At 41.7% G+C, this 288,358-nt stretch overlaps 5 protein-coding genes and 1 long non-coding RNA gene across 29 annotated transcripts; 4 read left to right on the top strand and 2 right to left on the bottom strand.

Annotated features, from left to right (window-relative positions):
- Positions 1–21,867: 21,867 nt before the first annotated feature.
- Positions 21,868–59,113, top strand: FAR1 (fatty acyl-CoA reductase 1). 10 transcript variants are annotated; one of them, XM_081012242.1, is made up of 14 exons: positions 21,868–22,016; positions 23,220–23,308; positions 30,910–31,079; positions 37,266–37,460; positions 39,537–39,712; positions 41,176–41,355; positions 42,406–42,583; positions 43,524–43,568; positions 43,661–43,788; positions 46,019–46,086; positions 48,694–48,865; positions 52,648–52,777; positions 54,391–54,518; positions 56,591–59,113. In XM_081012242.1, the coding sequence occupies exons 4-14, from the start codon at positions 37,269–37,271 to the stop codon at positions 56,751–56,753; spliced, it is 1,560 nt and encodes a 519-aa protein (XP_080868368.1). In that variant the 5' UTR covers positions 21,868–22,016; positions 23,220–23,308; positions 30,910–31,079; positions 37,266–37,268; the 3' UTR covers positions 56,754–59,113. The 10 variants fall into 10 exon arrangements, with proteins under 10 accessions (XP_080868368.1, XP_080868361.1, XP_080868360.1 ...); XM_081012235.1 differs by having other exon boundaries at positions 21,869–22,016; positions 43,661–43,779; XM_081012234.1 differs by lacking the exon at positions 48,694–48,865 and adding an exon at positions 48,251–48,422 and having other exon boundaries at positions 21,869–22,016.
- Positions 59,114–96,099: 36,986 nt separating this feature from the next.
- On the top strand, positions 96,100–119,652 carry OVCH2 (ovochymase 2; the record flags this gene model as incomplete). Its single annotated transcript, XM_080998454.1, has 21 exons — positions 96,100–96,304; positions 98,211–98,317; positions 100,343–100,434; positions 100,740–100,912; positions 103,007–103,102; positions 103,925–104,076; positions 104,569–104,764; positions 105,612–105,635; positions 105,823–105,913; positions 106,013–106,146; positions 107,443–107,583; positions 108,388–108,518; positions 109,722–109,815; positions 110,658–110,789; positions 110,882–110,962; positions 113,826–114,012; positions 114,773–114,845; positions 115,422–115,617; positions 115,822–115,973; positions 117,043–117,208; positions 119,113–119,652. 21 exons carry the CDS (start codon positions 96,100–96,102, stop codon positions 119,130–119,132), a joined length of 2,643 nt encoding a protein of 880 aa, XP_080854580.1. The 3' UTR covers positions 119,133–119,652.
- A 1,596-nt stretch (positions 119,653–121,248) lies between these two features.
- Positions 121,249–134,114, top strand: CYB5R2 (cytochrome b5 reductase 2). Of its 3 annotated transcripts, none has more exons than XM_081012426.1 (9): positions 121,251–121,476; positions 123,474–123,620; positions 126,981–127,053; positions 127,469–127,575; positions 129,368–129,497; positions 130,674–130,757; positions 132,119–132,204; positions 132,637–132,736; positions 133,559–134,114. In XM_081012426.1, the coding sequence occupies exons 1-9, from the start codon at positions 121,462–121,464 to the stop codon at positions 133,729–133,731; spliced, it is 915 nt and encodes a 304-aa protein (XP_080868552.1). In that variant the 5' UTR covers positions 121,251–121,461; the 3' UTR covers positions 133,732–134,114. The 3 variants fall into 3 exon arrangements, with proteins under 3 accessions (XP_080868554.1, XP_080868552.1, XP_080868553.1); XM_081012427.1 differs by lacking the exon at positions 121,251–121,476 and adding an exon at positions 121,564–121,775; XM_081012428.1 differs by lacking the exon at positions 123,474–123,620 and having other exon boundaries at positions 121,249–121,476.
- Positions 134,115–134,937: 823 nt separating this feature from the next.
- PPFIBP2 (PPFIA binding protein 2) lies at positions 134,938–243,042 on the bottom strand. 12 transcript variants are annotated; one of them, XM_081011942.1, is made up of 29 exons: positions 243,001–243,042; positions 220,295–220,392; positions 211,853–212,067; positions 190,347–190,439; positions 182,665–182,778; positions 174,635–174,766; positions 170,913–171,005; positions 170,406–170,514; positions 169,045–169,077; positions 165,897–165,958; positions 162,925–163,000; positions 157,674–157,780; positions 157,517–157,584; positions 157,255–157,323; positions 156,424–156,484; positions 155,225–155,266; positions 154,174–154,324; positions 151,543–151,575; positions 150,405–150,543; positions 150,111–150,239; positions 148,881–149,031; positions 148,333–148,444; positions 147,802–147,890; positions 146,658–146,780; positions 145,276–145,401; positions 143,060–143,248; positions 140,550–140,729; positions 137,929–137,994; positions 134,938–137,089 (listed from the first exon to the last, which is right to left on the bottom strand). In XM_081011942.1, exons 2-29 carry the CDS (start codon positions 220,356–220,358, stop codon positions 137,021–137,023), a joined length of 2,895 nt encoding a protein of 964 aa, XP_080868068.1. In that variant the 5' UTR covers positions 220,359–220,392; positions 243,001–243,042; the 3' UTR covers positions 134,938–137,020. The 12 variants fall into 12 exon arrangements, with proteins under 12 accessions (XP_080868068.1, XP_080868064.1, XP_080868071.1 ...); XM_081011938.1 differs by lacking the exon at positions 243,001–243,042 and adding an exon at positions 228,480–228,776; XM_081011945.1 differs by lacking the exons at positions 155,225–155,266; positions 243,001–243,042 and adding an exon at positions 228,480–228,777.
- On the top strand, positions 207,057–223,954 carry LOC308480731. Of its 2 annotated transcripts, XR_013988262.1 has the most exons (4): positions 207,057–208,031; positions 210,285–210,414; positions 222,287–222,365; positions 223,886–223,954. It is a non-coding gene; the product is annotated as an uncharacterized lncRNA (long non-coding RNA). The 2 variants fall into 2 exon arrangements; XR_013988263.1 differs by lacking the exons at positions 222,287–222,365; positions 223,886–223,954 and adding an exon at positions 214,161–214,382.
- A 9,579-nt stretch (positions 243,043–252,621) lies between the features above and the next one.
- Positions 252,622–266,933, bottom strand: OLFML1 (olfactomedin like 1). The gene is made up of 3 exons (XM_081023029.1): positions 266,548–266,933; positions 260,298–260,589; positions 252,622–255,084 (listed from the first exon to the last, which is right to left on the bottom strand). Exons 1-3 carry the CDS (start codon positions 266,671–266,673, stop codon positions 254,306–254,308), a joined length of 1,197 nt encoding a protein of 398 aa, XP_080879155.1. The 5' UTR covers positions 266,674–266,933; the 3' UTR covers positions 252,622–254,305.
- Positions 266,934–288,358: the final 21,425 nt, after the last annotated feature.

The following is a 288,358-nucleotide window of genomic DNA, read 5'->3' as shown; positions in this document are numbered from 1 at the left end:
TTCCCACATTCTCCCCCCACTTGGCATTGTGCTCAACACTTCTAGTGAGCCTAACTGTATTAGTGTCAGTCACCATTACTCTGTAAGAACTTTTCTGATACCTAGAAAGATACCATGCAAACCATGTTTGCCTAACTTGCAGCTTTGTGGTGTGTGAACCCACATGTCAGAACCAAAAATTCTCATGTGCTTGATGTATGGTTTCTTGCCAAACATATTTTCATAGGGGGTACAACCAATCAGTGATGACAATCTGTGATTATAAGTATAAACAAAACAGCTGAGCACTTCTGCCCAATAACTCTCTGGAAGATTGGCATCATGCTGCAAGGTTTTCAAGCCTTGAAGCAATGTTTGATTTGCCCTTTCACAAAGTCCATTCATCCAAGGAGACCGTGGACTTGAAAGGTCATGTTTAATTCCTTTCTCAGTCAGAAAAGCTTCAAACTGCTGAGAAGTGAATTCTCCCCCTCAATCTGTAAATAAACATTTCACCTGTTTATCATACACATTTTGCAACCAAGCACAGAATTCCTTGAACCTAGGAAACGCTTCTGATTTCTGCTTGAGATTGAATACATGAATATACCTGGAAAATGAATCAATGAGAACCATGAAGTACCTGGCTTTACCCAAAGAGGGTGATAGAGGACCAATGAGATCAGCATGCACTACCTGATATGGTTCTGTAGCTTGTCTACTAGGCACCTTACCTTTTGCAACCATTTTGACCTTGTTTGCTGCGCATGCCTTACACTTCATGTGGTACCTGCAGGGTTTAATAGTCATACCTTCAGCTAAGGCAGGCATTTTGGAAACTGCCTCAAAGTTTAAATGACCAAGGACTTCCGGGTCAGCGCCATCGGTGAATGGCGGAGTTCCTCCGATCGGAGGAACAGGCTCCATGGAAACTGGGTCTTCCCGCCGCGGCGAAGGTGGGGACCCGCTAGAAATCCCAGGCGGAGGAAGCCTGGGAATGTGGGGTTCGGCAGGGCACCAGGAGCGCCCCCCTACTCGCAGGGAATCCCATTTAGGGGCTCCGGAGCGAAGTGGGGTGAGAAGCACGGTGCTGCGAACTGACTGCTACTTTCACGGAGTGAAGCCGCACAGCCATTGCCGGAGAGTGCTGACTTTTTCCTGTGGACAATTGGATTTAAAACAAGTACCCGTGAGTAGAAACGGAAAATTGGATCAAGGAATTTCTTAATTTGGTAACGAAGCGGGAAGGTTCAAAACAGGAAGTCTGCCTTCCGCTTTTTGTATATAGACTAAAGCAAAAACTTTGTAAGCTAAAGCCTGGAAAGCTGTCAAAAAAGTCTAAATTTTCTTCATTTAGAATTACTGAAACCCCCTTGGAAGCAGGAGAAAAGGGGGGGAACTTTGTTCAACCCTAGCAGGAGAGGGAGTGAAGAAGGACAAATTTCCACCGTCTCTAACCTGGGAATGGGGTGTCAGAGACAGAAATTGTTGGAGAGGTTCATTGACTGTGAATGGGATATTTTGACAGATAGCTAAAGAAGAGAAACAAGCTGATTCCAATGTTGCCTTTTGCATCCTAAAGAAACAAAATATCTGAAAAACGAAAGTAATTTTCCTTTGTTGGACTTGCCTAAAAAAAAAAAAATGGATACAAATAGAAATTGCCTCCTCTAGAGGAAGCTTGTCAAATTGTTGCTGCAGTACACTTGAGGGCTCAACAGATGTGAGATTAAGACCGTGGGAACAGGCTTTTCTGACCTTGACTAAAGATGAATTGGAAAGAAGACTGGGTGCTTGCCTTATGTAAGACAAGTGCCCTGCTGGAACAGATGCATGAGAAGATGGACTTGATGAATGAGAAAATGGATTTGACTGTTGCAGTTAATAACTGTGGGCAAACAGGGAATATTGATACAGAAATTATCCAGGGACCAACTCATGAATCTGTACTGACTGGGCAAGTGCAGAAGATAATGAAGGAGGATGCGGTTGCACCCCAAATAATACAAATGGAGAGTCCCGAGGCCCTACAGGAGTATGAGCCGCTGTCATTGAAGATTGAAGTTGGAGTGGGCCAGGGGTAGTCTGGAGTTGAGGAGGTTCCCAACGTTGGAGAGACCTTGGAATATGCTTTTAAATACTTTTTGGACTATATTGAGGATTGTGGGGAGTGGGACTGTGGGGAATGGGCGGGTTTGATGAAGGGAGATGGAGACAATTCTGGCTCGGAACCCCCCAGAGGCCTACCCCTCAATGAGAAAGGAAAGAAACTAAGAAAGAGACCAACAAAAGACAAGGAAAAGGGCAAGTATAAACAAGAAGAAGAAGAATTGCAGAAGGGACATGGAAGAGACTTAAGGGCCTCGGACATAAGGCTTCCAGGTTGATGGACTAGATGGAATGGACAGTAAGGACTGACACGATCCGAGACCAGGAAGAAGGGACGTCGGATGAAGATTGGAAGAAAATTTATAAAGAAAATTTTCTAATTGGGGAATTGGTTAAAAATTAATGAATATTAGGGGAAATGTTGGAATGAAACTATATGGCTTTAGCAGAAATGATATCAGGAGTAATGTATATTTGATAACTAAGATTTAAGCTTTACGGTGTTTTAGGGTAAGATAAGGTTAAATTAATTAAGGTAATGTGAATAATAGAATATGGGGAAAGATGGAAAGGATTTGTTGAGTTAATTATTAGATTAAATTAGGTTAGGATGAATTTTTTAACAAAAATTGAGAAAGATGGAAAGAATTTGCTGAAATAACTAATTAAACTAGAATACAAAAAGGGAGGTGTGAGGAAGTCAATGAAACAAGCAAATGGAAGTTTTAGATATGTAAGTTGGGATTTATGTTGTTTTATTTTTTCTTTTTCTTTTTTTGTTGTATTGTTGTATTGGTTTTGTGTTTTTTCTTTTCTTTTTGTTTATTATAGTGTTGTTTTTTAATGTTTTTTTAAATGTTTTTCTTCTTATAACTCTGAAAACTACTAATAAATTTTTTTTTAAAAAAACAAAGTTTAAATGACCAAGTTTCCTGTGATAATCATGAATACATCTTGCATGCAATACCTTGTTAATATCTACAATACAACTAGTTTCATCCTGCACAACATCAACAGAATCATCATAATGCAATACAAACAAATGATCAACATAATCAGCATGCAATACAAAGTCATCTTTCTTGGTGATGGTGCACTCCCTCTTCTTGAAGGAAACGTCTATGTCCTGTTCAGTCAGCTGCAAGACGCTCAGTAGGTTGTGTGCAGCATCTGGAACAAAAAGAACATTGCGTATCTATGCATCCAAGCTGTGAAGAACAACTGTTCCATAGCCTTGACTGGAGATCGTGTGGTCATCCGCTTGGTGAATCACACCTTCCTGTGGAGTAAAGGACACAAACAGGTGTTTGTCCCGACAGACATGCCTGGTTGCTCCTGAGTCAACGATGAAGAAAGATCTAGACATCTTCTGGACCTTTGGAGTGAAGCATGAGACCATTGCCTTGTGTTGCGTCATCCTGGACTTCTGACCTTTGCCTTTGCCTTTTCCACACGTTGAGCTTTCACTGCGCTGCTCTGTTGCCTTGGCCTTGGGATGTTTGCAATCCCTCTTCACGTTGCCTAGACGTCCACACGAGTAGCATTTCACTGCCTTCAAAGCTTTGGCACCATCTAGTGGTTGCACTGCATTCTGGGATGACGTCTGTGAGGACCCACACTTAGTGATGCAGCTAGCACTACGCCGATCCACTTCATTTAACACCACAGCAGTAACATACGCTACCGTTAGCTGAGCAGTAGGCAAAACAGCAAGCTGGCTGGCAATCGCTTCCCAACTTGAACCCAAAGAATGTAGAATCATGAAGGAATACACAGCCTCTGGAAAGGTGATTCCACGCTGTTGCAACTCATGCCTAAGATTCTGCATTTCCATGAGGTGAGCATGTACATCTGCTCCATCAGCAAGTGCCCTATTATGCAACTTGGTATAAAAGAACAAAGAAGCACCTGCCTCTGTTCTCAAATGTGACTCTTGGAGACTGTCCCACATCTGGCTGGCTGAGGCCTTGTCACGCAAAAGACATCGCTCTTCAGGGGACACAATAAGCGTCAGCATTCCCCTTGCTTTGGAATCCTTGGCCTTCAGTCACTGGAGTTGGGGGGGCATCTGTTATCACATTAAACAGACCCTCTTTTCTTAGCAGAGCTTCTGCATACTGCACCCAGTTCTGATAATTATTTTTTTGGAGCTTTGGAATTTCCATCGCGTTTTCAAGAGCCTCTGTTACTCTTGGACTAGCCATCTTGTGTGATTTAAAGCAAGCTGCATCTATTTTACCAGCTGCATTCCAAAAGCACACTACTTGAGGCCTTTGCTTTCTCCTGCCGCTACCGGTAAGTGCTTTGACTAGAAGTTCAAAGTTCACCCCTTATTGCCATTAATTAGGGACTGGCAGGCTTTCCGGGGCAATGAGCACATACCTCTCATAAATCTTCTTGACACGCAGAGAAGATAAGCTGCATTCCGTTCTTCTGCTGTTCTTCTGGGCCCAGGACCAAAAATGTCAGGATCTCCGCTCGGCCAAGCTGATAAGGCTCATCTTCCGGAATCGGCCTCCCGACGAATAATTAACGACCTGAGCCTTTGATGAGGCTTTCAGGCACGTTCCGATTCAGCAGAGAATCAAAGCAGCAGAAGTGATGAGATGTATGGCTACAGGCTATACTTTATTACTAAGCTCCGCAGAGAGCAAAGAAAAATACATCCTCTCCCTGTGAGAGCAGAGAGCAACTGAACAAAGGAACAGAGAAACCAGTACGTCATATCCGTCTCCCTTCTCCCGTGAGACTTCCAACAGCCTGGAAGGTCTCTGGAATGTAAACAGAGCCTTGTGACTCTAAGCAGCTGCTCAGTGGCAAACAGAAACTAACAGGATTGTCCCCAGACTCTGTGGTCGTCCGCAAGGGATTTCCATATGGAGGGGTTAATGATGCCAGCCTTCATGTCACGTTTGCAGACATTTTTTGTAACCTGGAGTGTAACCCAGACACTATGTGTTATTACCTATAGTGCCCGGATAAAAACATTCCAATTCAAAGTCTACCACCAGGCTTGGTGCCTTTAGACATCTCCCTGTAAAGCAGGAATGCCTAACCTTCCCTCTCCCTAACAGCCACATTCATCCTTGGTCAGTCCTCAGAGGACCACATGCCAGTCAGTGATGGGTGTGACCATACCCGCCCGCCTACTCACACAGACAATGTACAAAATACATACAGCACCCTTCTCTCCAGCTGATATGTGCTACTGTTGCTATTAATATGTGAGATTGTTCTCTTCACATCATGGGAGCCAACTCCTAGGGGCTGCACCCCCAAGTTAATGGGCATTGCCATTCAAAAGGGGTGTCTGCGCCACACCATGTGATCGATTTTGCAGGATGGGGCTTTCCTCAGCCAACCCATTACTTTATTCAAGTTGGCACCACTGATTCATATGAGCAATCCAATGACAGGGAAGGAGGCAATTAGCATCTCCAATAGACCTCACCTCAGCATATGGGCGCAGCCAGGATTTATGTTGCGGGGCAGTGTTGGGAGCGGGGCAGGCTTCATGTTGGGGAGGCAGAACACTTAGGTAAGAGTTTTATTGATTTACTTGATTTGCCAGGACAGAGGTTCACAAGTGCCAAAAGATACTGACTGCTACAGCTGTTTACATACTTCCAGCATCCACACAGAACACACCCCAAAACCCAATGTATGCAGCCAAGCTCTGTTGTCTCTGTTATGACTCTCAGCTTGACGTCAGGCATTTCTCAGCCATATAGCCTTTAAGTTAGATATTTACGGCAGGCACTACCCAGCCAACAAAGTGAAAATGCCAGTTGATAACATCAGACTGGTTCCCACGAATACTGTGCTACAGAGAAGACTCCAAAATCTCCTGGTAGACGGCTGCGTTGACCCTAGACTTAATGAAGCACAGTGGACCAACAGCAGCTGATGATATGGCTCCCCAAATCTCTTTTCTGATGAGAGCAGCTTTTGCATCTCATTTGGAAACCAAGGACCCAGAGTCTGGAGGAAGAATGGGGAGGCACACAATACCAGATGCTTGAAGTCCAGTGTGAAGTTTCCACAGTCTGTGTTGATTTGGGGAGCCGGTAAAGCGAGATGAGCTCCACAACCCCAGAGTTGTCTGCGACTGGACCAAACAGTCAGGGATCCCTTTACCTTTACCTTTAAGCTGCCTTGCAGGCTTAGCTACAGTATTTTTCGCTCTATAAGATGCACCCGACCATAAGATGCACCTAGTTTTTAGAGGAGGAAAACAAGAAAAAAAATATTCTGAATCAAATGTTGTACTAAACTATTTAATAAACAACTGAAGGGTTTCATCAGGATACCCTGAACCTTGAAGATACTTATATCACCCCCCCACCCCACACAGGAGGCTGCGTAGGAGATCAGGACAGACAAAAGCAAGAACTTTGCACAATGTATGGTTAAAAGACAGAACTTGCTACAAGACTGAGTGACAGCTACTAGCTTGGGTGACTTCAAGAGGGGATTAGACAAATTCCTGGAGGATAAGGCTATCAATGGGTACCAGTCATTATCAATACAGTGGTGCCTCGCAAGACAAAATTAATTCGTTCCGCAAGTCTCTTCGTCTTGCGGGTTTTTCGTCTTGCGATGCACGGTTTCCCATAGGAATGCATTGAAAATCAATTAATGCGTTCCTAGGGAAACCGCCTTCAGACCCGGTCCGGGGACAGTCTGTCCCCGGACCTCTTCTGAAGGCTGGGGGGGGGGATAAGGGCTTTTCTTCCCACCCCCAGCATTTTAAAAAACCCCGGGACAGCGGAGGACTTCTCCGCTGTCCGGGCAATCTTAAAATGCTGGCGGGCGGCATTTTAAAATCGCCCCGGGACAGCGGAGGACTTCTCCGCTATCCGGGGCGATTTAAAAGCCCCTGGGAAGGCAGGCAGGGGGGACAAAGACTTTTGCCCCCCCGCCAGCCTTCAGAAGGTGTTCCCGCCCCCCCCCGCCCCGCTTCGGAGCACCGTTCCGAAGCGGGGCGGTGGGGGAAGGTGTTCCCACCCCCCCGCCCCGCTTCGGAGCACCGTTCCGAAGCCGGGCGGTGGGGGAAGGTGTTCCCACCCCCCCGCCCCGCTTCGGAGCAGCGTTCCGAAGCGGGGCGGTGGGGGAAGGTGTTCCCGCCCCCCGCCCCGCTTCGGAGCACCGGGAGAAGCGATCTCCCCGCAGCCCCTTGCTTCAAAAGAGGTCCGGGGGCAGCGGGGAAGAAGCGCTGCGCTTCGCGCTGCCCCCGGACCTCTTTTGAAGCAAGGGGCTGCGGGGAGATCGCGATCTCCCCGCAGCCCCTTGCTTCAAAAGAGGTCCGGGGGCAGCGGGGAAGAAGCGCTGCGCTTCGCGCTGCCCCCGGACCTCTTTTGAAGCAAGGGGCTGCGGGGAGATCGCTTCTCCCTGCAGCCCCTTGCTTCAAAAGAGGTCCGGGGGCAGCGCGAAGCGCTTCCCGCTGTCCCCGGACCTGGGGCTGCGGGGAGAAGATCGCTTCTCCCCGCCGCCCCTTGCTTCAAAAGAGGTCGGGGGCAGCGCGAAGCGCCCGCTGTCCCCGGACCTCTTTTGAAGCAAGGGGCGATGGGGAGAAGCGATCTCCCCGCAGCCCCTTGCTTCAAAAGAGGTCGGGGGCAGCGGGAAGCGCTTCCCGCTGCCCCCGGACCTGGGGCTGCGGGGAGAAGATCGCTTCTCCCCGCCGCCCCTTGCTTCAAAAGAGGTCCGGGGGCGCTTCCCGCTGCCCCCGGACCTCTTTTGAAGCAAGGGGCTGCGGGGAGATCACGATCTCCCCACCGCCCCTTGCTTCAAAAGAGGTCCGGGGACAGCGGGAAGCGCCCGCTGTCCCCGGACCTCTTTTGAAGCAAGGGGCGATGGGGAGAAGCGATCTCCCCGCAGCCCCTTGCTTCAAAAGAGGTCGGGGGCAGCGGGAAGCGCTTCCCGCTGCCCCCGGACCTGGGGCTGCGGGGAGAAGATCGCTTCTCCCTGCAGCCCCTTGCTTCAAAAGAGGTCCGGGGGCAGCGCGAAACGCTTCCCGCTGTCCCCGGACCTGGGGCTGCGGGGAGAAGATCGCTTCTCCCCGCCGCCCCTTGCTTCAAAAGAGGTCCGGGGGCGCTTCCCGCTGCCCCCGGACCTCTTTTGAAGCAAGGGGCTGCGGGGAGATTGCGATCTCCCCACCGCCCCTTGCTTCAAAAGAGGTCCGGGGACAGCGGGAAGCGCCCGCTGTCCCCGGACCTCTTTTGAAGCAAGGGGCGATGGGGAGAAGCGATCTCCCCGCAGCCCCTTGCTTCAAAAGAGGTCCGGGGGCAGCGGGAAGCGCTTCCCGCTGTCCCCGGACCTGGGGCTGCGGGGAGAAGATCGCTTCTCCCCGCCGCCCCTTGCTTCAAAAGAGAAGACCCGCAGTTCCCGGGGCAAGCTTCGTTTTGCGAAGCAAGCCCATAGGGAAATTCGTCTTGCGAGGCAACTCGAAAACGAAAAAACCTTTCGTTTTGCGAGTTTTTCGTCTCGCGAGGCGTTCGTCTTGCGGGGCACCACTGTATATGGTACCTGCCGGATTAGAGGCAGCATGCCTCTGGATACCATTAGCTGGTGAACATGAATGGGAAAGTGCTATGATGCTCATGTACTGCTTGTGGGTTTCCCACAGGCATCAAGCTGGCCACTGTGTGACAAGAGAGCAGTACTAGGTGGGCCTTCTGTCTGATCCAGCAGGATTCTTCTTACATTCATCTGGCTGCCCACCTTCACCTGCATAGCAGGGAAGTTCAAATGCATCACATGGCTCAATGATTCAGGCTTCCTGCCGTTTAAGTGCTGGGAGAAGTGGATGTAGGCATCACAGAACCAAGTGCCCACCTTCACCTGCATAGCAGGGAAGTTCAAATGCAGGAGAGGCTTCATTGGATGCCCAGCATGATGAGAGAGGGAGAAAAGCCTTTCTCTATCTACTTTCTCCATGCCTTGCATAATTTTTAAATGTCACCTCTTACTTGCATTAGCTAAAAAAAATCCAAATGCTGCAACCTTTCTGCATAAGAGAGTCGCTCCAGTCCCTTGATCATTTTGGTGGCCGTTTTCTGAACCTTTTCCAACTCTACAATACAGTGGTACCTCTGATTATGAACGCTTCTGGTTACGAACACTTCAGGTTATGAGCTCCGCTAACCCAGAAGTAGCTGCTCCTAGTTGCAAAGTTTGCTCCAGGATGCAAATGCAAATTTAGTTCCAAGGGTAACAAAAATCCAAATATGTCCTAGAACATGCTCTGATCATAATGCAGTGTTATTGGAAATGAAATTGTATCTGCAGGGTTCCTTCAGATGGAGGATGAATGATGGGTTATTGAGGAATGAACAGGTGGTGGGAAAGGCCCAAAAGACTCTGAAAGACTATTTTGAATTAAATATAAATACAGAGGTAGAAACAAGAGTCAAAATCGTGGTTTCAAGCTAAGATTTGCTGATCTACCTTTGGACAGTTTTTGGTTGGATACTGCCAAGGAGTTCCCCCTTCTGGCAAACAAAGCTATTTTGACATTGCTCCCATTTTCCACTACATATCTGTGTGAGATGAGCTTTTCAAGCATGATTGCTATAAAAACTAAATACAGAGAGAGACTGAGAGCTGTTGACGAAGAGCTACGTGTGTGTCTTTCTTCGATTCCAGCCAGAATATCAGCTTTGTGTTCAGCCAAACAGGCCCAGGTTGCGCACTGAATAAAGTATTTTATAATTTTTCATATTTCTGTTTACTTACTATTTCATAATAAAGTAATTATAAAATACTTTCTTTGTGTTTATTTGATTCCTATTCAAGAGAATTACTTTATATATAGTCAATATAGGCACAGAGTTAAATTTATTAACATTTTTTAATGGTGGTGTGCCTCGTGATTTTTTTCATGAAACAAGTGTGCCTTTGCCCAAAAAAGGTTGAAAAACACTGGATTAGAGGCTAAAAGAAATACTAAAGCATTATTAATGTTTATTGATGCGGAGAAAGCCTTTGATAATATTTCCTGGCTTTTTATGGAAAAAAATCTGGAAAGTATTGAGGTTGGTCAACAATTTTTAAATAGTATCAAAGCGATCTATTCAGAACAAAAAGCTAAAATTATTATTAATAATGTGGTATCGGAAGAAATTAAAATTGAGAAAGGAATCAGGCAAGGGTGCCTACTCTCCCATCTATTATTTATTTTGGTCCTGAAGGTCTTGCTGAATAGTTTGAGAAAAAAAGAGAAAGTCAAGGGCATTGTAGTGGGTACTAAGCAATATAAATTAAAAGCCTTTGCTGATGATTTGGTTCTAACTTTACAGGATCCAGAGACCAGTGCAGTGAAAGCACTGGAGATGATACAGGAGTACGGGCAGCTGGCTGGTTTTAAATTAAACAAGAGCAAAACCAAAGTATTGGACAAAAATTTAGATAAAGATGAAAGAAAAACCCTTATAGAAAAAACAGGCCTAGCATTTACGAACAAGGTCAAATATTTGGGTGTGAATTTAACAGCGAAGAATTTGAATCTGTATAAAGATAATTATGAGAAAGTATGGAATGAAATAAAAAGAGATTTAGAGATTTGGTCAAATTTAAAATTTTCACTTATGGGTCGAATATCGGTGGTTAAGATGAATGTATTGCCAAAAATGCTGTTTTTGTTCCAAACTTTACCTATTATTGATAATGTCAAATGTTTTAAAGAATGGCAGAAGGCCTTGTCCAAATTTATCTGGCAAGGGAAAAAACCGAGAATTAAGTATAAATTACTTACGGATTCAAAAGAAAGAGGTTTTTCCCTGCCTGATTTAAGGATATATTTTGAGGCTGCGGCCTTCTGCTGGATTAAAGACTGGATTAATTTAGAAAATGAAGATATTTTGGATTTAGAGGGACTGGATAATAGGTTTGGTTGGCATGCATATCTTTGGTATGATAAAATAAAGGCCCATAGTGGTTTTAAGAATCATATAATTAGGAAGGCACTCTACAATGTGTGGATTAGATACCAGGACCTTTTGGTAAGAAAAACACCCGAATGGATCTCACCGATGGAAGCGCAGGCACAAAAAAAGCTCAATATGGAAAATAAGTGGTTGAGATATTCAGATTTATTGGTTGATGATGGGGAGGGATTTAAGTTAAAATCATTCGAACAAATTAAAGATAAAGTAAACTGGCTTCAATATTACCAAATTAATGAACTATTTAAGATTGACAAGAAAAAAGGTTTTGCATCTGAAAAAACCAAGCTGGAAATGGAGTTGTTAGATACTAATGTTAAAAATATGTCTAAGATGTATAGTTTGTTATTGGAGTGGCATACAAAAGATGAGCAAGTAAAATTGGTTATGATTGATTGGGCACAAGATGTGGGACATAACATAATGTTGGAGGATTGGGGTAGACTTTGGAAGAAAGGGGTTAAGTTTACTGCATGTACAATGTTAAAGGAGAATGTAATGAAAATGATGTATAGATGGTACTTAACCCCTGTTAAATTGGCAAAGATCTACCACAATTGTGATAATTTATGTTGGAAATGTAAAGAAAAGCAAGGTACTTTCTATCATATGTGGTGGACTTGCTCCAAGGTAAAAGACTTCTGGGAAAAAAATTATAATGAATTTAAAAAAATGATGAAATATACCTTTATGAAAAAACAGAGGCCTTTCTCCTTGGAATAACAGGTGCTGAACTGCCCAAAAAAGATGTAAAAGTACCGGTATTTTTCTATGCCACAACTGCTGCACGGATTTTGCTAGCCAAAAAATGGAAAACACAAGAATTACCAACGGTTGAAGAATGGCAGATGAAGATGATAGAGTTTATGGAGCTGGCTCACCGGGAGAATCCGCGACCAGAAAGAAGAGGAACACCAAGAAGACTGTGAGGTGTTCCCAAAGTAAAGGAAGGATTGAACTCTGATTAATAAGAATACACACAGAGGCTTGAACCAGCAAGACTCTGGGAAGGGTGTGTATAATAATCTCTCCATCTGTCTCTGCCTCCAGCCCCTGCCCAGGTCGTTTTATTCAGAAAAAAAGCTTTTTACAGAGTGTTCCTAAGAACCAATCAGATTTCTTCTGAGCATTTCAACAAACCCCACGTGGGGAAAATAAGCACACATATTTCTGGGGTAAACAATGAACAGAACTATAAAGGAGTGCCAGAGGTGATAAACAAGCAATATATATGAAAAGAAGGATGGCCAGGAGGACAGTGATCATTGATCATTATCACCTTCATGTGAGATCTGTTTCCTGGCCCCAAGATTAACATCCTAAGATTAACATATTGGAAAGGCTACTTCAAAGAAGCTGCCCACTGTCTTTGATGACCCAGGAGCCTGCCTATCTAAGTGTGTACGTGACTTGTGAAGAGAGAGAAATGGGCAGCAGAGAAAATGGCCAGAGATGCAGAGGGTTGTGGGATTTGATCAGAAATTATTGTCAATGAATCAAACCCAGTCAACACAATGCATTCATCGTGGACACAATGGCTTGATGCATATTTTATAATTCCTCATAGTAATCCCACCTGACCTCACACTCTGGATATTTGCACTCCTACAGACTGGAAGAAATTTAAAGACTATTTGAATAAATATTGTAATATTAAAGATATGTAATCACTTGAAATATTTAATTAGGCTGGGGATTAGTTTAGGATTGAATATATAAATTAGGAAATATGATTCTGACTCTGATATGGTATTATGAAAGATATAATTACTAAGAAACTCAGATGGAAGAGATTTGAGGAGGTCAAATAATACGTTTATGAAGATGGAATCTATTTAATTAATTAATTAATTGTTAATGTTGTGGTGATTCATTGTATTTTATGTTTTATATTCTTTTTTATTTTTTTTCCCTATTTCATTCTTTTCTCTTTATTACTGTCAATTTTCTCTTTTGTTATGTTTATGTACTGAAATTAATAAATATTATTATAAAAAAAGGATGCAAATGCAAATTGTGCGCCAGAGGCGTGTCTGCAGCGAGAGGCCCCATTAGCGAAAGTGCGCCTCAAGATAAGAACGGTTTCAGCTTAAGAACGGCCCTACGGAACGAATTAAGTTTGTAACCACAGGTACCACTGTACCTTTTTTTGAGCGGAGGCAACCAGAACTGCCTCACCTTTCCCTCCAACTCAGTTTGTTGACCCTCATCTCTGCATTCAAACACCAGTCTAGGGCTTGTACAGCCTCTCCTGTAATTGAGAAGCTAGGCATCATCAGCATACTGATGGCACCTTGCTCCCCCAATCCTAATGATCACTCTCAGTGGCAGGGCTTTTTTTCAGCTGGAACTTGCCAGAACTCACCTCTCAGGTGGACACCATTGCCATTCTAAGAGAATAAGGGAGGCGTTTGTGGCGAGTTTCAGCAACTCTTTTTCTAGAAAAACAGCACTGCTCAGTAGCTTTATATAGATGTTGAATGGCACTGGGGACAAAATAGAGCCCTGTGGCACCTCACAGCACAAATACCAGGGGACCAAAGAACACTCTCCCAGTGCTATTCTCTGGGTGTGACCCTGCAGCTAAGAATGGAGCCACTGCAACACAGTGTCAATGATACCCATTCCACAGTGTCAGTCCAGAAGAATACCACGGTGAATGGTATCAAAGATTAGGTAGAAGGTAGACACAAGAATTGCCTACCCGAGAAGAATGGCAGATGAAAGTGATGGACTATATGGAACTGGCTGAGATGACCGGCAGAATTCGAGACCAGGGAGAAGGGTCGATGGAAGAAGATTGGAAAAAATTTAAAATATATCTTCAAAAATACTGCAACATAAAAGAATGTTAGAAAGAGGTTGGAAAAAGAATATTAGGTCGTTTTGGCAGATATGACATAATGGATTAAGTAAAAATGAAGTATAGAAATTGAGGATAGAGGAGGACTAATTATATCATTGAATGTTAAAATAAGTAAATGAAAAGAAGGTTAGAAGGATTTGCTGGAAATACGATTTAAACTAGAATACAAAGCAGGGAGGTGAGAGGAGGTCACGGAAATAAGTAAAAGGAAAAAAGGTTGTAAAGGTTTAATTTGATTTTTGTTTTATTTTATTGTAATGTATTTTTATATTTTTTGTTGAGTTTTTCTTATTGTCTGTTTTTTGTTATATGTTTATTCTATTTTGTATGGTTTTTTTCTTTTTTTTGTAATCCTAAAATTGGAATAAATATCTTTAAAAAAAAAAAAAAGATTAGGTAGAAGATGGCATTCCGCACATCCTCTCTCTAAAGGACAACCAAGGCTAATTCAGTCACAACCCTAGGCTTGCAATGAAAGTGGCATGGACCAAGAAAACCACCCTTGTCTAAGAATCTCTGAAGTTGTTTCACCATGGCTTTCCTAACCACAATTCTAGGAACTGAAGGAACAAACAGTTTGCCATTAAGGTTTCAAGGTGCAATTACATACCGGTACTTTGATTTGTGCTGCTCTTATTCCAAGGTTGCAATCCTCCACCAGAAGATTAATCTCCACCCAAATGACTCACCCCACCAGAGAAGCAGCCTATATCACAGTAATGCAACTGTAGGAGGCTCAATGTCATTCAAGGTCCCTGTACCTGAAAGGAACTGACAGAACACATCACAGGGAATATTTTTCTCCCTTATGGGTAATCTGTTGGGATCAACACACTGAGGGTGGTCAGGGCAGAAGCCAATAGTGCACAGAGAAAGTGGGTGGCTCTTTCTGATAACCCCTTCTCTCTGTTCCTACTGGCCCAGCAGGTTTCTTGAGCAGAGAAAGATTGCCCTTGATGGAGGTCTGAAGTGATCGCTTCCAAAAGGAATCCCGCCTCTATAAGTCCATCTGTTTAGACCCCACCTTTTCCATTAGCCATCTGCCCTTTCTCCAAGGTCCCACCACCCACATCAATTTAGGCTAAGGACCACATGCAGCCCTTGGGCCACAGGTTCCCCACCCTGGACCAAAAAGACCTTTGGTTTCCTTGTTCCTGCTCCACATCATTGGCTGGAGTGTGGAAGTGAAAAACCCGAGTGCCATGGCATTACCGTATTTTTCGCTCCATAAGGCGCAGCAGACCATAGTTTTTTTGGGGGGGGCATCAAGAAAAAAAATCTTATTTCCCCCCCAGCCCCAAAGAGCAAAGAAGCCAAGACAGCGAGCGGGATCTATCCCACTGGCTGTCTTGGCTTCCTCTTTAGCTGTGCGCAACCTCTCCAGCCGAGAGAGGCTGCGTGCGGCTTTGGCAGAAGCCAAGACAGCGAGCAGGATGGATCCCGCTCACTGTCTTGGCTTCATTTTTAGCCGTGGGGCTGGGGCGGGGGAAGCCCGAGCTTCCCCTGACCCCAGAACAGGCAGCTATCCGCAAGCCTTCCGAGCGCAGCGGGAACTTCTACTGTGCTCCGAAGGCTTGTGGATAGCTGCCTGAAGCCTCGGGAGCGCAGCGGGTGTTTGCGCTGCGCTTGGAGGGCTTCAGGCAGCTATCCTGTAGTAAAGTTGCCCCCAGCCGCTCGCTCCTCCCTCACCTGTCTTTGCTCTCCGGCCAGATCAGGTTTCTTGAACAGGGCTGGCAGGCAAAGTTACGTTATACAGAAGCAGGACAAAATCACACCGGTAGAGCTGCCACCACTCCCTCTGTTCCGGGGAACCTAGAGTCACAACCCAGGGAGAAGGCTGTGCCCTGTTGTTACTGGTTATCCCCACTCCACAAGTTAAATCCGCAAACTTGCAGACAGAAATTCTACGGAGAGCGTAACTAAGCGTAAGGCTAGGAATTAGCTTTTCCCCCGGAAAGGCACACAAACCAAAACAGTTTCTTATTTAAAATTTATTTTTAAAAAACGTAAGGAAACATGCTAAAATAGCAGGCACTTCTTTAGTAAGTTACAGACAAGAAAAATAAAAACATTGTGAAGTCTCACTGGCTTACATACTCACAACTAAAGCACAAAAGGAATAGATAGAGTCCTTTCAAGATTCCGCAGTTCAAAAGCTTTCGCAGTTCTCCATCACAAAGGAGGTAAAGACAGCTACTTAGATGGAACATCAGCAGCCGGGCGATTTGCGGATTGCAGAGCGCACTTTCTCGGCCATTTCCCAGATCTTTTATCCCTGATTCACACGTGGCGTCGGAACCCCCAAAACCAATCATAACTCTTGATTATTTTTAAATTCTCCAATGACCGGCTTGCGGGCTAATCAATCTAACTTCTGGCAGCTGGGCCAATTAAGAACCCAGAGCCTAAATCAAAGGTTTTCCTCCCTTCCGAGGCGCCTCTGCAAATGCACATTCCCAGGCCATCAAGGCCAGATAACATCGCTAAGGGAATGCATGGAACTTGGACCCAGGTGTCAAGCCTTCCATTAAATCAGGGGTTTCCTTTCCCATAATAAAACTTTCACACCCTGGGTGCCTGTTAGTCTGGGGTTAAAGGGACAGAACTTATTTCCCATGGTCCTTGTGGCTTGTTGGTTACCCACAAGGCCTCACTCTCATTGCTTGACCAAGGAACAGCTTCTAAACGATACTAGCTTTACTACACCCTCCCCCCTAAGATGAAATTACAGGGTTAAGTCCCGCAATTTCATCCAACAAAATATATACATTGAGGTAGTTGGACCAGTCTGGGGGGGCAGCAGCTCCCAAAATCATTAGCAGCATCCCCCAGTCTGATATTTATACAGTTTCAGGACAATAATCACCAATAGTTTTTCCAACTGAGGATTCAGGCAAAATACACAGTAATACTTCATTCAACAGATTGGTACATCCTAGACAGGGTATCAGCAACCACATTGTCCTTCCCAGCAATATGTGTGACTTTAAACTGGAAATCCTGTAAGGCCAGACTCCACCGAAGCAATTTCTGGTTGGATGTCTTTACTCTCTCCAGCCAACAAAGTGGGGAGTGATCCGTTTGGACTTCAAAGGTGTTGCCCCACAGATAAGGACGCAATTTGGACAGAGCCCAGACCAAAGCAAAACACTCTTTCTCAATGGTTGAATAATTTTGTTCCCGGGTTATCAGTTTTTTACTCAGGTAAACCACGGGACGCCAATTTCCCTCTGGATCTTCTTGGAGCAAAACTGCTCCCAGCCCGGTCTGACTGGCATCAGTTTGCACCACATACAGACGTCTCTGATCTGGGGCCCACATAACTTGAGAACTCACAAGGGCATGTTTTAACAGATCAAAAACCCTTTGACACTCTTCAGTCCAATCTACTTTGCCTGGCAAAGATTTCTTACAACGGTTGGTAAGAGGAGCAGCTAATGTGGCAAAATGATTGACACCCTTCCTATAATAATTTACCAACCCTATGAAAGACTGCACATCTTTTTTCCCCACGGAGCGGGGCCAATCTTGAATGTATTGCACCTTGGCCTCTAGAGATTTGACGTTTCCTGACCCCACCCTGAATTCCAAGGGAATCACTTTTCCTTGAGCAAACTGACATTTATGTTTCTTCCCGGTCAGGTTTGGATCTTGCAATCGGGCCAAGACACTCTGCACATGCTTAAGGCGTTTTGGCCACAAATCAGAAAAAATCAACTTAACTTCTTCCAATCCCTCCCATTTTCCTCTGAGCATACCCAAAGAATCTTCTAGGGGTTTGCCAAAACCCAACACAAACTCTGAATTCCTTGAGTAGATTTCAACCAAAACTCCCAACAGATTTTGAACACAGGGTTTGGGCAAAATGGAATTCCAAGCAAACCTGAAAACATTTTTGCTCATAACATCATCATCCTGTTTCCTAGGACTGAAATTCTGTAAAAGACCCACCAAATTCAATTTTTTCTTTACACAAACATTTGCATCACAAAACATCTTTTGAAAAGTAATAAACACATCATCAGGGTCTTTAAAGTCCTTGAGCTGTGGGCAAAGAAATTCATTGTCAACCCCAACAGAGATAAACTCCGTCTCACCAGGGGGAGTTTCTGCAGCTTCCTGGCAACTTAGGAGAGAATGACCAAAAAACTCAAAGCTTCCTACAGCGGCTTGACTGGGCTGGGCTGACCCCCCTCCTTCTGCTTGCCTCTCAGCTTTTGGTTGAGAGGGCCCACTTGCATAGTTCACAGTCTCTGCTACTAGGGGGTTTGCTGCAAGCTGCTGCAACGGAACTGCAGATTTCAAAGCATTTCCCCCAAAAGTAAAATTTGCACTAACTTGGGGTTCAGGAACTGGAACAAAAAGATCCCCCATAAAATCCTTGGAGGTAAACCCATCAACAGTTGCAGGTTGGGGAATTAAATTTCCACCACCAGGATTACTCTTCTGGAAGTCAGGCTGGTTCCATTGGGACAAAACTGAGTCTTTTGGTAGAGTCCCGGTAACAGAGTCCATACTTTGAAAAGAAGGCACAACAACTCGATGAACCCTGGGGATTACGTCAGACGCTGAGCAGGGCCAATTAACACAGGGAGTGGCAGTGCGTATTAAGCCAACCCTCCTCCCAACCAATTTCTCAGATGCTACAGTCTCAGCAGTCCCAGTAGTTTCGTGAGTTATAGCATCAGACGCTAAACTTCCACCTTCCCCATCCGGGACAAGGTTCTCCTCAGCCCTCAAACTTTGAGATGTTGTTCCCCAGTTCTCCATTCCCTGTACCTGGGTGGGTGAAACCTTAATGGAACAAATGTTGACTGTATGTTGTTGCTGGTAAACCCGGTATCCCAAATCATTACCAACCAGGACAGGACTTTTACACATCTTTGGGTCATGCACTATAACTAACATTTTTCCTTGAAAACCCATATACGAAATTGGAATAATAGCAGTAGGTTGAAAAATCTCTTTCACCCCATAGGGACTAATTTTCATGGGTTTATCCTGCATTTGTATAGGCATAACCAAATCACGGGACACACTGGTAATATCCGACCCCGTGTCTCTGAAAGAGTTCACAGCAATTCCGTTGACTTCAATGGGTGCTGTAAACTTCGAAATAGCCCACTTCACATGCGGCGCATTTGGATCAGCACTGGTACCCACAGGTCCCACTATAACAGCATTAGAAGTGGCTTCAGCTGTTCCAAGAGCCTGCTGCGCTCGGAAGGCTTGCAGATAGCTGCCTGAAGCCCCCGGAGTGCAGCCTTTGAAGCCTCCGCAGAGCAGCGGGGAGAAGGCACCCTGCTGCCCTGTGGAGGCTTTGCGCAGCCATCCCCAAGCTAGAACAGTGAGACGGAGCACTGCGCAGTGCTCCGTCTCGCTGTTCTGGCTTCGGGGACAGCCTTTGAAGCCTCCGCCGGGCAGCGGGGTGCCTTCACCCCGCTGCCCTGCGGAGGCTTTGCACAGCTAACCCCAAGCTAGAACAGCGAAACGGAGCGCTGCGCAGCTGACAGCACTCCGTCTCCGTTCTGGTTTTGGGCTTAGCCGCGCAGCCTGCATTCGCTCTATAGGACGCACACACATTTCCCCTTAATTTTTGAAGGGGAAAAGGTGCGTCCTATAGAGCGAAAAATACGGTAAAATATAGGCATGTACTGCCAGACAGGAAGGGGTAGGCAGGCTCACAGCTACTTTTTTCACAGTGAGAGTATCATTAGTATCCCTCTTAGTATGGGATATTTATTCTTTTATTTAATTTCTATACCATCCTATATCCGAAAGTCTCAGGGCGGTTCACATAAAATATCAAATACATAAAATCAAGACAATAACAACCCAATAACCACCCCCCAAAAAGAGCTCAGTCTCTTTTTCTAACTTCCAAACAACTGTTATTTTCCTTTCTTTCCAGAGCTCAGCACTCAGCTGCCTGTATCTCAATTAGGCCATGCCTTGAAGCCCGTATGAGAGATTTCCAGTTTTACCTTCTCCTTCAGTTTTGCTCTTTACTTCAGAGAAGCAGCACTCCAACACTCTATTCAACTTAGCAGGGTTCACAGTGGATTCTGAAACACAGTCATCTTGCTTCACATAAAATGGAGTCTCTCCCTTACTAGACGTTAGCCAATCACATGAGAACTACTAGAGAATACTCTAGAATTCAGCTACCAACCAATCAAATGTAAACACATTGTAATACATACAAGCATTTACAATTTCAGTGAATTAAATCACCATACTTAACAAGATTACTGTGAGTACAGTACATCAGTTGCTGAAATGGGTACAGCTTTTTGCACCAACTTCTTTATAACTCATCATCATCAATCTTTATTATGGTCCAGAGACCCAACAATCTTTATAACTTTATACAGACTATGGAACTCTGTGTCTATAAAGTAAATGCCAAAAAGGTAAATAAAGGTAGGGTAAGTTATAGATCAGAACAGCAGGTTTTACTTGTTACAGAAATGTAAAGTTCTACAAGGATTCTTCAGTGCAATGTGAATCCAAATACTGCACATCCAGGAAAACAAGGCAGCTGACTCTTGAGTAAATACGTTTATTTAGCATCAAATGTAAAAGGCCAATCAAATATTCTATTTAAAAATAAAGCTTAGTATTTGGAAAGTTGGTTTCTTTGTCTTGAGGTTGACAGCAAGGATGAAAACTTTTAGAAAATTGTATTTTGTTCAGTGTAAGCACAGCAGACAAGATAAAATAAATTCAACTCTTGTAGGCAATGTAATGTTGTGGGCCTAAGTAGACCCAACATTTATTGCGTTGTAAAGATGCAGCTCCAGACCAAAAGTGTCACATCCAAACCCCGCTTTCCCCAGGACTCACATCTTCATTGCTTATTTATGTATTCATTAATTTTGTACATGACTTGATTGTAAAATACCTCAAGGTGGTTTACAAAAAGATAAAGCAATATATAGTCAAACTCGGTTCCTAAATGGCTCCACTTTGGAACATTTTGGCTCTTAAACGCCAAAAACCCGGAATTAAATGCTCCAGTTTTCAAATGCTTTTCGGAAGCTGCACGTCCAGTGCGGGTTCCGCTTGAGTGCAGGAAGCTCTTGCAACCAATTGGAAGCCGCGCCTCAGTTGTCGAACATTTTGGAAGCTGAATGGGCTTCCGGAACTGATTACATTTGTCAACAGAGGTTTGACTGTAATTGAGAAAAATTCACAACAATACTTTAAAAGAAAAAAGGTTAAAATACTAAAACAGATTAAAATTACCTGAACTATCTAAGCATCTGGGTAGGTTTGTCTAAACAGGCATGTTTTTAGCAGGTGCCAAAAAGGGTGCAGTGAAGGCTCCCGCTTGATCTCAATTGGCAGGGAGTTTCAAAGTACCGATGTTGCCACACTAAATTATTGCATTCTTACAAATGCAAAACGAGTATTATGTGACAAATATCTTAGCCAATGCTAACTCTGAGGTTCGAAGAAGAAACACAGAACTAAGATACACTGTATACCTGATGGATTAAAAAAGGTCAAGAGATCCAGCACTTAGCTAACACCCATGATGCACAAAGCTTCTTTAAAGCCCCAAAGACAATCTATGTGCCAATAAATGATATGCCTCCTACCCTCAACAGACAGTACCACACTTCTTAAAGGTAAAGAATCTATTGCACTGTGCTGGAAAAACTACTGTAGACTTCCATAGTCAGGGATGCCAACTTGAATAGAATATTTGAGGGGAGGGCAGTTAAGCCCTGCCTTGCATAATCAATCGCATGATGTGACGCATGTGTGGGATGTAATCCATTGGGAGTCGTCAAATACAACATTCCTTGTTTTCCTAAAGTAGACATGCAAAGGAATGTTTGGTGCAGCCAGTCAAAATTTTCTGTTCCTCCTGGGCTGGAGCATCCTTCGTTGCATGTGACAAGTGGGTGGGCGTGACCTTTCCAGACATGGTAAAAGGCCAAGGCATGGTGCTAATCTTTTTCTTTTCTATCTTCCTTTCGTCCTGTGAACTGCTGGACTGCTAGCCTGCAGTCACTAGGTAAATCTCCCTTAAGGGGTAAACCTGTTTGTATATGTTTGAAACTTTAAGCCTAAAGCCTGCCTTCAGGGATCACACTGTACTCTGCCTGATCGTGAGTAAACTTTCTTTTTGTTACTTATGAATAAGACTGTGATGTCTTTATTCTTTTAGGAGGGATTCAAGGGGTCTTACCAGGAAAATATTAAAACACATTTCAATCTGGACAAGCCAGATTGAATTGCATATTGCCTTAAGAAACTCACACAAGTTTGCAACAAGTTTTCTGCTATGTAAAAAGGGAATGCACTCTGCTAAGTAAAGGAACTTGCTAACGCAAGTTAGGAAATATATTAATAAACAAGATATCCTCTCCTGCCACCCTGAACATTTCCACAGCATGCACACTATTTGAATGGCAACGTCCAGTGCTTTTTTTCTGGGGGGATGCATACCCCTAAACATTTTGTGAATCTAAGTTTGGCCTCATTGAGGGGCAGTATTTCAATATGAGTAGGAAAATGAGTACTCCTAAACATTTTTTTAAGAAAAAAAGCCCTGGCGATGTCCATCAACTTTGGGGTGGCAACCCCCTCAAATGTTTTATTTGAATGTGGGGCAAAGGGACCTTGGCCCCTAGGAGTTGGCTCCTATGTCCATAGTTACATCTGTGCAGGTCTCTAAAAAAAACCCCACTGTGTCCATGTACGTGATGACTGGGTGCGAACGTTCAACGCCAAGTTACTGAAGAAAAAATTAAGTTGCAATAGGGGGCCACTTAGATAACTCAAAGGAGTCGGTGGACCAGCTTTTGGAAATAGTAAGGATATGGGTCACGAGATGGAAATCCGGAGGTCTAGACGAGCAGCGGCAACTTCCCTTTCCCGAGTCGGACGCAACCACGGGAAACCTATGCGTGCCTAGCGGGAAAAGGCCGTGATAAGCAATGCCGAGCCGAAGGCGCAACCGGTGCACAGCTTTTTAATTATGACAATGCTCATTCTACAGACATCCGCCTGGAGCTGCTGCCTCCAAGGTAATGGCGAGGCCAGGCGAGACGCAGCAGAGTCGACCCTCTCTGCCCCTCTCCTCTCCCTCTATTGGCCAAGCTCCCTCCGCAACTGAGAGGCAGCCAACCCGCCCGCGCTCTGAATGGACGCGAAGCGGACGGCGGGAGGCGGGCCTCCGCGGCCCTCGACCAACCAGGGACGGCCGGCGTAGGGCAGAGTGGCGCGCTGCCGGCCGTAACGTCGCGCGAGCGCCAATCGCAGCGGGCTAATCTCTCCGCCCCCGCGTCTTCTTTTTCTCCTTCCTCCAGGGCCGCTTGTTGGGCATATAGCGGCGCGGCAGCACCAACGCCACCACAGCCGCGGGCGGCAGCAGCATCACCACGACCTGCAGCAGCAAGTAAGCGGATTCGTTCAGGGAGGCGTCGGAGCGGGCGGGGCTTGAGGGAGAGAGGGAGGTGGTGAGCGCGTGCCGGCTCTGAGGGAGGAGGCGCAACCGCCCGTCGTGCGTGCGGCAGGATCCGAGTGCCGGTGAGGGACGGCGGGTTGGGCGGGTGACCGTTGGCCGCGGGGAGGTCGCGAGCGAGAGGCTCTGTGGGCGAGGGAGGGGGGCGAGGCGGGAGGGGGCAGTTCCGCTCCGCGGAGGGCGGGGGAAGGGGAGATGAGGCGAAGAGGCCCCTGGGGTGCCGCGGCTTCCTCTGAGGGGAGCCTTGCCGGATGGAGGAGACTCGGAAAGCAAAGCCGGTGGGTGGGGCGTCTGGGCGGCGGATACTCTCCTGGTGCGGCTTGGGAAGAGTTGAGGGAGGGCGGCCGGGTGGGAAACGACGCTCACGTTGTGGGGCGGCCTGTTCCGTTCCCCGCACCCCCAAGTGGAAAGGGGCCTGAGTGTTAACTGGAGCACGAGTTTATTTTATTTATTTATTTATTTATTTGAGGGCATTGTTACTGTACCCTTTCTTAAAAATGTGGAGAATGTGGAGGCCCGAGAGAGCCAGGAAACCGCGGGCGGAGCCGAGTTGTGGAGCCAGGGGGAAAGATGTGCTGCTGCCGCCGCCGCCTGGGTCTGAGACCCTGGAGGTGGAGGTGCACGGGCGGCTGTGAGAAGCGCCGCGCAAGTTTGAGGTCGCTCGTTGCAATGCCGAGCCTTGGGGACAACTTAACGCAGGTTGCCTCTCTCCTTCGCTTTCCTCACCTCACCCCTTTCCATCCAGAAGCGGCCGAAAACGGTTTCTAGGTCGTGGGCTGATGTCTTGTTCTCCTGCGGTTGTGTAATAGGGTTGTCATGAGCACATGTTGGGCGAGATGCACGAAGACCGAGGAAGTCTTCAGTTTGCAACTGCACACACACACACGCGCGCTCCCCCCCCCCCACTGCAGGTCTTTCAAGCACAATTTTCATAATGAGGGACCAAGCTTTCTTGGGCATGGCCAAATGTTTGTGGAAGGTGGAGAATGAATCTCAACCCGCCCTGGTATTTTTAACGCCTTCTGGCTGTTTCCTTAAGATATTGTTCCCTTGGGTGGGGCTCCGTGCTGGGGATAAAGAATATGGCCCTTGTAATAAAGCTCTGGGTCTTGGCAGCCATTATTCCAGTGTAAGCGAATCTGTGCCATAGTGTGACTTCCCTGCCATGCCTATATAATAGTGAATATTGGCTTTGGCAAGAAAAAAATTGGCATACCAAGGAAGGGTGTATCTCTTGCAGCACCCAAAGTTAGGAAATGTGCGTCTGTCAAAAGGAACTGCTTGCAGTAAAACTTAAGGAAATTGCAGTTGCAAAACCTAGTAAAAGGTAAAGGGACCCATGACCATTAGGTCCAGTCATGGCCGACTCTGGGGTTGCGGCGCTCATCTTGCTTTATTGGCCGAGGGAGCCGGCATACAGCTTCCGTGTCATGTGGCCAGCATGACTAAGCCGCTTCTGGCGAACCAGAGTAGCGCACGGAAACGCCGTTTACCTTCCCGCTGGAGCAGTACCTATTTATCTACTTGCACTTTGATGTGCTTTCGAACTGCTAGGTTGGCAGGAGCTGGGACCGAGCAATGGGAGCTCACCCCGTCGCCGGGATTCAAACCGCCGACCTTCTGATTGGCAAGTCCTGGGCTCTGTGGTTTAACCCACAGCGAAGCAAACTTCCTTAATACACCCAAGATTACTAGTTTGATGTTAGAAAATTAAAAAGTTTTGTGTATGTAAAAGAGCCACAGCTCTCTCTTCAATCTTACACATTTCAAGTCTGAAGTCCCAATGAGTTCAGTACATTTACCCCCAGGAAAATATGTGTAGTATTGCAGCCATAAAAAGTATAGATGGAGCTTTGTTCAGTACTAGTGAGACATCTGGATGTCACAGTTCAAGAAGGATGTTGACAAAGTAGAATAAATTCTGAAAAGAGCTGCAGAAGTAGTAAAAAGTCTGAAGTAAAGACTAAATAAATTGGGTATGTTGATACAAAGTATGTGTTCAAAGCTTTTTATTATTTAAAAGGATATTCCAAAGAGAAGGCAGTTTCTACTTTCCCTACAATGTAGGAAACTTCAAAATAATGGAAAATGAGATGAAAATGGAAGAAAATCAATTGAGCATTGAAGAAATTAACTTAAAATGAGGTTTTGGAAAGAGTGTACAGTGGTACCTCTAGATGCACAATTGAATTTTTAATGCTTGCAAATGATAATGTTTACAAGGTTTCAAAGGACTTTGTAAAGCATTACCATATTGGCCTGAATATAAGCCACACCTTTAAAATTCAAGAAAAAAAAGACAGTACCTAAATATAAGCAGCTCCTTTAAAATTTGCAGGCTCTCATACCTGTTCCGCTTTACCGTATGTCTGTTTCAGCAGTGATATTGTAAAAGCCAATTTTTGTAAGGTCATGAATTTAAGCCGCACTTTAACTTTTCATGGTCAGAACTTGGAAAAAAAGAAGTGAGGCTTATATTCAGGCCAATACGGTCATTCAAAGAGCAAGTTTCAGGTAAACAACATTTACAGGGATGTTTCTTCTAACTCATTTACTCTTTGTGTAGAGCCTACACAGTTCATTACATTGCTTCCTGCACATTCTACTTAACAGATCAGATACCTTTGGAAGTGTTAGGTCCATCCAAAATCCCATATTATATATCAATTTCAGACACATGGAATGAAAAATCACTTTAAAAATGCCAGTGTTTAGCAGTCCTTCATTCATGTCCTTGGTGAACATCTTAGAATATATCTAGTTTTATGGTGGTTGTAACAGCACTTTAAATTTATATTTTACATTCTGGCTTTTGAATAAAAAAGCATCCATGAGACAGCCAACAATCAGTTATATATTAAAACAACTATTCTCTCTATTAAAATCAACAGCTATTTGATTAAAACCAGTAGCTGTAAGCAAAACAAATCCTAGCAAGGAAACAAAGAAAATATCAAGCCAAAGAGGGAGATCCCTTCAAAAATAGAGCTACCAAAGCACTCCAAGGGCACATTTACTAGCTGTTGGTATGCCCGAAAGGATGGATCTGATTTTTCCTCAGAAGTGACTTCTAGACTTGGTGGCCTCTTGAAAGGTAATCCCTCCTCCAATATACTTTAAATAGTAGATGAACATAGAGGAAGATCTATGTCTAACAGTAGATTCACATGGGAGCAGTCCATCCTTTAAGTAAAGCCTTAAATAGCCTGCATCTAAAAGTCAGTTTCAGAATTCCAGTCAACAGCACTTTCATCTGTCTGCATTACTATTTTGTTCACTCACTAATCAGTCCCTCAGTGATCCAAGACACCTATTTAGGACAACTAATACTTCCCTAGGATCAGATGGGAAAATCTGAAAGAAACTTGAGTACTGTAATTAGCTTTGACACCAAACCTCAAACTTATAGGCAACATCACCCAGCAGTTTCACATGGATATTTAAACAGTACAGTTGTACCTCGGGTTAAGAACTTAATTTGTTCCGGAGGTCCATTCTTAACCTGAAACTGTTCTTAACCTGAAGCACCACTTTAGCTAATGGGGCCTCCCGCTGCTGCCGCGGCGCCATTTCTGTTCTCATCCTGAAGCAAAGTTCTTAACCCGAGGTACTATATCTGGGTTAGCAGAGTCTGTAACCTGAAGTGTCTGTAACCTGAGGTACCACTGTATAGGAGACATGCAGGATCACTATGGCATCATACAAGCCAGCCACTATTGGGATCAGTTCTTCCATCTTTGTTTTCACAATTCTTATTTACTGGAGTAGTCAGGGCAATCCATAGCTGGCTGCAAAGCCAACTTGAAAATATTTATGTGGGCAGTAAACTTGGTGCTTTACTTCAAATGTAAACAGAAATTGGACTTTGAAACTTAAGATATGTGAGGTGTGAGAAAGTAAATAAAAATCTATGTGAGACACATTGCTGATAATTAAATGGCAAAAGTGACTGTGACTTGTAATCACTATATCTGAATAGTCCATATTTCTGGATTTGGATAACTGTATATTGGAAGCTTTTTTTATGGAAAAAATGAGGAATACTCTAATATTTGTCATTAAGGTAGTTTCTGTCTTAAAGATTAACTTTTTACAAGTCTGAATTTGTAAATAGAAGGTCTTCTTTCACAACTTTAAAGAGAACTTACCGGGGGGGGGGGGATTATGTACCTTTCATGTTAAGCCCTGAAACTTTTTTACCGCTCTTGCCACTATCATTTCCGTTCTTTATTCTTCTTAATATAGTAGCTGCTGTTTATGTGTATACTATACTTTGTTAGTCCGTTGATGCAAGCTTGTGCACTCTTGTATTTTCCACCTGAGTTGGAATTGACATGAGATAGTGAAGTTTAAAATTCAGAAACAAATTTGTAAAAGCAAACAACACTGTCACCATTAGACCATTTTGCCTTACTAGTTCTGTTGTATGTTTACAATGGCTCTGCTTTCTGGTGAGTGGAGAATGAATTGGTTTCTTGCCACAATGTGTAGTCAATTGAGAAGACAGTGTCTGAAATATCCATGCAGTGAACAACTACATACTGGGGTATTGATATTACTGAAACCAGTTATGGTGTATTTAATTCACAGTTTCAGCAAAGATAATTATATATGAAAATGCTTCCTGGTAAAAAAAAATCCTTTACACTATTAGCTAGTGCATAGAACAACCAAGTCCTCTGATGCACTGTGTTGGAAGGATTTTGGATGGAGCAAAAGTGCCCAGCTTTGCCCTGCTGAGCAAGCCTCTGCTGATAGGGAGCTTTGCTGTTGGAGGGGAAGCCCTGCCAAAGAAGGGCAGGTACATGTTACCACTGGCAGCACTCGCCAAAACCTGATGTTTCTAGTGCTGGTGGACTGCTGCTGGGTCACTGTTGGTGCAGCAGGCTTGATCCAGGGCTCTTTACTGTGTCAGCCCAGGAGCTGGCACAGTGAAGGAGTACTTTTATGATGTTAGCTGCTCTGAGCCCAGCCTCAGCCGGGGAGGGCGGGATACAAGTAATATTATATTATTATTACTACTTTTTCCTTCCTTCTCCCTTTCACCCTTGCCAGCATGAGAAGTGTGGCTGTGGAAGAGGCAGTGGCTTTACTGCTTTTATCAAGTGGCCAGGAATTTGGATTAAACAGTTGGTATTAGTGGCTAACTAAGGAAGCAGCGGGGTACAAAATCATCAAATTTCCTCCTTTTTAAAAGTAAAAGTTGTACAGGTAGTTCCCAGCGCCTCTCAACTGGCTGGGGAAGGGTTGATCAGTATTTTCCAAGTGGTATTGTATGGCAAGCGCCCAGCCTTTTATTTTGTTTATATTTGTTTTCAAAACGTTACTCTGCCTAATTTGGAAAGGAACTCAAGCTGGTTTACAACCTGAAGCATAATAATAAATTACATAACTATACCCTTTAAATCACAAATACTGACATCAAAGCCAACCTCTCATATGAAAACCCAAAGCCACCAACAGTCTGGTAAAAGCCTTTTAAAACAGACATGTTTTTGCTAGTCACCTAAAACAATATAGTGATAGTTTGACCCTTGTTAAGGCATTCCACAGGATAAGTGTTACAACAAAAAAGCCTCTGACTGCCTGCACCTTTGCCGTCTGCAGGCAACTTGAGATCAAGGAATATCCTCCAATTACAAACATAGTCTTTCAGGTAGAGTCTAACCCCATCCAAAACACACTCCAAACCAAAGTCCATCCACTAACAGTACTTAGGTTTTGTCTGACTTAAGCTTCAGCTTGTTCCAGTGCCTCACAGCTAGCAAGCATTAGTTCAACCTTTCAGCTCCCTTCCTAGGATCAGATGGAAATGAGAGATAGTTAGGTATCAGCAGCATACTGAGAGCTCTGCACCCCAGCCATCAGTTGCATGCAGATATTAAACAATCTTGCAGAACCTCATAATTACCTAGCACCACCTTCTGCGTCCTCTCAGGTTTGAATGGAGCCACTTCAACATCGTTCCCACAGTTTCCATCTTTTGGAGACAATCCATAAGAAAAGCATGGCCAATGGTATCAAAAGCCACTGAGATAGTAAATGTCCCAATACAGATCTTACACTTAGGTGAATAGGGCAAATTCAATGCCAGAAATGAACTGAAAGCCAGACAGGAAATTCTGGAGCTGTGCTGCCACAACATGTTTGCACATTTTGCCCCTAAAAGGGATGGTAGACACTGGCCACTAGTTGTTTAAATCAGAGAGTGTAATGATTGTTTTCCCCCACTAGAAAAACAATAGGGTGCGATTCAACATTGCAGTATGGTTCTGCCAATGCAAGTATTTCTGCTTCCTAGATGGAATGATCTCCTTGCGCGCGCGCGCTCTCTCTCTCTCTCTCTCACACACGCACACAACCTATGCTCTGTTCTCAGGGTTCTCCCCGCAAAAATACTGGCTTTTGCAAGCACAACAACTTAGTTGAATCTATATTACCATTCTCTTAAGTATCAAAGGCACTCAACACTTTCTGAGAGAAGTATTTATTATCGCACTCACTCATGTGTGCATATGTGACCATTCTGATTTCACATCCAGTTTGAGTGAGAATCAAGAGCCAAGCCTGTTAACTGCATCTCTCTACGGATTTAATGCTCCTCTTCAGGGTGATGTATAGCATTGAACAGAGTATATTATTCAATGCTAACTGAACAGTTAGAATGAAATGCTTGTAATCTTGAGATACTTTCATTTTTAATGTTTGGTATTTTCTAAATGACAATTAGTGCTGCAAAAGCATCCATCCCATTATATGAACAAACCAAATACATAATTTAAAATGTTAAGATATTAAGTGATCAGAAGTATACGGCTTTGACTCGTCCCTGACCTGTTCAGATCCACCAATCTGTGTACTTTTCTAAAGCAGAACTTTGACTTTGATATTGTGGGATAAATCCATGATTTGTCTTGAAGTGTGGTCTTCCCTAAAGTAAAAAAACAGGGAGTTTCTGATGAGGGGTTGAACTCGCCTTTGGCACATATCTCTAGTGTTCAAGTCAGCTCTGCCAAATTGGCACATACCTTCTTTAAAGTTTCTAGTGCTTGAAGGTCAGTGAGGCAATCCCTTTTTTATAGAGGTCCTGCTTTGGGATTCTGCTGAAAAACAAACTTTAGCCCCATGTGGTCCTGATGAATCTTTTAATATAACTACTTTGCACTAAGCTTAGATAATATCTTCAACTTAGTTGTCTTGTTCTTTTCATGATCCTATGTTTCATGATCCTTAGATAAATAAAGGATTTTTTTTTGGCGTCGTGAACATGTTCCATTCTGTTGCAACAGTGCCATCAGTTCCATTTCGTCAGGTGGAATATTTATATTCCTTGGAGTTCTCCACACTATGGAAGAAAACTTAAAGCGTCAAACGTTGAAATATGTTATTTTTTTTTCTTTTAAGGGCTCTAGTTTCTGTGAGGTAGCCAAGACTATAACAAAAGTTGATACTTGAACAGATTTCCTCTAATTTTAAGAACAGCAAATTATGTATTATTGCAAATAACTATATTATATAATACTTCTATTTTCTAGTTCAGAACAAGAAGCAGTTTGTCCCAACCTGAACTGGTCTTCCCTGGGAGATGGCTAAGCTTGTTCCAGCCTTCAAGAAAATCACTAGGAAGCAACAATTTTAAATGTGCAGCCTGCTTTATATCAGAGGCCAGGAAAAGGAAAGCTAATATTAAAACCATATAAAACAGGTAGGATAAAACTGATGAAAAGTTTCCAGTGTTAGCACAATCTCACCCAACTTAGTCTTCAGTTTTAAAATCCAGGCCAAATTGGTCTTTATGATTCATAAATGTTTTTGAGCTCTGACACTCGAGAAAAATAACAGTCCATTCTTATAGGTGCTTCAAAGTGCACCACTTTGTACACACCCTTGCCAGCCAGATAAGACATACAGGTGGGTGTCTTTGTTTGAACTTGGATATTGTGATGAGACACATTGGATGAACAAATACTTTCTCTGATAATTCAACCCATATTATTTTGGACCCAAAATGGTACCTTAAATTGTACCTGAAAGATGCCGGCGATGATACTGGAAATGCTTTTGGATGTGCTATATGCATACTGATACTTCTGTTGTTCAATACAGCCCAATGCACAATAATTTAACATGAATGACAGTTGCGGGTGTTAAGTGGAAAGTTTTGTGGCCTTTTCAATGGTACCCTGGCTGCTGTTGCAATCTGGAATTAATTCCAGACACAGCTGTAGAACCAGGAGTGCACTATCAGTCTACGCTAATCATTCTTTTGTCATGCTCACATTTATTTCCAGTTGGCGAGTTTGCATCCATTATTTAACAGTAGACAAAAACAGAGCCAGACTAGATTAAATTTGTTGCAGGTAGCTCAGTCTCTGAACAGAAGCAGTCAAAAATCTAAGTTACTCACTATATAGAATAAGTGGGACTTCCAACAAAATGCTACTGTGGGGCTCTATTCAGTGTCCATGGTACTTTGTCATGTCCTTTCCCATGATACTCCATTTCTGCACTCATCCATACTTCCCTTCTCTTCTCTTCTCCATCCTCCAACCAGTCAGCCAGCATTTATTGGCCACCAAGCATCCCCATAACTTCCTCTTATGTATGGATGCTTACATTTTGGTTATATAAGGTTTTGCACTTGTCTCTTCACTTTAGAAATGGTGGGAATGATAACTGCTGAACCTTAAAACATTCATTCTCTGTAGAGAGGATGCTACTACTATAGAATACTTGGTTTTGAAAATAAAACTAAAAAGTGTTTACTGTAATTGGTAAGCTTTGACTGAGCAGTGCTCTTGTTGTCTGTCTTGATGTTTCACCCAGCTTGGATTGATTTAAATAATCATAGTATGTGGAGCATCTTCTTTTATTTTTGTTTCCTGATGTAGATAATCTTGAACCTGTTTTCTGTGCTTCTGAATATTAGATTATATTTTAAGGTTCAACTATATAAAATATTTGGTTTTAAGTTAATATAGTTTTAAATAAATCCTGTGTTTTTTTGCTATATTATTTCAAATGTCTGCCAGGCTCTGATGCAAGCATAGTACAAAATTAAAAATTAACTCCATATATTTAGTGTTTTCTTTGTATCTTGCTATGTTGCCCTTCTGCAAAGCTCAAAGTTCTAGCTCCTATCGATATTATTTAACCAGAAAAGCTTAGCTTAGGTATATGTCCACATTTTATCTACAATTGTTATCTCTTGTGTCTGCTATATCTTCTCCCATTTGTAAAACTTGAGTTCTGAAAAGAATGTGATTTAATAAAGCTTGTACTTCCAACAAAGCAGAGATGTTGCAGTATATGGGGGCTAACAAGAGCAACTATTGTATGCTCCACAATGGTGCTCACACAGCGTTAGACACAAGAATCTTTTATTAAGAGGAAATGTTGGCCACAGTGCTGGAGCTATTAGTCCCTGTTTGGATTTTTTTTTTTAAGTTTCTTCCATCAGACTGTTGATCAAACATTTCTGTCAAAAGGGCAGTACCTCAGAATGCATTGTTATGCTCCTGAATACTGAATTTATAAATGTTTGTTTCATTTAAGAGTGGACACTTCTGCAAGAAATTCTGGACAAATAACATTTAGGAATCTCACATTGAGGGTCTTTTTATCTTTTGTGGGGGGGAAATAGTGACAAAGATATGCAAAGTCAAATTTTAACTAGCTTAATTTTTTTCTTTGGCTTTCCATTATGTTTCTTGATCTAACACCCAAAGCATTGAAGAAACTAGCATGCACAGCATTCCTGCTTATCCTTTATTTCTCATTTGCAGTGTAGATTGAATTGCAAGATTCAATACTCCACAATCAATGACTAGTTGCTACTATGTAGCAACCTGTTGTGGATGTTCACATAGCAGGAATATCTGTGAGTAAATGAACTGGTTATGCATGCTATATTAGCAATGAAAGGAAACGTTTATTGGCTGGCATATTGGAGCACGTTCCAATTAAATCCCTGGTTTTCTATACGTTTCTAAACGTTAGTGAGCAGTTCAAGTGGAATACACATACATTAAAGGTGCCAGTTTTTCAGCAAACCTTAGGGACATTCCTGTAGCTCTCCTTGACTTCGGCATCCTCATTTAGCCATGAGTTGAGACAAATGAACCCTGCACTCTGTCAAAGATATCTTTCCTGTCTTTCCAGTTTGGCAACTAACCCCATGCCAGTTATTTCTACTTCTGCTGCTTGCTTTCACTAGTAAGATGAACAAAGCATTGGTGACTCTTGTGGCAAAAAGTGTTAGGACACAGAGCAGGGAGTTGGAGGCCAAAGTGAGAGGAGCTATATTATTTAGTTCAGGATAAACCAAGATTTCTTCAAAGCCTAACCAGCTCATTGTGGAAGGGTAAGTTGCTTGGGACTGAAGGACTAGGGAGATACAAATGATTTGAGCTATTGAAATAATTGTGTAGAACAGAGCTGATTTTCAGCTCTTGAATACTCACTCAGGATTGTATGTGTCTTGAGATAAGGGAAGAGCTGCCTGTGCTTAAAGGCCATTGTTACTTAGACCTAGAGAAGGAGTGCCCTAGGGCTGCAGACATATTTGCTATGAAGCACTGTTAGGAATTAGCCAGGCATGTTTTGCTACTGCTATGGGTCTAATTTTGATGACATAGAAATTTCTGGGCACCAGGTTGGCGACCAAAGTATAAAAACCTCTGCCTTAGTTCATAGTTAATACAGTTTCCACTGTGTGTGGGACAAGTGAATTATTTTAAGAGCAAGCTGCAGTCAAGCAATGTAATTGGGATCATAGATTGATAGATATTTGTTTGTATAACATGATTCTTGTTTATAAAACCCAATAAAAAAAAATGTAGTGTTGTAAAGGACCCCGAGGGTCTTATAGTCCAACCCACTGGTGAATAGACATTCCATTGTGGCAACTGTAACCTAGTTTTAAGGTGCTATTTGGCATCTAGCTTATATATCAGTTTCTAAAACTGTTGTGAAGCCCAGTGGAGGCATCATGGGGGAGATCTGTGTGCTCCTAGGTGCTTTTAGGGAGGGATAGTAGCCTAGCCTGGGCTGATTGGATTTTTAGTTCCCTGTATATCTCAAGTTTCCATGGTTATAGCTTCATTCTGAAGTAGTCTCATGTGTTGGTGATAACTCTCTGCATATAACTTGGTGGAGGTGTTGCATGTAACTGTTGCTATGTTGATCATAACATCTGCTTTTGAGACCTTATTATCTCAGGGCAGTGTTTTGTTGCAATCAACAAGAACAGTAGTTTCTCTCATAGGGAAAGCTGTAAAGCAATATGTTAGGACCATAGTAGAACCTTCATAATCTATATATTACCCATTCTGAGGGCCAACTTACATATTTTGTATTTGTCTTTTTTCATTTTGTTCTGTAAATAGCAGTCAAGGGACCACTGATCCACAATAGGGCCATGGCCCGGGCAGAGGGGGTTTAATCCATTCTCCCCATCCTGCCATCCCAGTTGAAAGTTTTAACTCCAACAGCTGCTTTTTGCCCATAGAGGGAAGCTATTTTTGACACCAGTAGCTACTTTCCTCCTAGGGCAAATAGTAGTAGGGCAAATAGTAGCTTGTGGGGGTGAGACTTAATTTGGGGGGCTGTGGTCTGGTAGGAAAGTGGTTGCCACTATTTAAATAAATGCAAACAAAATATGCACTTACTATGATTATCCTTCATTTGGTTGAATTGATAGTTATTGCGGCATAGTTAATAAATTAAGGCCCACCTGAAGGCTTTGTGTGTAACATTCCCCCCCCCCCATGAATGCACAAGTATGTGCATGCTTAATTCTAGATCTGCTATACAAATTCATTCCAGTAACCAAATAAGCACTTCTGCATGCCTTTTTGACTAAATGAGCCTACTCTTAGGCTTCATTTGTGAAAACTGATCATTTGTGGAAAATTTTCCCCATAAGTGTTTGTTTGTATTTCAGAGTATTTCCAGCTTTAAATCCTAAAATCAGGTTTCTTATGACATATTTTTAAGGACCTCAACTGTCATGCATATAGTGTAATATTTTTCAATAACTGATTGATATGTGAAATGTCAGTATTATGCATATATGTCAGCAACCTGATCTTCGCTTAACAAAATCAGTAGTGTAAATAGTATTATGATGAGTTGATTAATTGGTTAACATAGAAGTTAGCGTATGTAGATTGAGATATAGTTTACACTGAGAACTATAAGCACTATTGTGATATGGAGCAACAGTCTGAAGCTCCAGCAAACAGGGGGTTCAGTGTTAAACTAATAAATTTACGGTTTTCTCAAGGCCTTTCTTTGTTAGAATAGCCATGTGCCATCTCTGTAGCTTTTGCATTTGGATCAAAGTCTTCAAGATATTATTTGTGTGGGGTGTGGGGAAAGTAACCAAAACCTCTTATTCAGCTGAAAATGTGTTAACTGTAGCACATCTTGTAATGAATATACTTCATTCTTGAGTCCTGGTCGGACAATTAGTTCTCTGTTCACACCCCCACAGATTCACAAATCTTTAGTATAGTTGAGTACTGGATTGTATTGGCAATACTGCAAAGCACTTTTTACATTAAAATATTTTCTTCAAATTGTATGAAGCACTGAGTTTCTGGTTTGTTGTTGCCCTTGATTCAGTATAGTGAAAGATATAACTAGTGCTTTATTTCTGGGGGGATGCAGGGGTATGCATGCCCCTAAACATTTTTTTAAGAAAAAAAAAGCACTGGATATAACAATTATTTTTGGATAATTGACTCATTTTTGTTTTCTTAAAAAAAGGAAATACGCATTTTTTCCAATTTGGAATGTATAACCCACATATATCTTAGACACAGGGATACTGCCTGTTTTAATGGCCTGTGGCTATTATCATTTGTAGCAGGCAAAAATGTGACACCATCTTCCCAATAGATTATTGATATCACTGTTACTTTTTTCACTTGTTAGTTCCCAGGTACAGAAATTCAACAAACTAGAAAAATAGGTATGCCAGCAGAGACATGGGGACTTTCCAGTGTATTGCACATAATGTCACATGTATGACAGCCTGTTTGCTGAACAGAAGTTGTGGGTATGTGTTTAGTACAATGAGCTCTTGGTCTTCAGGACACAAGATGGTGACTAGGAGAAGTAGAGAAAGGTTGGTGGACAAGGCAGTTGGGGATGTAAAAGCTGTGTCCCACTCCCAAGCTGACAGCTCCCCTGGTGTTAGGGGAATGAGGAAGACCTCACCCTGAGGAGGACAAAAGTGATCCCTTAAAAAGGACCTATGCATTTGAGGGGTGCATTGATACTTTGTTATGCCAAGAATACATCTCTGAAGAGTGGAATTATCCCGTCAGTAGAAGAATCAGTCATTTAGAACATAGATAGCTTGGTGTGTGGTGGGCATGCTGACTTGCCTGTCTGGTGTGAAAGTTGCAAATGTCTCACATTGTCTAGATTGGTGGATGGTGCTGGGGAGGAATCAGTCACCGTGGTGCATGTAGACACCAGTGACATGGGAAAATGTAGTTGTGATGGGAAAATGCAGTTGAGAGGTCCTAGAAGTGAAATATAGGCTGCTAGCTAAGAGGTTGGAAGCTGGGAAAGTCAAGGTAGCTTTCTCTGAAAAGCTTATCCCCCTGGTTCCTGATGCAGGGTCAACCAGAGAGGCTCAGCTTAGTAGTCTCAATGGGTGAAACTCAGTATTTTATATTGAACAGTTTTGTATCTGAGTGTTGTTTGTTTAAGGAAAATGGTTAGCAGCAACTAGAGGTCATACCATTTATACTAGGCTGAATATTATGTTTCTGTAAAAATGGAATTTCAAATGTAATTGGGCAAGAATTTAGCAGATAAAATGTGATTAAGGGCCAGTACGGATACAAACTCTAACTTACTCTTAAATTCTCTTAAGATCATGATGGTATCCATCCCAGAATACTATGAAGGCAAGAATGTCCTCCTCACTGGAGCTACTGGCTTCATGGGAAAAGTTCTTCTGGAAAAGCTACTAAGGTCCTGTCCGAAGGTGAAAACGGTTTATGTGTTGGTTAGACACAAAGCAGGGAAGAATTCTCAAGAACGCGTGGAGGAAATGATCAGCTGCAAGGTATCATTCCATAAAATGGCTATGTTGAATTTGACATTAAAAAGAATATTCTAACAAAGTTTTGAATAATAGTGAGAATACATGTGGTAGTACAGGGATGGGGAACTTTTCATTCCATGGGCCACATGGGAGCTACATGTTATGTGGCGGGACTAGTATGTGATAATTTGTAGATTTGAAGCTGCATTTTCTTAGTACAGTGAGTTTATATCCAGACCATTTGTATCAATAGTAAAATCAACTAGGAAGCATTTTTTAGTCTCTCATCCAGAGTAACAGTGATACAGAAAACTTTTTAAAATACCTTTGTCGCAGAGGAGTGTGTGTGTTGCCATCTCACATAGTTATCCCCTTAGATTTGTGCTCTTAAACTACATACATTGTGGTGCTGATTGCACTTTACCTGCCTGGGGGAATTTGGATTGGTGCCATCCATAAGGCTCTACGCTTGCAGAGTCCAATGCATGTAAGCTCATTCATATATGAAATGGTGTACAGATTGCATGGAACATGCCTGTTATATTGGGCTCTGTAGTTTAGACCATTATGTAAATTTGAAGTACCATGTGCTGATGTTGGATCCTGATGGATACTTGTTTTCCCAATATATTATATAGATAAAAAGTCTGTACAGGATATAAATTTTGGAGTGCTCATTCTAACCAAGTAGCAACCTAACATAATTAGTGATATGTGTCCTAGGCCACAATAGCAATTTCAGTGGGCTGAAATACAATTTACATTTTTCCACAAGGGGCATGTTACCAGAGCTATAAGTATTAACTAGCTAACTCCTTTCTCATCCATAGTTAATTGTAACATTAAATTGCAGGAGAAACTAATACTACTTTGTATCAATACTTTAAGTGTGTAGAGATAGATCTTACTTGAGATGGATTTGTTTTTAGCAGTGTTTTCAACCTCCTATCTCTTTTTATATATGAAAAAAAGTAAACTGGTGAACTGAGCAATTCTATCTCTCATCTAAGGAGCAGTGGGGCAAAAGAGAGTTGCTGAGCCATCACTATATCTGCTACTCATGACAGCCAATGCTGAATATGGCAGTGCTATTTTCTGCATAAATGATTGTTGTTTGTTTGCTGCACTGGCTCTAAACCTGGATAAGGCCACTTCCAGTGGCTGGACTGGCTTTGTATCCAGTGGGGGTGGTTAGCCTCTGGCCTGGGAGCCTCATCTGTCCATCAAGCAGTTATTTCTGACTCCCCAAGACCTCACTGATTTTGACAGAGACAGCAAAAGAAAGTGCTGAGATTGAACCTTTCTGTCCAACACATTGCCCTGTTGGGGATGTAAATTGCCCTTCCCGGGTCACCAGATCAACCACTAGATGAATGGAGCACCTGCATGTGCATAGGCATTCATGTAAGTGAGTGTTTGGAGAGGAGGGACAGAGTGCAGGGAGCATACTCATTGTTGGCATGTCGTCCCTGGAGTTATAATCAAGGTTGAACCTGGACCCTAAAAAAGCTACCACCCATGGTTTAGAGCATGGATTTCAACATGTAAGCGAAATACTAACTCCACAGTTAACACTGTTTTTGCATGTAAACAGAACTTAGCTATGCTAGTTTGCATAGGTTTTGAAGTAGGCAGTGAAACTCAATAATAATCCCAGCAAGAAAGCTCTTCAGGAATATATAAAGATTAAACTGAGGAACTTGTTTTATTCCTATTCAGATTCTTTGTAGATGGAAGAAATTATTTCTCAAAGAAAACCATACCCATCAGCGTTGTCCATTGCTGCCATTTGGTGTAGAGATATATTTAGCGGTTGAAATGGATGAAAACAGTTTGTTGAAAGATTCAAAATACTTTTATTTTTTAAAAGAAATATAAAGCCTTTTAATATGCATAATGTAAAAGGCTTTGCTTTGAATATGGAATTAGTTGCATATACTTGAGTAAGTTGCCCCTCAAAAGCTTCTTTTGAGGAAAGAAAATACTGCAACAGTTGAGCGAGGAATATGTATGTATTCTTGCCTTGCGGTCATTACACTTTCTTTTGACCTTGTATATTCACTCTTAGCTATATTTGGTCCTGTTTTCTTTTGACAGCTCTTTGACAGATTGAGAGATGAACAGCCGGAATTTAATGAAAAAATTATAGCAGTTGCCAGTGACCTTACAGAAGTAGACATGGCCCTTAGTGAGGAAGACAAGGAGAACCTCATAAACTGCACTAACATTATATTCCACTGCGCTGCTACTGTAAGATTCAATGAAATTCTAAGGTGAGTCTGAACTATTAATTTAATATGTTCTGGTTCCCTTTTTAAAGCTACCTTAGTCATCTTGTAACCTTTATAAAAGAAGTAAATGCTTTATCCCTGGTTGCCTAAATGCTTTCGGCTCACAATAAGAACATATGCATTCATTCTATGCACTTTAAACTTTAGAAAAGGGAAGAGTAAAAGGTATTAGCCCAACTTTTCATTTGACAGTTGTGTGAAATGGAGTGGTACCAGTTTAGAAACAAAATTCAAAAGTGGTATGTCTCATTCTCTGTTGCTTCATACACATTCCCATTATGGTAGGCATCTTCTTTTGCATTGTGTTTTTTGGTGCAGTCTAGTGTACGGTATAGAGTGTTGTAGCTCCAATACTTTTTACTAGCTGGGTGTAAAGCAAATTGTTGCATATTTAATCTGGCTGAGGTAGTTCAGGTGTTCTGACTCTTGGATTACTTGATTAGCTGATTCTTTCATTGAGTGATAGATATTAAAGGAGGAGGCCTGTGGCTCAGTTTTATTATTGCACGTATAACACACAAGTTCAGAAGTTTGCATCTAATCAAAGTTTTATTGTTTCTTTATCTTGGAATTACTTAAGTATTGCTTAAGGGTTTTGATGCTTCCAAGATAGACTTATTTTTTTCTTGTCACAACTTGACTGCAGTAGTCTCTCTAGAATTAAGTTAGCGATTTCTCTCTCTCCAGATTGAAAATGAATTCCATCCTCTTACTGTGGTGTCTGTAATCTGAGGAGAGAGATAACGTGCTGAATCTTCTGCATACTTCACATCTTTATGTCTCTAGTCCTGTTTTCTTACTCATTGCCTTCATCCTTTCTCATAGCACCCAGCCAAAATTTTCAACACTGTCTCCTGTTTGTGCATTATTGTGTGTAATGATTGCCTTTAAACAAGAACCTGCAAGAACCTTTTCAGTTTATGTGACATGTGACGCTTGGACTATATATCTGTTCATTGTCCCAGTGTCACCTTTTTATTTACAGCAAATATGTGACCTGCGTCATTTGAAGAATATAATATACTTGATTTTGGCATCATTTAGTTGATAAGAAAAGCCTAATGCTCAATTTGTAAGAAATGTTAGTCTGTGCTGTTGTGAGGGAAGTTTTGGAACCACATTATTGAGTACCCTCCCAACCTAAGAAAACATAAAGCTTCTTATACTTTGTAAGAGGAGAATGGGGGATTTTGGATAGAAGTGTGCCAAGAAGATTAGAGGTGAGCTGCATGCTACTGGAAACACTTGCCTTTTCCATCTGTTGACACAAAAGATCCTGTTGGTTTTCAGCAGATACACTAGTAGCAGCTGGATTTGACCAGGCTATGTTTCCTGAACAGCTAGGAGACAGCAAATCACAAAGGAATCTTGTTGTGCATACATGTTGAGTTTGGATACCTGAAAGTACTGTTTAGTACACTTGTTTTTTCTCTCTCTCTCAACAGAGATGCTGTTCAGCTCAATGTAATTGCGACACAACAACTTCTCTTCTTGGCCCAGAAAATGAAGAATCTAGATGTGTTTATCCATGTTTCAACAGCATTTGCATACTGCAACCGAAAACACATTGAGGAAGTGGTCTATCCACCCCCTGTTGATCCTAAGAAATTAATAGATTCCTTAGAGTATGTGTCTAATGCTTCCCTCCCCTTTTATTTCATGCTTTCAAAACTGAAAAATGTTGGAAAGGTTTTTTTATAGCTGATACAAAATGAGAATGGATTGAACATTGCTGGTTCTGATCTTGGCCATATGCTAAGGTGATTTTTAGCAATTAGAAAAGTAGGGCTAATTTGGAAATGCCTTCTCTCTGAAATACATTGGCTAGAAAAAAGGAAAGTCTACCTTATGACTCAGGGTTTGCTACTGAAATGCAGAATGGGGTTAAGGCATCAAAATACGTCTTAAATTAGAAACCAGTTTCTGTAATTTGCTGTTCAATATAATTGTTTCAGATGGAAGATAAATTAGGAAATATTTTTTAAAAAATTGTATTGAACTATAAAAAGGAGCATATTTTCCTGATGGAATTTCCGTGAGTAAAAATTGCATCACTTTAGGTATTCTGTTTCAAGTGTAAATAATGACTACAGCAATGAAGTAGAGGCGTCAACCAAAAGTGTGTTAAAGGAAAATGAAAACAAAAGAGCATGAACTCTTGTGGGATCTTTAAATGTTCTTATAGTCAACACTGAAGTAACATCTCAGTCTGGTACATTTCTTTCTTTGTGCAGTTAATGCACAAATAACACAAATGTGTTAACACAAATGACACCTAAATCATGGCCATTCAGAATTTCAGTAACAAATGAGTTGTCAAGTTTTGTTAAGATGACATTCTTTGTTTAAAAATGAGCTACAATTATGAGTAATCCAAGGTTGCCCAGGGGAAACATGACTGCTTTGAGTTTCATCAATTCCCCTCCAGCATGATGCCAGTGCCCACCCTGTTCAGCTGGACCTGCAGCAGGCTGAGTGAGAGACTTTTGACTCTAACCCTCCACAGACTAGAAAAGCTTTTCCAAACTTCTTTTAAACTTTTTAAGTGGTCGTATTTTAAAATATATATATATAAAACTTTGATTTTTTCATGAAGAACAGATTTTATTAGCCATCTTTGGTGCTTTTGAGTTGACTGATAGGATGTAAATGAATAAATATGTTTATTTCTTTAGGTGGATGGATGACAGCCTAGTGAATGATATTACACCAAAACTAATAGGAGACAGGCCTAATACTTATACATATACAAAAGCCTTAGCAGAATACATTGTACAACTGGAAGGTACAAAACTAAATGTAGCCATTATAAGGCCATCAATTGTGGGTGCCAGCTGGAAGGAGCCTTTCCCAGTAAGTCAACCTTAACCTTTTTTAAGCAAAATTTCTTAGTCATTATTTACTATTGATTCAGTCTGTATTACTAGGACACAGGCCAGGGCTGTGTGAAAAGCAGATTGACTCCGGATCGGTCTAAGCCATCTCTTTTAAAATCTTGTGTAAAGGGAGCTAAGTGATAAATGGATGTAGGCCATAAGGAAGCACTACTTGGGGCTTATGGTTTATCAGTACTGAGCACCTTATGCCTGTAATAAGAGGAGTAACATACAATCACAATGTTACATGATCAGTAAGACCAGGCATAGATTTTTTTTGGGACTACAACTCCCACCATCCCTAGCTAACAGGACCAGTGGTCAGGGATGATGGTAATTGTAGTCTCAAAACATCTGGAGGGCCGAGTTTGCCTACTTTCTTCCAAATAATACCCTTACACTTAGTATCACTTCCCATATTACAGTTGCTACTCCTTGAGTTTCTTATGGAAACATTTTAATTATCTCAGAAGAAATGGTTCTTGCCTAATGATAAATCAGCAAGCAATGAGCCAATGGGCTTATTCTTAGCATATTGACTATTCATACATTTCTAAAGTAGTTTATTGTTAAATATTTTACTTGTTGAATGAAAAAAATGTTTTGTGAAAACTGCATAGTTATGCTATGGAATTAATATATTTGTGAATTGTTTTGAAAATGCTTTCTTAATATGACTGAAACAGTTAATGTCTTCCTCTTCTTACCCCATTGATTTTCCTTGTCCAAAAACGTTTGTCAAAAAGAAAAAAATGTTTATATACTGTGTATGCATATGGCAGTATATATAAATATAAAATTGGATTGTAAATGAAAAATGGAAATATTGTGACATTTACTCAGTTGCAAAATGATTCCCAGTTTATTTTCATAGCAAGTAAGCCGGTAAATCTTCCTTATGCTTTGTTTCCAAACAGGGATGGATTGATAACTTTAATGGACCTAGTGGCCTTTTTATTGCTGTAAGTAAAAGTTAAAATGTAGACAAATATATTTTTCTGAAAAGCTAAAGTGGCTTGAAATGGCTTTCTTATCTTGTACCTTCTGTTTTAAGGCAGGAAAAGGAATCCTTCGAACGATGCGAGCCTCAAACAATGCAGTTGCAGATCTTATTCCAGTAGATGTAGTCATCAACGCAACAATAGCTGCTGCCTGGTATTCCGGAGTTAATAGGTATAACAGGTGACAATGCATTTTTTAAAAATTGACTAAGCGGTGGTCTTATGATAGTAAACGATTTGCTTACATCAGTATGGGATTGTGCTTTCTGTTTCTATAGCCACAAGGAACTCTTATTGCTTCCATTACCATTGTGACTGTCTCATGCCCCAAATTTAGTACAGGGCCCAGGTGCATACAGCTCAAGGGGTGTTTCGGACAAGCGTCAAACAATGGCAAATTGCACAGTTTTTTTCCTGAGAAGCCCCTGCATTGTTGCTAGGACTTCCGTGGCATGCTTTTTTGCTTCACAAAGAGAGCAGTGCAAGCAGGATTGGAGGCAACCTGTACTGAGCACAACTTCACCCCACTTCAGATCTTGCTGGTGTCTCTCCAGATGTAAAATGACAGACCCCAGAGACCTCTGCAGCAGTTCAGACATCTGTATATAGGGGCTGCATCACTCTAGCTGCACTAACATTATTTGTTTCAGTTTAAACCATATTTGGGGTAAACTCATCTGTATCCATAGATAAGAGGGAATGAGTTATTAATTTTCTGGGGGATGATGGTGTTGCAACATAGTCTACCTACCCCGATTACTGACTCCACTTCTCTTCAGCTGTGGGCTCGTGGCAGTTTAGTTCCCATTGCTTCTCTTCAGAATCCTAGCGGGCAGTCCCTGGGAGCTTTGTGAACTCCTTGCCTTTGCCCTCGGTTAAATGTGAAAGTTTTGGGTGGCAGCATTGTAATGCTGAAATACTCTATGTGAGGCTTCCATGCCCCAATACTGATTACTTTGAAGTATTACAGAAGTTCTAGAGAAGAAACACAAGAGGAAGCAATGTGACTTGGACTTCCTCATTACATATATACTTGTGTTTCTCATCCGAAGAGCGCAAAGAAACACATCCTCTGTGCTTCCTCTTCCCACTTCTCTGGCAGGTCCAAAGCTGTTCTTAGATGTATAGTAAGAGTATATCTCCATCAGGGGAATGTGTTGAGTGGCCCTCTATGACTTAGCAGCTAGGAAGATTAGGAAGAAAGATCTGGATGGGCTAGTGGTCAGTCACAGTGGGTACTCAGAGATCTAATTTACACATTTTATTTGAAAATTACTTTTTATTCTGTTTAATAATAAATTTTGGTGGATTTGACTGTGGTTTTACTGCATATGTAGCAACTGCTGCCCCCCCCCACCCCTTTGGATGTTGCCATGGCCTTTGTCTAGGTCAATAAAATCCAATAAAAATAAAATATAAAACAGCAAAAATGTATCACATAGGAACATAGTAACAAACAGAAACAATAATGCCCCCCCCCCAATTTAAAATGTCAGATTGTTTAATTAGCTAAAGGCCTGGAATGTTTTTGCCTGGTGCCTATAGATAGGGAGAGCATTCCGCAAGCAGGGAGACATCACCTAAAAGTTCCATTTTTGTGTTGCTACCCTCCCAACCTCTCACAGAAGGTGCACACAAAGAAAGAAGGGCCTCAGATAATGAGTGCAGGGTGCAGGTCAGTTCATATGGAGAGAGGTGGTCCTTGAGGTATTGTGGTCCCAAGCTGTTTCAAGGCTTTATAGGTAAAAACCAACATTGTGAATTGGGCCCGGAAAGCAGTTGGCAGCCAGTACAGTTGGGCCAGGATTGGTGTTGAGTAATTAATAAATCCACTGAATCAGTTTATAAATGCTACACTACAAAGTGGTTTTTTAAAAAAAATCCTTGGCTTCTTATTCATATTACTATTTGCTGTGGTAGGGATGTGGGTGGCGCTGTGGGTTAAACCACAGAGCCTAGGACTTGCTGATTAGAAGGTCGGCGGTTCGAATCCCCGCGACAGGGTGAGCTCCCGTTGCTTGGTCCCTGCTCCTGCCAACCTAGCAGTTCGAAAGCACGTCAAAGTCCAAGTAGATAAATAGATACCACTCCGGTGGGAAGGTAAACGGCATTTCCGTGCACTGCTCTGGTTTGCCAGAAGCGGTTTAGTCATGCTGGCCACATGACCCGGAAGCTGTACGCTGGCTCCCTTGGCCAATAAAGCAAGATGGGCGCCGCAACCCCAGAGTCGGTCACGACTGGACCTAATGGTTAGGGGTCCCTTTACCTTTACCTTTATTTGCTGTGGTATTGGTTAGCTACTTTTACCTTTTTTTTTTCTTTTTTTTTTTGCTTTTTATTATGTGAACTATTCTTTTGTCTTAAGAGGAATGATAATATAGAAAATAATTTAACTAATTTTTGTTTTTCAGACCAAGAAATATTATGGTATACAACTGTACTACGGGTGGCACCAATCCCTTCCATTGGGGTGAAGTTGGTATGCCTTCTTTTTTTCCTCTGCAGTTTAATAAATTAACTTATTGGTGAACCTTTAGAAAGCCGTGCATGAAGATTCACTAAAAAAAAAAAAAAGAATTGCTTTTAAAGGACCAAGCGTTGATTTGTCCCTGCTTTCTGATTGGGAGCAGCTTTTCAAATAAATTTGCTCTCTCCATAGATACTTGTCCTTCTAGACTGCTAGAACCATTAAGCTCATAGGGGAGAAGATTGTTTTGCTACGTATGCTTGAAAATACATTGTGTGACACAGCATTTTAGTGTATGCATGTAGTGTTAGAGCAATGTGTACCAAATATTTCAAATATATATATTTGCCTTTTTAAAGCATTACAAAAGTAATAAAAATACAATATAGTATAAAAGAGGCTTTACTTAGTGGTGTGTGTGTTTATGCTGTGGTTCTACAGAAATGCATGAGTTTTCAGAGAGAACATGTAACCCTTAAACAGCTTCAAAGCAGTGTTTCAGTGTGAGGGTAATAGCTGCTGAAATCACAGAGGGCAGAATGGTGATTGAGATTTACCAGTGGTTTGAGGGCAGAGCCTCAGTAGTCTGTAGAACTCCTTTAGCTTTATCCATGATTCTAGAACAAAATATGCAAAATAGTGAAAAATATAAAATAAATAACTCAAAACAATGTAAACATTAAGCAGATTTTCATAACTTATTCAGCCCACATATTTCAATTTTTCTACTAAATTGAACTGCACCAGTACCCAGCTCCTACATTTTTTTTAGCACAGTGTATATACACACCTGGTTTTACTTAAGTATTGGACTACAATTGATAGCAGTACTTTGATCAGAGTTATAACATCAGAGCAAAGCACATTATAATGATTCTTAAAGGGAAGAGGGCCAAGAGTTGCAGTTCTGCACCAGTATGGAGTTTGCAGGCATTATATGTACAGTGGTACCTTGGTTCTCGAACTTAATCCATTCGACTCCCGAAACCATTTGAAAATCAAGGCATGGTTTCCAATTGGCTGCAGGAGCTTCCTGCAGTCAAGCGGAAGCCACATTGGACGTTTGGGTTCCAAAAAACATTCACAAACCAGAACACTTACTTCCGGGTTTGCGGTGTTCCGGAGCCGATTTGTTTGGGGGCCAAGCCATTCAAGAATCAAGATACCACTGTGTAGCTTTTCAAGCAAACCTCATAAAGTGGCTTACACTAAAATGTTAAAACAAAAGCAATGAGCATTAGTTAAATGCTTAAAATATGGGAAAGATAAGCTGTAAGGAGAAAAAAATGTTTCAAGGCTAGATATTGAGTAGCAGCAGTTGATGGATAGTGGTGGGTGGGTAAAATAGTTTATCTAACTTACAGCCCATGAGAAAATGGGATTTGCTGAGTTTTGAGGAATCAGTGATATATAAAAAAAGCAGTTACATAGAACTAAGTTATTTTCCAATTTCTAACCGTACTAACATAATTTGTTTAAAGTTTTACATCTCTGGATTATTATTTTTTACAGCATCTCTTCCCAGGTAATTAATAGCCTGCATATAATCTTAACATTATTCTTTACCATCTTCTTTTCTGTCTAGTCAGAATGTCAAAAGCAGTGCATAAATCTTCCTCTTCTGGAGGACTTCCTTTTTACTGTAAGAACACTTCTTTATTTCACTGGAAGTTGGGTTAAGACAGTACAAGATTACAGATTCAGGCCTTCAGTCTGAGAAACCAAAATAAACCTTAATGAACAATTCCTTAATTTAATTCAGATGTGTTTGATACCTGAGCTAATTAAAAATGTTGGGTTAATCTGTAATGCAACTTACAAATTGTTGTGTGATACATAGGTCATAGCATAGTGTCAGCCAGTGGAGCTCTATTTGCAATTATTTACAAACACAAGGTTAATAATTAAGTAGGAAAAAGGAACAGAGAGAGCACAGAACAGGAAATGAAGCTGCAATCAGTGGAGCACTTAAAAGCACCAAAAGAATTCCAGTGAGAGAGACTACTTAGGCTTGACAGTTGAACTGAATGAATGCTGAACATTGCTAATTAGTGAAAGATGTGTACGAAAGATGTGCTTTGATTCATTGAGAATAGTACTTGTATGTTATGTCCATGGAAGTCCATTACATTTAAATGGTTATTATCAAAGCTGTTACACAACTTTTCTTTCTTAGAATACCATGTAATATCCACTTTCAAGAGGAACCCTCTCGAACAGGCCTTCAGACGGCCCAATGTAAATCTAACCTCCAATCACCTTTTATATCACTACTGGATTGCTGTAAGCCATAAGGCCCCAGCATTCCTGTATGATATCTACCTCAGGATTACAGGAAGAAGCCCAAGGTAATGGTGACTAGCTCTGTCTTCTGTTCCTCATGACAAACCCATGTTTACACGATTAACACATTAACATGTTATTTGTTATTATGATTGAATGTGTCACTAAATCCACAGAGATGTTTGACTTCAGGCCATGAAAATGGTGTCGTATGGATAATGTGCTAAGTAGCTAAACCATCAAGATGTCTAAGGCTGTTGAATTTGCTACCTAACTGTGGGTTCATTCTTTGAACAAGAGCTGCTCAAAACATTGTGACCCTTATTTTTCCTACAGAGAGTTACATAAATTTGACATTCAAGAGGAATCCTTTAGAACAAGCAATAAGGCGTCCCAATGTTAAACTCCAGTCCAACCCCCTTAAACATCATTATTGGACTACAGTCGGTCACATACTTCCTGCGTTGTTATACGATGTTGTTCTAAGGTTGACAGGTCAGAAACCGTGGTAAGAAGGAAAGGGCTAATACTTTGCTGGAAAGGTGATGGAAGCTTTTTGGCGGTGTAGATCAATGGCATGAGCTTCTTCTGTAAATTTACTAATAGAAGCATCAACAATAACAGTAAAAGAGCTGGATGTTTCTTAGGACTTAGTGATTGTTTGAAGTTCATTTTCTTACAATGAATCTAACAGTCCCAGCCATTTTCTAAGTCTTTTGAATCATTCCACTCTAGCACTGTTATTGAAATTATAAGCTGAAATGGAATGGGAGGGCAAGGAGATGTAAGAGATAAATAAATATATAAATATATATGTATATATTGCCATCTGTATAAATATAGATGACAATCATGGTGTACTTGTGTTTTTTGAATGGATGATACAAGTCACTTAACACATTTTATCTCACTGACATTCGGCTTATAATTCTTCTGGCTACCTTTTTTAAGTAAGCAAAAAGTTTACTTTAACTCGTCAAAATTGCATAGTTTTATTCTTCCTATTTTATAGTTTTAAAATGGCACGATTTTCAAGCTTTCTTTTGCAGAATGGATGTTCAAACTGCACAACAACCACCACCACTGAGATCTGAGGGAACAGAGGAACTGTCAAGTTCTGTTATTTTCAAAGTTAAATTAGCATTTGCAATACTACTACTTTTTTTAAAAAAACCAAATGCATATTTTGGTATGTCCTCTATTGACTTAGAAGCTCCAGCATAAAACTTGTCCATGTTCTGTGACAGCATCAGGATATTTTACCAAAAGTTAGTTCATGCACAGAAATAATGCTTGTTATGCTTTATTGCTTGTGGCATTGTCTTGATGGCTATTGTGGAAGCATGGGCAAGTATTATGCCTACATCTTTGGAATTTGGTGACTTTATGCCATTCTCTCAGCTGCCAATACCAGCTTCTCAGGTCCATCAAAGTAGACTTGCTACACATAAAGGCATGCTTCTGCTCTGTTGCACTGATCCAGAGGAATTTGCTTTATTGGTTTTGGAAGAACTTTAACATTCTTGCCAGTTACATAAATTTTATGTATGTATTTATGTATGTAGAACAACATTCTTATCTATGTACAAGACTTTAGGCTTCAGTCCTTTACATTATGGATGGGCATTGGCCAGGTTGACAGGGGCTGATGGGAGATTGAGTCCAACAACATCTGGAAACCACTGGGCATCTGCTGCTGCTATACAAATGACCTGGGAGTAAAGCTCATTAAACTCAGTGGGACTTACTTCTGGCTAGATATGCATAGCTTTGTACTGTTTTTTGTTACTTTTCCAGACCATCATCGAGTTCCTTATGAGATTAACACTGCTCAGTATCTCATTAGTTCAGTAATGGTAGGAAAACGTCAGTAGAAACAGTTTGTCTACCACTCCTGATTTTACACCTGTGGTTGAAGAGAAAATGTTGAACGTATTTTAGGGAATCTTCAGAATTGCAGTAAAAGACCTAGCTAGCATTCTGTGTTGACCGACAGCACACATTAGAAGATTCCACAACACACAAAGGTGTTTCTCAATATAGGCTTTTTGGAAACAGGGGTCTTCAGTGGGTGTATTAGATCATTTCCTATGAAAATTAACCTATGAAAGCATTCTAAAGAGAAAGCTAAAGAAACATTGCACTATGGCAAGCGTTGTGTTAGTGAAGTCATTTCAGCTTGCCAGATGGTAGGTTTCCCCTTGTCATCTCCCCTGTGCTGTTCTGGGGGTTCTCCCAACCCCTCTAGGAGCAACTAGGGGAAGGAGGGGAAGTGCTGTTGCCCTAGCGGAAGTCTTTGGTTGAATCTGGCCCACATATATGCTCCCCTGCTTAATACTAGAAGCTGTGTTCATCCATTGAAGCTGGATGGTTGGAGATTCAGTACAGAGAAAAAGAAGTTATACTGCTTAACCTCTCACTTGTGCAGCAGCATGTGTGGGGAGGAGAGGGGGTATTTGGTACAGCGGCCACAGTTGGGGTTAGCTTAAACCAGTAGCATTTATTTCATAGCAAAAAGTACCAAGCTACCAATATTCCCACTTCCTTCCTTTTGTGGAGTGCCTTGAAAGTGTAGCCAGGGGAGAGCGAAGTCTGTGAGAGCAGACTTTCTATTTCTGCCTCTCCAACTCTGGTCCAGTGACTCACAGCCCTCCAGAGCAGATTTTGAGGCAGTTCAGGGAAGGGAAGAGGAACTCCTGTTATGCCAGAAGAAATCAATTCTGCTGGTGAGAAGCCCCATTGGATGTCGCCCAGGGAATTGAAACTCAAAATTGTTCATCGAGAAAGTAAAATACTCACTCTTAGTAAGCTTGCGTCCTTAACTTCAAGTGTACTTGAATGTAATGCATTTTTTAATTACTGCTAAAAATCTTTATAGTCAGTATTTTTCTGTTCTTCTGACTTTTGTGCTTATGAATGTTTGGAAAGAAGAGCTCTGGCTAAGCTTTTCATAATATGGGTGAGCTGCACAAGTTCCCTTGTTGTAGTTCAGACACATTTTAGGTCCTTAGAAGAAATGTATAAAAAAAAATCCTAATAGGAAAAAGTGTTGCATAGTTTCATTGTCTTGTATTGCTTTTCTGGTAGGTAGTTATTTGTATTTGGGATGTAGTTCTTCCTGTTAAATAGCTTTCCCCCAAACATACTTCTTTTATTTAAATTATAAAATATTTTACACACAGTAGAATTTGACCATCCTGCTCAGTATAGGCAAACAACCACAGTCTTTCCTAAAGCTGTTTCATACAGATGCTAATTTTATTTTCTCGTCCCTTTCCCCTTTTCATCTTCTTTGCTCTTTATCATCAGTGCCTTCCATTTTAAGGATCAGGCTGGAAATGTATGTGTAGAATCACTGTATGCTCTTGGCTGTGGCTAGCCGGTGCCAGTGGAATAAGTTGTTGCTCTAGGAAGCAATATGCACCAGAACTTAATTTTCCCTACAAATGTACTAAAAATGTATTTAAAAAATGAATATTCAGTTTCCTGGATTCAAATTTATACATAAACATATTTTTTAAAATAGAAAAGCTGCTTTCCATGTTGATCCTGGTAATAGAATGCACTGTATTCAGACAAATTATTCATTGTTGCCCCAGGTAGGCAATGAACATGGATAGAATATTTCTGCATATTATGTAGTAAACCCTTACATCTGAACTGGCATACTGCATTGCATCAGTTGGTGTAACGTGATGATATTGGAAAGGAGAATTGTTATGTAATGTAAACTTTCCTTATTGGCCTCTGGAGTAATGGGAGCGGGCATTCGGTGTGTTGATTCTCAAATAAATACCCAACATATTATTTGTGTGAGAATTATACTCAGGGGCACTTTCTGTTGCAGGGGAGCTGCCCTTCGATGCTATCCACAGAAATAGTTTTCTGGGAGCGGTGGAGAAATAGAGAAAGGACATCTGTCTCTAGAGTTTGCCCTTTGTAGATTGAGGCTAAGCTTTGGTCAAGCCAGAAAGTTACAGATAAATTTTTGAATCCAGTGTTTCCCCTCTTGACTCGGCAATTAAAACTACTAGATAATATTTCTCTTCTTCTTTAACTCTATCTACTTCATATTAAGTCTCTCTCTATAATCTAGTTTTCACTATACTGTCTAAGCATGTAGTTCATAATTTTCCTTAAAATATTTATTAAAATGCAATGCAGAAATATTCTAGTTATGTTAAATTTACTTGAGTGCCTTGGGGTTGGGAGACAATTAGAGGATCTGAGTTTAGACATGTAGTTTTTCAAATGTCATTTTCTTGAATAACATCTTCCCCTGAACTGTAGGATGATGAAAACAATAACACGTCTTCACAAGGCTATGATGTTGCTAGAATATTTCACCAGTAATTCTTGGGACTGGAACACAGATAACGTCAATATGCTCATGAGCCAGCTGAGTCCTGAAGACAAAAAGGCAAGTTACATTTGTTTTTGTCTTAGCAATGACTTACTCACTGTACTATTGACATGTCAAGCTTTTCAAAGAAAGAATAGCTGACAGGGAAAATAGGAAAAAATCAAGCTATAGTATAATCGTGTGCTTGGTTCCTTTCTTTGCTTTAACTTTTATAAAAACTAATTTACAATGCTAGACACCTTGTCTGCACTAGCATTCCTGATATGTTCAGCTAATCCAAATGAGTTTGAATGAACTTTAAATATTTGAAATTGAGATCAATTGGTGAAGCTAGATTTTTATTTTTTGAAATTATGTAGACTGTCATACTCTATGCAGATATCTGATACTGAATCATTTTAATCTTAGATTAAAAGGTTAATGTCAAGATAGCTCAGTAGTTTAAATCTGCTTGAAAACAATAAGTAGGCTATGAGACTAATTTCTGTTCAGCTTGTTAACATAAACTAGGACTAAACTGTTAATATGCAGCAGTTTGTGATTATGGATTAAAATAATACATTCAGTAACAAGGTTTTAAGAGTATGTATGCCTATTTTAAGTCTTGTTACATGTTGGCAAAAGCAAGGATAACTTGGAACTGTAGTGCCTCAATGAGTTCTAACCAGAAACAGAATCTCTAAAGGATTGAATTTAGGGATTGAATTTAGGACCTTCTGCATGCAAGGCAGGTGCTCTGCCACTGAACTAGGGTGCTGTGATTGTCCACAGTCCTGTGCCCCAGCCCTGCACCAACATTGTTTCTCTGCTGGCACCACCTTACTTTGGGCTCCTTCAATAGCACAGTGTGGTTTGGTTGTGATTCTTTACCCTTCCACCCATAATTCACAAAGAAGCTCATTGTGACAATGGCTATGCATTCTCCAACCTTACAATGTAGGACTGACTACAGGGACCACCGCTTTATTGCCTACTCTGAGGTAGAACTAATATCAGCTATGCCTTTTTAACCCCTCCCCCTGTTTGTATCAGCACACAGGCCATTCAGGCTTATGATGGCTACACTTGCTCTACACGCACTAATATTTACATCATTTCACATCCAAAGGTGCTCCACACTATAACGCTACAAACCTTTTTAAAGGGGGAAATTTAAATGCCCCAGTTAGCTTGAAGTGGGGGGGGGTGTCATCCTTTCAGGTTGATTCTGCATGTCTCTTGATTAACAGTTTGTAGAGTTATAGTGGGGAGCACCTTTGGATGTGAAATGATGTAAATATTGGTGCCTTTAGAGCAGGGGTAGCCATCATGGTTTACTCCATAGGTTGTTGGACTCCAATTTCCATAAACTCCAACCAGCATAGCAACTGGGGATGATGGGAGTTGTAGTCCAGCAGATCCGACCCACCCGTGAGGCAGGGTGAAGCAGCCACCTCAGGGAGTGGAAATGAAAGTGGTGGCGCCCCCACCTGCCCTGCTGCTTCAACCACTGGTGGAGAAGCAATCCGGGTATGGTAGGTTTTGGTGGCTGCAGAGTAGCGCAGCATTCCTCTCCTCAGCGTTGCTGATTAACTATGAAACAGTTTCATCTGTTGTGCTCTTGACTTAAGAATAAAGTTACATTTCATTTGTGAAGTTTGGCATAATACTGTTCGTTCTTTTTGTGACAGACCTTTAATTTTGATGTTCGACAACTACACTGGGCAGAATATATGGAAAATTACTGCATGGGAACGAAGAAATATGTATTGAACGAGGAAATGTCTGGTCTCCCAGCAGCTCGGAAACACTTGAATAAGTATGTATAGTTTATGGGTGGAATTTACCTAACAAGTCCAATTGGTGCAAGCTCTGCACAAGGGCTTCCACTTGTTCAACATAGCTTTTCCTTCTTCTAGTATGCTCCCTAAATAATTTTACTTGTGGGGGCAGGTGTCAGGAGAGCCTCCATAATATCACACGAGAGAGGGGATTGTTCTGCTTGGCAAGCTGCGGTGCTTGTGCTGATGGGAAATTCACTATAGCATGATTTCAAGTTCTGCCCTCAACCTTTATTCTTTACTTTTTAGAAGGTAATGGCAATTGAAACCTTACTGCCTCTTTTAATGTCTGGTGCAGAGGAGGGTAATGCTGCATCCGTCTGGTTTTGGGATCAAAGAATTCTCATGCAGATATAATACCTGAGGGAAGGTGTTAATTGTGACACCATATGCAAATAAAAAAAAAGTTTACTGATAATTTTCCTTTTGGAGTATAACAATATAGCTGCTGTGAAGTCATAGAAGTCAAAATATCACAAAATGTAAAGTACATAAACCTGTACAAATAGAAAATTTAATCTTCTTGATGACCCCACCATTCTTGTTGCTTTTCCAAATTAAATTTGACTGGGGGGAAAGTTGCAGTAATATTGGGTAGCTTAAAAAAAAAAAGGTTGACACCACAAAAAATCTAGAGTTACCCATATGCTCTATTGTGATATGAAATAAAAAACAGTGCTGTAACATGATTTTTGTATGTAGGTGAGCAGCTAAGCTAAGAATTTTGCAACATGTAGGGTTTAACAGGGGAAGGCTTACCATCTCAGCTGGTTTACTGACAAGTCTTGTCACAAGGAGTCTCTAGAAATCTAGGTTTGGCCCAGGTGTTTATTAAAACTGGACTCTACTTTGGACTGGAAATCACGAATGTATTGTGCACATACATTCTTACATGATGTTAGCTATGAAACAGTTTAATTTGTTGTGCTCTTGACTTAAGAATTAAAAGTTACATTTCATTTGTGAAGTTTGACTTAATACTGTAAGACTTGTTGCTGTTACAGGTAGTTGACAAGTCATGATTATTACACATTTATACTTCAGTAATTATCATTAACTGTTAGACCTTACAACCATAGCACACAGTCTGTGTTTCACAACTGTATTAGTTGGACACACAGTTGCTGCAATTTTTGGTCATTGCACAGAGGTGCCATCTTTCCCTTTTCTTGGTGTCAACAGTGGCAAGCTCTACCAGTTCTGAGGCTGCCTCTCTCAAAATCCTAGGTAGGTTGTTTCTAAACTTATCCCAGGATTTGATCAAACCCAGATCTATGGACTAGAAAGATAACATATACTAGGATGTTTACTCCATTTTGTGTTGTCTACCTTCCAAACCATATAGGCACTAAGCAAGAAGTATGGTATATACTACAGCTGAAAAAACACATTTGCCACTGTTTGTCTTCACAATAGCTTCCAAAAGTATGATCAATCTGGCCACAAATATCCTAGCTACTTTTAGTTTTACTATAGTAAAGAATAATTTGAGGCTTGGATTTGTGCTCTGAGATTGCATTGGTATGCAGTGAAGAAAGGAGAACTGCTGCCCTTCTTTTCTCACAACACTTGTAAGTTATGTACCTGTCTTCTAGAAACCACTCCTGGATTGGTGGGTAAGGAATTCTGGGGAAATTCTGATATTTCCCCTCCAGTTTGCAAACCAGAGCCAGGCATTTCTTAGCTGAAAACGTTACTGGTTGGGTTATCTGTAGGGACTTCTATGACAAACATGAAAGAAAACATCTACTGGTAAAAGGTGCAGCTTATTTCCTTATTGCAGGAATAGGTAATGTGATGCTCTTCAGATTTTTAAGACTCAAGACTTCCATCAACTCCAGCCAGCATGACCTAAAGATCTGGAGGGCACCAGGTTGACAAAGGCTGGCTTATTGTATAATGCATACTTTATACAAGTAGCTGATTGTTAGACTTCTCAATTTATTAGTCAACAGGGGCGGGCATCAAGTGCCAATTCATCTTACAGTTGTTAACTTTACTTGTGTGTCAGCCTGTGTTTTTCACATCTTGTTTTTCCTTGCTTTCCTAGGCTAAGGAACATTCGTTATGGCTTCAATACAGTGCTTGTGATCCTCATCTGGCGTATTTTCATTGCAAGATCACAAATGGCAAGAAACATCTGGTATTTTGTCGTTAGCCTCTGTTACAAGTTTCTCTCTTACTTCAGAGCATCCAGCACTATGAGATATTAAAGATGGCAATTCTAGAATTAGGACATCTATGCATATGGTGGTCTAATGGCATAAAGCCCTAAAATGTACCTACTCATCTCGTCTTTTGTAAAAACATGAAATATTAGATCTGGATTGTGAAATACAGTACAGTACACGTGATGCTTAATTGTGTATTTCTGTGGAGATCATATGGCTGGTACTGGATCAATCTGTCATTAGGCAAATATGTAGGTTAAATATCCAAATGAATTTAATATCTCTGTATGAGGAAGAACTTTAGGCCACTGACCAGTGTAACTGTGCAATTCTGGAATGCATTGAAATTAAAATCTGCCTTAACATAGTAAACTTAATTTTTATTGCAAATAAGTGTGTTTAGTTAAGGTGAACAAATTATTGGCTTAGATGGTAGAGCTATTTATTTGAGACTTTAAAATTGCAACTGGTTTGTCTGGTTATTCTTATGAGAGAGGTATCTTTGTAAATGATTGTGAGTTGGGCATTCGTTAGTCTTTTATTCTTCTCTCCTCCTTTCCAATCCCTTGACTTGAAAAAGCAGGGATCCTTCAAGGGGAAAACTGCAGCTGGTACACAGCATTTTACTCTGCATGTTTTTCTGACTTGTGGCTTAGAACTGTTTGTATGGCCAAGGAAAGAGGTGAATTTATCCCTTGGAAGTTGCACACAAGGGAACCACATCATTACGAGTCACTAGTATTTCCTTTTATTGCAGAAGAAATCAGGAACTTTGAAATTTTATTCAGTGATTTAGAGCATAAATCTGTTTACGAAATGCCACATTTCTTAAATTACCTACAGAATTTTAAACCAAATTATCGAGCACTACTTCTGAAGGGGTGAAATTGATATTTATGCTAAATAAAACTCAGCACAGTTTGGGGGAATGGTGAAAATAGAAATGAAGAAAATATAAATAACTGAATAGGTACTAGGTTAAATGTATTTTTCTGCATGTTGCTTTACCAGGAAAAATGCATTTACAACAGTCCTTGCTCTAAGGTTTAATTAAGTACATATAATATTAAAATCTTACATAGTTACATACAATTCTCTGCTATCATTAACATTCTTTTTATTTGATATAATCTACCATACTTGTGTGGTGGCAACCGATTAACTTCTATTATACCTGGGGGTTTTTTTTTATTAATATGCCTAAGTAAATTGTGAATGAATCCTGAATGAACCATAGGAGTTACGCGAAGCACATGCATCCTATACTTATAATTCCACATATAGAGCATGTCTTGCTGCTGTGGAAATATAACTTCTTTCATGCAAATGTGCATCTGATTTTGGAGAGAGAGCTTCCTTGTTGAAGTTTAAATATTTTATCTTATTAAGTACTTTAATGTACAGTTGTTGGTTTTTTTAAAAAAGATCTGCATATAATTTTCCAGGGATACAAAATGTTACATAGTCGAAGTCCACACTATTAAGAAGTGTGTGAGTCTGGTGTTACAGTGTTGGAATACAATAAATTGTGGATTTAGTGATTTAAGGTTTTACAGTTGGGTGCAATATTCCTACTGTATCTGCTACAGCTGCTCCCTTAATTCTTTCTCATTGAACTTGAATATTTACTTGGCATTTTAGTACGTTGTAAACTTTTGCACAAGGTGCCTGGAACCCAACAAGCCACTTTGATTTGTGTATATATATATGTATGTGTGTGTGTGGTTGAACTTGAACTTGGTGAGAGGCAATTGTAAGATGCTTAGATGCTGAGTTCATTTTCTCACTGTACTGTTTTTATGGAACAAATTACTGCTTATTCCTGAAGCTAATGCAGCTGAGAAAATTGCACCGGGATCCATACTACGATTTTAAAAGATCTCTGAATAACTGATGGAATTGTTTAATTTTCCACACTAGTTTAACTTCCAGTATGGCTGCCATATTGGATTCCTAGGATTTCCATTTAATTTGAATGGTTACCTAGTTTTCTCATACAAAGAAATAACATAACTATGTCGCAATAATGTTCTAGCATTCCACATAAATCTAGATTGTAAAGGTTCCTTCAGTTTTGGTGTTCATACTAATGTTGCAATTTCAGTAATTTCAGATTTGTCAATTAACATAAACAAGATTCATAATTTTGGGTATTAGTCTGAAAAGTCTAATTGACTTGAAGAAACTATCCAATCTAAAGTGAGAGAAGAGCATTCTGAAATGGATCACTCAGAAGGTGTGCCAGAACTTTAAAATTTGGGACCATAGAAGAACATTACCCTGCAATGTAGCTTTCTGCTGTAGGAACAGATTCTGAAAACAAAATTTTAAATCATAAGCTTTTATAAAATAGAAATATTGGGTGCCTTTGTTTGTAAACCAAAAATAAACAAATTCCTGAATATGATGTTTGTTGAATTTATCAAGTTGTTTAAGCTGTGTAGAAACTTTAACTTAAAACATTTTGTGCTTTGAAATAGAAATTAGTAGCAAAATCTCATTTCAAAATGTCTAAAGTTGCATGTATAGTCATATTCAAATATCTAAAGGGCTGTCATATGGAGCAAGTTTGTTTTCTCCTGCTCTGGAAGCTAGCACCTTGAACCAATGGATTCAAGTTACAAAAAAACATTGCAAGGGGTTGGACTTACATTGCAAGGGGTTGGACTAGATAACTCTTGGGTTCCCTTCCAAGGCTACATATATGCTATGTATATGCTGTACATATTACAGTCATATGCTAAAGGTCACATGAACCCCTAGTACCAATGAGTACTAATATAAAACCCTAAATTGAAGAAATTGAATGTTGCATGGTTACTTCAGGGTGAAATCTGACTAAATCATGCATAGTGGACTGCCTGAAATCAATGGACAAGTTACTTAAGACAATTGATTTCAGTGGATGTATTCTGAAAATGGCTAATGTTGAATTTCACTCACACGAGCAATTTTGTGCATGTTTACTCAGCGTGTCTCTGAGTACTCAAGAGTGTCTCTCTCTCTCTCTCTGGGACCTTCTAGGTAAGCATGCATAAGATTACAGGCCTAACCATTTTTTTATTAGTGTCTTCATTTTCTACATTGTGTTTAAGCTTGAATAAAACAAAATGGATTTGTTTAGTTCCATCCAACAATTTAACTACTTATTTAAGGTGGAAGTGCATAACAGGTCTTTCTTTACTTGTCACATTATTCAGGCAGTACAGGACCTTAGATGGAATGAGATACACAAATTTTACTTTCTGTACTACAGTAGAAGTTCGGTAGAAATGAGGCACAGGGGGGGAAAGGTCAGTGTTGCTTCTTTCACTGAAAAATGAGCTGACATTCACATAATCTTGAAACTTTAAATACCGGTATATGGAATATTTCTAAAAATAACACCCACATATTAATACTAATTTGAAAACTTAATTTTCGTCTAGTCTAGATGAGTAGAAGGTTTTTGTTTTTATTTTAAAGGATCTCTGGATAGTCTGAGCCTGTCAGATTAACACTCATCCCAGAAAGAGGAGGAAATGATTGCTAGAATAGGCAATCATGTTTAAGAACATTTTATGCAGCATATATATGCCATCCAATAACAGTGATTTTCTTGGTTGCTTACAAGCAATAGTATGCTGAGTACAGCTTGCTGGCGGTGTGTGGAGAGAGAAAGATAAGTGGATCCAAGCAAATATAGAAAAGTATCTGAAACATAAGAGAGAATGTGGGATCAGCCCGGCTCACACAAATTCACAGCTCTTCTCTTCGGCTAAGTGTTTACTGCTACTCATCAGTTTTAAAAAAGAGTGCAGGTGACCCAGGACAGATTCCAAATGGTTTGTATCTTAAGAGATCTTCTGCTCCACACTGAGCTCCACGCCTTACATAGCTTGAGATTCCAGTTTCCTGACGCATCAACTTTCTGTACTGTATCATGTTGCTGCAATTGAAATCTGTTTGATCTTTGTGAACTCCCAAGATTTGTCTACATGAATAGTAACAACAGTTCAATTTTAAGGCTTTAAATAAAAACCGTTGATATGGCATGGTCTTAACTTGCATATAACAGTGTTTTCTCTTGTAATTATGGTTTTAATCCCCCCTTTTTTTCTCGGTCAATGGGAAGATGGGGTACAATAAGTTTGGCTAGTTACAATTCTAAAGGAGCCCTTTAACATAATTTTTAACGTGGGCTACTTGGGACTCTTGTCTAAGAAACGTATCTGTCTTATAGTTCTGAACCATTTTAATTTCAAGAGGTGACAAGGCCTAATTCTGTCAAAGTTGCACAGTTAGATTTTCAGTCTGTTCTCCCTAATCACAATGTATGGGAGTGGTTGTGGCTTAATTGAGGATGATGTGGAACAATATGCACAGCAGGTAAGGTAAGACCCAGCATAGGTCTGCATTGAAATGCTGGGTGGTGTACTTTGACTTGGGAAGGTGGTGGGCTACTCATGGCTGTTCACATTTTCTTACCCTTAGTTGACTGTCACTGTCTCTCAGAGTAATTCCTAAACTTAAGCAGGTAACAGATTTATGAGGAGAATGAATTTCTGCAGCACATCTGCTACCTCTATCCATATCTGGAAAAGTTTAAGTACCATCTATGCAGCCCCTAGTGATAACTACTGAAATGTGCTTTCTGTGTGATGGTGGTCCTTTCTCATGTGGGGTATTGGGATGGTGAAAAACTCTTGCTGCAGCAACTGCTCTGCCTGTCAGCTTCACAGAGTAATTCAGAGTGTTGGTGTAGAACTTCAAAGCCTGAAGTGACTTGTGCCACTTTAAAGAGACCACCTTCCATAGGTTTTTACCCACTACTAAGAGAATTTGGTGAAGCTGTACTCCAGTTCTTAATTTATTCAAAGAGTTCTAACATCATTGCTCATCTGTCCATCCATCCCAAAATGATGGCATATCACTCCCCCAGGCCCAGCAATGCCTTTTTTCTATTCAGGCTTGAAGGAAAGCCTTGGCTGACTTAACAGGATGACATTGTGTTTTAGACTTTGTTTACAAATGCTTGTTGGGCTTCTGTTATTTAATTGGAAGGTGTGATACCATTATTTTTGCCTGCGTTTGTACAAAAAAAAGGTTAAAAAGTACCTCCACTCTCCAAATACAGTAGTTCTCTTTGCAGTGAAGTAAGAAGAATTACAGTACAGTGGTACCTCGCAAGACGAATGCCTCGCAAGATGAAAAACTCGCAAGACGAAAAAGTTTTTCGTTTTTTGAGTTGCTTTGCAAGACGAATTTCCCTATGGGCTTGCTTCGCAAGACGAAAAACGAAAAAAACGAAAACGTCTTGCAAGTTTGTTTCCTTTTTCTTAAAACCGTTAATACCCAGGGTGACTTCGAGGAGCAACTCATAGCACGCGGTGTGGTAGCCTTTTTTGAGGTTTTTGAAGACTTTGGTGATTTTGAAGACTTTGGGAAACCGTGCTTCGCAAGATGAAAAATTCGCAAGATGAAAAAACTCGCAGAACGAATTAATTTCGTCTTGCGAGGCACCACTGTATTCCAATTGGATGTACCATTTTTGAATAACGGATAAGTCAGAAGTGTGAGAATTAAGCAGATGCCTTCACTGCATTATAAGCAAATAAACGGTTAACCTCTTAAGATTATATTCATTTGCGGATGGAAGACAATGTTTCTTCAGATTACCTACTTCTCTGAAGTGCTCTGGGACACTACCTGGAAGTACGACGCTGTGGTTTCCAACTACAACTGATCTTTGTGACATCAACACCTACAGTTTTCCTCCGTTTAATATTTCATTCGGAAAGAGTAGACTGCACGGTTATTTTCATTCTTTGTGACTCTCACTTAAAGCCTTGCCCATCCATTTTTAATAGGAATGTTCTGCACTTAGCTTAATAAGTTTGTTTCTGGGCACACTGGTTATGCGTGCCTGTGTTTTGGTTTTTTCCATGCTGGCTTGTGCTTCCAAAACAGGCACAATCTGAAGTGGACCTTTTCCTGGGCTGAGAGCAGCTCAGTAATGGAGTGATAGTGAATACAGACTAAACTCAGTATCCATCATCTGGTATTTTTGTGTTAGAACATGTGCAGTCTAGTGCAATTTTGCAAAAATTTCCCCGCCAGTGATCCATATTGGGTTAGGTCTACACAGTGTGGAAGAATTACTGTGTTGTACAGCTTGTCTGCCTTCCAGAAGCTGAGGTTTTAGTATTTAGTGTGAAAAATATGAAAGTTACAGTAATTTAAGCCATTACAGCAGTTATAGCAATTTAAGCCATTCACAGGCAAGTTAATCTGTTTTGCCTATGTGTATAAACATAGAAAGATAAAAAAAACCTTTAAGTGAGAAAATTTAATGCTTTTTTTCTAGGGCAAACAGAAATACGAATAGATGGCAGTGTATGCTTCCTCCACCTCCAGTTGGTGCCAACTCTGTCTAATAATATCTTTGCTTTTAACCTTTACTAAAGAATGTTTTGGGATACTAGAGTGTGTGAGATATAAAACCTGGCAATGCTCAAACAAGGGATTGCTGAGCAGTTGATAGCTCCAATAATTTAACCTTGTAAATTGGAAGGCAGAATAATCCTGCTATATTCTACACAGCAGCTAAAATGAGAGGACAAGCTTTCAGACATAACATTAAGAGGCACTCACACTGATCAACATCTGGAATTCTCTTCTTACAAAAATATTTTGAAAGTTTTTTGGGTAAGTATTTTTATTGACTTACCCATTTAACCCAAACAACAAAATAGTGCTTCCTGAAACAGACGCATTAAAAACCAAACCAAGGGTGGCATGGGATGCTATATTCACATTAACGTGGAATTCTGAACACATCAGGATAGGTTTGAGGGTAGGAGGCTGATATCCAGATGGAAGGTTTAGCCACCTTGTGACTTCTCTCAATTTAGGAAGAGTTTTGTCTGTAATGGTTGAGTCCATAGACCAAGCTTCCAAGAACTGATGCTCACTTTGAAGTTAGCAATGAATCTGCCCAGTCCTACAGATGCTCCCACTTAACAGAATTAAAATACATGCTCTAGACTTGCCTATTTTCAACTTTATTACCAAAGTTAATCCCAGAGCAGGTTACATTAGAAGAAAATATGGGAAGGTTACCTGGACTTATGTTTGGTTCTTGCCTATGCTTCGTGAGGAAGCAGGCACCTAGACACTAAATGTCTTGCATAGCTCCGAGCTCACTAGAAGAAGCCCACTTTTTAAAACTTTCACACAAATGGCCCATTTAAATGGGGCAATGAAGCAGAGCCCATGGATACAGGTGTTTGCTGAAAGTAATAAAAGATGGCAGCTGGTTGGAATCCTGATAACTGTGGAAAAAAAGGGGAAACTTGCCAACCACTCTGATTGATGGTTGAATTCAAATGCTAAGCCTCCCTCCCACAACACTGCTATAGGGGAAATGACAAGCAGCAAATGTATTCTTGCAGCCAAAGCTGCACTAGCTGCACACAAGAGGGAGTTAATAGTAAACTTGGGTGGGGTGTGTGAAGCTAAAACACTCTATGAGAACGGAGCATGCGCAGGGGCCCACAAAATGTAGAGTATTTGGTTCGGTGGGAGGAGTAGGAAACCAGAGGGATGGGAATAGATATGGAGTACCTCTAGAAGATGTGGCTGGCTGGAACACTGAATAATAATAATAATTTTAAAAATTGTCCAGTAGCACCTTAGAGACCAACTAAGTTTGTTCTGGGTAGAAGCTTTTGACTGCGTCAGTCCAACATGGCTACTAATAATATTAATAATAATAAATAAATAAATTTATTATTTATACCCCGCCCAACTGGCTGGGTTTCCCCAGCCACTTCCAACAAAAGATTTAAAATACACTAAAACATCAGTCATTAAAAACTTCCCTAAACAGGGCTGCCTTCAGATGTCTTCTAAATGTCAGATAGTTGTTAATTTCTTTGACATCTGGTGGGAAGGCGTTCCACAGGGTGGGCGCCACTACCAAAAAGGTCCTCTGCCTGGTTCCCTGTAACTTCACTTCTCGCAGTGAAGGAACCGCCAGAAGGCCCTCGGCGCTGGACCTCAGTGTCCGGGTTGAATGGCTCTTTCAGGTATACAAATGAATGATATTTGTCAAAGCAGATCATAGAATCAGAGTTGGAAGGGACCTCAAGAGACATCTAGTCCAACTCCCTGCAATGCAGTAATCTCTGCTAAAGCATCCACGACAGATGGCCATCCAACCTCTGTGGTCTGAAGACCTCTAAAGTATGTTTAAGCTGCCACAATACTTATTTTTGTTTCTGCTGTAAGACTAACACTCTGCGGACACATAAAATAATAAATGGATTAATTTTATGCTTGACGAAGCAGCCACAGTTAAATGCTTTGTTTCAAGGGGATTAAAAAGTGACTGGATGGATCACAACTGGGCTTTGGGACCAGGTTCTAAAATGCAACAAATTATTGTTGCATTTTAGAACAATTTTAGGTTCTAAAATGCAATAAGTGTAATTATTGGAAAGACCTTCATGTCTGGCCATGTTTGGTCTCTTTAAATGCCTCTCAACACATACGTGTTTTGTCTATTTACTCTTCCACCCTGTGGCCTGACCTTATACTTGGCATTCTTTCTGCTAGAAATACTGCCAAGAACCCTTTTGGGTTCTGTGCACAGTCTGCAAATAATCTGGCAGGGAGCTGTGCCTGAAAGTGAAAGAGAGAGAAAGGAGGGTGAGCACAGTCCTATCGGTGTTGGAGATAGAGCGCTAGGAAGCTCAAAAGAAAAACAACAACTGGAGAATGAAGAAAATTATTAACTAGTGAGGAAGCTTACTTTTTCTGTGTTCCTTGCAAATTCTTGCATCTACTTCTCATTCACAAACGACCCGCTATTGTGTGCACCTCCATGAACCACGTCCTCTGTCCAAAATGACTGCAGTTGTGGTAGAACTGATCTAATGTCTATTTGTTAAAAGGGTTTGGGAGCATAATCAAAGCTGAATGTTAAATGTTTTGTTTTCAAATCTGGGGCATAACTTCTGATTCTCTTGTACTTGTAATTTCATTCAAATTAAATCCACTTAAACTCCTTTTCTAATTTCAACAAGAAAAAATAGTGTACTGGATATGTGTGTGTGTGTTCCAGTTTTCTGACATGCATTTATACCTGCCACCTCCTGTGAACGCAGGGCATAGCACTACAATTCTGTCCAAAGTGGCAAACACCCATGCCCTTGACTGCATAAGATCCACAATTAAATGGTTAAGGCAGCATGAACAATCCCCAAAATTGACATTAACATTTGTTGGGAAGTATTATGGAAGGTCTAACTTAGGCTTCCTCAAACTTGGCCCTCCAGATGTTTTTGGCCTACAACTCCCTTGATCCCTAGCTAGCAGGACCAGTGGTCAGGGATGATGGGAATTGCAGTCTCAAAACACCTGGAGGGCTGAGTTTGAGGAAGCCTGGTCTAACCTCTACTCTAGGCAGCTTCTGTATGTGATAAGGATGTCCTTGTCATCTTGTCATTTACCTCAGGCAGCAAATGTCTTGGAAGCAAATGGCATAAGAAAAGTTCCTTGACAAACACATATACTGCAGAGAGACAACTTAGAATCAATTTGGCAGTCCAAAACTCTGATAAAACTGATCTTGGTCAGGCAAATGATCTTCCCTCTTAATGTCCTCTCAAAGTACCAACTGATGGCATCCTTCACCCTAACAGAAAGCTTCACTGGTAACAGAAGTAGATGAGGCCTTTTACTCCCTCCTTGCCATGACTGCCTGTCTAGGTAGGCCAGACATGCCACAGGCTCATAAAGGTGGCTACCCCAGCCTCTTTGATTCACTCTAACGCCAGGCAGGAGCACTTTCCAGGGATCCAAAGCAAATGCTCAGGTAAGCATAGAGAGCATCCAGCTTACCTGTCTCTCCCACAGAGGACAGCATAGCTTGCTTTTTCCAGTCAAACTCCACTTCTATCCATGTAGCAAGTCAATCTAGGCCATGGGTAGGCAAACTAAGGCCTGGGGGCCAGATCCGGCCCAATCTCCTTCTAAATCTGGCCCATGGATGGTCTGGGAATCAGCGTGTTTTTACATGAGTAGAATGTGTCCTTTTATTTAAAATGAATATCTGGGTTATTTGTGGGGCATAGGAATTCGTTCATTTTTTCTCTCTTCAAAATATAGTTTGGCCCCCCACAAGTTCTGAGGGACAGTGGACCGGTCCCCTGCTGAAAAAGTTTGCTGACCCCTGATCTAGGCCCTTGCGGGGGGGGGGATAATTCCTTTTAATTTGGCAAAAATGCACCCAAGACTCCTACAGCAATGTTAGAGAGTTTAGTTTTATTAAGAATTAAAAAAAGGGAAGACCAACAGAAGAGTTAGAATGTTTTATATATATACACCTTTCGGTTCAGATCTATCCATCTTATTTTAGCTACTTACAAACAGTCTTTTCCTCACGTATAATACAACAGCATAGGTGGTCAAGTTGAGAGACTCCAATAGGACAAGGAGTCTTTGGCAACAGTCCTCTTTTAAAGAGTTTCTGACTCAGGTGGGTCTTGATTGAACTGCTGTGTTAACTACCACTGGATTTTTTCAGCTCCCTGCCAGACAGAGCATATTCTTTGCTTTGTGGTATTCAAGTGGAAACACAAGTTTTCTGCTGAGTAAGAATGGAGAGCAAAGAGATCGTGGGCACATGTTGCATCTTCTCCACACTCAGCTTCAGCTGCTCAGTGCTTTGTAGGGAGAACAGGCCTTCCCTGCCTCAGGCAACAGTTTCCTTGTAACTGCTGTTGGCTAATGGAAGCTGGGTCAGTAGAATGATCTGGCACTTTTGCAAATACTTTTAGCCCTGGCCTTCTGTGTACTGGTGATCAAATGTGGAAACAACCGGAACCTATTTTTACTCACATCTCTCAAGTGACAGGCACTTAGTGTGATGGGGGTGGGAATGAAGATACTCCCCAACTATTAAGGAAGTATCCATAATTATTGCCCCCCCAAATTATGAGGCAGGAGGACACATAAAAACTCCCCGCTTAGCAACCATCCTATCCTTGCTTTCTAGGTCATCAATGAAGCATTACCAAGGAAAACAATTTGTGTATTCATAGGATAAAAATGCATTCAGCACAAGATGGAAGGTAAGTATTAAAAAAAATTAATCCTGTTATGATGGTTCAGTCAAATTATTTTGTAAAAGAACTTTCTGACAGTACGAGCTGTTCGACAGTGGAATGGACTCCCTCGGGAAGTGCTGGATTCTCCTTCCTTGGAGGTTGTTATGCAGAGATTGGATGGCCATCTGCCATGGATATTTCAGTTGAGATTCCTGCATTGCAGGAGGTAGAACAAGATGACCCCCGGCGTCCCTTCCAATTCTACATTCTATGATTCTAAGTTGCAACTCTACTATATCATTTTAAAGTCATTTAAAACTACACATGGTGTTCAAGTCAGGTGTCATTTCCTCCTGAATACACCCACGGTGCAGTTTCAAGAATTGGAATCTGGAAATCCTATGAGAGAGAGAGTGCTTCTTGATCCTTTCCTCTGGACTTTTAGCAGGGAAAGAACAACCCCACTCTCTCCCAAGCTGTTTTCTTTCCAGTGGATGAGAAGAGGCAGGCTGGTCTGCATGCACATGTCTTCGGATTTGCAATGAGCAAATGAAAGAGAAGTTGTGACAATATTTCTGCCGCTGTTATAGCAACTGCTTCAATTAATTTGAAGTGCAAGGGGAAAGGAACCTGAAGTAGGTGGGAGAAATCAGAGTGGTTGATAAAACACACTTGAGTACTTGAGATAGAGGTTCAGAAAGTGTGGGGTTATTTGAGCATTCGTCTCTTTGTAAGAACATTATATATTGTTCTTTGAAATGACTTCTGTTCCAAGATCAGCTTCTCTTGTGCACTTTGCTGGCTTAGTAAGATTATAGTGACTCACACCTCTATTCATGCACAACAATAAGCAGTGGCGATATGCTAATCTTCTGTTCAGCAAACGCCCTTATCTCTTAAGTACTCCATTTCCCTGCAGTGGCGGTGCATTGCATGTCTGATTCACATGCTACTGCCTGGATATTTTAGTACATACCATATTTTTCCATGTATAAGATGATGGTTTTTTGCTTGAAAAGTTCAGGCAAAAATTGGGGGTTGCCTTGTATACAAATAGTGAATGCAGAGGTGGATGATTGTTGGTGGTGGCAGCAACTCAAGGGCAACCACCTCCAAAAAAAAGCTCAATAATTTTGGCTAACTTCCCCCTAAAAAGCTCAACAAGTGAAGGGTGACTTCCCCAAGAACTTTGGCGACCTCCACCATAAAATCTTAATTTGGGGTTCAAAAATGGGGGTCTTATACACGAAAAATATGATACTCTCAGTGGCGTAGCGTGGGGGGTGCAGGGGGGGCCGGCCGCACCGGGTGCAACATCTGGGGGGGGCGCGCTCGCACTCGCAGCTCTCTGCCCCTACCTGGCTCACTCACTCTCTCTCACTGCAGTGCTGGCTGTGCGAATCCGATCCGAGCCGCTGGGTCGCCGCCCACTGTGGAGGGGGTGGGTGCCAGGCGTGCGGTGCGGAGAGAGAGCGAGGGACTATCTGGGGGAGGGACAGTGCAGCGGCCGCCCAGCGCAGCGCTGAGTGCGGGAGAGAACCACACCAGACCAGCCCAGGCAGCAGCAAGAAGAAGCTGGCAGCGGCGGCAGGTTAGGGGTTAGGGGGCGCAAATTACTTGCCTTGCCCTGGGTTAGGGGGCGCAAATTACTTGCCTTGCCACGGGTGCTGACAACCCACGCTACGCCGCTGGGTACTCTATCTACTTTCTCTTGTATCCCTTCTGTATTCCCATCATAAAATCATCAGACTTTGATATACTTGGGCAGCAGAGGCGCCAGGTTGCCCCCAAGACTGAGGGGGCCTGATGCGCATTACACATGTGTGATGTCACATGTGTGATGTCATGTCGTCTGGAGGAAGCCAAATGCTCTGGAGGAGCCAGCCGCTGAAGCTGTGATGCGTGCCGGGCCCCCTCAACACTGAGATGCCTCAGCCCCTTTCCAGCAAATATTGAGGGGGCTGGAAACATGTCGGCTCCTAGAGTTGGCTCGCCTGATGGGCAGCATCTGTATATTTTCAAGCTTTGTATACTGCCCTTCAGGAGACTTCCGGGGGAAGATGGCAACAAGTAAGGCTTCTTGTCCTTGAGCTCTACAGTCTAGTTTTATTTATTTTATTTATTTGAATAGTTTTAGAGTCATTTGGCTCTTCAGTTAGTGTTCATTGCTACATACAGGCAAGGAGCATAGATGCTTTTATCTGTTTTACTTCTACGTGGGTTTAAAACAATATATTTTAATTGGAGTACAGAAACACTTAGCAGACCATCTGAACCAAAGGATACTTGGTTTTAACATGATTACATTACATGAGCACAGACCCTCAATGCTTCAGGTAAAGCATCTAGAACTCAGTTGCATAGGATCCAAGCCATAATGGATAAGTCTTTTTCTGTGTATGGATTTCTGTTGCACTATTGGAGCACAATATGCCACATGATAGAGGGTCATATCCTCTTGGTGGAATGGGGGGTGGAGACCATGGCAGTAGCTTCTTTACCTGCTACAATATTGGCTCTCTTAATAATCAACTATTCTCAAGTTGTTGTTGTTGTTGTTGTTGTTGTTGTTGTTGTTGTTGTTGTTGTTGTAATCTGATTTCCCCCTCTAGTTCAAGTGTTCCAACAGGTACTGAAAATGAGGACCCTGTCCCATATTACGATTTTCATTCACAAGTCTTCTCACAGATGACTCAAATGACTAAAATTGTAATTGGGGAGAGATGCATGTTTATTACCACCCACCAGTCAAGCAGATCTTTCCCAAGAACCCTGACATATTTTTATGTGACTCACATGCAGTCACCCACACAACTCCATGCTTGTAAAAGAAGCAGACTATGAATGAAAACCAATAAATTATTATTTTATAAGTGGGGGTTTTAAGGGTTTGACATGTCAACTTCACAGTGCCTTTGGAATGCAGACTGGCTGCCTCTCCCAGTTGGTATGCAATTAGCTGAAAAGACAAACACAAAAGGGAGCTCTTCTCCAATGGAGAGAAAATAACTAACTGTGACAGATGCCTGTGTCATTGAAATGTGTGAGTCTATCAATAACAAAATAGTACGGGGCTGTGCATATATAGAGCCTTCAATAGCCTATTATCATCCTTATTAAGTACCATTTATATGACAGCTTTTCTCCAAGAAGCTCAGTGTGGAATACATGTCACACTGATATATATATATATACACACAACTACATTCCCCCTGACCCACAGCAACCCTGTGAGATAGGTTAAGTCAGGCATGTCCAAAGTCCGTTTTGGGGGCCTAATCCGGCCCGCTGGTTGGTTTAATCTGGCCCCTGTGGCTGTTTATTTCGTGGGGTAAAATCCTAAAAAAAACTCAACAACTTCAATCCTAAAAAAAAGGTTAACAACTTTGGTTGGCCCTTTGGTCGACCCTCACGGTCCTTCACTTCATCAAATCTGGCCCTCTTTGAAAAAAGTTTGGACACCACTGGGTTAAGTGATGGTTACTGGTATAAGGTTACTCACTGAGCTTCATGGCTATGTAAATAAAAACACAAACCAAAAAGAAAAAAGAAAGCAAGAAAAGAAAAAGAACTTCCAATTCTTCATCTGTCAGCTATATATAGAATTTTTTTCAAAGTATCCACTCCAAGGTAACACCCGACAATTCCTTCCATTTTCTGTAAACCAATATTTTCTTCAACCTTTATCGATCTGTTTGCAAGCAGAGTTCTCCTCAACACCATGCAAGGAGGTGGAAAGCCAAGAACAAAAGAGTGTTACAACTCTTAAACCTTCATATAGTACCCACCCTGTCACAGAAAGACCACCCAAAAAAGTCACAGATACATCACAAAGTGGGTTGTACAGGTAAATCGGATCATGCTCAGAGTTCATGTTTCGCCAACATATTTAAAAGTCTGTCAGTCAAGATGCCTGACAATAGCTTCTACAGTGGTACCTTGGGTTAAGAACTTAATTCGTTCCGGAGGTCCGTACTTAACCTGAAGCACCACTTTAGCTAATGGGGCCTCCTGCTGCTACCGCGCTGCCAGAGCACGATTTCTGTTCTCATCCTGAAGCAAATTTCTTAACCCGAGGTACTATTTCTGGGTTAGCGGAGTCTGTAACCTGAAGCGTAGGTAACCCGAGGTACCACTGTAATTGCCTTTTCCTGGCCAGTATGAGATATACTTTCAAAATGGTGAATATCTTGACTCCAGAATCCATCATCGGGGACCTGTTTCATTGATTCCTAGATCTGCTCTTTTTACAAGTCTGTGAAAAGAGTTCTCAATACTTGTTAAACCAGTTTCACAGGGGAAGCTCCGTAAGAATTTCCTGCTATGTGACTGCAGGAGTCTCAAGGTTGACTAGCGGTTAAACACAGCTGCTTTATTGCTCTCTGTACTATTTCAGCTCAGGTTTTACTGGTAAAAGTGTTGCGTGTCGAGGTCCCCAGGTCCACCCCAATAACTCACACATCACACAGAAGTTTTTGTTTAAGATTTTTGGCATAATTTTGGCCACAACTTTATTAAAATACAAATTTGTGAGTGGTTGCGTAGGCATTGGTTGCGACTATCTGCCCCCACCATGGGGGACAGACTGACATTCCGCACAATGCGAAAGTCAGAATAGGGGGATACACTTGGGGGTTACGCGGAGCAGGGAACCTGCCCTCACCCCAAATGCAACCAGGAGCTCATTGCTATGGCCCGAGCCCCCTTGACAGAGTGGACAAGCAATAGTTAGCTCCCAATTCCTTTAACGGAATCCCTTGCAGCAGCAGCATTAGAGGGGCAGGCACAGCCAATCCATGCCCCTCAACCAACCAAACCATAAACCAATGCCTAACCGCGAACCTTACAAGTTGTGACGATTTGCTACGCAGTAGGCAAAAACCAAATGGCCCCAGCCAATCAGCCAGATGGACAAAATTCCTACCAGGCCCCCGCTCCAAAGCAGATGACCCCATGACAAGCATAGCAAGGTCAAAGCGAACAACCCTATTCTAGGGAGGGAGGGACGGGCAATCTGATGCACGGGCGAAAAGAGGAAGCCCTAGCCTCGTGCAAGGAGTTTTACTATTTCTGGCTGTCAATCGATAAATGGCAACATTAACTTCTTCCCAACAACAAGGGAAGCCCCAATCGCATCAGTGGCCAACGATCAATTAGCCCGCCCCCCAACTTTGGAGTGTCCTGGTGGCCCCCACCGCAACACGTGCTCTCCATGAAGGAGAACACGCTATATTTCACTAATGGAGAAATTTCTTGAACAACAAAGGGGTATCAGCTCTGCCTAAGGCATGACGGATAACAGGAACAACCGGGGGAAAGAAAGACATAACATCTTACAAGTACAGGAAGGAACACCACGGACAGAATAATTGCCACACACAGGAAGAACAAGGATATAATTTGAGTTCCTCACTTGTAGTTTTATAAATCATTCAACGTGTCAACACAAATCAAAGTTATTAATATTACAGTTGTTGTGTAAGGGATTATTATTATGACCGGAATGTAATTGAAATTAATAAGATTTTGGAATGCAGAAATAAAGAAAATAATCAAACCATCAAATCTAGCATGCAGGAGGCCACTTTATCTAAATTATATAGTTCGGTATTTGAACGATTTGTATTAATAATTGTATTATAAATTGGTATTGTTATAATGAGGCTATTGTAATTGAAAATTAATTTTTAAAAATATTATAAAAAACCAGAAAGAACCACTGGTACCAGATGAGTGAACATGTGGGATTGGGACCAAGCCACCCTCTCTACTCTAGTACTGCTTTCCTCTGAGTCAAAGGACAAATGGAGAAGACCTGAGGCTCTCCCACTCCATTAAAGTAGAAAACTACTGGAGAAGGCTGGGCCCCTTTAAGCAAAGCAACATTTTGAAGCATAGGTGCTGCTAGTAATTAGGCTGAAAATCCTGGTGCTGCTATTGCAACACCAGAGCTCAGTTTGAGCTGATTCATTGGGGGAGCAACTTCAGATTCCTGTGTTCCTCAAGCCCTGGCTTCCAGCCTAAAACCTGCCCTGCCTTACACTCAGTTTGGGATTTGCCTTGTTGTGGGCCACATTAAAAAAAAAACAAAAAACGTTAAAGCAAAGCTTTCCAAATTTTTCATGTTGGTGACACACTTTTTAGACATACATCATTTCAAGACTCCTGCTCACCTAGCAGTTCAAAAGCACAAAGTGCAAGTAGATAAATAGGTACCGCTCCAGCGGGAAGGTAAATGGCGTTTCTGTGTGCTGCTCTGGTTCACCAGAAGTGGCTTAAGTCAAACGCCGGCTCCCTCGGCCAATAAAGCGAGATGGGCGCCGCAACCCCCAAAGTCGGTCACGACTGGACCTAATGGTCAGGGATCCCTTTACCTTTACCTTTTACCTTTTACATTTCACAACACAGTAATTCAGTTTTACTAGCAAACCGGAGGTTAAACTAACCCCTTTCCAGCCCCGGGAGGAAAACGGGGAGCATTCGCAAGGCACACCTGCACACTGCAGCCAACACACTCATGTGTCACAGTTTGGAAAGCTCTGAGATATGCAAGTTAATTCAAATTGAGACCACTTTCCCCAGATAACCTTTAATTTCTTCCCTAACTACTCTATGTTCTTAAAATCTAAGGAATACATTAAAGGAAATACATACAAAGTCAATGTCAATCTGATGTACCACATTTTCTTTTCTTGAATTCTTGCTATGTTAACTTTACACTGAGGTTATAATCTTTCTAGCTATAGGATGCTACAGTAGACAGAAATCAGGCTTGACTGAATGTACAGATATTTCTCACTGTTAATAAGCTTTTGCAGATTCAGTTGCAATAAATGTTGGTTGACATTGTGATGTAAACTTGTTATTAAATAAAGACTGTTATGCGGCATATACCGTGCATTATTTTCATGGCTGAGATTTTATTTTTAAAAAAAAACCACACATGCTAGCAGTGGTTTGAAGAATTGACTCTTAAGAAACTAGAGCAAATGAACATGTAAGGGAACTTTATACTTGTTGAACACACTTGTAACAGTTAGATTGGAAATAAATCTATTTAGCAATTTTTAAAAAGAAAAAGAAAAAAGCAGTGTTTGAAAAGCGAAGATGTTGCTAGTTTGAGCTTCTGCATGCTCCCTTTTATGTTGGCAATATTAAATACTTCTATTCATAAAAATAAGGGCAAGAATGAGGTGAAAGTTGGAATCTGCATATATTAGTGATACATGCATAGCAAAAGGAGAACAGTGAAGGCAACCCACTAATTGCTGCATTATGCAATTGCTCAGAGCTGTGATCAGAACAGGCTTGGAAGGCAGCAGAACTCTCTCAGGCTGGAAGGAAAACTGGGATGGCTAGACATATTAGAAGTGATGCTCACATGGTAAGGGCAAGGATAGATGGCTCACAGGGCACGAGCAGAACAAAAGCTGCATGCTACTCTCCCAAGGGGAATTTTATGGGAATTCACTGCTTGGTAAAGGCTTATTTGTCTTCCAATGCCTCTGGAGGCTGCATCTGAATGGTCTCTGCTTGGGTCTCTCCTTGCATTGCTGAGAATTTATTTCCAGTTATCTATTGATTTTGTGAATGCTTTAATTATACTTCATCACATACTATTGATTTTGTTATATTTGATGTTTGTTTTATGGAAGCATTTGGGGTCATTATGTTTGGGGTCATTGTGACAAAAAATAGCGTAGAAAAAAGAGCAACGAATAAACTGTAAACTACGATGTGTTTTTTTAAAGGACGTCTACAAGACATTAACAAATGTGTATGGACTTGCTTATTATGGTCTTTTTCACATTCTCTGAGACATGCAACAACACAGTACTGGGTCCTTTCATTTAGTCAGTGCAAGTGCTGACTAAATAATGGTTAGAGTGTTGAACTGGAGCCTAGGAAACCAGAATTCAAATCCACGCTCAGCCATGAAGTTCACTGCATGACCTTGAGCCAGTCACAGCCTCTCAGCCAAACCTGCCCAACAGGATAATTTTGCAGGTGAAATGAGGTGAAAAACCATGCATGCCACCTTGAGCTTCTTGGAGGTGGTAGTAGTAGTAGTAGTAGTAATAATAATAATAGTAATTTATTTATACCCCACCCATCTGGCTGGATTTCCCCAGCCACTCTGGGCAACTTCCAGCAGAAAATTAAAATACAACGAGAATATATTTATTTAAATAAATGAATTGCATCCCCACAAAGAGGTCAGAAATTTACATAACACTTGCATGCAATCTTAGAAATGATTGTTACTATTTAAATAGAAGCATCACACATCTCACTATAGTATGGAAGGCGGTGACCAAGACATTTGTTTATCTGCTCAGTCTGCTGTCTGAGTGCTGGCTGTTGATAGGGAATATCAGTACCTCTGATCTCTCTTCCTATGGTTCTTCAACCAGATTTGGGATGGACACTCCTAAATCAGTGATTCCTAATACAGATCCTCATGAGATATTAATATTTAATTCGCAATAGTGGCCGGGGGAGGGGGGATGTAAGCAATTACCAATCCATAAAACAAATAGTTTTGGGTTCTTCTCTAGCCTCTGGTCATTCAGTGTTTTAAAAAATATCTGTCAATTAACTTTGTAAAATCCAATGAACTCTAATACTTTGACTTTCTAAAGGCGTTATAAGAAATCTGGTATCACCATAAGGGCACGTTAGCAGTCTAAAGCACAGCAAGGTCGTTCTCCCCTTCCACTGTGTTGCAAGTTGCATTTGCACATTGATGCATCAGAGGGGGGACATACAGTATTCACGCCATGCATGTTACTTGTTTAGGTTCCCTACACCTGTAACCCCAGCCTGAACTCAAATGTATGCACTTCGCTTAAGTGCAAAGTAAATGGCGGTTCATGTTCTCAAATGGGATGGAAGCTGGTTTGAGGGGAAACAAGCAGCAGTGTTTCTCAAGACACTGCAGGGTAGACTTGTCATGTGGCCAGTGTCATACATAGATGACTTCAGACGCCAGTGGTGAAAGTGCAATGGAGCCCGAATAAATGGCAGTGGCTACTGTTGTAAATAAAAATATGCCCTTTTCCCTTATGGGGTATCCAAGAGCCCATATAGAGTCCTTACATAGGTTCCCTATTGGTAGGAGAAAATAACAGAGGCCAACCAGAGAATATTGAGAAGCAAAGCAGCTAGTAAGCTTGATCTTTATTAATCTGTTGCAACAGGGTGCTCCCCTCACACGCAGGAGAGGAAGAGGACCCAGAACAATGGCCTGCAAGGCCTTATAAAGACTTTTGAAATTCCCATTCTCTAGATCAGGACCACCCCCAGAAACATTATGCATACATCACAGAAGGGGTGTAACCTAAGACCACCCCTCAGATACATCCCCCTACATCACAGAAATTTAAATATTGTTTTTCTCCTGTTGTTGTTTATCTCCTGTCTAGCAGGTTACTTGATTGGATTTCCTGGGGAGCCTGGCCATTCTTTTGTAGTGGTAAAATACTTATTTCCTGGGCCAGGTCACAGGCTCACACCTTATTCAGACATATCCTTGAGACAGGATTTGTGAGGAAAGAGACAATGGGGAGGCTTTTCCAGGATTTGGTCAGTTTAGGAATCAAAATGGTTCCAGATTGGTCTTCCTGTGTTGATCTATGTACGTGTGGTTATGAACGTTGCCATATATCTAAAACCATAAAATTCCTATCACATTATTCCCCCCTTTGGGGCTATAATTTTTCTTAAAAATTTTTGCCCCACAAATAATAACATCATATGTTGTAAATGGATGTCTTTGTATAAATATATCATATAAAAATAACACATGTTGCATTTTGCTACTAAATTACTTGTGGCTTTCTAACACTTTGGGAGAGACCATTTACTCAATAGTGTTCTATGCTTTACACCTAGCAGGAAGGTCCACTAATGACTGAAAAATGCAGTTGGTGTTTTGTCCTTCGCCATTTTTGTGTGTTTCTCAGGTGTCAAGCTAGCTCTTTTGTGGTCTCACACCGACAGTGCTACAGCAACACATCCTGTCTGTTGAATCCCCTCAGGGCTTTCAATTAACCATGTCGCCTGGCATTCACCATAGCTGGCACAGGTTTGGGCATCTCGTGAGGGAGATGCCTTGGCCTTGGCCTTTCTATGAGATTTTATTATAGGCTGTGGTCTTGCACTCATGGGAAGTTGCTCACTTGCACTTAAAGGACCAAAAAGCTAATTGCAGCCTGGATACACTTGCCCAATTCAAACTGAGTCCAATTTGAATTTATCTTGCCCCATGGTTCTCAACTTTTCAAACCAATCTGTTAAAAGAAAACCATTCTTAAAAGGGCACTTTGTCCAAATAAGTCAATTTAACTCTATAAGGGATCATTCCTGCTAAACCAAAGCATATGCACCTTCATGTACCTGGTGTTTTATGGATCCAGAAGTTTGTCCTTGGCAAAACGAGGTTTAACACATTTTAAAATGGATAGGGAAAGTTGGCAGAGTGCCAGGTGGAACAATGAAATGTGGTTATAAATTGAGCTAAACATTGGACTACGCAATAGTGTGAGCTATTAGAAAGTATAAAATGCATGAGAATTCTCCATTGGTGTGTAAGCAATAAGACATAAAACATAAAAACAATTACAGACAAAAATTGCCCCCCTTTGTGGAAATCACACTGTCAGACACATTTCAACATTATCAGTTGCATATCTTGACACAATTGTGATCTTTTACGTATGTATCTTTTGAATCCTGGAGCACAGAGGCTTGAGTTTCAAAAGTGAGAAAATGTCCTTGCAATTCAAGTCCTCCCCCCTTTGTCAGCCCCACTCCCCCATCAGTCTATATCCTTTGAAAGAGATAGCTGTGGGCACTTTGAAAACTCTGGTGTTGCAGGTCTTGTGATGGCGAAGAACTGAGTTGAGGGGTTGTTGCTGCTTTTCATCATTGCACATCTGTAGAAGTGATATCCTGTAAGGGGGCAGGGTTTTTGGGGAGACTTAAAGGACAGTTAGAAAAAGTAAGGAGCAAAAGGCAAAAAGGATGTCCTTCAATTTACGTGGGAAGCTGCAAATAATAACAATCTTAGTGGATTAAACATTTTATTCATTATCACATTTCCATATAATTACTGTTATTATCTGCTAAGTTTGTTTGCTTTCCTTCACTTAATAAAAAATTACTCCACATGTAGAGAAAGAGAACTGTAAAAAATACAAGAAAGGTTAAAAATAAAAAGAAAGTAAAAAATTAGATTACCAGTTAGATGAAAATGGACTTGACACAAAGACATCAGATTCAGAAAAGAACTATTATTAAATATATTATCAAAACCACGCAGATTACTACTGGACTGGAAAAAAAATGGGAAAACAATGGGGAAAAAACTTTAAATTCACCATGTGCTATCTGATAAAAGAACTTCATGAAACTGACTTTCAACATGTGATGAACATGTCCCCAAGGTAAAACACACACACACAAAATGAGCTATGAGGAACCAAAAATGAATAAATGCTAAGACACACAATTTATAAGAAACCCGAAGTAATCTGTTTTGGCATTCTATCATCCCAAACGAAAATAAAAGTGTTTCTTGATGTGACATCAGCTGTAATGTTAATAGCGGAATACTGGGAAATGAGTTAATACCAAGAAAAAATGAATGGCAATTTAAAGTTGTGCAAGTACCTTGCACTAGCCAAAATGACAGAATTAATAAATGCTCAGGCAAAAAGGTAAACAAATACCATTCCACAAACAATATTTGGTTGTGCTTCGATTAATTTCATATATATAATGGAAGAACTGATAAAACGAACTTAATAAACGAAAAAAGATTATTTGTAACCTAAAAAAAATGTCAAAGCCACAAAGAGATAGAGGGAAGTCAACTAATATAGCAGGGATTCAGACTTGTTTTGCTGAACAGAAAGAAAGTGACTGTTTGGCTTTAAGGGAAGAAAGACAAAAAGAAAAACAAATGCAATTACTTTTTATAGAGTATTTAAATCACTGTTTGCATCCCCTCATTATCATTTGTGCTGTGGGAGAAAAGAAAGGACACTCTGTTAAAAGGGAAAATTATTTCATGTGAGAGGTCTGTCAGGAAATGCTGTTCCTAAAATGCATAGGCATATACACACACACACCAAAAAAAAAACTTATAAAATTTAAATTCCATTGGGAGGCGAACCTTTTGTCTTACTTAGCCCCTGGAGCAAGACACATTAAGGGTGATTTCCCTCAATGGTTCCAAGTTTTACATAAGGAAATTTGGATAGTGTGATGGGACGATGAGCTGCTTGTGTGTAAAATCCTAGTCCCTCAGAGTTTGGTCAAGTTTGCAAACCTCTGTCTGTAACGGAGCCCCTTAAACATGGCTCCGTCAGTCGCTGGCAGATTCCGACAGTGGTTGCTTTCGGAATCGCTTCCAACATAAAAGCTCCTTAACGGAAACACGTCTTCTGGACTCTCTGCGTGACAGTTTCCGGCGAGGAGTGGGTGTCCCTACAGGAGGTCCTGAAACCTCCCCACTGTTTTCGCTGGAAGTGTCTCTGAGCCATCCCTCCAGCTCCCTTTCCCTCAGCTCAGCTCCTCTCCCCCTACTGGTTCCCTCTTCAGCTGCTGAGTCTCTCCCAACCTGTGTGAGCCCTTTCACTTCCCTTCCTTCCGATGGCAGTTCCCTGACATCCACCTCCCCTCCAGGGCCCCCTTCATCCCCTCTCGCCCCCTCCTCTACGGGCGGTGAGGAGGCAAAACCCCGGAATGAACTTCCTTCATCTTCCGATGTCCCGAACACTTCTCTCCACCTGTTGCGGTTCCTGGTCTCGAAGTACTCCTCCTCCTCAGAGTCCATCTCCCCTTCCCCTTCCGAGTCCGAGAATCCTTCCAACTCCTCCTCCTCATCGGTGGTCCCAAAGTATTCCCTCCGGAACCTCTCCACAGGCTGAGGTTTCCTTGGGAACCTTTGATGGAACGTTTCTATCAATACCTCGTCATTGATATCTTCTGCCATTACCCAAGTGTTTTCTGACTCCGGTTCTCCTTCCCACGCTACCAAATACTCCACCTGATCCCCCTTCCATCTGGCGTCGAGGATTTCTGCCACATGGCTGCTGCATTCCCTTTCTTCTATGACCGGTCCCCGAGTGGCCATCCCTTCTCGTCCCCCCTCATACGGTGACAGTAACGACCTGTGAAATACTGGGTGCAGTTTCATGTGGTTGGGTAACCGGAGCCTGAAAGCCACTGGGTTGACCTGTTGAATGACCTCAAAGGGACCCAATCTCCTGGGTCTTAATTTCTTACAACCTCCTTTGAACGGCAACCCTTGGGTTGACAGCCACACCCTATCTCCCACCCTTATGGTTTCACCTTCCCTTCGGTTCTTGTCTGCCTGCCTCTTGTATTCTTCCTTCGCCCTTTCTAAGTTGAGTTGGAGCTGACGATGGATTGCTTCCATTTCTTCTACAAAATGCTCGGCTGCCGGGACACCCCATCTCTCCCCTTCTCCCCCTGGGAAAGCCCTGGGATGACACCCATAATTAGCCAAGAAGGGGCTCATCCCTGTGGACACATTCTCGGCATTGTTGTAGGCAAATTCCGCCAGCGCCAACTTTTCTACCCAGTCATTCTCTCTGTCATTGACATAACACCTCAGGTATTGCTGGAGGACCCCGTTTGCTCTTTCCGCCTGCCCGTTGGTTTCAGGGTGCCGGGCAGTCGAAAAGTTGACCTCCACCTGCAGTAAGCTCATGAGCTTCCTCCAGAACCTGGAAGTAAATTGTTTTCCTCGGTCTGAGACCACCCTCAATGGCACCCCGTGCAACCTAAAAATGTGTTCTACAAATAACTTCGCTGTCTCTTCCGCCGTGACTGCATGCGAGCAGGCTACAAAGTGGCACATCTTTGTTAGTAGGTCTACCACCACCATGATGGCTGTTTTCCCCTTGGACTTCGGCAGATCAGTCATAAAATCTATCGACACTGCCTCCCAAGGTCGTTCTGGGGTTGGTAAGGGTTCTAATAGCCCCGCCGGTGCCCGCCTCTCCCCTTTGGCTCGCTGGCATTGCTCACACCCTCTTACATACTCCCGTACATCTTCCCTCACCTTAGGCCACCAAAATTCCCTGGTGACCAACCACATGGTTTTGTGTTGTCCAAAATGCCCCGCCGTGGGGCTGTCGTGCAACTGCTTGAGTACCCTCCCCCTTAAGTCTCCTTCAGGGATATACAGTGCCCCTTTGTAATACAAAGCTCCATTTCTTTCCTCGAAACCCCCTGGTTCCTCTCCCTCACCCCTAAGACCTCTGAGCTTATTCTGGGCGTATTCATCATTCTCTGTTTCCTCTACCAGTTCTCTTTGTCCCACCAATGCCGCCCCACACACCCAGCGGTCCTCTGGAATGACATGTCTCTCTTCTGGTGCTCCCTCCCCCTCCAAATATTCAGGTTTGCGTGAGAGAGCGTCCGCCCTAATGTTCTCTGGGCCTGGCACGTAACAAATCTCAAAGTTAAATTTGGAGAACTCCTGGGCCCATCTCACTTGCCGTTGGTTGAGCACTCGTGCCGTCCTCCAATACTCTAGGTTCTTGTGGTCAGTGCACACTTGCACCTTATGTTGTGCGCCAATTAGCAGGTGCCTCCATCTCCGGAACGCCTCATGAATGGCTAGTAGTTCTCGGTCATACACCGTGTAGTTCCTCTCGGATTTGTTCAGCTTTCGCGAAAAAAAGGCACACGGTCTCCACTCTGACTCCTCCTTCCCTGGCTGCAGAAGCACCGCCCCAATAGCTCTGTCTGATGCGTCAGTTTCCACTCTCATCGGTTTTTGTAAATCCACATGCAGGAGTTGTTGTTCCGAGGCGAAGGCCCTTTTTAGTTCCTCAAATGCTCGCTCCGCCTCCTCAGTCCAAACGAACTTCTTCTTACTGCTGAGACAGTCCGTAATGGGCGCCGTCAGGTGGGCAAAATTTCGGATGAACTTACGATAGAAGTTCCCAAATCCTAGGAACCTCTGCACATCCTTCCTTGTTTTGGGTGTTTTCCATTCCAGCACCGCCTGGACCTTGCCGGGATCCATGGCCAATCCCTTGTCTGACAGGCGATACCCCAGGAATTCCACCTCCTTGGTATGAAACTGACACTTCTCCAGTTTCACCCACAGCTGGTTGGCTTGCAGCCTGCTCAACACTTCTCTGACGTCTCTCACATGCTGCTCCTCATTCTCAGAATACACCAACACGTCGTCTAAGAAGGCCACACAGTTCTTGTAAAGCAAAGGCCCCAGGACGTGGTTCATAAACGATTGAAAGCACGCGGAGCCTCCTTGTAGGCCGAAGGGCATAACTAAATATTCAAATGCCCCCAAAGGGGTGAACATGGTGGTTTTCCATTCATCCCCCTTCCTTATTCGTATCAGGTTGTACGCCCCCCTTAGGTCCAGTTTAGTAAAAATCTTTCTCTTCCTGACCCTTGTCAAAATGTCGTCAATCCTGGGCATAGGGAAAGCCACTGGTTCTGACACTGCATTTAAGGCCCTGAAGTCACACACAAGCCTCGGCTTGTTCGTGTTTTTTTTATCCACAAAAAACACTGGGCTGCCCCCCACCGCCCTGGACTCTCTGATGAACCCTCTCTTCAGGTTCTTGTCAATGAACTCTCTTAGCTCCTGCATCTCTCTGTCTGACATGGCGTACAGCTTGCCTACAGGGAGCTGTGCCCCAGGGAGTAAATTGATTTGACAGTCAAAGGGTCTATGCGGGGGTAGTTGGTCAGCTTCCCTTTCGCTGAAGACGTCGCGGAGATCTGCATATTGTCGTGGTACCTTCACGTTCTCCGTTACTTCAGTCCCTGCTAGGGTGGCTTGGGCCCCTGCCAAACCCTTTCCCTCTTTGCAGTGTTCTAAGCAATGTGCTGAACCAAAAGAAACCACTCTCTGATGCCAGCCCACCAGCGGATCATGTAACGCTAGCCAGCTCATCCCCAATATAATGGGAGCTCCTCCCAAGGTGGCCACATTAAACGCTATCAGTTCGGTGTGCCTTGCCACCTTCATTATCATTGGGACGGTCTGCAAGCTGACTTCTCCTCCCAACAGCTCCCTGCCATCGATCGTGGTCACCTGCAGGGGGTTGCTTAAAGGGATCGTCTGTATCTGGTGTTCAGCTGCAAACTCTTTGCTCATGAAATTGCAGGAGCTGCCTGAGTCCAACAGCGCCTTTATCTTTAGAGGGTGTCCGTTTGGCAGCTCTAGCGCCACTTCTATCACTAGGGCGGGATTAGGAGGTTCTGGCGTGGGCACTTTCACTGCTCTTTGGCCTGGCTGCTGTGCCCCGACGGTGGCAGCCAGGCGTTGGCTTTTACTTGCTTCGGTATTTCTTCCTCTCTTCCCTCCACAGCTCCTACCATCCCTTGCCATTCCTTCCTCTGGGGGCAGACTCTGGCAAAGTGACCTGGCTGTTGGCAGAGATAGCATTTCCGGGCGCCTTTTCCCTCCTTCTTTCCCCCCTCACTGGGCTTTGAAACTGCGCGCGCGCGCGCTGTTCCGATTTCCATCGGCTCTGCCGGCGGGAAAGTTGGCTCTGGAATGTCTGGAATGCGGAACTCCTTCCAACGTTCCCCCTTCCCTTCCCGCCTCTCCAATGCTCTCGCCTCCTGGCGCGCTCCTATGGTCAGCGCTGATTTGGTCAGCTGGTCCATAGACTCCGCCCTGGGCGCCCGGGAAAGTTCGTCTTTCACAGCCGAAGAAAGCCCTTCTTCAAAGAGCATTTGAATGGGTTCCGCCGATAGATCCCACCCCAATTTATGGATCAACATGGTGAACTCAGTCCAGTACTCACGGACAGATCGGCTCCCCTGTTTGCAAGCCATTAACTGTCTGCGGACCACTCCCTGTTCAATATCACTGGAAAACATCAGATCCATGGCGCGAAAGAACTTCATCGTGTCCTTTAGGACGTCACTATTCGCTGCCATCAGGGGTCTAACCCAGTCTCTCGCCCCCTTTTCAAGATGCCCAATCACGAAAGCCACTCGTGATTCCTCGTCAGGGAATTCATCAAACTGCAGATTGAGGGCATATTGCATCTCTGTCCGAAAGCCATGATAGTCTTTGGGCTCCCCCCCAAACTTCTGCACCAATCCTGGTACCTTTCTGACGAGCTGGGTGTCTTTCCCCTTTTTGTCTGCATCCTGAGCCCTCCTCTCCTCAAGCCTCGCCGTCTGCAGCGCTAGCTGGACCTCCAACACCCGGTACCTTTCTTCCAGGCTTGGACCCGCTCCAGCTCCTGCTTCTCCGGTTCCGGCTGGGTTGCTCATGATGCCTTCTCCTGCACAAGCTGCTCACGAAGACTGTCGGAATGCTGTGATGGGACGATGAGCTGCTTGTGTGTAAAATCCTAGTCCCTCAGAGTTTGGTCAAGTTTGCAAACCTCTGTCTGTAACGGAGCCCCTTAAACATGGCTCCGTCAGTCGCTGGCAGATTCCGACAGTGGTTGCTTTCGGAATCGCTTCCAACATAAAAGCTCCTTAACGGAAACACGTCTTCTGGACTCTCTGCGTGACAGTTTCCGGCGAGGAGTGGGTGTCCCTACAGGAGGTCCTGAAACCTCCCCACTGTTTTCGCTGGAAGTGTCTCTGAGCCATCCCTCCAGCTCCCTTTCCCTCAGCTCAGCTCCTCTCCCCCTACTGGTTCCCTCTTCAGCTGCTGAGTCTCTCCCAACCTGTGTGAGCCCTTTCACTTCCCTTCCTTCCGATGGCAGTTCCCTGACAGATAGGTTTCACGCTCTCCAAACCTTCTCTCTCCCCCCTCCTTTCTCTCGCTCTCTCTTTTTTTGTAAGCTGATCTAGCCTCTGTGCATGTGCAGAGTTCATGTCTCAGCAAACCTTTTATACCATTGAAATGTTGCATCTTTTGGCTCAATTAGAATAAGGAAGGGAAAGGTAAGGAGTAGATTTTAAAAATAGGGTTAGATTTTAAAACAAAAAAGAGAAACTCAGCAATTTAAGTATTCACCAAAGCTAGCAATTTCAGCCCAAGCAAAAGGAGTGCTTCCTTTATGTACAGGAAAGGGCTATCATTATTGGTCATTTTATCTGGTCATTCGCGGAACAATCAACCGCTCTCTTATTTATGAGTAAAAATGGCCAGAGAGTTAGAATTCATAGGATATTTTTTTTTAACATTCTCAGTCATTTCAGCCTTACCATTTGCAGACAAATTTTACTGCCCTTTATTTACAGGATTGGTCAAGGCTAATTCTACTTGATTATTCATTTGTATGTGCTTAAACTTTGAGTAGACTTTTAAGTCTGATTTTTGTAAATAATAGACAAAACGATAAACACTGTAATCACTTAAATGCCTGATATCACCAGTTCTGCTTCAAACATCATGGCTTCACCTCACACCTTTTAAAAAACAAAGAGCAAATCTGGGCTGAATTTCAACACATCACCTCACCAGAATTTAAGAATTACCCTCCAATGCTTGCAGACACATGGCCTTCCACACAGCCACAAATTGGGAGAGTTGAAAGGGACCCTGGGGTCATCTAGTCCAACCCTAAAATACAGGGTTCATAGCAAGATTTGTACTACCAGAGAGACACACACATACTTATGTACACAGACACAACTGGGAAAGAGATCACAAGCCATGCGCCTATCACAAACCATGCGCCTATCATGTACTAAGGAAGAGGAAAATAAAAGTACCCAACTTTATACAGAACCCTTTTAGCAGATCTTGAAGCTAGTTTGAGTGAGAGTTTACTTCCTTAGACTAGAGAGTGAAAGTTCCTAGATAAATTATCTTTAAAGACTGAAGTGAACATTTTTCCTAAGATAGGGAGAGGATCTCTTATAAAGCATAGTTAAAACAGCCATAGATTTGATTTAAAAGGAATACAACAGTGACAATTTTTCCTGAACTTGCAGAGGAATAGTAAGCCTATTTTATGCCCCCCACCTTTGCAGTTTCCTTTAAAGGAAGCTTACTCGGGAGTAAATTTACCTGGCACAGAAGTAAGAAGGAGAAGGGGGAAAAAAACCCTGAAAGAGACAGAATGAAACAAGGGGGGGCATTTTCTAAGAAAAGAGGCCAGGAAGTCTTATAGAGACTGATATCAGGAGCCTTACAATAACTCTTCTGTCCAACCAAATCAAAGTTAAAACTGGACTCAGATATTTTTCTTAGAAGGAAGACCATACTTTGATAGGCATATGCTTAATGAAGTACATACAAGGAGGAAGACTCTTTTGAGCCTCTCTCAAATAACAAACATTTGCACACTTCATTCTCATTTTTGTCTTGTTTAAGATTGATAAGGCCCAACATGGCTTTCTTAGATTTAGAATTTGGAGCAAGCTTGCATTTTTATTTCAGATGGCACATTTAAGATAAGCAGCTGCTGGATGTGTTACCTAAGTACAATTTAAACACAGGAAAAACGTTTCTTAAAGTCCAGGCGGGAAGTAAGCACCAACTGGGCTTCTTTCCCATCAGGAGTCTGTGGGTTCATTTCTTTTGATTGAGGTGCACCCATTTTAAGAATTTTAATAGCGCTAGCTTTTACTTTTATACTGCAGTCGGGGTTTTATCCCCACTTTTCAGGAAACACAATAAATAACCCACAGTACACTCAATTTGGACAACTCCGAGAATTAGTACTGTGACACACCGCCGTTCGTCTGGCCTGACTTACTAGGCTGGTACAGCTGTTGGCCTTTCCTGGCTACTAAGCTAACAGTGCGGTCAGCGATCTCAAACCTCCCCCCTTTGGTCATTACTCAGCCAGGGAGCCCACAGCAACCTCCTGCCTCTTACAATCTAACCTGAGAGTTCCCTACTGGACGCTTGCGTAGCGCAGTGCCAGATTGGGACTCAGAAATGACAAAGAAGGAAAGGAATCAGGTGGCCTTGCTTTCTCTGCTCACAGGTCATCTCTAACAAAGATCGCCATGGCAGAGGTGCGGCTGCACCTGGGAATTATAGTTTTCAGTACAGAAGAAAAAGCACGACCTTTTTCTGGGCAAAACTCCGAAGGAATAGGTCGGCATATAGACTGTAGAAGGGAAATGAAAGAAGTCACACACAACTTTTGCCTGGGCATACTCCGAAGGGCTAGGGCTGATGTTGAGATTGAGGGGACAGAAAGGAGAAGGCAATTTTTAGATGAGGAAAAAAGTAGAAATTTTAGATTTGAAGGGAAAAGGAAGAATTAAAGAATTTTGGTTGCTGTGGTTTAGAGACCCCAACCCACTACCCGTGTTTCCTACTTAATACTCACTTCCGCATGCGCTGTTCCTGGTGATCCCACGATCTCTAGACTGGTTGTTTAAGGCCGGCCTGATCAAGCGTTGCTTCCTCTGGTTAGCCCCGCTGAACCTCCAGTTATTTCCAGACCCTGGGATCGATGGAAGACTGGCTATTCCTCCTGGCAAACTGCCTGGTGCGCGCTGGATAACCAGTCCTTCCTCGTTTCCAGAATCCGGGTAACCAAAAGTCCCTTCGTGGTCGCCATCTGTTGTAAATAAAAATATGCCCTTTTCCCTTATGGGGTATCCAAGAGCCCATATAGAGTCCTTACATAGGTTCCCTATTGGTAGGAGAAAATAACAGAGGCCAACCAGAGAATATTGAGAAGCAAAGCAGCTAGTAAGCTTGATCTTTATTAATCTGTTGCAACAGGGTGCTCCCCTCACACGCAGGAGAGGAAGAGGACCCAGAACAATGGCCTGCAAGGCCTTATAAAGACTTTTGAAATTCCCATTCTCTAGATCAGGACCACCCCCAGAAACATTATGCATACATCACAGAAGGGGTGTAACCTAAGACCACCCCTCAGATACATCCCCCTACATCACAGAAATTTAAATATTGTTTTTCTCCTGTTGTTGTTTATCTCCTGTCTAGCAGGTTATTTGATTGGATTTCCTGGGGAGCCTGGCCATTCTTTTGTAGTGGTAAAATACTTATTTCCTGGGCCAGGTCACAGGCTCACACCTTATTCAGACATATCCTTGAGACAGGATTTGTGAGGAAAGAGACAATGGGGAGGCTTTTCCAGGATTTGGTCAGTTTAGGAATCAAAATGGTTCCAGATTGGTCTTCCTGTGTTGATCTATGTACGTGTGGTTATGAACGTTGCCATATATCTAAAACCATAAAATTCCTATCACACTACCCAGCCGAATACATTTATAAATTGGGTGGCATATGCTTTGTCTCTTGCCTCCCTCCCCCCCCCCCCATTGGCACTGCAACTTGAAATCCACTTTTGCCCCAGAGCAAAAGGCCTAAGGGCGAGTTGGGTGAAGAGGCCTCTGCTCCTCAGAAGGAGTTTCCAAGGTCTGATCTCCCTGCATTGCTCTACAATCCTATGATTCTCAGAGGATGGACTTCCTTCTCTATTCACGCAGAGGGCAATTTACAATATCCTACGTCACCCACGTATATATATTTATTTCCACATATTATCCTCACTGGTCTCCCACATGCTCCAATAGCATCCAGGTTTGCTAATTTGAGGTACCACCTTTTTAATTCTTGGCAAAACTAATTCCTCAGAATGACTTAACTGTCTCAGTCCTCCCCTGCTTCTCATCCACAATACAGGGTGGAGGTTGCTATTTTTGGCAGTACTTTTACTTCTTGCTTGGTCATGAGTCACGCAGTGCATGTCCCAACCTGTAATGATTCCTAGAGTTTTCACACTTATTTATGACAGTATATATATACTTACTGTATTGTCCTTGTGCTTATGATTTATTTATGATAATAAAAGACAGTGGGTATTTTTAAAAGAGAATCTTGAACCATATGCTTGTGGTTTTTAACTGCGACTTGTTAATCTGAAGAAGAGCAACCTCAGAGGAATTTAAAGGTTTCTTTTAATTTTGGTTGCATTTTAAACAGGAGAGCATATTCATTCACATTTTATGTCTGTGCTAATAGGCATTTTGCTGTATTTGCAATAGCCCTAGGCTACAAGCAATAAATATTTATTGGAATGGATTTTTTTTTAAGGCAGCCTGCCAGCATGATTAAATTATCAGTGCAAGAGGCTGTGTGCTATTGCCACCTTGTGGCAGGATTAAGCAGCAGTCCTCTATATATTGTTACAGATCTGGGGTAACAGAGTTTGGGGGTGCAAGGGCACTCATAGCTGCTAGAATTAGTGAATGTTAGAAATTAATAAATGGCAGAATCTACATAATATTTGGAGTATTGAAAGGAAGATGCCAGGCCAGTGAAAAATACTGGCTAACCCTCCCCTTTTAACAGAAGAAGTGTGCATGCACACGAAAGCTTATACCAAGAACTAACTTAGTTGGTCTTTAAGGTGCTACAGGAAAGAATTTTTTACCTCCCCTTTTAAGTGGAACCTCTCAGACTCTGAGGCATTATCATATATATTATTTTTATTATTTATTTAATTTATATTCCGCCCTATACCCAGGGGCCTCAGTTCACAGAATAAAATCAATATATAAAACCACAAAATACATAATAAAAATAAAAACAACAACCCAATAGCCCCCCCCAAAAAAACCCAAACACATTTTAAAAGGGCATAGGATGTAAATCAGATCAACCAAAGGCCTGGTTAAAAAGGAATGTTTTTGCCTTGTGCCTAAAGGTGTTTAATGAAGGCGCCAGGTGAACTGATATACTGATAAGAGTTGTAGTCCAAAACATCTGGATGTCAATCAGTTTGGGGAAAGCTGGATTAGAAAACGTACCAATGTTCTGAGCATTTTAATGACTGATAACTTTTGGGCCTCTTTTCAGTCCACTGCATGGAGAGAGAAGGCAACTGAGCTACAGTGATGGGCAGGATAATAGACCCAAGACATAGCGTCATAGAACTGTAGAGTTGGAAGGAGCTCTGAGGATCATCTCGTCAAAGCCCCCGCAGTGCAGGAATCTCAACTGTCGCCCCAGCTGACTATTTGGATGGGCCGTCTCTGCATTTATTCAGAGAGGCAACAGCTTGGCGAGATCTTACAAGTTCCTGGACATGTTCCTGTTACGTGTGTCGGCTAAAGTTAGCCATTGTCGACTGCCCCCAAGAGAATGCCTCAGTGAACTGGCTTGAATGCCTCTTCCTCTTTGGAAACACTGAAAACATTTGGCACGGCCAGCCACTTTGTTCTGGACCTTTTGGACACCATCCCAGCTACATGTCTTCTTTTTATGATTCTCCCCAAAGGGACGTGCTTTGTGAAAGAGGTTGTGCAAACCCATCAAACAATGCCACCGTTTTGAAGCCAAGCCCTTGGTGTGCACTGAGAGCATCGTCCGCCTCCACCTTTCCACTGATGTATGGCCACTGAGCCTGGCAGGACTCCAAGCACCATTCTGGCCTTGGCATGTGCCATGTTAGAAATCAGTGGACGATTCTCAGAAAATTGTCGCAGCCTTGAACAGACTGAGATGAAATATCTTATTTATATAGTGGCCTTATGGGCTGAGAGGGAGAAGGGAAGTCAGGATGGTTTCATGCTTCTGGTGCAATGTGAGAAGCAGCCACCTGTGCTTCTTCTGTGTCTTTGTAATGTGTGATTTAATGAGATTTCAATAACAATAAGTTACTGCTACAGTGAGGATTGGACCTGAGTTTCATTGCTTTTCAGAACAATTCATTTCTCAGAAACCTGGCTCTTAAATTAGGATTTTTATCTAGTTTCATTTGAGTTTAAGGTGAAATTAAACATTACACTCAACAAGGCTACTGCTACAAACCGTCATGACTTTGTAATATGAGATATTTAAAAATTCTGATATTGTGTATGTGTGTGTATAAATGTTTTTTGCATTTTCAAAAGAGATGAGCACTGAAAAGACAAGGCAACACTCCTGACTTATATTGTGTTGCCCTCCACCTCTCTATTAGACAGCTTGTGTGCCAATTCAGAATTCGAACAAAAACTCTGAAAAGACAGGGAAGTAAATTAAAAGTTAAAGATAAGTGGGACTATTGAAAGTTATAGAAGTCTATGCTGTGTTCAGTGGAGTCATTTTCAGCAAGTAGTTCAGCTGAAGAACTGATGACAAGTCACTTCCATACCCTGGAGAACCAAAGAAGAACTAAATCTTTAGAACTTGAGATCACCTCTTCACGACAAAATGAAGTAAATAATGTTCCCTATACCAAAAATCAAAGGAGAAGCATACCTACTATTAAGTGATTGAAGACATGAAATGAATATGAAGGATTTCTTATCATCTCTGTCCTCCTCTCTCTCACACACACCAATCATGCACACAAACAATTCTCTGAACCAAAATCAGTATTGTCGTTTTCTAGTTGAAATGTTGCTGTTTTAACCCAAACTAACTGCTATGTTTTCTGGAATGGACTTAGTAGGAGTTCCTCTCTGGTCATTTCCAACACAACAACTGCAGTTCATTGTGTTCTTTCTCATCGCTGAATAGAATTTGATGTTCTTAAAAAAAAGTCACCTTCAAGCTGATCAACATGTGAATGAAATAATAAGGATATCAATGGAAGGATCGGAAGCAGCAGACGCACAAGACTCAATGGAAGAATTAACTCATTGTGTTTCAGAAATGAATTACCTGAGTTGTACAAAATTAAATCAAGAAATCCAACCCCCCCTCATTTCACCTCTAGGGAAAACACTGGATGGATATATGTCACCTTTAGGCTTACTGTTCCTCTAAATCCCAGAACATTGTGTTACCTTTCCTTCAATGGCTCTGTAATGGGAGAAGAGAAAGCAAACGAGTTTGTTCATAATACTGCTTTGACTCAAAAGTTTATATTTTGACCAAAGGTCAACATGGCTTTGGGGTTTACAGCTTTTTTGTAAGAGGCAGTCTGGTCATCAGGCTGACAGACAGCAGCTTTTTATAACATACCAAGTTTGTATCCCAGGAAATCTTTGTTCTCGGTATTTTTGCTAACTCAGTTACATGGACCAATGTATTATCCCATCTTGACAATCTTGTCATTTATTAGAACATTGCAGGGTTGGTCTACATGCTAGGAGACTACATGACATATTTCAATGCCATTTTTCATCTGCAGACCTCATTTTCATCAATAACGCCTTCAATGAGCTGCCAAAATTGGTCTTAGGCAAGTACAAAAGAAAACAAATACATTAGCAAGGATAGGTTACTGCTATGAAACGATCTTTCTTTCATTTTTGTTGGACATTCTGCCTGTTATAAAAGAAAAACCAAAATTGAGAGAGCTACATAGCTTATATTAGAAATATATTTAATAGCTAGTAGGGGCTGACCCGAGATTGTTTCTTGGCAAACACATATTCCCAGAAGAGTCCCAAAGTGGGGAGCATATGAGCCTTAATCAAGCTGGTACCTTCCAGATGTTTTGGACAACAATTTCTGTCAGCACAACTACAACATCTGGAGAGTTAAATGAAGGCTGCTTTAGATACAAACGTGAAATGGATTGGGGTGGGGGAATATACAGGAGAGAATCTGCAGAAAGGCAGAAGGATGTTTAATCGCTTCCATGCCTGCCAGCTCTCCTTTTTACATGCTCCCCAGGCGCTGCTGTCTCCTTAGCTGGAGTTACTGTTTCCAGCTTGGGGTGGAATTAATTTTAAATGCCCCGAGGAGCACATGCATGAGAGAATCCTGGGCAGGGAATTGAATTCTGGGAGAACATAGAGTTAGGACTGTGCAGGATTGCAGGACTGCCGCTTTGCCGAGTTCAGAACGACACATTCCCCCTTGACTACACGTCTTCAGAGTTCAGTCACAGCTTTGGCTCGGCAAAGCAAGTGTGTCTGTGTGGGAGACCGAGAGAGCTTTCCAGAGGCAAGCTAGCGGCACGAGAGGGACACTTAGTTCTCCTTTCACCTGGCTCTTTTTGTGTCTCTTCCAGTTCCACTCCCACCAGCTCCTGCTTCCTCAGCTCACCTGCCACTCCTCCACTGGAGAACGGCTTTCCATGCCCCAAGGAGAAGTGGCGGCCAGGGAAAGAGCAGTCGGAGTAAGCAACCTGGGCCTGAGATGCGCTTCTGATTTGCTCAGGTGCCTGTTCCCTTCTGTGGACAAGCAGCAAAAAGGTGATCAGGTGAGTTGATGGTAAAGGTCATCCAGATTTTAGCTGCCTACCTCCTGAATGAAGATTGGGCAGTGCCTGCTTGTCTCAGAAGCAGTGCAAATAAGCTGCTTCCCTATCAGTGGTAAGCCCACTTTCAGCTGCCACCATCTCTTGCTCCTTATCAGAGATACCTTATACCAGTGGTGGGGAACCTTCCGCCCTCCACAACAGACTCCTATCAGTCCCAGTCAGTCTCCCAGCACAGGAGAAGAAGCATGGCTTGTGGAGAGGTCCAAGGGCCAGATAAAGATGCCTGGATGCATTTGGTCTCCCAGGCCTGAAGTTCCCCATCTTGCCTTAGCAGGAAACAAGCACCAGGCACAGAGAGCGGCAGTTACTGGCCGTGGACTTCACTTGACACAAGCTCTTAAGACAGACTGAGAAACGATGCATTTTAAATACTATTAAAAAAATTAATCATTGAAGTATGTACAAAATAGTCCAGGAGAGCTTCAGTTATCTTTCTGGAAAGTTTTAAAACTCATGGTGCCAAGGAATCCTAGGAGGTACATGCCTTGTGACGTCCTGCTCTATAAATAGTTTATATTGCAAGAATGCCTGGGAGTTTTAAAAGGTCAGCATTTCTGAAATTTTGCACATTGCCTTTTGAAGAGAAACCTGGCCTCTTACAATTGCAGTGGTTTTCATGGGATTTCAGGTCCTTTTTATAGTGTCTCATCAATGGACCAGACCCTAAAAACACCTTGTTTTATAATCCTAGGAAAAGTTAGAAACTGCTTTGTTCATTTCTGAGAGAAAAACCTGAAGCTTAATCCAGTTAAATATTTTGGGCTGGGAAGCGTTCTGATCTGAGACTTGCAACCTGACCTGGATTGGGTTCCACTAAGTCTGCAGCCTGAGGGTTCTCCTGGACTTGATGCTATCTGTGGATGCGCTGGTTGTATTGGTAACTAGGAGTATTTTTATAACGATGATAATAATAATAAAAATTGTTTAGGCTGGTTTAAAGGTGATTTGAAGGACTGCTTTCTTCCAATCAAATCCAGCTGGTCCTTAAGTTGCACTGTCAAGGTCAAACAGATTGGTGCACATTAAAGATGCTACTTTTTCAGAGGCCCTGTACTTTGGAACTCTCTCATAAAGAAGTTTTCACTAGACGTTAAAAACGTATTTGTTTCAAGCTGCACTTCATTAAAAGTTCTGTGAACTGGGCTCTAAACCACTGCTGTATTATTATTTTTTTGTAATTGGATTGTTTCATTTGTATTTTTAAATTTGCTATTTATATTACTTTATTACATTTATATCTCACTTTTCCTCTGAGGAGGTGGCATATATGATTCTTCCGCTCCCCATTTTATCCTTACAGCAACTTGGTGAGTTGGAGGAGGGGGCTATTGGTTTCATTTGTTATTGTTTTTATTATGTATATTGTGTTTTTATCTTGTGCTTTTATGCTGTGAACTGCCCTGAGATCTATGGGTGAAGGGCAGTATACTACTGCTGCTGCTGCTGCTGCTACTACTACTACTAGATTAGGCTGAGGGATAGTGACTGGCCCTAACTTGCCAGGTTAATTCCATTGCTGAGTGTGGATTTTAACCCTGGTTTCCCAAGTCATCATCCATTATGCTAACCACTTTACTACACTGGTTCTCCAGCTGTTCTATATTCCTTTATTTAGGCTATAATTTCTGTGCAGCTGAAGGCTTTATCTTGTAATTTTGCACAACATTCATGCCATCCATGCATAAATATAGCAGAACTAGCAACTGTGTTTTATTGAAAATGTGCTCCTAGGATGAGATATTTAACCAAACAAGCTGAAGTGGATTAGTGGATCAAATAAGTTCAAGTGGATTCAATCATATTAGGTTCCCTAGTAAATTAATCTGGGTTGTGGTGTCAACATAGAGTGTTATTTTGCTCTCAAATCTATTAAAGAAAAGAAGGAAAGAAATCAGATGCAGATAGCCTTGGAAACAGCTGTAATTAAACTGGAGTTCTAAATAATCAGCTAAGCTGGTAAAGGACTTTGTGTGATGACCAGCCGGGGGGGGGGGGGTTCCTGCATTTATTGTTCTTTTTAATGTATAGGCTGATCTCTTGAGACAGTCAAACTCAGTATTTAGCAGGCTTTTGTTTTAAACCCACAGTCCCTTGAGAACTGAAAAGGAATCATGCTTGGTTAAATGTGGGAAAATTTAGTAATGCCTGGTTAAAAGCTTTACAGCTGGATTAATGAGTAACCTACACTTTAATTATGCTGCTACTGCTCTCCCACTGTGTTATAGCTTCTTCTTTGCTCCTATAAAGTTCTCCACTCTGTTTAACTTAGTCACTTACAGCCTGAAAATGCCAGTGTCCTCGGGCGATCTGCTGTTACTTATGCTTGGGACAGTGTATCTTAGAGAAGGAAGCTCTGCACCAATGTCTAATCAACAAGGTATGGCTATGATTTCGTGCTTGTCTTTAAATGTTTTCTAACGGCATGGATCCATATTACCGCATGATTAATAGATGTTATCTTCGCTCGGAGTGCCTCCAGCCTGGTTTGTTTTGAGGGAGATCAGACGTTGGCTGTTTAATGAGCATTCATTTTGATCCATTTGTGTGGAGGTTTGAGAACACTTGCATCGACACAATGTCATTTCACATTTTCCAGTGCATTTCCCCATCGGTTTCCTTACTGCAGAAAGTTCAGTCTTTTGAGGAAGTGGGTTTGTTGTGCAAGACTTTCCAATCCATTATAAGTGTGAAACCTGAATTTGCCCGTGTGATTGAATCCCACTCAAAAATAGCAGCAATCTAGAAGCTTTTTTTTTTTTTAGTTCTCAATTTCATCCCAGCTGCAGCTCTTCTGCATGGGGTGTAGTGATTTCCCTCCCCTAGTCCAAATTGCCTTGCCTAAGGAGCAAATGGCTATTTATTGACTGACAAAACTGAGAGTTGATTCAGATGCGGATTCAGATGCCCTGTGACAGCAGCTACATGCATAATGTAATGCAAGAAAAGCAGGCCATTGCATGTATAAGTGGTGTCCAAACTTGTTTTCAGAGAGGGCCAGATTTAATGAAGTGAAGGGCCGTGAGGGCCGACCAAAGTTGTTAACCTTTTCTTTAGGATTGAAGTTGTTGAGCTTTTTTTAAACTTTGGACAGGCCTGTATTGTATATAATTTTTTCAGAAGAGTCACCATGTGGAATTCATGCATCAAAACAGTGAAATCACTTGTTTCTTCTTAAACAATAACAAATGTATTATAGTGCATACTTCATTTATGATCCTGGACATAGTCTATTCATGAAACTTTGTATGACAGCAATGAATATATTTTTCTGAACTTTACTTATTCATATATCAGTTTTTATGTTTATGTGATAGATAGAAGCCATAGAGGCAAACAAAAGTGCTGCTGGACCTTTGATAAAGCCAAATCTGTTATAACTTCACAGTGGTTTCTAGCTATAGCAAACTTTTCACTTCCATTTCACTTCTGTGAAGATATTTCACTTCTATTTGGCATGAGAATGCAACTTGTTAACCACTGTGTATGTTTCCAAAATAAGCTATGACAAACACACCCCGAAGCCTGGGTTCTCTTTTTTATTCCCCTGCTGGATAAAGGTAGTCCATCTGAAATCCCAATAAGACCATTTCTATAGAGGTCTGACTGTGCACAGATGTTGCTATGTATGTTAAACATACACATATATCTTGAGCTATTTTTCTTTGCAAAGGTCAACCAGCAGAATGAGAACACAAAGTCTGAGTGCACTTCTCAAATTTAGAACCTTGAGTGTTGATTGTTTTTGCTAGTAACTTGAGTTTTACTCACTGCATTCATAGTGACTTGCAGTGCAAGCCTTCTCTACTCAGAAATAAGTTATACTGAGTTCAGTGGGATTACTCTGACATACATAGATGAAGGATAACAGCCTAAGATTAATTCCTTCCTGTAGCACCTTAAAGACCAACTAAGTTAGTTCTTGGTATAAGCTTTCGTGTGCAAGCACACTTCTTCAGATACACTTCAGATAAGTGTATCTGAAGAAGTGTGCTTGCACACGAAAGCTTATACCAAGAACTAACTTAGTTGGTCTTTAAGGTGCTACAGGAAGGAATTTTTCTATTTCGACTATGGCAGACCAACACGGCTACCCATCTGTAACTGGAGCCTAAGATTAGTAATAATATAAATTATTAGATATTAATGGGAAAACTTCAATTAGTACCATCTGGAAGTGAAAAGTTATTTGGCATCTTATGGAAAAAACTGGAGAATGACATCCAGCTGTCTTGTCCTCCCCCTCCATTTTCTGCACTCTTGTCTCTTTTTTTTATGCCTTTCAGATTCCAAGTGTGGGCAGAAAGTGGACGCAAATTCGTGGCATCTTTATAGCTATCTCTCTCGGATTGTTGGCGGGACGCAGGTGCAACAAGGTTCTCACCCATGGCAGGTGAGCATATCCCTCCCAGTTACATCTTTAGTCCAAGATCTAAGGTCTCCAGCTCAGCTTTCCTCCACCTGGTGCCTGCTGGATGTCTCAGACTACAGCTCCCATCATCCCTGCCAATTGGCCATACTGACTAGAGCTCATGGGAACTGTAGCCCAAAACATCTGGAAGTCAGTAGACTTTTGCAGAAGGCTGGCCTAGCTTATCATGGAAGTGGGGGGGAGACACACACCAAAAACCAGGGTATTGCTTGCAGGTGGCAAGAACAATCTCCATTCTCTCTTGGTTGCTGGAAAACGGTTGTGATTCATATATTGCCTACAAAGCAGGAGTGATTTTAAGAAACTGCGACAGGCCTACCATTTGGGAAAATTCAAACAATAGCTTCAAACCCATAAGCAATGGCCTATCTCAGGAAAAGTAATTCGTGCCCTCAAAACACCCTTTGCTTGGGGTTCCCTGATGAGAAATAGACCTTTATTTCTCTTTCAGAAATCCAACAGGTGGGACAAAGCTTGCCCTTGCCCAAAACGTATTTTGACCTCTTCATGCTTCTAGGGACATACATAGGAAGCTGCCTTAAACTGAGCCAGATGATTGGTCCATTGGTCCAGTATTATCTATGTTGGCAGCAGATCTGCATGGTCTCAGGCGGGATCTTTCATATTGCCTAGCTGAAATTTTTTACCTGCAGCTTCCCGGGATTGAACTTGAGTCCTTTTGCATTAAAGTTTGTCCGTGGAAACTGAATTAAAGGTTGCAATCTGAAGTTTGCTTAGTTTTTAATATGTTTTTGTTGTTCAGTCACTTGTTTGCTACCTGGAGCTCCCTTTGGGAAGAAGGGCAAGATATAAATTTAATAAAAAAATAAATACTATGAAGCCCCATCGGAAGATACGCTGAGAATACAACCCTAAGCATGTCTACTCAGAAGTAAGACCCATTGAGCTTAATGGTGCTCACACCCAAGTAAACAAGGTCTAGGATTGTAGCCTTAATTTTCAGTGAAAGGGAGTCTGTAAGAGTATATGGTCTACTATTTAAACAGATCTTTCAGATCAAAAATCAGTGGTAAAAGAAGTGTTTCTTTTTAATCAGTGCCCTGTAATATTTGAATTTTGCAGATATACAAGTAGAACATAGGGGGAGACACAGCTTAAGTATTTAAACAGATGATAGCCAAGACTGCTTCTCCACATCAGATCTCCAGAAAGAAGCAAAAGCCCAAAAGGCCTTGATCTTTTCCAGCTTCTATGTATGTGTCTTGTAATCTGATTGCCCCAGAATGCTTCTTTTGTTTTCTGTTCTCAACTAGCTTGCTGCCTCCTTCTAGCTAGAGAAGGGACTGAGAATGAGTCACCTTCTGCTTCACCAAGCCTCCTTGGACCATTTATCTGAAGTTTCCTAAAATAAATAAAAAACCCCCCACATGCCTGGCAACTTTGACACAGGCTTCTATGGGAATCTCCAACAGTACTTCTGGTTCCAATATTCCACATAATACTTATTTTGTCTCCTTTCCCCTTCCCCTCATTCTTTCTGCTACAGGGAACGACTAAGATATGATGAGCATGAAGGTTAACATGTAAATGTAGACATTCACTGTAACTTAGGGAGAGAGGGAGGGAGAAAAATACTAAGGTGGCAGGATGATTTTAGTACTGTCTACTTATCACTTCTTTGCATGTGAATGTTTGCATTGCAAGACAGATATTGAGAAGCTCTGAAAACTAAGAGTTCTATAGGAGAATGTGATAGTTAGCATTCACTACTGCTGCATATCCCTAGTAATTTGGGGTGTGTGTGTGTGTGTGTGTGTGTGTGCGCGCGTGCGTGCATACACCCCCCCCCCCCTATTTTCAGACATTAGCAAAATTCATTCAGGATTGTAAACATTCAAATGTGAATGCCAACAATCACCATGTTGGGACATGCATGGCGTCTCTTCTGTTTTCTGTCTTGCTTTTGCAGATGCGATAAGAAAAGGTTTGCATTTTCTAATGTGACATGTTCTCTTTATGGCACAGGTTTCCTTGAAACGAAATAATCGTCATTTCTGTGGAGGAACCCTTGTTTCCTCTCAGTGGATAATCACAGCTGCTCACTGCGTTGTAAGCAGGTACAGATAGAGAATTCCATTCTTTTGTAAGCAGGTGCAGATGGGGAATTTCACTTGAAGGCCAAAAATTCCAGGTTGTTGTTTTGTTATATATTTTTCATAGCTTTAAAAAAAATGTGCACTGCACCTGAAAGCAGCTACTGAAGGGCAGTATATAAAGTCATAAAATAAATATAAATGCATAAATGAAATATTTAGGGTTTGGTGCTATGTGATGCTATTTCTGTATTTTGTTTGGCTTTGTTTCAAAAGATGAAAATCAGTTCCGCCCCCTTTTTTTATAATGGTTTTCTACCACTATGCAGATACCTGCTTGGTTCACTGACCGTAACTGCTGGAGAGCATAATTTGCGCCAGAAAGAGCAGGAAGAGCAAACCCTACATGTAAAATCTATCACCAGACACCCAAAATTTAACGTGAAGAAACCAATGGATTATGACATTGCCCTTCTGAGAATGAACGGTCACTTTAAATATGGTAATCTTGTCTACAATTACCTGCCTGTTATAAACATTATTTGTAATACTCAAGGGAAAATAATTTATTATCAGAAAGCATAGGTGAATCACACAGATACAAATTTCATTGCCAGAACTGGTGCCTTTTCATTGCTTTATTCAGGAGAACTCCTAGGACCAAATTGAAGGGGATATTGTGGACTGTGTAGATTAATTTGTTTCTCAAGGCGAGTGTAGTGTGATTGATTTGCCATATGACCAGCTTTACAACTCAACCACTCTCAGCATGCCAGTTGGGCCATGTGACTTGGTCATGAATCAAGCTGTGGCCATTGCCAAATCGGCTGCCAAGAAAAATGTGGCAAATAAAGAAAGTACTGGCATGCCCACCAAGTAATTTCTCACAATCTCTCTCTAGTGTGCTGAATTGAGAGTACAGGAAGCAAAGAGGAGAGAGATCTTGCAAAGCAGGTGTCTCCCCCCCCCCCAAAGAACCTTGTTGGATCAAACCACAGAATCTGACATCCTGTTTCTCACAGTGGCTAAGCAAATGCTTCTGGGAAGCCCACAAGCAGAGCTGGAAGACAATAACCATAATGTCAACATGTAAAGCCATGCACTTAAAAGGACTAGCAGGAGGCTGTTTCCCCACTCCATACAATACAATTCAGACAAACACAAACGGTAATAAAAAAATATTGAGGTCTTTAAAAAACAACAGCAGCAGCAGCTGGTACAGTGATCTTCTCAAGGAGGCAGTTTCACAGATGTACTCTGTGAGATTTACTTCTGAGTAGTTCTAAATAGGATGCGGGTGGCACTGTGGTCTAAACCACTGAGCCTCTTGGGCTTGCTGATCAGAAGGTCGGTGGTTCAAATCCCCACAATGGGGTGAGCTCCTGTTGCTCAGTCCCAGGTCCTGCCAACCTAGCAGTTCGAAAGCACATCTGGCGGGAAAGGTAAACAGCGCTTCCATGCACTGCTCTGGTTTCGGTGTTCCGTTGCGCCAGAAGCAGCTTAGTCATGCTGATCACATGACCCGGAAAAACTGTCTGCGGACAAACGCCGGCTCCCTCGGCCTGTAAAGCGAGATGAGCGCCGCAACCCCACAGTCGTCTGTGATTGGACTTAACTGTCAGGGGTCCTTTACCTTTACCTTTTTATTTCTAAATATGATTGCTCTGCATATCCCATCTCCCCTTCTCTGTCTCTCTCACTGGGATGAACAAGACAACCTCTCCTTTGATAGCTGTGTAGATAATGTCCCGTGCTTGGCCTGGATGTGAGTGTGTGTAGTAACCTCTGGCTTTGGGGTGATTAGAATGTAGCCTACTGTACAATGTTTCCTTATACTTGCTCTGAAAGATTAGCGAGGCAGGACTTAGCTTTGCAGAAGCCATGCTGATCCTTCTTCAGCAAGACTTGATCTTCTATGTCCTTGATAATTGTGTTTTTTCCACCCATTTAACCGGTGGATTCAGAGCATAGCTCCCACTGCAAGGGCTGCAAAGGTCTAGTAACTACTGTTTGTGTCCTGAATCCCTGGAGAGAGCACCACCAGTCACTGTAGACAATATTAAAACTGTGTTACACCCAATACCTTTAAAATTCTTTCCCTCAAATAATTCTGGGCATTCACAAGTTACAATTCCCAACAGCACTTGACTAATGACAGTGCCCAGAATTCTTGGGTGGGGGGCAGGAAATGCACTATGGATGTGCTTTAAAGTCACACACAGCCAGAAGCTAGATAAACCAGTAGAATAATGTGGTATAAGGCAATTTTCTAAGCAAAGTGGGGTCACATCATGGGGAAATGGCTCACACACTGCTGTATGGGACTGGGACTTGAGAGATGTGGGGATCTTGCAGTAATCTTTATGGTCCTATAGAACTGTATTTTTTTGTGGCTTGCTTATGGATGAGAGAAAGAAAGGGCTTGTATTCAGGTTTTTCTGAGTTACACACATTTGAGAAGCACACAAAACCAAAAAGTTTAACAGTTTGTGTGATGTTGCTTTTAATTTGGAGCTCAAAAGGGTTGGGACTTAAATTAACATTATTCTAATATGTCACACATTAATATTCCAGTATGCTACTGTGTTCATGGCAGGTTCAACAGTTGGGCCAGTATGTCTTCCTGAACCCAATGAAACGTTCGATCCAGGATATATATGTGTCACTTCTGGCTGGGGTCGCCTAAGAGAAAGTAAGCCTAAGCTATTATTTTTGGAAGCACGGCCATATCAAAGCAGCTGTGTAAATTTTTTTGATGCGAGTTGATGTTTTGTGATTCATCCCTTTGCAACACAATCCCTAATTGGTTAAGACTTCCCATATGCTGAAACAAAGATACAATAATAAATGAGAGGGGGGGGGAGTGGTTTTGAAGCTGTTACAGCAGAGAAGAGAGAAGCAATGACAGACTGAAGAGGCTCAAGAAAGGTGACCCTTCTCACAATTAAGGAGCTTTGGGGAAACATTTCTCCTTCCAGTGTACAACTTTCAACTCCAGATTGATGTCATTACTAAAGCTTCTTAGTGAGCAAATACTGGATACTGCTGTAAAGAGATATTCAGAAGCCTGTGCTTATTTTTGGAAGGACATAACTATATCCCCCCCCCCCCCGCAATGTCCAATGACCTCACACTGAATATTCCAAAATTCGCCTTGGCTCTACTTCCTGTAGTGTCACTTGGCATATTTTTCTGTGGCAGCCACATTGAATGAATGGCTGAAAAAATTATTGTCTCCCTCGCTCCAATGAACTGTTCCTCCACCAACACTATTCGCTGTCTGCCTTGGGCATTTTGTGGAAAGGATCATATCTTGGTTACAAAGCACCTGCTTGTCATGCAGAAGGTCTTCCAAGTTCTAGCCCTGGCATCACCAGTTAAAAGAAATGAAAGGTGGGGCAATAGGTGATGGGGAAGACCTTTGTCTGAGGTGCTGGAGAGCTGCTGTCAGAATAAATGGACCAATAGTGTAACTTGCTATAAAACTGTTTCCTTTGGTGTGCTTGTTTTCTAGATGGTATCCTCCCTGAAGTCCTGCATGAAGTGGAGTTGCCCATCCTAGACCACAGCGAATGTTCTAGAGCATTGTCAACTTTAAAGAAACCTGTTCGGGGTGACACTCTAATGTGTGCTGGGTTTCCAGATGGTGGAAAGGATGCCTGCCAGGTTGGTAAAATGAAGAGCCTTTTCTTCCCATCTACCTGCCTGCCTTTCTGTCTCTGTGATGGGGCGGGGGAACTTTCCAGGAGGAAGAACAGAGCAAAGAGATGAAGCTCATACTTTTCATGCAGAAGATCCCAGGTTCCACTCTCGACACCCGCTGTTAGACTCCTTTTCATGAAGCAGCAGTCTGTCACAAGCACTTGAGGCCCAAAATATTTTGCTGCCTGAAGCGAAATTCAAATGGTGTCCCATCCCACTGGTACAGCCAATGCTATGAAAACATCTGTAGCGTTCAGACATAAATTCTTGCCTTCCTCTGTTCCTGTTCCCCATCCTCATAGCTTTGCCTTAAACAGATCACTTCAAACTGCCACATGGCAGGGGCAGTCCTGTCCATTGGACAACTGCAGGATGTACTTTTGAAGGATCTCTTAAAATACTCGCATGCAGTGCTTTATATATGTCTCATTTGGATCTGTTTATTTTTCCCTGCAGGGTGACTCTGGGGGATCTCTGGTGTGCATGCGTGAGCATGGTTCTTGGACCCTGGTTGGGGTGACCTCATGGGGCTATGGGTGTGCTCGCGGCTGGATGCAAAACCTAAAAAAAAAGTATAACAGAAGAGGAACACCAGGAGTTTTTACAGACCTTACCAAGGTGCTCCCTTGGATTCAGCAACATATCGACACCGGTAGTCAATATTAATCACCTTCTGCCTAATTCACATATTAAGGCGTGTATCCAGCAAAGTTTTCCCATTTGCACAAGGATTATCACTTCTGCAGTGGAAGCCCCTTTCCTTCTCCTCTTCCTGCATCTCCCTGAAATCTACTGCAGAAGGTTAGAGAAAGCCCCAGGACCATTTGGGGGAGGGGGGAGGAAAGGGAATGGAAGTTCCATTGCACAAATGGAAGTCCTTGCGTGAACAGGATTAATTTGTCGGCAACAACCCTAAATCTTTTCTTCAACGCTGCCAACCCGACAGAAAAACTTAACCTGTTAGGGTGATATGGGGAAGTTGATTATTCTGTAAAGCTAATAATTGCAGCTTTGACTGGGTTGTATGGCAGATAATACAGTCCCTTATGTTTTTATATATGCTGGAAGCTGCCCAGAATGTCTGGGGCAACCCTATCAGATGGGCAGGGTACAAATAATAAAAATATTACAAATTATTATTATCAGTTTGATTTCAGCAGCTTTACTGTCATGACAGCTGCTGTGAATTCCACTTAGAACTGTTCCAATACAGTTGTTAGGACAGGCTTCCTCAAACTTGGTCCTCCAGATGTTTTTGGTCTACAACTCCCATGATCCCTAGCTAGCAGGACCAGTTGTCAGGGATGATGGGAGTTGTAGTCTCAAAACATCTGGAGGGCCGAGTTTGAGGAAGCCTGCTTAGGACATCCTTGTTATATGGAGTCAGGCCCAAAGGGTGCAATGGATGTTTGGATGTTACAAATTCATTATTACATTTCTGATTTGCCATAACATTAATAGTTCTTCACTAGGATATTTCTCTTTTCCTTTTTAATTAGATATCAGAATGAAAAGCTCTATAGGTGAGTATAATGTGCTGGAAAACGCCTTCCTGAACTAAGTATGTACTGGCAGAGTCCAAGATTTCTTGTGTATGATTAAAAAGTATGGGTTAGAGATGATTATTTTCGTCATGCTTAGTTTTGTCTGTCTTTGCACTGCATATCTGTTAGACCAATAAATCTTGATATCTTCATATCCACATCACAGCATCATGCAGTGTGCAAGATGGCAAACTCCCTGGTAATGAAGGACAGCTTGTTTTCCCTGATCATCCTAAGCATTTTTACCAGGACAACCAGTGAGTAGCTGAAGTCCCTTTTCAGAAACTGTACCTGGTATCATGCACCTGTGCTTTACTGATTGCCAACTAGAATTCAGTCCTTGTGCATCAATCCAGGTTGTGCGTTTGGACTCTGCTCGTCCCAGAAGGAATGCATATACTGCTGAATTTTACCCGCTTTGATGTGGAATCCGATATGTACTGTGACTATGATGCCTTGTCAGTGATTTCTAAGGATGATAGGCTCCTTGGTGAGTGTCTTCTTCAAAATATATAAGGCACCAGGCTGCACTTTTTCCCAAATGAAAAGCAGGTGGTTCTTGTATAGTTGAAAAGTTGGATATGATATCAAAATTTGGTGCCAGCACATGCCGTACTGAAGTGAACACATGATGTGCATTAATGACCTGTCCAAACAGGAATTTCACCTATGGGAACTTTGTGGCATGGACACAAAAATCACCCGTATTTTCCTCTGAAGTCTTGGCTACCATAGTAGTGTTTTGCTTCCCAGTATGCCTGACACTGAGTGAGGCCACCCCTGCCCAACAGCCATGGGGAGGGTACAAATATAGAGGAGTTGCTCTTTGCTTTCCCTCATTGATGTTGGAGGGCCCTCACCCACATTGACTGAACTCACTTTCTCGTTGACAAAAGTTGCAGTTGAAAATGGTGCATGGCCAGCTGAGCAGAGGATAATGAAGACAGGAAAGAGTTATCCACCTATCTCATCTGCCTTGCCCACATTCTTGCTTGAGATGGCCCGATCCTGACCTTGCTTTTCCTTTCTGAAGGGATTTTGGAATTTCATGTGTAATGATGCTCCAGACAGTTAGACAGAGCTGAGTATTCAGAGGTGTTTTGGGGGGCAGACACCCAAAACAAGCTTTGCTGCTAAGATGCCCGCAATAAACACAGCTGAAATCTGGATACAAATGCTAGGTCGAGCCTGACGTATATTAAAGCATTTTTGGGTTGACTCTTCTCCTTCTGGATCTTATATAGCCACCAGGTTACACATTGTTGTTGTAAATTAAACTGAATCAGTGGTGTGCGGTGACTTTTTTTGAAAGGGAACAGTTAGGGCCAGAGGGGCCAGCTTGCAAAGGTGACAGGGGGCAGGGGGATATTGCGTGTGGGATGCCCCAACATCCTGACATTGTGCAAGCATTGTGATTCTCTCCCTAACCTGGACAGAAGCATCCCAGGCTTTGGGAAGGAGGTGCCAGTGCTCTGACAGTATGCTGGAGCTCTCCTGCCTTCTTCCCCAAGCTGGGTGGGCTTTGGGAAGATGGCAGAGGCGGACTCTTGAACTCATCGGAGCATTGTACCTCTCTCCCTAAGCCAGACAGAAGCTTCCTGGATTTTAGGAAGGAGGCCCCAGGGGAACATTTAGGGGACTAGTCTTCCTAGTCCACTGATCACACCCCACTGGCTTGAATACTATGGTCCTAAGCATACCTATTCAGAAGCAGGTTCTTCTCACATTAGCAGAACCACTCAGTAAATATTAGGAAAATTACATTGATAAAATTAACGTCTTTCAGGGAAATTCTGTGGCAAGGAGCCCCCGTTACCGATTTTGGTTGGTTCCAATAGCCTAAGGCTAAAATTTGTATCTGATAACAAAGAACATGGATCTGGGTTCTCTATGATATACCAAACTATTGAGCCAGCTTCTCTTCAAGGTAAGTATTGATAATTTCTAATAATATATGAGAGGCCAAGATATATGGATTACAGGCACTAGATCTGTTACTTTATTGATTGTGATACTTTTTTTGTACCTTACCAGTCCTTACATGAGAGTGCTCTAGGGAGATTCTATGATTTGTAGCTTTAGCAGTCATTGGTCGAGATGCAATTAGAAGGGTTTGATGGTCGAGATGCAATACAGAAGTGTTTGATGGTGAAGAACTGAGCAGTTGCACAATTATTAATATAAGTGGACCACATGAGTCCTTTACAGACTTAGCTCTGAAGACCTCTGGAGGAAAAAATGACTCTATAACAGGTAGATCACTGAATGTCTTTGGTAGATCACTGGCTCATCCCAAAGAAGCTCAACAAGTTTGGCTCCCCTAAAGAAAGCTCAACATTTATTGTCCTGCACCCAAAAAATCCAGGGCTTTCCTCTTCCCTAAAAGAAGCTCAACAACTTTGACCTGAACCCCTAAAAAAGGGGGTAGATCACTGCCAGTCTTTAACTCTGTGAGTAGATTGCAGTCTCTTGGGAGTTGGCTCTATAAGAATCAAGGGCAAACATAACCCAACCATCTACCTATTCTTCAAATACCCATAATTAGAAAGTTCCCTTATTACAAAATTGACTCTTGGAAGTCCATTGAAGAAATCCTTTAATAATAAATAAAACAACCACCACCTTATATTTTACTATAAGCATAATGAGCCCACAAAAGCTTTCAATGGTTTAGTTTGCTAAGGGACTATTTAAATTGTCTCACTTTACTTTTGCTTCACTGTCTTTCTAGACTCTGGCTGTGGATCAATTGCCATACTCTTTGAGGAAGGAACAATACAAAGCATGCACTACCCCGAGGCTTACAATAATCTGGCAGATTGTCAATGGATTGTTCAAGCTCCAGAAAACCACGTGGTCAAGGTACAAAGCAGGGCTGATTTACTGGCATCAGCACAAAGGGTTTCCTCTGAACACCATAAGTTTGATTCCAACCTTCACAAGCAATGTAACATTTCGCTCATGAGGCTGCCTTATTTTGGTGCTGTTTTATTATTAGTTAACATATAATATATATATTATTAGTTAACATATAATATCTTGCATTGGGATATCATTTAAATGCAGTATTCAACTAGGTTTTACTCAGGGTAAAACTTCATGTACATAGACCTCCTCTAAGTAAATCTTAGTTGAATACCACTGTGTGTGGATTCTTTCTTTCTTTCTTTCTTTCTTTCTTTCTTTCTTTCTTTCTTTCTTTCTTTCTTTCTTTCTTTCTTGTTTCAGTGTCTTTTGAACCTGTCTTTCTTCAAACTCATTCATACATTTTGGGTGTAGTTTTATGTGACACTGACACTTTTGCTATATTTGTGTAATATAGGGGTGTGGGTTGTATGTGATGCTGTTTCCTCTGTTTACATTCTTGTGGTAAATCAATAATTCATTCCCAAATATGAATTTCAGACACTAGAAAATGAAGTATACTCTTTTTCTTTCTGGCAGCAACCATCTCCAGCTTTTTCATAACATTCTTCTACAAATGTCGTCGTAGACCAGTATCCCAATATAATTTGCATTTCTAAAATGTTGGGGTGTGCTCTGCTCCCAAGTATTAATGTCTTATCTGTTAATACTCCCCAGTATTCACGTTATATCTGTACGTCTTATTGGAGGCCTCCAGTGACTACAATGACGTTTGACCTTGGGGCCCCAGAGGTTGCTACCCACATTTTGATACATGCAAGCATTGTAGACTACAGTCAAGCATAAACTGTGGATCTGCTTTGATTTGTAAATTATAATAAATTATAATGTTTGCATTTGGGGATGTGCAGAGAAATCCTATGCGTGTTTATTCTGAAGTAAGCCTCCATGTGCATCTGAAGCATCTGAAGTGTGCTCCATGTGCACATTTATTCCAGCCTTTATTGCAGCATTAATCTATGCCTTGTTTAAATAGTATTTTCTTACTTGCCATAGGCAGGGCAGCAATTTAGTTTCCTTGGTAACACTGCTGAATGATCTATGGCCAATAAGAAAAATATCTGAAACTAAACCTCTTTGTGTTTGATGAACTTCAGGGGGTTTTTTTGCTGTTGGTTTTGTTTTGTTTTGTTTTCGAAGCTCACATATGAAAATTTTGAACTGGAGGAAAATGAAGGCTGCACTTATGACTCAGTGACAGTGTATGAAAATATTGCAAAGGATAATGAAATAGGTTTGTTTTTTATACTTATTTCTAATGCTGTGCACTAAATGAGATTTGAGTCCATTGCCAGGATTACTTTCTTCCCAGTTGGGTTTCAGTACCCAAAATAAGTTCAATTGGGGGGAAAGTAGTGGGTGGCGTGGCAACGCTGCAAGAAATGGATTCGTTTCACTACACACCATGTACACACCTGGTTCTTAGAACTGGCCCCCATCCCTACTTCAAGTGAGCAAGTCTTCTGCAAGTGATTGGGGTAGGCTGCACTTTTAAACAAGGGGATCAGTTGCTATCACATGTAGTCACACTGTTTTTCAGTATTTGGCTAATCTTGCATTACACACACACACACACACACACACACACACACACACACGATAGCATAATTACAACTCACAGGGAAACCTCTAATCAGCATCTGAAACTGTCCATTATACTTTTTCACTCTACAAATTCCTTTAATTTATATCAAGGAAATAGTAGCAGTGACCTAACACACAGGGTGTAATACAACACTGAGCAAGCATTTTAGTGCAAGCATTTCTGCTTAATAGACGGAGCACTTTCCCCCTCCTCCCCTGCCTCTCCTCCTGTTATGGGGGTTCTCCCAACCCCCCTGAGCAGATCTGTGGAGGGTGCAGGGGAGAAGCCCTGTTTTACTAGTGGAACTCATTGCACTGACTTTCAATGGTGCATCAGTTTAATGGTATCTGACCCAATGTTCATATAAAGAGTTTGTCAGCACAGAGGATGCCAATTTTTTTACGACACCCGTTTGATTTAATGTTTTGTATGCTGAGATGCAGGGAAGTTGTTTCTGTTCTTCTGTGAACCTTGCCACTTACCTTCTTTAGCTCGATCCTGTGGATTTGCTGTCCCAGCACCAGTTGTCAGTTCCTCTAGTACCATGCTGGTCAAGTTTCATTCAGATGAGACAGAGACGTTTGGTGGATTCAAAGCCAGATTTTTGTTCATCTCTGTTGCAGGTAATGGAAAATGGAGGATTATTCTAGCCCTAGAAGAAAGTTGATTTGAGGAATTCTGACAATGACTCTCCCCTCTTTCTTTTTGAAACTAGATCTAAACATATCAAATTCGAGCAGTGAAGTAATGCTTCTGGAGGAAATAAGTGATGCCTCAAATGAAACTGACATTCCTGGTAAATCATCTTCTGTGAAGGTATCCTTTGGTAGGAGAAGGAAAAGGGCAAAATGAACATAGAGAGGAGTCCAGGGTTTGGTTTATAGATATTCTATATAGATATTCTATAGGTATTCTAGATACTCTATAAATTCTACATACACACCAAGTTTGGCTAGAAAATGTGTTTTCCTAATAAGGAAATTTCCTAAATCCAAAATATATTGCAGACTTCACTGCCTCCATTGCATCCTCTACTAGCCAACTAGTGGAGCTCCTCCAAATGGTTCAGAGGTTCCTGGTGCCTGAGAGAGTTTCCTTGGAGCCCTCTGTGGCCCACTGTTTATAAGACATTTTGAGGGTAAAGTTGTATGACTCTGTAGCGATATTGATCCCACAGTTCATGCAGAACAAGCGTGAATCTTGATCATGCTCAATCTGGATCATGGTAAACAAAACCTAGCCAGCAGGGCACCTTTGGGCAGCTTCAGGGCGTGGTGAAAGGGGTAGCGCTTGAAATAGTCATTGGCCAATTTCTAATACACCGATTCTTGGGAAGGTGACTGAGAAGGTTGTGGTAGAACAGCTGCAGGCATTCTTGGATGAAATGAGTTACCCTGACCAATTTCAGTCTGGCTGGCCTGGTTTAGAGGTCAAATCAGCCTAGCTTGCCCGGATAAATGACCTCCACTGGGAGAAAAACAAGGAGAGTCTAATTATTTTGCTTCATCTCAGTGTGGCTTGTGATACCATCGGCCATGGTGTCCTCCCAGACCAGCTCTGTGAAACTGGTGTCAGGGTAGTTTATGGTAGTTCTGATCCTACCTGCAGGGTCGGTTCCATAGAGTCACCCTGGAGCATTTATGCTATGGAATGCTGCAGGACCCTATCTTAGCACAGAGTTAAATAACATCTATATGAAGACAACTGGAAAGATCATTGTGGGGATATGGAGCAAAGTATTATTAGTATGCTGACGATGCATCACTCCATAATGTCTGAACTTGGAGTGGACATGCAGGCTCTGGACCAGTATCTGACCACAGCTGCGGGCTGGATGAGGGCCAGTGAACTGAGTTTAACTCCTGGCAAAACAGGTGGCCTTGGTGGCTAAGGGTACCTTTTGCCAGCTTTGGTTGGTTAGGCAGCTGCAGCTGCTCCTGGACTGAGATGGCTTGGCCACTGTGATGTTGGATTACTGCAGGATGCTCTGTTCTGTGATTCCCTTTGACTTAACCTAGAAGCTGCTGCTGGCTCAGAATGCAGTAGCTAAATTGTGTTACCTCATTGACACCATGTAATGCTTCTGCTAAAGGAGATGTGCTGGCTGCCAATAAGCTACCAGGAACCATTCACATTTTGCTTTGATCATTTAAAGCCCTAAAAAACTTGGCACCACCATAAAGTCTTGTCCGCAGTATCCCTCCCTGGCAACTGCGCTCCTCAGATGGAGCATTGCTGAGAATACCACATGCCCCAGAGATGCACTTACCCTGAACTAGAAATTGGGCTTTTAGTGTTGCAGCTCCAGCTCTCTGGAATCAATTACCAGCTGAAATCAGACAGGCACCTCATGTGATGACGTTTAGGTGCCTACGGAAGACATTTTGGTTTACGAAGGCTTTCCCCGAGGTGCATCCCAGTCATTTTATGGAAGATCAGTTTTATATCTGATGAACTTGTTCTGTTTTTCAAATTTGTATGGATAGCCTGACTGTTTTAGAGTTGAAATAAACCTAAAAATAAAAATGCCCAGTAGCACCTTATAGACCAACTAAGTTTGTTCTGGTATAAGCTTTCATGTGCATGCACACTTCTTCAGATACATGCACACGAAAGCTTATACCAGAACAAACTTAGTTGGTCTATAAGGTGCTACTGGACAATTGTTTATTATTATTTCTACTACGTCAGACCAACACAGAGTTGGTTTAACTGATTTTATTGTTCTTGGGATGTGTGATCCTGTGTTTAATTCTGTTTTTACTGACTACATTGATGGGTTTATTTTGCAAAGTGGTCTGTAAATTCAACAGTTGTTGCTGTTACTATGTTAGTGTAAGACATGGGTAGGCAAACTAAGGCCCAGGGGCTGGATCTGGCCCAATTGCCTTCTAAATCCAGCCCGTGAAAGGTCTGGGAATCAGCATGTTTTTACATGAGTAGAATGTGTCCTATTTAAAATGCATCTCTGGGTTATTTGTGGGGCATAGGAATTCATTCATTATTATTTTTCAAAATATAGTCCGGCCTCCCACAAGGTCTGAGGGATAGTGGACCGGCCCCCGGCTGAAAAAGTTTGCTGACCCCTGTTGTAAGACTAAGCAGGCTGCTAAGATCAGCAAATGTAAACTTGCCTGGGATAGCTGCTCCTTCCCACCAGTAGTGGCTCCTGGAACCAAAAGAGAGAGAGAGAGAGATGGCAAGGCTCCCTCCTCCACCATCACCATGCTGTGGCTGCTGGTTGTCTGTCCTGGCCAATGAACTGCTTCATTAGCCACTGCTGAAATGCCATCCTATAATTTGCCTGCAAGTCCTACTAAATCCAGTGAGACTTTCAAATTAAATAGAAGCTGCCTCTGTAGAATCAGCCAAATGTGGGCAGCTTTTTCCTCCCCCCCCCTTTTAAAAAAACTATTTTTATTAAAGATTTTATTGGTTTACAAAAGTACGTGCATTGTGTCTTTTTCAGGTTGCAAAGTCTTTTCTACAGATCTTGTACATTTGAGTGTTGTATACAGTATAAAGTTGGGGAAGAAAAGAAGGGAGAGAGGAGGAGTGGTGAGACTTATATGTGGGCAGCTTTATTCCGTAATAGGCACAAGTTGCTTTGTTTTGTTTTTGCAATGTACAATAGCTTTTCCTCTTTGCTGTGTTGCCAGCTGACATTTGTGGAGTAGCATTCAACCAGCCCAGGTTTCTTTTCAGTCGGATAGTTGGAGGCGAAGAAGCTGTACCATATTCTTGGCCTTGGCAGGCAAGCATACAGATTTTGGGAGAAAACATCTGCGGAGGGGCAGTTCTTACAAGCACATGGGTGGTGACTGCTGCTCACTGTTTTAAAGGGATGTAAGTACTATGTTATGCCTTAGCAATAATAGTTCACAGCGCCTGAACAGTTTGGAAAGCACATTAACAAATGCATTATTTAGAGTGTCGTCCTATGAATGTCTACTTATGACTACATATTGATAAGTGTGTATAACATCCTTTGCCAGCCTGCTGAAGATTTAGACTACTGTGCTGGCTGGGGTGATGGGAGTAATCCACCTGGAAGGCATTAGCTGAAGACTGGTATATAGGATTGCATGCTTAGAGTGCAATTCTGTGCATGTCTATGCAGAAGATGCCCTGCTTGAAAACAGGGGCTGCTGCCTCCTATGGATTTTTTAAAAATATGTCACTATCTCCCATAACATGAACTCCCAACCCCCATTTTCCACCATACTAGAAGAATTCGAAGAAGGTAACACCCCAGAAGTTCTGAAGACTAGTCATCACACTCAGAGTAACTAGGGATAGCAAAACATGCAGATAAATGAAAACGTGTGTAGGTTTGGCAAGCTCTTGGCAGACTACATACCAAATTGCAAGAGACTGAAGGATTTATATTCCTCTGGTACCCACAAAAAATGTGGGTATCTACTCAGAAGTAAGTCCTGCTTTATTTAGACTTCAGCACAAATCAAATTTGTTCCTATTCTGTGTGTATTCGGAATCCCTGTGTGGATGGGAGTAACATATTATCATGCTTGAATGAAAATGTGTGGTACACACTGTTGGAACAAACTTCTGGGTTTGTTTTTAACCAATTACATTCTCTGCAAAGGGGAAAATACAGAGATTTTTGGAGTGTGGTTGCTGGAGCTCACGACATCGGAGAACAAGAGCTTAATAGTCAGGTTAGTACAAGTTATTCTGTATTTATGGAAGGAACATGTCCTTATACCGCAACATGCACAAATAATTCTACTCCTCCCCCAAGACTGTGGGAGCAAAACGAAAAAGAGTTTTACATGAAGTGTATTTTCAAATACCTCTATCTATCTATCTATCTATCTATCTATCTATCTATCTATCATCTATCTATCTATCATCATGATGGACTTTATAGTGAAATAGGTTACTACCAGTATGCATGTTGTTCTATGACTGCCAATCACAAAAAGAAAACTTCTCTTTCTGAAACAGTGATTGCGCTATACTCAATCATTCTGAGTCCAGACAATTGCATAAACCACCTGAAATGTGTTTGTAAAAATTGTTTTTATTGAGGATTTTCTTGGGTTACAATAGTACAAGCATTGTCTCTACTTTCATATCATAAAGTCCTTTCTAAAACTGGTTTTGTTTTATGTGACACTTTAATGTTGTATACAGTATAAGGTTGGGGGGAAAGGGTGGGGAGAGGAGTAGAGCAGTCTTTGAGCTGCTGACATCTTCCCATGTATCATCCTGCTGTGCTTTCCTATTTCCAGAAAAGATTGGTCAAACAATACATTCTGCATCCAGATTTTAACACCACGACTACAGATTCAGACATTGCACTGGTGGAACTCACTGAGCCTTTAGAATTCAATCATTATGTTCGTCCTGTGTGTCTACCTGAGAAAGATGAAAAGGTTGAGGCTTCCAGGGTGTGTGTCATTACAGGTTGGGGCATTCATTATGAAGGTGAGTGCATTTTCCTTTCAGTAAGAATTTTGTGTTCATCTATTAGCCAGAATGATTGCTAGCCATTCCTTTTTCATTAGGGACTAGTGGAGAAGAGGGGTTCATGAGCTGAAAATGTGGACTGCAAAAGAATTAAGTTCACATTTAAGGAGCTTATATCTGAATCTTAGTTTTTGCTGAGTGTGCTCTTTTTAACCCCTCAAGATGGAGAACTTTCAAGAAAACTCCATCAACTTGAAGTTCCTATTTTGGTTTCTGAAGAATGTCAGAAATACTATATGAACCATCCGGGTGGTCTGAACAAGCGGATGTTCTGTGCCGGATTTCCTACTGAAGGAGGAAAGGATGCGTGTACAGTAAGCAGTCAGAGTAAATGTATTCTATTCAACCAGGAATTAACAAGGTCTGTGCAATAATTCTGCAAACACCCAGCAAAACAGGGACCCATAACTTTATTAGAGCCAAGGCAAAGCTTCTTCTGGTTCTTGTGTAGCCATAACTACCAAGTACTAAAACACAGAGTGGAAAATGAAACTAGGGGTAGGCAAATTTACCCTATGAGAGGTCTTCTAATTAATTAATGTCATGGTAGAAGCTGAGATGAAATATCTGTTTTTCTAAGATCTCGTAAGCATGTTTGATTTTTGCACGTGCAAAGCCATGAGTGAGAAAGCTGTTGAACAAGGACAGTGGATATTAATCACTATCTCATGGGTCACGAAGAGTCGGACATGACTAAACGACTAAACAACATGATTTCTCCTGCTAGTGGCCTCTCCATTTCCACCTCCCGTGGTTCCTTCACCTACCCACTTTTTTTAAACAAAGTTTTGCTGTTACCTTAGCGGCAATGACATTGCCATGCTCTGCTTCATTCTGAGGAAGAGGGCCCTTCTTCAGAGTGAGGTGTGGTGAGGGGTGAGGCAGTCAGGAAAGCATCACTTTGCTGCAGCATCTAGTCTATAACTGCTTGAGGGTCTCATATGAATGAATGTCAGTGGAACTGTTTTGTTGGCAGGAAACCTCATCTGAAATATTATTATTTTTGGTCACAATTCCTTCTCCCTTACTCTGCAATAGTGTCTCTTACCATAACCATCCAGAAACAGAGCTCTATAGATTGCTATCTTTCACTCTGTTGAGTACCTACTTGCTGTCATACCTGTGTGCTGGCAAATGATAAAAGAATGAGCAGCTTAAAGCTGGCAACAGTGGTGGTTGCAGGAGACAGGCGCTGCATTCATTTCTTTGTTGCTAGCTTCAGCCTACAGTCTGAAGGTAAGGACACAAATAGCAATACCCCTTAATATTTAGAAAATGCAGAATGTGTAAACTGAGGTCACACTGATGGCTCTTGAAAGTATCTTTCCTCGTCAACTTACAAATAGGTATACATTAACTTTAAGCTCTATTCATTTTTATTAGGGTGATTCAGGAGGTCCACTGGTTTGTCCATCAGAAGAGTCAAGCTACTACACCCTTAATGGAATAATAAGCTGGGGACATGGTTGTGGAAGAACTGGCTATCCAGGAGTTTATACGAATGTTGCGTCTTTCACCAATTGGATTGGTCATCACATATATGGAACCAGTAGGCATCTGTGTTTATTTTAACAACAGCATCCAATCTGGAGGGACGCTTTCTAAGAAGGAATGTCCAGTATGCTCCCACAGACATGTGGGGATGTATAGAAGTGTCACACACCTACTGGCAGCCCTGCACGTGTTAGAGGAGATGGAAGCAGTGCTAATGTAATTGCACACACGCACCCGCATGCACCCGCTCTGGGACGAAGTCCTGTGCTTCTTGTCTTTGGGCACAAGAAGACAACATAAATACACCACACATGTGTTTACCTCCTCTGGAGAATCACCAGGCTACTCAGGGTCTTGTTGGATGAGAGAAACAGAAAGTGGGGAGACAGCATGAAGACGTAGCACTGGATTTAGGGGGTGAGGGGGGTTCCTCTGCACAGGATGCTGAGCAGAGGGAGTGCATCTTCATCATCATCATCACCATCACCATCACCATCATACCTATATTTATATGGATGCGCAGAACAGAAGGCAAGAGGGAGGAGGGAGTGAAAATAACGAATATTTAGGGAGGGGATGCCAAATTTTGTCCTCACAGGGTGCCATATTACCAAAGTCCAGCCCTGAAAAATGTCTGGTCTCCTACTGCAGGAGCCAGTTCTGCTCCTAACACCTTCTCTCGCTCTGCCTACCACACATACTACAGTAAGGCCATGACTGCCCCTCCTTACGTTGATGAAGACCCTAGCTCTGTCACAAAGGCTTGTTCCACAATATATTGGCCTTCAGGCTTCCACAATACTCTTGCTTGGTTTTGCTCAAGCGAACCAAAACAGCTGCTGCTTTGCGGTTATTGGTCACCTGAAAGTGTACAGCGGGCAATCAGGTTAAGCAATGACTACATTATTTCCCATGCCAATGTATTTTATTGCAGTGATACCATGCAGGCTTAATCCATGAATGATCCACCTTGTCAAACACTCTAATTAGGGGTTCTTAACCCATGTGAGGCACCTGTCTAAAACCCCATTTCTCCCTCAACCTCCCTATGGCCTTTTCCTGTTTGCCTTCCCTCTTCCCAGTTCTCTCTTAGTTCTGTATATTAAAATTATTCCTCCATCTCTTCCAATCAACTGTGGCTGCACCAACACTGACCCTAGGCTGGGGTCCCAAGACTCACAAAATTGTGTTCACCTATTGAAACTGGAACACAAGTGTGAAGTGCTTTGAACTGCTAGGAACACAACCTCTGGGGTCTTTTTGAATTCATCACAAGTGGTAGTAAGTAGCACTTAATTAAAAGCCATTTTTAGAGAGGGCTGTTTCCCCCATAACCAGAGGCAGACCTAGGCTCACTGGCACCCTTGGTAAGTTGCTGTATCAGTACATACACCCCCCCCCACCCCAGTCCCTTGCACTTTTCACAAGGAGATATCTGTGCCTCCAAAGCTGGGAAAGAACAAAAAACTTTGCTTTTTGTCAACTTTCACGCTCTGCCAGTGACTTCCTTCATGGCCATCAGGGTCTGCTCCACCTCCTCTCCTCCTCTGCCATTGGTCCATCTGCTTCCCTGCCTCCTTCCACTCACTGCTTTTGCTTCTGTCTTTTTTCCTCTTCCTGCAACTCTTGCTGGCTCTCTCCATCATTCTTTCTTCCCTCCTCTCACACTTCTAATAGCACTGCTCTGCCAAGGTGCCCAGAGAAGCTTGCATCCCTTGCCCAGCCACCCAGAGCAGTGGAGGAGCAGCTCAGAGAGCATGCAGACAGGCAGGAAGGCTCCCAGCCACTCTGAGCCAGAGTGGAGAGGCATAATTTTTGCACCTGTCCTTGGTGGGGGTCGACCTAAATGACCCTAGGTCATTTGCCCATAACAAGTTTGCCACAGCATCGTTATAATTAGATGGCTATGATCTCTTGGCTGTTTTATACTTGGACTTGACTGTCTTGCTTCTTTTGCAGACTCCTCAAGCCAGGAATGAAGATCTTCTATGAATGTGAGCATTTAAATCAACAGCTAAACCATGTGACTTGACAGCTTTGTTCTAGAGTTCATGGACTGCATGTTTCATAATTTGAAGAAGAAGAAGAACACATAGCCTTCACATGCGTAAAATATATCAGTGCAGCTTTGGACACTTCCATTTATAAATAATGTTGCTGCAATTCTATGCACAGTTTCCTAGGTGTAAGTCCCATTGAACTTACTGGGAGCATGTGAGTTTTCCCCAATGAAATGTTTCACGTGAATATTTTTTTATAATGTAAGGTAACATAAATTATTTTTTAAAAAATCTATTAATATGCATTTTTTAATTTATCATGCCATATGACGGTAAGATCACTTTCAGACATCTAGAAGAAGCACATGTACTTTCAGTTTCTTTTCTTCATGCTCCAGAGTCTTAGTCAAAAAAAGCAGGTTTGCAACCCCTCCCCCATGGAAACATCTGTTCTGTCCTCACATTGGGATATCCATTTATTAATAAAGGTTTGATTGGTGTGTGCATATTTAAGTTTCTGTGTGCATTTAATGATTACTTAGGTAGAAGCACTTAATGAAGATTAAGGATAATTCATAGATTTACTGTAACCTGGAATGGTCACTACAGCCTTACAGTAAAGATAACTGTTCTTTAAATGGACGTATGATCTTTTTTAAAAGCACACTCTCAACTGCCTGTAGTTTGAAGCGGGGGCAAGGAAAGTAGATGTCATTGGGTGGGGTGGGTGGTACCATTGAACTCTTAATATGGCTGGATGTTAAGCAAAGCAAGAGGGTAAGACAACCTGACTTGGTATTGAAGTCATAGTGCCAGCACTGCCTGGTTAACTTTACTTGTAGAGTCTTGGAAGGGACCTGACTGGGGGGGGGGGATATCTTGGAGGGGAATGTCATGAAGAGTTTCAGCTGTTCATAATTTACTACTACACCACGGATTCCTCCTATCCCAAGATCCTAATATACGTCCAGGATCCTTCCATACTTCTGTAATTTTCCTGAATCTTTACTAATTTTTTTAAAAATACAAATAAATATAGTTTATCAAATCACATGGTGCATTCTCCTATGGAACCAATGATGGACATTTAATATTTATGTGATGGTTTGGAAACTGAGGTTTCTAATAAAGAGCTACTCCGATTCCTGCTCACAACAGCCACGCTCACAGTGGCCAAGCACTGGAAGTCTGCTGCAGATTTGCAAAACTATTGGGACCTCCAGTTCTGGACCATTGCATTAATGGGAAAGTTAACAAAACATACACCCAAAAGTGAAGGACAACTTTTCTATAGTTTGGCATCCATTTATTGAATATGCTCAAGCAAAGGAATATGATTGGCAGCCGCCCTCTTCCCATGGATTCCTTTGGGAAAAACATTCTTGGATATTATGTTCAGGAAGGGTGATTGCCTGGAACCATAATGCTGTTTTGGGAATACTCACTCCTCACATCCTTCCTTCCTTTGCTCTTTTCTGTTGTCATTATGGGTTTTTTTGTGTATTGGAAAATGAAAATTAAGAACAATCGCCTCCCTGTTATGTACTGAAGTTCTCACCCTGGGCCAGCAGGGGGATACTGTAGATAGTTTTCACTCAGGTCCACATATGCAAATAAGGGATCGAAAGTGGCGTTCAGTGATTGGATAGTTACAGAAAATGGTTACTGTTGTGTTCTAGTGGAGCTCTATATAAGCAGGCTGGCTGAGCCCTTCAGTTCAGTTCTGTTCTGGCCTGTGAATAAACAAGAGCTGTTTGAAGAATCGCTGTGTCCTCTGATATGTTCACCCACAACTTAACACTCTCCCCCCCCCTCAAAAAAGCTGCATGGTAGATTCTAGTAACTTTACCCAGGTCCCTCCAATGCCTCCTCACGGTTCTGCCAACCCGTGGACCATGGCAGTAACCAAGGGAAGGCAGTGGGGGGGGGGGGGGCAGCTGCCATCTTCCCAACAAGAAAAATAAATACTTCACTAACTGAGGTTTTGATTTCCCAACATGAAGCCTGGCTACGCCCTGAGCAGAAACCGTTCAGAGACGCAAGGCGCATCGAGGTCCCGAAGGCGCTTCAGAAGCGCGCTCTGGAACAGGCCGCGCAGCAGTCGCAGAAGCCAGGGAACCGGTTGCTCTTTAACTTCAACGAGGGACTTTGCTCTTTAACTTTAAGCTGGGCGGGAAAAGCTCCCGGAGGCGTTAGCGCGCCAGTGAGGAGGAGAGAGAGCGGGCTATAAGCTCCTGAGGGAAGAGAGGCGTCAGGTCCCGCCGCCAAGCCGGTCGTGCTCTCCGTGGGAGACCTGCAGTTGTGGATCATGGAGTCCAGTGTGGTGAGGAAAGCGGCGTCGGGCGGGTGGAGTGGGGCGCCAAGGGGACCCTCCCCCCCCCAGCCCAGCGAAGGAAGTCCGGGGACGCTAGTGCCCTTTGTACGCCCAGGTGCCTGAAAAGGCCATTCGCCTCAGCTGCCTTTGTTTACCTTCCTCCCCAATGAATCGTTGCCACTGGCATTCGCGATATGGATTCTTGCCGAGTTTAGGGCTGCCGCGCGGTAATGAGTGAAAACGAATAACTGAAAATAAACTGTTTCAGACGAGTTGCTTCCTCAACAGCTTTTCCTTCCTCAAACCAGGTGTGTGTCCCCCCCCCCCCCGCGTTGTTCTTATCATTTCCTTATTTCTTTGAGAGTCTAATTAGGGTTGCCAACTGACAGGGAGCAGGGGATGGCCAGACCTGCTCTTGTGCCTTTTAGCTGCCTATTGGTGTGCAGAAATGCACAGCTGAAGCCATTTTGCAAGCCTGCAGAGAAGCATGAAGGGCAGCAGTCCCATTCCTGTGTGAAGGCACTGTATGGAGGGGCTGACTGAAAAGCTGGCAACCTCATCCATGCAAGTTGGTGGTTCCCAATTAGCTAAGTACCCCCTGTTTCTCAGGGAAGTTTTTAATATGTGACATTTTAGTGTATTTTTCATCTTTGTTGGAAGCCGCCCAGAGTGGCTGGGGAAACCCAACCAGATGGGCGGGGTACAAATAATAAATTATATATTATATATATATAAAAACAACCAACCAACCAAAACCACAAGCTATGGACTTTCTCACTTTTGAGAATTTTGAAACCTCTACAGTAGGTTTTGTCGTGTGCCATGCACCCTCTGGGTGGCCTATACAGGCTCCTTGGGGTTTGCGGACCACTGGGAAGCACTGATGTAAGTGATTGTGTGTATAAAAGTGAGAGCTGATGGCAGTGACAGATCTTGGGGTCCCAAATTTCAGCAGTGCCCTGTGTGATGCCAAAATTCAGCACTATCTTGCCCCATTCTAAATCATAGTTGTGGTACTACCCCCGCCCGAGGCTCTGCGTCCATTGCGGCTGATCCCTAAATCCATCTCTGATGATGATTGCCCAGTGCACAAGTGTCTTGACATGAAATAAGAGAGGTGGTTTTTGGATTAGACTGGTTCCTGTGGGACCGGTTCTGTGCACTTTGTTACTTTATCCTGAGCCTTGCACACAACATGGAGATAAACCAGTCTTTCCTGCCTGCAATTGTCCTTGAGAAATTCAAGGCTCAAAGTCTTGCTTTACCATTTGACTCACAGTATTGCTTTGAGCAAGCGTCTGTTTCTCAGGGATATCTACTGCATGGAATTGGAAGGGGCTGTGACGTCATTACGGTGAAGCACATTGTTCAGGGCTGAAAACTACTATGGAAATGTGATGCTAAACTGGCACAACTGTGTAGCAAAGCCTTACACCTGCAGCACATTTAGTGTTTTGTGGGGCGGTTAGCCTGCATGATGCCTGAGTCCCTTATTCCTGGGGTCCTGGTTCCATCAAGGGTTAAAATCTAATAGAGGATTCAAGTGCTGAAGTAAGCGTCTTGGTGAGTTAATGGCCCTAAGTAGGGTCACTGGTATAACAAAGGAGATTGCTTTGTGCCAGATGTCAGATAGGTGGGCCCCCTTCCCTCACCTGGCTGGTTATTGGAAGGACAATGGCCAGTGTGTGTGTGAACTGGCAGGCAGAAGCCAGAGAGTGAGAGCCATGCTTGATTTCTGTTTGATTCCAAGATTGTGACTATGGGAGAAGCAAGACTTTATGGGATGATAATGCTGTGAGCCCTTCCATCTTAGGCACAGGTTGTATATATGTGTAAATAAACCATATATCCTAAAGGCACCACAGTCTCTGCTATCCCTCATTCTGAGGAAACCGAGCCCTGGGTAAGTGCCTGGAACCTCTGGCATCTTGCACTGCTCAGAGATTAGGGTGGCATTCAACAGTACTTACTTAGTGTGTGTGTGTGTGGTTTTTTTTCTCTTCCAGGATCTATCTTTCCTGATTGTTGGGATGCTGGTTGCAATATCTGTTGCATTGTTGGTTTTTAAACCAATGGCCTCTCGGAAGAAGAAAGGTCCAATTACTTTACAAGATCCAAATATCAAGTATGCATTGTGTTTGAGAGAGAGAGAGGTAAATTATCTTCTCTTACATGGTTTGAATGCACTAAGTGGTCTTATACTGAATTAATCCATTGGTCCATCCACAACTGTATTGTCTATTGTGGCTGGCAGTAGCTGTCCAGGATGAGTTCCTTTCAATTGCAGATGACAGGGACTAAACCAGGGGCTTCGTACATGCAAAAGTTGTGCTCTTTATTGTTAGAATCATAGAATTGTAGAGTTGTAAGGGATAACAAAGGTCATCAGGATGCAATGCAGGAATCTTTTGCCCAGTGTGGGGCTCGAACCCTTGACTCTGAGATTAACAATCTTTTGCTATTATTGTTAGATTTATTTATACCTTGTGTTTCCCTGACAGAAATCAATGCAGCTTGCAGATAAAAAACAAGAATAACTAAAAACATAGAAAAAGCAATAATTAAAATACAATTAAACATTGATAGAATTAAAACTGTATACATATATAAAATCTGTTTTAAAAATATAATTACCCTAAAAGCAACATGGCACCAGCCCTTTAATTAAAAGAAGTCAATTCCTAAAAGCCTGTTGGAGCAGGAAAGTATTCAGCTGCCAGAAGGACAGCAAGTAAGGAGCTATTCCAGCTTCTCTAGGGAGGGAGTTCCAGAGTCTGGGAGCAGCTACCTGGGCAGCCTTTCTCAATCTGTGGGTCCCCAGATGTTGTTGAACTACAACTCCCATTAACCCTAGCCAGAGCTCAGGGATGATGGGAGTTGTAGTCCAACAACATCTGGGGACCCAGAGGTTGAGAACCACTGAAGGCCCTCTCCTGCGTACCCACCAAGCTTGCCTGTGAGGGTGGTGGGACTGAGAGAAAAGCCTCCGCTGAAGATCTCAAAACCCAGGCAGGTTTGGATGAGGGAGTAAGGACCTAAGCTGTGTATTCTGCCACTGAACTAGAACCCCTCCTAGCTGTTTGCATTTCATAGCAAGAAACGAACTTTGACATATTTTCCCTGTGTTACGGCTGTATCTCTGTGACAAATCAATGCACAATGCACAAAATGCCTCTGAAATAAAAATAGCCAATCTTTACTAATTTCAAGGTGCTGAGCACAAAAATGACATTAACATGAGTTGATTGGCTCCTGTGTAGGAGATACAAAGTGTCAGTACGCCTTTGAGCCGATGCCAACGACTAGGCTCAACAACTGGATCTGCCCCGACTGGGCTAGGCAACTGGAAAGCACTTCCAGAGACCTTCCACTCCTGGAAATCAGGTCTAAGTGCACTGGACCCACAACTGTGAGTTGTGAGCACCAAACTCAGCAGAGTATGAACAACACAGAAGAAAGCGGTGAAGCATAACTTCTTTTATTTCTAATAGCTACTGCAAACTAAATTAAAGAGGTACTGGCTTGCATGAGTGTTACAGCTCTCACTCAGCCATCTAATCACAACAGAGATAACACAGAGACTCTTACAGGCAGGAGCGGAAGAAGCAAAGAGCAGTTTCCGCCCCCTCCTTTCTGAAAACATCAGGAGATTTTCGCAATGGGAGGGGGTGAAAATATCCACACAAAGAGGATCATGTATAAATGACCCAGTCCACATTGAGTACACAATTTCATTTGGCAACACTGAATTTCAAACTCCACACATTCTTACACAAGAAGAACTGAACAATCTTGTTTTCTGAGCTGTAGAGCTGTGCAAGGCCAAAGCGGAGTTACTGGGATCAAGACTTCAGCAATGGAATCTTCTGAAGGAAATTGTCTGAGTGACTTCGAATCACGCTAGTCATGAAGATCACCTTATGTTCTGCTATAATGTAAATGGCCTGATGAATGTCCTTGGAATCATTCAGGGTGATGAGAAAAAAAGCTTGGGATGTGTTTTGTCTGGTGTCAGCTAGCTTCCATGGGAATGTCAGAGCAGAAAACTACAAGGAACTGGTCGAAGACGTGTCACTGTATCGCAGACCTGGCTGCAATATGTCCTTAAAGATCCACTTTCTCCATTCACACTTAAATTTCTTTCCCGACAACTGTGGTATGGCTAGTGATGAGTTTTCATCAGGAAATTGCAACGATGGAGAAACGATTCCAGGGGAAGTGGTCTTCTGCCATGTTTGCTGACTTCTGTTGGACGCTGCCCAGAGATGCTACTGAACAGCTATGCAAGTGACAGGCTAAGCGGCATTGGATTTAGAAGCCGGCTTAACCGATGCATGTTGTCACGTGCACATTCTTCAATTGCCGTGTTTTTCGCTCTATAAGACGCACCCGACCATAAGACACACCTAGTTTTTAGAGGAGGAAAACAAGAAACAAGAAAGCAACGCAAAGCCTCCTGAGCGAAGAGGGAGGAGCGCTCCCGCAGCGCTCAAGAGGCTTTGCGTGGCTATCCCTGGAGAGCAAGAGGGATCGGTGCGCACCAATCCCTCTTGCTCTCCTGGCTTCAGCGATAGCTGCGCAGCCTGCATTTGTTCCATAAGACGCATACACATTTCCCCTTCCTTTTTAGGAAGTGAAAAGTGTGTCTTATAGAGTGAAAAATACGGTATATAGTAAACCTTTGCACATCTCTATGAAACAGTAGTCATTTTTTGTGTTTTCATTGTTGCATTTGTGTTCAGCCCCTCAAGATCTATAAGAAATGGCTACTTTTATTTCAGAGACATGACTTATGTCAGAATTTGTTGTGCAATGTAATGAACCAAGTAACTTTCTTCAAGTGAAAGAAGAATGCCACATCCCTAAACAGCCATTGCATGGACAGAGTGGGGAAGCAATCACTGTGGCTGGACCAACAGGGTCAGATGGATTTGCCTAAATGCTTTTGTGTCCTTCTCATAAGTGTCCCAGAAATATCTGATTGAGCCCTGTAGGAAGCAAAACACACTAGATTGATCTAGCCTGGCCCCTTTTTTCTTCTTAAGCCAATCTTAAGTCAGTGCAAGATGATTGGCTGAAGTAAAACAGGGCAGAAGCTAAGGAGAAGTGTAAGGTATTGTTTGCCAAGGGTATAATTTTACCTGTAAGCTTTTTAAGGAGCTTGGCTAGGAAGCAAGATTGAAAAAAAACAAGTGAAGAGATGAAAGCACACAAAACAGTTCTGATTACATGCAAAATGTAGGTGCTTCCACACTAGATGACCATAGAATGATAGAATTGTAGAATTGGAAGGTACACCAAGGGTCATCTAGTCCAACCCCCTGCAATTCAGGAATAAAGAATCAAGTTCTTACAGATGTGGAATGGGCATTATGTGTCACCTGTAGCAGTGCCTATTCTGCTAATCAAAGCAAATCCATGAAGAGTATTATGTGACTTTAAAAATTTGAAGTTTTGGAATGTTTTGTTACATAGCATAACCCTACAATACCCACCTTTTTGTGTTTTTACAGGAGATCAGTCACGATACCAGGAGATTTCGGTTTGAACTTCCGTCATCAAAACATATATTGGGCTTGCCTGTAGGTAAGCATGGCTGCATATTATGATTTCTAAGACAGAGCCTTTTGGGTGACAGCACCCCATCTCTGGAAAATCACTCTGGAAACTCTTCAGAACTGATTCAACTCCAATGTCAGTGGAGGCAAATTAAGATTGTACAGACTTTTCTTGGCATAACAGCCTAAAAATAATGATGTTTTCAAGCATAATGTGAGTTTGTGTTGGTTTCCAATTCCTCATCTTCCTGAAATTGATTTCCATGTGTTTTCAAGCTTATGTTCACAACTATGAAGATTCTTTCTTTCTTTCTCTCTCTCTCTCTTTCTCTCTCTCTCTCTCGCTTTTAAAAATGTAAATTTTGAGCAGTCCAACAGTTTAGCTAGTTTGTTAATGCTGTTATGAACTTTGGAATGAAAAGTTAACAGTTTCTCCCACCTAGGCCAACACGTATATCTCTCTGCCAAAGTGGACGGTAACCTTGTGATCCGGGCCTACACTCCAGTTTCTAGTGATGATGTGAAAGGCTATGTTGATTTAATCATAAAGGTATATTTAAATTTATTTAATGCTGGTAGCTTGATCCGCTTGGATTTTGGTTCTATTTCTCATAAACATGGGTCTAAATTACAATTTGCAGCCAGAAATTAGATCATTTTTAAATTTATGTCTGAAGAAGCACACTAGGTTATTATTAACATATTTTAAAAGTGTATGGGCTCATTCTGGAATCAGAGAATGGTGTGGACATGATGGGAAATACGCTTTGCCTCAGCTTCCTTTATTATACATGTTAACAGAGACTTGTCTGTCTGGGCACTGAAAATAAAACACAACTCACATTTGTGTGTGTGTGTGTGTGTGTGTGTGTGTGTGTACAATGATCTTAAAGTGCTCTCATGGGTGTTTTGAAGATTGGTTCTACTGTGGGTACTGAATATGTCTGCAGGTTCTGATGGATTTAGTGGGTTATAGGGGTGGGGGGATGTAATGATGTATATCTTGAATGCCAGCCACTGAACTTTGTACTGATCTCCCCCCCCCCCCCAGATCAAATGTATAGTTGCATGTTAAATAAGCTTAATGTTTTTACTTGGGGAAGGAAGAAGCTTTCAAAATCCTGGTTGCATCTTGACAGTAGGAAGATGAAGTACAGAAACAGCTGGTTCTTTCTTCAGTGATACATTGGAATAAATGTAACTGAAGCAACTTTATTACTATTTTTTCTTGAGTACTGGAAGTATTAAAGGACCAGTGTATGTGCAAGTGACTTTCCCCCCCTGTGGCTGGATCATTCATTGCTGCAGTAACTGCAGTAGGATGGAAAAACTTGAGTTGTCTAAATTAATGACTTCTTTTCAAGCCATCCTTGTATGTCACTCTGTTGTGGGGTTTTGTCTTCTCTCGTGTATAGTAGCAACATTTAATCTAACCCAGGATTCTTCCAAGGCTTGAAAAGAATCATTGCGCACAGGGAAGTATTAATACAGGCACCTCCATCATTTATCCACTTGCTCCTCTGCCTGATGCACACAAATGTGGCAGGTGAAAGTTATCCAGGCATGGAATAAAGAGGTTGAAAAAACTTAAATCTGATAAATATGTCAATTTCAGGCTTTTGTATAAAACAGAAGGGCAGGGCCAGTGCTATGCCAGCCATACTAAAGACAGGATGTTTCTGCTTTGATATAAAGATTAGTGACTTGTGAGCATATTGTGTGATACTCTGTAACACTTTGTAATGAAAAAGGTGAATCTTTTGCTGTTCTGGGGGGAAGGATGTCATAGAAAGGGTGGGGAACCTGTGGTTGTCCAGATGTTGGATAATAATAATAATAATATTTTATTTATATCCCACCCTCCCCAGCCGAAGCCTGGCTCAGAGCGGCTAACAACAATAAAAGTAACACAGCATTCTAAAAGCAATTCATTGATTTCATAACTCTCATCATTCCTGACCATTGGCCATGATGGGAGTTGGAGTCCAGCAACATCTGAACGACTACAGGTGTCCCCCCCCCCGGCCTACTTCCAGGATGACTTCTTACCAAAGCTTATCCAGAGACCAAATAAGACTTAGTACTTTAGACTTGAGTTCTTAAAGTTTATCTGGTAGGGTAAATAGAAGTGCAGTGGTTTTTTTGTTACAAACTCTGGGATTTTCTGGGTTCTATTTCATGTTTTGTGTGATAACAGGCAATTGTGACACTTCGTTTTAGCTCAAAGGGCAGAGTGAAAAATGTTGTTATTTACTCCTTTCCATTGCATCTCACTGTTGCCTTAAAGTAAAATGGCTAAATTCTTTCTACCACTGTTGTGTGTTCACTTCCTCTTCAAACAGGTTTACTACAAAAACATTCACCCCAAGTTTCCGGAAGGTGGGAAGATGTCCCAGCATTTAGACAACATGAAAATTGGCGATACCATTGACTTCAGAGGACCTAATGGACTTCTGGTATACAAGGGGTCAGGTACAATAAGGTCACAGAATCCAGATGCTTAAAATAGCTGCTAGATGATGTGATGAAGAAGATATTTGGGGCAGTCTTTCACCTGTTGTCCGAACACTGTAACATTAGTATGCCAAAGAGGGTAATCAACAGGAATTTGTGACAACTGAACAGTGATGGTGCTCTTGAGAGACAGATGGGCAGAAGTCACTGAGAGATAAGAGTTACAGCATCTCAGCTGAAGCAGGGGGGCTTCAAGATGATGTGTATCTTTAAATCGTTTATCTATCATGTGCTGCAGTAGAATTGGAGCAGTCATTTCATCAGACTCTGTTGAAGGGAGAGAGAGTGGACTGCAGGGCCTCTCCTTCAGTTCTGCTGAGATATCACAAATATTTGGATCCTCCACTTATGGAAATCTTTCAATTCCAGGCTGTCATTACAAGAACTCTTCAATTGAAAAACAGTGCCCCGAGTTTGCTTTTTTCTTTCTTCCTCCCAATCTTTTTCTCTCTCTCTTGTGTCACTCACCTCAGGCTTATAAACTAAAAGACATGGCACACAAAAAAAAAAGATTGGTAGGGAGAAAGAAAGATGCAAACTCAAAATTTAAAAAAGATCACACTGCCCAGAGCAACTTCTAAACATATCACTTATATTTGTAAGCTGCTCTGGGCACCTCTTTTTCTTTTTTTAACTGAAGAGTAGGGTAAAAATGCTTTTAATAATAATGCATTTTAATTTTTTTGCTAAGATAATTGCTAACTCCAGTCCTTTTTAAAATACATGTGCATCAATACCTTCTCTTATAGTGCAGTCCTATGCATGTTTAGTTGAAAGTAAGTCCCACTGTGTGCAGTGGGACGTACTCTCAAGTAACTATGCACAGAATTACAGCCTTAATTACATAGTTTTCTATTCCATGTTAGCTGCTGTAAATGAAGCAACGTACTCCAACCTATAAATCCTGGCTTCTACTGGCTAGACTATATTGCCTCACTGTTAATATGATGAGTGACCGGCTGTGTAGCTCAATCCTGTGTTTACTTGGAGGTAAAGCCTACTGTTTCAGTAGGTTTACATAGGATTGCAGATTTAAAGAGCAGTGTTGCATGGCACAGTGATTAAATGCTGCTGAAATGGTCATAGGTTCACTCTTTGGTTTGCCTTGACAGCTGTAATCTCATTTTCACACAGGTAAATTTTCTATCAAGCCAGATAAGAAGTCTGAAGCAAGGATAAAGTTTGCAAAACATGTTGGAATGATAGCTGGAGGAACAGGTATGATATTATGCCTTGGTGAGGGGACAGATAGTGCTGAGCACATGGCAAGAACTAAAGTTACTGCATATATTTTATGTGATCATTAAACTTGGGTGGGGCTAGCTTGAGGCTTTCCCATATTCATTGTGGGCACTTCTGAAGTCCTTCATGCCAGAGGACTCATTGTGTGGAGGAGGCTGCTTGGCAAGCCGTTTTAGTATTTGTTGACCCCTGGTTTGAACTCAGTAGATGGCATTATGTGATAACTAAAGCCTCTGTCACCCTTTGGCCTGTTATAACTTATCAACAGTATAGAAGTGTTGCATTTATACAAAATACATTTACTTGGGCCTGATTTAAGATTCCTGCTGCTTCTTTCAGCAGTGAATGATATGGCAGTGGTCTGCCCTTTATTCAGCTCAATATTCAGTTGCATCGGCCACTGTTCCCTTTCACCTGCTGGAGAAGTCTCCTTTTGCCCCATGGCAGAAGGGTGGAAGGTAGCATTGCAGGAAGAGCTGGGTGGGAGAAGCTGTGGCTGCATTCTTGTGGGGCAGTTGTGGGGTCACTAAGAGGCAGGAGTGCTTTCTGTGTTGCACCCTAGTAACGCTCTGGCCAACATCAATTTGAGAACTGAGTGATCTATAACTGTCTGGTTGAGTGAAAACATGGCGTGAGCACAAGAGCTTGGGGTCATGCAGTAATTCTGAAATAGTTACCATCTTGGAGCAGGTAGTATTGATCCCACCGGGTGGCTGGGGAAACCCAGCCAGATGGGCGGGGTAGAAATAACTAAATAAATAGTAGTAGTAGTAGTAGTAGTAGTAATTGTTATGTACTGAGGTTCTCACCCTGGGCCAGCAGGGGGATACTGTAGATAGTTATGCAAATAAGGGATTGAAAGTGACGTTCAGTGATTGGATAGTTTTAGAAAGTTGTTACAGTAACGTTGTACTGGAGCTCTATATAAGCAGGCTGACTAAACCCTTCAGTTCAGTTCTGTCCTGGCCTGTGAATAAACAAGAGCTGTTTGAAGAATTGCTGTGTCGTCTGATATGTTCACCCACAACTTAACAATAATAATGATGATGATGATGATGATGATGTCATCCTTAGGAATGTACTTACCAATCTAAGAGATTTAGTCTGGAGTGTGAATTCAGCTACACCGAATATAGTAAATGCAGGCTAATCATCAAGCACTACTGCTAAGCAGTCCATTCCCCTTGTCCTATTTTACAGCTAGTCAAACAAAATCTGGGATGGACTAATCTAAAATCTTACAAAAATCCAATTAGGATAAGGCAGCATTAAGTGTCTCTGCTTGTGGGAATAGAAAATAAACATCTAATTGTTGCATTTGGCTTTGATTTTTATAGGAATTACTCCAATGCTTCAACTAATTCGTCACATTACAAAGGACCCCAAAGATAACACCAAGTGTTACCTTCTTTTTGCTAACCAGGTAAGTAGACTTCTCTAGTTTATTGATTTTTCTCTGTGGTTCTCACAAAGGATTTCGAGAAGTGGAACTGAAACAGGGTTTTAACAAGCAACAGTTTGAGTGTTAGAAGGCGGCAAGAGAAGGCAGCTTGTATGCATTTTCCCATCCAGGATAAACCAGAAAGTTTGGCCAGAAAGTGAATGTTAATCACACTTACTCAGAAGTAAGGTCAGTTTGCTCTCCTTCACTGGAATTCTGTTCTAAGCAAAGGGTATCATAGCCTCAATGCTAAACTTTTGAGGAGCTGATTGATTTTACCTAATAAGGTAAAAATAAGAGGGGGCAGTGAAGTTAGAAACAATGGTGCATAAAGGTGATTAAGAGAGGTGTGTGTATGCATGAATCTCCCAATTATTGTACTTCGTGGATGTTTCACTGACCTTCTACCGATAGACAGAAGAAGATATATTATTGAGACCAGAGCTTGAAGATGTAGCAGCAAATCACTCGGATCAGTTTAAACTGTGGTACACTTTGGACAGACCACCTCAGGGTAAGCGACTCTGGCTTTGAGTATGGCATACTTCTAGTGTAGGGATATGTTTGCCTTGCTATGATGTTAGATAAATTCTAGTGAGCATTTAAAGTTTGTAAACCAGGATTTTTCTGTCTTCGATCATTTTTCCTGGTTGTCGTTGATGATGCACCCCAGGAACCCTTGCAAAGCAAAATGCTATTTCACTAGTAAGACAAAAACATCAGGTGTTAAGACTTTTTTTGGGGGGGGGTAACCACAGGAATCATGATGGTTAGGATTTTCTATTGAGGGAGGTGAGAGGGGAAGAAGGAACAGCAGCTCTAAGGAACAACCACCAACTTCTTTTTCTCTTGGTTTAAGACTAGGAGCCTGCCCCATGTAGATTGTTGCATTTTATAAATGCTGTCCATGCTGTTTGTAAGATTCAGTAAGAGCTTTACTAGGTTCTAGTTACATCTTTGGAATGTGCATCAAACTGTCATCTGGAGATCTGATGGTCACCTATCAGGAGTGGCTAATGTGCTGCTGAGCTCCAGTTTCCCATCAGCCTCCACCCAGCATGGTGGGGAAGTCCAGAACTATCTGGTGGACCACTGGTTTCCTGCCATGCATGATGGTCTCACTCATTGAAGTCAGGGGCTGTCGCTTTATGGAACTGAATCTGGAAGCTCTTCTAGATGAGAGCGCTAAATGTGTTTGGATCATGATAGAATCTTCTCTGGATATCACATAGTAGACATATCTGATGTATTCTTAAGGTGATATAATAGACAAGTAATTAATATGGAAGACTAGCCCTGAGGCTTTCTAACTATGTCCACCATTTTTTCATTTCAGGCTGGAAGTATAGTGCTGGTTTTATTACGGATAGCATGATAAAAGAACATATGCCTCCCCCTGCCAGTGAGACTCTGATTCTGATGTGTGGACCCCCACCTATGATTCAGTTTGCTTGTCTGCCTAATCTTGAAAAGCTAGGGTATGCCAAAGAAAACACTTTTGCTTATTAAACCGAAGTTGTACCATCCCTTTTATAGTACGTTGTTGGTACATACAAATTTTGTGTTAAAGCAAGTAGTAAAATTGATGACTGATGGGAGTGGTATTTCCCGGACATAGCTGGGATGTGGCCATTGGAAATCCCCAAAATGTCTGGGATAATCTGGATGTATGGCAACTGGTGTTTATATCAACACTGCTTCTCATACTAACGGTGCTAGGTTATGCCTTCCTCTGCATTGAGATGCTGCTTAAACTGTTGCAACTATGTAATTACAACAGCTTCTTTTGTCCAAAAGTAGTTCTATAACCAGTAGAAGAATGCTGCATTTAAAAAGGCTATCGGGGAAGCTAACAGTTTTCCATTTAATAAACATCAAATTGTTTTGTAAAATTTGTTTGATGCAGTAATATAATTTACTTCACAATGACCATTCAAGTATGTTCATTATTCTGTCATTGTCTCTCTTCCCTGGCCCGGATTTTTCACATGTCATCAGCTTTAGTGAATCCCATCTCAGAAAACCAGGGGGAACATCAGTGCTTCCTGTAAGAACCATGCAAGAGTAGGCAGAAAGTGAAATCTGCTGTTGAGACCATCCTATCTGTTGGGGCCATGCTGCCATTGGAGCATGAAAGCCAAAGCCCATTTTATAGGTCGGACAGCATGAAGAGCTTCACTGTTGGGCAGGTGCTCCTCCAAAGGAGGGGTGGTGGTGGATGTAAAAGTGGGGGTGGGGGCAGGCAAGCAGTCTCAGCAGGATTCAGTCTTCAATTTCAGAACCATGTATGCAGCATTTGGGCAGTAAACCTCCTCTTACAGCTTCCCTTAAGCCATATAGCCAAAGACACAAATATGGGCTGTTTCCTGCATAAACTGCATTTGAAGACACTGCAGGGAGTGTCTTCCAGAGTCTTAACCACCCAGCCGTTGTGACATTGCCTAATTATACTGTAACAATATTCTAAACATTGCCACAATAAACTATTCTAGATAATATTGATGACAAGGTAGGAAATGTATACATATACATTTGAGCCATATTGCTCATGCAAGTCTTGGCGTAGCTTATTCATATTCAAGACATTACACCACCAATTCTTAATAGCCTTGAAGTATATTCATTGATTGTTGCTCATGAAACTCTTTCTGCAACATTGGAACTCTCTGAGCCAAACATTCATACCAGTGTGTCAAATAGGAAAACCTTTCTGGGAACATTTGTTAACCAATTTTATTTTCTTACACTTATTGCCAACCTTTTTTCCTTTACGGAATTCAAGGTGACATACATGTCGTTGAGAGTCACCCACCCAAAGCACTGACCAGACTCAGCCGTGCTTTGCTTCAGGGAGGTGGCATCATCCAGACCACAAACCCTAGTACAGACTGTATGCATGCATATGCTTCAACAGTCACCTTTGTAAAAATGACATACAACATACTTTTTCATGCTTTTGAGGTTAAGAGCATGCACTAGCTCGAGAACTGTAAGAAATGACACAGATATAAATACGTTCAAAAGCTCTCCAGGGCTGAAAAGCCATTAAGTAGTTTATGCTTCAAGTATTCATCTTGTACAAGCATTCAAGGACCTGTTACTTAATAGTAAAGTCCAAACGGCCACCCACCCCAGCTTTCACAGTTTGATTCAATGGATGTCTGCTGGCTGCATGTTGACCTCTCTCTTGCAAAACGAAAACATTCAGAGTTGTGCTATTATTATTAGGATGGCAACAGAAGTTACATTTGGAATGTGTGTTTTTTGCGACCAAAACTTTGTCACCAGCAGGTGGTACCCTTGCCTAATGATGTGTAGATGTCCACAGTGCTACACTAGAGCAGGCTTGAAGGTCTTTAGAGCAGATCTGCATGAGCAAAGATTTAGGAACAAAACAAGCAGACACAAAATGCTCATGGAACTGCTATTTGCTATAAAGCCAGTTTTTGAACAGGACAGAACAGTGTTCTGATTTTCATAAAGGAAACAAGAAGCAGCTGTGTGCAATACAACAGTCCTAATAAACAGTCACATGAATGCTGCAGTGAAGAAAGTAGGTAATACAAATACTTTAAATTAAGGACAACTTTTTCCCCTAGTGTGGAAACTTCTGCCTCCAGAATATTTATGGAATGGGAAAACTTATCTTAATCTCCTGATCTGTGGCAGGCTTACAACATTCCATCTGCAGAACTACTGAGACTTTGAAAGAAAAAAGCCTGGGTGTATGAAAGGGCCACTGCTTGCTTTGCAATTTAGGTTGAAAAGTTAAAGTAACCCTCTTCTTCCAATTAATTCCTTAAATTTATAGCAGGCATTATTAAGGAAGGCAGTCCTCACAATATTATCTAAGTTTCAAGCAGCTGGTGGTTTTACTGCTTTCTGGTAGTCCATTTGGTCCGTTCATGCTCTCTAAACATAATTTTCTGAGAATTGTTTTGTTTTTAGCTATTATGGTAAAAAGCTCATCGAGCACAAATCCATAGAAATTAATCCACTGTAAGCATACTGCAAGAGTGAAACTGCAGCATTTAAGAAATGCAGTATCAAGGTAAATGAATATTTTCATTGCATCTTGAGCAGAGATTTTTTTTTAGCTCATCCAATATAAGAGATGCTGGTAAGGGAGAATGTCACAGAAAGAAATAATCATGCCAGTGGGGTACCACTTCACTACTTGGCCTTATGAAGTAAGGGACAATACATTTTCTTATTGCAGACCTCATGTACAATGCAGAACACAAGTTGGGAGGGAGAGAGGAAAACTGAATACTGGACTGGAATAGTCTTTCAAGGGTGGGAGTGTTAGTGTCCAACAGGAGACACATTAGATACAGCTTTAGTGTAAGTGGTCAAGTAAATAATTAGCATGTTTATCATATCAGGGGATCGTTATACCAGACTGGAAGAAAAACATGGTGTTGGTTGTACTAACCATTCATAAGGGGTGATACCTTAGAAAACTAACATGATTCCAATAATATGCACCATGAGCAAGTACAAAATATAGAAAATGGATCACTGACTAGTAAACGGCTCACTGTGCTTTAAAATATATTTACATACTCTTAATTTTACTACTTCTAAAAATGTTGCATAGGTTCTTTGACTGCATGTATTAAGTACCTAGACCTTAGGGTTTTCATTGCTGTTGGGGTGGGAGATGTGAAAAACAGCACTTAAAAAGGTTTCACACATTTCAGTGGCATATTTTTAAACAGAGCACCCAGCCTGGACCAGTCATATCCCCTAATACAACTGAGGTATTAAGAGCGGTGTTGGTCACATGGAATCTTCATCACCAGTCCTCAAACGTTGTTGTTAAAAATCTATCATCATTCAGCAACTGATCTTGGCTTAACATAGTCTGGAAAAAAACAAACCATAGTAGACTTCATAAATCACAGATGTATGTGATTAGATCCTCTACAGATTTAGCTGAGATTCACATGGGCATAAATCCTCTACAGATTTAGCTGAGATTCACATGGGCTTATTTAAGATAATTATTATATATAACACCCAGTTTTCTAACCTAATTGGAAACAGTAGAAGCTAGTTGCACACAAGTAATTTGCTTAGCTATTTCATTTGCTTTCAGGCAAATTTAATCCCTGAAATTTATAGTGTTTATAGTGTGTGGAATTAAGGTCATGCATAGTATAAGCAACAAGACTTTGACTTTTGAGAATGTCAGGTGTATGGAGAAATAGATGTAACTGCTCAACAAATAAAGCAGTGGCTCATATCCTTTACTGGCATTTGTACATAACTAATAGTCTTGGAAAGCTAGTTCAGCAAATGTTGCAATGCAGACTGGGATCAAAAGGCAATTGCGGCATGCATTAAACACTCTTCCCTATGCAGATAATCCCTTTCTGCATTTGACTTGTTTTGCAAAATGCGTGTAATAACCTAAAGTCCTCTTCTCATACGACTGAAAATTTGCTTAAGTCATTAGGAAAGATAAATTCATTTTGCATGCAATCTACAAAGATATAAATATTTCCATTCCAGGCCTTAAAATGTAAATTTACTTAGGTCAAATTTGTGTTTTTAATTGAACTCCATAATATAGTCTTACTTATAGGAGTTTTAACTATAAATGAATATAAATGAACATGAGTAATTAACATATCAATGCACCTCATCTCAGTTTTGAATTTGCGCATACGATGAGGTTATGAATGACAAATTAGTACTTACTGTGAGGTTGTTTATTCCTTGAGAAAGTTCCCCTATTTGCATTACTGTTCCTTCTGAATGTTCCATCTGTAAAACCATTCAGCTTGATGAAATTAAAACAGCTAATTCAAACACTACATGCTTTATATTTTCTGAACCATTGTGCGTATACAAGAGGTGCTTTTATCTTCAGAAAAAAATAGGTTTAATTATATTACTATCTTCGAAGTCATTTTTCTGAATGTCATTCTTGTCCGACTTTAAATTTCATTTTTTTAAAAGCAACATTAGAATCTGAGTATTTGAACTATTTCTAAACTGCACATTAGCCATACTCAGAGTAATCGACACCTTTCCATTGAATATAGTCTGTTAATAGGATAGCAGGGCCAAAAATATTAAATTTGAGGCAATTCATTTTACAATAACGTAACTAAAAAAATAAATAAATCCAAGGGGTTTGCCTTATTCATAATTTGGGTGCTATTCTACATTTTCAGAACAAAAGCCGTTTTCCATCAGTCAAGAGCATTTCAAGATGCATACATGCAGGTTCAACTTTTCAGCATGCTGCCATCATAATTGGGGAAAAAAAGGTTGTTCGTGCTTTGAGCGTATTCAGTGATGTCAGTGATTTCACAAACCTGTCTATATACTTCATATTGAGATCCATCATTTTGGCATGTTCATTTTTAAAATTAGAATGATTCCCCCTCCACTACTGCCTGTAAATTTAAGCTATTAGAAACTCAAATCACCAGTAAGTCTGTATTAGGCTTTGCAACTTTTCCTTGCCATACACACATACAGCCCTCTAATTCAGTTGCTCTCAGTTTATGGCAGACAGCCTCTTCACCTGCAAATTCAAGCTTGCCTGATTATTATAACAAAGAGCCCAAACCTTAAAAATGTGATTTGCAAAACCTGCATAGTGTCTGTGTGTGTGTATGTGTGTGTGTGTGTATATATATATATATATATATATATATATATATGGGGGGATGACGACTGGTGGAATCCAACCAAATTTGTTTCTTTAATCAACAATTCCATGTGTTTGATGCGACTCTCTTCACACCTGCCTTTGCATATGCAGTGCTTCCACCTAAATGCAGGGGAGCCTTCATTTGCGCAACAGATCTCTTGTGTATGCAAGGAACCACTGATACTTTGAAAACCAATAAATTTTTTAAAAAGAAAGAAAATATTAAGGTACAGTACACATATGTTACCCACCAACAACACTGTACAATGCACAAAATACGTCTCAAAGGGAAATACCCAGTTTCAAGGTGCTGAACACGAAAATGACAATAACGTTAGTTGATTGGCTCCTGCTTAGGAGATGCAAAGATGATCATGTATAAATAAGCCAGTCTGAAATAAGTACAGTATTTCAATGCTGTGTTTCAAACTCCTATCCTTAGCCTGAAGCTAAGGAGAAGTGGGAGGTATTGTTTGCCGGGTGTGTTATTTTAATTGTAAGCTTTTTAAGGAGCTTGGCTGGGAAGCAAAATTGGGGGGGGGGGGGGGACAGCCAAGAGATGAAAGCACACAACACAGTTCTGATCACATGCACACCTCCTTCCTACCTGTTCTAAGGCTGCCTAGGATTGTAGGACAAATGGATAATGATAAAATTGCTTGCATTAGATAAAACAAAATAATAAATTACATTTTAAATTATGGAATAATGAAATGTGTTAGATGTAATGAATCGTGCATATAAAAAATAATAATTAAAAAAATCAACTTTCGACAATTAGTCTTTTCGATCTACTACCATTTTTTTGATTCTGTTTCTGACTTGGAAACCAGAATCCACGGAAGTTGCATCAGACTGTTGTACCTTGCAGAAAGCTCAAGCTCCAGCTGCTCCATTTTTCAGGTTTTAAAAAATTACTTTACACACACTTCTCAGTATTACCAATAGGGCGGCAATTTGGATAACCTCTTCAAAAACTCTTTTAAGTTTTAAGGTTGATTCCGTCACAATAATCACAACGTGAGAAGTTGGGACATTTCCCCCCAAATGCGTTACTTTTATTGTTTTGTTCGATAAAGTTGTTTGTTCATTCTTCTTCTTTTTTTATAGATATATCGTTAGCTCCTTTAATAACATATCATGTACATTCAGTGTGGTGCAGACACTGCACAGATGAAATAAGCATGTCTTATTAAAAATATACAATCCAGTTGTACTATTCAGAATAAAATAGACACATCTTTACAACTGCTTACAATATAAAGCTAATATAAAAAGTTAAAAATATCTCTGGGTAGCGCTTACGGAATGTATATATGTATAAACATATGGCCCTGGAGCAGCAGTGCATGCACAGCACCCTTGCTGGATTGGGGCTTTGGGCTGCCTGGACTTCAACTACGACTGTTGTGTAAAGCTTTTTGCATTCCTGAAAAAGGGCTCAAGAAGGTGAGTAGGATGACACAGTGGTTGCAAATGAAAAATAATTCAGATGGCATTTTAAGTATCAGATTCTTCAAGCCTCATCCCAATACATTCATTAAATCCATGCAGATGCATTATGCATTTTAGGTTAAATTGAAACAAAAGGTTATTTGTAAGCTTTGGAATGCATGAAGAGGATGGAAGGTGAGTGACATCAGTCCGCCTGGCCCACCTGATCCAGTTTGTCTAATTCTTTGTCAGGGAGGGCATTATGCACTTTGTAGGAGCCGTAGCTTCTCTGAGTACCGTTGGTGGTACTTGGGCTGGTATCCATAGGGCAAATGTAATCCGTAGATTCATCAAATTTCTTTTTTCGCAAGTTTCCAAAATGTGAAAATCCAAGTTTCTTTGGCTAATGAGAATGAGAAGCGGGGGGGGGGGGGGGGAGGAAGAGTACAACATCAGAGAAACGTAGTACTAGTAATCATCATCATCCTTTATCCAAAGACCACAGAACAGTATAGTACAGTCATAGCTCGGAAGTCGAACGCCTTGTGACTTGAACGTTTTGGCTCCTGAACGCCGTGAACAGTGAGTGTTCCAGTTTGCAAATGTTCTTTGGAACCCAAATGTCTGACACGGGTTCTGATTGGCTGCAGGAGCTTCCAACTGGAAGCTGTGCCTTGGTTTCCAAATGTTTTGGAAGTCGAATGGACTTCCAGAACGGATTCCATTCGACTTCTGGGGTACGACTGTATTAGGAACTGCTGCTTCAATTAATTGAAACTGTTTCAGGTCAAGGCAATACTTAATACAGAGCTGTGAACAATGCTCTGTCTGTGTGTTTGCTGGCCCAGATTTGCTGCCATTAAACTAGGGATGGGGAACCTGTAGACCTCCAGAACTCTTTGAGCTCCAGCTCCCAACATCCTGACTGCTGGGCTGATAAGAAACGGGAGTCCATCACCATCTGGAGGGCCAAAGATTCCTCATCTCTGCATACACTCCTCGTTTCAGAGAAACACAGAATGTAGAGCCCAGTCCAAGGCATTTTGTCACCTGAGGCAGACCCCAAAGTGATGCCACCCTCCACACCAGGGAAACCTGGAAAAAGGAGGTGAGAGAGAGATTGACATTGGGATCCAGCGAAACTGCCCCAGTGAATCCTGCTGCCTGAGGCAGTCAACTCACTTTGTCTCATAGGTGGGCTGGTCTTGGATCAATGCATGCTAAGGGCTACTTCCCTGAACAACTACTTCTCCATGACTTCTAAAAAAGCAAGCAAACTTCTGCATAATAAGGGAGTGTGCTGCTTTCAGCAAAATTTGCAAGAACAGATCCCACTAAATATGTATTATTACTATAGGTTTGCAATCTTAATTAAAAGTTTCAGCAGATAAACGAAGTATTATTATTATTATTATTATTATTATTATTATTATTATTATTATAAAATACACAACAGGTACTGATATTGTATCCAACAACAGACAGGTCTTAACACATGCATCAATGTGTGAAAGCCAGGAGCTATGTGCTTCAGTCTCATGGTTGTATACGTACTACAGACTTAAAAGAATTGCCAGCTTCCTCACCAAGTCAGACTTAACAGGATTCTTTGGGGTAAGCCATAACAGTTGCTAAAATAGGCTGTGGTGTACAGATATATAATCTGCTGCTGAGAAATTAAGAACACTCACAACAACTCAACTCTTCCAAAGACTGGCTTGCAAATTTGCAAAGTAGGAAATTGTGGGCAGGTTTTGGTGCTGCCCCAAGGATTAGTGCCAGCACAAGGGAATTCTCCCCCACTTCCATACACAGTCTGTGCCATCACCAAATCTGCTCTGGAAAGTTAGGGGGGAACCCAGAACAGATTTTAAATACCGTATTTTTCGCACCATAGGACGCACCGGCCCATAGGACGCATCAAGTTTTTTTGGGGGGGAAAATAAAGAAAAAAAAAATATTCCCCCCCCCCCAGGCGCTTCTGGGGCCGGCAGCGGGGAGAAGCGCTCTTCTCCCCGCAGTCCGCCTTCAGATCAGGTCCGGGGACAGCGGGAAGACGCGCTGCGCCTCCCAGCTGTCCCCGGAGCTTGCGGGGCAGGCAGCGGGGAGAAGCGCTCTTCTCCCTGCCGCCCGCCTTGAGATCAAGTCCGGGGACAGCGGGAAGACGCGCTGCGCCTCCCAGCTGTCCCCGGAGCTTGCGGGGCAGGCAGCGGGGTCTCCCCGCCGTCAGCCTCCAAACCACTTCGGGAGACAGTGGGATGGCGGCGTTCCGCCTCCCTCTGTCCCCCGACCTTGTGGGGCTGGCGCTGGGGCTCTCCTGAAGCCTGGAGAGCGAGAGGGGTCGGTGCGCACCGACCCCTCTCGCTCTCCAGGCTTCAGTGAAAGCCTGCATTCGCACCATAGGACGCACACACATTTCCCCTTCATTTTTGGAGGGGAAAAAGTGCGTCCTATAGTGCGAAAAATACGGTATATATATATTTATTCATCATTTTTATGTTATAATGATTAAAAACATGTATACACTGCAACAAGCAAACCATGAACAACCTAATAAAATGAAAGAAACTGACTGTGTCTTGTGCTAAAACTTTTCCCAGGACAGATTTAGGGGGCAGAGAATATTTCGTTGCACAAAGAAATATCCTTGCACTGATACAAAGTATTCTGTTTAACACTCCGTTTAATACAACCCTGTGGTTGTGGTTGTTATTGTTTTCCCATGTGGCCTACCCGGACTTTTGCAGTGGTAGTCAGAGGCGCATAAGCTGTAGATTCCAATATTTCTCTTTTTTCTTGCTGTGCCTCTGGTCCAATTAGCACATTGAAATTAGTGGTTAAGTGGCGTCTTAGCAGCGTTTTTTGAGGTGGAATGTTGAGAAGCATTGCCAGAGCATCACCATTAAAACGAGGTTCAAGGATCTGTCAGGAAAAATAACACACATGCTGCATTTATACATGCCCCCTAAGCAATTGAGCAGAAGGATGCTTTGAATTATCTGAGCACTTCAACCCTTCTCTGCAGCATTTAGAATGCTTCCTGGCATTGCAGAGAGAAAGCAGCAGCTCTTCATTTGTTTGCAACCATCAGCTGTATAAAATTAATAGAACATCCATTTGCGATTTTCAGTAGCACCAGTTTAAGACTCTGTATAGGGTGATTGTAGGCACAACCATGCACAGAGCCTGCAGTTCCTGATCTACAGGTTAGTATGCACAATACATTTCCATGTGACCACGGTATGTTCATAATATTTGCCTGGATCCTGAGTTGCCTTTCTGTGAATGGAAGGGAACCTGATCATAATCATGGAAGGAGGTGGGGGGAGATGAAGTTTGCAGTTCTTTGCCCCATTCACACACAGTTCTGGAAGGCCCCCAAACCTCCAGAGCACTTTGGGGATGGAGGGTGCACAGAGGGGGCTGCATTGGACATTGGAAATCATATTCTCCACGTCCACCAGAAGGAGCATCTCACAAGCAGAATTCTGCTCATATCATCCAGGTAAAGATATTCTTTGGGGAAAATCAAAGAAAAAGCAAGGGCACTGGACCTCATGGATCTTATAATGTAGCAAAACAATGCAGAAGAAAAGGAAGGGAAAGGCAGAGGAAGAAGAGATGAATACGTGTACACACAAACTTAGCTCCTCCATTCTAATCTCTCCATATGTTGTTGGACTGCAACGCTCTAGATCAGGAGTGGGCAACCTGTGGCCTCCTGATGTTCCTAGACTCCAACTCTGATCAGCCCCAGTCAGCATGGCCAATGCACCATCGGGAGAGCATCGTGTTGGCTAGCTCTGCTCTATAGGCATCAAGGCAAGAAGCGAGGTTACAGGGAACCAGGCAGAGGGCCTTCTTGGTAGAGGTGCCCTCCCAGTGGAACGCCCTCCCACCAGATGTCAAGGAGATAAAGAACAACACAACTTTTAGAAGACATCCGAAGGCAGTCTATATAGGGGAGCTTTTAATGTTTGACATTTTATTTTTGTTGGAAGCCGCCCAGAGTGGCTGAGGATACCCAGTCAGATGGACAGGCTACAAATAATAACATTATTAAGATAATGATGACAAGGCGGAGTTTAGAAAGGGATCTGCATGATGAGGAAAGAGCAGTGCATTCTGGGAAATTACAGAGCTTGCTGTGTGTAATTATCTCTTCTAATTTATTCTAACAGAGGCGGTAGAATGTTGTGCTCTTCCAATTTCACATGGAGATTTACCGCCTCATTGAAATGATGAAATAATTGTGCAAGCCAGAGCACATATTTGAACATATATGGATCTCCAGGTCAAGGCAAACGTGCCCAATGGGCTGTTTTTCTCATCTGCCATAGCAAATAAACTCAGTGTAGCTGAGTATACCTTGAGTACTGTGATGGCTTCATGAGCTGTCTTTTAGAAATCAGTGCACTAGCAAAGAATATAGTAGTGCTTATTTTGCCTTAGACAGCTAAGAATCCAAAAATATTCCCCATATGACCTGCTGTCAAGAGCATCATTACTTTTAACCCCCCCCCCCCCCCCCGCAATTGCTGATCTTCAATCTAAGCCATCTGACTCTTGCAATGTTGCGAAGGATGTTCGGTATTGAAAAACAATTTGTCCTGCCCAGCATGCACCTGTTACAGCACCCATCCACTGAGAGGTTCAGCTGACACTTTATCAATTGCTGATTTGAAAGTAATTTCCGCTCTCTAATTTCAGCTTCACAGATCCATATCGTAAATGACAAAGAGTGGGGGACTAGCTTCTTAGCTACCACAAGTTTATAAAATGTAATTTATATGTTGTCAAATGGCTTAAAACTAATCAATGAATACATTTCCTGCCACAACAAACAACACTCTCATTTTGTTCAGCTCACAGCATAGAGTACAAAAAATGCTTAGGAAAACCGATTTTTAAACATATATAGAAGCAAAAGGCAAGATCTGGTTTCTTACAATAAGGCCACCATGAACTCCACTTCCTCGAAGGTTCGGTGCATATTCTGCCAGATCTACTGATCTGAGCCATTCCATTACTCTGTGATTGGACCACTGAACTACTTCGGAAGGCGAAATGTTATTCTGTGTTGAGGAAAGATAGATACATACATGCACACGGTTAAGATACAGAAACGACAAGTCCACTTACTATTTTTATCTGTTTGCTTGAAAATAGCTATTAAAACAATTCCTCCTTTGCAGCCAGTAATTTCCCCCCAGACCTGCAGCGCTGCTGAGTTTTGCTCAGAAAGTAATGCATTTCAGTAAGTTAAATGAGGTGTGTACTCATTATAGCCTTTCTTTAAAAAGGCCTTCAATGCCTCCAGCCAAGCTTCTAAGTACAAACTATACAGGAGGAATTCAACTCTGCAATAAGGTGACCATTCCATCAGGGCAACATTCTTCACTCTCCTCCCCCTGCATGCTGTTCTTGGGAGTTTGCCTGACACCCCTGAGCCACTGTGGGTGGGCAGGGGTACCCAAAGATAGAAGGGGGTGGGAGCATCCCATTAGATGCATTTTCTTTACAAACTGCCCTTACGTTTCTACAATCGTCAAACAAAAGCCACTGGGCCCACTATGTCATAGGAATGAATTGCAAATAATGGGAGTGAGTAATGAATGCTTAGCTTAGAAGAGGACTCTGTGCTGCCAGGAACAGGCACTGCCAGCTTAGTCACAAGCTCAGCATGCCAACGCTGCAAAACAAAAGTGGCTGAACACACACAACCAAGCCTGAGATGCCTAATCTCCTGAGAACGATCAAGAACTAGCCCTCAGGCCCTTTATCCTCTGTCCCTCAGAATCAGCACACGTGCTCAGACACTGGTGTTAGAAGGTGAATGTAATAGCATGTGGTCCAGATAACAAAAAGTGTGAAGATAAATTTATCTCCTGATAGTTGGGGGAAAGAGTGCAAAATCTGGGGCAGGAGGCAGCATCTGTTGGGGCAAGAGCTCTGCATCTATCTGGGTAGCATGACACTCCTTCCTTCTCATGTTGAACTCCTAGACTGGCCATCTAGCAGTCAGACAACTGTCCCTCTGCAGAGTATGTGTTAATGTACAAGTCTGCCAAGGCGTGTTTGCATGTGAACATGCACTAAACGTCTTCTGAAGTGCATTCAATAAAAGCAGCACTTTGTCTTTCCTCCCATACAACACTCTCAACTAAATTATTTCTGGTTTGATACGGATCTGCAAAGTTTGACATGTATTTCACCCCAGAAGAGAATCTGCTCTTCTTCTTTTTTAGGAGGTGGGAGCAGAGAGAGGGTGGATAAACAAGGTTTATTCTAGGAAGGAAACCCATGGTAACAGGGACGATATCTTTCTCACCTCGTCCGCCGGCCTCCTCCGTAGGCAGTGAGGATTGAAACCGTTCACATGGAGCACGTGAATGGCACACTTAATGCTGAGATGATGCAACTGGCTTGTGACTTTGAGGAAAAGGAGGTCATTCTGCAAGAGAACAAAAGCGGCAAGCCAAGTCAACAAACAACAGTTTATTCTGCAATGAGCTGAGCAGATCAGAACTTGAGATCCAACCCACGTGGTCTGTTCTAGTTGTCTTCTTAAGGCATTCAGGAACTGGGAAAAGCAACACACAAGGGTCGAGCTGCGGGGATTGAATAGTCTTCCTCCATCTCATACTTTCTTCAAGTTGGAGGGCAACCATCTGAAGCAAGGAGCCCACTTTTGCTTGGGCAGATTCTCCATGTGACTCAGATTTTTCTTGGTTATCCATCAAACAGAAGCTTCCACAAGTACAAGAGGCTTCCTTGCTTCAAACAGTCACCCTCCAACTCATGAGTAGCAATGCGGGGGGAACAAGCATGCTCACCCTTCACCACCACCTTCAAAGATCCTGAATACGGCTCAACTGAAACCTGTGTTTTGGTTGGGGGGCACGATATGAACCAGATCGCTGCCTTGACTTTTATGGTTGCCAAAACCTACAGAGCCCCTTCCAGTAACTCAGTGAAAGGGGCACACCACTCACTTAGAGGTTCCCTGATTTTGCCCACAGACTGTTTCCCTCCAAGATTATCTAGGGGGGTTCTTTTTGATTTGGTACAGTGCCTCAGTATGCAAGTGACCAGTAGATGTTGAGGGCCTGGTCTTGCTGCATCTCAGACCTAGTCAGGGTGGCAGAAACTTGCCCATTTCCCAACCTATTCAGTCTCCTGTATTCCAGATGCTATTTGTCTGGAAAGGGTCTGAATAAACAACTACTTCACAAAGTTCTTTGAGGGCAAATCATGGCCTACAAATTCTTACTGGTCCAGAAGAAGAAGTGTTATGTTTTATGATTTTGAAATTAGACTTTATACATTTAAAAACAAATTAGGAACACAATTTGTTAAAATCCAAATGTAAAACTGTAATTCCAGTGTGAGGATTCTCCCCCTCCCCAACTTTTATTTGAGCGAAAGAAAAGGCTCTTTCTATGCACAAATTATGAAAGGTCAAGGCTTCTTACCACAGTTAAATATTGCAGCATCCTGCCATCAACTCTCGATTCGTGAAACTGATCTTTATATTGAGGTAAGCCAATATCATCAAGCCATCCTACAGAACACACAGAGTCCACGGTATAATATAAAAATCTTTTCCAAAAATCTTTTTTATTTAGAGAATAAATGGTACCTTTCCTGCCCCTTCTATAACCTCTGAGTGCTATTTCTCACCATATATGCTCATCTTTTCGAGTTTTGCAATTACAACAGCCACTTAAATATGAAGATTGATATTAATACTGTTAACAGGTGTTACAAAGCCATTTAACCCTAATGTGACTATTCATGGAGTTTACTGATAAAATGAAAAACAAAACTCCAATTCTGAGTCCCTGTACCCTGATAATAGTATACTGAGTTTTTGAAGATGAAATATGAGTTTTTCATCCCCGCTTCCCTTCACCCTGAAACTAAACCAAAACAGATTTTGCAAAGTGGGTGAAAAAGCTCACCAGCAGCTCTTTCATTTCATTTTTACCACTTAAAATACTTACGAGTCACCCAGATATGATCTAGCTGAGCAGACTTATCATCTTGTTTTGTATTGATAGCTTTAACAGCCAAAACCAATTTCTTCCTGTGCAGAGGTTGCTTTATTCCTAGTTCCTGCAAAGTATAGTAATAATGAAAATTAAAACAGTTCTGCCAACTTGGCACTTGGACAGATGGAACATACTACCTGCTGTATTTCTGAGACTTTCTAGAGGTTATTTTCTGAAAATTTACACCCCAAGGGAGTCAAAATGGTTGCTTGGTGGTTTACCAAAGGGGAGCTATTGAAAGAGAAATTATTCAATGAAACATGATGAATATTAGAATCTGCAGTATATAAGTGCACCTCTGGATCAGAACCACCATTTTCAATGTGAGGATGTCAGCTTAAATTCTCTGACACTTAAGAGTGGGATCCAAACCCCCCATCTTGCACACTCTGTATGTGAATGAGGATGGATCAGGGGTCTAACTTTTTTGAGGGGGGGGGGAAACTTGGGCTGCTCTGACTTCCCTCAGAATGGTACCATTGTCATTCTAGATTTCTTACCTTTTCCATATCCTGCGGTGTTGCTGTTAAGAGGGTGTGGCCAGATGTCACCCATTGTCGTGCAAAAATGACATACTGCCCAAGACCGAAGTCTTCAAGCCAGTTACAGACTCGTTCAGTGCCCCATTGGGCAAATGGGGCGTTATGATCACTAGGAAGCACAGATAAAGAATGGAGGTTCATGTTAGTGTAACAGTATGACTGCTTCTTGCAACACTTGGCAAACCACTTTGCACTCGAATCGTCAGGCTCACTTTCACAATAATTAAGTGACTATACAACCTTTAGAAGACTTCTGAAGGCAGCCCTTTATAGGGAAGCTTTTAATGTTGATGCTTTATTATGTTTTTATATATGCTGGAAGCCTCCCAGAGTGGCTGTGGCAACCCAGTCAGATGGGCAGGCTACAAATTAATAATAATCATCTATGGTTATTGATGGGGGAGGGAGATTGAAAGAGAGGCTCACGCCCTCTTGAAGCTGACTTTTGTTTATACTGAATCATTAAATGTCACTAGGTATCATTTGCCTTTGATCAGTAATAACACTGGAATATAAATCACTTAATGGATGGTGCACTTTGCTCCATTCTGTTAGAAAATCCCTCTCTTTTCTTGTCACTGTGTCAAGGCTAAATGAGGAAATATGGTTGACATGAAAGTTGGCAAGTGCTTATGGCACAACAGCAGTTGTGGCACAACAGCAGTTAGGCAACATTGTGCCACACAATGTAGTCTTGTTGCAAATGCTGAAGAAAGCATTCATCAGTTACCTGGAAGCAACAAAAGCAAATAAACAAAAGCTGAATGCCACAGGGACAAGGTAATAAGATACAATGTGGAAAAGAAAGGCAGAAAAACCTGGCCCCGCCCCAGACACTGCTATCAAGTACTCCTGCAATAGATGTGATCTTGTCCGACAATGGGCCATTTACTAGTAAGAAGTCAAAGGTTTCGAAGGAAATAGCTCAGACTTTCTCCTGGAATTGGAGGTATGCTTTTCCCACTGCTCTATGAATGGGGGGCGGGGAATATTTGCTTGACGGTGCAGTTTTGTTGAAAACAGTCCACAGAACTCTACAAAATTTACAAAATTATTTACAAAATTATTTGTAGGACTTCACAAAACCTATACACTATTTGATTTTAATAAAACCTCAAAACAGTTTACAAAGTTTCATTATGCAATAATCCACAAGGACAAAACAGAAAGCATGAACCCAGCCTTTACCTCTTCTGTCCCTTGGTGTCCTTTGACCGAGACAATCTAGGTCCAGCTGTTGCACGGAGGCCACCTCTTCGAAATTCAACCAAGCCCAGATCATCTCCAGGGAAATTTCCAGACTGGGTCCTGCGTATTCTTTTTGGGAAATATTCAAAATAGGAAGTTGCTAGACATCAAAATGCAAAGTGCAGCTTTAACATAAAAACACAAGAACTTGCAAGATAGCAGGAACGCTTCTAGTTAGGTCTCTGTAGTGGCATTAAAAAAAAAAAAAAGATACAGAAGATTGAAAAAACTTACTTTCCCCATATTTTCTTTATTCCTCTTGGACTTCTTTTATTTTCCGGAGATAATGGAGACTGTGCACCAGATTCTGTTCCCGATGACAAAGGTGAAAGGTCATCTGAATTCATTGTACCATCCATATTGTCAGAGTCCCCTGTGATTGATAAATGCCATTGAGATTTATGAAGCCATGGTACAAAATGCAAAAGGAAAAAAATCATAATCCCCAAAACATCTTAAAATCATATAGGGCTAAGTACCTCCGATTTTACTTGGCAACATTCCTGAAATAATGGTCCATGATTCTTCTCAGATTTAGAAACTGCATTTTTTATTACTAGTTAGAGGACTTCTTCCCCGTAATGTATCAAAACATATAAAGACAAAGAGCTACCTAAAGATTTCTGCAATCACATTATAAAATGGTTTACCAGAAAACTACCGTTTAGTAACATTCATCTTATTTGTAGTATGAATATAGGATTGAAAATTACATCCTTCTGAAAAAAGTATGGCAGTTGAATTTCTAAGATTATTGTGGGTGCCTATGCTCCTGCCCACCTAGCAGTTCGAAAGCACGTCAAAGTGCAAGTAGATAAATAGGTACCGCTCCTGAGGGAAATTAAACGGCGTTTTAGTGTGCTGCTCTGGTTCGCCAGAAGCGGCTTAGTCATGCTGGCCACATGAGCTGTACGCTGGCTCCCTCGGCCAATAAAGCGAGATGAGTGCCGCAACCCCAGAGTCGGTCACGACTGGACCTAATGGTCAGAGGTGCCTTTACCTTTATGTTAAAACATTATTGCCAAAATAAATTTAGGAAGGTTTTTGTATTTTAAAAAATGGTTAAATAAGGAGCCACATTAAACTACCCCTTTCCAATATATCAATTTTGCTTCCAAAGTAATAGATGTCTAGCACCAATTAGAATCAGCCACTAGATTGAATCTCTGTTCTAGTTCAGAGATTGAAGTCTAGCACTGTCTGCCCACATTTCATTTACTAGGAGCTAAATTGGGCTCTTCCCTTTCAGTGTAAAAAATCAAGATTCCAGACAGTCCACTATGTGCAATTCATATTTGCAATCAAGAGGTAACGGGGGACCCCCCAATTCATTGCTAGCTTAAAAGCTGTGGATTGACTAGGTGTACGATACCTAAGATTGGTGCACTGACACTCCTGATGCGATCTTCAATCATTCCAAGAACCAGAAAGCCACATGAAGAAGCAAAGATGATGGGAAATTCAAGCAAAGGAAAGTTACAGAAAAGCAAAGAAAGCCAAAAGCCAAAAGCAGGAAATAAAAAATTGACAGGAAGCAAAAGTAACAAAGCAGATGAAGTTGAACATTTGGGGGCCTGCTGTCTATAGTTCAAAATAGTCTAAAGTGAGACCTGTGAAATTTTTTTTATAAAGGATCCACAATGCATTATGCAGTTTAAAAAAAACTGCTTTCCACATGGAACTCTCCTAAGTGAAAATGAAAATAAGAATAAAATGCAGGCTGTTCCCACTTAAACACAAAATAAATCCCAGTAATATGTAGTTGATGTTTCTTTTTACAAAAAAAACAAATCAAAACTCCGCTTTAGACTCACTTACCAGCTTGATTTATAGAGAGCAGCCAGAGAACTTTGCTTTCCCCAGGGAAGTCTAGGGTTTGAAACTATTACTTAATATTTTAAATTGTCTAGGATGTTTAAAAGGGGCATCTTAACACTCTGTAATTAAAGCAGCAGGCATATGCATGTAGTCTACTTCTTTCAGGGGCTCCAATATCAAAAGGTAATGGTTGCAGACAGATGTGCAAGGTCCATTATCTGACATTCCACTGTATTTAATGGAGCTTAGTCCCAAGCAGACATGCTTAGAGACAGGTTTTCCCTTTACACAGCCTTGCCAAGCATGGTAGCTGCTAGCCTAGATGAAGTCATGCCCACAAAGCATTCGGCATATGGAATTTCAGCCTCCCCTGCAAATTGTCTAACAGTAGTCTTTGCAGGGGTAAACAAAATTCCATATTCTGTACATCCCAGTTGTTGTAATGGCTCACATTAAACATGACCAAGCAGAGTCCTGGGGTTTAAGCTACTTGGAAATCCAACTTTCCACCTTCTAGTAGGTGGAAACAGATTTCCTCCTTTAATTTAGCAAAGTCCTGGAAGCATCATACTATGTGCTTAGGAGAATGCTGGTTAAATTTGGACAGCTGTGTAAAGAATAGCATCTAAAAATTAACTACTATAAAGTCAAGGTCACTTTATTTGGCAAGAGGACTACCAAGTCCAGGTGGACTCTAGATGGTAACACCCTAAAGCAAGTACCCAGATTTAAATATCTAGGATTACTTATCGATGGTAAGTCATCATGGAAACCCCATCTGGAAACAATTAAGCTACCGTAGATTCCGGCGTATAAGATGGCTTTTTAACCCCAGAAAAGAGGTTAAAATGTCGGGGGTCGTCATACGCCAGGTATGGGCGGCGTGGAGCGGAGCCCGCCCCGCAATGCTGCGGCGGCTCCGAAGCAGTAGCAGTGGCGACGGGCTCCGCTCCGCGCCGGGAGAAAGCCACCCGGCACGGAGCCTGCTCCCCCCCCCCCGCTGTTTCGGAAGCAGCAGCAGGGGGGCGGGCTCCACTCCGGGCGGCTTTCTCCCGGCGCAGAGCTGCCCAGCATATTAGGCAACTGGGTTTATAAGACGAACCCCCAAATTGCAGCTGCCAATTTGGGGGGTCATCTAATATGCCCAGTTGCCTAATACGCCAGAATCTATGGTAATATCTGGCCATTCTACTGGGCAGCTATATGGGTTCTTTTATTCAAAGATCCTGGTCTCTAAAATCATCGTCCAAATGCTCTACGGGGCTGAAATATTGGGGAATTGGTGTTAAATCTGAAATAGAGGTCCTACAGGCAGATTTGGGGCTTTCCTGCGGGACATCGGCAGCCCATGTCAGAGCTAGCAGTCAGAATTGATCTAGCCTATCTGAGATAGTGGAGCAGGCTAAATGCCTTCAAGGAACACACTCTTACTAAGCTCTGCTGGTTAGAGCAACTAAGGACAGGTTGCTGGCCAAGATAAGCTTAGGGCTTATAGTCTTCAAATGGAGAGCTACTTAGCCTTTAGCCCACGTGACCTTAGAAATTGGATGCCAACCACGACAGAATATCCATCATTGCTGCCCATTTCTCTACTTGGTACCCCCAAATTTAAGACCAATCATCTTGAGACACTGACCTTCCCACAACTATGGAGGGCCTTTGTAGAAATAAAATTCCAACAGATGCCCTCAGCATATTTAGAGGGGAGAGATTGGGGAATTCCCTATAAGGATCGCAAATGTATATATGGATGCATTCAGGCAGAGGACATTACACACTCCCTGCTGATTTGCCCCCTGTATACAACGCCCAGAGGAAATTTATATCGCCAATTCTTAATTCACTTCCAGGTCAATCTGCACAGGAAGTGCCAGTTGAATTCCTAGCAGATAAACACCTATATATTACACACCAGGAAGCCAAATTTGCGCTGGCAGCCAAGAAGCTCCATTCCAATCTCGAATGTACTTCAATCTTAAATTTTAATGTTGTGAATTTCTTTTTATGTTGTAAACTGCTTCAGGTTATGTTGTATGATTTTAGATGAAAGTTCTCCTTAAATTCTCTATCCTCCATTGTAAAGGCCTTGGCTATATACAATAAAATTGACGGACTGACTGCTAAAACCCAAGCTGCATATCACACGAAGGCATGCTCTTATTGTTCTCCTCCCTGAAGTACGTACTCAGGCTCTGTATGCTGTTGTCTCCGTTGCCATTCACACGGCACGTACTTGGAGAAGGAGTACTGTATACCCCAGTATCGCCGTTGTGTGCAGGTCGAGGAAGCTTCCCTGGCAAGGTTTGGTATTTGCTGCTTTTCACGAATGGCTTATTCTGTGTTTTTGTAAAAAACATTTTTTAAAAAACAACAACAACAAACCTCAGTATTTTTCTCTAAAGTGCACAATATTCATTTCAATCAGAAGCAGACAAACTTTTTAGCTTTTCAGAAGAATCAGTGCTGGGACAATACATAGTTTTCCATGGTGGCACCAGGTTTCGGTGGAAAGTTTCCCAGTTTATGCACACAGATTCCCAGGGAAATGAGGAGCTTTTCACATCAGATCGCTCTTGTTGTGGTCATTTGAGATAACAATTGGGGACATCAGAAGTAGGAAAGGAGGCAAGGTGTGGCCCTGTTCTGAATGATGCTACTGAGTAGGAAACATCTGACAATTGCAAAATCCAGAAAGATGAAGACATTAGCAAGTACGTCGACTTGTTTAACTGTTTTGTGGGTCACCAACAGAATGCATGCTCTCCTTTCTATACTGTTTTATTCTTGTGTGCTGCTATTTTATGAATCACTTTTGATATTCTTGCATGAAATAAATACCGCCACCTATTTGACCTGGAGCCAAGCACATCCCTAAGCTCACAATTGCCTCCATCATCTCCAGCACACAGAACTTTCTCCCCCGCACTCTTTGCAGCACATGAAGAGCATTTGTTTTCTTTGAAGCCATGGGGAATTCATGGTTCTGCCTTTGTGGGAAAGCAAGGAATGGCATCATCATATTTAGCTCAATCGCCCTGGCATGTGTCTTCATCCAGCTGCCCCCAAGGAAAACTTGCTTATAACTGAAGATCAAAAAGTTGAAGCTGAACTAGTTTGCTCAAACTTATCAGTGTATTGACTCTCAGAGAGGCATTCAAGGGGAAAACAAAGAAGAGAAGAACCACAACATAAAATGAGGATTATGTTAAGTAAATGTTAAAATGGAGTTAATATACCTCTTGTGCTACATCACGTTCTACTGGTTTCGCATCTACATGCTATGAAGTTGCAGGAAATGTGAGGGAGAGAAAGCAACAAACAAAATGTTAGTGTCAAATGGAACGTGACATTTTAGTCTAATTTCTAGTGATCCTCAGCGAGCACAAGAGCAGATTTATTTTCTCCTCAGTATAGAGCACCATGTCGACCTGACATTACTGCGTGTCTCATGCCTTCTAAATTTATAAATACATCTCAAATATAGCTTCTACAGAGGCTAATAGAATTTGTTTCATTGTTTTCTACAGGCAGTGTGTACAGGGTTGCCTCCAACGTTAGCCCTCTTCAGAGTAAACGTATTGAAATTAATGGACATGACCTCATGTAGGACTCAGAAGGCTATGTCCCACTGTGTCTAAGGAAGTGCTTTCAAATTTCGGCATATAAAACACTTGTTTGTTTTATATACAAAAACTGTTTAAATACTTGCAATAATTAACACAAAGTGCACAGAAGTGAGTTGTTGACAGGTTCGAAGGATGTGCGGTTTCTAGGCAGAAGCTGAAATTCTTTGCTCAAGTGCATAATGGTTTGTACTCTTGAGCCAAGTGGTAGACTTGGGACTCTTACGATAGAAATTTGTGATGTATCTCTGTAAATTCTAGTGTTTGCACATCCAAATTATATACCCAATAAATACCCAGAATATGATGAAGAAGGAGAAAATAGACCTCTGAATTCTGGAATAACTAGAGAAGCTAGACCTTCATTCATTTGTCTTATACAACATTACAAAACAAACTACAAACATAAAATGAAAAACTCACATTAAACATGCTGAAGAAACACTGGAAGTAGTTCTGGGTTAGCCACATTCCTTCTGAATACTATTAGATTGATGCATCAATTTGAAGGTGACAGTTTTTAACAACAACAACAACAACAAGTAAAGGCCACCTTCAAACTGAGTGCAATTTGAGTGTTATGCAGAATTCAATTTGGGCAGACTCTGACTTGTATTGCACAGATATATTGGTCAGAATACACCAGCAGTAATTGCTGTGGTAGAATACTGATTGGGTTTGGTGTTGCACAGACCAATCACGTTCCTTTGATCTCAAAATTCAGAAAAGAACAGAGTGGAATGACTCAGCTGTTAAGAATTTTCTACATGCAATCCACAATTATTAGGCAAAGCAAAGATTTCTGAGCCAACCTTTTCCAAGGATTCACTTTGCAAGTCTTCAAGACTACTTGATATTTTTTTCTGAGGCGCCCTTAAAGTGAGAAAGGCAACAATTAATGCACACACACACACTCTCTCTCTCTCAGCAGGAGTAACTGGGCAATCTGATTTCACTATCAAATAACCTGCAATCTTAAGGTCTAGTTTATACATGAGGGTCACAGGTAAGTTCTTACTTGTGCAAGCATTCCATGCTCTCTCCATTAAGTTTTAAAACATGTGCATGTGTGATTTGCTCAGTTTGTTATACTGTACATCAAGGTGGTCAGCAGTCAGGGTGAGCTCAGCACAGTGGAGCTACTGATACATGCAAATGGGCCAGCAAATGTAATTAAGGGCTTTTAAATGTGATGGGATGCATGTGGAATGCTCCCCATCTACACATTAAGCTGCTACCTGCAGCCTGCAAAGCATCTAAATTGGGCCTGAGGACCAGATGTATGATGCTTTTTGACATCTGGATACTTCCATAGGCCTGAGTGGATCTTCTTGTCACCCAAATGCCCAGAACACACAGCTCTTGTTTATCATTCAGAAATAAAACAGAAACGTCAAACCAGTAACAACTGTGTGTCAGGTCAACTATTCAATATGGGATTTGGCTTTATATTTTGTATCTCTGGAGGGAAAGTCTCATTCAGTTAAAATGGCCAGGCCTGAATGTAGGGAATCTCCGACTGCACTGGATTTCTCAGGATCCTTTGAACTGGAGCCATGGTTGCTCATTTGGGGGAAAGGATCGCCATTCAAAATGTCTAGGATAACTTGATTGGTAAATGTTGACCGCATTATTCTTCTTACCTATGTTGGACTTCCAGGCTTTGTCCGTTTGCAGAAAACAGGTTATTTGAAGGAACTGGGGAGCTTCCGCTGTTAATCGTAATGGTAAACAAAAGCACACATTTTAAAGAGCAGGCTTTTTGATGCATTCTAAATTTCACTGTTTTGCCCCAATTGACCACATGTTCTTGACACAAAAGCAAGTATTTCAAAGAATGTTTTACAATATGAAAAAAAGAGTGTTCTGAGAAACACAGATTTAACAAAGAAAAATTGTTCTTGCCTCATTTCCAGCATTTTTTTTTGTGGAGGAGGAGGCAACATAGGTAGATTCAATTCCCCTGGAGGTACCTGTGTAAAAAGAATTTTATTTTGAGTACTTTTTAGTATGGGTATGGGAAGAAAAAAATATAGAATAATGGAAAAAATAACCAACCAACCTCTGGTTTATATAGTTCTATTTGGGGCTTATTCATGGGATTCCATTTTCTTAAAGTTACTTCAATATCATCTTCACTGCTTCCACACAAAACTCTTTCTGAAGTTCCTAAAAGGATTGGTATTTAAAATTGTGCATGGTTAGAGGATTCCATACATACATACACAGACCAAATATCACTGAGAGCCTAAAATGATCAATTATTCAATCGAGCAGCCAACTATTCATAGTATTACAACAGAAGGATTCCAACAGACAGAACCAATAAAGTTATTATTTAGAAAGTAAATTTCCAACACGTCTTGCTAATTAATCAGTTCAATATTTAGATGCATATTTTCTTTTAGATGTGTCTCTCTAAACATGATAAAATTTTGAAATTTAGAGCAGAGCATGGTTAAAGGATGTTTTTAGAAAACAAAAACAAAAATTCACAATGACTTTTAACATATTTAGGTCTAATTCATACATCCTCATTCACAGCCCCTTGTAACAGGTGGTGGTATGGAACTATGTGTCAAGCACAGTGAAAGTTCAATCTCTTCAGGTTTTGAAATATTCCAGTCAGTGAAACAATGGTCATGTTTGCATGTAATTCAGCCACAGCTTCATATGAACATACTGACTCCCGGGGAGGAGACCGCAGCTGATTTGCTCCTGGTCTTCCTAGCTCTGTGCGGCTTAGCATGTTGTCCAAACATAGGATCATAATCTTACCATGATGTGCAAACCAGGGTGGTAATTCACAGCCGACAACACGAAGCAGACACATATATCCAACTAAGTATAATTTTGCAAATCTTACAGAATCCCCAAATGTCATTTCAGATACAAAATTGTGGCTTTCAGCTTTAGAAATGGTGTCACTTCAAAACATGGCTTTTAGAATTTACAAGGTGGGTCATACAATGATAATAAGCAAGAGAATTGCTTCAGGTGGTGTTTGCAGGGAGTAGTGAACTGGTGCCCCCAAGCCCCTGTTCACTCGCCATACTGTCCTCAGTCACCCCAGCTGCTGCCAGCACCCACTCACTCACTCACTCACTCAGCAAGGCTCTCTGCTGCCCCGCCCTCATCTCAGAGGAAGGGCCAAGGCAGGCCCTTTCTAAGGATAAGGTATTCTGACGGAGGTGGCCAGAAAAACGCCTGCACTGTTGTTTTGCTGTGGCAGCTAAAAATGTTGTTTAAACTTAGTAACAAGTTCAATGTTGCTTTAAATTAGTACAGTAAGGAAGGAGAGCAAACCAAAAGAGATTCAGATCCCTCGGTGGAAGATACACATCTAAGGGAGGATACTTACCTGTGTTCCTATATCTCTAGAAGGAACATCTCAACTGTTTCACTCCAAAATGCTAGCTTTATACAACTAGAAAGAAAAGCTATTAAGTTTATATATATAACATTGGCAGGGAAGAAAGGACTGGAATGTCTGTGTCTGCACAGCACTGTGTTGCTTCATTTCAGACCCATCAATTAAGAGATAATATTTAGAATAGACTGTATAAACAGTAAAAAAAAGGGGGGGATAATTTTAACTGCAATTAAAACTTTAGTTGAATAACAAACTGATTAAATTGATTCAGGCAACACTTAAAAATCTCTCATTACCAACGCTCAAAAGAAAAGGGTATTTAAATTTAGTACTACTTAATTAGTTAAAATGAGAAGGAAGTGTAATAAAATTTAGCAGGTGTCTAGCTCCTATTGACTTTATTTGTATTCAGCATTCTGGTACATGTCATTTATTTCAATGTTAGGTTTAGTTTATAGTTCTTAGCTTTTAATTCCTACACCATTTAATTAAAGTTTTTTTTCTTTTGTTTTTTAGTTAAGGGCTCAGGTCAGTTTTCCAATTCTAGCTGATGTGGAAGGAAAGGGATACGATCAACTTATTTTTCACAATCTAAAATAGTTGTGCATACATTAGCCAAATGTTCTGTAGTTAATTAAAGCAAACTGGGTCGCTGTGGCAAGAATGCTCTTTAAAGTTACATTATGTCACTGGAAAATATAACTGTGTGGAATAAAATGTTGCCTAATCCCATCTATTTCACATATTAGAGAGTGAAAGATAGGTTACAAAACAGGAAAATTACTTCCAGCTTCTCGTATGTCTTTTGTATAGAAAAGACCAGCAATTTCAGATGGGCTTCTTGCTAGACCTCATGTTTAAGAAAAGCAAAATAAGGTTTAGGCTAAGCACTGTCCCCTCCCCAAATAACATTTTAAAGTCAATGATTTAAAAATAGCATCTCAGGCTTATCATCTCAACAACCACCACATGTTTAGTAAAATCTGTAATGATAACACTGAAACTTATTCAGTCATAACAACTGAGGATGGATGAGAAATAACCATAGATGAAAGAGTGAAGATTGGTCTCAGAAAGCCATTCCTCTCTCCATTTCCATTCCCACACATTTCCTTTAAGCTGCAAAGGGGCAGTCACTCTGAGTTTAAAGGATCCTTGTAGGGTAGGGGATGTAAAAGCATGTTCAGTGGATGCTGGACCCCATTGTGCTTTATATATATTTTATTCACTTATCTTCTTGGCCGGGTTATTCTAAATGCAGACAGGAAGTATAACATTTCATGAGGCTGTCTAGTCAGGCAAGGGAAGATGCTTTCATAGGCAACTTTTCGAAATAAGTCTCTTAACAAGAAAAATGAATTATTCCTTCTTGGACATGAAAAAATACTTGCATGACTTATTAAGGATAAACAGCTCACAATGCAGACAATAAATTAACTTTCACTATCTGCTTTGCCGAATAGTATGAAGATCTGAGAACGTGTGTGACACCACCAGCCTAGGAAGACAGGCAGTTGCACTGTAACAAGTTAGACCACCCCCTCCATCTTGCTCAGTATTGCTGACTGTCGTCAAGATGGACAGGCTGTTGCCGTGTGTTTCCCAGAAAGAAACACAATGTATTCAGGACCATACATGGAAGTTACATGTGGTATGGGCCGAATGCTCAAGAGCTTTCTTAACACTGCCAGTAAGAACTAGAAGCCAGGATTACTCAAACTGACTTCCAAAAAATACAGATCCGTTTCCAGTAGCCAGCTGTTCTGTGTTTGCCACATTTACAAGCAGGTAAGCTCTCCCAGGTGATGACAGCAATGCATTGGTCCTATATGTAACTAGAACAGAAGCTTTATTGTCAGCTGCATGTATTGGAACTGATTTTGACAGTGCATAGAGATGTATGGAAGTGAGAGCTGGAACATAAAGAAGGCTGATCGCCGAAGAATTGAAGCTTTTGAATTATGGTGATGGAGGAGACTCTTGAGAGTCCCATGGACTGCAAGAAGATCGAACCTATCCATTCTTAAGGAAATCAGCCCTGAGTGCTCACTGGAAGGACAGATCCTGAAGCTGCGACTCCAATACTTTGGCCACCTCATGAGAAGAGAAGACTCCCTGGAAAAGACCCTGATGTTGGGAAAGATGGAGGGCACAAGGAGAAGGGGACGACAGAGGACGAGATGGTTAGACAGTGTTCTCGAAGCTACCAGCGTGAGTCTGACCAAACTGCGGGAGGCAGTGGAAGACAGGACTGCCTGGCATGCTCTGGTCCATGGGGTCACAAAGAGTTGGACATGACTAAACGACTAAACAACAACAAGCGTCTCTGAACATTGACTAGTCCAAGAACTCTGTTCTTAATGTCAATGAATTTTGTGTTATAAAAGCATCAAGGAACACCATTCTTTGACTCCCCCAAAAGGCAGAGGGCTTCCACAAACACATGCTGATAACGATAACTGTATGTCTCAAAAGGCAGAGCCAAGCTGTATTAATCACAGACAAAGGGGAGGGACATACCGTATTTTTCACCCTATACGACGCACCGGCCCATAGGACGCACCTAGATTCTGGGGGGGGGGGGGGAATAAAGGGGGGGAAATTATTTTTCCCCCCCCAGGCGCGGGGCTGGGGTGGGGGAAGCCCGAGCTTCCCCCTCCCCCAGCCCCCAGAACGGGACCCAGAGCGATGCCGAAGCTGCGTGCAGCTTTGGCATCACTCTGGGAGCTTGCGGGGCTGGAGGAAGGCGAAGCCCTCCGCCAGCCTTCTAACCAAGTCGGGCTGCACCTCCCGCTGTCCCCTGAGTTTGCGAGGCTGGAGACGGGGAGGAGTAGGCTTCTCCCCCCCGCCAGCCTTCTAACCAAGTCGGGGGACAGCGGGAAAGGCACGCTTCGCCTCTCCTGCTGTCCCCCGAGTTTGCGGGGCTGGCGACGGGGAGGAGCAGGCTTCTCCCCCCCGCCAGCCTTCTAACCAAGTCGGGGGGCAGTGGGAAAGGCGCGCTGCGCCTCCCCGCTGTTCCCCGAGCTTGTGGGGCTGGCGGTGGGGCTCTCCAGGCTTCAGCGAAAGCCTGCATTCGCCCCATAGGACACACACACATTTCCCCTTCATTTTTGGAGGGGAAAAAGTGCGTCCTATAGGGCGAAAAATACGGTAGCCCCACATGAGTTCATCATCCCTTGGATAAAACATTCCATGCAGCCCCACTTCTCAAGTTTACGTGTGCTGTTGTGGCAGGTCAATCCCACTCAAGATTCTATGGAATGAAACACTTGGATATTTGCTTATCCTAAAGAAGTGACTGGAATGAAGTCGAACATTGGTGGTTAAATACCCAAGATCTATTTACTCTATATGCTAACAAATACTTAATGTGGAAACTTTTCATGTAGTAACTACTCCAAAAGGCCTAATTATAAAGTTATTCTATGCTTAAGAATTGGCACCTATTAAAAGCTACAATAAATCAAGCAAAGCATCACCATTAACTAACCGCCTTAGCACCTTGGAAGAGAAATGGAGAGAGGAAAGAACCTTGTTGGGGAACATAAGAATGGTGACGAAGAAACTGTGTACATTATGGTTCACAACCACAGGAATGTATCTTGGACACTTGCAGCTACTGGTCAGTGAGCTTAATTGTGAGTCCTAGTTTGGACAACATGCTAAGTCAAACCTTGTCATGTCAAGGCATGTCAGCAAAAAGGACCATAAAGGAACAAAGCAGCTGGAAATTCTTCTACTGGAGCCCACATATTCAGAGTTTCACTAAGGCATAGTTTGGATTACTGTGTCACACAAACCAGCTTTCTGCCTTTCAAGGGCTGTTCTGTCAGTTTCCCCTCACGACCCTTTTCTGAATATTAAAATTAAAACTCTTTGTTAGAATTGCCTCATAAAGTTTTGGAAGCTCTTCCACCTGATGTATATCCACCAATCATACCTTGTACTGCTATCATGATCTCTTTCACTCTTCGGTACTGACTTAGCAATACAGTTAACTCTTCTATTCGGCGGTCCTGAAAAGGAAGCGAAGAGAAGTAAAACAGACAGATTTGAATGGTGTCAGGATTTCAATATACAGGAATCTACATATACTGGGAATAAGGTGAGGCCCATGAGACTTTCCTAGTCCCTGCAGCCCTGAGACTTGCTGTATGATGATTTGCTCAAGAAAAGAGAAAGAAAGCTGAACCTGGAATCTGTCCCTCTTATCACATATTTCTACTGTAGTCACACATAAGTGTGGACCTTGAGGTCCCCGAATGCTTTTTGTGCTGGCAGGTAAGAAAAAAAGAGGTGAAGGAGGTCATCAAATCCACCTCCATGTCTGTACCTGGCAGCCTTACAGACCTTGAGGCCAGTGGGTTTCCTCAGGATTGGGAACAATCCTCAGGACTGTTGTCACAGAGTGAGAGTCTATTGACGCACACAGGGGCTAGTGTAAGACAGAGCGGGAATGAGTGGAATGCTATTAGTGAAAAATGGGATGGGAACTGTTGCAAAGACCACTCACTGGTTGCTTAATCTGTTTTTCTTATGGGTTTCTTTGGGGGAAATATAATTTGTTGTTATTGTAGTCTTGCTTTCACATTATGACGAAACAGTTAGTTTGTTGTTTATTGGATGCCTTTATATGATTTTGTGATTTTTTTTATATATTGTGGGTTTTCTCCGTTTCCTTTTATTTCTTTGTCCCTGCTCTTGGAATGAAAATATTCAATGTACAGTGGGCTATAAATAGCGCAAATAAATAAATGCTTTTATCATATTTAGCTTGTTACATGTTGCAGGCATACCCTTGCCTCATTTTGTCGAAATCATCCTGATGTCAATCATATCGGGGGTGGCGGCAATGGCCCCACACACCTCCACTCTGCGCTTTAGGAAATATTATCAGCAGGGACAGCCTGCCTGTATATTGGCACCCTGTTAATGGAGTCCAGCAATCATTTTTCTCCCCAGTCATGGGACACCACCTGCTTGAGGTCATTTCCAGTGATGGAAAGTTGAGAGGGGTCAAGGCTATCTTATGATTAAATTCTCCCCATGGCACTTCCTTCATGAAAATAGGTGTGACAAGAAAGTGTGAGTCATAGGAAAGTTCAGGGCACCTAGGCCTACAGTTTAAACTAGTTACAGCTTTCCATAATGGACAGACACGATATGAAGGACAATTTACTCACTGCTGGGAATTGAATAAAACACCTCTCACAATCCAATACCTTCCCCAGTAAAAGCACCAGGAACAATCAGATATATTCCATGGAAGGGGACAAAAAGAATACTTGTAACATTGCTGTTTCCGTTGTTTATTTTTTAATCAATATAATTTTACATTTTAAAATCAAACTACTATCTTTGGGGAAAAGGAACCGCATGCAAGCAACAATGGGGAGCCCTGGTTGAGTAAGGCGTCCCTATTTGCAGTCCCTTTAAAAACACCGATGTTGAGCTCTTTGCAAACAGGGCAGCAGGGTTGGGAGAGGGCACTTTGGCCAAGCTCTACAATGCAGGAGCTGTTGCACAGTGGAGGGACCACAGCTCAGGAGCAGAGAAAGTGCTTTGCCTGCAGAAGGTCACTGGCTCAGTCCTTGGCATCTGCAGGTAAGACAAGGGAAGAGTCCCATCTGAAATCCTGAAGAGTCACTGCTCAACAGTGTAGGCCAGAGATGGAGTGGAACCTGTGTCCCTCCAGATATTGTTGGGCTACAGCTCTTTTATCCCTGACATTTGGTCATGCTGAGTAGGGCTGATGGGGGCTACAGTCCAACGTTTGGAGGCCCACATCTTCCCCATCCCTGGTGTAGACCACACTGAGCTAGACGGAATCTGTGGCCTGGCTCAGAATAAGACAGCTTGCTATGCTCCTTGGAAAAAGATGGTGGGCAAATGCATTTGGAAGTTGAGTATACACTAGTGGCCAAAATGGCGGATACCTTTGAGAAAAAATGTATTTCCGAGGTTTGATGGCTCATAATACCACTTTATTGGAGGAATACCTTTCAATGGAAAGATAATTTAATGAAGAATGTAATGCAACAAAGTTTGTTCCATTATCTGTATTCTATCAAAAGTTCTAGCCAAATAACCAGAAAAAGGAACTACAATTTGCTTAGGTTGATATGCAGTAGCTTTCCTTCATTTGAATGTAGCCAATAAGCATAGTGTTTAGAGAGCCAATCAGGTGTCATCTTGTGTTACGAGCCATCAAACCTCGGAAATACATTCTCCAAAACGTTTCCACCATTTTGGCCACTAATGTATGATCTGTTCTCATGACCATCAAAGCAAAGGGTTCATGCTGTGATGTTGTTATTATGAAATAGATATGAAATAGATTACTTTATGTACAGGGAACAACCAATAATTTACGCGCATCCAATTGACAAGTAACTGCGTGCATATGCATGGAGCCGAACCTGAAAGGGACTTTAAAAATGGTAAAAGCGTCCCTAAAAGAGCCCAGAAAGGGCAAAAAGGCACACAAAGTGCCTAGCAATCCCACAATCATTTGCAAGTGTAATCCCAGGAGACCCTGCACCAACTGTTGAGGCCTGTGGAGAGTTTCATCAAGGAGATTTGGAGGGAGCAATTGTGGTGGAGTTTGGTAAGTGCTGTTGGTTTTTTAAAGGGGTTTCCAAGGGTTTAGAGGGTGTTTGCAGGCATTCCCAATGGTGTTTCAAATGTGTGCAATTTCACTTAATGCACGGTGCCTTGGAACGTAACTCTCACGTAAATGGGGAGTTGCCCATATATATGTATTTATAAACGATGATCATCTCAGTTTTTAGTTTTTTTCTGCCCCTCCCCATTTTTATCTGTAAGCTGCTTTGAGCCCTAGCCTGGGAAAAGGAGGCATATACAACAAACAACAACAACAACACCACCACTTAACGGTTGCACTTTTCTTACCTTTTCTTGATTTGCAGCCAACAATGATTCCATTCCTACTTTCAAACACTGGACCTCTTGATCTAAAAGAAATGTTTCAGAAGGAAATAAAGGAGGTGAAAATACACATACATTGGTACCTGCCGTTATAGCATACAAATGGTAATGTTATATCAGATGTGCAATCGTAACAATGCTTTCAAAGCAAAACAAAAAACTGTGCCAGTGCCTTACATCTCTGTGCCTCTGCTTAAATTATGCGATGTGGTAGCTCTTGTCACCACAGGGCAAGCACTTTCTGCCGTGACATGTTTTTATCAGGTGAGATCTTTCTACATCACTGCAGAAGTCTCTTGGAATGAGATAAAAACAACCTCCCTGAATAAATGCATTTAGAATGTTATGTGCCACCCTTCAGTTCCACTCACTTCCAGGGTGCCTAAAAAACAAGCAAACAAAAACCAGTAACATTCACAGATCGACAATGGGCTGGATGCAGAGATGCGAGAGCTGAAATTTGTGCAAGCTGCCAGTTTCTTTTGCCAGTTCCACCCTCCCACTGCAACACAAACTAGGTATTTCCTAAGGTCCCCTACTTGATGCGCAGGTATGGCATGTTCAAGGAAAACAGACATGACACACTACATTAAGGAAGTTACATAATGTTTTAATTTCCCGACGGCTAAAAATATGGATTCTTCTTGGCCTCCAACTAAACCATGGCTTATCATGAACAAGGAGTGCTCTAGTGAATGCTGCTGAAATCGCTCCTGACACACTCCTTCCATATCATGAGCAGGAGCAACAAACCTTTGGTTACTGTTGTGTTCTAACCAGTGCTCATGGTTTGTTTCTCTTCCAACAAACCATGATTTTAAGTGCTAGGGAAGGGGCACAGTGGAAATGACTCACTGTTTGTTGAGGCATGCAAGGGGTTATGGCTTAATGTGCTATCCGAATACAGCCACTAAACGGAATGGTCATTTTTAAAGTTTTTGTGATTGAAACATTCAATGCTTTAATGCCCAGCATCTTCAAGCACCTGCTGTTATTCAGGCACAAAAAAAAAATCTATGGCGTGCAAAAGCTGTTGTTTTATAAACACTTCTAGCAAAATAAGAAGCACTACAACTAGCTAGACGGCTAGTTTCAAAGCCAAAGTAATTACCCTCTGACAGAAAACAAAGTGTTCTGCACATATCTCATTATTTAAAATAAAACTGTGGACCTTTCAAAAATAGTAAATTGCATAAGGCATTGGATGCAGAGGCTTGAAAACTATTGAATGGTAGAATACAGATTTTGTTGCTACTTGCATTCATCTATCTCCATTGTATGGCGAAGGAAACCAGTGGTGGGGAAACTTTTTTGGACCAAAGATGTGCAAAGGGTGGGCAAAAGGCAGCAAAAGAGACTCTCACCTTTGTACAACAGGCTGCGTTCCAGTCACTCAAAAGCCAGGAGCTTACACACACACACACACACACACACTCATTCACACACTTCTCCAATTAGGCAAGCGGGAGGCATCATCACAGTTCAAGCATACATTCCAGCCACACAAAAGCACTGGAGGGCAGGATTAGTGAGAGTCTCCAGGGCCAGTTACAGGAACCTGGAAGACGACATCTGGCCCCTGGGCCTCAGGCTCCACACCCCTGTACCAAGTACAGTAGTACCTCGGGTTAAGTACTTAATTCGTTCTAGAGGTCCGTTCTTAACCTGAAACTGTTCTTAACCTGAAGCACCACTTTAGCTAATGGGGTCTCCTGCTCCTGCTGCGCTGCCGGAGCACAATTTCTGTTCTCTTCCTGAAGCAAACTTCTTAACCTGAAGCACTATTTCTGGGTTAGCGGAGTCTGTAACCTGAAGCATATGTAACCTGAAGCGTATGTAACCCGAGGTACCACTGTAGTGCAAAAGAAATCCTAGTCCGTGCTAAAGCCATTTACCAAACAGTAGCAGATGCTTTTTAATTAGGGCCTCACTTAATAACTGCCTTATACCCTACTATCATCAAGAGGCAAAGTGTAAGTTTTAGTTAGCAGCTCTCAAGCCTTCATATAAGAGTTACTGTCTGCATTTGTCCATTAAGAATATATACCTTGTGAATAGGTTGTACCCTTCAAAGAGAAAAACTTCTGGGAAGAAGCTGAAGTTTTGTACGCGTTCATTAGATCGTTTTTTGTTCGCTGCAGACATGGAAGTAACTTTAGAGCTAACAGTCTTTGGCTTGGGATGAAGATACAGCTGACTGAGAATGCAGGGACTGATTTGACTACAGCAGTTGTCCTAGCAACACACATTCCTAGGTGTTCTAAACAAAACTATCCCAAATCTTAGGCTTTTAAAATAGTAACATTTCAAAACAATAATTTGCAAAGATGGCAATGTGACACACAAGGAAAAGAAGAATAGTGTTGCAAAAATATTAGTACAGGGAGGGGGAGAATTAGTATTCAGTAGTTGTTGTTTTTTTAAAAAAATAAAGTTTAGATTATCACAGCTCTACTGCAAATCTAGTGATGGGAGCGATCCAATTAGTGGGTTAGGTGTTTTAATGATATTTTAGCAGGCAGTGGCATTTCCACATAGATGTAGCATGGACAGACACAGTTTTTGCTTTTCTTAAAGCCACACTTAACAACAAGCAAGGCACAAGCACCCAGTCAGATTTAAAGGAGGAAAAAAGACTTTTAAAAGAGCTATGTCAAGGTTTTCTCACTTTTATGAAGACTTCTTCAAAAAGAAGGTATATCCACAATTAAGATGGAACTATTTAAAATGCTAGGTCTTGAAGGGTTGGAAGAAAATCCCCCTTTTCAAAATCAAAAGGGTGGGGGGTAGAAGCTGTGCATGAGGAATGCATCTTTTGTATACTTTTGTGGTTTTAAATATACAAATGTCTATACTGGAGTCCACCAACTTTGACAGAGCCTCTTTAATGCCCATTTTCTGTTCACTTACGCAACATTGGAGATTTTGTGTGAGATAATAAATCTGACTGTATTAAAGCCATTCTGTCTGCTGTAAGCAATGAGATATTCATCCCGCATGTTACGATTCAGCAGTCAACTACAGAGCCAACATTGAATGATTATTGCTGCAGAAGTGCACTTTAGGTATAATTTGTGTGTGAAAAGTAATAAAGCGAAATCTTAGGGCTTACGTTTTTCTTTTAGCCTTCGCCTATACACTTCCTCTACGGTGGGAAATGAAGAGAGTCAAATAAGGTATGCAGAAAGAACACAGATTATGTATGCAATTTCATCAGAATAGGCATTCAGAAATAAAAGATACAATTTGAGATGACGGCTGATCTCTATCAGTGTTCAAACGTTGACAAGGAGGGTGACAAAGCTTTGTTGTTAAGAAATGCAACAAAGTCCGTTTTCGGCTCATTAAGAGTAAACATCTTCGAATGTACGTTCACTCAACACTATCAGGTTTAATGGGGCTTATAAATACTACTGAGTATTTAGAATGGCAACCCAAGGCATCTCAAATATTTGAACCTTCCTCCTTTTGGAATCACTGGACTTCAGCAGGAAACAAGCTTGCTAACATTCCCCAGTTACTGTTAGAGAAATAGTAACACATGCAAACCCTATTATACCAAACATGCATAGACACTACAAACAATGGAAACCAATACCAAAGCTCAAGGCTATATAAACAAACAACATAATATCTAATGTGTGTCAATACATCTTTGAACGGATCTCACCTAAAAAGAGGTTCTCAAAATAACAAATGGATTGATTTCTACTAGAGAGAGCCAGCCATTCATACATGAAATGGTAGGCTGAAGGATTATCATACTGGATTGTCAAAGCTCAGTCATCACTTTGGTAAGAGATAGCCTTAATAAACGCTGCACATTGCAAATAGCTGTTCGTATTTGACCAGTATAGCCTGCTACTCATATTAACCATTTATTGAAAGCAATCCCTTGCAGAGCTGAAATTCATAGCACTGCATAGAATTGCCCTATGAAGTCCTGACATCGATAGAATAGCAAGGGGAAGGGGAACAGTAAAAAGATAGAGAGAAAGGTAAGATTTATTCTCTGTTTTTTATTATTAAAAAACAACATCCAGACTCCATATGTTTGACATTAAAGCCACTCTTGGACTTCTACCTGGGTGACCTAGGCTAAAAGCTCGTCGCTCCTCCAGTAAAATGGGTTATGTGGATTATAGTACTTATTGTATACAGGACTGTATGCTTAAATGTACTATATAACAGATAATAATAAGATTAGGATACAGGGATAAAACTGCTGTGTCGATTTAGGAATGCTTTAAAAGAAACTTTCATAAAAAGAGCAATCACATTTTGGATAACTGAGAAAAAAATAGTCCACAAACAGAGGATTACAAAACAATCTCTTTGGGACTTACACTTCCTGGAAAATATTTCCCCTAAATGTAATAAGCCATACCCCATTCTCCATTTGAGAATGGATAACAGTAACAGAACTGAAGACGAAACATTTTGGTAGCAACTTTGCTATTCTCCCATCATTACCTCTTTCTGCAATTTCATTATTTCCTGATGTCCTCGAGATTTGACTCTGTAATCGTTCAATCTCCGAGTCTTTTAGAGCTAACTGTTCCTGAAGCTGTGCGATTTCAGCCTGAAAGAACAGATTAACATTAGCTTTCTTTTCATCTCTATCTCATCCCAAAAAATTAATTACAAAGAACCACTATAGATTATTTTCTCTAATGCATGTTAGAAACACAAAAACTTCAGACAAAGCATTTTTATGCTGTTTTTTTTTTTGTTTTTTTTTTGCACACTGCACCCAAATCTTCTCTTGCCCTTTGCTCCTTGACACCCACAACTTTTATTGCCAGCCAACGCAGAAACATAGCAAAACGATGGATGCAAGTATATTCCCTTTGGGGAGGTGAGAAAACTTGTCTAGGACCACATGACATTTTAAAGGAATTGCAGGCCTCTTTTGAGTTTACACTGCATGACAAACTTGGGTTGTCTCTGCATAATATGTGAAATGGTTGTGTGGCTTACTTTGGTTGCTTTCAGTTTCCATTCATACTGGGTCCTTTCATTTTCCAGCTCTTCAACCTTAATTTTTAGGTGTTTTAGTTCCTGTAATAAGTTCTGCAGAGGGGGAGGGGGGAGAGAAAACACATTTACTCGTGAAACTGGACACGTGGGTGAAATTGTCAAGTGACTGCACCCATCTCAATAAAATAAAATTACCCCAGGCCTGACTGCTGATAGAGAGCAATCTTGAATTGGTAGTCTGTTAAAATGAACTCTCTTTTACTAATAACCCCAGACAGCTGTCAAGGAAAGAACAATCTTAAAGGTCTAACTAATCACAGTGATTTGAAGCCATGGTTTTAACTGGCTTTGCAAACCAACGTTTTGAAGGCATGTTTCATCAGCATCAACTACAGAACATGTAGCCAGCATGATGCCAAAGAACCACATAGCCAATCAGATTTGCCTATGTGATAAAGAGAGTCAGGGACACTAGCTTATGGGGGTTGAGCTGTTTTGGGCCCCCTATATCCTTTGGGAGTCTGCTCCCCAATGCTGAGGGGACGGAGGAGGCTAAGCGTGTTGCAGCTTCATTGGCTAGCATCTCCTCCTGCCATGGAAGGAGGCTGAGCACGAGAGAGGAGGTGCCGCCAGCCATTGAAGCCGTGCTGCGCACTCAGCCTCCTCCCGACAATGTGATGTCATGAACATGATGTTACATGCAGGCAACGCCAGGCCCCCTTCATCTTTGGTGCAAGTTGGTGCCTTTCAATAGAATCAAAAGCTTCATGCTTTGCTGCTGCTTTCTTTTAATTGTCTCGTTTTTTTAACTGTCTCATTTCAATGCTCTGTCTCTGAGACACCACTGACAATTTTTATGTCATCTGAGGAACTGCTTTAAATCTGGCATACAAGTTCGAATCAGTGAGTGGCACACACACAAAATTCTCCAGAGCAGCTGACTCTGCTAGTTAAATGGATGAACCACACAAGTGATTTTTATATCCTTCCCTTTCGGAATAGGAGTTCAACGCAGTTCAGAAACTAGATTTCCGACTGCTTGAACTGTTCAGAACTATTTTCTTAACAGCACTTTTCTCAGGAACCACAATCACATCATGTTCTTTTGTGTTTAGATGTGCTTGCAGATGAAATCTTTTGGGTCTCTCTCTTCCAGACTGGCTATTATTATTTATTAAATCTGTATACCACCCTTCATTCAAAGATTACATGGTGGTTCACAACATAGGATGTGTTCTTCTGTCATTGTTGGGCAACCAATATCTGGAACACACTTAAAGGAAGGTAATGGCACAGAAGAGAAAGCCACCACAATTTTCTATTTATTTTTTTTTAAATCAAACATGAACTGATTAAAAACGTATTACTTTATCTCCAAAATGTGATTCTACAAAATTCAGAAGACAACACGGCAACATGAACAAACCAAGCTGCTAGTAAGTCTTTAAACGAGCTTATGTTAGGCATACCACTGTCATTCCTTTTCTGTTCAACTTCATCAGCTTAACCAAAGTAGCTTTCAGCCTGACATGTGAAGTGGTTTCTGATCAAACACAGCGAAGGTTTGTTCTATAAATTCCAGAAAGCCTTCACTGAGGTGCTTGTTATGCAGGATAAGCAATCAAAATTTATGGGGTTTAAACAAAGACACACACGACAGAGCATTCACCATGCCTCTCCCCCTTCATTTGATCCTCTTAGAATGCACACAATAAGCAAAAATCATATGCCTATGATTTTAAGACAATCCAAAGCTCATTTTCCTAAATGAAAGCCTGCAGCCAAAAATTTACATGGCCCTGAGGGAAGGGGGTGGTTTGTTTGTTTTAATAGGGTGTTAATATAAAACAGGAATGTTCTAAATGCAAGTTGTCTATTAAAGATATTAAATAACTTATTCCAATTAAAAAAACACACCACTAATTGCTAAACGTAACAATCCTTTATTGCCCTTGGGTGCTGTAGAAAATCAGGTTTACTATATTGAGAAGTTATGTGGAACACTTTCTGAATTCTTTCCCCTTATAGCCACCCAAAATGGCTGCATATAAATTTATGATGATGATGATGATGATGATTTCATGAGGCAAGAGTGCTAACTTCTTGAAATGAAGAGACCTAGACTACCCCTCTCTCCCTGAGAGGTCCCTGGGTTTATCCTTGTATGTCTTTTCATGATCCTCAGTTTAGCAATAATCATATGTAAATCAGTACATACTCAATTTGACTCCCCCCCCCCCATACTGAAAGTGTATCCTTTTTTCTGGGCATTAGCAAACCTTCCACGTATGTCATATGTGAGAGACAAAGAACAACAAAGAATAACCATGTAACCCACAATCAAGGTGCCTACCTGCATTTATCCAACCAGACCATCACCAAAGCATCCCATAATAGATATAAAAGACTGTTGAACACCATGATAAGTATCTTGTATGTTAGGCCAACTTAGCACAATTTAAGCAGCCCTCCTAATTTTACATGGAGCAACTCCTGAGAAAATCATTCCAAACAGGAGACAAAACTGATTTACAACTGGGAGATAAAGCACATGTTTACTTGGACTGGATGAAAGCATGCTGGGCCAAGACAAGCAAAAATTTCCTGTTGGTTTCTTAAACACAGCACTCTGTCTAGTGAAGGCTACGCAAATTAATGCCAATTGATCACAGCAAGCTCCAGTTAGTAGTTTAGTTTGGTCTCTGAAAGAGGGCAATGCACAAACTCAGGCCAAAATTTACTTCTCATACATCACACTGAGTGCAATTCTTCGAAACAGGGACCTCTGTCACCGAGTCAATGCTATCTTGAGGACCGACTGCTGCCATATTTGGCTTCCTACTGTGGGATTTTCTTTCCTGGATTTTACTATTAATGTCCAGCTGCAGTCTACACATTTGTTCTTGTAGTTCACTGATCAGGTTCACTACTGACTACACAAGAGGAAGAGAGAAAATTAAGACTGAAGGAAACATGGAATGAAGTTGAAACAAACAAATAAACAAATGACTGAGTGCCTATGCGATAAGAAGAGTGAGTTTGAGTGGTCACAACAATATGGTAGATGAGGTACACGGTAAAGTGTGTGTGTGTGTGTGCGCGCACACACACACACTCTTTGTTTGCTCCCAGTCATATTTGGAAAAACTGCTTAGCCAGAGTATTCACCAGACTTCTAGCACCTGTGGCACACTTTTTTTCAGAGTTAAAATTAGGGAGCCCAGTCCACTCTTGCATCCAAAGATGTCTAGAGTGGAATGAACTTTCTCACTGGAGACCACTTTGTGTTTATCTGTAAGGTGCTATTATGTGCATGTCTCCTCACTGGAACAAGGTTACCCAGAGCAGTGACTCATGCAGAGACAACCGCCTCCGTGGAGGGTGGGTAATTTCCTGCATCAGGAATAACTGGATTGATCAACTAAGAGAGATGGCAGTTCACCTCGCCAGCCTTGGCAAAGACTGACCAGAAAGCAAAATTACCAGAGCAGTAAAGCTTGCAGAAACGAGTTTGGGATCTGTGCTGCGTGAAAAGCAACTTGGAAATCGTTGGTAGAGACTAGCAAAGGGTGAAGGAAGAGCACAGCATTACCCTCCCATGCACCATGTCATGGCTGGAAACTGGACCCTCGTGGCCAGATTTTAAACATCTACTTAGGAGATGGAGCATGTAGGTCTGTTCTCAGTGTCATGAATTCAAATGGCAACCAAGCAAGGCTCACCTCAGCTTTGTTCTGCTTCTCTTCATATTCGCTTTGTTCCTTCTCCATCCCAACCAGCTTAATCTTCAGATCCGAAACTTCTGCCATTAGGTCCAATTTCTGAGTTTCCAGCAATGTTCGACTTAGCAGCTCCTGCAAAAATAGGAGTGTATGTCTGTGATATTTTTTTATTCACTCAATTCCACGGCTGACAGAAAAAGTACTTCCTTCTCCAAATTTAACAATTTACAGGCAACACTTAACTGAATATAAATATTACGTTAAGAGCCACATAGGCATTTTAAAAATGTTTTTGTTTACGGAAACATTTTACCCAAGTGTTCACTACCATTAAGTAAAGCAACCCTTCATAATTGTTTTTAGACCTGGGACAAAATAAAGACACCACAAGGCAAGGGATTTTCAAGTTTACTTGAGAATACAGAACAGGGGTTTTTGCTGAGGCAGTAGAACAAATTCATTACATAGCAATTGTTAGTACTGAGTGTGTTTTGAAAGCTTAGCAATGAATTTTGCAGCTCTGCTTCTTAAGCGTTAGCGTATTGTGCCATATACATGTTACACACAATTGTGTACATGTATTCCCTGCTTTATTTTTAAAAACCCGAAGTTGTCATAGGAGGCTGAAATATGGAGAAAGCGGCAGAAGGAGAGGTCCTTAACCCTTTCCCTCTGCTTAAGCCTCACTCCCTGTCCCCGCATTTCCATGCACAGGAGAAGACCTATTTGTATTCATATTGTTTCCTACTTGTGGTTGTGAAAAGAGATTTTGGAGGGAAGATTTTTAAGTGGCAAAACGGATAAGACTGAAGGGTTAAGCAGTCTCACCTTCCTGCAGATCTGCTTACGGTCATACCCAAGATATTTCAAAGGCAGGATATGTATGGGATCCTACATATCAGACCAATCTTTTCATTTTGTTTTTGAAACAACGTGCTGCGGGATGGATTCAAATGACATATCACAACATGATTGCTACAGATAATAGGCTGTAGCGCTTTGTGTGAGCAGAATTACTTCTCCCCCAGCACACCCCCTAAATCTGTTCTGGGGTTTCCCCCAATACTTCAGAGCAGATTTTGGAGTGATGCGGGGCATGCATAAAGGAGGCAGGCAGGAAGTCCCCTTGCTCAAGTTGTTCTGCTCATGCAGTTTTCCAGTTCAGTGCTGCCCAATATAACTCTTAAGACTAATTTGTCAGCTGTGCTCCTATGTATTTTGGTAAATTTGCTCATTTCTGGGCCAGCTCTACTGGACAGAAAGTCATCTGGCACAACAAAGTCAGGTTTGCATTGGAATGAGGGGGTGAGGGCACTAGGCAGAATGCCCCCGTGTGGACCTCGGCTCTCCTGGACGCTGTCTCTGATAGCGCACTAGCTGCAGCAATTTGGAATAATTAATTACAAAAGAAGCAAATGCACATATTTCAAGTGAAGAAGGGGAGTGAAGACTGCTAATTTAAGGGACCTCTGCGAAAGAAGACGACGGGTTGGAGCAACAGGAATATTTTACGATGAATATACACCAAAGGCTGGGTATGTTGGCAACGGGACTGAATGGGGGGGGGAACCTTTTTTACTTTTCTTCTATGTGATTTACCAAGAACCCCTCCTCATTAGAACCGTCGGTTTAACTGACCCAAGCAGGATGATTAAGGTCTGTGTGGAGATAAACTTTAACCAAAAGTATGCTTTATGGAGATCGAGAAGGAATAAGAGCTTTTGGAATGGCGCAGCAATTAATTCAGATTCGCCATCTTGCCAAAGGATTTATAGCCGGGAGGAGGAATGTTTTCAGACTGCATTCCTGGTGAATCTCCTCAGAGGTTTGAGAAAGGAGGCAGATTGGTGAAGATTAATGACGCTAAGACTGTTTTGATGTATGGAAGTGATGTTATATGGAAAACGTCTGGATATGGCTACTGGATAAAAAAATAATAATATCCACGCAGGATTACAAACTGTTTTAACCAGCTTGTGGAGACTATCAGAGGTCACAAAGAGAAAGGAAAAATATATGAAAATAAAAACAAGAGATGTGGAAAAACAATAAGAAAGGACTGGATAGTACTGTGAACATCATATGGTTAGATTTGTGGACATTAAAACAGCAGCAAGAAGCAATAAGTTGATTGGATCCCCTTCGGAACTTGAAATATGGGTACCCCCAACAAAAATTTAAAATTCGGCTGTGTAATTTGGAATTTATGTAATTTGGTTTGATTTGATGTGATTGGTCGGTTAATAAAAAATTATTCTTAAAAAAAAAAAAGGTTTGCATTGGAATGTGTATTGGGCTTGTGCTAAATGTGTGTTCCAGAAGAGTTTATTCCGCAAACACAGGAAAGTAGTTTTCAGGCATATACAGAGTAGTGTTTGGTCCCGACTTTTAAAATATTTTTTTGTTGTTGTTTTTGGAGCAGGGTGGGGCGAACACACCAACCTAGAATACTGGATTAAACTTTGGAGAGGAGGAAATCACAGAACTTGCAAAGGATGGCGTGGCCTCAACTTTGAAGATGAGGTGGCTGAGGGTTTTCTCCCACACAAAATAAGAACTCTTGTTGCTTTAAGTGGTGGTTAGGCAGCCCTCAACAGCTTGGGAGCGCTCCCTATAAAACTGAAACAGAACTTTGTCATCTCTAATGCTTTATGTGCCTCAGGTTCCTAGCATACCAAACCCCCTTCAGTGGGGCAGGATGTCCTCTGACTGTGGAGGCAGATCATAGCCATCACAGCAAGTTGTAATGGATAGCCTTATCTTTCATGAATTCATTCAATCCTCCCCTAAAGCCTTCCAAGTTGGTGGCCATCATTGCCTCCTCTGGGAATGACTTCCATAATTTAACTATGTGCCAAGGGAAAAAAGTGCTACCCCCTGTTGCCATCTCCAACATTGGCGTTCTGGGGTTTCTGGAGCAGCTCTATTGGACAGAAAGTCTCCAGGCTTGCAGTGAGAAACCATTTCCCCGGCACTCTTGAACAAAATTCTCCAAGTCATTAGTATTCCAGAAGCACACAGTTCCTGAACACAGAAAAGTAGCTTGTGGATATGTATAGAGCAGTGCTATATTAGTGGAGGAGAAGATTCCATATAGCCATGGCAGCTGATAGCTAAAGAGGCATGTAGTCCATGAATTTGTCTAATCCTGTTTTAAACTCTCACCCCCAAAATACCTCCCCTCTTAATCCCCAACTTATAAATACTGCTTGTGTGGTGTAGTGATACAGTGCACAAGCTGAAAGCTATTCTCCCCTAACTGCTATTTCACATTATCCAGGACTAAGTCTTGGCACTGAAAACAGGATCTGGAGCTAACTGTTGAGAGTCTTGTCCCAATTTAAGTATTTCTGAAGCCGGCATTAAAATGCAAATAGGGTCAGCTAGAAAGCAAGAGCTCAAATCTTGAATTCAACACAGATGGATTTCGGTGTTATGCCACAAACAGTAAAGACAAACTTTGGATCTGGTTAGCAGTTATAAAAGGAAGCAAGCAGAGATCACCATCCAGAGCATTAGAAAGACACGTCGAACCAGCACAAAAGTAAGAGATGCAAAATAGTTGGTGAACACATCTGTGGAATGTAACACAGAAATGTGTGAATAGGACTTACATACAACCCTTACTTAAAGTGACAATGCATGACACCCTTGCAACTTCCCTAACTTTTAGTTTTTAGAAAAGCAAACGCCGATGTTATACTTCAGTGGTGCTGCTTTAATTTTAGCCAGATGAGACTTGTGGTCCAGAAAGTCTACTGAACTAAAAATTATCTGAAGCACAGCTTGAATAAAATGCCACAGTGCAGTTGCTAACATGTGGAAGTCATTATTTCCATCTTCAAGCAGATGCTTATGTTGAGCAGTTCATTAGTGGAATATGACCCACTTTGTTATGGGGAAATTACAGAGTATTCCAGCGGTATGATGCAATTGGAAGGCAACTTGAATAAATACAGAGTTGTAAGAAGTAAAAGTACAGATTGCGTTATTGGTTTTGAAGTGAAAAGATAATACGTGTCAAGTGCAGAGCTAATTTTGGCTACAAGAGTTTCAGGAGGATCTGTAAAAAGACAGCAGCAGAGACAGCCAGACAAGAGTATAATCTATATTGTTTAGTACATTTATAAATAAGCATAACAAAATTTGGCAGTACACGATGCAACGTCTTTGTTTTTTTCTGACTGCTATAAATCTGTCATTTACTACTGATCAAAGTAATTTGCAAGAAACACCCCCTCCAATTCTTTTCCTTTCTTAAGAAAAAAAAAGAAGACCCAAATTCAAGGATCCAAAAATGCAAACCCCGCAGAAACTGTTAAAACAATGTCATATATTAAGTTTGCTTTGTCTTTAAAGCCATACTAATGTCTAAACCACAACACAACAACCATTTTGCACAAAGTTAACACATTGTGTTCAGTTTTCACACTGAAGTGCTGTTTAATCTTCCTGAAATCTAAGCATAAAATGAATTTGTAACAAAAAACAGCAGCACAGGCATATTTATGCTTTCTGGAAACTTGGAAATGGTGGCAGGGTTGAGGAATATTAGCTAGCTTGAATTGCATTGTTGGTATAAGACCAAGGTATTCACCCAAAGAGAGTATTCACCTGGTAAGTGGAATTTACAATCCGTCACAAATCCCCACCATCCTGTTCCAAGATATTAAAAAGACAAAAGCAAGCAGGAACTCATGCTGTATAACAGAACATCCCAAAAGAATATTCCATTTAAACTCCATGACATTTAATACGTACTTTGTGGGAAATACACTGCTGAAAGTTGAAGCTGGTACAATCCATTCCTTCGTTAAAGCAATATGGAAACAAACAGGCTAGAGTCCTACCCAAAATTCAGCAAGAATCACACTAGGATGAGGGCGGCACTTTTTACAAGAGCTGTGTGTCAGCTGTGGTATAAATGGAATATTCGCTTAAGTTAAAACACAGCTGAGAATGTGGCTTCTTGCACCATTTCAAGCTGACACAGTAAGAGGCAGAGGATTGCAGCCTTCCACTTCTCTGTTTACACACCGCGAGTCCAAAAAGAGAAGTTAGAAAGAAAGGAGAAGCATGCAACTTGCCAGGAGGGTGACTGTTTGAACACTTAGTCCCTGCAAAAAGAGCCAAAGACTGATTTCAGACATACCTCACCAGTGCTTAGACCCAGAACTTTCCTCAGTGCTGAAAGTGAGACCTCAAGCATAGCAAAAAAGGAAAAAAGAGCATCACTGAACATGTGCACAGCACCTTCCTCTTGCCACCCAGAAATCCTAACTAGCCTAAGACACCAAGGACTAAGGGACAGCACTTTCATATCAGAAAGCAGTATTTGGAAATTAAATAGAGCAAACATCCAAGGCGGTGCTTATTTAACATTTTTTTGTATCCTGCCTTTCCTCATGGCATGCAAGGCAGTGCACATCGGGTTCCCATGCAGCCTTCCATCTAGACACTGAATTGACCCAGACCTGCTTAGTTTCAGCTGATGCAGCTGCCTCACGTGCTTTTGGATCATGAGCGAGACCAAATGGAAACAGAGCTGGATACCAAGTAAATTAGTCAATGGTTGTGATGATCAAAGATAGGGTAAGGCTTGGCCCACATGACACACTGAAACCAAGGTTAGTGCACACTACTGAGAAGCTCTCACTCCCCTCCACTGCTCCTGCCACATGGCTGGGAAAGAAGTCAGAGCCCCAACCTTTACAGATAACCAGTTCTTTATGCTCATGAATGCATGTTGTCTGTGTCAAAGATGTGATGAAAGTGTCACCATTTGGATAATAACATTTCAACATCAACTTTGTTGGACTGGTCATGTTGTGTGGATACCTGATTATCATCTTCCAAAGCAACTATATTCCGAAGTTAAAAATGGAAAGTGTAATACTGGTGGTCAACAAAAGTGGTTTAAAGACTGTCTCAAGCCAAATTTTTAAAAATGTAGTATAAACACCAGCAATTGGGAAACACTTGCCTGCGAGCGCTCCAATTGGAGAACAGCCTTTACAAAAGGTGTTATGGGCTTTGAAGACACTCAAACTCAGGACACAAGGGACGCAAGGGAGAAACTTGCTAAGAGGAAGGCATGCTTGGAAAATCCACAACGTAATCAACTCCCGCCCAGAAACCAATGTCCCCACTGTGGAAGGACGTGTGGATCCAGAATTGGCCTCCACAGTCACTTACGGACTCATTCTTAAAACCGTGTTTATGGAAGACAATTTTACTCGGCTATGAGTGATCACCAAAGAAGAAGAAGAAGAAGAAGAAGACTAACATTTCGAGGATTGTGTAGTTTGTGCCTTTTTGTTTAGAGCACAACAGCCCAGATTCAAGAACGCTCATGGCAAATGCCACAATTAAACTACACTCCAAAACCAACCTGATGTGCAATGGGAGTTGGCATGCTGAACCACAGTTTGTACTTGCAACACTGCACTCCAGGAAATACTTTGCCACTAGCATCTTTGAATCCATATAGCCAAGCCTGGAGACTATATATATATATACACAATGTATATTTATAAACATATTGCTGGCAGTTGTATTTGATTATGTGAGTCAGTCCTAACTTGAAGAATATCCCAACTAAAATGCCTGTGGAGATCTACTGTTGCTGTATGGAAGAGAAACAGAAGATAAATTCTACCATGTATCAAATTGTGTGTAGGAATAATGACGCCTAACCTTTAGAGTGCTATACAAATATTCAAGCCGCCCCACCTACCTTATCTTGTAAGTTTTACATGCAAAGTACCATGCTGAGTGTGTCAGTATTGGTATCCTCATATTGCAGAGAGACCATGGCTTGCTTAGGGCTATCAAGCAACTTCAGGGCAGTAAAAGCAACATGCAATTTAGATACTTCATAAGAGAAGGTCATGGAGGGCTTATTCCTGGTTGTTGTTTTAATACAACTCACCAATTTAAATTAAATGTCCCTTGCAAATGATGATATTACCAAACACATTTTCACTAGTGTGCTTTTATGGGATGCTTCACATGTTCCAGAAAAACGTATTTTTGAAGCATGCTTGCCACATACTTTCTCCAGTATATGAATCATAAAACTGTAGAGTTGGAAGGGACAACCAGGGTCATGTAGTCCAACCCCCTGCAATGCAGGAAATTTTTGCCCAACGTGGGGCTTGAACCCTTGGCCCTGAGATTAAAGGTCTCATGCTCTACTGACTGAGCTATCCTCTAATTGATGTGAATGCAGGCGTATAGGAAACACATGCTTGGGGGCTTCAACACAGGGGCCAGCTCCCAGTGTTGGAGAAAAGCAACGGGGATCTCCTTGTGCCAGGATCCCAGAGTGTGATGTATTTCTAGAATCCCAAGATTATAGGCAGGCCTGGAAACTGCAAGGAACAAATCCTTCAGAGTTTTTTATGTATTAACCGTTGCTTTTGCTCTACTCAGCAAGTCACTTCAAGTTGCAAAGACTGACCCCTCTTTGTCTGCTGCTTAAAGGTGGGATGAGCTAGGTCTACCATCCAACTGCTTTTGCAAGCAAATGGCTGCATATAAGGAGACCTTCGGACACAGGTGCTCAGTTAAAAATAATGAATATCAATTAAAACTCTTAAAACTTCCCAAATTCGATAAAATCACTCATTACTTAAACCTCAAACCAAACTCCGTGAAAACAGCTTCTGAGCCACCCATTTCATTAGTTTAACCTCTACAGTGATATAAAAAAAGAACATCTAACCAGTTTAACAGGTTTTCAGCCACATCCAGCCCTCTTGTTGACTTTTCTTTGTCACACTAATGAAGAATAATACACACAATGGTATCAATTTACACGCCTACTGGTCACAGCATTATATGCCTGATATATAGAACACCACACACCAGTCAAGAAAGCAAAAGCAACTCATAAAAATTGATTTGTAAGGAGGCTAGAGATATATCTAATTCCAGCCTATTTGTCTCGAGGGACTATAGAGCCAGATGTGTACATGGAGTCTGCTTATTCACAAAAATCTTCTTTATAAATCCCACACTCCTCCTACCTGTTGAAGCATCTCTTCAGTAGCATTAAGTTTCAGCTGGTGCCCCTCGAGGCAAACTTCTAGATCTCTGATCTTTTCTCCCTGGGCCTCCACCTGGTCTGTAAGGACGCTCACCTACAATTGAGGACAAAAAGGGAACAGTCAGAAAAAGGAAATATTCCATACTTTCAGGGATAAAAGCCATTACTGTTAGTAATGAATCATAGCTATATGCACCCACCCACATGTGTTGGCCACTCTTCCTTATAGGGTGGTGGCATGGAATAATCTCTTCATGTTCTCTAACAGCCAGATAAAATAGATTTGGTTTAAAGGCAGCAACTAGCTGAACCAAGGTCATCTTGATAAGGTTCATCTCCAAATAGGGATTTGAACCCACTCCTTCCCAGGCTTCAGTCCAACATACACCGCACTACACAGGCTTTTTCTTTTTTTAATCCCCCTCAAATCATTCAACTAGTTACTAAATGACTTTAAAATGTCTTACTCCATTTTCAAAATGACAGTTTGCTACTTACCTTAAGAAGTCACTGAGAAGAAGAAAAATACCAGCAACATTTTTAAAAAATTAAAAAAGAGGCATTTGGAAGGCTAGAAAAACAAACAAATGCTGATGTGAAAACAGAACACTGAAGATCATGTGCTAGCATTTACAGTAAATAATCCTTCAAAGGGAAAAAGCCCCTGAAGAATCCTGTTAATATTTTAAGTGGGCTTTGAGCGCGCACAACCCTTTCAGCTTCTGCCAACACTTCTCTCCTTAGAAAGGGGGAAATGTAAGGGAAAGAGTCTTGTAGGAAGCCAACCAATTACCTTTCTCCTTACGAGAGCACGAGAACAGCTTACCTATCAACAAAGCTTTCTGTGACTGTTTAAAAAACGTAATATGCAAAAGACATGTTTTAACATTGGCAGTGCTCTGCTTTTCACAGGTTCAAAGTATTACAAGCTTAAACATGAACGCCAGAGTTTAGGCACTGAATTGTTGGGAATGAATTAGTAAGAATTCTCAGGGAGATCCAAGAATGGTGTCACCCCACAGCTACAGAAAACAACATGAACTCTTTGTTCTGTGCGAAGACATAAATAGCAGCGGAACCCAATGGTAGCTAATGTAATTGAAACAAACAAGCAAGCAAACAGACTTTGTGTGCCTTCTGCAAGTCTGGATTGTCAGAGGGTTCCCTGGGCTTCCTACCTCTCAGAACTAACACCTCCAGATTTCTTTTAACCAATTAAACCTGAACGCTGGAACAATCTGGACTGAAGAGCTTCAAGGACTTGATATTCTTTTCTGCCTCCTTCCTTGTTTGAGAAGTTTGCTAACATAAAAATTGGGAAAGAAATATTGCGGTGGTATGCATCAGAGACACACCTTTTGTACTTCAATAAAAGTACATAATTGTAGGTTTTTCCAAACAATCCAGATTTAGGGAGAAAGCAGTTGACTGTGTAGCAAAGCAAGCCCTGTCATATCTAAAACCAGCTGCCTTCTTTTTTTATATAAAAATGCTAACCTAGTTCTACTTTGCAAAGGAAGAATCACCTCTTGTGAGTTATTAAAGATTTTGCAAGCTGCAATAGAGACACCTCCACATTTTGAGGTCATCCACATGCCAAGAGCCAGGATTTGTAGGCACACAGGCTACAAGTTCTTTTTTTAAAAAAAATAATCTTATATTTATGCTGTTGTGAAAACAATAACACAAAATGAGTAAGATTATTAATTATAAGTGAGCAAAACCATTATCCCTTAATAATCACTTAATGTTACTAACCAAAAGCTCATTCAGAAGATTAATCTTCCTACCTGCTATAATCCCATGTTAAAACATAAAGCACGATTTCCGTAAATTCCTTAATCTATCCCATAATAAACAAAACATATCTATTTTCCAAAATAGTGATTCACAAATACTACTCCATTTTAAATCCATAACACTTGTTTGGTTTGAAATCCCTTACTATAATCAATAGATTTCTGCCATTTTTCCAGTCTTGTCTCTTCTTTCTCAACTTCTTAGAAAATAGCTATTTTTCTCTATATAACACTCACATTTTTTTCTCCTAAAAAGTAAGGGGAAATGTCTGTGCGTGTTATTGAGCGAATGTGTGGTCCCTGGAGCCGTCTGGCCCGAGTACAGGGGCAAAAATCAGGCAAGAATCAGATCACGCGGAGGAGTGAAAGCTGTAGAGAGGAAGCTGCTGCTTTCCTGCATTCTGCATCAGGGTCTTACTGCCCACCCTCTTCTGTTTTCGGTTTGCTCAAATGCAACAAAGAGCAGGGAAATCCCCTGCCCTCTTTGCAAGCAGAGGCGAAAGGAAAGGATCGCGTCCTTCCTTCTAATTCCTTCATAGTCACACTGCGCGCAGGCTCCAGCCCACCCGGCTCAGGTTCCGTCGGCTAGGAGCACAGCCGACAGCCACCACCTCCTCCTCTCCGTACTGCTGCTGCTGCGTCCAGCATTCTAGGGACTCGCAGGTAGCCAGAAAACATGCAGGTGGGAGAGAGAGAGAGAGAGAGAGAGAGAGAGAGAGAGAGAGAGAGAGAGAGAAGGAAGGCTGGCTTGGGTGGGTGGGTGGGGGAAAACTTTTGCCTTCCTTTCCTCCCTCCTGTTAAACCCCTCTCCTGCATTGTTAGCCAGCTGCACACCCCTCTCGTGCTCTTTGTCCCTTCTGTGTTTTTCCTTCCCTCCCCACTTAAAACGTGGTTACAAAGCACGGATCCACATGGATCCTCAGGATCTTTGCATTGGGTCACCCCAAATTCACCATCAGATCACATAGCATGTCCATGGCTACAGCCTGCACCAAAAAAATCACGCACCCACTGTTGCCTGGGGCTACAATGGTGCAAAAACGTGGTTACAAAGCACAGATCCACATGGATTCTCAGGATTTTTGCATTGGGCTACCCCAAACTCACCGTCAAATCACACGTCTGTGGCCACAGCATGAAGCACAAAAATGATACATCCACTGTTTCATTCAGAATTTTTTTTTCTTGTTTTCCTCCTCTAAAAACTATGTGCGTGTTATGGTCAGGTGCGTGTTATCGAGCGAAAAATACGGTATGTTAAACTGGCATCCCAGGTTTTCCCCAACCCATTCTTTATCTATGGTATGGCTTGTAATCTCCAGCATTTAGCATAAAGAGTTCTAGCTGCATTGACCATATAGGAAACCAACAGTCATTTGACAGGCTACTAATTCTTTCATAGGTCTGCAGAATTGGGGTGGCCAGCATTAAGGCAAAGAGATGCCTGTGCCCAACTACATTACATCTAATGAATTGCATCTCTGCCAACTGAATGTTTTCCTGCTTTGTGTTGTATGGAATAGGCAAATAACCAACAATGGAAGCCTGTATGTCAGAACCTCATAGATAGTTTTTACTTCTCAGAACTGAAATCTGCTTTGTCCATGAAGAGCAGACAATGTCGGGATTGGCTCTTCTGGATAGAATCTAGAAGGGATTTGCATTTAACTAGGAATTCTAGTTTCTTGCCATAGTTCCCATTTCTGAGCCCCAAAATGATGCCTGCTGCATTAAGAAATCATTTCATGGAGCTCGGATTCCAAGTGATGCCCACAACAGTTTTGGTTGGCCGCTACAATAGAGGAATGTTGAAGAGAGAGACACTTGATTTTGCAGAGTAGCCCTTCTTTCTGGGGCTATTTCAAAGGTGTCTCACCCAATCGGCCTAGGCGGATGTGAAAGATTCTTTCCCCAGTACTTTGCAAACGTCTATATGCACACAATGTTCACCTGCAATATGTAGCTGACTAGCCAGAAATATGGGGCAAACATGGGGCAAAGCTCTTGCACTAGAGTGAGCTTCCCAAGGCGGACTTTGAGAATTTCAGGGCTGAGCAGAGATTTAAACCCAAATCTCCTGTGTCCATTAGAAACAATGCCAACTAAATCACAATGGCATTACTTATTTAGGAAGCCAATTATCCAAAGTTAAGAGTAATTATATATAAGCAGCTTTAGTCTGGAAAAGCAGCCAAGGGCAGTTTTGTCTCTTGGTAAGTAGGAATATATTTGGGGGTGATCCTGTGCTTGGGACAGCATAAAACCCTCTCTCCCACCTTCAGCAGACCTTTGAATAGAAACAAGGGGAGACATTTTGTGGTATCCAGGGGAAGGGCCCCAAGTTCTCTGAAATGTGAGGGTGGTGGTGAATGTATTCTTTACTAACTTTGATACAGATTGGGCTGATTCTCTTATTCTTATTTTTAGTGGGCCCATTTCCCAAGTGTGTGTTGTCAAGCTGCCCCTTCATTTTAAAACAAGAGACAGAAAATAAAACGCTAGTCCCTGGATCACCTCATTAACCAGTTACAAATCCCCCCCCCCCAAAATCTACTAACAATTAGCATCTGCCTCCTCATAATCTTTGGGTAGCATTTCAGCTCCACGAACGACTGTAAAAATGTTCACATATTAACATTTTGAACAGCCCTACTTGTGCAACCTGAAAAGGGGCATCATATTCTAGTTCGCAACCTACTTTACTGGTGGGCCAATTTCAGTCTTGCATGGTCTGTCTACTATTTTAATACATTGAGAATTCCCTGGGTCTACTGGTATATTGTTTATTTTTTCTTCAAAAAATCATCTATTAACTCAATATCGCTTAACAGTTATAATTAAGGCATAATCTATATTAAGTATGTATATATTCTTGCTTCAAATATTTCTATTCCCTTCATGCCTCTTGAGTAGTAAGTATAAACACCTATTAAGACAAAAGCTGGTCTAAAGGTCTGTGTCCTAGTAGTCATTACATCTTATACTAAAGGAATGACAGCAATTAAACAAGCTATAAACATTACTGTAATAGTTTCTTAATGAACCATTTGCAATACTTGAATCACACAGAGATGCTGCAAGCACTGTAATATTCCTCTCGTAAAATACCCCTCATTTCACGGCTTTGGACAATGGCCCTAACTGGTGGCTTGTATTATAATCAAGTTCTTGAGAAAACCTGATGCATCAGCTTAACCGTGAAAGTTGCTTTGCAGCAATTAAGCAAATTATCCAAGCAATGCACATCAATTACCCACTGATTTCTGTATGTTTGATTAATGAACAAAATGCACAATTAAGCCAACTGCTCGTAGCATGAACATCAAGGACACACACGTTGTTTTCTGTACTTTTGAATGGGTAAACAGATGCACAGGAACTGATAATACTCATGGAACTCACAACTATGATCAGATCAGATCCTCTCTTCAGCTAATTGCCCTGAATATGCAATGCCAGGGCATAGGAAGGTGGAAATACTCATGAAAATAAGATACCCTATCTTACTGGGTTTATTTGGATTAAAACAGATGAATACTTCAAGCTTGCACACCACACATACATTTTATGTTCCTCTTGATCCTGAAGCTATATGCGATATTATTTTGCCATGTCCTGCTTTCCTTGCCCATTTATTCATAACTCAGCTATGAGCCATTGCTTTCTGAGCAATGATGATGCTTCTGGGACTGCCCCATACTTCTTAGTCACAGTGAAGACTACATGAGAGTATCCTGGTGAATTCTTTCACTCTCCTTCATTGCTTATTTTTGGGTGTTGGAGAGGGAGAAAATACCGTATTTTTTGCCCTATAGGACGCACTTTCCCCCCTCCAAAAATGAAGGGGAAATGTATGTGCGTCCTATGGGGCGAATGCAGGCTTTCGCTGAAGCCTGGAGAGTGAGAGGGGTTGGTGCGCACCGACCCCTCTCGCTCTCCAGGCTTCAGGAAGCTCTCCGCAGGCGCCGCTCCGCCTCCCCGCTGTCCCCCGAGCTTGTGGAGCAGCCTGCATCCCGAAGCCTGGGGCGCGCTGCACAGCGCGCCCTGGGCTTTGTGCAGATATCGGGCAGCCCCACAAGCTCGGGGGACAGCGGGGAGGTGGAGCGCCGCCATCCCGCTATTCCCCGACCTGGTTTGGAGGCTGGCGCTGGGAGAAGCGGGCTTCTCCCCACCGCCAGCCCCACAAGCTCGGGGGACAGATATCCACAAGCCTGGGGAGACTGGCGCGACTTCCCGCAGGGCTCCCTAGGCTTGCGGATAGCAGCCTGTTCTGAGGGCTGGGGAAGCTCAGGCATCCCCTGCCCCAGCCCGGCACCTGGGGAAAAAAATAATTCCCCCCCTTTATTTCCCCCCCAAAAAACTAGGTGCGTCCTATGGGCCGGTGCGCCCTATGGGGCGAAAAATACGGTAATTTCTGCATAACAATACAAAGAACACCCAAAACGCTGACTTAATTTCAACACACATTTCAGCCCATCCTGTAGAACACCAGTGCATCACAGTACACAGCTTGTGAGTTACATTCCCATAATGTAATTTTCGTGATGGAAGGTAAGAGTGTAGACTGGACATTGTAACCAGCATAAGAAGCTGTTCTATTTTTCTAGAAAAAGAGGTGCTGAACATCTCCCTTTTTCTCTTAGAATGGCAAGGGCACCCACTGAGAAATGCCAAAGCTGAGCTTTGGTGAGCTCCAGCTGAAAAAAGCCCTGTACACAATACAGTACAGTGGTACCCTGGTTCTTGAATGGAATCCGTTCCAGAAATCCGTTTGACTTCTGAAAACATTAGAAAACCAAGGCATGGCTTCCAATTGGCTGCAGTAGCTTCCTGCACTCAATCGGAAGCCGCATCGGATGTTCAGGTTCCAAAGAACGTTCACAAACAGAACACTCACTTCTGGGTTTGGGGTGTTCAGGAGCCAAAACATTCGAGTCACAAGGGGTTTGAGAACCAAGGTACGACTGTACTCAAAAAGCCCATCACACAAATCTTTCCTTTCCTTCTCCTCTGTTTTAAGACTTTGGACCAAGAAGCTCTTTCTTCTTGGATAAAATGAGCACCACCAACCAAAACTGAACTCCCAAGTTCGAGAACAATTGTACATTTCATTTCAGTCAAAAGTAAGCAGGGGAACAAGAGGTGCTACCACCAAACTTTACAGCCTGGAGTTTCTCACTCAAATTTCAAATTTTTTAGGCTATGCAAAATGGACTGATACTATTTTCCTACTGCTAAACGCTGAAGTGAGCTTTGTCCCAGCTTTGAACACATGTTCCTGGCAGAGATAGATAAAGAGAGAGGCAGCAGCCAAGCAGTTTCAAGACACTATTAAAGGCTATGGGGTCACACCAGGTCCCCCTTAAAAGTCAATAGCCCATTAGGGATGTGCTTTTTTTGTTACTGTTGCTGATGTCTAGCTGAATCCACAATCTATTTGACCCAGAAATTTAGAGTATAGAGACCTAAGGTTTTCTGCTCTCTCAGTACTTAAATATTTTAATATATATGTGTATCTAAAATATGTAGAATTTTCAGACAGGAAATTGAATTTAAAAGTTGACACCAACAACTACAATAACTAACACTTGCTGCAATTAATCCCCAAGAAACATAGCATAAGACTTTTATTATACTACAAATAACAGTGTTAAAAGAATAAAGTGAATTCATCACCACACAGGCCAAGACCAAAATTCTTTCATTTGAAGTAGGTACAGGGATTTTTTAAAAATAGTGCTGCCCTGAAAAGCAGAATATAAAATACATGATATAATGATATTCTATTCTCCTGCTTTTCACAATGAGCAACAAACACACCAATAAATTCCAAATGCAAATGGTGATGCTATAAATTGCATACCTGAAGTATGAGAGACTCTTTGTCACCCTCTAGTCTTGTTAGGCGTTCTTGATAGGTTTCATTACTGGCAGAAGTATGGTGATTCACCTGGGACTAAAGAGAACAACAGGTTAAGATTACAAGTAATTGAAATGTGATTGTATTGTTAGATCTTGCCTAGAACTTCAAAGCACTGTGTAATCATCATAGCTATAAGAACATGCCACAAATGTATCACATAGCTTACAATTTTCTCAGCTGACAGTGCAGTCCTAACCATGTCTACTCCCAGGTAAATGGGGTTAGGACTGCAGACAATGTCTGCTAAGCCACAAACATTTGACAGGATTTTAAAATGAAATGTAAGTTGGAACGCCTTCAATTTTCTAGGATATAATCGTGGCAAAAGGGAAAACATCTTTCCATTCCCCCTCTCTACACCCATATATGAGAGAGAGAGAGAGAGAGAGAGGGAGAGAAAGAGAGAAAGAGAGAAAGAGAGAAAGAGAGAAAGAGAGAAAGAGAGAAAGAGAGAAGGGGGTGGTTAAGAGGGGAATTAATTGATCCCAGCTGTAAGGTCAGTCCACTACCACCCATCCAACTCCAGCATATTATAGAAATTCCACAAAAGACAAATCAGATCCAAAACTCAGTGAGCTGTCTGCTACTTATTACCCTCCTGCCTTCAAAACAGGAAATGCACATTTTTTAAATATGTAAAACAGACATATTTTCTAGTTCAGTTGCCTTTAAACCCCTGCATATCCCACCTATTCTTATCCTGGTCCTGCCATCAGCTGCTGTGATGGGTGAGATACCAGGGCAAAACAGGCAGAGACATCAGAACCAGGGAAGAGAACAGAAGAGAGAAGACACAGCTACGTTCTCTCATTGTACTGGGGATTTTTTTTTTATTTTTTTTTACGGTACACATCCAGGCCTGCAAGGTTTTTTAAGATATGCATCCAGGCCTACCATGTTCTTCAGATTCACTGTTGACAAACAATTAATACACCCATTACTTCTTCCCATGCACTGGAAAAAGTATTGTACAGTATATGAAAAGTCAACAGTTCACCCTTATCACAACAAATGGGAATCAAGCAATAAGAGTGACACAGTTCCATGCAATTGCTGAATTCTTTATAAAGAACATTCCTTGCATTCCAGTATGTAGCAAAAAACATACAAACTCCCAGCACAGCTGAAGATGCACCAGCCAGGATTTGAAAGGTAAAATGAGTTAACCACCTCTATTCAGATCCTTAGAGTATGTCAGTGTAGATGCCACCTTTCCTCCAAGGAACTCAAGTTGCCGTACATGGTTCTCCTCCCTGCTCCATTTTATCCTCACAACCACCCTGCAGAGGATGTTAAGCTGAGACACAGGCCACTCAGCAAGTTTCATGGCTACTCAGTTGAGCCTGTCCTCAAGTCAGTTTTGTGCAGGATCAAAAGGCAGCAACAAGCAGTGCCAAGAGGGCAGTATCTACATACTTACCTGGAAATAGAGTGTCTTATTTCCTTTCACAACATTCTTTATGATCGGGATATAACTTTGCTCAGCATACAGCATATTCCTGACCTCGGTTCATTAGGTAGCCAGACCTAATATTGGGCTGACACATTTGACCCAGAAAGTCCATAATAGGATGAATCTATAGGATAAAAGTCCCTTGGCGCAACAGAAAGGTATCTTAAGCAACTAGAAGAGTGGGTGTATTTTGTACGTTGAAATAGGTTTTGCCTCTCTCAGGACAATTCATTAAATTCTGGATAAAGATTCATCCTGCATTAAGCCATAAATAGATAATGTATTACAATGCTTCCTGCTCTGATTAACGCTTCCAAAATATCTTGGGATGGAACTACATCAGCCAACATCCACATCAGACAGAGTAATCCAAGGAGAAAATATCAGCTCTGCCAAAACATCAGCTGCTTCGAGGTTTAATAAGAACAGACAAATGCAGTCCAGACAGGCTCACCTACTAAGCAAACAGCTGCTCTGTCTCAGACGGCATCTCTTAAGATACTGGCTCTCTTTATGGCAAACATAATGAGAAGATAAAAAACTTAGCAATATGGCCCAAGGGCTTGTAGATTATGATGGAAGCAAGTGCTGTCATGGCTCCCCAAGAAGAACCTCCTGTGGTCATTCACCTGGTAAAGGATCACAAACCCCAGAAACATCTGGTTTTTGAACTTTTTAAAGTTTTGGCAGCCGTTCACTGGCTGTGTTTAAAGAATGTCATATTTGAAGTGTAGACATTTTCCTTGAGCAGTATGAGCTGCCCAGTTATCCACACTTTTCCAAATTAACGTGAAAGCTTTCACATTTGGCTTCGGAATTGCGTAGATTGTAGGAGGAGGTAGGGGAGCAGTGGACAACTGGAGCAACCATCCCAGGACCTAGAGCTCAGAACTGGAACAAGGGGAGACTGCTATCAAGAGGCTCCAGAGACAATCTGGAATGGGGCAGGTTGCATAAAGTCAAAGACATGCCCTAGAGGACTCCAAGGTTATTCAGAAATGTGTTTACATAGGCAGGTGAGAGAGATATTGCTCTCTAAGAACAGGGAGTACTGGGCATCTGCAGGACTGGCCCAAGACATTTTGCTGCCTGAAGGCTGAACAAAGCACCCAAGATGCATAGTGCCCAATGCTTGCCGAGTTATTTTGGCAGCACAAATGTGACTCGTGTGAGTGGAAATATAACAATATATTAAATAGCTACAATCCGCTGCGTTTTCAATACATCCAAAATCAGCTACCTGAAGTGGCTGCCTTACTCTGCACCTAAAAGTAGGTCCTGGGTACCTAACACAAAGAGCCAATAAATTATGTGTGCCTGGTAGAAGCCCTTTCATCTCTAACTTTATGTGCAAGAAATTCTTTCCAAAAGCCTCTAAAACAATTCAAAGGGAAAACATAAATTAAGAGGGCCACGGTAGAGTTTTGTGGGGCATACTGCAATTTGTGTGTTGGGTGGACTGAGGGAGAAAGGTATATAAGGTTTCTGCAGTGTTCAGTGCTTTTTTAAAAAAAGAAAATAGATTTTTCTACTTCATTTATCACCCACCTTTCCTCCAACAAGGGGCTCAAAGGAACATACCCCCATTTTATACTCACAAATGACCATGTGAGGTAATTAGGAAGAAGCTACAAAGCCTGTGCATTAATTTTGGGGGAAGTATTACAAGGTCTGAATGTAAAAAGAACGTAAAAAGTAGACCAGAGAAAAGAAAGGCGCCCCAAAGTTTACAGATGGAGGAGGGGACAAATTTTTACAACATTTTATGGGAACACAACATGGTAACAGGCTAAATGTGGAAGGAAGCAGGTGGAAGACATGCCAAGTTTCAACAACACCACTGGTAGCCTTGCATAGCCTTGTATGAACAACTGTCATGAAGAAGAACGCAAAAACTTTCTTTCCTTAATTCAACTAAGCACAAACAAGGTTGGTCTTCCACACAGCACACATACAGGAGTTTTTTGGTGAATTTACTCAGATTAGTTGCCTTTTTCTCCCAGGCTATTCACAAGGACTGGTTGCTTTGTTTGTTCATGTGAAGCCATTATATTCCATTTGGAATACTGAATAATAGCCATGTGATGATAAAAGCAACTGCTTGTGCAGAAAAGTGTAGCTGTTGAGACATGTTCAATGTATTCTGACTTTCTTTTAAATGCAAACTGGCAGATGGAAACAGAACAGAGCCAACAAAATGTAGTCATCCAACTATTTGTTCAGTAGCTCAGCCCTACAGACCATTTTGAAGACTTTGGATTTAGTTAATCTGCACTCATGTCTGCAAAAATATCAAGAAGAGAAAAACTAATGTCCATTGTTGTGGACCACTAATTTGAATGTGCCTACTACACAACCAATTTCTTCATATTACAGCAAGTACTGGATTTTTAAGAAATTTCTAGGTATACATCAACTTGTTTGTAATACTGATGCTTCCAGTAATGGGCTTACAGTATTTTAGATGTCCTGGTACATGCAAGAGCTCCATGATGGATGGGGGTGGGGGTGGAGTTATGCTAAGAGCCCTTTACAAAAAGTGAATGGAGCAGCACACTGACCTATTATAGCCCAGGTTTCCGGATGTATCACAGGCCAATCATTGTTTAGAGCTCATCTACCCTTGAATATCATCTGCTCAGAACTCAGCTTCATTAGTTTACTTCTGTCTCCAGAGGTGTGACACACTCTTCAAGTGGAATCAGAGCCCGAACCATGACTTGCCAATGGTCTATCAATTCAGAGAGAACAGAAAATCTGAGAGTTTGAAAATCAGCTTTAAATTATGCTGGTTCAAAGGATTCTGGTTTATTCTTCCTTCTTTTTCTGCTTCAGATATTAAAGCAAACTGTAACTTAGCTGAACAAAGCATGGCTTTACATTAATAAAAATATTACCATTATTCAAATCTGCAGTCTTATCCTGCTTACTAGAAGCCACTATTTCTTTAATGGAAAGGAGATCCATGGAAATGGACAAATGCATATATAATTTAAAACAAAGTACTGTATTTTTCGCTCCATAAAAGGCACTTTTTTCTCTTAAAATCTAAGGTGAAATGTCTGTGCGTCTTATGGAGCGAATGTGTGATCCCTGGGGCTGGGGGGGGGGAGGGAACCCAGGCTTCCCCCGCCAGCCCCAACAAGCTCCTGAGCAGCTCTGGGATAGCCCGTGAAGCCACCGTAGGGCAGCGGGAAGCCTTCATCCCGCTGCCCTGGGGAGGCTTCGCGCGGCTATCCCTGGCTTTTGTGGGAGGTGGGGGAAGGGACAGAGTGAGGCACTCTCACTTCCCCCACCTCCCACAAAAGCCCCCAAGAGCTGCATATTTTTTTCTTGAACCCCCCCCCCCAAAAAAGTAGGTGCGCCTTATGGAGCAAAAAATATGGTAATGAAGTGCTTTTTGTGGCCAATTTACATCACCCCCTTAAATGAGAGTACACATATAACCAATCCCTCCTCTACTTGTCACCAAAGCCTCTTTGATAAGACGAAAAGAATCAATTCTGCTTGCTTTATGATCAAAGAAGAGAGGGTGCTGTTTGTTTTGGCTCCAGTTACTTGTCCCTTTCACAGGCTGCCACATGACCACTGCCCAGGATCTCTTTTGACACTGGACTTTGAACAAGCCTCTTCTTGGCTGGAATTGCTTACAAGGAAGGGGTGTTTTGTCGTGGACATTTGATAGGAGTGCTACAGAAATCATGAATGGCACTTTCAAGCAAGTTCAAGTAGAGCAACCATAAGCCCTTAGATTCTATGGCTTATAAAATGCAAGTGGGTTCAAAAGTTTGGGCAGCTGAATCATTTGATCAACTGAGTATTTTAGCCACTTCATACTTTTACTCCTGCCTTACAACTCACCACTAAATCATTCAGCAAACCTGGCTCTACACTCTTGCAATAACAAAACTGATGTTATGCCCGTTTCATTCCCCCATCCCGTGAAACTAGAGCCAGGTTTGGCACATGCAACTGAGAACTGACAGGAGCCCAGTTCAGTTCCTCACCCTTGCTGCTCCCCCCCCTCCCCAAGCATCTATTGGAGGAAGCAGTGCTTTTATTACCAGCCAAAAGAGAATCAGGTTACCACTGCAGTTGGTGCCCAAGCATGCAACAGCAATGGGATCATGTGGCATCAAAATGAATTCACTGCATAGCTTTCTGCAAATGTTTTAATTACTTATCAAAGGAGCTTGTGTGAGCACAATGGGAATCAAGTTTTTTCCTGGGAGAAATGCAGAAGTGCCTGGAGCCCTTTTACTGCATTTCCTCATTTTATCCCCCACGGGACCACAACATAAGTCCTGTCTTTACTGCATCCCTCCGCTGTCCCGACAACCATTCTTTAAGAATCACTATTCACAGGCATGTTGCAATCAGTGTACCGCACTTTTAAAACCCTCTACATATAAAGAAACTGCTCACAGCTACTGACATTCCATCACACTTCCATTTCCTCAAAATAAGAGCAGAGACTCCACAGGCTGTTTTAACAGAGCACCGTGCACATATTTAGCAAACTGTGTTTGGATATAATCCCAATTACGCCCACAATCTTGAGAATGAGTTCCCCAAAAGAATGTTGCACAGTGTCAATGTCCTTTCTGCCACAGGAAACCAGAGCTTAGTTTGCAACCATAGTCCGGCTCTCTGAAAATTTGTTTAGCTGAAGAGAAATAATATTAAGATCAATTTAGTGCAAATGCTGTATGTCCTACTTGCTATGGACCTTCACCACTTAGCTTTGAAAATATATGATGCTAAATACGTAATCTGACCATTTACTTTTGGAGCTAAAATCAGACTTCCTACACAAATAATAAAAGTTGCATTATTTTATCACTCAGATGCATATCCTTTAAAATATGAACTGCCATTTCTTGTCCTTTCGAGTCTCCAGAATGGCAGACCTGAGGCTGCTATCCTGTATCCACTTAGCTGGGAGTAAGGACCATTAAGCTCAATGAGCTTTGCTTATAAGTAGACATTCATAATATTGCACAGTGAAACAAACTTCCTCAGTGCAAAAACTCAACTATGTAATCCCAGTTGATTAAAACTTCACTTTAGTCATTAATAGAGCCAATGATAAATACTGCACTTTGCCAAGGCTGTATATTATTTTCCTTAGTACACAAAGGCACTTGGAAGAGGAATGTTGCAGCACTACTTAGCATTATTCCAATTGAGTAGTGATATGAATACTCCTTGTGAAGTGTATTTCACTGCAACCTTAAGTACATTTATGTAGAGAGACAAACAAAAATTCTTCAAGAAGATGAAGAAATTCTGCTTTATGCTATCCTTGCTACCCCACATCCCCTATAGATAAAATATAGTTAAGGTGCTTCTCAATGCTGGATTTAAATTAGTCACTACAAAATTAAGATGATCATTGTGATCTAAATGCAAAACAAATTGGGAGAAACTGATTTCAAACCTATTGTGGTCAATGGGATTGAATTATTTTAAACCCACAAGTTAGCTTGCATGTTTAAAAGCACGCAGCTATAGTATATGTGCAAACGTTAGACAAAGAAAGAAAGGGTTACGTGAAAAGCTGGTAACATGAAATGCACGCAGGCATTTTTACCATTAGCTGTGAACTAGGATCAGATCTGAAACCCTCTTTGGACAGTTATCATTGAATACCACATTAAAACAGTACTCAGAACACTCCCACTGTTCTTTGTAAAGACAAAGGAATATTGGTTCTCTCCTCAATCCCTGTCCCATTTTCAGACTGTGGGACAAGCCATAATTTCCCACAGAGGTGGAAAAAGTTAATGTATTCCATTTTCTCTACCCACAAAGCTGTTAAGTCACAGAACTGCAGAAGAGTCACTTACCCTCTTTAGCCACGTGAAGTGCTTGTAAATATCAATCTCACTCTCCATGCTTCGGGCCCATCTCAGCAATTATATTCCCTGGGTTCAGAGCTTTGTTCTGGAGAGACACCACAATCTTTCTATCTAGCGCTCTCCCCAACTCACACTGAGTTTCTCTACCTCTAGCAAGCTGGATGTCTGTACATATTTGACTTAAAATTGTCCCCCGGGCTCCTAAACTCTTCTGCTGAATGTACACACACAACTGTACAAACTTCAGGCAGCGTCTCCCCACCTCCCCAACCCAGAGAGCATCTGGGTTTTTTTAAGCAGAGATCAGTCATCAACAGGCAGTAATATCATTCTAAAGGCTTCAAAAGATGCATAATGCCAGATGGTCTGAGGGGAAAAAAAGAGAGAGGGAGGGAGGGGGAAAGGGAAGCTTCTGTAGTGCAGTTCAAAACTGCAGTGAGAGTGTTCCCTTTTAATGGTAAAATAACAAGCTAAAAATTGCTAGGCTGTCATAGAGAAACTATTTTCAAGTAATGCCTTCACTAGCTTTCTGTTTCAAGAGTGCCTGGAACTCATTACCCAAAGACCCTCTATTTCCTGTCTCTGTTTTACTCGTGTTTATCAGAACGCTCCTCAGCTTCCCAATTTATTTCAGGCTGAGACTTAGCTAAAAATAAGCCCTGCCGTTTGAGAATTGCTGGTTACTCCATTCTCACAAAGGCACCAATATTTTAGGACAGCCCCCTTCTGCACAAAGCCAAGCGTTCCTTGTACAGATTTCCAAGAGGGGGCAAGGCATCAACAGATTGCAAAAATTCATTCCACGTGTTTACATTCCCTGGCTGAAGATGGAAGCATTCAGGAATTGTTGTAGTCACATGAGGGCACATATCAAAGCAATGCTTAAGGTGTGTTTGTTGCATTTATATCCCGCCTTTTTCTCCAAGGAGCTCACATGGTTCAGCCCTCACTGAATCCCCATAACAAGGTGGGTTTCCATTTGTCATTTTGGTTGTGCCCCTTTCTTCTTCTCTGCAACAGCATTAGCTTTGGCTCTTGACTCGTTCAGATACATTGCATGTAATACTTGAGAGGGGAAAATGGCAAGTGAACATATTGCATGCCTAACAAGCGCTTAGCTGCACCTCCCCCCCCCCCAAAATGTGTGCCCGTTGTGCTATTTTCCAATAAAGCTCAAGAACACACCCAAGTATCTTTAAAGCAGGCAGACTGTGTCTATTCTTGCTGAAAATATATCATGCCATGTCAGACTACTGGTCCATCCAGCTCAGTACTGCCCCACACTGACTGGCAGCACCTCTCCACAGTTTCAGAGAGGAATCTTTTCCAGTCATACCTGGAGAAGGTGGGGATTTTATCATTTGTCACTCCCAAAGCATGAGCTGTCCCACTGAGCTATCGGCCTTTCTTAACAGAATGCCCCAAAGAAACGCCCACATGAAGTAACTCACCTAGACTAGACATGCTTACTATGGGTAACTGTTGATCATGGAAAGAAGCTGCCATCTGCCACAGCAAAAAGTGCCAGCCGCTAGGCCCTCTTTTTCTTAGGCAGATGTCTAGGGGTGCTTCTTCAAGACAGGATGTCACAAAGATCTGGGGGTTTGGGAGGGAGGGGCAGATCAGGTCCCACACATTCCTGTTTTCAGCCATGGATATTCAGAGCACACCAGTGGGCGGGGGGTTGATAGAAAGTATCTCTGTGGTGATTTTCTGCCTCTATTCTCAGTCACTCTTCCCCCACCCTCCACTCCTCCCCATTTTTCTGTTCTGGGCATGTGCACAGTTTATTTATATACTTGTGTGCGCATGCCTTTTCTTAAGCAAACAACGAATTTCCAAGAGCCACTGTTACCAGTTTGTGTTACCATCTTTCACAATGGCCAAAGGCCACTTGACAAAATGGGGTGGGAGCTAGAAGCAATCCCCATCTCAGTGTCTTGCTCTGTGCAGCATCCACGAATGGGGGAAATGCACACCTTGAAACAGAAGTACCCAAACAGGAAGCAAACCCCAGAGGGTATGCAACAGCAACAGAATGGCACACGCTTTTCCATCTGATCACTTAACCATGACAAAAAGGTACTCTTGGAATTACAGCAATGCTAGGCACTGGGAACAGTCAAGCATCTTCACAACAATATCAGGATTGTACTACTGAAGTTATTAAGAATGGCTCAAAAATAGCTACCCCAAAATAGTACCCCACAGGAAGAACAAGATGTGAAAGCCAGCTTCCAGCTTGTCCAAGCCGTGGGTTACTTGATCTGGCATGGAATTCTATCTCCCCAAGCAGTTTCCAAGTACTGTAGCTTCCTCATCCAAATCTCACTATGGGCCAAACCAAGTATTATGTTCAATACATAGTTTAATGCAGGGTCATTTTTTCTACTTTGCATAATAGAAGCAGCAACAGTGGGGTCTAATCAGAATCATGGCTGGTGGCATTTTTAAAACCTCTGACACAGAAAGACAGAACTCCTGTCTTAGCTACTTCTAAATCTACATAATATATCAAAAGATGGGGGTGAAAAACTTAAGTGTGGGTATATTTCAGGCACGTTGGTATGCAGTAACGTACTATGACAGCATATACAAACATACGCCCCAATGAAAACCTACGTAGGTCACTTAAAACAATCTCCCCAAGACCACCCATACTGGTTTCTATTTCAACAAATTAGACATCCCACAGACATTTCAATGAGTTTCAAGCCTCGAGGACAGCAAAGTTCTGGCAGATTGCCAAGACAGCGTTCTCTTACCACCCACACATCATACCACCATTTATGGTGAGAGGAACGCCTGCTGTAAAGACACCTGAGCACCCTAGTCAGCATGCGTCTCAACTTAAAAACAAGGACTCTCCATAGGCAATATACCCACCACCACCACCAACGGGCGGGCTGAGAACAGGCTTCAGTTCTACAAACACTTCTATACCTCTCCCACTTCTTCACTTGTGGGTTATATACCTGAGAAAGCCATGATCTAATAAACACAGAAAAAATAATAATGTTTGTTTCTCCCAGGGTGAGGAGCCTGGGGCAGGGGAAGGCAGGGAGAGATTATGTGAGCCCAAAGCCAACTGCTACTCTCTCCCTGGGCATATTTCTCAGTGGAAATGGGAGGCAAAAGGAAGAATCTGAACATGTCCTAGAAATTAAAAGCACTGGAATCTGTGTTTTTGGACAGACTGGCGATACATGAGTAGGACCACCAAGACCACACTATTAGAAGATGGTAATTTATTTATTTTTTAAGAGAAGTTAGATTCTTGACTAGTTACTTCATCAGCTAAGCTTTACAACATGTATGTTGTCGGTTAAAATCTCCTAGGTCTTTAGTTAAGCTGACTGTACTTCATATGTGCTGCGGCTCTGAAAGCACTGGTTACAGAAGAGTTTTGTTTGATTGGCTTAGCACTTCCCCCATTATCCTACCACACTGAAGCACACCACTCTAGCCCAGCTGTCCCTGCCCAGAATCAGGTCCCCTCCCTGAAAACAGGCAATAAGTAATAAGGGAGAGCTACACCATCCTGTTTGCTAGCCTAACACGTGAACACTAGCAGCCCTTGTCAAAAACAGTGTTTTAAAATATCTAACATACCTATTTCTGGTTCAGCAACTCCTTCCAGATTTCATGTAACTGCACCTTAATTTTCTCGCTGCACCTTCTTCTGAGCCAAAAAGGAAATTAGGAATTCAGAGGCTTTTATCTGGCACTCCTGTCAGTGCCCTATCGGTTAGGAATGTTGATAAAGTGCATTCCGTTGAGTCACATGCTACCTGAGTCTTAGTTTTATGTCAGGTTTGAGCTTTGGCCCCATGTAAATGCAAGAAAAAATAAGTTTAAACAAACTTTAAAACACCCACCTCTCTATTTAACAAACTGGTGTGAATGTTGTCTAAATAAGATACCTAGGAGTGATTGAAGCCATCCACCTTCCAGCCCATTCATTTTATTTTGTCCAGGATATAAAGAATATGTATTCTCAATTATGAAACACAGTGCATTAATTACTTGGCATTATATACTTACAAATGCAGAACTCTGCTGAAAGTAGACCACTTGCTACGTTGATTTAATAGCCCACTTTTTGTTTAGAAGTGTACGGTTTGCCATCTCTCCATGTCAGAAAATAAAAGTAAAGCGTCACTGTACAGACAAACTATTACTTCCTGGAACATAATCTGAAGAGTTAACCCTTGAGTTTACAAAACCAGTGGAACAAGATCTGCTTCTTTTTCCTAAGTACACACACTGATGAGCTCCTTCAAAGCATTTTAGACATTTTCATCACTTCCTTTTTGTTCTTCGTTTGTTGCTATGACTTTTAAAATTTATATACCACCACTCTATCCTAAAATAGCTCCCACTACAAATATAAAAGCAGCCACTGCATTAAAGCCACCTACCAACTTTGCTCCAGTGCTAATATTTCATTGACATTTTTGCAAACACGGTCACATCAGAAGAAAGCCAAATACAGTCAAATAAAATCCAGCATGTTAAACATATGCAAATACTTTGTAGAATAAAGAAGTCTGTACTGTCCCTTTAAAAACCTGAAGAAAGTTAGCCAGATAAATCTCTCTGTAGAAAAAACAAGTTCTACAGAATGTGCACTCCCACAGAAAGCAACACTCTGCTATAGCTTCCCTTGCCTTTAAGGAGAGCTTTGGTTGATTAAATGAAAAAGCAGGGGGGTGGGAGCTTACAAGGAATGAAGCATTCCCCCATATACTCTGGATCCAGATTCCATGTCAAGCATTCAAGTTTGCAGGGGTACCTCGGGTTACGAACAATCCTGCTTACAAATGCTTCGGGTTATGAACTCCACAAACCCAGAAGTAGGTGTTCCCGGTTGCGAACTTTGCCCTGGGATATGAACGCAATCCGCTTCCAGGGCCGCGGGAGGCCTATGTAGGGAATCCGCGCCAGGTTAAGAACGGACTTCTGGAATGAATTAAGTTCGTAACCCGAGGTACCACTGTACAGTAATGTGACAAGGTGAGCCTAGAAACTGTAACCCGTGAATCCACCTTGAAAGTTGAACAGGTATGTTTCCCACGGCAAATTTTATGTATGCTTCTTCAAGTCCCATGAGAAAGGTGGGATATCACAGACTCACAAATTTTTAATACATGATCTAAGTTGTCTAGTCTCCACACTCATTACAGGGATTTTCTAATTACAGCATGAGTGGGAAACAACCAAGAACACTAGTAAACTTGGGTAGCTACATAATACCTTCCCAATATCTTTAAAAAAGGAAAAACGTAATGTACAACTAAGCATTTCCTTACAGTTTTATCACACACACCCCTCTTTCTTTAAGAAGCTCTGGGTGCAGAACAATGAAAAACCACTATCAGAGATCTGCATAAAACACTACCAAACTAGAAATACAGTGCCTCGTGTTTCACTACTTGTAAACGAGAACATATTTAAACACATGTGATGTCTTAATTGCAAGCCCTATTACAGCTTATTTTGTCCTGTCTTCCTTTTTTCCCTTTCCAAGCCTGCATGATTAAACCAGACTCAGGTTGCATATCCTGAATGAAAAACAGAGTTCCTCTAGCAGGTGCAGTAGATTTTGGGATATCTAATGTGTGTGTCACTGAACACCACTACTCTCAATACACCACTCTGTCTTCTCAGAAACTGTAGCAGTAAATGGTACCTGCCTCTGGCTATAGGCAAGGATAAAGTCAGTGGTGTTCAGGCCACAATTTGAGGATCTCTATTATTTATTTAGGTCAGAAAGTCAGGACTGCAGTAACTAGAAATACCAAGTTGTTACTTTTTTATATATAGAATAAACGAAATCCACATCACTAAAAGAAATGTGCTACTTTTCAGTTACAAATTTCACCTGAAGTTAAAAATGTGTCCATTGGTTATGATTATAGGGATAAAAATATTTCCAACATGAAAAAAATATTTTGGGATGCGAGTTTCTATACATTTTTAAAAAAATGCCCCAAAGATTGTATTTTTGTGCCAGTGCACTGCTGTACCACAAGAGTACAACTTCAGCACTATTTTTTTCCTTGGTAATTTTCATACTAGAAACATTTGAATGCAAGTCAATGAACTGGTTTGCATGTAATGGCCAGTCAAATCATGGCTTAACATGTGGGTCTCCTTGCAGCTGCTGTCCTCCTCCGCAGTCCTGCTGCTGCATCCTTGCAAGCTAAGCCATGGTTTGACTTAGCATGTTGTCCAAACCAGGACTTGTGCTTTGTCTAGACAATCCATGAGCTGTGAAACAAAAGAACACTTGAATGCAGCTCATGGTTCACCTGGAGGGAGACAAATCATGAGCCCAGGTTTGGACAACACACTAAGCCAAGCAACAGGCGTGCAATGACAACAATCTCTTCTTTAGGAACCCCATGAACTCACCCTTAGCCATGGTTTGGCTAGCCTTATGTGCAAACCTGGTCATTGTTATAGCACTAAATCTGATTGGAACGTTTGTTGATATCACTGAGCACATTGGAAGCCAAAGCAGAGTAGAAATGAGCAAACTCTCCACAGATTAACTTGGACATTTCCCCCCCAAAATGGAGGAACTCGAAATAATTTTTCCAAGTCAATCTGAGGCCTTGTGCACCAATCATCACTGTCTCCAAAAGTTTCTGCAGCTCAGACCACTTCCCATAACATACTTCCCCTTCTATTTACAAGTAATTGTAGAAGAAAGAGAAGCAATGACACACAGGAAAATAAGTAGAGAGACACCACTTTCTTAATAATTGGGCCCTAAATAATAATCTGTACTTTTATGCATTTTTGTTCAGAAACACTAGAAATGCAAGATTCCTGCCCAAATTATAGGTTGGTATATTGGCCAGTTTAACTATGCATTATATTTTTGGCATCGACAGTAAGATTAGTATATAATTACATAGCTCACTTCAGCATTCAAAATACTTCCAGGAATGGCTTTTTGCGTCTTTTTTTTTATTTTTTAAATAAAGTATTAAAACTAAAGGTCACTCTGGAATTGGGGGTGAGAGGATATTCTATTACATCTTCTTATACAAACATAATTCTGATCCAAATCTTTCTTTTTAGCTATACTTTCCAGAGGAGTTTTAAAGTATTTTATCAATGCTGCCTTAAAGAATGCAGCATCAACATTTGCAAAATTAAAGCCATGTATCATATTATGTCAATACCAAGATCAGGCAATTGATGCTTCAAGGTGATTCAGTGATTTGCTCCAAAGCAAATCCTTAACTGCAAGGAAAGTCAAAAACTATTGTCATTTATTTAGTAGTAAGATATTTAAGAAGGATTTTTTTTCCATTCTTCAGTGCCGTTAGAACTAGAGCACTGTATCCTCATCATTTTTAAAAAACTTACAAAATAAACACCAATACCAAATCTCCCTCTCCCCTCAAAGTTGTAGAAGTATTCATAGTGCACATTTAAATACGTTTTCAGAGTAGCAGTGGTATCTGTAAATCCTTCATTAAGACCGAAAAGTCAACATTGAGCAATTTAAAGTCAGGTGGAGGAATAGTAACGAAGTATAAACACTAATGGCCAAAATTGTTGAAACCTTTAGGAAAAGTTGTATTTTTGAAGTCTGAGGGCTAATAACATCTCTTATTTAGAATAATACTATGAAATTAAATATCACTAGAAATATAATTTAATACAGGATATAATGCAAAAAAACTGTTTAATTATCTTTATTTTATCAAAAGTTATAGCCAAATAAAGAAGTTATACACAGAAAACCATGATAAAAAGTATTGCATAGCTTCTCATAATTTCTGTTAGTACTTTGTATGGATATCTTTTGCCGCAATTACAGCCCTACAATGGTGTCCCAAGGAGTGAACCAAGGATTTTGCATCTGTCAATTGTGCTTTATTCATTGGTTGCTTCTTTAATCAGATTCACAGATTTTCTGGATTCAGGTTAGCTGTTACATCGCTTTCTAGATGACCAACCAACGCTTTTCACTCTGTTTGTTCTAGGTCAGTTTTCAGTTATGGAAATCCACTTCTTACATAAGGCAGCTATGCTTTTTTTTTTTTTGAGTTATTAGGCTATAACATTTGATAGAATAAAGATACTTCGGCAGAGTTTGTTGCATCATATTCTGCATTAAATTATCTTTCTAATGGTATATAATTTTATGGTATTATTTTGTGGTGTTATTCTAAAATGGACTGCTGTTATGAGCCATCAAACCTTAGAAATACAACTTTCCCCAAAAGTTTCCACTAGTGTATAGTTCAGCAGACCATGCCAAGAATGATTTAGTGTGTAATTTTTAATGTTAAGATTACTACCCACTTTGTGATCCCTCACTGCTAAAATATTTAGCAAATAATTATGTCATTGTATCCAATATCAGCAAGTAACCAATAATTGGGACGCGGGTGGCGCTGTGGGTTAAACCACAGAGCCTAGGACTTGCCGATCAGAAGGTCGGCGGTTCGAATCCCCGCGACGGGGTGAGCTCCCGTTGCTCGGTCCCTGCTCCTGCCAACTAGCAGTTCGAAAGCATGTCAAAGTGCAAGTAGATAAATAGGCACCGCTCCAGCGGGAAGGTAAACAGCGATCCGTGCACTGCTCTGGTTTGCCAGAAGCGGCTTAGTCATGCTGGCCACATGACCCGGAAGCTGTACACCGGCTCCCTCGGCCAGTAAAGTGAGATGAGCGCCGCAACCCCAGAGTCGGTCACGACTGGACCTAATGGTCAGGGGTCCCTTTACCTTTAACCAATAATTATTGCAGTTTGTGTTCTGTTGTTTAGAAGCCTAGAGTATTCCCAGAGATAAGTGTTATTTAATGAGCACACACAGAGAAACAGACACACAGTGTTTTCACATATGAATACATATGGATACAATGACTTAATACTTCGATGCCATACAACTTTATAATATAGCTCGAAGTGTTGCATAAACAGATACTGTCAAACTTTCTACTCTTGTTTGGAAGGAAAACTATTTGGCACAGTTACCCAGATTGCTGTTTGAAATAAATGCTGTGCATCCAGTCCTCCACATTTTGTAAAAGAAACATTTCCCCCCCTCATTCCATCAAACAGAAACCACACCAACAATATTACGTCCACAGTAGGTTTTTAATTCTAGATCTTTTATTTTATTTTTTGGAAGATCCGGCACCTCTCTGCATTGTCTATTTACTGACATGTATTTACTTACATGTTTATTTACTTACACATCCCATCTTAATACAAGCCCTCACAAAGCAGCTTGCAATAAGTTAATGAATACGAACATCATTAAAAATAGGGATAGGGGAACTTGTGACCCATTGAAGGTGGTTGTCAGCCCCAGGCAGGTGTGATGGGAGTTGTAGTTCAGAAACATCTGAACTACAGATGTTCAAGAGACCCCTGAAATGCCTAACCTACTTAAACGACTAGTAACTGGACAAATCAATTTGGCAAAGCTTTAGGCTAGATCCTGAAATGTAGAGCTTTGATTCAAAATCCCCTGTGTGTAACTTTGTTCTTGGGATACTGTCATTGTCAGGGAAAAGAGGGGACTTTTGTCCATTTTCCCTTCTCCCTGCAACTTCCTGTGGCTCCTGAAAATCTGTTTTGGAGTGTTGGGACCTTGTACTGGAGGCTGCAGGAGAAAGGGGGGATTGGGATTCCACTGGATCCTTTCTCCAGGGGAAGCCTCTGCTGGATAGCAGTACTGTCCACAAATGGAAGGAGGTCTTCTCTCCATGAAAAGGTTAGTCAGGAGAAAACCCTACATCCAGCCCGCCTTAAAAAAAAAAGGCTCAGAGGCCAAAACTGCCGTTGACAATATGGACTGGCCTGTAATTTAAGCAGGCAAGCCATTTTTCACTTTTGGTAGAAGTGCCAATCTGTGGTGGGCTGGGCAATGTGGTTAGAAGCAAGTTGTACTTTCCTTCCAAACAAGGCTTATTTGCACAGCGTATGAACTCTAGATTCAATAGCTCAATTCCAGCACTTGCAAGAAGAAGGGACAACAAACTGAACACTCATATTTTCATTACTGACATTCTTTTACTGAAAGGGATGTATCAAGTAAGACAAAGATTGCTTTCTCCAAAGCCAATGAATTGGACTTTATTGTATGTTAAGATCTAAGGAGGCATGTTTCTTTCCTAAGGGCACTTCATATGTGTATTACAATTTTTTTCAACAGATCACAGAGACTCTGGGAACATCAGGATTTGGACCAATTCCAAAACATACACAACTGCTTTCCGATGGAGAAAAAAGGGAGAGGGGTTGTGTTCTGTGAGAAGAAAAATGATTGAATGAAATAGGTACCTGAATGTTTGTTCTTAAGCCTGACAAAAACGGAGCCACACAAGGGAAATTTTACTTGCAAAGCAGACGTTCTGGCAACAATAACTTGACTTAGAACAACAACAAAAGATGACAACACATGTAGTGCAAAACCTTAAAGTGGACTAAACCTTGAAGTGGAATCTCTCTTGAATCGCTGCTTTCATCAAAGCACACCTTCACATTGGCTTTGAAGGGATTTGTGTCAGATGAGAAGCACACATTCACTGTAGAAAGACTACATGGCCTAATCAGGAAGTATCAGTTTACGATCACTGAAATCAAAAGGAGAAACTGAGGGCATTGAATGAGTAATCAATAGCAGAGCCACAGTCTGTAGGGCAGGAAGCTGTTGTATTGTCCACCTTTCATCACAGACACAATCATTAATGGGACAGAACTATATATTTGCTAAAGATACGAAGTTAAGTACGTAATATTTCTAATTCAGATGAACAATGGATGCCAGTTAGGCGGTTTGAGTTTTATGCAACACTAAGAATGCAACTGGAAACCTTGACCTCCAGATCACTTGCTAACTAAACAGATTGCAGTGGTTTTCAGACTGCTAGCTTGTCACCACATTTGAACTAATGACCTACAGATGAAAGGTACAGATGGAAAGGTGCTATTTCCATTCTCCCCCTAAACATGTAGCGGTTGGATGAATGTATAAAAAGAGCTGGGAAGGAAAACTTCTTAACCACTAATACTGAATTCCAAGTTTGTTTGTTTTTCAAGCTGTAGAAGTGGATGCAGGAAACTAACCAGAACCTTGATTGATAGGAAACATCTGGGAAATGTATTTGGAGATACCTTAAAGTACTGTAAAGAAATCCATTTTATTAACACCCAAAAGATAACTCTGTCATATTGTGTATATATGAGGATAAAGGTAATCTCAGCAAAGGTTTATGTAGAAATATTTAGAGTTTTAAAGATAGCGTTCTGCTGATTAATTTTCCATTTGTGGGCAAATTGTATCAAATAATGTTAACCCTGGTATTTGTCAACCAGAGCATGCTTCACAAGGAGTTAAGCAGAAGTTAGCATAGAATGAATATTAGCACGGAATGAAAAATAGTGAAGCCAACTGTGCATGAAGTCAATCATGCTTAACAACCGAGAGCCAAAACTAGCATGACTTGACATATATTAATTAAGTAGAGAGAGAGAAAGAAGTGTTGTGGTTTCTCAATATTGGGCAATTTCCTGTACAGGAAGCTCCTAGCACTGTATGCATTCATTTACTTGTAAGATTATTACAAAACAAATCTGCTGTCAAATAAAACACCCGTTTCCTACCTTTATGTCTGTAATTAATAATAAGACTACTACAGAGGAAACATTGAAAAAAATTAAGATACTAAGACTCTTAAGATTTATGCTTCAAGGCTATCTAACATAAATAACTATTTTTAAAAACATAGTACATGCACTGCTAGACTTGCACCATATGGCAAATTTTCAGATCCCCACTATGGAGTGGACCTTCCATGTATAGCCATCTAGCTTCTTTAGACAAACTGTCCTATTTTAGACGGCAAAACCCTGGACGGTAAGAGCCAACTTGATGAGACAGACAGCACATTCAAAGTGAAATGTTTAGAAATCTGCATCAGTCTCCAGTTTCCAGTGCTATGTTGCTAATTGTGATACAATACCTTGGAGGCATGCAATCTGAAGCCAGGTCACTTTGCTAACAAACAACCTGAAAGTGTTCCATAGTCCTAGTAAACATTAACTTGTTCCAAAGCGACAGGACACATTAACCTGCAAGACAAAGTCTCCTTGGCATTCTAGGAACTCTTTCCCAAACTAGGTCGGAGGCCAAATTCACAAAACTGCTTTTGCACAGTTTGTTGTTGGTGCTATGTCACTATCAACCATCATGTTCAGAATTGGCTGACTCCATACACATATTTTGCAAACCTGTCATTGGTCAATGTCACAGTGCTACCTTATGTTTTATCAGTCCATCCAATCCTATGTTGCCTACTCTGAGTGGCAACCATTTCTGAAAGTCTTTGAGATACGCTATGCTAGCTGTGATAGAAGCAGATCTGTCTGTTAAAGTCAGACCCACCCCTAGCACAATCACACAGAAAGTGGGGGGGGGGGGGGGCTGTCAGTAAAAGGGACAGGTGGCAAATGCAGAAATCTCACCATACCCTTGACTCATTTCCCCTTAGCCTTCCTTTGAACACTCTTCTTCCTTCATCTATCTTCAGACACAGGAAGAAAGCCTGGCTTGGAGGAAAAGGAGCTGTTGGGAAATAAGCGGTGGGCACGTGGAAGTGTCACACACCTTATATCATCCTGAAATCAGGTGCTTCTTCTACTTCTGAAGTCACAAAGTGGGTAAGCAGAGTGTTCTTTGAGACTGTGCAAAACTCGCCATCTGCTGATACCATGTCTACTCCTGCCAGGAAGTTTTGACTTCCTCCTGGACTATCTCCATGGACCACTCCTACTGTTTCACTCCTACTTATAGGGCCTGATCCAGAGACTATTACAGTGGTACCTCGGGTTACAGACGTTTCAGGTTATAGACGCTTCAGGTTACAGACTCTGCTAACTCAAAAATAGTACCTTGGGTTAAGAACTTTGCTTCAGGGTGAGAACAGAAATTGTTCTCCGGCGGTGTGGCGGCAGTGGGAGGCCCCATTAGCTAAAGTGGTACCTCAGGTTAAGAACAGTTTCAGGTTAAGAATGGACCTCCAGAAAGAATTAAGTTCTTAACCTGAGGTTCCACTGTATTGGTCAGGTCCATGGCAGTTTGTCCACAGGAATGATTTTGTCCTCAATGTTATGCAAAGCCCACTGGGGATGATGATGATGATGATAAGGAGGTTCAGAGCAAAATGCCACCAGGATGATGATGATCTCTCTGCAACATCTAAATAAGCAGAGGCCATGTATGTCCTAAACTGGTACCTGGATGAAGTTATGGGCTGGATGGGGGCTAATAACTGCAACTGAATTCTGACCTTACGGATGGTTGATCTAGGACTTCGGTTTATATACCAGCTCTGGATGGCGTTGCAATCTATCTGAAAGAACGCATGCATAGTTTTGGGGGTGCTCCTAGATTCATTGCTGACACTAAAGGCTCAGGTGATTTCAGTGGTTCACAGTGCCCATTGCCAACTTCAGCTGGTGCACACCTATGCCCACACCTTGACAGGGATAGCCTTACCACAGTAACCTAACAATTACATAGGTAACCTCACAATTAAGACTACTGTATGGGGACATAGGTGGGGTTACTCTTGCACCTGGTTTGGCAGCACAGCTGTTGTAAAATGTTGCTGCTAGGATTCTTAGTGCAACATTCAACTTTACATATGTGCACATGGGGGAGAGGAGCTTGTTCTATTTGGCAAGCAGAATTGTGCTGACAGAACATTTGCATTAGCTCACTGTCGAATTCCACCCATGGACTCTTAATGTTTAATCCTCTGTTTTGTACACTAATCACTTTTATGTGCAATATAAAATTGTGTTTTACTTTTTGGGAAATCTTATTGACTGTTGTATTTTTAAGTAAACTCCTAAAAGTTCCTTTTTATATTGTGGCATAATCTTTTTTTATATAAATAAGCCCTGCAAACTGAAATTCTTCAACTAGAACTATCATGGTTTGAACCTAGGAAAACCAATGCACTATGATCTCTCCTAAAGGCCAGTAGCACCTGTACAAAGGAACTCCTACATGCTGGTTAGCTGGCTGCTTATTTCAATGCACGAGTCTTTAGTCTCTCAATACAATATGGAAACACACTGAGTTTCTCCTTACCAGATTTTCTTCCAGCCAGGCATGTATGCATGCTGCTGTAGTCCCTGGTATCTGATTCCGCAAAGCTTCTCTCTCTTGTGGATCCTTGACCATTTCTAATGCCAGCTTCAAGTCTTCCAGAAGATGAAGGATCTGTAGTGTGCCGAAATACACTGACTGAGCAGGTGACACCATGTCATAGACACCATTTGTATATTCCGCAGCTGCTTTGGTACCTAAAAGAAAACAAGAAAAACCAGAAGAAGCAATTTAGGAGGAACCAGTTACTTATAAGTTATTTACATGCAAGATACAATACTGGTAACATTCACAGGGGATGGGAAATAAGGCCAAAATTATCCTATCTGACCAATCCTTAGCGTGTTATAATCCATTCCACTCATCAACAGACATAATTGAATGCTGCCCAGTGCAGTTATGACCTGTTAAAAAAGCACACTGAAAACATACAAAACCAAACAATGACCTGAAAATGGAACAAATTGGGCAAACTCCAAAACAAAGCTATTAAGTTTCAAAAAGTTTTCCAGAAATGTTATTCAAAACACAAGTAACTTGCTGAAGGAACTTTTTACTTAACTTCTGTAATTCTGCAACCCCATTTTTAGATCTGCCCCCTGCCCCCCACCCCCACTGCAACTCAACATTACTCTTTATTTTTGTTTACCTATCATAATCACTCAATAATTATAGTAATCTCAGGGTGGATATGCCAAAGATAAGTTCAGTCTTATGGAAAAAATTGAAGATAGAAAATCCAAACCAGCTACCTGCAATTGCCCCTACAAACCATTAGGTGTCACCATCTTTTCAGGGACACACTACTAAAAACCACAAGTATTTATTTATTTATTTTACAATTTTGCAGGGAAATGCAAGGGTATTTTTACTGCCATCATAAATGTCAAACAAGTTTGCTTTAGCCCACTTTTAACAGTGCAATTCCTCCAGCAATTTCACACATGTACCGGTAATCATTTGAATAATTACTTTGCCAGGTCCAACTGAGACCTTTTTGTGTTTGTATTCCAACAAGCAGTGCTTCTCTAAAGCTTCCGTTCAATTGGATGGTGCTTGTGAGACACTCCACAAAAGCTCTTTGGAAATAAATAGAAGTGGTCAAAAGCTATGTTAAGGAACAAGGCATCACTGTTTAGGAACACAAGAGCAGGCCTGGTTTGATCAGGCAAAAGGCTTATCTAGTCCAGCAATGCTTTCCATGAAATGTGGGAAATCAGGTGCCCCTTAGAAGCCCCAAAGCAGGGGCCATCTCCTGTTGTTGCTCCCAGGCAACTGGCATTCAGAGGCATTGCAGCCTTAGATCCCAAAGGTGGCATATAGCCATATTGACTAGTAGCCACTGAAAGCCTTGGCCTCCAAGAATTTGACCAACTCCTTTTAAACCCAGAGCTCTACACATACAGCTTTCCTAATCATCGCCTCCATTTGTACGCAAAAATCCTTAAACTTGTTCCTCATTTCCACTGTGTATTCATAAGGGATTTGATTTAGATTGTATCTTACTGGCCCAGTGGTTTTTCCTACTATTTGCAGTTTAAGCTTGAATTTTGCTATAAGCTGATGATCTGAGCCACAGTCAGCTCCAGGTCTTGTTTTTGCTGACTGTATAGAGCTTCTCCATCTTTGGCTGCAGAGAATATAATCAATCTGATTTCGATGCTGACCATCTGGTGATGTCCATGTGTAGAGTTGTCTCTTGTGTTGTTGGAAAAGCGTGTTTGTGATGACCAGCTTGTTCTCTTGACAGAACTCTAGCCTTTGCCCTGCTTCGTTTTGAACTCCAAGGCCAAACTTGCCAGTTGTTCCTTTTATCTCTTGACTCCCTACTTTAGCATTCAAATCCCCTATTATGAGAAGAACATCCTTCTTTGGTGTCATTTCTAGAAGGTGTTGTAAGTCTTCATAGAATTTGTCAGTTTCAGTTTCCTCAGCACCGGTAGTTGGTGCATAAACTTGGATTACTGTGATGTTAAAAGGTCTGCCTTGGATTCATATCAAGATCATTCTATCATTTTTGAGATTGCATCCCAGTACAGCTTTTGCCCCTCTTTTGTTGATTATGAGGGCCATTCCATTTCTTTTACGGACTTCTTGCCCATATGATGGTCATCTGAACTGAATTCACCCATTCCGGTCCATTTTAGTTCACTGATGCCCAGGATGTCAATATTTATTCTTGCCATCTCATTTTTGACCACATCCAGCTTACCAAGGTTCATGGTTCTTACATTCCAGGTTCCTATGCAATATTTTTCTTTACAGCATTGGAGTTTCCTTTCACTTCCAGGCATATCAGCAACTGAACAACCTTTCGGCTTTGGCCCAGCCGCTTCATCAGTGCTGAATCTACTTGTACTTGTCCTCCGCTCTTCCTCAGTAGCATGTTGGACGCCTTCCGACCTGAGGGGCTCATCTTCCAGCATCACAACTTTTATATGCCTGTTGTCTTTGTCCATGGAGTTTTCTTGGCAGGGATACTGGAGTGGCTTGCTGGTTCCTGCTCCTATTTCTTCCTACATACATTAAAAATGTAATGCTGTCATCATGCTGCACTTCACATGGCCAGGTCAACTTCAGCATGCTGGCAGGCAGGAGAGCAGTGTGGGTGGCAGGTGGCCTAGCTGAACTGTTCAATGAGGAGAGAGGCGCTTCATAGCGTGGTCTGGGGCAAACTGCTCTATGAAGTGCCAAGCCTTCCCTTAAAAGGTAGGGGTTTGGGGCAAGCTGTGAAAGGAAGGGGGTGGGGGGAAAGCTGTGGGGGCAGTGGAGCTTGGTGTGAGCTGTGAGGGGAGAGGAGATTTGGGCAAGCTGTGAGGGGATAGACAAAGGGGTGGATGAGATGAAAAAGGAGAGGCGGCCAGGGGAGTGAGCAGGGGTATCAGTATTTTATAATATTTATAGGCTACTTTCAATGAATGCTCTAAAATGTGGCTTATGATGTTAATATTTCCTTTTTTAAATCAAAAACAAAACTGAGTACTTCTTTACAACTTACAAATAAGTTGGTATGTATATGGAATGCACCCATTTTCAATGTGGATTTCCAGAGGGTCCCCCCCAACCATCCAAAATAGATTTTCAGAGGGTATAGGAAGCTGCAGGTAGGAGGGGGAAATTGATGGAAATAATCTCCCCGCTTTCCCAGGGAAAGTTTCTAGTGAGCAGAGTTCCACTCATAGGTCGTCCCATGTCAAATACACATCAAAACATTCAAATAGGGCAGAGTTAAAACTATAACATCCCAACGTTAAGCACCAGTGAAGGTTTGGAAGACCGAGTGTGTTTCTAAAAGACACCTAAACACCATGAACGTGGCTGTTTGTCTAAGGGGCAGAAGGAAGGTGATTCTATACTATGGGCGGCATCGCAGAAAAGGCCCTTCCCCTGATGTCCACTAGGCTGTGGCACAACAAGGATGGTTTTCAAAGCGGTTTCAGTTCAGAATGGGGAGCTGCTACATAGAAATACCTCAAAGGAAGCCCAGTTCACAACTGCTTGTAAATTAATATGCTACTTGTTCAGATTGTAGCTATGACTTAAGCAAAAGTTGAATAAAAAGCAGAAGAAGAATATTAGAGAATATCCAAGTATCACAGGGTAGAGATATTCCAGAGTTGCTTTTATGGGGTGTGGGCAGAACAGGCACCAGCATATGACGGCGGAAATACAATCTCCATGACACCCTCTCTTCCAGCCACATGCCATTCTTTTGTGCAGTGTTATTTTTAACCCAACTTTATGCGGTTGCCATATTAGCCCTTTCACTTTCTGGCTGGAAGGGGGAGAAGGGGAGAAATGACATTGCCTGCAGAGGAATTCACGATGAAGCACACAGAAAGAGAAGCGAAGTAGAAATGCAAGCAAGGACTTAAACCATACCATTTCCCATTTAGTCAACCGAGCATAAACATGGCAACATAGGTTACAGAGCTGCTGCCTCTGATTTGGCTCCTAACTCACCTTCACACTTGAATTTATTCACCCAGAAAGATATCCAAAGCAAGCAAGCTATGCATGTTAGAAAGGCGAAATGTAACGGCTTAATGTAATGGTTTAACAAAGTAGTAACCATATAGTATTTTCTCAGTAATTTTCATTATTTGTTGAATGCTTTAATTAGTTCTGTTTTCTCTCTCTGTCTCTTTTTTACCAATGCTTTATTGTTTGGGTTTTTTAACTTTATTACAACTGCATTGAGATTTCATTGCAACCAAGCAGTATATAACTCTTCTGAAATAAAAAACAAATTGACTGCAGGAGGGGGGAAAGTTCAATGCTTTACACCGACTGAAAAGGTTAATGAATGACAAAATACTTCCAAGTGCTATGGAAGTCGGTTTTTATACAGGAAGACGCTTAAACTGATGAGCAAATGTCTCACACTAATGGTCATTCTACAGTTTTCACTCACTGCATGCAACAAGCTTCAAATTGCATCCTCGTGTTTTATCACGTGGCTCTTCCTGACTATGTGAGTCCCAAGACCAGCATGGTCCTGACCTGTAAATGGCTTCCCTGGCATTGGAAGTCTCCACGCCAGGGAAACCATTTAAGGGAAGCCATTTCAAGGCCGCCCCTAATGGCAAGCAGTACCATGTATTTCTACAGAGACCCTTAATCCAGAAAGTTTAGGTAGCACATATGATTTTTCCTGCCCATCGATTCTCACAAAAACCCTGAGAAATAGGGTTGGCTGAGAGGTAATGACCACCTCAAGATCACCTAATGAGCTTCATGGCGGAATAGGGATGTGAATCCAAGACTTCCCAAACACAGCCCAGTCTCTAACCACTGTGGACAGTATACTCTGTAGACCAGCCTTGACTGAAGAACAGGTCAGAAGACTTAAGCAGAAGAGAGCCTTGTAAACACTGTTTTCAATGGTTCCCTTTGCCTATGTTACTGCTAGTTTTATAATTCCCTCCCCTCCAGCAAGTCTTGTTCTGTTTTAAAGGTTTTACTTCTCTTACAGTTATAATTCTAGGTAATATGCACTTGAGGGCCTCCTGTTTTGACTCATGCCACCTTGTAGAGATTCTGCTTTGCCTTTAACAAGCCACAAAATAGCCCCTGGAGAACTGAGCATAATCATTGGACTCTAGTAGTTATGAAATGCTCAGGGCAATTAAGAGTTTGAAGGATGGTTGCGGAAAATTGAAATTGGCTCTTTGAACTCCTAACAGCCTGTAGTATCTTAAAAGAGGAATTAGAGCTAGAGCATGTATGTATTCAAACTTTTAAAGGCACTGATCCCCAAATGAGTCCTGTATGGGTGTAGTAATCACCCTTTCATCTGTGAAGGGGGCAGATATCAGCCCTAATGCCAAATGGATTTAGGGCTAGGACACCAATTTCCTGCTCATCTCACCTTGGAACTCAGCAATCAATGCTATAAGGCAGCTTTGCAAGCCTGCTCCATGCAGGTATTGCTAGACTACAACTCCCATAAGCCTCAGCCAGAACTCAGTTCTCAATTATTTGTTTCCACCTTCCTGCCTACATCCTACAGTTCTTCACAAGCACTGCAAATTATTGTTGTGAGGTTGGGGGGTGGGGTGCGGAATCACATATTCAAAGGCATAAGAAAAGATTGCAAAGCAAAGATCCTAGCAGTATCACAGCCATACAATTCAGAGATTCCATTATAATCAAAATAAGTTGGATAAGCTTTGTCTTTGTACTGCTGGAAGCAAATTTATGGAGTTAACTTTTCCATTTCATTAACACTGATGGAACTACCAAGGCAAATCAGTTCTTTTTGTTACATTAAGCCACACGTGCAAGAAGCATCTGGGGAATGTGGTTTAAAGTCCTTAATGTAGGATTGGGAAACTTGTTGTCCCCCAGGATTTGTTGGTCCACAACTCTCATCAGTCCCAGCCACTGTGGCCAATGGCCAAGGATTATAGGAGCTATGCTCCAACAATGTCTAGGAACCAGAGGTTCTCCATCCCTGGTTTAATGGCTTTGTCCTTAGCTACCTTAGGGCTTATCTGCACCTATCTTTCCTCCACACTTCCCAGGCACTGCCCATGCTTTAAAGTTCCATGTCCAAGTGCTCTGGAGCTTTCCCCATAAAAACCCGCTCTTTAAAGCTGAAGTGCAACAAACAGCAATTTGGGTTTTCTGCAAATTGTCGTTTGCTCTGTTTCAGCTCTGGAGCGAAAGAAAGAGCTCTCAGGCATGGAGTTTTAAAGCTCAGACCTGTGCCTGGAAAGGGCAAGGCAAAAGGTAATTGTGCATAAGCCCTTACTGTTATAGCAGCCATCTATGTTGTGTATGGGGGGGGGGGATACTGATTATCCACATATTTAAATTAGCTATAATTCTGTGGTGCTTCCCAATGTGAGGTGATCCACATAAGACAGACAAAAGACAGTCTCCGAGGTTTTCTGTTTGTTTCTATTTGTGCAGAGAGATTTTACCACACTCAATTTGATGGGGTTGTTTCAAGCACAGGGTCTCACAGTGCTAATGCACTTGCATAACATGTTAGTTAAGGGATTGGACATACTCATTATAATTTCTTCTGCATTTACAAGGCAGAGACAGCTAACTAAGGCTGACCATCCAGCATCCTTAATTCTCAAAGCAGTTATCATTATAGATGTACCAAAGCAGAAGAGCCTAGAGACACTGACTTATCTGTCAAATTTTATCACGTCAAATGCAATTCTACTTGGTGATCTGGTCTGACAGTCTTACCCTCATACGCTCCAGATGTAATATCATATTTCCACTGAGCACAATTGCAAGCAAGAAAGCTTTTATTTTGACTTGCTCTGGATTCATTCCAAGTCTTCTTCTTCTTCTTTTAAGTAGAAAAACAGTCTATAATATGCCCAATTTCAGTTACCTACATTGTGCCCTTGAACAAGTCCATCACATACATAACTCAAATGCAGTGTTATATATTATCAATTAAAATTACCAGGTCACCTCTTTTTCCCTCGAGGCATTTATATCTATGGATGGTGCGGTGATGTTCACCCCTATCACAGGGACATTTTGACGCTCTTTCAAGGCAAGTGGCTCTTTCCCTAGGCTTGGTTTGGCCTAATTAAAAAAGGGGAGGGAATGGACTATGTGCTATAATGCAAGCATTTCAAATGTAATTAACACCTGACCTGCCCATGTGGGACCTGAAAGAATGTTCGGAATTTGATCCGAGAAGAAAAATAAACTGAGCTCACATTTTTGAAAGGGAAAAGTTGCTAGAAGGGCAACCATGTTGTTGTTTCAGAACTGGTCCTCCTGCTTTCTCCTAAGACCTTCAGAAAGTCATCTGCACACGAGCAGAATTCTGCAAAACATTGTGATACAGGGCTCTTCTCTCCATAGAAACTTGGAGCTATGCAACGCTGTCTGGAAACTCCCACTGCCTGGTGGGCTGATCTTACACGGTTTGTGTTAGGGTCAACATTTCAAACATAAGTTATACTTGGGATTTGATGTCAAGTTCTGAGAAGTTGCAGCACTCCAAAATAAGGGATCAATATCATGGAATGGTACCATAAGCCTCACCGTTACTTTTGCCAAAACTGTTAACCATAAGCCAACATTATTGAGGTGTGCCCATGAGATTTAGGCTACACCCAGTGCGCACATTTACCTGGGAGTAAGTCCCATTGAACTTAATAGGACTTGTCTTAGAGTAGACTTACACAAGATTGCCCTGTTAAACTTAAGGCTACTTTCATTTACGTTCCTATTCAACTGGTTAGCATAATAACACACTGCAGGGTTATGGATCATCAGGTGGTTCAGATGCTCTCTCAAAAAGGCAGAGTAAAACCTATTCAACATTACAGCTAGTTTCTTAATTTTCCAGACTAACGCCTCACACCTCTGATTTTCATTCATTCTATCTGCTATCTCCTGAACAGTTTTGCAAAAACTGGCAGGACGACTAACAGTGGAAAACTGAATTGGGTGCGGGAACAAAAAAGTGCTTAAAACTTTTACATGGGAGAAAGATGCTGAACGATGGCCCCCTACTCTGCACCGCACATGGGAATACAATGTTTACCTGTGAGGCAATAAGTCATGAGTGCCTCTGTAACTTCAGTCTACAATCTCATCCCCGTCCTGTTTGCATGCCTAGCAAACACTGGCGTGCGGTGAATTTCTTCATAGGGGAACAGTTAGGGCCAGAGGTGCCAGCTTGCAAGGACAATTGGGACATTTGAGGCTATAGGGAGAGGTGAGGAAGAGGATATCCTGTCAAGCAAGCAGAAATCTGCACTCGCAAGCTTGGGTATTGCCCATTGCAAACTTTCAAAAGATGACTTAGAAAGACCCGCACGAACAGAAACACAGAATTTCTCCTGAACAGTGAACTCTTCATTATTACCACACGTATTAAATGGATTTGTGGGCATGTTTGCTGTTGGGCAGACTAAAAATAATCAATTACAATACCTGCAATGATATCATCCATTTGCTCTAGAGCAGCTTCGAGCATATGGCTAGCATCAGAAGCCATGTTTTCTAGCTTTTCCAGGCCTTGTTTTCTTGGTCTAAAAAGGAGGGAGAGAAAGTTCACCTTATCAGATCACATCAACATCACTCTGCCATCAATTCTAACTTATTAGCTTAACCAACTGCCGACAAAGAGCAGCACATTTTTAGGAGCAATTTTATTTGTGTCACTGACTGAGGTGAAATTAGTAGTTCTTACCCTTCCATTTTTAAGTGGGAACAAAGATCCCGAGTACAGTGGTACCTCGGGTTAAGTACTTAATTCGTTCCGGAGGTCCGTTCTTAACCTGTTCTTAACCTGAAGCACCACTTTAGCTAATGGGGCCTCCTGCTGCCACCGGAACACGATTTCTGTTCTCATCCTGAAGCAAAGTTCTTAACCCGAGGTACTATTTCTGGGTTAGCAGAGTCTGTAACCTGAAGCGTATGTCACCTGAGGTACCACTGTAATCCACATCTCACCACAACCATATAAGAATAAAAGCAGTGCCATATATCCCTTAGTAAAACTGACAACCAGTATCATCACCTGGAAGAGCTACAGAGCCAAATCTACATGGGCCAATCACAGAGCTGCAGATCCTGCTGCTCTCAGAATGTTAAATATCCCAGCAAATTTTCATCCTACAAATGCTGGGGAACTCCCTTTTATGCAAATTTTAAAAGTTTTCTAAGGATACTGCTGTAGAAATCTGAATGCACTGTGAACTAATCTACAAGGCTGGGCAGTGCTTTTTGACTCTACACATGAACATCCTGACAAACAATAAAAAAATTAAGAAACTGCTAGGGCTACCTACCCCCATTCCCAACTTATTTCTAAAATTTCTGTAGAGGGAAACAGTTCAATCAAATCATTTAAACTGTTAACCACCTTGAACTTTTTTAAAAGGCAATGTAATACAACAAATGAAAAATAGTTACTAAAAATAGAGGAAATTTAAATACAAATTGGGCACTTCTGAGTAGCGAAAACAATTCAGTACAGGAACCTTTAAAAAAAATAAAAAATACTTGCCCCAAAGCCCTACTGGACAGGAAGGTCATTAAGCAGAAGGAATGCTACCAGAAGCATTTTTACTAGGAATAACAGAAAATCAAATCCCAAAGGAAAAGAAAAAATTGTTTATGTATGCAACAACAGCAGCCCAAAGGTGGAAGGAAGAGAAGATACCAACAACAGAAGAATGGCCATTGAAAATGATGGACTACTCAGAAATAGCAAAACTTACAGAAAGGCTCAGAGACAATGACGTTGAGAAATTTAAAAAAGAATGGGAGGCATTTATTGTATATGTACAAAAATATTGTAAACAAGTAGAAACATTGGCATGCTCTGACTAAACACTTGCAAGTACAGTGGTACCTCAGGTTACAAACTTAATTTGTTCCGGAGGTCCGTTCTTAACCTGAAACCATTCTTAACCTGAGGTACCAATTTAGCTAATGGGGCTGCCTGTTGCCGCCGCACAATTTCTGTTCTCATCCTGAGGTAAAGTTCTTAACCCGAGGTACTACTTCCTGGTTAGCAGAGTCTGTAACCCGAAGTGTTTGTAACCCAAGGTACCACTGTAGTTAAAATAAGGTAAAGTTTATGGAAGGAAATTTGAACTAAAACAATAAAAACTGATTGTATGTAATTTGGATAAAATAATAAGGATAAGAAAAAAGAGGTTTAAGTATAATTATGCAGAAAATATATATATTCAATGAACCAGGAAAGGAAGGGAGGGAAGGCAGGAGGTTAAAGAGAACCTCCGAAATGATGTTTTTAATTTTTTAATTTTAGTTCTTATACTTCATGTTGGATATTTTGTATCTCTCATTCTTTTTTATGGAAAATAATTGTTGAAGTTGAAATTGTAAAACCAATAAAAAATTATTTACAAAAAAAAAAAAGGTCCAACCTCGCCAGGTTTGTCTGTTTTTTAGGATAATGCAGAAGCGGGACAAGTGAAGGAAAGTGGAGTAAGTGAAACTGACACCATTTTCTCAACACGCATCCACACAGGTGAGAGAGAGTAAATGGAGGCGGGAGGGAAGCCTCAGAAGTAAGCAGCAAAGTTGGTGGGTCTGAAGAAGAGAAGGGACAGAGTGGGTGAGAGAGACACCATAGAGCAGGTCAGGGCGTTTCACAAGCCTAACCCAGTCCTGAAGCTAGTAGCCCCCCTTTGCAGCTTGAAAAACAGGAGTGCAATACAAAACAGCTTAGGACACAACAGAATCACAGAATCCTGGAGTTGGAAGGGGGACCGGGGGGGGGGTCATGTAGTCTAATCCCCCGCAATGAAGGCATCTCAACTACAGCATCCATGACAAATGGGCACCCAACCTCTGCTTAAAAACCTCCCAGAAGGAGAGTTCACCACCTCTCATGAGAGTCTATTCCCCCCTCCCAAAAAATCAACAGTTAAAAGATGTTAAAGAACTCTTGGTTGATTTCTGTTCCAACCGGCTACCCTCAGGAATTATGTCTCTGAAGTTATCCTTTAACCTTCCATAGAACTCTGTGAATATTTTACACAGCATTAAACATAAAAGGCAAACTAACAGAACTGTATCATGTGACTTTTCCCATTTTTTTAAAAAATGGCATTTCTTTTTTGCTAGATGATTCTACTTCATGAAAAAGGTCTAGATGCCCAATCCAATCCAATTCTCTATTCCACAGTCCATTTTCCTTGACCAATCAAAAGTTGTTATTTTTAATTGAAATTCTTCCTAGTGTAACAATATACAGTACTCCTGAAAGCTTGATACCTCTACAAATACTTGAAAAAACAAAATTACTACATATTTATGTTACTCTAGGAAACTATGGAATCAGCATGACAAAGGAAGAGCCCTATACAAAATATCTTCCCATGCACCCAGCTTTGTTCAGAGTGTAAATACAGCTGTATGCCTGAGTCCCTACTAATTCCTGGATCCAGCAAGGGTTAAAATCTAAGCAAGGATTCAAATTGTTGACATAGCCAAATAAAGTTTCTTGGTAATGACTCTGTAAGTATGGGCCATTAAGGTAACAAAGGAAGTGGCTCTGTGCCAGACAGAAGATGTGGGGTGGGGGGCGTAGTTAGAAGGACATGCCTGATCTCTGCTTGACTATGAGACTGTAGCTATGGGAGAAGAAATACCCTCTTGGGCTGTTAATGCTGTGAGCCCCTACACCATAAGCTCAGTTTGTATATATGAGTAAATAAGTCATATATCATAAAGTCACCACAGTCTTCACTGTCCCTCATTCTGAGGAAACTGAACCCTGAGTAAGCACCTAGAACCCCTGGAATCTTGCACCTCTCAGAGATTGGGGTATTGTGCAATGATATGTTAGAGAGCAGGTACTTACTAGTGGCTACTGGGAGCAGCTGCGGGGAGCTTTCTGCCCTTGCCCTTATCTTACATACACTTCTGCCAGTTGCACTAGAACAGGGGTGCCCAAACTTTTTCCAAAGAGGGCCAGATTTGATGAAGTGAACATGCTTTTGTTAGGATTGAAGTTGTTGAGCTTTTTTTACAATTTTACCCCAGGACAGATACTGCTGCGGGAACCAACCGGATTAAATCGACCGGCAGGCCGGATTAGGCCCTCAAAACGGGCTTTGGACATGCCTGCACTAGAACTTCAGCATGTTACCGCCTTCTTTTAGTTTCTCTTTTACTTTCCAAAAGGATGAAAAGTGATGTTTAAAAAGAGAATGTGCTGAACTGAACAATCTGACCACTGATTTATTTTCTTAAAATATATATGTATCATGCAAATTTTGTTGTATAGTTACATGCATGCTCTCTAAAACCTTGTTTTAATAGCTTCACATATTTCAGTTCACAGCACCTGCCAATAGCTAAGTGGAGTTCTTTGATGTTTTTCGGCTCTCCCAGACTTGTTCAACCCAGATTCTGAGAGCTCTTCAGGTGGTGGAGCCAGCAAAATGATTTTGGCCGGAAGTCTGACATTCCTAAACAGAGCCTCTTGTTTTAAGAGTGCTGCCCACAAGCAGATTTGAAGTTCATTTTAGGAACCAAGACTGAAACTAAGTTTGTAGCTTTCTCTGAAAGAATTGGGGCTGAAATAATATTTTTAAAGGGTCTTGCATCTCCTGTAGATGTGCATTCTAATAATTAATGTTACTTTGCTACACTTTCTTCCCTTCCTCTTCATCAAGAAGCAATCTATACTCATTTAAGAAATGATGCTTATGTAAGGCTTTTCCTAAATGCTCCTGAACACTTCATTATCAGTCAGAAAACTCCGATGTCTACTCTAACATGGGAACACAGGAAGCTATCCTATATTGATTCCGGTCACTGGTTTGTGGGTTTAGTTCTCATCTAGAATCTAAGCATTTATGTTGCATTCTCTCCATGGATTTATCCAAAAAGGATCTCCCCACATTTCTTGGCTGGATCTAGACACAAAGAAGCGCTTCAGTTAAAAGCATTGTAAATATAAACAGGGAAAACAACACATATAAATCGCTTTTTCTTTACCATTCTAGCTGACTCCTTTGTTAGGCATAGTAACCGCTAGCCAGAAATGCCAAAACAGTCTTAGAAAAAGTAGACCATCCCTCCCCGATTATCCATTATTTCATGAAACCAACCACCCCAGCACCCTATGCTGATTCAGATTGCTAAATTGATGAACCATAGATAAATCTCTCTATGGTTTGATGTAACAAGATTGCCCTTAATTGGGTGGCCTGACAGGAACAACTTCACCTAAACACTGAAGCCATGTTCTGAATCTCCAAAATTAGAGTTACCTAGATGCTAGCAGCATCACAGCCTATTTCCAGTGCCTATAAAATTGACTCTGCACCCGAAGCTCATTTGGGAATGGCAGCATCATAATCGTTTTAAAATAGTAACAGTTGACTAGTTCTCATTGAGGAAGGATCTGATTTGGGCTATACCACTTCATATGGGGGAGAGGCTCTTGTGATTAAGTAGGGAAGGAATCCTTTCATATAAAAATCTAGAAGCGCAGCTGAAGGGTTCTAGCCTAAGTTTGCTTCCACACAGGACCCAAATGAGAGGCCTTCCAGAAGATCCTAACTGGTTGGCAGAGTCATGGGAGTTCAAGTATCCTGGATCCAAATCATATAGGGTTTAATTGGTAACAAGCAGTGCTTAGAGTTTGAACCATGCTCAGAAACACACTTAGAGACCAGAAATCAGCACTTTTCAAGCTTGCTATGACAAAACATGTCTCAGTTTTACATTCCTCAGAGAATATTAATCTGAATGAAACCTGTTTATTTGGGCAGAACTGCATAGTGCCTGCAAGGATCCACCTTTCCAATTAATGAAGATAAGTTTCCCCTGTAGGAAAGTTAGTTATGCAAAGGATGTTCCTGCTGCAGCTTGTTAACAATTACTTTCCATGGGATATGTAGCAACTTCATATTGCCTAGAGAAAGAACCCGAATGCTAGAAAACCCAGCGGTTAATGACTAGAAGGAGACAGTGTTTCAAAATCCCAACATGTGGGGCAGATGAATGGATTGGGAAGACTGTCACCTGTCTCTGCGGAGTGAAAAAGCACTTTGTAACTTTTTCAACCTTATGTAGTTTCAGGATTCCTCAACTTTAGAAGAGCAAGAAACAAGACTGAATATTTTTTGTGTTGTCTCAGAACTTTTTGTCACACACTTCTGAAGCACTGAGTAAGCATTTAAGATCAGGTTATTTAATTGCAAAGTGATGAGAAACAAACAGTTTTCCTTGCTTTAATTTATTTAATATTTAATTTCATATTGCCAGGACATTGGTTGAAGCTGAGCACAATTCAGATGTTTTTAGACTGTTAAAAACAACAACACCCTTCTGTACAGCACCTAGCACATATGAAATGCTTATAAATGATGCTAATATCATGCTAGCCATTCTTGTGCTTGTAAAATAAAAGGAATTCACAATCAGCGAGGGAGAGGAAAGAACACATCTGAAGGCAGTCTTTTTTAGGGAAGCTTTTAAATGTATGATGTTTGGTGTTTGAATTTGCTGGAAGCTGCCCAGAGTGGCTGGGGCAACCCAGTCAGATAGGTGGCATATGAATATTATTATTAAGTGCACAAACATCTGTGGTAGCCTCAACAGCAGCATTCTCTTTGCACTGGTCATATGCAACTTACATTTGGGAATCTTTGTGCTATACCTAGAAATCATTTACCAGCAGTGTTTCCCATGAGCTAGTAGGACGCAAGTGTACAGCATACATTCCGAAAATCAGGTGGTGCTGGAAGGAAGCTGTTCGCTACATGAACTAGGGGGCTGAAGCTACTTGCCACATGGGTGGGAGAAAGGGGTACAAAAAACCAAGCAGAAGCCCCCCCCCCACATATCTCAACAAGAACAAGCTCACCACAGTTGCATGAATCATAGAACTGGAAGAGACCCTTAGGACCATCTAGTCCATCCAGGGGTTGTCAACCTGGTCCCTACAGCCCACTAGTGGGCGTTTCAGGATTCTAGGTGGGCGGTAGGGGGTTCTGCGGCACAAGCTGAATCCTCCTTCCATAGAGCACTGGTGGGCGGTAAGGAAATTTTACCATCAAGAAAGATGCATTAGTGGACGGTAGGTATAAAAAGGTTGACTACCCCGGTCTAGTCCAACTCCCTGCAATGCAGAAATCTGCAGCTGTCCCATACGGGGGTCAAAGCTGCAACCCTGGTGTTATCAGCACCACACTCTAATGAAGCGATGTGATTTTAGTGATCCACAACTGTGCTATTTATGAAGACCACATAAATAAAAGCCAATCTACAAAAAGAGGTTGCCACTGTGGTTGTGTAAGGGCATGCAAATTATTGTGTTGTTTGGCAGGGTGGAGGAGGCAGGATTTCTTTCAGTGCCTTAAAACCTGTTTTGGAGAGGCTTGTGATGGGGCACACAGGCCTCCAATCCACATAGTCAGCAGCTGCAACCCTTCGATCTAAGGAGAAGAAAAATCTCATGCAGCCAATGTAGCACACAGTTCACCTGCTGCACCCTCTGCTTTTCAGAACCCATGTCATACATTTACCTCACTCAGAACAGTGCAAGCAGATGTGTTCTGAAGCTAATTTTCCTTCCCCCATTACGGAGGAGAGGGGAGAATCACCTCAGCCTTTTGAATTTAACTGAAAACACAGAAGCAGATATAACTCTTTTAAAATGCAACCAACAGTACTGTGCATTCGGCTCCAGATTAATAAGGTAATATTACTGGCTCGGCATCTTTTTCTAGTCATACCTGTTACCACAGCTTTAGGCGAGTCAGTTTTTCCCAGACACTCCCTTCAATTTGCCTAACTTCAAGTCGAAGTTTTTAACTCAACACATGCCTCTCCTGTGTGTTCTTCACTAAAACATGCTATCAATCTACTGCCATCAGAATTGGATCTATCAGTGAGGGGCGGGGGGGGGGGGGAATCACTAATCTTTCAGCCACAAACACACACAAATGCATCTATCTGTACCTGTCTAAGAAAAGAACACCTGCTTTTTGTCAGAGGAGCTTGAAAGTCCACACAACTGAACTGAGACCTTGCCTGCTTTCCAACATTGTCTGGAATCTAACTAACGATCTGTGTGACATGAAACGTAAACCATCAAGACAGTATTGAAAACTAGACCACTGAGCACTTTTAGAACCCTTTGCATGCATTATGAACATTGATGCTTACAACAGCTCTATAGGAGGCATATAATTATTATCCCCATCTTGCAAATGGGGGGCTGATGCTCATGGAGCAGTAGCAATGCCTAAAGCTACCTCATGAGCTCATAGAAAAGCAGAGGTTTGATTGGATATCCCTGAGCGTTCACTCTCGTCACCACCAAAAATAATTTAAATACAGTTTCTACTGCCATCTGGCAACACACATACAAAATCAAAGGACAAAGTCAACATGTCAATTGTTAGAGAAAAAGGAAGAAATCTGCAGAAGATGAAACATAGTTTGAGGGTAATTTTAACCCAATTCTAGGAGGAGAGGGAAAGGAAACTTTTCCTATTCAATTTGCAGAGTAGTAACCAAACTGGACTTTTGTAGCAAAAGTGACACCTTAACACATTTATTACAATACAAGCTGATTAAACCCATAAAAGCTTATGAAACCTGTCACAAAAAACCTTACCTTTACCAGTCGCCTAGGGAGGAACGCTCACTTGGGCTGTTGCCCAAGAGAAATCTCATTGCTACTAATCACAGCTTCAGTGCAAAGCAAACGACGACAGCTTTCATTCACAACCACCACCCCTAAGCCACATGCTTGTAATAAAAGCCCAACCCACACGTGAAATGCTTACAATAATTCAAAGCCCAGCCCACAAACAAAACGCTGTGATCCATTTTATCATAATCACTCAACAGCTTTCCCACTAAGGAGACCTGTCAGAATGATCAGCTGCCGGTTCCACAGTGTAACATTTGCCCAGCTACATGCAACATACAGTATGGGAAGAGGACGCAGTAGAAGAAAGGAGGTGGGGAGATGTGACTGATAGGTTCCTTGAAATGCCAAGATTTCAAAATGACAGAATGCCTAAACAAATGCGTTCATCCTCCAAGAGAAACCTACCATTGTAAAATTATACAACTGTTTGGCACTGCTTCCCTCCAACCCCAATGGTTTTTTAAAAAACTGGTTCTGAAGGCATTTGGCTTCCTCATGCATTAGCAGTGAACAAGCAATAGTATGTTTACCCATCTTATCACTTACATGATGCAAAGAGCATTATACAGTCACAGACCTGGTAAAATTATTACTGACATGAGAAAGCTTGCACATTGTTCAGAAAGGGGAAGCCTGTAAACCTTTTGATGGTCCTAGCGAACATGCACACTGCCCATGTATTAATTATGCATCCGTGTATTGTATGTTTGCAGCGATACCATCAGACCTGGGAGTTCAGCAGCCACCTGGCTGTCACCTTTTAATATGAGAGAGCTTTCCAGTTAGGAAAAAAAACCTTGTTGTCTCGGCATCTCAAGTGGAAGGAAACAGACCAGGTGCCACTTTCCTCTCCGCTTCCCCCTTCCAGGAAGAATCCCAATAGAATATCAAAAGATCTGTCCTCGTGGAGAGAGAAATATAAGTGCTTTAGAAAAAAATGTGGCAAGAATCTTATTACAGAAAGTATTAGACAGAAGGTAGCCTAAAGATGGCTCTTGCCAGCAGCTCCATCAGTAATATTTCAGGATTAAACTTTAGGTGCCAAGAAGCTATTGTTTCACAAAGAAAGCAAATAGAAATTATTTCTCAAGCCGATATCACCAAGCAGTTGTCTGTTTGCACTTCAGAAACTACAGTTCCCAAAGAGAGAAGATTCAAATGACATGTCTTCAATAACAGTGACTCAACATGCATGGAAGAGTTACAGATACATTTGCCTAAACCCTGCACAAAGTTTAAGTCTGCTAAAGGGCCACTTTGTCCCATTCAGTGGGGCGGGAGAGAGTCTTGGTTTCTCCCATGGTGCAGGATCAGATCCACAGGAAAGCCAGCAAGGGTGCATGAAGAGAAGCGCCTGAAAAAATCATGAAATGTTGAGGGCAACGCAAATAGTCTGTCATATCAGATGTCATGACATGTGAAACACTGGAATGCTTTTGTTTATATATAGAGCAGTTTATCAACAGCATGCCTGACATGCCTGAAGTTCTTAGCCACCAGAGATCTTCCACTGTGTTATGCACGCAGGAGATACTGATACACTTTACACAATGCACACCAATAAAAGCAACACACATATATATTAGGATCAGCAGCACCAACCACACTGTAGATGAAGTAAACAACAAATTTTAGTTACATGATTTCTTTGTTTGTTTGCTTGAAGAGCTCTAGTCAGGATCTTTAAGAAGGCCCAAACTAAACAAAATGGGGGTTAAACATTTGGGGCAGGATTCAACTAAGTTGTGCTCGCACAACCTGTCTCCCCACCTGCCCCACAACCTGCCCCATGCAAATCTGCTCTGGAAGGTTGTGGAAACCCACAAAACAGGTTTAGGTGCTGTGTCAGGTGGGGGGGGGGGGGAGAAAGGGGAGAACTTGTCATGTAAACAAACTTTGTTCCTTGTCCACATACCCCACTTAGCACTATGCTGAATTCCACCTATGCTTTCAACACCGCTCCTCTCCCTTAAGTAAATAAATAAAAAAAGATTTAAGTAGCAGCTGCTGCAGGGCTCCATCTTGCAAACACCCCCCAAAGAGGCCTACAAAAAGTTAAATTTACAATAAATCAAGATGGTCAAAATGAGAACATTAAGCCACCACAACATAAAAGAGCAATGTAAGGAATAAGGAAGATCTTCGTGTATCTGCAAGCACATGTAAAGATGAGCAGTCCTTCAAGTATCCTTATCCCAAGTTAGGAAGGTGACTTAACACACTGTGTGAACAACAGACATGCATCCATATCAGAGAACGATAGCTGTCTTACACCAAGTCAGACCATTGCTCCATCTATCTCAGTCTACACCAGGCTTCCCTAACCTTGAGTCCTCAGGTGTTGTTGGACTACGATGCCCATCATCCCCAGTAAGTGCTCAGGCGATGATGAGAGCTGCAGTCCAACAGCATCTGGGATCAGAGGGTGGAGAAGGTGAGTGTTCACCAACTGCCAGTGAATCTCTGGAGTATTTCCCAGTGACAGGAGTCTTTCCTAGCACTGCCTGCAGAAGTCAGGCTTGAACCTGGGATATTTTGCTCTTAACACTGAGCTACACCTCTTCCCACTGCCCAAGGACCTTCTAACAAAACCGAAAAATGTTAACTTGCGTATAACTTAGACATTTTAACAATTTTGTTTTAATTAAGCAAAAATAAAACAATGGCGCTAGACTAGAGAAGGGGCTGCAAAGCCCCTTTGGGATCCAGATCTACATTAATAGCTTTCTGAATTTTGGGGACAAGTATAATCCAGGGACACGGGTAGCACTGTGGGTTAAACCACAGAGCCTAGGACTTGCTGATCAGAAGGTCGGCGGTTCGAATCCCCGCGATGGGGTGAGCTCCCGTTGTTCAGTCCCAGCTCCTGCCAACCTAGCAGTTTGAAAGCACGTCAAAGTGCAAGTAGATAAATAGGTACCGCTCCGGCTGAAAGGTAAACGGCGTTTCCGTGCGCTGCTTTGGTTCGCCAGAAGCGGCTTAGTCATGCTGGCCACATGACCTGGAAGCTCCGTCGGCCAGTAAAGCAAGATGAGCGCCGCAACCCCAGAGTCGGCCATGACTGGACCTTTACCTTATAATCCATATTACACTACAGACTGCAACATAAAAGATTCTATGATTCTATAAAAGTAGCATGACGACAATCTAGAAAATGTGTTATGCCCATCACGATACTGCAACAGAGAGGAAGCACCATCAGAGATAAATCTGAGAATCACTTCCTTCCATTGCCCACGATGTACCCAAAACTACTGACAGGAAGCATTTGATTATCTATTCTTGATTTCAGGCAAAACACCAGTTTGAATCATTTCCTTAAAAAAAAAAACAACTATCTGATCTTTCATCTATCATTTGTGAAGGAAATGGAGAATAATGATCCAGGGGGTAGATCTTTAAGAATTATTACTTCAGCAAAAAATATTGAAGGTACATTAACATGAGATAAAGGCAGAACCTTCAACACTCCTTTGAAACAGTCAAAATTATGAAAGACTGAAGCTGTGCTCTAAAAGACAGATTTGGAAAGCAAACATTTAAAAATCATCACCATAGATACTCACCTGTGACACACACACACACAGAGAGAGAAAGGTAGAATAATAGAAATAAAAATCCAGTCCCATCATTCAAAATGCAAGTTGCTTAGTTAGGTCCTTAATTGTATAGGGAAAATTCTTATACAAAATATTATCCAGCTGCAAAAATATGCCAGTCCAGTGACCTGTTCTGCAACTCAATCCTTTATTATGGAGACTCATCAACGTCTTATATAGAAGACATGTGGCCCTTTCATGGGGGGAGGGGGGGGAGGGGAGTCTCTAGCTGCTCAGAAACATCCCTTTGTAAAAGTATAGCAACGTTTGGGTGTCTTTCATCCACAAGGACATCACCCGTAAGACCATTTCAAAGTGCCAAGGGTCACTCTTGGAGATTGCAGCGCAGCGAGTTTCTCCCCTCCATGCCAACCAACAGTTGCTCTTGGCCTGAAGCTGAAGGAAGTACAGTCTGGCCTCTGTCACCAGCCAGAAAACAAGGCTTGCAGGGCAAGTTGGTGTGCTTGTGGCCCTAACTGACTATAAATGCCTGTTTACAACTCAGCCCCTCTGTTTTGGCATCCTTGGTAAGGACATCCACTCCTTACTTTTCTCCTCTACTCCCCTTTCCTTGAGTCTCTTTTAAGTTTGTAAACATCTCTCTCTTTAAAAATTATATATGTGAATGAATTCAATAAACTGAAGACAGCTTCCTTCATCAGCAACACCTTTCCCCTCTTTTCTCTACCAAAATTTCTGTTTATGAACCAGTCCCAGGAAGTCTTCTGGGAAACCCAGGAACTAGCTGTACATTTTGCACCTTTCATTAAAGACGATGCTACTGCTTGAGTTTATTCCCTACAGTTGTCCACGGCCAATGCTTACTTATCTTTTCTTCTCTTGGTTTATGTCCCCTAGAAACTCTTCTTATGCCAAACAAGCCTTTACCTCACAAGTTCCTTTGGTCCTAGCATGGGCAGAGAGGGGAGGGGGAGACAACAAGTTGCCACAATGTATACAATGGCCCCTCTCTCTACTTAATTGAATTAGCTGGTAAGTGCTGCATCTGGTTCTTAAGGCACATTTTGACCAGCTTAACAGTTTAGTATTATCTTCTTATTTTCTTGAAGCAACAACAAATTGTAACACTTAGTGAAAAGCACAACATAAATGTGTCACACTTCATTAACTGTTACAACAGTTTCCATGAAATAGGGTAGACTTAGCTCACATATTATATGGCAGGAGAGACAGAGGCCGAAAGTTTGGAGATTCCTTATGGTTGAAGGCAAACAAAAGAAGATGTTCTGTACATCTGATTTCATGAAAGTGAACCAGTGTCGAGCTATAAATGGCCATAAATACCCATACAATACACCCGCTGTGGCAAGCTTCTTCTCACAACACAGCAATTCATGAATAATGATGCCTGCAAGTCTCAAAGGCTGGCAAATGTCCCAAATATGTGAATGAAATGGACAAAAATATAGTTATTATTTATTTGTGGAGTACTTTGTAATATCACTTTGAAGGCTAGGAACAGAGTGGATATAGTTGTCAGTCTTGGCACACATTCCAATTAGTATTAATTCTTTCAATTCATTGCTTCTTTAAAAAGAGGCAATGTGGCATGCATTTCTGTTTATACCAGTGTCAGCCAATGACATCTCTTCCACCAACTTACATGAATAGCTTCTAAACTGAAATTGTACAAGATGGTTGGGGCCAACCTATACAAGGAAAACACAGGATTCCAAATTCTATTATTTCCCTCCTAAGGCTAATGTGACCATGAGGGTATTTTCCAGAGTGAGTCAGTGAATACCATTAACTGTTTCCCCACCCACTGATATTTTCCTGAGAATGTACCTGTCATTTTACAGGTGCCCCTGCAAGCTGAACTCCAGCACCAGAAATGAGGCCAAGGGAGAGGTGGCCTCATGGTGGACATGGAAGAGGTTAAGCCTAGCTCTCTCTCATCTGCCACACCTCACTGTTATCTCAGGAAATGGCACATTGAGATCACATGCTTCCTGAGGTAACTGATATGCCCCTTAGATGCATGGTTACATAACTGAATTGAAAGAAAAATGGTGCAGATTGTAGTAGTAGTAGCAGTAGTAGCAGCAGCAGCAGCGGTAATAGTAGTATTCCAATTATTTGTTGTATAAAATTATACTGCAGGCCAGCAAGATTACTCACAATCCAAGGACGTGGCATGATGCTTATGGACAAAGTTACTACAATTGTACTTTATAGACCTTAAGCACTGTAACTAAGTTTATCAAACTGTGGAATCCCTTTACGTATACCATACTGAAACAATTTATATGGCTTGCTAACAGCATTCATAGGCACATAGGTGCTTGCAAAAGCCTTCTTGTTCCCCAGGTAAATTATGGGGTCTTGTTCCCCAAGTAAATTATGCATCCTTAACCAACAGAACACTCCCCGCCTCCACTAATTTTGCACAAAGGCACCTTCAATGGGGATTACAGCTAGGGAGAGGAAAGTTGCAGCGTTCATGCCCATTGCAGTTTTCCCTGGTTTGCAAATATGACCACAGGCCCCAAAAGGCCAATGGCCCCTAATTTTATGGAGTGTGCAAGCTAGTTATGACTAACTCAGAGAAATAGCTCAGTCGGTAGAGCATGAGACTGTAAATTTCAGGGTTATGGGTTTGAGCCCCACGATGGGCAAAAAAATTCCTGCATTGCAGGAGGTTGGCCTTGATGACCCTCATGGTGCCGTCCAACACTGATTCTGTGACTCTGTTTCAACTAGTCTGCTCTAAGCGTAGCTTAGTCAGATACCAAGTACAGTGGTACCTCAGGTTACATACGCTTCAGGTTACATATGCTTCAGGTTACAGACTCCGCTAATCCAGAAATAGTCCTTCAGGTTAAGAACTTTGCTTCAGGATGAGAACAGAAATTGTGCTCCAGCGGTGCAGCAGCAGCAGGAGGTCCCATTAGCTAAAGAGGTGCTTCAGGTTAAGAACAGTTTCAGGTTAAGTACGGACCTCCGGAACGAATTAAGTACTTAACCTGAGGTACCACTGTATAACCATATTAAGAGAAAGTACTCAACTGAATGAACTTTCCTTGATCTAATTTATATTCATTCTAGATTTCAGTATTCTTGCTGATTTGTATAAATCCTTCTTTCAACATTTAGTCTTCTAAAGAGGAGTGGTTCTTCCCCCCCCCCCCCAAAAAAAATAAGAATGGTAATCTGGCCATTTTAAGTACTCCAAGATCTCAGTGTCTTTGAAATTTTGACAGTACAAATATAAACTTTAGCAACAAATATCAGAAGATGTGAAGTATTTGAACGTACTATTTGTACCTTTCATTTCTGTGAAGACATGAGGTGCGTAAAGCGTGTAACAGCACATTTCAGGTATAATGGATGCACACTTTATGTTGTGCATACTTGCCATTTATATTCAGTGAGCCCTGCACTTTCTCTTTCTAAACAGGATTAATGGCTATGCAAATCAGCCTTGGACTTGCACTGATTACATTGAAAGATAATTAATCAGACCAATTAACATCAAATCCAGATTTCAATGAAGTCAAAACAACCAAACTGCAAATCTACATTGGATAATGAGGGAAACTCAACTAGGAAAGAACACTATTTAGCTCTCAATGTGCATCTCATTTGCTAATGTACAATGCTTCAAAAGGCACAAGTTAATGTTTCCAAGATCTTCCCTTAATGCCAGTCTCTTATCTCTTCAACAAACCTGATTTGCTTCATATAATTTCTGGGAAGAGGTACCATTAGAAAGCTTTAGTTGACAATTTACCATTAGTATAATTCATCAAAAAGTCTTAGTGCAATAAGCACGCTAAATGATAACATATGTTTAGGAATCTGTAATCAGCATACTCTCAGCTGACTCATTGCACTAACACAGCTTTAGGTTCAAACATATGCTTTGCATAGTCGAAATCCGAGATACAGACACCCATCTGAGAACTAGCAACTTTGCAACCAAGGATGCTCAGTTACACACACCCACACACCAACTCCACCCCCTCAGCAAACTAAAGAAATGCACCACTTCCTTGAAGGTTCCTAAATAATGCTATTAGGAGAGTAAACTGAGCAAATGCCATCACAGAAACTCCTCAGAATCTACAGGCAGATTCATTCTGCATTCAGAGCTCAGCTGATCATGGTAATCAAAATGACTAAAGCCTCAAGATTAATCAGTTTTTAGCTAAAAAAATATCCAAGAAAAACTCAGCCACACAAACACACGCACTCCAGTGGGTTGTATAAAGGCATAATTAGTGTGGATGAATCATTCCCTATTAATATTGAAGATCTATGTCTACAACATTAAAATAATTCCATGTGTAGGCAAGAACTAGTTACTGCCAAAGCCAACGAGTATGGTATGCAATGATGCAATCTGAATTTAAGATCTTGCCAAACTCACTGGGCTCCTAGTTTCTGGGGTGGACTTTGGTAATATTGTATTGGTATTATTATTATTATTATTATTATTATTATTATTATTATTTTGCACCCCCTTGGCTTAATGTCCTGTGCCCTAAATCCAGCACTGCTAGTTTTGGCAAGATATGCAAAGTTTAGGCGGAGAGCGGAATGGTTCCATACCACTTTGGCTTCTACAGTCCACTCCAGACTTGGGCAAAGTGGAATCCACGATGAACTCCAGTGATGCACAAAGCCATGTCCATCAAAGCTTCTTTGTGCATACCTGATTCAGAGGGCTGCTTCCCCAATTCCTCTGCATGGCGAAACAAATTGTATTTTCATCACCTCTGGACCATGTCAGACATGACTGGGGCAACCTCCATGAACATCCCAGACCACAGCGGGAGAATGCGTGACATGCTTGGCGCCTCTGACACATTCCACCCATTTGCTATGCCCAAGAAAACTGTTTCCAGGAGGGTTGATATCTGCAGCAATTGGATGACGTGAAGAGGTCTGGTCATGCTCCAAAATATGGGCACAGCAAGTATTTATGCTGGGGTGGGGGCAGAACCTCAGTTTGTTAAGTATTTTTATTGTTTTACTTGATCTGGGGGGGCCCTGCCCCCTTGCCCCCCTTGGCTATGCCCATGCTTCAATAATGCATCCATCTCTTCCAGCATCAAATATCCCTTCCTGTGTTTTTTTTTAGCTGTAAGGCAGAATACATGAGCGTGATAACATGTAAAGGTGGAATGGGGGGGGGGATGAGGAAGAGAGGTAAAGAAGCTGGCAAGATACTGTACTTGAAGCTTCACTGAATTGGAAGAAGGTACTGCTACTCCTTTTTCTTAAACTGCAATGGCTGAGGCTGATGGGAGTTGCTGCCAAATCATCAGCACCAGGTCAGCAATGGCTGCCTTAAACTACTCATGTGAAATGTAGTGTTGCCTGCTTGTGAAATCTCTCTCTAGGAAAACTCGCCTGGTACCCATGCCAACAACTTTTCAGCACTCAGCAAATATTTTCCCAGCCTTTTAACATCTGGTGTGTTTTTGTTTTAGCACTGTCTTTAACAGTTGCAAACCATTTTACTGATTACCGTAGTTGTGCTTCCTGAGCTGAGTTTTTAATTGCCCTAGGAATTTTCATTCAAAATGTTTGAAAGAAAGACTGGATCACACACATTCATTCTGTATGGAGTGAACTCACACTGGAGTTGAAATTATGCTGACATTTTCCACAGGACTTCTCAGTCTCCACTTCAATTCCCATGCAGACCAAGCATTGGGGAACACCAACATGGGATAGGATGAGGGCAGCATTAGTGGAGGAGAAGTTGTGATGGCGCTTATGTCGCTGATTACAAGCATCTTCCAATAGTGTCATTTCAGGCTCACATTTCAGACAGCACTCCCAATGAGAATGGTCCCACCAGCTGACGAAAGGAATGCATTTCCCCCAGTGACAATAGATGGCTGTCTGAATGCTAGGAATAGGAGACGTCGCCTAAACAGAAGTGCTTTCTTACAGGGAAGAAAAACCTGGATTCTGTGCAACTCAGAAACATACATACATTTGTTGTGATAGAAACCAATCTACAGGAAAGGCCCAAAGTGAGTTGGTGCACCATGCATTGACAGATTAGGGACTACTTTTAATCCTATTTCCATTCACACTGTCCAGTGACTACAATATAATCCAGGAGCCAAAGTCTGGCTAATGAGAAAAACAAAAGCACCAGTACTGTAACCTTCCCAACAGCACTGTTGGGCCAGGGATTTTAAGGCAAATTGTATTAACTAGTTAGCTACAGATTAGGTAGAAAGCACAAACACTTCATGACGTGGTTTCAATTAAGCACTTAAAAAAAAAAAAACTTCAAGGGTCCTTGATCCACAAATCCTGTTACATGACTGAGAATTACAGAGTATTATCAACATCTGAAAACGCAAGAGTCCACTTCAAAGCAATTCTATGCACAGTTTTGTTGACCTCAGTAAGGCTACTGTGATAAAAACAGCCTCTAATACTAATCTTGTGCAATATCTATAATGAGTTTGGTCTTAAGCCTAGATCTTGCACTGCCCTACAACTTCCATTTCCAGAACCAAACCATGATGAAAAGCACTTTCACTGTAAATCGACTTCACCTCATGCAATCTAGAATGCCAGTGTTTGCCTCCTCAGCTTTATGTACTATCAATACAGCAAAAACCAACAGTTATAATTTTTCCAGCAGACTTTACCTCAAGGGATGCAGAAGTCATCTTTCAAAAATGTGGAATATGATTCTCTTGACCACAACACAAAAACCTAGTCTCTTCAGATATATTACAACCAAATTGTAATCCACAACATCAATTAGAAAAGCAATTAGGAGTTTCTTTGGAAAACAGCAGAGCAGACTGATGTTTCAAAAAACCTCTATTTCATCTGAGAAGTATGCTTCTTTTTTAAAAAATAAAATAAAAGGGGGATGGGTGGCAAATCAGTAGCTTCCTGCTTCATTCTGAAGGTGAGTCGAACCCCCCCCCCCCAAAAAAAACAGGGCAAGTGTGGCGTCCCCATTTTGTTAGAAGAGATGGAAAAATATATCAAATTCTTAATTGATAACATGGTACTAATTGTTTGGGGCTGACACGCACATACACACCACCCCCTGAAATCTTAAGTGCTAGGAGAATATTTTAATGTGCCTATTCAGCCTAGCTCCAAGTGTATTTTCCAGCCTCAAGAATGTCAGAAGTGACAATTTAGATACTGGTTTTATCAAGTATCAATATAGCGCAGTGGTGGCTAACCTCTGGCCCTCTAGGTGTTGTTTGGCTCCAACTTCCATCATACCTGACCACTGGCCTTGCTTGCTGTGGCTTATGGGAGCTGGAGTCCAACAACTTGTGGAGGTCTACAGATTAGTCACCTTTGCTATGACCTATACAGCACACAAGGAAGAACTGAATTGAGGCTTCACTCCATCTTCTACAGCCTTTAACCATTTCATTGCAATACCAAACTTTCAGTAGAAATGCGTACCCATCCACACCAGAAAATGCACTGAATTACCCAGGAATCTTAACCTGGTCTACTCAGAAGTAAGTCATATCGAATTCAGTGAGGCTCGCTCCCAGGAGGCGGGGATAGTTTTGCAGTCTTATTTACTTATTAGGAAGTCCCCCTGATTTCAGTGGCTCTCAATGGGTCCTTTAACCACAGACTCCAGAGAATATTTTTTGGAGTAGCAATGCTTCTGTCTCATAGCAACATTTTCCTTTTGCACAGAGTGTCTCTCAAGTATAGGAGATGGCCACTCTCATCATTGCAAATAAACCAACAGTGACACTTAAATCTGCATTTCTCAGCTGCTATAAAGCTACTATCTTACAGCAAAGCAGTAAGACACAAAGCTTGTGAGATCAAAGTAATATGTTTTGGGTAAGAGAAATAATAAACCCCCAAAAGACGACAAATGTTTAAAAGACATCAACTTTACAAGACCCCAAGAGTGCATTGCAGAATATATGGTTCCCATTTCTAGTCATCCATGCTTCAGCCAGACTTCCATGTTGCCATTTAAATCATACCATTGGTATCTATTGCCTTGTGTTCCAAAAGAAGAGACAACACTTTTTACCCTAGAAATCAAAAGCCATTTGTAGGACTTGAAGTTGCCTATTAACCATTATAGGACATCCAAATATTTTTGAACTACGTTAGCCAACAATATAAAGAAAAGCTCTGTGTAATCCAGGAACCCTGCCATATTCCCCCAAGAGTGAAATTCAATAGCTACTCAAACACAACTCCTGGTTACCCTTATTCCAGTATAAGCCATGCTAGACACAGTGGGATTTACTACTTCAAGGTGAACATAGAGAGGATTGGGCTAAATCCACATTAAGTCCAAGAGCCCAAGTACATGTACTGGGCAGAAAGCTCCAGTGCAAGTAAATGTAAAACATACTTCCAGCTTGTGCAGCTGATTTTGTTGCAATGCTTTGACTTCTTGACAACTCTGAACCCATTTGCAATGGATGACCAAAAAAAGGACAAAGGCTCAAAGTGACTAGTTTCAAACGCTCATCAGGTTCTGTCAAACTCAAGCCTTAAGTTGTGTCTGCATAGGATACCTGTCAAAGATTGATGTGCTCAGGCAGCTAGTGCATTTTGATTATGTATTTTGTGGTTTTATATACCACCAGGTATAGGATGGTATAATAATAATAATAATAATAATAATAATAATAATATTCAGCTCATCACACACGTGTCCCAGGGGGCTGCAGGCCCACAGCTCCTAGTGTGATCTGCTTGAAAGTATAGAGTAGACTAACACAGAGGGTAAGAGTGCATTCTTACCTATGCAAAAGACTGACGGTTTAATACAAAAAACCACTTTTTTTAAAAAAAACCCAACCCTGAGGCATTTACCTGGCAGTCTGCCTGATTTACATGCCTACCCAGAAGTAGGTTCAATTGAGTTCAGTAAAGCTTCCTCCCAGGTAAGCAAATACAGGATTGCAGCCATAAGGAGCATACTGCTGGGATTATATTATAGATTGCATCTTTCGGCAGTAAGATTTATGCCTCAGTCAGCCCCAGATGTTTACTTTCATTGCAGCCAAAGTTTCAATGAGCTGGGGATGAATGGAATTCAAGATTAGAACCTTTAATTTATTTATACACCTCAAAGCGGCTTACAAAAGACTGCATGCTTGCAAGCCTCATTGACACACCTCAAGTCCAAGAGCCAGCTGCTTGGAGTAGGCATGGAAATATGGCCTAGTCCAGTTCAGATACCATGTGTGTGTTTGTGTGTGTGTGTGTGTGTGTGTGAGAGAGAGAGAGAGAGAGAGCATGCAAAAACTGTCCCTGCTGTCCACATCTCATATAAGCACTTAGTCTGCTAAAGGTCAGAACACAGCCAGCTCTGGATCAGATGTAGTCAACATGATGTCCTCCATTTTTTTAGCACTACAACTCCCATCAGCCCTAGTCACAATGGGCAGTGGTCAAAGATCATGGGAGTTGTAGTATGCAACATCTGGAATACGCCACATTGGCTATTCCTGCTCTGGATAAATGACCAGAAACCCCATCTCCTGTAGGGTTCTCAATCTCATTGAGAGGGTCTACAGTATAAGCAAGCAACTTGTATGCAAGGCAGGCTCTATTCACACCTTCACCAGAGTGAAGACTGGGGAGGGGCAGCAGGCCCAGATCTGCTCACCCCTTCATGTGCCTCTGAGCATGTGCAAAGCATGCCTCCCTTCACTGTCCCACACAGTCGGAATTAAGGGCAAATGTTTCCAAAGACTAAGGAAGGGGAGGATCACAGTACTGTGCTTGCATGCAGAAAGTCAACATCTATCCTTGGCACCTGGAGTTTAAAGAAAAGATCACAGGTGATGTGAAGGTTGTCTGCTCAGAAATTTTGGAGAACTGTTGCCAGCCAGAGACAGTGCTGGGTACATAGTGTGCCCTGGTACAAAGCACCTCCCAGGACATTTCCCTTTAATAAATGTAGTGCTTATCTCAGGACCTTACATTCCAGTGAGACTGCAATCTTAAAACACTAACTCCGAAACTGCAGTCTGATCCCAGGCATTTCCCCCCTCAGAAAATGGAACTTCTAAGTCAGTACGTGCAGGATTGGATCCCCAAGTACTTGGGAATTGAACTCAGCAGGGCTAACTTCGGAATACGGGATTGCACTCTTGAGTCTAACTGGAAATAATGGGATTTGCTTCAAAGTAAAAGCACAATTAGTATCGCACTGCAAGTTGTTTTGAAAACCCCAAGACATTCAGAAATAAGATACTCTGTTTTCAATGGAAATTTACTTCTTTTAAAAATCTGCTGAGCAGCGCAATCCATTAGGAAGAAGCAAAGAGGTCCCGCCTCCCCCATCGCAGACACAAGAACATGAGAAGAGCCTGCCGGATCAGGTCAGTGGCTCACCCAGTCCAGCATCCTGTTCTCACAGCGGCCAACCAGGTGGGAAACCTGAGCACCAGAACACTCCCCCCCCCCACCTCCTGTGGTTTCCAGCAACTGGCATTCAAGCAGCGTTATTGCCTCTGCCCACGAAGGCAGAGCAGAGCCATCACGGCTAATAGCCTCCACCTCCACCAATTTGTCTCATCCTCCTCTTTTAAAAGCCATCCAGGTTCGTGGCTGTCGCGACATGCTGTGGCAGCGAGTTCCAGAGTTTAAGAACTACCTCACCTCCCCCGCAAAAAAAAAGAAGAGAAGCTACGCTCTAAGTTTGCGAAAGAAAGTTAGGCGGCCAGTGAAACAAGCCTATGCAACGCACCTGAGGAAGCAGCGGCAGAAGACTCCCTCTCCTCAGTCCCAGTCCCCCACCCCAAGGGACTCGCTGGGGGGTTGCAAAGGCCCCCCGCCCGCGGCAGGCAGAGAGCTCGACGGCGGTTTCTGCCCAGCCAACCCGGCTTTGCGCCCCAAAAAGCGTGCGCGACGCAACTAACCTTGCCCGGTGAGGTCCGGCGGCGCTACCGCGGAAGAACGCGCGGCTGCCTTTCTCTCCGCGCAGCCCTTTTAAGCAGCCGCGTCCCTGCTGCGCGCGCTCGGGCTCTTAGGCGCCTCCAAGCCCCCTCGCGGCACGCGCACCAATTGGCTCCCGAGACGGGGCCAGACGGCCGCGAGGGTCCCCACGTGATTCCCCACTCGGAGAGGAACGTGGTGCCGGGACGCGGGTCCCGGGCGAGGGGGAGTCCCGCCGGCCTTGCGGACCGCAGTTATTGGGGCGACTCTCTGCACTGGCTCGAGCCTCGGGCTGCTGCTTCTGGGCTCCTGCGTGCAGCAGCAAGCTTAGCCTGCTGGTTAGAAGGGAGTTCTGTACGTTTACTCGGGAGTCAGTCCCGTTGGTTTCAGTAGGGCTTAGTTCTGAGTACAGGGGCCTTGCAAGGTGGAGGGGGGTCCATGGAAGGGAGAATGCCAGCAGGTGCAGCTTCGCCTCCACTACAGGAGTGGGGGGGGGGGGAACACCTGCGGCCATCTTGAGGTTGCTTGGGTTAAAACTCATCAGAACTAGGAAGCTGACTTAAAAAGAGCGCATCCAGCTCACTTAGTATTTGTTGGTTGAAGGGACAAAATATAGAAGGGAGAATTCATGGAGGCCAAGGTTGGGGCAAGTACTCTTTGGTGAAGGAATCCCCAGCAGATACGTAAAGTCACAACATAGGCAGTCAAGAATATGCCCCTCCAAGTGCATTCCAAAATCCCCCTAAAAGTTTCTTTCCCAAGTTTCCCTCTTCCCCCCAGCATAGGAAAAGAGCACACATATGGTAAGGTTAAAAATGATTGTACTTACAAATTCCCCCAAAGGCCAGATTCATGTGTTTCAGAATGATTGCACAGGCAGTAAACCTTAGCTTATTTACAAAGTGAAAGTTCCTAAATTGATTGGTATAGGGACTCAAAAGAGTGCCTTTGAGAGCTGTGCAGTTGAACTGGAGTCACCAGCTCAAACCTCTCTACATGCTGAGTTCATGTAGACTGGAGTTCTCTCACCAATGAGTACTTGCCCCAGACTTGGATTTTGGCATCCAGGAATTCTCCTTCATTTATTTTCCATCAACAGTATTGTCAGCGCCAGGGATGGTGGGAATTGTTTCCATTCAGACGTCATTGGACTCCAGCTCCCATCATCCTTGAATATTGGCCATGCTGCCTGGAAATGATGGAAGTCCAACAACATCCCTGGCTCATCCCTGGTCTACACTGACTGGTTCCTCATCCCTACACTATAGTCCTGCAATAGTAAAAGCTGAAACTGGGGATATTTTCCCTTCTGTGTTATTCTTTTCATCCTATTCCTTCCATACTTTCATGGGAGTCACATTAATTTCAGTTGAACGTACAGTCCAAATAAACATACTTTTCCTTATGTATGTTTACATGGAAGTAAGGAACTCAGTGAAACTTACTTCTAAGTAAGTGTGTATAGAACTGCAGCCTAATGCGAGCCATGATTATTCAGAAATAAATGCCACTGATTTCAATGATCATTACCTCTAAATTGGATTAGAGAGAGAACCTTAAAGTACATAAATCCCCAAGGAGTCTAGACCTGCTAATCTGCTCAACAGTGTGTCTGTGAAATTCATGGGATTCCACGCAAGTCACAATATATGTATTTCCATTTAACATACAATTGCACAGTTCCATTGACTAGTTAAATGTACAGGATGTTGCCAATTCCCTTAATTGTATTGTGGGTTTTTTCCATTATACGTTGTTTTTAAAATCCTAACTGCTGAAATCATAAGAACCTCCACTTTCAGGATTTTTTTCAAAAAGAATTACTGCCTACGTTTTTGTGGTTAAAAGCAAAGCCAGTTTGCTTCCTTGAAGGAAGAGATACCAGAAACTGGGTGGTGGTGAGCAAACTAAGGCTGCAGTCCTATGCACAGCTTCTTATGACTACAGTGGGACTTTTCAGAACTTAAGAAGGGTCCTTTTGGATCAGACCAAAGGCTTATGTTGCCCAGCATCCTGCTTCCTGCAATGGCCAACTATGAGAGCAGAAGTCCTCTGTACAAATGGAGGTGGCATGTAGCCACCATCTCTCCAGTAGTCTTTCATAGCCTCATTTTCCATGAATTTCTAAGTTGCCATCTGAGTTGGTGGCCATCACCGCCCCTTGTGACAGAGAAATGTGCTAGAACTAGAAATGGTGCTACTGTCTGATTTTGCTACGTTGCACAATCTCTTTTGTGCTGGTTTTAATGATATTATGAAGTAGATCTTTCAAATGCTTTCAAATCATATTTGATTTATGTTTTGGTGTGTGTATTATAACGCCACTTTGGGAAGAACGTGGCTTGAAAAGCAGGTTACAAATCTGTTAACTAAATCAATAAATGTGCTTTGTGAAGAAGTACTTCCTTTTGTCTATCTTAAATCTCTCGCCATTTACAGCTCCATTAGATGAGCCTGGGTTCTGGTATTATGAGGAAGGAAAACAGTAATTAATATCCATGCTCATTTGTGGTGGATAAGGAGTCATTGCAAAGAAAAGGAAATCCTGTTTCTCTTTACTCTCTACTGCACTTAGCCATAGCAGTAGCGTGGCATGGTTGAGAGGAGGTGCATACCTGGCCTCCTGGCAGGTGAGTCACTGTTGTGGACTGGGGGGGGGGCGGCAAAGCGCACTGCAGATGCACCAGCAAAACCAATCTGGTGCATCTCCTGGTGCATTTGTGTTGCACCACACTTTCTGTCACCTTTCCTCTCCCAGTAAGCAGCTGTGATTCACCTGCTGGGAGGTCAGGTTTGCACTTCTGTCCACCATGCCATTCACCACTAATCCATAGCATGTTAGTGTTTTGAGGCCACACCTTTTGGGAACCCTCCCCTCAGCTTGCTTGGGTGAAACCTCCCTGCTGCATTCCACCTGGGCCGAGGAAGATGCAAAAACAGATGTGTGATTAGCATGCCAGGATCATGCAGATGAGTGAAATGTGTGCTATCTGAGGTTCAAGGCATGATGCTCAGTGCTCCCAGCAAATCTCACCCCATGGGCTGCAGACAGTGGCATGATTTGGAGTTAGTGCTCGTCTAGTGTTACATGCATAAGCCTGTTCCCCCTCCAGCATGGCTGCAAGACCAGAAGCATCGACTTCCATTTTCAACAACTATTGCTTTCTGTTAATAGGAAATGCTGCTAAACTTTTACCAGAGCAAGTCAGGATCATAAAATATTACAGGCGAACTGTTCAGGCCAGCTAACCGCAATTTGTCCCAGCTCAAATGAGTTCTCTCCAAATGCAGCCAATGTATGTCTAAGGAAATAAGCACAGAATCGGAGACAGAGATAGGAAACGGCCCCTGAAGGGGAAGGTAGACATAAAGAACTGCCTCCTGGGGGAAAACAAAGCTTTCTCTGGGCTTCTCCTCCAGCCAATCTACTTTCAAATGAATGAGTCTGTATAAATGAGTGACAGGTGTACATTGGTGTTTTAAAAAATAAAGCAAATCCATGAAATTTCATGGGTCCCCATTCTAAAGCTGTGTACTGGAGAATTTTATTTTATTTTTAAAGTAGACCAAGTTTTCAAGCTGATAATACATCTTTCGCTCCTGCTTATCTGGTTTTTAGGATAGCATGTCACATAGTGAGACATAACAAGCCCAAAGGGTTTGCTGAACAGGTCTCTTGAGTGCAGGTTGCTGATCTGGAGCCTGACAACAGCTTCTGTTATCTTGTGTTTCGTCACCTATACAGGTCACTGAGTGTTTGTGATATCTGCACATCTTCAACACTGAGACCAAAACAACATCTGCTTCCTGAGCGGTCTTGTGTTCGTTTGGGATTTATAGCAAGCAGAGTTTAAGTAGTCATAATAAGCGCAATTAGTTATAATGTACTTGTGCAGCGTAATTAAAAGGTGGCAAGAATAGGTTGCTGCTTTTTAATGAACTGAAATTATATTTATTGCAATCCTACAATTAACCTTTTCTATATTAGCACGGAGCATTGCATTTCGGTACCACCCAAATGTTAGATGATTAACACATTGTTGCATCAATGGGGGGGGGCAGTCCTTAACACTCTGATAGAGGCAGTGGTGCGGCAGCTGCTCAAAACCTCTGTTTGAATCCAGTGATACTTGACAACTATCATCTGGCTGCAAACCTCCCCCTTGGAGGGCAAGGGGCTTGAGAGAATGGTGTTGTGGCAAGTCAGCTGCATATGTGCTTGGAGAACGCTGATTATCTAGACCCATTTCAGTCTGGCTTTATTTTGGGGCCCAGACTGTCTTGGTGGTCCTGATGGACGACCTTCTCTGGGAGCTAGACAAAGAGAGTGGGACCCAGTTGTTTCTCCTGGACCTCAATGGTTTTTGATATCATTGACCATGACATTTTACTGGACTGGCTCTTTAGGTTGGGAGGGGGAGGTCTGGTGTGAAGTTGATTCTGATCCTGGCTAGAGGGCTGGTTCTGGAGGATGGCATTGGGCAACTCATGTTCAATCCCATGGCAGTTGCTTTGGGTGCTCCCACAGGGCTCTATTCTGACCCCAGTGTTATTCAACATAAATATGAAGCCCATGGGTGTGGTCATCAGGGAAATAGGTGTTGGATGCTGTCAGTATGCAGGTGACACGGAAACATAGTAGCATTATAGTACTGTATGTTCCTAGCCATCATCTGGTGCTGATGGTAGTTGTATCTCAGCAACATCTTGACGGTCAAAGATTCCCCACATAGGATCTATAGCTTGCTTTTAAGATCATCTCCAGTCCCAACTGAATGATTAAAAAATGTTTGTAGTCTATCTCATGCAATCCAACCTTGTCTACTCAGAAGTAAGTCATATTGAATTCAATGGAGGCTTTCTTCCGGTTAAATGAGGTTAGGATTGCAGCCTGTGTGTGGGTGTTTTAAAATTGCATCCCACCTTTCTCCCCATTGATATTTCTTAACTATGTGTATGACAAGAGCAGGGCCGGATGAGGCCCTAAGCTACTGAAGGTAATGGGGCCCTTTATATGTCCAGCTGTCCTTTGTCAACAACAAATTGTCCTTTGTCAACAACAAATTGTTGCTGTTTTTTGTGTTGAATAAAGGTAAAGGTACCCCTGCCGGTACGGGCCAGTCTTGCCAGACTCTAGGGTTGTGCGCCCATCTCACTCTATAGGCCGGGGGCCAGCACTATCCGCAGACACTTCCGGGTCATGTGGCTAGCGTGACGAAGCTACTCTGGCGAGCCAGAGCCGCACACGGAAACGCTGTTTACCTTCCCGCTGGTAAGCGGTCCCTATTTATCTACTTGCACCCGAGGGTGCTTTCGAACTGCTAGGTTGGCAGGCGCTGGGACCGAGCAATGGGAGCACACCCCGCCGCGGGGATTCGAACCGCCGACTATGCGATCGGCAAGTCCTAGGCGCTGAGGTTTAACCCACAGCGCCACCCGCGTCCCTTATTTGTGTTGAATACATATGGTAATTTATGGACCTAATAGGTATCTAAAGCAATTTGCACATAACAAATAGGAGCATACACAACACAAAATACTGTTGCTGTATGTAGGTTTTATTTTATTTGTTTTTATCTTATATTTTGGAAATGTACATCCAGTTTATTTTCCTTTAAATTTTTTGGGGGGCCCCAAGAGAGCGGGGCCCTAAGCTATAGCTTGTTTAGCTTATATGTAAATCTGGCACTGGACAAGAGAGAGAGTGTGTCTAATGAATTTGTGTTTGGTTCTGCCGTTTTCCTCCGCTGTCAGGAAGTGCATTGAATTCTGAATATTCATATTGTTATAATTTGGGGGATTGGTCTGGGTGACTTTGCAAAGCTTTGCAAGGAAGGTGTCAATAGTTGTCTCACAATGTCTAGACAGTGAGCAAACAGACTGCTCTGAAGTGGGGGGGCACCTTTTCTTCTCTCTAAAGGATGGGGCAATCCAGGTTTCCCTTTAAGGAGGAAATTAAGAAGGAAAAATTGGGAGCTCTGGAGCTGAAAAAAAAGGACAGGGCTGGGCCAGGGGGCTTTGAAAGTATTGGTAGTCTTCCCTAGAAGACTTGATGTGGGGGGACTGTTGGGGTGTTTAATCCTGTACCTACACCTATGGTCAACCTGTATCTTTGTAGAATAAGTGCCAAATGTAACAAAGCACCAATAAATCTTCAGTGATCACTTTCCGATAGGAATGCTGCCCCTCTGAAACCTCTCACCTGTTGGAGTGCATATTCATTATTGTGTGCCAATGGTGATTATTTCTGGTTGTCCTAGAGTATCTTCTCAGCAAACAGCCAAAGCTTGCATTCTGAAGAACTCTTTTGAGTTAACAGGAAGCTGGTCGCCCAGATCTCCAACGATGCATTATCAGCAATGTTGGTCACCTCTTCAAATGCAGCTTTGGTCAGACAACAGACTCTCTTCTTCCCATATATTATCTACAATTCATCATTGGCTCCATGAAATATCCAGAAGCAGAGGAAATAAGTCCGTGCTGATGAGCTCTTTATTGAAGGAGCCAAATTCCATAAGCCAGACATGAGTGAAATGGCATTCTCCCAACTTGCGCTTGTCTTTCCTCAAAGACTCCTGCCCCAGTCAAATGTGAATATCAGAGCTCTGAAGAATTTAGAATGTGAGTGGAAGTTTCTCCTGTAACTCTCTTAATACATTGTCAGAGACCCACATGACCTCAATAGTACATTAACAGTGTATTCTGTTTCGCAACCCACCATACACAGCTGACATCTACAAGTCCAAGCACAGTGGCGAAATAAGCGTGCTATTTAACACATACCCAAGCATGGCACTTTTGGTCACTGCAGATTAAAGGCTCAGCTGTTCTTGGACCTTGTGCTCTCCCAGCTGTTCTGGTCTCTTGGCTAATTGATCGTGCTGAGACTCCTTTTCACAGTCACAAAGAATTATTTGTTTCAGTTCGGCCACAGTGGAGACATGCTAATGCCACAAAGAAACTTCTGTTCGTATTAGATGTCTGTTTCCCCCCAATAACAATGGGGTGCATTTAAAAAAAAGAATAGGAAGTTCAGTTTTCCAAGAAGAGTTGTGGGGTAGAGTGAGGTAGATGGGGAACAGACAGACAGGAACAGAGAAACAGTATCTCTCCTCTTGAATCACCCCACCAAAGTATTTCCCCTTCTACCTTTTAAAAATTATTCTTTCCTGGGTTTTAGTTTCTGGAATTAATTTATGAAGTCTTTCAGCAGCTAAATTTTGCTGCTAGTTAATTGCCGTTGCCATTCATTCTGTCATTTTCTTAAGGTATGTTGACAACAATATAGTAAATGATAATGACTTTGTATGGAATTCATGCTAAAACAGTGCTAAAGCCTTCTATTTTGGAAAAGAAAAGAAAAAAGACCAGGATCTACACAGGATCTTTTTTCAGATATTCACAAAGTACATGAGGTGATGGAGGATTTCTACTGCTACAATGCAATTCCTCCTCACACACGTGGGAAGAATTTGTGTCAGACATTATTAGTCAAGTCACAGGCACTATCCAAAAGGTGCCCGTTACACTTGAGTAACTGCCGTCCTACAGAGCCAGGGGCTGGGGCACTGCATTTTCCCAGTAAATAAATACTGCAGTTTTACTGGGGAACAAGTTGTACCTAGTACAACTTACGTAGCCAAGGGGGGGCAGGCCTAAATCAATCAAAATCAATACAAATCTGAGGTTCCGACCCCCTCACAAAAGCCTACCCCCCCAACGGAAACCCTGGCTATGCCCATGGGAACAACCTCTCTTGAGCAGAAGTATATTTTTGAGGGAAGACGCCAGGATTTTCTGAAATAATACTTCACTAAAAACAGGTTTTTAACAGTCTGAACGTGCTCTATGACTGGTTTAAAACAGCTTCTGGAGGAAGACGAGCAAAGGCAATGATTTGCTGCCATCTAATGCCCACTGTGCCAATTGCAGAGGAGTAAAAATATCAAACAATGCAACATGCTTTAAATATTTTATGTGCATGTTCACACACCCCTCTCCTCACTTTAAGTTCACACATGTTTGACCAAGTGTGTGAATAGGGCTATATGAAAATTATGCAGGTGTGAAGGAAGTGGTTAGATGAAACAAGCTTTCTTCCTCTTTCAAAATAAGTTGGGGTCACCAACATAAATTGATCAACCGTAGGCTCAGGAGAGACAAAAGGAAGGATACTTCATAGTGCACACTTCAGTTACATAATTCCCTGTCGTAGCATATGGTGATGGCCACTAACTTAGACAGCTTTAAAAAGATTTGACAAATTTATGTTGGGTAAGTATGTCAGCGGTTCTTAGCCATGATGACTGGGTAACAAAACTCCATGTTTAGGAATAATATGCTAGCAAATGCCAGTTGTTGGGGACAACAGTGGGAGAGGCTTATTGATCATGGACTCAGGGATCATGGGAATCAGTATGCTGAAAAAGATGAAGCTTTGCATGGACCTGGCAGGATTCTTCTTACATTCAGTTGCACAGCTGGAAAACTCTCTCCTTGTACCAGGTACTACCATAACTGCTATGATCATCTCTGTTCTGGACCACAGATTGCAGGCGGGCAGACCTTAATTTGCATGTTGTCTCCTGTGAAGTATTAACTTCACTTTACACCAAAACACTGCAGAAGAACGGGAATGAATATCTAACGCACATATGTTTAAAATCAAAAGCCTGCCTTCCAAGATGAGCATACATTATTCATGGTGCTTTATTTAGAGCTGAGCTGGAAATAGCCTTCCCTTGTTTTATTTATCCAAATTTGCTCTCACACATGCCCATCATAAGAGCCCTAGACAGATACCAATTATGCAAACGTGTAAAACCCTATTAAATGATGTCCTCCAAAACACATTTACTTGTGAAGAAGCCTGACTGTAGCTTTTTTAGCATCACCCAGGAACAAGCAAGCATAGCAATTTGTTGGGCTATTTAGAAGAAAACCAAAGGTAAGGAGGAAATGTTTAGCTTAACCATTTTTGCTTGAAGTATTAAGAAGCAAATTCAAAAGGACTGATTGCCTAATCTGTTGTTGTTGTTGTTAGCAGTAGTAGTAGTAGTGGTGGTGGTACTAGTAGTAATTCCACATGGGTTGAAGAAATAGTGTCAAGATGTGAGTTCAAACATCCAGGCTAATCAGGCATAAAATCTTTATATAAATCACTTCCCCACGACAAAAGTTTTATTTTATCGGGCCTTGTTTAAACTGGTGTTAATTGACTTACTCAGATTAGACATCCTTTTCATAAATGTGTCTCTAAACACTTCACAAGCCCCTCTTGTTTATTATGAATTCTCAAGAGCCCTACTATTTCCGATTGACTTTTCAAGTGTCCTACAATGATTCACATTGCAAACATTTCACAGGAGCAGATATTTAACACCGACCAACTGGATTGAGTCTTGTACTAAAACACCACTTCCCTAATCATTCTACCACTTTTCTAAATATACCTGCTCTGAATTGAATTATAGCTTGCCTTCCAGGTGATGAGCTTCAGTTGAGTCTGGCTCCGTCACAGCAGCTCATTTTTGTCCCCCACCTCCATTATTTGCTCTGGCTAATAACCTGGAATTCTGACCATCTTAAATATCAAGAGCCAAGGGTGCCAATATATAGATCTTTTATTTTACATTTTAAAAAATATATCCTCTACAGTACAAACAAGTTCACTGTTTGCTATAACATTATATAGATAGCATGCGTCTACATGGTGGAATGTAGAGTTACTCGCTGTGCTCCATTAAAATGTATCAGAATTAAAAGGCGCTACAAGAGCAGTCAGAATTTAATTCCTAGGTCCCAGTCTAGTGAGAGGGCAACTCTCACACTCAAACATGCTGCAGGAGGAGACCACATGTGCAGGAGACTGATGTCAAGAGGGAACTGCCTGTAACCTATTGCATGTTTACAGTGGGAAACCTGATCTGAAGTACTTGGTGCTGCAGTTATGGAATCCCCTCTGCGCCCCCCCCCCCCGCTGACCATCTGTTTGCTGTGGTACCGCAAGTCATTTAGCTGTTAAAGTAGAACACCAATGGTATCCCTGGTCATATCCAAACAATACATTTAAAGCACATGGCCTTCTTCAAAGAACCCTGGGAACCAGAGTTTACCATTCACGGAGCCAATTCCCAGCACCTGTAACCAACTACAGTTCTCTGGGGCAGTCTTGTGCCTTAAAAGTGTGCTATATCTATGGTGTGGCTTTATTTATTTTGTTTTATTGCCTATATATACCACCTTTTCTCCCAGGCACTCCAGAGTGGAGGACATAGTTCTCCTCCTCCCCACTTTATCCTCACACAACAACCCTGTGAGGCAGGTTAGGCTGGGAATGAGTGTCTGGTCCAAGGTCAACCAGTGAGCTACACGACTGAGTGGGAATTTGAACCCTAGTCTCCCAGGTGCTAATCAGACCTACAAGTAACAAGCCATTATTCCACACTGAATGGGGCTCCCTGTTTACTCCAGGGAAAGAGAAGTTCTGGGTGGGAACAGAGGTGGGAGGAAAATGAGCAGGAAAGGAAAGAGAAAGATAGCTGGGAGAGAAGGGGGACTGAAAGCAGCCAGTGTGTACAATGTTGTGTGGCTGCAGCAAAACAACAGTAACTATGTACTATTCTCCCTTGTGCCCAGGCCAAGAATTACATGCTTGTCTCTTTCACAAATAATAATAATAATAATTTTTATTTATACCCGCCCCTCCCCGGCCAAAACCGGGCTCAGAGCGGCTAACATTAAATATATAACATATTACCATAAAATCAACTGATCAATTAAAATACATCCTAAAATCAAATCAGAATCAAAGTGAAATCTAATCAGATGGCAATCCGCAAATTAGGGATGGGGACCTTAAATGCTCACCAGCTCTAACTGTTTATACTGATCTTATATGAGCCTGTGAGAAAAGTTGGGGGGCCACTTATCAGGAGAGAGGGGGATACCAACCTTTATCGCCTTCTCTTTCTCTCACTTCCTCAGCCACCCTAACCTGTTGATTTGCCGCCTCCCTCCCAATCTGCCACCAAATTCAGGTTGCTGCCTCAGAAAGTTGGCTCTGTTTGCAAGGAAGGGAAAGGCCTTTCCAGAGCACTGCACCAATCTTGGGGAAAGGGGTGAAAAATCATCTTCTTTTTAAAAGGCAAAATAAAGTGTAAAAATAAGTGTAAACTGTGGGCAAGCAGAAAAAAATAACCTCTCAGTCACTAGTACTTGTAAATTCATTACCATATTTACACTGGCAAGTTGTTTAGTATAGAGGAGATTTTTATGTTGTTGCTTTTATTAATTTTTTAGCTTTGTCAGGAGCTTGTAAATGACCTGGGATCCATTATCCCAGGCAAAGAGTTGCTTTTCTCTGGGGTAATAATGCACCATGGAGTGACTCGTCTGGCGTTTGGGGAAAGGAAGTGTCGGGATTTCATAAGGATTGATGGCGTCTAAGGTGTCATAAATGCACTCGATGCGAGACGTACCTCCCCCTGGTGAATTGTACACTACGTACAGGGCGCCGCACATCACAAAAGCCGCTTCGGCATTCTGGCTTTTGCAGGATGTGTCCCAGGTATATTCCATAGCCATGGTTTCATAGTTGATTTTAGAAATGACCAGCTTTCTACCAGGATCTGGCTCTGTGTGGATTGCCCACAATCCCAGTTCATCCACAGCTAGGTCTATCTTAGTGGAAGGAAGAAGGTCGTAGGCAAAGGTCTCTCCTGCTCCTGACAGCAGCAGCCGGCCAGTTACATTTCTTTTCTGAATGTCAAACTTAATTATCTCATTTAAGGAGCCAAATTTGTGATAAAACAGAAAACCGTCATATATAACATGGCCTGTCCCTTGCCAGGGAAAAGGCAGGTTAACTCTGCGAGCTGACTGTTTCTCACCGCTTTCAGTAAAAGCCCGGATATTTGCAAACTCCATTATAATTTTGTTCTTTACCCCAGTTAAGAAATAGATCTTTTGGGGGTTCTTGATGGGGTCCTTCAGCCATGAGCCCTGTGTGTCTCCAGACTTCTTTACAATCTTCAAGGATTTGAAGCCTGCAATCATGTGGTTACAACCTTTGAAAGGGGGGGGGGGGGAAGGTAAATACAAAAAGAAGCATCAACACATATGCCGTACGTTCTCTGCTTTAGCATTTGAATATTTTCCCCATCCAGCATAATTCAGGAAAGTGTAAATTGTTTCCTGTACCATCACACGTCACAATTGGTCTACATTCTGTCAAAGAAAACAACGAAATGGAACAGTGAATAGATTATCGAAATTGATCTATCTCTATCCCATCTGATACACCCCAAGCCAGAATTGCCTTAGCAGACTTCCAGAAAAGCATCTGCAGATATGATGTATTCTGTGGTGTATTGTGCTGTTTTTGTCTCCTGTTTCTTCACAGCCAGTTGCTTGCTTATTTATTTGATTTCTGGATTGCCCTCCCTCCCAAAGGATCCCAGGGTGATAAAGCAGAGCAACAAAATACATCCAATAAATAAAACTAATGCAAACAGCCATAAATATCTGTCCAATATCATAACCATTAAAATGCAATAACCATTTCCAGCTGTTGTGCATCAAAACAAGTAGCCTTGATTTATAAAAGCCTGGGTACTCACATATGTCTTTAACTGACATCACAGGAGCCGACTCCATGGGGCCATGTGGGCTTCAGCCCCCACAATAAAATATTTGAGGGGGCTTGGCTCCTGCAAGTTTGATGGGCATTGCCATTCAAATTGTGTGTGCACTGTGTCATGATTACGTGGGGTGGGGCTTACCTGGGCCCCCACAATATTTCATTCAAGTTGGCACCCCTGACTGACATCTAAATATAAACAGGCAAGGAGACAAACATGGTTCCAGGGGAGAATCTTCCAAAGTTGGGGTGCCACTATTAAAAAGGCCCTGTAATCTCCACAGAGTGAATCCTAGCAGGAACCGTGAGCAAAACTCCCTGCCCTCGATGAATTTTAGGGATAGGAGTGGCTGGTATTGGATACATCAGAGATCAGCAACTGGATGCCCCCAAACCAAAGTCAATTTCACCGAGTACCGCCTGGACTTCCTAACTGTCAAATCAATTTAGCAGCAAACAAAGTCTGTGGAAGAGGATGTAGCAGTCACTACAGGGACTAGGGTGGAGCTCTTCACTCTTCCCTATTCTTCAGCATGGTTTTCCCATTCAACTACTTGCTGACCAGATGTTCTTAACATCTGCATCTCTTTTCCTTGAAATTATACCTGTCCTCTGAAATCAGGCAGCTGCTTCCTCCATGTTTAGAGTAATTGAAAAAGAACCATTTTAAGTCCAAAAGACAGATATGGTTTGTTATGGATAGTCCACATGCACCAGACTTTGCTCTAGTTTTAGATGAAAGAGAAATTAAATTTTGGGTTATTCTGAAGTAACTTTCGGTCTCTCCTCACACTGGCATTCCACCTGTTTTTGTTAATAGAATCCCCATGAGCCACAATACTCTTTTGGTACATTGGTTTGTTTGCATTTAGACTAGCAGAGAGGAAAGCCACATGAGGCAGGCAGGCCATTATCTACTTAGACTGGGAGTTATTCTCCTGGCAGGAGTTCTGCTACCTGATTTCCTTTTTAAAAGAAATGAAAACAAAACTGGAGACACTATAAGCTGAGTCTGGAAGCTTCTGCGTGCAAAAGCCAGCCAAGCATACATTCAGCAGCACTCATACATTCACCACAGTATAATTACCAAAACACCACATGAGACATCTTCAGGCATTGCAGGTAAGGGAAAGTAAACATGGGGTCAGGCACGGGCAAGGGCACTAACTTCACCCCCCCTCCATTGCTGTTCTGATCACCTTCTAAGTTAAAGAAGGACAAAAGTCTGAAACAGGGAGCCTCCTATTCGCATGGAGGCTCCTCACATGATGAAAGACCTTGGTTGTGAAATGGTGGGGGGTTAGTATGTCCCCCCGCATACTTTCTCTACCCAAACAGCAGCCTCTGATGAGGGCTAAGAAAAACTGATTTGAACCAGCCCTCAGTTCTGTCCCGATGTTGGAACATTCCTGAAGAAGTCCTGTATACTTCGTCATGAGGGCAACCCTCCCCAGCTACAGTGGTACCTTGGTTTTCAAACGCCAAAAACCCAGAAGTAAGTGTTCCAGTTTTCTAATGTTTTTCGGAAGCCAAACATCTGATGCGGTTGTTGGCTATTGTTTCCCGGGTGCCTGCACCAATCAGAAGCTGTGCCTTGGTTTTCAAACATTTTGGAAGTCAAACGGAATGGATTAAGTTTGGTGCTTTTGTTTTTGCTATTTATTTTGTGTTTTTGTTTTTGAGACTTTTTCAGTTAATTTTTTTTGTGACTGTGGAACCCAGTTCAGCTACTGATTGTGTGAATGCAGAAATGGATAAAAGCCCCACCCCTATCCAAACAATGACTATCATCAGTGCTGGTAAGAAAAAAAATTAATTTTAATTTTTATCGTCTACAATACTGTCATATTTATTTTATAGTACAGTACATTGCTTTCATTTTATGGATCAATGGTCTCGTTAGATAGTAAAATTCATGTTAAACTGCTGTTTTGGGGGTTGTTTTTAAAAGTCAGGAAAGGATTAATCCATTTTGCATTACTTTCTATGGGAAAGCACGCCTTGGTTTTGGAACTCTTTGGTTTTGGAACGGACTTCCGGAACGGAGTAAGTTTGAGAACCAAGGTACCACTGTAAATCCGTAGTAGGGGGCTGCACAGCTCTTTCTGGGGCACAATCCAGGACCCAAGCATTATCGTCTGCCTGCCCAAGGCAATACGGAGTGAAAAGAGACACTGTTTGGACTCTAAAGAATGTCTTTTAATAAGACACAGCATTTGCAGCCAAACAGAGTAAACAAGCCCTTTAGGTAGGAAGCTGCAGCAGAAAACATTACAGAACAGGCTTATGAAACTATCTCTGTAGTACTATCACTTTCCTCTTCGGGAGCCTACTCCAAATTAATTGAAACAAGTGGATATATTTCCATTCCCTTTGGGGGAGTTTGTAGTCTTGGATGCCCATAGCTATTGCTTATGTATACAGTTGGGGGATAACTAATAGCCCTGAAAGCCTTTCAGTACTGGGGAGCCCTGAATCATCTCAGACTAAAATGAGACTTTTGTGCTTCCTTTGAAAGAAGGACAAACAGTACTTCTAGCCACTGAAATGAAGATCAGTGATGTCCAAGAGGCCCAGAACATTCTCCCACAACTCCAGTTTGGTCAGCCTTGTACTGGAAACATTCGCAATAGATAGTGCTCCATATCACAGCCAGCCTGCATTAAAACCAATAACAAGGAAATAATTCTTTTGTGCTTGCAAAGTACCTCCCACATCTGTCCCACATGCTTAAGAGTTGGGGACAGGTGTGGTTCCCACTAAAATCAAATGGAAATCCAGTCATTACTGATTTGTCCCACTGATTTAAAGGGGAGCTAGGGTCAACTATCTTTAGTCTGAATCCAATCCAATAACTGAAAAAAGGAAAGGTAACAAACCAAGAGTTTCCTGAATTGAAAATATAAATTTATAGACCGTGTCAAAACTGTGACAATTAGGCATAGGTTGAACAAAGAATAGTTATTGCAGCAAAAATTAAATTAGATCAAGACAGATTGCCCACGTTTTAGCAACGTCTGCTGCAAGAAGATCACAACAGATTTTTAGGCGGATCAGCCAAAGGTGGAAGACCTCCATTATGACCTTGGGTTAGATATATGGATAATATAGAAAATACTGGTAGTTTTTGAATGTTTTGTGCATTAACTGTCTAGAAAGGGATATTCATGGAGCAGCAAAGGGCTTGCATAGCTTGTAATGCTTATGTGAATATCCGAAAGCACACTGTGGAAGAACAAGTCATTTTTCTTCCCTAGCTTAGTGTAAGTAATTTCCCAAGGGCAATCTTTTTATAATGCCACCGTTTTTGTATGTTTTCCTGTACTACAAAAGTAATGTAACAAGTATATGAACAGGAGGTACAAGAATATTCTTGTGTGTGTTTGTGTGTAATCATGCAATGAAGAGAGAAAGAAAAGAGCAATAATATTGTCCTCCTAGGACTAAGTACCCATTGCTTTTGAAACTCAAATTACAAATTATTGTTATTTGGTGTGCATGCCATGCTTGAATCTAATAACCAGTGCAATGACTGATCACCCCAAATTGAAAACTGTGAAGAAGTCCAAGGTGTATGGATTATATTTCAGTATTTCAGAACCCAGAAACATTCCTCTGGGGTGATTTGAGAAGGAATAAAGACTTTCACTAAATCTTGATGGTGCTCCTCTTAACTTCTGTATTTATTTATTGTGGTTTGCTGCTAAATGTGCAAACCTATAAACAAATACTTGGGAACAAGTCCTATGGAACCCATTGGGACATACTTCTGGGTAGCCTGGTATAAAATGGTGCTGTAAGTTACGCACATTCTTGTGTGATCTTGACATTGAACAGCAGGAAATAATGATACACATGGGGGGGGGGGGAATCATACAGATGGAAGCCATCTCCATCTCTTTACAATCCCTCCCTGTTTATATATGTGGGTTGTATTCAGAGTAATACTAATGGGAATGATCCATCATCTCAAGGATTTATTCTTGTGCAACAGAATGTTCTCCTCCTCTCTGCTTTCACCCAAATCTGTTCTGGTGATTGACCCAACCCTCCACAGTAGATCTGGGGGTGATGGGGGCACATCAGGGGAGAGGAAAGGGGGAAAGTTCACCTGCACAGTTATTTAGATGCATACTGTCCTGTGCCAATTATGTTGATGTTAAAGCAGAACAGGGGAACCTGTTGTCCTCCAGATGTTGTTCGACTTTGACTTCCATCAGTCCCAGACAGCACTGTCAATGGTCAATGATGATGGGAACTGGAGTCCAGCAACTCCATCTCTGCTTTGCAACATCAAATCATGAAACACAAATTCTTACTCTTCTATTTCATGGTTTGATGCTGCAAACAGGGATGGGAATTGGTGTGTTACCATAATGTTTTCATCAGGCTGATCCACTTTCAATTCAAGATTCACACCATGAGAACTGAGCTGAAATACTGATACATTGACTAAAGTGAGCATGTGGTACCTATAGCCCTCCCAGAGGTTGTTGGGCTACAAATCCCATCCTCTTGACCATTGCCCAACCTGCCTGGGGCTGATGGAAATTGGAGTCCAACAACATCTGGAGAGCCACAGGTTCACTATCCCTGGCCTAAAAGGATAATTTTAAAACGTTGTAGCTAAACTGTTCTTACTTGCATTGAGCATGAGCTTGACTTTCTGTTTCGACTCCTCTTGTTCCATTAATTGCTGCTCCACAAGGTCCTCGTCGACTTCCACGCAGGTGTCGGGGGACTCCTTTGCCGATTCAAAATAGTCAATTTCCCTTTGCGCTCTTTCCACTCTTGTTAGCAAATGGTCAACATCATTTTTAAGATCTGTCTTCAAAACGTTGAGTCCTTCCAGGCGCGACATCATCCTCTTGGAAAACTCTCGGAATTCCTGGACGTAATCTGCAATATCTTGATTGCATTTGTTTAACCTGTTCTTTAGTTAGAACACAGACAGGGGCATTTATAGACAGAGAACTAGTTTAATGGTTTTCCCAAATAGGCTCTACATTTAAAATAACATTGCTTTTCTCCATTTCAGACGAATTAACTATGTCTCCTGTTTCTGCGACATGTTACTGAATGTCTGTTGCCAGAAATTATTGGGATCAAACTCTGAGAATGAATCCGTATGCATGGTGCCAAGTTCCTTATTCGTTTATTCTGTCTGAAAAGCTTCCTTTGTAATGTTGCAATCAGTTTTCAAATTTCTTTTTTAAAAAAATGCAAATTCTAAACCTTACAAAAGCAAAGCAAAGACAACAACAACCACCAGAACAAAGAACAAAAGCAAAATAAAATAAAAATAAAAATTCAAAAATAAGCCAAATTCTGAGTAATACAGATTTACATGGTCTTGAATCTTATTTACACCAATAATTTATGAAGAGATGTAGTTTTTCTAGAAAGAGGTCATCAAGTTGTCTGCTTTCTCTGATTCTCACCATATAAACAGTATTCCAGATTTTAATTATCCAGTCCCTTATAGATGGTCTGCTCCATATTTAGAGCTGGTTCCTAAGCTTATGGCGCCAGCAATGATCTTCTTTCCATGACAGAGCAGGCACCTGCATTTTTTCCCTACCATGCACATAACCTATGCTATTTTTCTAGAAAAAGAGGAGGAAGCATGTGAACTGAGCCTCTGCATAGAACACCCATGCCACACATCGCATTTTGAATGCAGTGGAGAGTAACAGATACAGTACATGCAGTCCTTTACCATGGGGGAAGGATGAGACAGTGGAAGTGGATCTACACAGATATAAAAAACACTGTGGAAATACTTTTTTAAAGAAAACGTTTTAAAATATATACGGAATTAGCCGCAAGCTCATCTGCACCATCTAGTGTCACATTTGTATAATGCACTTAAAACACAAAACATTATACAGTGGTACCTCGGGTTACATACGCTTCAGGTTACAGACTCCGCTAACCCAGAAATAGTGCTTCAGGTTAAGAACTTTGCTTCGGGATGAGAACAGAAATTGTGCTCCTGTGGTGCGGCAGCAGCTGGAGGCCCCATTAGCTAAAGTGGTGCTTCAGGTTAAGAACAGTTTCAGGTTAAGAACAGACCTCCGGAACGAATTAAGTACTTAACCCGAGGTACCACTGTATTTGCAGCTGTATAGCTGAGTCCTGGGTCAATCGTGGGCTTAAAGGTAAAGGTACCCTCGACCGTTAGGTCCAGTCGCGGATGACTCTGGGGTTGCATGCTCATCTCGCTCTATAGGCCGAGGGAGCCGGCATTTGTCCGCAGACAACTCCCGGGTCATGTGGCCAGCATGACTAAGTCACTTCTGGCAAACCAGAGCAGCGCACGGAAACACCATTTACCTTCCCGCCAGAGCGGTACCTATTTATCTACTTGCACTTTGACGTGCTTTCAAACTGCTAGGTGGGCAGGAGCTGTGACTGAACAACGGGAGCTCACCCATCGCGGGGATTCAAACCGGCAACCTTCTGATCAGCAAGCCCTAGGCTCTGTGGTTTAGACCACAGCGCCACCCGTGATCCCAATCGTGGGCTTGCTCATATGGAAAACAACACTCTGATATGTTAAAAACACATGCAGAGATGCCCCTAGGAATAAGGAAGGCTGAGAAGGGACACAGTGCAAATTTATATCTGGGAATAATGCAGAAAAGTGGGGTGAGGTCATATTCCCACCCTCTCCACCAGGAAATCTGCAGAAGGCTTGTTAGGAGAACCCCACTGAGAAAGTACTCTAAAGTTAATGTTCTTTTATGAGAAGGTCACTGGTGAAAGCACCAAAAACAACTTCCTTGATTTGGTAAGCTGCATTCCATTACTTTATTGTCCCTCTTGTTTGCTTTGGTCAGCATTCCATTTCTCTTCTGGCTTACCGTAACTAAGAGATTTTTCTAAAATTAATTTTAGCATTGAAGCATGCAGTATGGCCCTTGGAGGGTGGTGGTGGAAGGTCACGTCTCAAGTCAGAATTCCCAGAGGTCAGGCTCTGGCATCTTATCTCTCACGCCACCAGCACTGTTTTCTACGTGAATCCTGGCAGACTGAGGGTAAGTTCACATGGCTGCCTTGGAACCTGTTTCCTCAACAAGAGCTTCCCATTGCAAATGGCAGACAAGGGCTGTAATTCTGATTGGGACCATGGCAGGGACAAAGTTTTAAAGTCATTCCCTGCCACCATGTTCCTGATGGCTCAGTCCTGCTGTAGTGGTTACTAAACAAGAGACAACTATGTGAGGTAAAACTGGCCAGTTTGGTCCTAAGTTGAAGCGCAATGAGGCCCAAAAGGACAGAAAGATTTTTTTTTAAGGAGCTGGGTGTGCAATCCAATACACACTTACCTGGGAGTAAGCTCCATTACAAACAGTGGAATTTACTTCTGAGTAGACATGTCTAGGCATGCACTGTGGAACAGTTGGAAACTGGACATTTTAGGAGTGTTGTTTTGGTACAAGGTAAATGTACTGAATGAGAAAAGAGTTTGAAAACTGTATTCTTATATAAGCAACATGTATGCCCAATGAAAAAAACACAACCCACGTAATTATTTGGCGGAATTGTAATTTATTTCCCCCCCCCTCATAAAAGAGTACAGTGGTACCTCAGGTTAAGTACAGTGGTACCTCTAGATGCGAATGGGATCTGTTCCGGAGCCCCGTTTGCATCTAGAAGCAAACGTAACCCATGTCCGCGCATCTGCGCATGTCACGTTTCGGCACTTCTGCGCATGGGCATGATGTCATTTTGAGCTTCTGCGCATGTGCAAGCGGCGAAACCCGGAAGTAACGTGCTCATCCCGAAGCACATTCAAGCCGAGGTATGACTGTACTTAATTCGTTCCGGAGGTCCTTTCTTAACCTGAAACTGTTCTTAACCTGAAGCACCACTTTAGCTAATGGGGCCTCCTGCTGCTGCCGCGCCGCCGGAGCACAATTTCTGTTCTCATCCTGAAGCAAAGTTCTTAACCCAAGGTAATATTTCTGGGTTAGCGTTTGTAACCTGAAGCATATGTAACCTGAGGTACCATTGTATTCTAAAAAGTTCAGCCTCTATTTTATCCAGAAAACAGCAGTATCACTGCTGGTAACTATGATGGACTTTTGGGTGTATAAATGTGCTTTTCCTGTTCTTTATGGATTTTCCCTATTCAAATATACATCAGCACAAATATATTCTTCCTGCCTCCAGGGTTCCATCAATCCCAAACACTGGATTTGCCTCAAATACATAACTTTTTCACATATTAATAGAGCAAATGCAGGACTGCTACCAAGTATAAACTTGACAGGGAGTAAAAACCAAGTCCTGACTCCAGGATTAGTATACCTGTATGGTACACTATATTATTATAATATATATATATATATATATATATATATATATATATATATATACACACACACACACACACACACACGTGTTTGTCATATGTACACATAAAAATGGGGGGGGGGGTATTTACAAAATGTTTGAGAACAGCTGAGTGCAAAATTTCACCACAACCTACTGATTTATTTTCCAGGAGGCTTCAAAAATAGTAGCTGTGCTGGCGGAAGACACCAGTGAGGCCCCTGCTGATCCAGATGTTGCACAGCTGGAGGAGACGGAGCCAAAGAAAAGAGTCCGCTGAGTACAGTTACTCAGAGCTCCAGCTTTGCAGCTCCTCCAAAGCCAGCTTCCCCTTCTTTCCTTGACTGGAGCTATTGTGTGAGAGAAGGGAAGGCAAAGACCCTTTTTTCCTACCTGCCTGTCTTGAAAAATAGAAGTATGGAGATTGCAAATACGTGAGCTTGCATATTTGGCTCAAACGTGTAACATCACAAATGACTGGAGTAACTGCAAATTCATGGAAGAAGATCAGAAACACACTCTGTCACCCACCACTCCTACCCTATAAATCAGGCACAGGGAACCTCAGATCTGGGGGGCAAGTTCTAGGTGTCCTCCCCATCCAGAACTACTGGATATCATTAACTCTTGGGAAAACATATTTCTCATGCCTGGGACACCAAACAGCAGTATATGAGGAACTGTGGGTGGGAGAGACCTCCTTTCTTGGAGTAATATCCACAGCCTGGTAAGTGGTTAGAAGTGAAAGGGGGTGGGAGGATGCAGGTTTGAGGACTGGCTGAGTGATGGGCAGACCTGGGGGCAGGGAGCAGTGGAATTCTTCATCAAATTGGATTGAAATCTGAGCCAGGGAAGAATTAAGGGGTTGTAATTCTCACTTCCTATTTGAGGTGAGTATTATAAACCCCTGGCTCTGTGAGTCAGGACAAAGCAGTCTCATTGACATCTCTATAGCTATCACCTTCCAGCCTGGTTCTAATCCTGGTGTGACTGTCTGAGGAGATAATAGGCAGCAAGCCATGACAATTGATCACACAATGACTGATTATAGCAGTTATTCAGCCATATCAAGTGACAGCTGTAGTAATCACGCATAATCTTGGCTTCACCCTGCTTGCTTCTTCACTGCCTCTTACTTGTCTGTCCTCTAACTTATCTCCATTAATCACTGCCATTTCCTGACTTTGCTCCCTTTGCTGTGCCCATCTACCTCAGATTGTAAACCCTTTGAGAAGAGGTGGTGCAGAACTGCCAGCTTTGTTGTTGCTGAAGCATTCCTGTGCTGCTATTGACCTGGCCTGAAGATGAAACGATGCTAAAAACCTTCATGTCGAGGATTTGTGAAAGTTAATGGACTCCTGCTAAGTAAAATATGGGTCCTTCTTCGTGTGCACAACACCTAGCCTGCACCTTTTCTCAGGAAATGTCAACATCACCCCAAAATTTCAAACATTCTCACTCATAATGGGAAAGAGAACAGCAGGCACTGATTTTTAAAGCAAGCATTGATTTTTTGGGTGGTTTACTCCTAGGCAAGTATACATAGAACTGCAATCTTAAGCACACTTACATGGGAGGAAGCCCCAGTGGATATTATTATTATTATTATTATTATTATTACCCACATATAGAATTGCATTGCTAATTAGTACAATACATAGTTAACAGCGAACTCCTGTTCTACTAACCCACATGCAGTGTTGAAACAATTATAACTTCTTAAAGCTTGTTACCAGAGCTTTCTTTCAGCAAGAACTCGCTAAAACTCAGTTCCAGCACCTCTTAGGTGGCAGGCATTGCCTTTCTAAGAGAACAAGGGAGGTGTTCAAGGTGAATTCTGGCACCTCTTTTTCTAGAAAAATAGCACTGCTTGTTACACTGACTGAATGCATATGATTCATAATGCTACAGGAGGGGTTCCCAACCTTCGTCAACAAGGTGTATGAGGGTACCATGGTGCCCACGGTGATCATGTTGGGGACCCAACTGCTATAGTAAAAAAGTGTGTTTTCAAGATCCAGGAGTTTTCATTTTCCCTCTTAGCATTGTGAAAATGGATGCAATGAATCTCATTAGCTTAACCAGAACACCCATGTAGTAAAGGTCAGAAATTGAGATATTGGAAGTCCTGTTTGAAGAGTAGATGGCTCCTTGTGGCATTCAAATTTCACACAGACTATCAAATGGATTTTTTCCCCAAAGAGTGAAAATATCCCAGATCCCATCCTGCCCAATCCAGCCCTTGTTCAGCACAATGTAAACCTTTGCTTGCTTTCCACTGAAAAATCAACTAACTTAAAAGTGTTTTAACTCTAGCTGGATTGCACCCATTCCAAGCATGCATGTTTACTTGCTAATAAAATCAATAGGAGCAAGTTTCATAAACAACCTTGCATTTGGGCTGTTCCTCATACCTTTACTGTGCATAATCAAAGCTACAGTTATAAAAACGAGCTCATTTTAAAAGGAAAGCAATTTATTTCCCAAGCACACATCCACTTCACACAGAAAATCAAATCATTTTCCAGATATCACTGATATACCCACATACCTCTATTGATAGAATTCGGCGGTCCATGTAATGCACCAATCCAGCATCTTGCATTACATATTGTGCTTCTCCCGCAATACTTGTAAAAAATGAAACTAAGAAGAATCTGAGCTGTATGGCTGCCATTGTTGCATTAAACCTTCAAACACCCTGAAAACTGACGCTAGAGGCTTCCGTTTAATATCTGCCCAGCACTGTGCTGTGTGCAAGCAAAAACAAAACTTAACAACTGTGTGATTTAAAATGGCTGTTTAGGCTCCCACAGTCTCTCATTAACACAATAAAGTTCTGCAAAGCTCTAAGCTACATAAGTTTGTTTCTAGGAGTGCTTTCCAGCTCGTGATCTTTTGATTGGGTCCAGATGTTCAAAACTGAGCTGTTCAGCGCATGTAGGCTAGCAGTATTGAGCCAAAGCTATTATTCTTCAGCTGCTTCCAGACTGTCACTGTTTTGATAGGTATGATTCAAGTGGATTTCATGCTCTTGTGCAACAAGGCCACTTCCCCTCTCACCCTCCACAAAATACTATGCGATTTTTGAGGTAAGAAAAATGTCAGACAAATACTGTTACCTAGGGTTGCCATATTTAAAAGAGTGAAAATGCGGACACCAAAGTTTTTTCCCGGCAAAGTTTTTGAGCTATATCCGGACACTGTTTCCGTATGTCTTGGAAATTCCGGACATATGCCAGCCCTAATGTTACCACCCCAATCTCTGCCTGGAGGTAGGGAGAGATTCTAGCTTCTTGGCACTTAACCAGGGAAAATGAGGCACAATGGAGGCTAGTGTCCTTACCAAATATGCCTTATTTACACATATTTACAACCTAATGCCTTCAACAGAAGGGGTGCAGAGCATTGTACCCCAAGTGTGTCTCTTGTCACACCCAGCACTGTTTTTCTAGAAAAAGAGGTGCTGGAACTCACCATAAACACCTCCCTCTTTCTCTTAGAATGACAATAGCACCTACCTGAGAGGTGCCAGAACTGAGTTCCCTTGAGTTCCTCCTGAAAAAAGTCCTGGTCACACCCTTCATAGCTTCATATGTTGTCCTGAAACCAGCCATGCTCCCCAGTCTCTTGGTACAGCTTTTCCCAGCCAGGGCTCATGAAGTTCTGTCCCTCTTTCTGCAGAGAGTCTGATGTTCTGCTGATGGCTTACCATTATCAAACAAACCAGGCCATTACCAGCCCTCTGTTTCTTCAATGACCACCTCCAGTGAGCCTTTCTGAGGCTAGCCTCATGAGGAAGCTAATTGGTATTATTTCCAGTCCTTGCTAAATTCCTGAATGTAGAGGTTTGCTCAAATTCTAACCCTTCACTGTACGTAGAGGTTATGGGGGTCTGCACCCTCAAAAACTTATCACACTGGAAAGTGTGAGATGATAGCAGCAAAGAGATCACACAAGTGATTTCTTTGTGGTCGCTGAGGCATAAGTTTTAGCATGTGAGTTTTATTGATTAAATGCATTCAAAAATATGTTACAGCGTTCAGAATTTAGCCTTTGAGCCTACATTCTGATTCCAGGAAGCTATGACAGTGTACTTTAATGTAAATATTTTTATAAACCCATTGGCAACCCCCCTCCTTTCTTTCCTTCCTTCCTGCCAGTTTTTAAAAAACAACTATAAAAAGTGGCAGAATGGGGAGTCGGGGAGAAATAGCAATAGTAGTAGCTGGGAACATAAGAAAAAGTGTGTGTTATCTCCCAACCTCTCTCTCCTTTGTCTTCCAACCCTCCCTTGGTGTCACTCATATTTTCAACTTGCAAGCACTCACAACTATCTTTCAGAAGATTTCTCTTTCAAATACTGCCTGCTTCTGCTTCTTAAGCAGCCCCAAATAATGGAATATTACTTTGGCCATATGCCATCCTTTGAGAAGTGTAAAATAATTTTTGTTCTTTCAAACTTTTTTCTGTACCATAGTATCTAAATTTTTACAGCTTGGTTGGTCACAGACGTGTTCTGTATCATTTTCACCACAATTTTATTTTGTTTTATTTTAATGACTTACAGGGCAGCCCTCAATCCAAACAGGAGCAATTGCACATGTATGGGAAAGATAAGATGCATAGGGAAGCATTGTGGCGGTCTGATCCAGGCATATCCAGTGTGCAAGGGCATGAACAAGTGGTAGCTGATGTACAACACCTGGCCTTGATGGGGTTAGGCTAATTGCATACCCAAATGCTGCCCCACCTGCCGCCCCATCTTGTAAAGTCAAGACACATTACTTTTGAGGGTCAAATCAGGCCACAACTCTTACTGATTACAGATGTAAGAGGTTTGACATAGGCATTGAGAATAACCATTGACTTCTGGCCCGCCTGCCAGAAGTAATGCATTTTAGGGAAGCGGGTGAGGCCTATGATATACATCAAATAGGAACGCCCCTACAGGATCACCATCTTGAGGAGTACAATGGTTCTAGCCTGTGCAGGGGCATCTGGACAGAAGCAACTGCTTTAAATTTCACTTTAAATGGCTTAAGCTTAACAACAAACATTCAGGATTAACAGGCTTGTTCTCTGTGTTAAATAAGTACCACACCTGGTTCTGTTCCAGTCCTAATCCAGATTAAAATCTCCGTCACTCTTAAGCATGAATTGGAAAGCTAAAACACCATATTTATTTAACTTTACCCACACTATGTGACAGCGAGATTTAGGAAAGTTAAGGGGCAAGTGACCAGTATTAAGTGGTCTTGACACGCTCCATTAGTTTCCCTTCTTGAAAGTGATTAGAGTTAATATGGTGAATAAAGAATGCTGTTTTCATTTTGCCCTTTTCAATAAGGCTCAGCCTGCCGCCTTTCTCGTAGGATTTTTGTAAATGTGATGTGTGTAAGAACTGTGTGGTTGTTTTATCTGAAGATTGCTTAAAAACCCCAGGGACTCATGTGAATAGATGTTTTGTTTTGTTTTTTTGCATTGCATTTTGTGTGTTTTAAAGCACCAGGCATGTAATATAGTCAAATGGAGCCCCTGTCAATCACAGCACCAGCAACATTGCAGCACCGTTGATAACATTTAGGTTCTGTTTGTCTATCCTTCTGAGACAATTTTTCAGCACAGAAGCCATAAACCAGACCATCATTATATGTAAAGTGAGCCACATCGGCAGAAGCACTGTTTCTTTTCATAATTGCAATTTAGATGGCTTCTACGAGATCTGGCTTTATGTACTCAGAGTAATCTAATACAATAATACAACCATCAGCTCTGATGAGCTGTAATGGGATTCTCCATCAATAATGTATGCAGCATTCACTTTCTACCCATCCATTTGCTAATATTGTTCCTGCAAGTACATGTAGACCATCTATTTTGCTGTATATCTAAGTAACAGCAAGAAATTGTGAAGAGTGTAGCTACATACAAGACAATGATCTCAAGTGAGGACAGCCACCTTGTTGGGATGCTTGACTCCTGACAGCACTATTGCTTTCTGGCAGGAATTTGTAGGACTCTGTTGCACTACCAGTTCGATCATGTCTCTTAAATAACTCTGCCAAGAACTCCTTCTCAGTGGTAGAACATGGGTCTTGCATGCAGAAAGTCCCAGGTTCAGTCCTTGATGTCTACAGGCAAGGCCCTGATGTTACTATTGGCATTGGGTAATTGCAATTGGTAAGATTGGATCCCAAAAAGGGAATGGAGATTGGTGAAGATGTCATCAAGATTTAAATTTCCTGGCTCAGAAATATGAACTTCAGGGGCTTGTAATGCCTACTTCAAATACAAGGCAACATTTAGAACCCCTGAATTCTTCTCCAGCTCTGTTAAAAATCTTAGACAAATAATTCAAATTCTTCCCTACTTCCAACTCCTGCCTCTCCCCAGCCATTCTCAATTCTACCGTATTTTTTGCTCTATAACACACACCCGACCATAACACGCACATAGTTTTTAGAGGAGGAAAATCCGTAGGCATGCCACCCGTAGGCATTCCCTCCATAACACGCACAGACATTTCCCCTTACTTTTTAGGAGGAAAAAAGTGAGTGTTATGGTGCAAAAAATACGGTACTTCTTTCTGGCCAGTGAAGTGTTAGTGGTACATTGGTCAAGTGGGAAGTGGGAGATATACTGCTGCCACCAGCAGTCAGGCTAGAAAAGGGGTGGATGGATTGGGTAATGAAGGCTTTTGGAGATGGAAGGGAGAGGGTACTTGATACTTATGGGGGCCAGGTAAACTTTGGACACCATTGCACCCTCATGCATGATATATTCCAAATCAGGTCAGGTTAGCTTGGAATAATCTGAGGTATTTTTCAGTTGGGGAGTGGGGGTAGGAGAATAGCTCCACTTTTCTAAATTAAGCCTGGAAGAGCTCACTAGCACTAGAAATTGACATCCTGACAAAGAAAAAAACCTCACATTTGACAATTTCATTAATATATATTCACTGCCCTTGGGTAGCAGCAGCAAGCTAAATTAACACTTTATTCAGTTGATTGTGACTGAACATAAACATGCACCAGATTAAAAGCTTATATTTGTACCAGCTGAACAATATGTTGATATTCTCAAGGGACAGAATCGACATGTCACCAAAGCAAAACAACGTGGAGCACACTGATTTATAAGGAGCCACTGGGAGGCTCCCGTGGCTTTGCTACTGTGATTCTGTATGAGGCAGTGTGTTAAATTTTAAAATACATTGAGTCAGACAAAACATATGGTGAGCAATGTGGGGAAAGACTCCTGTATCCTCCTTTCTGTAAAGAATGAAACTTGAGTGCTATTTATGTAGGCCCATGCCTTGTACACCTGCGAGGGCTATTAACTACAGTAACAGATGCATCAAAACAGAGGGCCTACCAAGTGATCAGCTCCCTTGTATCTACCATAGTCATCGAGAGAAGAAATAATTAGCCTCTTGCAGAAATTTATATCAGAGGCAGTCCAGTGGTCTGACCCTCAGTGACAGGGAGTGTCTCACTGGAAAGTGCAGCTTACTCCTCAGCGCAGGAAGAGCCAACCTGCTGCCTTCCCAATGTTTCTGAATTGCACCTGAGGTATGCAAAGCAAAACGCTCTACCACTTCCAACTTCTAAAGCTGTGACAATGAGCTTTGTACTGAATTTTGAGAAGAGATAACTTGCCCTCCTCCCATCACTGTTGTGCCCCCTTTAGCCTGGCTGGCCCATGACATTTTGCTGCCTGAGGTGAAAGACTCTCTGGTGGTGCTCGCTCCATTCCACAGAGAGAGGCTGACTAGAATCTTACTTCAATGCTAGCAACAGGACTGCATCCTTCACCATACCTGAGAGCAACAGGCTCACCTTGGGGATGCAGGACAGGCTGCGTAACACATACAGATGCAACACCTTGCTCCGCCCCCCCCTTCCCATCACCATTGTCCATCTCCCACTCTGCCTGATGGTAGGGCCGGCCCTGCTTTAACCATCCACCGTTTTTCTTACTTATTCCTCATTATTTTGTTGCTTCAACATGGTGACCAGCAGCACACTAAGTGCATTATGTATAATGCATAAAAGATACCCACATCCCCCCTCTTCACAAGCTCTGAAGATGAGAGAGGTGAGAAAGCTTCTATGCCTACCCTGTTTTCTTCCCCACGGAATATCCTGGAGGAAAGAAAATGGTATACTTTTTGATAACAATCCTTGATAATACTGGGACCTCAAGCACTGGAGTTCACATGTTTAAATTCAGACTCAATTGTCATCTACTTGCTATGAATGAAATGGGAACCTTTTTCAGCATCTGTGGAATATGTTTCCTGATCAGTGAGAAAATAATAATTAATTGGCGTGTTAATGATATTCGTTATTTGATTAAAATAAGATCTCAAAGCTTTTGTCTGAGTGAGCAGCCTCAGCCTTCCCCACGGGAATTTGTTGGTCATTGATGGAGAATTCACTATTCAGGCTTTGAAACTGTAATCCTCAGTGAATGCTCTGCTAGATATCCACGTGGCCTCATATTGCCACAATGAAGCATCCACACATCTAGTAGGGAATGGCTTTGAGAAGGGAGTGGCATATCCCATTTTGCCGCTTGAGCTGACCTACTGATTTATAATGTATTTTTGACTTGTGTTATGAATATAATTTTGTTGTTAATTGTATGCTGTTTTACTGCCATGTTGTTGGTGGATTTTTGCAAATATAATTAACAAACGTTGCTTGGTTCTTTCGACTGACCCTGCCTGGGCAGTTCATCTAAAATGATTTTAGCAGCCTTGCAATTTTGTGCATCTTTTTACATGAATGCCTGACCTTCTGCATCTTGCTGGCTGAGGTCGCAAACCAAACCAACTGGCCATTGTGGTGATGTTCAAAAGAAATGTCCCAATAGCTAAATTGTAGAACAGCCACTAGGGGACATCAAAGCATAAACTGAGGCAATCGCTCTGAGGGAATAAGCAGAAGGAATAGCTCTTCTTCTTTAGAAAGGCAGCAGTGATGGAAAGGCCATGAGGTCATTGTTTACATGGAAGAAGGCAAACAGGTTAAGAACCAATCCCTTCTACACATTTTATTTACATTCACATATATAAACTGTATATGCCAACTATGGGAAGCTAGGTGTAGGAAGCTGTCTGAAAATATTGACTTTATTTGGTACTTTCAGACGACTATATTCAATTTGTGGTTCCACCCCCCACCCCACCCCCAAGCTCCTTACTACCCTAGTGAATAATAATTGCAAAGGAGCAGAATGGGAAACCTCTTAAATGGGTGACCTAAAAATCTGTCTCAAATGCATCCTCAAGCTTGGGGCTCGAAAAGCAGTATTTTTTAAATATAAAGTCTCCACTTTCCTCACCTATCAAGACATTTTCTTCTTTTCTATCAAGACAAAATGTTTATTAAACCTGCATTATTTATGGAAGTAAACAGAAAAATTACTTCATGCATAAATGAAGGAGGGACGTTTCAGCCAGAAAACTGCACAGTGACTAAATTGGGCAGGCATCAATGTCTCCTTTCAGTCGGTGGGGGAAATGAAGTAGTATTGGTTCCATTATCCCAGAAGCAGAGTAGCAGAGAAGATTGGAATCTCATGCTGCATATTCCAGACAGACTATTTTTCAGATGATAATAGCAATGCCTTACTGTTTGTGTTGACCACATTTCTGGGTGGAATAGGGGTCTGGGTTCAGTTTCCCTGTGAAGAGATACTAAAAACAAACTGCTTATTTAGACTACTAGCCACAAGAAAGGGAACACTCAGCTGGCAAAAGCTGGAACTCAAATGGACATTAAATTAGGGTTGATTCAAGATAATGTCTACCAAAGTCCTGGGCAAGTTCCACCTCACTGATTAAAGCAAAGTGTGAAGACTTTTTGCTAGGTGGTGTTTGTAAACCTGAACACATTCACCAATGTTTTAAGAAAAAACATGTTTATATTTTTGTTCTAGCTATATTTGTAGAACAGACTTTGGCGTATAAATAGCCTGGGGTCAGGGAATCCAAAGAACCATCCTTTTCGGCATCTGCTTGCCCATGTACAAAGATCACCAGCTTGAGACTCTGGTCTTCTTCTTCAGAAGTTAGGTGTTTGACTGTCAGGAATGAAGGTCTCTTATGCCATGACATACCAACTGCGGACTTCTCTGCCCTTTCCTCTTCCCACACCAATATATTTGGGTAAAGGCTGTTTCATTTGCTCAAGTTTTAATACATTATAATTGTGGTGCTTATTAATGTGGACACTGTTTTGTTGATGATTTCAGCTGTCTTAATTACTTCCTATGTTCTTGTGTTGTTCTGATGTGTTGTGTAAGTTGCTTTGGAGACCATTTGATCAAAATGCAAGGTATATACATTTTTAAAACAAGTACATAAATGCTACCATGGGAATAAACATGCACACTTTGTCTTAATGATGGTCAGTATTGGCATCTGTTTGTGGATGGGGACTGTTACGTATTTAAGTTCTCATCCTGGCCACCAGGAGTATTGTGTATACAGTGGTACCTCAGATTACATATGCTTCAGGTTACAGACTCCGCTAACCCAGAAATAGTACTTCGGGTTAAGAACTTTGCTTCAGGATGAGAACAGAAATCATGCTCTGGAGGCGCAGCGGCAGTGGGAGGCCCCATTAGCTAAAGTGGTGCTTCAGGTTAAGAACAATTTCAGGTTAAGTACGGACCTCCGGAACGAATTAAGTACTTAACCCGAGTTACCACTGTATAGTTTTCACTCAGGTGCACGTCAGTTACTTTAGGCGGGAAACCCTGGGTTGTTGTTGCTACAATGTTGACAGCCAGTTCTGTTCCAGCTTACAAATAAAGAGCTGCTTTGGAGAAATCGCTGCGTCGTCTGCTATGTCTACACACTATGTAACAGGGACTGAGCAACTTTTCCCTCAAAGTACATATTTCATAGTTTAGAAATGTAAATCAGTGAGCTTGGAATGTTCAAAGTTTTGCTTAGTGTGTTGTACAAAGCAGATAGTGAAAGTCAGCTTTATTTGTTCCTATGACATCACACACAATTTCCAAATACACCGTGCCACCCAGACTTGCTTAATTCCACGTGGATAGGAGGTGGGGGAAGGTGAACTATACATGGTACAATTTTAACTTGGCACCAAGAAAAAAGAAAGAACATGCTCTGTTTCTTGTAGGGAAACTATACTAATGAGCAAATGTTGTGATGTTAAAGGTCAATCAAAAGAAAACAAACCAGGAGCATCTGGCAAGCTAAACAACCCATCTGCAGTCTTCACCACAAAACAGACTCAAAGGCATCTCTGAAGAAGTTAACCCAAATGCTTGTCTCTTATCTTAGGAACTAGATGCTTCCACTGGAACATATATCTGCTTGGTTTTTGTGCCCAGACAGTTACAGACCATGCACCCTTAGCATAGTATTCTGCTGCCAAATAATGGCAGGGATAGGAATTATAGTATAATCTTATTATAGAAAATTTCACTTGCTTAAGACACCCTGTAGCAGAAGGCAGCTGAGAATCCCAGATATTAGCTGATTGGAAGCCCAGAGACTAGCTTAATAACAGAGGCCATAGTAAAGCCTTAATTTCTGTATTTTGAGGTTAATCTGTGGACCATATTGGCACTGCTGGTGCTAATCAGGGTACTTTGCTCTGATGGTGAGGAAGCAGTGAAGAACAATATTGGGAACAGCACAGATCATGGCAGTTCTTTTAGTTGACAGTAGTATGGATGGGTGAATTTAAAGTACTTAGGTGTTTTTGGAATTATATTCAGAAAAGAAAGTCCACCATTAAATGGGGGGGGGGGGAATCAGATATCTTGATCAGGAGCCATAGCAAAGAGTTTTTTTAAAAAAATATTTTGCTGTAGGAGACACTGTGACAAAAATCAAAGGGGAAAAAGCTGATGGCTATAGACTGAAAAGCCACTAACTGGAATTATATAAACCAATTCTGCGTGAGCCTCAATGGCTACCAGTGTGCTACCAGGCCCAGTTCAAGGTTTTGATGTTAATGTAAAAAGTCTTAAGTTACTTGGGCCCAAACACTTGAAGAAGCATCTCTTTTGGTACCTTTGGCCCTGAGCTTTGCAATTGGCTGGTGGGGGGGGTGACACTTCTCATGGTCCCATTGACAGAGGAATCATGTTGTGTGATGACGCAGAAGGGCCTGCCAATTTTTGCATTCTGTTCCCAGAGGCCCGGTCGTCTGGGAAGCCATGGTTCCGTTTTTATGACAGCTTTCAATACTTCCACCTTGTCCTGGTCCACCACAGAAAAGCCACAGTCTTCAAGCAGCCTTCTTGAATAAACAGCAAATCCTTTCCCCACTGTTCTGTGAAAGTGGTATAGAGCTAAGTGTGAAGAGCTGGGCGTCTGGAAATTTCATACCCTCTAATATGTCGCCAAAGAAAATAGGGATGTCCTATTCCATAATAACAATAATTTATTATTTATATACCGCCTATCTGACTAGGTGGCCCCAGCCACTCTGGGTGGCTTCCAACATAAAAACATTTAAAAATAAACATTAAAAAGCTCCCCTATGCAGGGCTGCCTTCAGATATCTTCTAACAGTTGTATAGTTACTTATCTCCTTGGCTCAGAGGTCGCATAACTCCATACCGTCCAACATTTCTCCAATGAAAATAGGGATGTTCCCAAGGAAAAGTGGGACATTCTGGGATCAAATCAGAAACCAGTATGGCTTCTGTAAATCCAGGACTGTCCCTGGAAAATAGGGACACTTGGAGGATCAAAAATCTTCCCCCTCACCAAGTTCCAAGGGCACAACTATTTCCATGGCCTGAAAAGCTTTCTGTAGATTATAGGTAAACAGATGTGCTGTGAATCCTCAAAGAGCCATATGATTGACAAGGTAATTTGTATTTCACAGCTTGTATCTCTTGAGAGTGCTTAGTGGGCACCTTTTCATAGGGGAGCATTTCTCTTACAAGTGCATTATGTAGTTCTACTGTTGTGATTCAACACAGGCTAATGATATTTGCTTTTTCGCACACTGTCACAATGTTCCACTACATCACTCTCCATAAAGGCCAAACTTCTTTGTTTAATTACACTTGCGGGGTGTTTTTCTCTTTCCTCCACTGGTGCTTAGCAGCCTGTCTCATTCAGAAAGCTTGCCTGAGGCTCATACAGTTAGATCTAGAAAATGCACCTGAGGATTATGCCAATGTATTGCTACATTCACACTAAAAATGCTTTATTTTGTGCCTGTCCCCTCCCAGACATCCTTTGAAGGAGGCTTTTACAATAATTTTTATATTTGATATCACTGAAATGATATCAAATTTCAGTGTGGTTTCAATTCCATCTTCCTCTCCCTCCCTCTAGTGCAAGGTCTTACCATAAATATTCTACCATAAATACATAATTTAATCTTGTTGGAAGAGGTTTGGCATGTGTTTAGTGTTAGCAGTAGAGTTTCTTTGTCTGAAAGAGCTATAGACTAGGCTAGGATGTGGCCCAAACACTTTTCTAAATGTTATTTTTTGAGCATGAGGCATTATGTATTTGAATATTAAAGGCAGGGAGGATATACTTGGTTGTGAAAGTTTATATATTAAGAACACAAGAGCCTGCCCTGAACATATTCATTCTTTAACATTAATCTTGGATCCCCGCATACTAAAATAATAATAATAATAATAATAATAATAATAATAATAATTTATAATTTGTACCCTGCCCATCTGGCTGGGTTTCCCCAGCCACTCTGGGTGGCTTCCACAGAGACCAAAAATACACTAAAATGTCAAACATTAAAAACTTTCCTGAACAGGGCTGCTTTAAGATGTCTTCTGAATGTCAGGTAGTTGTTTATCGCTTTGACATCTGATGGGAGGGCGTTCCACAGGGCGGGTGCCACTACCAAGAAGGCCCTCTGCCTGGTTCCCTGTAGCTTTGCTTCTCGCAATGAGGGAACCGCCAGAAGGCCCTCGGTGCTGGACCTCAGCGTCTGGGCAGAACGATGGGGGTGGAGACGCTCCTTCAGGTATACTTGAAACCAATTCCAAGCAATCCTAGCATTGGCAGACCTTGGGATCTCAAATTTCAGTGGTGCCTTGTACAACACCAAAATTTGACACCTCCTCACTTCCTACCTTGCATTCTACACCATAACTGTGTTGTTCCCTGCAGCACCCCTGAGGCTCCATATGCAGTCTTGCTCCTCTACTTAGAGGATATCCACCTCTGGTCCTAGACTGTAAGAAGAGAATTGGCTTCCTAATTCATTTAAATGGAGAAAGATAATGTGCATAGGGCATCCCTTGGCAGATTTGATTCCTCCACTTGAAATGTATGGAGGTCTAGATACATTCTAGAATTGTAGAGTTGGCAGCAACCACGAGGATCATGTAGTCCAACCTGCTGCAATACAGGAATCTTTAATCCAATGTGGGGCTCAGATCCACAACCCTGAGATTAAGAGTCTCATGCTATACCGACTGAGCTATCCCTCATATTTGTAGTACACAGAAACATAGCAACTTGCTTTATACTGAGTCATACCATTGGTCCATCTAGCTCAGCTGACTGGCAGGTTCAAGACGGGACATTCCCAGGCCAACTTGCCCTGCCCAGTCATCCAATGGCACCTCTGAGCACATGGATCATCCAACCCAATGAGGCGTGATAGAGTGAATCAGTTGATGCCTCAAGGCTGTACTTTATATAATGTGATGACATCACTGGACATCAGTAAAAATTGCTCAGGGCAATTAAGAGTGAGGACAAGCAAGACCATTAAATAATCAAACATCCAAAAGTCAAAGTGGTTGTCAACGCAGAAAATGCGTATGAAAAAGTGGTTAGATTTAGTTGAGTCCACTTTAATGTTTCTTTAGCTAACTGGTTCATGGGAAGAATTTGGTATTAAAAGTAATATGACCCACAGAGGAGGCGGCTGTGTGATACAATGCATGTTTATTTTATTAGTACAGTCATGCAATTTTGATGTTGGCCTTTTGTATGCAAAACTGCATGATGGAATTCATTTCATCACCAAATTTCAAAGGACGTCTCACTAGAAATGCATCTTCCCAGGGATGTTTTCTGCTTTGAATAGTGTACAGATAATTAACTAATAGACCATCTAATGATACCAAATTTATTTATTTGCTCCATACATAATAAATGGATAAAATAATTATGGTTCAGCAATCTGTAAACAAGAATTTTAGCTTCTAAAAAAGAATATTCCATTACTCTCTTCAGTGATGTCGTGAAAGCGATATTGCAAGATGATGTTTTGACACCCAAAATTATAGGCAAGCAAGCAGACTCAGAAGAGAGTGAATCACTCCATTAAATTTATGTATGATTTATTTATTTTTCATCCCTAGTATTGATAGTGACATAAAGCAAGAGGGGTATAAGGATACAAAATGTAAACTCTGAACAGTAGTTTTGGGAAGTATTTGGAAGAGCATATTATTTTTCCTTCTATTTCTGAAGTTCAGAGGTGAGTGTAGATCGTAATGTAACCGAAATAACACCTTCCATGCCTCTGGCTGATTAATATTCTACAGCCTTTTAAATGTGTTTGTGGGAAGAGGGAATATTGTTTTGCTGTTTTGATTTACTTATTTACTTGTTCATATCCTGTATTTTATTCAGTGAACCACCCCGAGATCTTATGATGAAGAGCAGTATAAAAATCTAATAAATAACAACAATAACAATTGTAAGAATAAGAACGAGGCATTAATAGGTGTGGCAAAATCCCAAGGTTTGGAGAATCAAAACACACACAAAACCCCTTGAGGGGAAAACTCTGTTTGTGTGTGTGTGTGTGTGTGTGTGTGTGTGTGTGTGTGTTGGGGCGTAGAAATAGCACAACAAGGACTGAGCATGCTGCATGCTGCCTGAGATTTGGGGAGTATGTGTGTGAAAAACAAGGGAGCAAAGTATTTATTATTATTATTATTATTATTTGAATTTATATACTGCCCTATACCCAGAGGTCTCAGGGCGGTTCACAGAAACGAACAGCAGACATGCTTGGTGCCCTAAATAGAAGAACGCTACACCACAACATTTTGTAGCAGGTCCTACCTGAGGGGACTAGGTAAATTTCTGGAGAAGGTAGTTGTTATGTACTGAAGTTCTCACCCTGGGCCAGCAGGGGGATACTGTAGATAGTTCAGGTCCACATATGCAAATAAGGGATCGAAAGTGACATTCAGTGATTGGATAGTTACAGAAAGTTGTTACAGTAACGTTGTACTGGAGCTCTATATAAGCAGGCTGGCTGAACTCTTCAGTTCACTTCTGTTCTGGCCTGTGAATAAACAAGAGCTGTTTGAAGAATCTCTGTGTCGTCTGATATGTTCACCCACAACTTAACAGTAGTGGTAATATGAATGGGTCAGACTCAACTAATGAGTCCTGCTAGCCGAAGCCCATAAAAAGGACTTATGCTAGTACAGCAGTGCTTTTGCCCCCTATTCTGCCCCGTACATCCCCCAAATAGCCTCTGTGGGGCTTGGGCGAACACCCAGGACAGCACACAGGAAAAGGAGAGGGAGGATCGTTTCATTTGGCAAGCTGAAGTGCTTGTGCTGACGGAAAATCACCACAGCCCTGCGTTGAATTTCATTATTTATTTGATTTCTTGCCCGCCCTTCTTCACCCTGAGGCCCCAGGGTGAATTTAAAAATTCAGTATTAAAAATGGTTTACAACTAATTATGCTCACAGGAATATCAACCACAAAAGACAAATGGAGTCTTCATTGTTCTGAGGCAATTCACCTCTGTGTCCCAGTTGCTGAGGGATAAACAACTAGAGAGAAGGCTGTCATTGTCTTTATGTCCTGCTTAGGAACTTCCCAAGCACACCAAGTTAGCCCTGTCAGAAGCAGGAGGCTGCACAAGAACTAGATGGATCATGATCTGATCAAGCAGAGCTAATCTTATGTTCTTATCCTAAGCCCGCTTACTTTAAAGTAAATTTATTTGAAGTCTGTAGGTATTAATTTACACACACACACACACACACACACACACACACACGGGTTTAGAATTAGGGTGCCAGCCTAGTCATTTCCTTTTGAAGCTGATTATCTGCCCTACTTTCCCAGAGCTTTCGGCCTAACTGGATGTAACTGCAGCCCCCTTGGGGGAAGCAGCATCTGTTAAAGAAATGCAGTTATCATCACAGAACCGTTTTGTAACATGATTTTCTCACCGTTCTCCAAACAGAAGGAATCACACCGAGTCGGGGGGGGGGGGAATATGCATGAAAGATCTAACAAGCAAGATGGCAAAGCAATGGTAACATCAAGGAAATAACATGAAAGCATTTCTGGAATCAATTTATTGATGATCCATATTAATAGGACTGAATACTCTTAAATGTAGGAGACGACGAGGAATAAATAGGTACATTTCAACAAGGATCCAGGTCATAGCTCTTGTAATAACTTAATATTAAAATGTAGAAGAAAGACTAGGGGGACTCATCTGTACTATACATTTAAAGCAGTATCACACTAATTAAAACAGTAATGACTTCCTCCAAAGAATCCTGGGAAGTATAGTTTGTTAAAAGGTGCTGAGAGGTGCTAGGAGACCCATATTGCCCTGACAGAGCTACAATTCTGAGAGTGGTTCAATTGTCCATGCCTTTTCCTAAGGAACTCTGGGAATTGTGGCTCTGTGAGGAGAATAAAGGTCTCTGAATAACTTTCAGCATCCTTAACAAACTATACCTTTCAGGATTCTTTGGGGGAAAGCATCTGTAGTTTCATCCACCTTTTTGCTTCTGATTCTGCTCACCACTGACTTACAGCCTTGGAAAATTGCCCATGAGGTGAACAAGGCACCCTCCCTTTTTTATATATATCAAGAACAGGCCAGCATAGGGTTGTTGCATGTGTGAGTTCCATCCTAGTAGAAGTCTCAATTCCTGCTTGACTCTGCTGGTGTGATTTTGATAGCTTCCGTGTATGACCAGATGTTCTGCCTGAATTTGATTAATTAAATTTCCTATGACAACAGAAGCACTCACCAATTAATTAAGATGTAATACTATGCTCCTAAGAGAGTTCTGAGCATACCCCTGCAATAATTCACCAAGGAGTTGCTTCCTGAAACAATATATTTTTCTGACTATCAAATGGAACATATTGCACCTTGTGAACTGCTGTTCTGAATATGTCAGAGAAACAGAGACAGCAATGTAAAACATTCAGACAGCATCCAAGTGACCTCCAGAGAAGAGCTGCCCAGCAGGAGACTGTCATAGTAAGAAGCTATGATGAAGTCACCAAATGATAACTATATAACCGATGGTGATGAGCTTTACAACCACTTTCCTTTTCCATAAGATCATTTCCCTTTCTAAAATAGACAGAATGAGAACTAAACTAATTGAAGTATAAAGTCTGATATTCAGGAAATCCAGCCTATCAGATAATGTTGAAAAACACAAGAGCTGCTCCACATTCTCTCCAACTCTTGTGTTCAGATTCCCTGTGGCAGACGAACTGTGGAGTGCAAAGGGCCTTTAAAGAATCAGGGCACTGGGATCAAAAACTGAAAAGTCGTATCTGAAGAAACAGGGACAGTAGTGTGTGTGTGTGTGTGTGTGTGTGTGTGTGTACTTTTACACGTTCTATTAAAAAAGAGCTTGGGTGATGAAATTCAGAGAGGATGAATTTTGCATTATTAATATTGAGTGCTAAGAGTAATATGAGGGGGACACTTTGCAAACCTGACTGCTCAGTCCTCTTTTCATGAATCTGTTGGTATCCCTGTCCGCTTAGCATCCACTTTAGGCCAAGCCACTTAGGGCTCCTTCATTCATCCCTACTTGTTTGCACAAAGTGGACACAGAGGTTAGACTATGTCCAGTTTTTATTGAGCATTCATTCTGATTTGCTTGCAGGGATGTTATATGACAAAGAGCATTCATCCTGATTTACTTATGTGGTGCTTATACATCTCCCGGCTAATTATTTGTCCACCCGACACTTTCCAGTGCATTTCCCCACCACTTCCCTAGCTACAAAGAGTGTGCTGGGTTTTCTTTTTGTTTTTAAGTGGGTTTGTTCTGGCAGGGTGACAGAGCACTTTAATCCACTTTAATTGCACAAACCTAAATTTCCGGTATGCGCTTGGAGCAAAATGCTGACAATCTGGAGGCAACATTAGTGGAAGCAAGGTGAAGGAGCAGAAGAGTGGTTTTGGGTGCTACTGAAACAAGGACACTGCACGTTTAATGATTCAGGTAGGTAGCCATGTTGGTCTGACGCAACCAATATATAAATAAAAATAAAAAAATTGTCCAGTAGCACCTTAGAGACCAATTAAGTTTGTTCTTGGTATAAGCTTTCGTGTGCTTGCGGTATCTGAAGAAGTGTGCATGCACATAAAAGCTTATACCAAGAACAAACTTAGTTGGTCTCTAAGGTGCTACTGGACAATTTTTTGCACATTTAATGTAAGTGGTAGGAACAGTTTGGTCATCTTATTACCAGCCTCTGTTTGGCTTTGAAATTCTTATTAAATGTGGGGTTGCCCTTTGATCAACTGGATTCATGTTGGCAGTAGCATTAAATTGCATTTTTACTGGATGAAACTGTAATAACTGAAGATAGGTGAAAGATAAGAATATGTTTAATTCAGTATGACAGCTAATCTGAAATGCATATAAGGGATAAAGGGTGTGTTTGCTATTTTAAATTAACTTAAAACTAGCCTATGATGACTGGGAAGCAATTAGACTCAGAAAAAGCAAAGGAAGTTGCAAAGTGAAAAAAATTATTTAATTCTGTAATACCCACTTACCTATGAGCAAACCCCATTAAACTAAGTGGGACTTACTTATGAGTAGATATAATACACTCTCGTAGTTAGGCCTATACAAACTTACCTGGGAATAAATTCCATTGAAGTCAATGGGCCTTATTTTAAAGTAGACATATAGAGTTGCATAGTTAGATACCTAAAATGATATATTGCTTTTAAAGAATGGAAATAAGGTGGATTGCTTAGTAGTGAACAAGCTGAAAAAAGAGCAGAGATACCTTATCAGAAGGTGAACATTGTTTACTTGGATAGTAGCAGTAGTAGTAATTTGGCAAAGTCCCTCACCAAATATTTTTGAGTAAACATACAGATCATGGAATAAATTGAGGAATAATTAATTTACTGGTTAAAGAAAAGGAAGTGGAAAGTAGTCAATCAAGTTACCCAAGAATGGGGATTATGACCTGTCTAGGAATATGGCTTGCTGGTTGTGCTTGTTTGGTGCTTGCAGTTGTTTAGTGTCAAGGCCTGAAGGCTTAATATTTTTGGGAGAGGGAGGGAGGGAGTGGGGTGTACAGGGACATTGGGGGCACATGCCTCTTGAACAGGTTGAGCCATCATGCATTATTTTGAATGCCTGAAGAGGGCTCTGGTCAGAGATCAAACAGGGTTTATTAACGGAAGGCTTTTGTCTTACAATGTAAAGAGATTAATTTTTAAATTCTTTTTCCACAATCATACATTGTCTTCACATACCATAATAAACAAATACAATTAAAATAAAAATAGAAAATAGAAAATAAAACATTTTCATACCATTAATTAATGCATAAAGAAAAAGAGAACCTGAATAAAAGAGGCCTAGATGTCATTGCAAGAAAACTTGAATCCCTGCCCTAAATCTTTGCAAGAGCACATTTAGTGGAAGAAGAGGAAGAAGGGATTATAATAATATTTGACTGTGTTCCCGTGGTCATATTTCTTTGCCACTGAGTTTGCACAAGCATAGGATCCGACTGTGTTAGAATGAAATTCAGAATCCAAATGAAAAGAATTGGGATGGAAGAGCTGTGTGACAACAGCATTAGAGATGATGGCGATGCTGATGGACAGGATTGGAGGAGTGATGAGGAAAAGTACTATTATGTAGCTCGTGTTATAACTAGGAAAATAGGAGCTTGATGACCTGCTACTGTCTACGCCAGCAAAAGTCTAGCAGCGCAATCAAACCTGCACCAATTGTTATCAAGGGCAATGGGCAAATTGCATCTCCCTCTGTAGCCTGAAGACTAGAAAAATGAGAGAGTAAAATGCCTTATGACAGATTAAGGTAAAGATGTTCTGATAACAAGAATGTGATTATGGCTCAATGACTATTAGCTGGAAAAGTAGTAGTATGCATGTTGTCATAGAAACAAATGGTATAACTATTAGATGGTTTCTTACCCGACCAAATCAGATGTGTTCCTCAAAGACAGAGTACAGTTTGTGGGCAGGAAAAAAAAGGATATGCCATCTTCCGGAGTATGTCCTGGAGTCAGGTTTTTTGTGTGTGTTGCTGAAGAACTATGGTATTTTGATGAAAATTGGTCCTTTAAATGGGGAGTGGTTTGAGAATCATTTTGGGAAACAATTCTGGCCCTCCTGGCAGAACCTGTCTCATGTATTTTGAGTGTAGTACTACCGCTAGTTGTAAGTTCTATACTCACAATGCATACTACAGCACACAATTACATAATCAATAGTATCTGCTAATATACTTTTGTTTCTTAACTCACCTCAGTGAGAAAACAAAGCCCCGAATACCAGCTTCCACACAGAAGCCCCTGAAGACACTTCCATGGGTTCATGTTTTTATGTGGTAATAACTTACATTTCTGCTTTCTGTGTGGGCTGTCTCCGTTTGCATGGAGAATGTTCAGAGGAATATGACAGAAATGTGCAGCACAGGCACAAAAATGCTCTGTGCAACACTGGCAATCTCAGTGGCGATTGACTCTTATAGGGCCAGTGTGCCCAGAACACTAAACCATGGTTTAGCACTACATGCATGAACTGGAATAAACCCAAGTGAAGCTTCTGGCTCTCTCCCCTTTTGTTCTTCCCTACAGAAAAAAAGGACTTATGTAGCATTTAGAATGCAATCCTGATCCAACATACTGGAAGTACGCTCTGATGAATTCAATGAGACTACTTCTGAATACACATGGTTAGGACTGGGCTGTTAATTTTGCTTTCCATGAATTGGCTTTATGTACAGACAGTGTACATAAACCTGGGTTAGTTACACATGCCAGGCTTACAACCCACGCGTTAACTGACCTTAAATGAACTTGCATTTGTCATTAAGCAACTTCCTCTGCTCACTAATGAAAGCATTGATCTGTTCACCACAAACTATGAATCCTTGTGGGGTTTGACATCCCCTCTGTGGAAATCAGCCCTCTGTGGAGGGCTAGGGCTGATTTACATAGCCCTTAAGTGACTGGCAGGCAGCTAATATTAGAATCAGGATGGCATTTTTATGAGGAGAGGGGATAGCAGGATTAAATGTAAATAAAACCAACAACAAAGAAGAAAAACACACTTTAAGTCCTTCACTTTAATTTTGTTAAACAGCTTCATGTCACTCCACTTTCATCTCTCTGGCAATTTCCCTTCATAATTAAAAAAACCTCAATCTTTAGAGGCTTACAACTCATAAAGAAGATCCCTTTGCCTTCATTGTTCTGATTAAATAATAGTGGCTCTTATCCTTGAGGTCTGCAGAGTGCTAAATTTAGAAGGAGGTTGGTTGGGTTACAACAACAGCTGCTAAAGAACTGAACAGATTTGTATGTGCTATCTAAGATGTACAAGATGGAACTGCAAAAAAAGAAGAAGAATGTTTGCAAGGTAACATCATAATAAGAAGTGCATCTACTAGTCCAAGCAAATTGGTGCACTTAGAATTTTTATAAGTTGGGTGGTCATATAGAGAACAATTGCTAACATGGCACACACACACAAAGATAAAGACCTTGGTTAAATGTCATTGAGGAATTCATGTCAACATTTAATGGATTGTCAAAAGCGAATAAATCACAATTATAAGGGGAATTTAGCTCTCAAGCTTGTATTAAGCTGTAAGCTTATAAAATCATGCCTATCAATCCAAGACAATCACTATTATTTTGTTATATACTCAGGCTGAGCAGCTATAGTGGGTCTAAATGTGAAGTTTTGTATAGCATTTTCTGAACTTAAAAATGGTTGCAAATGGTTAATAAGGCTATACTGATGTCTCCTTACTAAACAAAATTCAAAACCTGTGTTATCTTTATCCATGTACAGTGGTGCCTTGGTTTTCGAACGTAATCCTTTCCGGAAGACTGTTTGAGTTCCAAAACATTCCAAAACTGAAAACTCAATACGGAAGCGTCAATACGAAAGCCTCAGTACGGAAAACTCAATATGGAAGCCGTGTGGCATGTTCGACTTCCGAGGTGTGTTTGAAAATTGAAGCATTTACTTCCGGGTTTACAGTATTCAAAAACCAAAATATTTGTCAACGGAGACGTTCGAAAACCGAGGTACCACTGTGTTACATTAATTTATGTTTAGCATTTCAACCATCATTGTGTTCTCTTATTTTCCAGTTCTCTGTTCATTTGCTTTAAGCCCATTGCAACTACCATAAATCTCTGACTGTTCATCATGCTGGTGACGACTGATGGGAGCTGGATCCCAACGATATCTTGAAGGCCACAGAGGACCCATCCCAGGTTAAGTTAAGGCTACAGTCCCATAGTACTTCTGTGGGAGTAAGACCCATTGAATTCAGTGGGGCTTGCTTCTGAGTAGACATGTGCAGGACTGCCCTGCAATTAGCATAGTTGTGCTGGATGGACGTACATGTTCAGGGGCTCACTAACTAGAAATAGAAGAGAAGCACAGAACCTACAGTAACCATGTCTAACTCCTACATCAGACCGAAAAAAGACGGGTCCTTCTCCTGAACAGGTGATCAGTGGTATTTAGAAGCAGAGTAGAACGATAATTTTTTAAGAAGCATGAAGAACAGAAAATGATTGGATACTGAATTATTTTAGTAAACATTCAGCATTGGAGATTCAACGTTTAAAGAATGTTGAGGTGAATAAACATTCAGGCTTTTTTTCTGCAGGGAGATTGACATAATGGAAGACAAATGAATTGCTTGTTATTCAGCAACCATCATTCTCCACTCTCAAAGCTTTCCTCAACAGAGATATGTTTCTGTTGATCTTTCTGAGCGGCTTTTCATTTGAATTAGAAATGAATTAAAATTAGCCAAATGAATTTGATGTGCTCCAGTTTCAAATGACTCAATTTGGTTCCAATGTGTTTTAAAGCATGTGGTAGAATGATTTTGCATAAGAAAAGAAGATAAACACTCTAAAAATGTTACTACAAACCTACATTAATAAAATATGAACTTTGATATATGTATCTTGTCTCACATTAGTCCAAACATACAAAAGGGGAAGACAAATCTCCTTCTAATAGTAGCTGTAATTAGTCCCTTTTTTGTTGCACCTGAACAAGTTTTAAAAGTTTGTTTTTTATTCCTGAGGT

The sequence above is a fragment of the Podarcis pityusensis genome (genome assembly GCF_964106645.2).
Source record: "Podarcis pityusensis genome assembly, chromosome: 1".
In the NCBI taxonomy this organism is placed as follows: domain Eukaryota; kingdom Metazoa; phylum Chordata; class Lepidosauria; order Squamata; family Lacertidae; genus Podarcis; species Podarcis pityusensis.
This window is presented reverse-complemented; position numbering and strand designations above follow the sequence as displayed.

Excerpts from the sequence above, each read along its gene's own strand:
- FAR1 (XM_081012242.1), top strand. The coding sequence starts at position 37,269 with ATGATGGTATCCATCCCAGAATACTATGAAGGCAAGAATGTCCTCCTC. Across the intron at positions 42,584-43,523 it reads GCTGGAAGGAGCCTTTCCCA|GGATGGATTGATAACTTTAA; the intron begins GTAAGTCAACCT and ends GTTTCCAAACAG. Across the intron at positions 43,569-43,660 it reads CTAGTGGCCTTTTTATTGCT|GCAGGAAAAGGAATCCTTCG; the intron begins GTAAGTAAAAGT and ends TTCTGTTTTAAG.
- CYB5R2 (XM_081012426.1), top strand. Across the intron at positions 130,758-132,118 it reads AATGATAGCTGGAGGAACAG|GAATTACTCCAATGCTTCAA; the intron begins GTATGATATTAT and ends TGATTTTTATAG. Across the intron at positions 132,205-132,636 it reads ACCTTCTTTTTGCTAACCAG|ACAGAAGAAGATATATTATT; the intron begins GTAAGTAGACTT and ends TTCTACCGATAG.
- PPFIBP2 (XM_081011942.1), bottom strand. The coding sequence starts at position 220,358 with ATGGCTTCTGATGCTAGCCATATGCTCGAAGCTGCTCTAGAGCAAATG. Across the intron at positions 182,779-190,346 it reads AAGAGTCTCTCATACTTCAG|GTGAGCGTCCTTACAGACCA; the intron begins GTATGCAATTTA and ends CCTCAATTGTAG. Across the intron at positions 170,515-170,912 it reads GGAAACTGAAAGCAACCAAA|GCTGAAATCGCACAGCTTCA; the intron begins GTAAGCCACACA and ends CTGTTCTTTCAG.
- OLFML1 (XM_081023029.1), bottom strand. The coding sequence starts at position 266,673 with ATGGCAGCCATACAGCTCAGATTCTTCTTAGTTTCATTTTTTACAAGT. Across the intron at positions 260,590-266,547 it reads GCCGAATTCTATCAATAGAG|AACAGGTTAAACAAATGCAA; the intron begins GTATGTGGGTAT and ends TTCTAACTAAAG. Across the intron at positions 255,085-260,297 it reads CAAGCTCATGCTCAATGCAA|GTTGTAACCACATGATTGCA; the intron begins GTAAGAACAGTT and ends CCCCTTTCAAAG.